Below are 288,358 nucleotides of genomic sequence, written 5' to 3' on the forward strand. Positions count from 1 at the left end.
ATAATGCGAGGAGGAAGAATTTAAGGATTCTTGGTCTTCCCGAAGGTGTAGAAGGGGCGGACGTCGGGGCATATGTGAGCACGATGCTGCACTCGTTAATGGGATCGGAGGCCCTGACGGGTCCGCTGGAGGTGGAGGGAGCCTATCGAGTTATGGCGCGAAGACCGAGGGCTGGAGAAATTCCTCGAGCCATAGTGGTGAGGTTTCTCCGATAGAAGGACAGAGAGATGGTCCTCAGATGGGCAAAGAAAACTCGGAGCAGTAGGTGGGAGAACGCGGTGATCCGCGTATATCAAGATTGGAGTGCGGAGGTGGCTAGCAGGAGGGCAAGCTTTAATCGGGCCAAGGCGGTGCTGCACAAACGGAAGATTAAATTTGGAATGCTGCAACCGGTAAGACTGTGGGTCACACATCAAGGGGAGCACCACTACTTCGTAACGGCAGATGAGGCGTGGACATTTATTGTCGAGGAGAAACTGGAGTGAGCGGGCCATAAAAAGAACGTTTGGGACAAAGTGGGGGGGTGACTATGTGGGATGAAGGGGGGAAAAGAGGGAAGAGATGACTTCCCAAGTTGTTAATCCTGCGACCCTGTAACTTTTCTCTCTTCCCCATGTCGTGGGGGAGGGGGGGAGGGAGGATGAGGAGCTGAGGGCGCCGGCCATTGGGGGCGGGGCCAAAAGGGAAGCACGGGCTTTGTTCCCGCGCTATGGTAATCACGGCGGGAACAGGGATGCAGGAAGGAGGGGGCCTGGCACAGTGTGAGCCGAGGTCCCGGGGGGAAGCCGAGGTCGGCCAGAGTTTGCTGACTTCTGGGAGCAACATGGGGGGTGCAATTACGCTAGTTTGGGATCTAGCGGGGGGGGGGGGGGGTTAACTGGGTTGCTGCTGCTGGGGAGAAGGGGGAGCTGGTATGGGGGGGGTGGTCGGGGCGCTGCTTGGGGGAGACACGGCTACGTGGGAACCGGGTGAGGAGCTGGATTGAAAAAGGAGATGGCTAGTCGTCAAGGGGGGGGGGTTAAAGAGCCCCCCAACCCGGTTGATCACGTGGAATGTGAGAGGGCTGAACGGGCCGATTAAGAGGGCACGGGTACTCGCACACCTAAAGAAACTTAAGGCAGATGTGGTTATGCTTCAGGAGACACATCTGAAGCTGATAGACCAGGTCAGACTACGCAAAGGTTGGGTGGGGCAGGTGTTTCATTCGGGGCTAGACGCAAAAAACAGGGGGGTGGCCATACTAGTGGGGAAGCGGGTAATGTTTGAGGCAAAGACTATAGTGGCGGATAGTGGGGGCAGATACGTGATGGTGAGTGGCAAATTGCAAGGGAGGCGGTGGTATTAGTGAACGTGTATGCCCCGAACTGGGATGATGCCAACTTTATGAGGCGTATGTTAGGACGAATCCCGGACCTAGAAGTGGGGAAGTTGGTAATGGGTGGAGATTTTAATACGGTGCTGGACCCAGGGCTAGACAGATTGAGGTCCAGGACCGGAAGGAGGCCGGCTGCAGCTAGGGTGCTTAAGGACTTTATGGAGCAGATGGGAGGAGTAGACCCATGGAGATTTAGTAGACCTAGGAGTAAGGAGTTTTCGTTTTTCTCCTATGTCCACAAAGTTTATTCACAAATAGATTTTTTTGTTTTCGGAAGGGCACTGATCCCAAAGGTGAGGGGGACGGAGTACACGGCTATAGCCATTTCGGATCATGCACCACATTGGGTGGACCTGGAGATAGGGGAAGAAAAACAACAGCGTCCACCCTGGAGAATGGACATGGGATTATTGGCAGATGAGGGGGTGTGTTTAAGGGTGAGGGGGTGTATTGAAAGGTACTTGGAACTCAATGATAATGGGGAGGTACAGGTGGGAGTGGTCTGGGAGGCGCTGAAGGCAGTGGTTAGAGGGGAGCTGATATCTATTAGGGCACATAAAGGAAAGCAGGAGGGTAGGGAAAGGGAGCGGTTGTTGAAAGAACTTTTGAGGGTGGACAGACAATATGCGGAGGCACCAGAGGAGGGACTGTACAGGGAAAGGCAAAGGCTACATGTAGAATTTGACTTGTTGACTACGGGTAATGCAGAGGCACAATGGAGGAAGGCACAGGGTGTACAGTACGAATACGGGGAGAAGGCGAGCAGGTTGCTGGCCCACCAACTGAGGAAAAAGGGAGCAGCGAGGGAGATAGGGGGGGTGAGAGATGAGGAGGGAGAGATGGAGCGGGGAGCGGAGAGAGTGAATGGAGTGTTCAAGGCATTTTACGAAAGATTATATGAAGCTCAGCCCCCGGATGGGAAGGAGAGAATGATGTGCTTTCTGGATCAGCTGGAATTTCCTAAGGTGGAGGAGCAGGAGAGAGTGGGGCTGGGAGCACAGATTGAGACGGAGGAAGTAGTGAAAGGGATTGGGAGCATGCAGGCGGGGAAGGCCCCGGGACCAGACGGATTCCCAGTTGAATTCTATAGGAAATATATGGACTTGCTGGCCCCGCTACTGATGAGAACCTGTAATGAGGCGAGGGAAAGGGGGCAGCTGCCCCCGACTATGTCAGAGGCAACGATATCGCTCCTCTAAAGAAGGGAAAAGACCCGCTGCAATGCGGGTCCTACAGGTCCATTTCCCTTCTGAATGTGGACGCTAAGATTCTGGCCAAGGTAATGGCAATGAGGATAGAGGATTGTGTCCCGGGAGTGGTTCACGAGGACCAAACTAGGTTTGTGAAGGGGAGACAGCTGAATACAAATATACGGAGGCTGCTAGGGGTAATGATGGTGCCCCCACCAGAGAGGGAAGCGGAGTTAGTGGTGGCGATGGATGCCGAGAAAGCATTTGATAGAGTGGAGTGGAATTATTTGTGGGAGGTGCTGAGGAGATTTGGTTTTGGGGATGGGTATATCAGGTGGGTACAGTTGATGTATAGGGCTCCGATGGCGAGCGTGGTCACGAATGGACGGGGGTCTGACTATTTTCGGCTCCATAGAGGGACGAGGCAGGGATGTCCTCTGTCCCCGTTATTGTTTGCACTGGCGATTGAACCCCTGGCCATAGCATTGAGGGGTTCCAGGAAGTGGAGGGGAGTACTCAGGGGGGGAGAAGAACACAGGGTATCTCTGTATGCGGATGATTTGTTGCTATATATGGCGGACCCGGCGGAGGGGATGCCAGAGATAATGCGGACACTTCGGGAGTTTGGAGAAGTCTCAGGATATAAACTGAACATGGGGAAAAGTGAGTTGTTTGTGGTGCATCCAGGGGAGCAGAGCAGAGAGATAGAGGATTTACCATTGAGGAAAGTAACAAGGGACTTCCGGTACTTGGGGATCCAGATAACCAAGAATTGGGGTACATTACACAGGCTTAATTTAACGCGGTTGGTGGAACAGATGGAGGAGGACTTTAAGAGATGGGACATGGTGTCCCTGTCATTGGCAGGTAGGGTGCAGGCGGTTAAAATGGTGGTCCTCCCGAGATTCCTTTTTGTGTTTCAGTGCCTCCCGGTGGTGATCACGAAGGCTTTTTTCAAAAGAATCGAGAAGAGTATTATGAGTTTTGTGTGGGCTGGGAAGACCCCGAGAGTGAGGAGGGGATTCTTGCAGCGTAGTAGGGACAGGGGGGGCTGGCACTATCGAGCCTAAGTGAGTACTACTGGGCCGCCAATGTTTAAATGGTGTGTAAGTGGATGGGAGAAGGGGAGGGAGCGGCGTGGAAGCGATTGGAGAGGGCGTCCTGCAGGGGGACTAGCCTACAAGCAATGGTGACGGCACCGTTGCCGTTCTCACCAAAGAAATACACCACAAGCCCGATGGTGGTGGCTACATTGAAAATTTGGGGGCAGTGGAGACGGCATAGGGGAAGGACGGGAGCTTCGGTGCGGTCCCCGATAAGGCACAATCATAGGTTCGTTCCAGGGAGAATGGATGGGGGATTTGGAGCATGGCAAAGAGCTTCGGTAGTACAACTGAGAGATCTGTTTGTAGATGGGACGTTTGCGAGTCTGGGAGCGCTGACGGAAAAATATGGGTTGCCCCAAGGGAATGCATTTCGGTACATGCAATTGAGGGCTTTTGCGAGGCAACAGGTGAGGGAATTCCCGCAGCTCCCGACGCAGGAGGTGCAGGATAGAGTGATCTCAGAGACATGGGTGGGGGATGGTAAGGTGTCAGACATATATAGGGAAATGAGGGACGAGGGGGAGATCATGGTAGATGAGCTGAAAGGGAAATGGGAAGAAGAACTGGGGGAGGAGATTGAGGAGGGGCTGTGGGCTGATGCCGTACGTAGGGTAAACTCATCGTCCTCGTGTGCCAGGCTAAGCCTGATACAATTTAAGGTGTTACACAGGGCGCATATGACTGGAGCACGGCTTAGTAAATTCTTGGGGGTAGAGAATAGGTGTGCGAGATGCTCGAGAGGCCCAGCGAATCACACCCACATGTTCTGGTCATGCCTGGCACTACAGGGGTTCTGGGAGGGGGTGGCAAAGGTGCTTTTGAAGGTGGTGGGGGGCCGGGTCGAACCAAGCTGGGGGTTGGCTATATTTGGGGTTGCAGAAGAGCCGGGAATGCAGGAGGCGAGAGAGGCTGACGTGTTGGCCTTTGCGTCCCTAGTAGCCCGGCGCAGGATATTGTTTATGTGGAAGGAAGCCAAACCCCCGGGTGTGGAGACCTGGATAAACGACATGGCAGGGTCTATAAAGTTAGAACGAATTAAGTTCGTGTTAAGGGGTTCGGCTCACGGGTTCACCAGGCGGTGGCAACCGTTCGTCGATTACCTCACAGAAAGATAGAGGGAATGGAAAAGAAGTAGACAACAGCAGCAACCCAGGGGGGAGGGGGGGGGGGGAAGGAGGGGGGGAGGAATCGAATGGACTCTCAGAGATGTTATTGTATATGTATAATATGTATAGGTATTTGTTATAGGTAATTGTATATTGGATTGTTGGATTGTATTTTTGGAGAGTATTTATTTTGGACAAGGCAGTTGCCATTCAGTTTTGTTTTTGTTTTTGTTTATATATTATTTATTTATTTGTTTAAAACTGGCCACTGTTATTTATATTGCTTTATTGTTGTGTAAAAGAAACACTACGTACTGTTATGTTTGGCAAAAATCTTGAATAGAATAAAATATATTTTTAAAAAAAAAAGAAGTTTGGTTTAAAATATAAGTAACTGTGTGCATTGTATTTTTAATATTCTAAATGAAACTGACTATTTAACATAGAGTGTAGTTATTACTATTCATGTTCTTTGATTTTTGTGTCATAAAATTATTTTGATTTGTTACTGTGAACCTTGTGGCTTCAATCTTTTAGTAATTACCTATGTTTTCGGATTCTAAAGTAAAATAAACAGGAACTGGGTCCTCTATTGGGATCATAGCAAATAATTACAAGTCAACATCATCAAATTGGCCCCCCAAAAGAAGTTGTGCTTATAAAGCACCTTTCACAACCTCAGCGATGTTGCATAGCTTCTTTGCAGCCAGTGAAGTATTTTTTGCAGGTGAATATTGCTGTAATGCAATAAAAGTGACAGTCAATTTTCACACAGCAAGGTTTCAAAAACAGCACTGAGGTAATGACTAGGCAATGACTCATATCTTCCTGATTCCTCAGCATTGCATTTTAGGGGGTACCTTTTATGTTGCACTGGGGAATCTCTCTCGGAAGTTCCCATGTAATGGTTTACTGGCAATTGTCCAGTAGGGCTAACTTCCCCTGGACAATTGCTGGGAACCATCTGACAAAGCGATTTAAATCTTTAGCTTCTGATGGATCTGGCAGTTTTACACTGATAGTTACTCTGAAAGAGTTAGAAGGTACAAAAATCAGTTCTAACTCCAGAGTATCGACTTAAACACCCAGACCAAACACGGGGCACCCGCACACACTTGACCCCCTTTCCCCCCCTTTCCCCCTCCCCCCATGGATCAACCACACCATCCCCCATTCCTGGCCCAACCCTCCCTGCCCTGTTTTGGCACCTCCACTCTTCCCGGTTCGACCTGAAGACCCCCCCCGCCCTCCCAGATGGACATCCCTTCCTGGTCCGACCCTGCCATTCCCAGGTTCGGACTGACCGCCCACCCTCTGGTCTGACCCGCCCGTCTCCCCCCACCCACAACCCTCCCACACTGATCTACTGCCCTTCACTCTGGTCTTACATGTCTGCACCTCTCCCTCCCTCCCCTCTCTCCATCCCAGTCTCCATCACTGCCCTCTCCCTCCTTCTGGGTCTCCCACCCCCTCCCTCCCATTCCCCCCCGTTCCTCCCCCCCATTCCCCGCAGTTGTCTGAACCCACTTAACTTTGAAACTTACATGCTCCCGTTAAATGATCCCTTTAAACATTTATTTTATGGCAGTTGGTGCCTTGTCCACCTGAGGGAGCAGGTCAGGCCTCAGTTTAACTTATCTTTCATAGGTCAGCGCTTGCAACACTGTAGCTTTCCCTCAGTAGTACACTGATGTGTTAGCTTGACTAAGGGTATGAGTCTCTGGAGTCCATGTTATACAGTCTGACTCATTAGCGAGACTGCAATCACTAAAATGTTGGCACCCAGTCAGCTAAAGCTTTTGGTTCATTCCATGACAATGTTGTAAGATCAAGATCCAGATGGTTTAGCACAGGGCTAAATAGCTGGCTTTTAAAGCAGACAAGGCAGGCCAGCAGCACGGTTCAATTCCCGTAACAGCCTTCCCAAACAGGCGCCGGAATGTGGCGACTAGGGGCTTTTCACAGTAACTTCATTTGAAGCCTACTTGTGACAATAAGCGATTTTCATTTCATTTTTCATTTCAGATGGGAAGAATAAAATCCCTTTTGAAATTATTGTCGAGGCTCACAATGACCCCAACTGTGTTTATCTGCCCACTTTACAATTGCATCCGGCCACACAAAGGTTAGGCCATTTAAATATGCACACTGAAAACTATCCCACTGAAATACATTCTTCAGCTTTTTCAAAAAATTTAGCTGCAAATTATTATCCCGGTCAATCAGCCACCAAGAACACTTTAGAACTGTGACTTATTCTGCTGCCAGTCAAAGGTGTTTTTACTCACCACTTAAATCTCAATCAATGTCTCAGGAAATGTTAAGAGCTGTACAGATGCCTACTAGCTTCTCAACTTTTCCTGTTTCGAATGCAATCATGCCCTCTGGTTTGCAATCTCTAGAGAGGAAGGTATATTCAGTAGTGCAAAACCTGTTTGTTGTTCAGAGATCTGTTGGCAGAGATACACAGCAGACCTCAGATCCTAAGTTGTTTTGGCAAGTGGTTTTACATAAACAGAACTAAATCAATGAATTCACCAACAAAGTCGCATCTCTATGAACAGCCTTTTACAAGCACTCACATGTGCTAATCTGTATTTTAGGTAGAACCCTGACCAAATTAAAACACTTCACTTGGTCTGATGTGCATGGTTTTGCTGAGAAGGATAGAGGCATTTTTAACAGAAGTTATAGACTAAATGAGAGCATAAATGAATATTTATGTCCCTGCCTTAAGCACAAAGCAGTCACGGAAGGGTGGGTTAATTAATAATTAATAATCTTTATTGTCACAAGTAGGCTTACAGCATTTCTTTCGGTACTTGTGGGAGGAAAGCGGAGCACCCGGAGGTAACCCGCGCAGCCATGGGGAGAACGTGCAGACTCCGCACAGACAGTGACCCAAGGAGGGAATCACACCTGGGAACCTGGAGCTGTGAAGCAACAGTGCTACTCACTGTGCTACCAGTTATTAATAAACAAAAACTTGACCAGCGAGAAAGCAACATTTTGCAGCAAATTGTCATTTTGATTTATAATATTAATAATACAGTTATCAGATTCAGGATGGGAGAGCTCAGTGCCAAATTCACTACAAAGGCTCAAAGTACTTAAACACAGACACACATCATAAGTGAGTTTACTCTGCAAATTAAGCCCTTGGAACAAATTGCAGCATTGGACTAACTTAGAATCATAGAATTTGTACAGTGCCAGTGGAGGTTAATCAACCCATCAATTCTGCACTGACACTTGGGAAGAGCACCCTACCTAGGCACATGCCCCCACACCATCCCTGTAACCCCAACTAATCTTTTGGACACTAAGAGGCAATTTAGCATGGCCAATCCACCTGACCTGCACATCTCTGGACTGTGGGAGCAAACCGGAGCACCCGGAGGAAACCCATGCTGACACGGGAAGAAAATGCAAACTCCACACAGCGGGTCACCCGAGGCCGGAATTGAACCCGGGTCCCTGGCGCTGTGAGGCAGCAGTGCTAACCACTGTGCCACCCTTCTCTGAAGTTACCCACCCCTCCTCCCAATTTTGATTGTTTATTGCCCAAGAACAGCCCAAGCACAATATTTTTAGTGTATACTTTGAACTTAAAAAGAAAATAAATTACTGCCCCTATGGATTCTCTCAAGTCCATCAGTCTGATGAAAAAAAACTATGGTTGAGCCCATTTTAGGTGATTTATTTTGCAATTGAAAACACTGAACAAAGAATGAATTTGGTGGAAGAAGGAATATTGACAAAATTGAATCCTGAACTTTTCCCATCCTGTAAAATCTACAAGGCATGTTTGAAGACTGTAAAATCTTGTGGCTTCCTCAAATCACTGAAACCAAAAACCTTTGACAAAGGTAGTTTATTAATAGGTTCAACAGCTACATACAGCAATTGTGCTCTGTCCGGGATTCTGGGGATGACTCCTGCATTCTCGCTACATTATCTTTTTTATAGCCAAGTCATTGTGTTCTCATGTGGCCACTTGGTCTACAGAGACTTATACATTGGATTGTTGTGGACTATTTTGTACAGTTTTACTATCCTACTCTGACTAGGACCTTGGTGTCTTGAAGAGGATTCATAATACTGTGATTAGAATAACTCCAGATAGGATCTTGAGGATCGATGGCATTGTTCTTTGACCAGACTCAGCGAGTAACCCGCTGCAGTGATGGGAGGCGGCCTGCCATTGGCCACCGGCAGGGTTCTTCTTGCCCCGCCATTGTCAACAGCCTTTCCTGGTGTAGCCACTTAAAATGGCCAACTCCCGATTCAAAATGGCGAACGGCAAAGGCTGATGGGAAATTCAGCCAACAGGACAAAAACGAGCAACTGCAGGTTGGCAGTGTATTTACCTCTGGAAAGTCCAGACAAGATCGATACCAGCAAACGTCAGCATAACAAAACACCAGCCATCTGCATACTAATGAGCAATCCCCGGGAACAATAAGCAACATTTAGACACACAAAGCAAAACCAGACTCTTTGGCGCTAGCAGAAGCCTACACAAAAGGAGGTGAACGACCACCTCAAGACCGCTCATCGATCAGGGACCCGCTCCAGCATTGGAGAAAATCGAACCAAGTGATTGGGACAAAGTCCAATCACTTGGGACCAGGTACAGGGTCCACCCCGAAAGGCGGGAAGCCCCTGGGGACTATAAGAATTGAGCCCCAAGTTCAAGTCGCTCTCTTCTTCTTCGGCTCGCTTCCAGCTCTTCACTCGCTCTTCGCTCTTCAACAGCCGCTCAAAACTGTAAGTCTTACTTCAACGCTCGCTACGAGATAGGCGCTCCTAGCTACCAATCTGTACCAACTTCGAATCCCGCAGGCTCAGAACCCGAACGAAAGGCCATTCGTTTCCCTGACCTGGTGGGCCAGTTCAAAGTTAAGTATTGGCCTGTTAGCTGTAGAAGTAGCTTAGACATAGAATTTGCACATGAGTAGTGATTACTGTGTATAATAAATGTGCTTTGATTTAAATTTTACTAAGCGGTGTATTGGATTATTGATCATTACTCGGACTTGAACCACGTGGCAGTATCATAAGGATACCTGGCGACTCAAGAGCAAAGGTGATAAAACAGAGCAATTAAACTAAGGCAAAGTTAGCAACACCGGTGAATGCACCCTTCGCCGCCGGGAAACCTGCAGTGGGGGGTAGGCCGATGACAGGACCAGAAGATCCGGAAAGTTCCGGCCATAGTAAAAGATCGCCAGTGAAGCCACGAATCCCAGACTATGCTGCCAATTCTGCATTGTGCTCTGACCAGACAAAGTGGAGACAGTCCTTTCTGTGGGGACAGTGAAAAATCAGGCAGCCTAGGGACTTTACAAAACATGTAGCATATTCAGTCTCTGAATTCTTAATTCATACTGTCCATTTTGGATCCAAAGCACCAACAAAAGATTAACAATATAGTCAACACTCTTTGTGCCATGACTGAAATAAAAATGTGCTTCTGACAATTTTCAGTACTCATCACAGGCTATCAGCTCACGAATGAATATTTAGTTAAAAGTTGAAGATGGTGGGGGGTGTAATGCTGGCGTGACTGGATCTCCAAAACAATGCACCACGTGATTTAATGACTTGGGTTCACAGCACTAAAGGTTCCAAACAAGGATTCACCAATAATGTATACAGGATAACTTGTTTCAACTTATAATCAAATGTCCTTGACTAGTGAACGGATTTCCCAAGTCATGGGTGTGCCACAAGGAACAGCAGTCAGCAGTTTTGTCAGTGTGCCAATCATGAGTCTGGTTTGGCAGATCAATGTACTCAATGTACTTGCTGAGGAGAGGTCCACAGGCTTGAAAGCACTTTATGGAGGCCAGAAAGCAGCAGTTTATTGCAGTGTCAATGATAAGAACTTAGCTTCTATGCATGTACTTATCTCTAGTTTCTGCAACCTGAAACACAGGGAATTTGCTTGGTAGTTTTGCACCACTAACACTGGAACTCAAAGATAAGAAGGAGACTATATCCTGAGGTAGCCTTTTGAAATGCTATCATTTTTCTTAGAAAAACTCCCTTAAAAACCATGCACTGCAAATCTTCGGTAGGGTTCATGTGCCCTGTTGCTTTATCATACCAAAGATAGGGATATGTAATGGACAGATGCTTGAGCAGAATCCCAGAGTCCATTTTATATAAATAGATGTTTGTAAAGGAAAGTTAAATTATTGGAGTTTTCAAATAATTCACTACTCTAATTGTTGGCATTGGTAAAGAAATCGCATGGTCACACAGTGGTTAGCACTATTGCTTCATAGTTCCATCATCCCAGGTTCGATTCCCGCTTGGGTCACTGTCTGTGTGGAGTCTGCACGTTCTCCCCGTGTCTGTGTGGGTTTCCTCCGGGTGCTCCAGTTTCCTTCCACAAGACGTGCTTGTTAGGTGAATTGGACATTCTGAAATCTCCCTCAGTGTACTTGAACAGGCACCGGAATGTGGCAACTAGGGGCTTTTCACATTAACTTCATTGCAGTGTTAATGTAAGCCTACTTGTGATAGTAATAAAGATTATTATTGTGTTGTGTTTAGTGGACGTATGTACTTTCAAACATATGCACAATGCATCTTCACTATTGCAAGTTATTTCAATCCCTCACAGCTAAACATCCACAAGCAAAATGGTAACATTTCTGCTGTAGATGGTTCAGCTCTGCATTGTATTTGTAATTGTAATAATGAGTGTACTCTTACAATCATTTCAAAGTAAAAACGTGTAGAACTTGCTTGAGATTGCTCATGATTAGCTCAGGGTTCAAGCTGGATTTTGGAGCACGTAAAGAAGTGATATTGGGAGCGAGAGCAGCACACAATGTCTGAGCTGGAGCAAGTGCATAATAAAGTAAGATTCTTGCTTTTTAGCCAATGGGGAAAAGAGGAAATATTTACATTTAAATGTATCCTTTCCCAACCTAAGGACATCCCAAATCATTTTACAGCCAATAAGGAACTTCGGAACTTTAGTCCCTGTTGTAATGTGGGAAATACAAGAGACAGTATGCACACAGCAAGTTCCCACAAACATACTAAAAAGAAATACTACTTGAAACACATAACATCCTGAGGGGTCTTGACAGAGTGGATGAGGAGAGGATGTTTCCTCTTGTGGGAGAGTCTAGAGCAAGAGAGGCACTGTTTAAAAATAGGGAGCCGTCCATTTAAAACCGAGTGCTGAGGGGAATTTTTTTCTCTCAGTGGGTGGTGAGTCTTTGTAATGCTCTTCCTGAAAAGGCAGTGGAAGCAGAGTCTTTGAATATTTTCAGGCAGTGATGGATAGATTATTGGTAAGCAAGGGAGTGATAGGTTATTGGGGGCAGGTGGGTTGCAGATTTGAGGTTACTGTGAGATCAGCCAATGATCTTATTAAAGATGGAGCAGACTGGAGGGGCAGACTGTAGAATCCCTACAGTGCACAAGGAGGCCATTCGGCCCATCGAGTCTACACCGACCCTCTGAAAGAACACCCTACCTAGGCCCACTCCCCCGCCCTATCCCCATAACTCCACCTAACCTACACATCTTGGGACTCTGAGGAGCAATTTAGCATATCTAATCCACCTAACCTGCACATTTTTGGACTGGTGCATCTTGTAGAGATGGGACACACTGCTGCCATTGTTCGCTGTTTGTGGAGGAATTGAATGTTTATGTAAAGGGGCAGCAATCAAGCGAGCTGCTTTGTCCTGGATGATGTCGAGAGTCTTTGTTTTTAAGGAGAAACTTAGCATGACCAACCAACCTAACCTGCACATCTTTGGACTGTGGGTGGGAACTGGAGCATTCGGAGGAAACCCACGCAGTCACGGGGAAAACGTGTAGGCTCCACACACAGACAGTCACCCAAGGTCAGAATCAAACTCGGGTCCCTGGCGCTGTGAGGCAGTGTCGAGCTTCTTGAGTGTTGTTGAAGCTGCACTTATTGAGGCAAGTGGGGAGTATTCCATCACACTCATGACTTGTGTCTTGTAGATGGTGGTCAGGCTTTGGGGAGTCAGGAGGTGAGTTACTCGCCGCAGGATTCATAACCTTTGACCTGGTAGGCACAGTATTTATATGGCTGGTCCAGTTCAGTTTCTGGTCATTATAACCCCAAGGATGCTGGATGATAAACGTAAGCAATTGGTAAATATATTGTATTCGATATCAGTTGCAGCAATGTTATAAAAGCTGGGTTAAAGTGTATATTTGTTGCAGTGATATTATTAAAGAACCCAGGTTAAGGTACTCAGACTGTGGGCTGATTTCTCTGTTTCACCGACTTAGTGTTGACGCCAACGGAGCATGTGTGGTCTTTTACGACTGAACATTCGGCGTGAAACCCTCACCAATTCCGGGACCGGTGAGGGGCTAACATCTGCGGCGGGTGAAACTCCCGGCTCCCACATTGAAAATGGCCGGAGAGTGTCCGGGTCCCTGGCCACACATGCGCACGGCTGATGACCTGCAGCGGTCACGCCATACAACATGGCACCGGCCGTGCGCAGACCCGACCCACCATCCGCAACCACACAGCCCATCCTCTGGCGACCCCCACAGTCCACCCCCTGGCCACCGCCCACCAGTCCCCCAAACCCTCGCGGAAGCTCCTCCAGCCAGGTACACGGTTCCCGGCCGAGTGTGGCGACGCTGTACACAGTCCGCAGCCGTCATGCCGGGTTCCCGCATGGTTGAGACCAAACATGTCCCGTGCTGTCGGGAACTCGGCCCATTAGGGGTGGAGCATCGCAGGAGGGCCAGCCGATGATGCGGTAACGGCGGTGCAATGACACGTGCTGCGTGATGCGATTATGCCATTTCTGAGTGAGCACAACATGGCTGACCAACGTCAAACCGACGCAGGCCCCAATTTGCCATGAGAGTCAATTTTCCGCCTGATCAGGGATCACGATATCGCTCTCGGGCAATGGAAAATCCCACCCACAGTGTCTGCGAAAGCTGTAATTAAGGTGTCATAAAAAACTGAGGTAATCATTCATTCCAACCATTTACTTAGCTACAGATGAAGGGCTAATGGAATAGTTGTTATATTTTGGATGGTTCCCTGGGTAAAGATGATTTATCAGAGATTGTATTTAGTTTTAGCTAAGCAAATGATGTAATTAATGGGAGGAGACAGATCTGTCTGTACTTTTGCAGTCTGTTATAGGATTTTAAGTTGAACAGCAGTTTGCCATAGGATGTGAGTCTAACCTCTCTCTCCAAAAGTTTCCACACAGATAAGCAAGTAAATCTGTTTTGTTAACTTTATTCATAAGTGGCATTTAAACTATGTTGGATTGCTTAATTGGAATTAGTGGCAAGTGTGGATTGTAAGTTAAAGTTTTTTGTTTTAACTGTTAATTGTAAAACTTTTTTGGTCGATAATGTGGTTAATCATGTGTTTGGATTAAAGTTAGCGTTAACATAAAATATACCTATTGGTCACAGTCATCACTCCTGGGGTGAAATATCCTATCTTCACAGATTTACAAATTGAAAAATTGTTTGGGGTTCTCATCCGGTATCCTAACAAACTTTAGGGCCTGGTCCGGTATCTTAATAAACATTGGGGCCTGGTCCGGTATCCTAACAAACATTGGGGCCTGGTCCGGTATCCAAACAAACGTTGGGGCCTGGTCTGGTATCCTAACAAGCATTAGGGCTGGTCCGGTATCCTAACAAACGTTGGGGCCTGGTCCGGTATCCTAACAAACGTTGGGGCCTGGTCCGGTATCCTAACAAACTTAAGGGCCTGGTCCGGTATCCTAACAAACATTGGGGCCTGGTCCGGTATCCTAACAAACTTTAGGGCCTGGTCCGGTATCCTAACAAACGTTGGGGCCTGGTCCGGTATCCTAACAAACTTTAGGGCATGGTCCGGTATCCAAACAAACGTTGGGGCCTGGTCTGGTATCCTAACAAACTTTAGGGCTGGTCCGGTATCCTAACAAACGTTGGGGCCTGGTCCGGTATCCTAACAAACGTTGGGGCCTGGTCCGGTATCCTAACAAACTTTAGGGCCTGGTCCAGTATCCTAACAAACGTTGGTGCCTGGTCCGGTATCCTAACAGTTGATAGTGGGGGATTGGCTGAAGACTGGCATCTGTGATGCTGGGTACTCCCAGAGGAGGCCGAGATGGATCACCCACTTGGCACTTCTGGCTGAAGATTGTTGCGAATGCCTCAGCCTTGTGTTTTGCACATATGTGCAGGGCTCCGCCATCATTGAGGATGAGAATATTTGTGGAGCCTCCTCCCCCAGTGGATTGTTTAATTGTCCAACAACATTCACGGCTAGATGTGGCAGAACTGCAGAGATTAGATCTGATCCATTGGTTGTGGAATTACTTAGCTCTGTCTATTACTTGCTGCTTCTGCTGTTTGGCACACAGGTAGTCCTGTATTGTAGCTTCACCAGGTTGACACCTCATTTTTCAGTATGCCTGGTGTTGCTCCAGGCACGTCCTTCTGCATTCTTCATTGAACCAGTGTGGATCCCCTGGCTTGGTGTTAATGATAGAGCTGGGGACTTCCGGGTGCGGCGATGACCAGCTGAGTCACACGTTTCGGCAGCTCCCGGTGGAACGGACTTTTGGGCTCTTAATAAGAGCCCCAACGGCAATTTTAACGGCTAAAAGTACTGTGCGGTGAACCAGAAGGGAATCCCCCCTGGATACGGATGAAAAAAGGAGAGGAAGGTGGCCGGATTGCGGTGGATCCTTTAGAGCAGCGGCAAGGAAGGCAAGCAAAAACCAAGATGGCGTCGGAAGGTGGCAGTTTAATATGGGGCCCTGAACAACACGAGTTTTTGAAACGCTGCGTGGAAGAACTCAAAAAGGAAATGAAGAAGGGGCTGTTGGCCCCGATATTACAGGCGATCGAAGGGCTAAAGGAGGAGCAAAAGACCCAGGAGCGGGAGCTTCGGGTCGTGAAGGCAAAGGCTGCCGAGAATGAGGACGACATACAGGGCCTGGTGGTGAAAACGGAGATGCACGAGGCACACCATAAACGATGTGTGGAAAGGCTGGAGGCGCTGGAGAACAACGCGAGGAGGAACAACCTAAGGATTCTTGGTCTTCCTGAAGGTGCGGAGGGAGCGGACGTCGGGGCATATGTGAGCATGATGCTGCACTCGTTAATGGGAGCGGAGGCCCCGGCGGGTCCGCTGGAGGTGGAGGGAGCATATCGAGTGATGGCGCGAGGACCGAGAGCAGGAGAAATTCCTAGAGCCATAGTGGTGAGATTCCTCCGTTTTAAGGATAGAGAGATGGTCCTTAGATGGGCAAAGAAAACTCGGAGCAGTAAGTGGGAGAACGCGGTGATCCGCGTATACCAAGACTGGAGTGCGGAGGTGGCGAGAAGGAGGGCGAGCTTTAATCGGGCCAAGGCGGTGCTTCACAAAAAGAAGATAAAATTTGGAATGCTGCAACCGGCAAGACTGTGGGTCACATATCAAGGGAGGCACCACTACTTTGAGACGGCGGATGAGGCGTGGACTTTTATCGTGGAAGAAAAATTGGAATGAGCGGGTTTTTAAAAAAAGAACGTTTGAAACAAAGTGGTGGGGCGAGTATGGGAGGCAAAGAGGGGGGTAAAAAGGGGGGAAAGAGGAGTTTTATGTCATTAATCCTGCGATGTGGTAACTTTTCTCTCTTCCACAGGAGGTGGTGGGGGGAGGAAAGGAGGTGGAGGAGATGGGGCGTTGGCCATTGGGGGCGGGGCCAAGGGGGAAGCGCGGGCTCGGTTCCCGCGCTATGATAATCATGGCGGGAATAGGGAAGCAGGAAGGAGGGGGCGTCGCACGGTGCGAGCCGAGGTCATGGGGGGAAGCCGAGGTCGGCCAGAGTTTGCTGACTTCTGGGAGCAACATGGGGGGTGTAACTACGCTAGTGGGGGATCTAGCGGGGGGGGGGGGGGGGGCGGTGGGAGGGGGGAATTATTGGGCTGCTGCTGCTGGGGAGAGGGGGGAGCTGGCATGGGGTGGGATGGGCGGGGGGGCACCGCCTGGGGGGGACACAGCTGCGTGGGAACCGGGTGAGGAGCTGGAAAAAGGGGATGGCTAATCGACAAGGGGGGGGCGGGTAAAAAGCCCCCCAACCCGGCTGATCACGTGGAACGTGAGAGGGCTGAACGGGCCGATAAAGAGGGCACGGGTACTCGCACACCTTAAGAAACTTAAGGCAGACGTGGTTATGTTACAGGAAACGCACTTGAAACTGATAGACCAGGTGAGACTACGCAAAGGTTGGGTGGGGCAGGTGTTCCATTCGGGGCTAGATGCGAAAAACAGGGGGGTGGCTATATTAGTGGGGAAGCGGGTAATGTTTGAGGCAAAGACTATAGTGGTGGATAGCGGGGGCAGATACGTGATGGTGAGTAGCAAACTACAGGGGGAGACGGTGGTTTTGGTAAACGTATATGCCCCGAACTGGGATGATGCCAATTTTATGAGGCGTATGCTAGGGCGCATCCCGGACCTAGAGGTGGGAAAGTTGGTAATGGGGGGAGATTTCAATACGGTGTTGGAACCAGGGCTGGACAGGTCGAGGTCCAGGACTGGAAGGAGGCCGGCAGCAGCCAAGGTGCTTAAAGATTTTATGGAGCAGATGGGAGGAGTAGACCCGTGGAGATTTAGCAGACCTAGGAGTAAGGAGTTTACGTTTTTCTCCTATGTCCACAAAGTCTATTCGCGAATAGACTTTTTTGTTTTGGGAAGGGCGTTGATCCCGAAGGTGAGGGGAACGGAGTATACGGCTATAGCCATTTCGGATCACGCTCCACATTGGGTGGACTTGGAGATAGGGGAGGAAACAGAAGGGCGCCCACCCTGGAGAATGGCCATGGGACTAATGGCAGATGAGGGGGGGTGTCTAAGGGTGAGGGGGTGCATTGAAAAGTACTTGGAACTCAATGATAATGGGGAGGTCCAGGTGGGAGTGGTCTGGGAGGCGCTGAAGGCAGTGGTTAGAGGGGAGCTGATATCAATAAGGGCACATAAAGGAAAGCAGAAGAGTAGGGAACGGGAGCGGTTACTGCAAGAACTTCTGAGGGTGGACAGGCAATATGCGGAGGCACCGGAGGAGGGACTGTACAGGGAAAGGCAAAGGCTACACGTAGAATTTGACTTGCTGACAACGGGTACTGCAGAGGCACAGTGGAGGAAGGCACAGGGTGTACAGTACGAATATGGGGAGAAGGCGAGCAGGTTGCTGGCCCACCAATTGAGGAAAAGGGGAGCAGCGAGGGAAATAGGGGGAGTGAGGGATGAGGAAGGAGAGATGGAGCTGGGAGCGGAGAGAGTGAATGGAGTGTTCAAGGCATTTTATAAAAAATTATACGAAGCTCAACCCCCGGATGGGAGGGAGAGAATGATGGGCTTTCTGGACCGGCTGCAATTTCCCAAGGTGGAGGAGCAGGAAAGGGTGGGACTGGGAGCACAGATTGAAATAGAGGAAGTAGTGAAAGGAATTAGGAGCATGCAGGCGGGGAAGGCTCCGGGACCGGATGGATTCCCAGTTGAATTTTACAGGAAATATGTGGACTTGCTCGCCCCGCTACTGAGGAGGACCTTTAATGAGGCAAAGGAAAGGGGACAGCTGCCCCCGACTATGTCTGAGGCAACGATATCCTAAAGAATCTTCTCCTAAAGAAGGAAAAGGACCCGCTGCAATGCGGGTCCTATAGACCTATTTCCCTCCTAAATGTAGACGCTAAGATTCTGGCCAAGGTAATGGCAATGAGGATAGAGGATTGTGTCCCGAGGGTGGTCCATGAGGACCAAACTGGGTTTGTAAAGGGGACCAAATTGGGTTTGTGAAGGGGAGACAGCTGAATACGAATATACGGAGGCTGCTAGGGGTAATGATGATGCCCCCACCAGTGGGGGAAACGGAGATAATGGTGGCGATGGATGCCGAGAAAGCATTTGATAGAGTGGAGTGGGATTATCTGTGGGAGGTGCTGAGGAGATTTGGTTTTGGAGATGTGTATGTTGGATGGGTGCAGCTGTTGTATAGGGCCCCAGTGGCGAGTGTGGTCACGAATGGACGGGGATCTGCATACTTTCGGCTCCATAGAGGGACAAGGCAGGGATGCCCTCTGTCCCCATTATTGTTTGCACTGGCGATTGAGCCCCTGGCAATAGCATTGAGGGGTTCCAAGAAGTGGAGGGGAGTACTTAGAGGAGGAGAAGAACACCGGGTATCTCTGTATGCGGATGATTTGTTGTTATATGTAGCGGACCCGGCGGAGGGGATGCCAGAGATAATGCGGACACTTCGGGAGTTTGGAGAATTCTCAGGATATAAACTGAACATGGGGAAAAGTGAGTTGTTTGTGGTGCATCCAGGGGAGCAGAGCAGAGAAATAGAGGACTTTCTGCTGAGGAAGGTAACAAGGGACTTTCGTTACTTGGGGACCCAGATAGCCAAGAATTGGGGTACATTGCATAGGTTAAATTTAACGCGATTGGTGGAACAAATGGAGGAGGACTTCAAGAGATGGGACATGGTATCCCTGTCACTGGCAGGGAGGGTGCAGGCGGTTAAAATGGTAGTCCTCCCGAGATTCCTCTTTGTGTTTCAGTGCCTCCCGGTGGCGATCACGAAGGCTTTTTTCAAAAAGATCGAAAAGAGTTTCATGAGTTTTGTGTGGGCCGGGAAGACCCCGAGAGTGAGGAAGGGATTCTTACAGCGTAGTAGGGATAGGGGGGGGCTGGCACTACCGAGCCTAAGTGTGTACTACTGGGCCGCCAATATCTCAATGGTGAGTAAGTGGATGGGAGAAGAGGAGGGAGCGGCGTGGAAGAGATTGGAGAGGGCGTCCTGTAGGGGGACTAGCCTACAAGCTATGGTGACGGCCCCATTGCCGTTCTCACCGAAGAAATACACCACAAGCCCGGTGGTGGTGGCGACTTTGAAAATTTGGGGACAGTGGAGACGGCATAGGGGAAAGACGGGAGCCTTGGTGGGGTCCCCGATAAGAAATAACCATAGGTTTGCCCCGGGGAGAATGGATGGGGGATTTGGAATATGGCAAAGAGCAGGAGTAACGCAACTGAAAGATCTGTTTGTGGATGGGAAGTTCGCAAGTCTGGGAGCGCTGACCGAGAAATATGGGTTGCCCCAAGGGAATGCATTCCGGTATATGCAACTGAGGGCTTTTGCGAGGCAACAGGTGAGGGAATTCCCGCAGCTCCCGATGCATGAGGTGCAGGACAGAGTGATCTCAAAGACATGGGTGGGGGACGGTAAGGTGTCAGATATATATCGGGAAATGAGGGACGAGGGGGAGATTATGGTAGATGAGCTGAAAGGGAAATGGGAAGAAGAGCTGGGGGAGGAGATTGAGGAGGGGCTGTGGGCGGATGCCCTAAGTAGGGTAAACTCATCGTCCTCGTGTGCCAGGCTAAGCCTGATTCAATTTAAGGTGTTACACAGGGCGCATATGACTGGAGCACGGCTCAGTAAATTTGTTGGGGTAGAGGATAGGTGTGCGAGATGCTCGAGAAGCCCAGCGAATCACACCCACATGTTCTGGTCATGTCCGGCACTACAGGGGTTCTGGGTGGGGGTGACAAAGGTGCTTTCGAAAGTAGTGGGGGTCCAGGTCGAACCAAGCTGGGGGTTGGCTATATTTGGGGTTGCACAAGAGCCGGGAGTGCAGGAGGCGAGAGAGGCCGATGTTTTGGCCTTTGCGTCCATAGTAGCCCGGCGCAGGATACTGTTGATGTGGAAGGAAGCCAAGCCCCCGGGGGTGGAGACCTGGATAAATGAAATGGCAGGGTTTATAAAGCTGGAACGGATTAAGTTCATCCTAAGGGGATCGGCTCAAGGGTTCACCAGGCGGTGGCAACCGTTCGTCGAATACCTCACAGAAAGATAGAGGGAATGGAAAAGAAGAAGGCAGCAGCAGCCCAGGGGTGGGGGTGGGGGGTGGGGCAGGGGGGGTTGGGGGGGGTGGGGGTGGTGGGGGGGTGGGGGGGGGGAGGAACCAGAAGGACTCTCATGGTTGTTAATATAAATGTATAATATGTATAGGTCGTTGCTATAAATAATTGTATATTGGACTGTTAAATCATATTTTTGGAGAGTGTTTATCTGAGACAAGGCAGTTGCCACTTAGTTTTAGTTTTCGTTTTTGTTATATATTATTTATTCTTTGTTTATAAAACAGGTCATTGTTATTTATACTGTTATATTATTGAGTAAAGGATACACAATGTACTGTGATGGTTGACCAAAAATTTTCAATAAAATATTTATTAAAAAAAAAAAAATGATAGAGCTGGGGGCATGCCAGTCCATGAGGTTACAGATAGTCATTGATACGATTCAGCTGCTGCTGATGGCCCACATTGCCTCATGAATGCCCCGTCTTGAGTTATTAAATCTCATTTGAAGTCTATCCCATTTAGCATGGTGGTGAGGTGGTAGCGTAGTGGTATTGTCACTGGACTAGTAAACCCGAGACCCAGAATAATGCTCTGCGGATCCAGGTGAAATTTGAATTCCATAAAAAGCAAATCTAATGACGACCATGAAATCACTGTTGATTGTCGTAAAACCCCATCTGGTTCACTAATGTCCTTTAAGGAATGAAATCTGCTGCCCCTTACCTGATCTGGCCTATATGTGACTCCAGAGCCGTGGCAATGTAGTTGACTCTTAACTGCCCCCACAAGGGCAATTAGGGATGGGTAATAAATGCTGGCACAGCCTGCAATGCCCACGTCCCATGAACGAAGAAAAGAAAACTCTTCCCGATACTGTCATGGACAGATGCATCTGTGGCAGGTAGGTTGGTGAGGATGAGGTCAAGTGTGTTTTCCCCTCTTGTGGGTTCCCTTACCACCTGCTGCAGTTCCAGTCTAGCAGCTATGTCCTTTAGGACCTGGCCAGCTCGGTACTACCAAGCCACTCTTGGTGATGGACTTTGAAGTCCTCCACCTAGAGTAAATTGTACACCCTTGCCACTCTCAGTGTTCACGATGGAGGAGTATTCATTCATCAGCTGAGGGGGGGAGATACATGGTAATCAGCAGGAGGTTTCCTTGTTCTTGTTTGATCTGATGCCATGAGGCTCCATGGGGTCCAGATTCAATTTTGAAGACTCCCAGGGCAACCCCTTCCTGACGGCATATGACTGTGCAGCCCATGCTGGTTGCAGGTGTTAGAAGGGAGGGGGATGTGGTCCATACTACAACAAAAATTATAAATATTTCACTCCCTGCATATCTTTCACTTCTTCCCCCAAAATTAAGTTCTTCAATAAATAAATTAAATGAACATGTTCCCAGTATTTAGAAGGATTTTGCAACTCAATCAACAAATAATTCAAATGTCCAAATTGTATCGTAATTTCATGACTGCATCTCTTTCGACTGGGGCTCAATAGCACAGTATTGAGGGAGTGATCAGTCTGCAAATATGACCTGCAGCTTGCAGTGGTACGCCATTTTAATTCTCCACCCTGCTCTCTTGCTAATCTCTCTGTCCCCAGACTACTGCACTGTTTCAATGAAGCTCAATGCAAGCTCAAGGAACAGCAGTTTATTTTTCACTTTGCAGCCTTTCAAACTCAACATTGACTTCCACAATTTCTGACTGTAAACTCAGCACCCATTTTATTTATATTTCTTTGTATGTATCAATTTAATTTTGTTCTTTTCCTGTTTTTGCTGTTCATTATGCTGCCATTCACACCTTTTCTGGGCATATTTGTTCCTTTATTTATCACACTATCTCTGCACAAAAAGTATTTTGTCATTTAATGACCCCGTCTTCCAAACTATCATAGACTTTCCCTTTTTATCTAATCTCCCTCCCCCAGGTAAAGCCAATTACATATCTAACTTTTCCCAGTTTTGAAAGATAACCGACTCAATGTATTAGACTGGATTTTCACCGAGGATAAGAGAGGCCAAAACTTCCTCAGCCAGCAGAGCTGTCTCCTTATTAGAGGCTCCCTGTAAAATATTTGTGTCAGGGAGGTGAGACAGGCTGGAGTCTAGCCCACCACTTTTAGAGGCAAGCCCAAAAGAAGTGGACGGATGGCAAGGCCAGCAGACAGGAATATCCACCTCCATTTACTGGGACATTGGACATTATACCACACCTGGTCCCATAGCACTTTGTAGCCTCTATGGCCACATATCCTCAACACACACGCCCCCCTCCCTCCCCACCCCTCACCCCCATGGCCCTCTATAGTCTCCATGTTCTGGCGGAGGTGGGGGGGGGGGTGGTGTCATTCAAAAACTCTCTGTGTCTGATCATGAAATCCAGCATCGGGAAAGGGGGCCAGCTGAGAGCTACCCCCTACCCCTTGCTGCTGACTCCCCCTCCTCAGCATCTGTGTCTTACATTTCTTGGGTGGGTACATTATTAGCAGCTGCCACTGCACCCTCAGTGGCACTGCCAAGCAATGCAAAGTAGCTGGCCTCTAATTGGTAAATTGCAATCAAAAATTGGGAAATACAACTAATTGAGATGGCTTTAAAATTGAGCTGGTTCGGTGAGTGTCAATGTACATGCTTGTGAGGGGGCAAGGTAGGACAAACAAATCCAGAGCTCCCTAAATGTCATAAGACATAGGAGCAGACGTAGGCCAATCAGCCCATCGAGTCTACTCTGTCATTCAATGAGATCATGGCTGATCTGATATGATTCTCACCTCCACTTTCCTGCCTTATCCCCATAACCCTTAATTGCCTGACTGATCCTGTCTATCTCAGCCTTGAACTGCTTAATGAGACAGTCCTGTGGTAAAGAATTCCACAGGTTCACTACCCTGTGAGAGAAAGAAATCCTCCTCATCTCTGTTTTAAATGGGTGACCTCTTTCTCTGAGATTATGCCCTCTGGTCCTAGACTTTCCCACAAGGTGAAACAACCTCTCAGCATCTACTCTGTCAAGCCCTGATAATCCTATATGTCTCAATAAGGTCACCTCTCAATCTTCTAAATTCCAATGAATGCAGGCTCAATCTAAGAGTAAGATGAAACAGAAAAAGGGTGCATATGACAGATGCCGGGTTGATAATACAAAGGAGAATCAGACTTCAAAACGGAAGTAATAGCCAGACACAGAGACAATATGAGAAAAGCCAACATAAAAGGAAATCCAAAAGTCATCTATGGGCCTATAAATAGTAAAAAAGGTGGTAAAAGGATTGGGCCGAATAAGGGACCAAAAAGGATCCACATATAGAGGCAAAGGGCATGGTTGAGGTACTAAATGAATACATTGCATCTGTATTTACCAAGCAAGAAGATGCACTAAAGTTGTAGTGAAGAAGGAGGGAGTTGTAGCGCACAAAGACTCCATGAGACGAATATAGTGAAGTCGATGAGGCTTTATTAAGCGTGTCTGTTCCCCAGCAGCTCGATAGTAAACTGGCCTGCGGGGGAAGACACTGGCTTCTTATACTTCGCCTTCAGGGCGGAGCTTGAGGTCAACGGCCAACCAGGACCCGGGATCTGTCAGCCAATGACATTAGGGCTTCCAGTCCCACATGACCCCCAATACATACTACCACATTCACCCCTTGTCAAAAATGAACCCGGCGGGGTGATGCTTCGTATGGTGGTAAGGGTTTACAGGGCTGGTCCTGGGAGGATAGAACATTCACATGGTAGTACAGTATTGGACAGTTCCGTCCTGTTGCAACTATTTACAGAGGGTATAGGAAAAAAACAAAATGTTCTTTGAACAGTCCATCTTTGTTTTACATCGACGCCACGAGTCGGTCGGGCGGTCTGGTCGTCTGTGTCGATCGCCTCGGCCCCGGCGGTGGTGGTGGTGCTTGTACCAGTGTTGTCGCCTCCAGGAGCTGTATGGTTTCAGCTGTCGGTGCAAAGGGGAGGAGGACTGATCCTCCTGGGAAGGGGCGGTCGCGGGGTGCGGCAGTGGCAGGAAGGGGGGGCGGTTGGGTTGATGGTGTCGGGGGGGTGTGCGTGGTGCCGGCGGGCGCCAGATCCCGCAGGGAGACCGTGTCCTGTCGGCCGTCAGGGTACTCCACGTAGGCGTACTGGGGGTTTGTGTGGAGGAGGTGAACCCTTTCGACCAACGGGTCCGCCTTATGTGCCCGCACATGCTTTCGGAGCAGGATGGGTCCTGGGGCCGCCAGCCAGGTCGGCAGCGACGTTCCAGAGGAGGACCTCCTAGGGAAGACAAGGAGATGCTCGTGCGGCGTTTGATTAGTGCTTGTACATAATAACGACCGGATGGAATGGAGAGCGTCCGGGAGGACCTCCTGCCACCGTGAAACTGGGAGATCCCTGCACCGTAGGGCCAGTAGGACGGTCTTCCAGACCGTGCCGTTCTCCCTTTCTACTTGCCCGTTCCCCCGGGGGTTGTAGCTGGTCGTCCTGCTTGAGGCTATGCCCTTGCTGAGCAGGAACTGGCGCAGCTCGTCACTCATGAAAGAGGACCCCCTGTCACTGTGGACGTATGGGGGGTAACCAAACAGTGTGAAGATGCTGTTCAGGGCTTTAATGACTGTGGCCGCGGTCATGTCGGAGCAGGGAATGGCAAAAGGGAAGCGGGAGTATTCGTCCACTACATTAAGAAAATATGCGTTGCGGTCGGTGGAGGGGAGGGGCCCTTTGAAATCGAGACTGAGGCGTTCAAAGGGGCGGGAAGCCTTAATCAGGTGCGCTCCATCCGGCCTGAAAAAATGCGGCTTGCATTCCGCGCAGATGTGGCAGTCCCTTGTGACTGTACGGACCTCTTCTAAAGAGTATGGGAGATTGCGGGACTTGATGAAGTGATAAAACCGAGTGACCCCCGGGTGGCAGAGGTCCTCGTGGAGGGTTTGGAGGCGGTCAATTTGTGCGTTGGCACATGTGCCGCGGGATAGGGCATCGGACGGCTCGTTCAGCTTTCCGGGCCGGTACAAGATCTCATAGTTGAAGGTGGAGAGCTCGATCCTCCACCTTAAGATCTTGTCATTTTTAATTTTGCCCCGCTGTGCATTATCGAACATGAAAGCTACCGACCGTTGGTCAGTGAGGAGAGTGAATCTCCTGCCGGCCAGGTAATGCCTCCAATGTCGCACAGCTTCCACTATGGCTTGGGCTTCCTTTTCCACTGAGGAGTGGCGGATTTCTGAGGCGTGGAGGGTTCGGGAGAAAAAGGCCACGGGTCTGCCCGCTTGGTTAAGGGTGGCCGCTAGAGCTACGTCGGAGGCGTCGCTCTCGACCTGGAAGGGGAGGGACTCGTCGATGGCGCGCATCGTGGCCTTTGCGATGTCCGCTTTGATGCGGCTGAAGGCCTGGCAAGCCTCTGTCGACAGAGGGAAGGTCGTGGTCTGTATTAGGGGGCGGGCCTTGTCTGCGTACTGGGGGACCCACTGGGCGTAGTACGAAAAGAACCCCAGGCAGCATTTCAGGGCTTTTGGGCAGTGCGGGAGGGGAAATTCCATGAGTGCGCGCATACGTTCGGGGTCGGGGCCTATTATCCCATTGCGTACTATGTAGCCCAGAATGGCTAGCCGGTCGGTGCTAAAAACGCACTTGTCCTCGTTGTACGTGAGGTTCAAGGCTTTGGCGGTCTGGAGGAATTTTTGGAGGTTGGCGTCGTCGAGCTGCTGGGGAACAGACACGCTTAATAAATTGTAGCGCAGAAAGACTCCATGAGACAAATATAGTGAAGTCGATGAGGCTTTATTAAGCGTGTCTGTTCCCCAGCAGCTCGATAGTAAACTGGCCTGCGGGGGAAGTCACCGGCTTCTTATACTTCGCCTTCAGGGCGGAGCTTGAGGTCAACGGCCAACCAGGACCCGGGATCTGTCAGCCAATGACATTAGGGCTTCCAGTCCCACATGACCCCCAATACATACTACCACAGGAGTTAAGACACTGGAAGGGCTTAGAATTGTCTTCTAAGGGGAGGCAGCGGCCTAGTAATCCAGAGATCTGTGTTCTGGGGACCCAGGTTCAAATTTGAATTGAACAAAAAAAAAATCTGGAACTCAAAATCTAATGACGACCATGAAATGAATGTTGTAAACACCCATCTGGTTCACTAATGTCCTTCAGGCAGGCTGTCCTTACCTATATGTGACGCCAGATTCATATGTGGCCAGTTAAAATGGCTAACTCCCGATTTAAAATGGCTAACTCCCGATTTAAAATGGCGAACGGCAAAGGCTGATGGGAACGTCAGCCAACAGGACACAAACAAGCAGCTGCAGGTTGAGTGTGTATTTACCTCTGGAAAGGCCAGACAAGATCGATACCGGCACCCATCAGCATAACAAAACACCAGCCATCTTCATATTAATGAGCAATCCCCGGGAACAATGAGCAACATTTAGACACACAAAGCCAAATCAGACTCTTTGGCGCCAGCAGAAGCCTACACAATGGGAGATGAACGACCACCTCAGGACTGCCCATCGATCAGGGAACCGCTCCAGCATTGGAGAAAATCTAACCAAGTGATTGGGACAAAGTCCAATCACTTGGAACCAGGTACAGGGTCCGCCTTGAAAGGGGGGAAGCCCCTGGGGGCTATAAGAATCAAGCCCAAGTTCAAATCGGCCCTCTGCTTTTCTTCTTGACCGGGTCACTCAGCAACGCGAACCAACCCTTGACAGTGTCCGGTCCAGCCATCAATGATATCCAGTAAGTCTTACTTCAACGCTCGCTACGAGATAGGCGCTCCTAGCTATCAATCTGTACCAGCTTCGAATCCCGCAGGCTCAGAACCCGAACAAAAGGCCATTCGTTTCCCTGACCTGGTGGGCCAGTTCCAAGTTAAGTATTGGCCTGTTAGTCGTAGAAGTAGCTTAGACGTAGAATTTGTACATGAGTTGTGATTACTGTGTGAAGTAAATGTGCTTTGATTTAAATCTTACTAATCGGTGTATTGGATTATTGATCAGTACTCGGACTTGAACCACGTGGCGGTATCAGAAAGATACCTGGCGACTCAAAAGCAAAGGTGATAAAACAGAGCAATTAAACTAAGGCAAAAATTAGCAACACATAGAAACGTGGTTAATTCCTAATTGCCCCCTCAAGGGCAATAAGGGATGGGTAATAGATGTTGGCCCAGCAGGTGATGTCCATGTCCCATGAAAGAATAACAAAAATTATTAGCACTGAACTTTACAAGATGGCTATGTTTTAAAATGTCTCCTTTAACTTAAAGTAAAATTGGAAATTCAGAAGCGCCTAGCTCAGAGACATGATGAATGTTATCAGTTGATTAATTCTTAAAGTTGAAGGTTGTTAAATCAGATGGTTGGATTCTATTTATTTGTTTTTTCTATTAACCTTCCTATCCATATTTTAACCATGTTGTGAGAGTGCCTGGGGGAAGCAACTGCATTATTCCACCAAAGCCCGATTAAAAACAGACCCTGACTCGTCTGGTCTGAGCACCCATAATGAATATGGAATCTGTCCAGTTTAAGACAAAGAATAGACCTTGAAGTGATCCATTGTCTTATGTTAAGACAATGGGCTGGATTCTCCGGATACCCCAGCCGCGTGTTTCTCAGCGGTGAGCCGTTCGCTAGTGACAAGATTCTATACTCCTGCCGCCTGTCAATGGTATTTCCCGTTGAAGCTAACCCACGCCGCCGGGAAACGGGAAAGCAGGTACTGCTGGCGGAAAAAGTGGACCTCAATGCCATCCATTTGAAGTTGTGATGAACAAATTGTATTATTGATAAGTATAGCTTTTTCTTCTTTTGCACCTTAAGCTGATTGATAAGTGTATTGTTGTTTTATTCAATAAACTTTGCTTTTATTTGCTAATTTAGAATCCTTGTCTGACGTTTAGACCTTGTTGCGTATTCTTCTTTTACTCTGTCACTGACCCCGCTGTTTACGCTTTCCTTGAACAGGCAGTGACGCCGAAATGTCTGGGACTGTACCAGTCATTCAAGTACCAGCCCTTTGTTTTGGTGAAGATGGGCCATCAAATGCTAACCGGCCCCATTAAAATGCTAATTGGTCAGAGTTTTGATACCGTCTGGACTTCTTGCTTGCAAATATGCAGTTCAGGCTCTGAGCCTGCCTGTCTTGGCTTGGCCATCTTACCCGCTAGGCTTTGCGATTTTCTCTTGTTGTAAGTGGCCATCCCAGATGGCTACACTCTGTCCTCTTGATCCTCAACGCGAAGCGTGAAGGGTCACAATACTGGGTTTTCTTTGTTCTCTGAAATGCCGGGTACACTCAACCAAGGACAGGTTCTACCCTACTCTGTCCTATGGGTCAAAAACATTTACCTAAATTTCCCTAATACAACACATATCTAAAAATTCCTTAGGGGCCATTTAACATTCAATAAAAAAGGGAGCCTCTAACTGTCTCTAACTAGACTACACTCATGCTGCTATTTAACAATTAAAGAACATATCTTTCAATACAAAGATCCAATCGCAGCATCACATTTCTTCTTATCACTAACATTCATACACAGAAAAATAAGCTTTATTAACAAAACAACAACCGCGGAATTTATTCAAGAGAAAGGTTCAGAAAGAGTGTGGGGTTTGCTAGAGTCCAAGGTAAGGGGCTCTAAATGTGTATACTGGAGGGCGGGAGGCTCTCCTTCTCCATTTCCGTAATTGTCTGGATGACACTGCACAATATGGCTATCACTAGTAAGGCTTCCACTGAAGAAGGACAGGGAATACCACCTAACGAGATTCTCACACCATGTGGAGGTTTCGGTGGCTGGGGCTATGTGTTGTGTGATGTCCGGGCTGGGGGTATTGTATTGGGTAGTCATGTTCGGGGCTTGTGTGGTGAGGGAGGTGGAGGTAGGTAACGCGCGCAACTGTATTGTTCCAGCGACGATCATGACGTAGGTCATCAGGGTCGTCTTCATCTTGTTCAGGCTTTCATTCGTTGTTGAGTACCTTCGTATCTTTCCAGGGGAACAAGCATAGTGTCTGTTATAATCTCATTGTTTAATATCTCGTTTGTCTGTTTCTCCTTAACGTCAATTTCCCATTAGAATCGTCACCATATATGACTCCCTCATTTTGTTTTTAAAACAACCATTTGCGGAGACAAGACATCCGAAAAATAATTCTGTCACAGTGCGAGCGCTCTCACAGCCTGTGTTTGATGGGGTGAGTCGGCGGACAATTTCTCCGTCCTCTGCAAACTCATTTTTCCAACCAAGTGATTCTGACATGTAAATAGTATGTGGGGGATAGCAACTGAAAGGTTGCCGGAAAGGGCAAAAGTAGTGGCGAAGTGTATTCTTTAAACCACAGGAAAGAAAAAGAACAGCAAAAGAGTTTCGAAAACAATTCTCCGAATGGGGTGGTGCGTATGATCCGCGGCATGGCAAGAATGGGTGGAATCCCCGGGTAGGGCGGTGATCAGTGCCGTTGCTCTGCTACCCGAGCTTGGCTGACCAAATGTGTGGGGGGTCCTCAGGCAGGGCGGGGATAAGTGCCATTACTCCACTGCCTGAGTGACCTTCCAAGTGCGGTAAGATTTGTAAATATATGGGCTCCAACAAACTTGTTTCTTTAACTGCCATGTGGCGTCAGAAGAGTAATTATGACTGTATCAAGAAAGTGTCCATGAGGCTGACACACAAAATCGTACAAGAGAGAACGTACAACATTTAAAAACAAACTAAACATAAAAGTAGGCAGGTTCCATCAAAGTATAGGACACCGTAAATCACACTTGGCCTGGGGTGTAACTAGCATATGGAGTCAGTTTAGTGTGACCGAAGAAGAGAGGAAGGAGGAAAGAAACAAAAATGAAGTGGCATTGCTGAGGTGTCCTTGCCATGAGAAGTGGTGGGTAAGCGCTCAGTTTGCATGGGGCAGCTGGGACTTGTAGCTGCTGTGGGTGGTGTTCTCTTTCATATCTGAGGGCTAGTCTAGCTGGTGGTGGGGGTCTCCTGCAATCTCGGGCGAAGTGTCCTGACTGCCCACAGTTGTAACATGACCCCTGGGGCACGTAAGGTGGAGCAGGCTCTCTGGTGCATTGCTCCATTGGGTGTGGTTCCATGGGTGGGGGGTTGGGCTGATTCCGTTGCTGTTTCGGGGGGGCTTGACATTCTCGTGCATAATGTCCTTTCTGTCCGCATATATAACATTCCTGTGCTTTAGGGTGCTGCGTGTTACTTCTGCCTTCATTTTCCCATGGTGTGCCCTTACTGGATTCATTGTGGCGTCTACTCGCTCCTGCTCTGTCTTTCTCTGTACAGACTGTTCCCAAGCTCTCGACAAGCGTTTCAGAACCCACACTTCATTGTGTGCCGGGTCTGAGGGGTCGTAACTAGCACATGCCTCCTGTCCTACCTCTGTGGCATGGGATACTAGCGTACGGGTCCATTTGGCCGTATCGTCTACTGATAAACGGGCGCGTGCTAACTCACCAAATACCGCCGCGGTGAAATGGATCCAGAGGTGTCAAGCAAACGCTGTTGGCTGCTCTCCCTTTTTCTGTCGGCACCGGTTGAGTCCTTCTACCGGAACTCCTCTATTATAGCCAATGGCGTCTAGAATGGCTGTTTTCATCTCTTGGAGGCTACCTCCTCCTACATTTTGTGGGTCGGGAAGGGCTGAACTAACTGACAGGTCAAGGCACATAACTATGAGCTTTACCTCTTCCTGCTCATCTAAACTGTACATGCAGGTCTGTTTCTTTACTAGTTTGAAAAAGTGGTGTGGGTCTGATGTGGGGTGGAAAGCCTCTATCTTCTCGCGGGCATCTCTTAACTGGGCGATGGTTAATGGGGTGGTGTACACAAAATCGGGTTGGTTTTCCGTGGTGACCCTGCGCTGCGTGGTGATGGAGCTCATTGGGTTGGGTGCTGCCTGTGCAGTCGGTGGTGCGAGTGCTTTTCTTTTCGGGGCCTGGGGGACTCTATTCTGATTCTCTGTCTCACTCACGTACCGTTGGGCCGTTTCACTGAGTTCCTGCCAATCGGGGCCATCTTCTTGATCTAGCTGTGGGCCAAAGGTGTCTCTGAACCCATTTTGAACAGATAGCAGGGATTGCAACTTTGCAATTTGCTGCCTGCACTTGGCATGATCCACCAAACTCTGCCTCTGTCCCGTGGTGGAACTATGGAGTACTCGGAGGGCTGCCTTCAAATCAACGCACTGTTTCCTCAATTGTTCTACCTGGTTCTCCATTTCTTCTCTTACCATTACAGCACGTAGCATGTCCTGGTAGGCCTTATCATACTTAATTTGGAAGCTGCTAAAGTGGGCTTGGCAGGATTGATGTGCCCGCTTGACATCATCCGTTTCCTTGTTCTTCGCCGCTAACTGCTCCCGGAGCTGCACATTTCATCTCTCGCTTTCACTAATATCTCCCTCTCTACTTCTCTCCTTCTCCTCAAGCTGCTTACGGAGAGCCCTCACGACCTCCTCTGTGCCTCGCAATTGTGTCAGACAGGACACGATTGCCATCAGCTTACGAACTTTGCTTAACCTTTGCTTATGAATCTCGGTCAGGCTGTCCCACCAAGTCTATCCTATGCTGCCAGGACCTGTTTCTTTATTTGCGCAAAATTCCGACCATAGGGGCCATCCTTTCCCCTTTAGGTATCTTCTAATCTCTTCTTCCCATACGGGACACTGTTCTGATCTATTGGCCGCAGCGGCCTCGAGCACTTGTGGATGCATAAGGCGTTCCATCGCCTTCACGGACATCCCTACAATTACTTCTGTCTACTGGAAATTTGGAACAAGGGGGAATAAAGCGGTGTTGCAAACATGGGTACGGCTCAAACTATTTTCCGCTTTACCTAACTCCCGAAAGTTTCACACAACAAAATCTATCGAGTTTACCTTATATCCCTTTGTTAGTACGCATGCAAATTACACACTTCCAAATTCTCGAAGTTTGATCGATACTGGTTTCGCTTGTGGTTTCTTTTACTTTGCCAAATTTGGATTCTAATTCAAACACTTTTGTGGGTTCTCTCGGAGTGACACAGTCACTTCTGGGTCAAGTCCCGTCAGATGTCACCAATAACTGTTGCGCTTTCTTCTTTTACTCTTTTACTCTGTCCTTTCTGTGGCTCTGTTCCAATTATGGCAATCAGTGTGTTTGCCCTTCTTTCTATGTTATCTATATTCTAATGCTTAGAGTCGCCAGGTATCGAATGATACCACCACAAGGTTCAACCGGCTATCGATCAAAGAGCCAAACACCCGTTAGTTTGTTCAAGGTCAGGGGTACTTTATTTACACACAATTAATCATGCAACATAAGCACTACTAGTTAACTACACCTATCGACTAAGACAGCCTGTACTTAACTTCGGGCACCCAGCTTAGGTCAGAGAAACAGTGGCCGCTGTTTGATTCTGGATCTATCAAGTTTGAAGGAGTAACTGCTGCTCAGCTAGGCTCATCCGTCTGGTAGTGGGTGTTGAACTTGGACTTGCTTCTGGTGTTGCTGCAATTGGAGATGGCCGTGACCGGGGTACCAGGTCATCCCTGATCACTCTGTTCGATTCCTAACCAATAAGTGGGCGGGGATCTGGATGGCTGGGTGTGTCCCAAGTGGTCACTGACCTCGTTGTTTACGCTTCCCTTGAACAGGGAGTGGCTCCGAAATGTCTGGGACTGTACCAGCCGCTCGAGTACCAGTCCTTTGCTTTGGTGAAGATGGGCCATCAAATGCTAATCGGCCCCATTAAAATGCTAATTGGTTGGAGTTTCGATACCGTCTGGACTTCTTGCTTGCAAATATGCATTTTAGGCTCTGAGCCTGCCTGAGTCTTGCCTTGTCCATTTTACCCGCTAGGCTTTGCGAGTTTCTCTGTACCTAGTTGTAAGTGGCCATCTCAGATGGCGACAATCTCTATCAAACAAAGCAGGTTAAAGGGTTAATTTGAGATCCAGGGTGAGAAAGAGCCAGGGCGGCATGGCAGCACAGTGGTTAGCACTGTTGCTTCACAGTGCCCTAATAGTGGTTTGATTCCCGCTTGGGTCACTGTCTGTGTGGAGTCTGCACGTCCTCCTCGTGGCGTGCCGAAAAAATATCTGCAGGGCTAGGGGAAAAAGATAGTTGTTTGGGATCAGCTGAGTTTTTCCTCAAAGAGCCAGCATAAAATGATGGGCCTTCCTCCTGTGCTGTAACCAATCTGTGATTCTGTGAGGGACTTATGGATGAGGTGCTAAACTGAAACCCTGTCACTCCTTGCAGGCAATCATAAAAAATCCCTTGACACTATTTGAAGGTGGGCATAAGAGTTCCTCTGATGTCATGGCGAACATTTATTCCTCAACTAATTGCTCAAAAAATATCATAGAATCATAGAATGATGCAGGATTCAAGGAAGCACTTTGGTCATTCGTGCCCAGGCTAGCTCTCTGGCAAATCTAACCAAGTAATTTCACCCTCCTGCTTTTATTCCTGTTTTTTTTATCCTTCAAGGACTTACCCAATTATCTTTTGAATTTACTTCCATCACGTTCCAGGCAGCACATTAGCTATGTTTAAAAATGGTTTTGTCATATCATCTCTGCCTTTTGTGAGGTGAGTAGGAAAGGACACAGGGAAAAGGCTTACGATAGGGTGAGCAGGAGTGAATAAATGACAAATGGGTGGTAGCACATTGCCTAACACAAAATGTTGATGCTGTTTTTTTCTCTCCTCAGATTCTGCCATACCTGCAGATCATTTCTGACATTTTCTGCTTTTACATTGCTGAAAAAAAGAGACATGTTGCTCAAGCTTTTCGCCTTGCACTCATCAGGACAAATGCAAAAATGCCAAGTTTCAAAAGATCACAATTTACACCCCAGGAGTGAATTGGCTAGCAATTCGATTCTAACTGATGGAGGCTAACTGTTTCCATTTCAGATTTCCAACACGGAATATTTTGCTTAACAATGTAATTAAATGTGATGTGGAGATGCCGGCGTTGGATTGGGGTGAGCACTGTAGGAAGTCTTATAACACCAGGTTAAAGTCCAACAGGTTTGTTTCGATGTCACTAGCTTTCGGAGCGCTGCTCCTTCCTCAGGTGAATGAAGAGGTATGTTCCAGAAACATATATATAGACAGATTCATAGATGCCAGACAATGCTTGGAATGCGAGCATTAGCAGGTGATTAAATCTTTACAGATCCAGAGATGGGGTAACCCCAGGTTAAAGAGGTGTGAATTATGTCAAGCCAGGACAGTTGGTAGGATTTTGCAGGCAAGATGGTAGGGGATGAATGTAATGCGACATGAATCCCAGGTCCCGGTTGAGGCTGCACTCATGTGTTCGGAACTTGGCTATAAGCTTCTGGTCGGCGATTCTGCGTTGTCGCGCGTCCTGAAGGCCGCCTTGGAGAACGCTTACCCGGAGATCAGAGGCTGAATGCCCCTGACTGCTGAAGTGTTCCCTGACTGGAAGGGAACACCCCTGCCTGGTGATTGTCGTGCGATGTCCGTTCATTCGTTGTCGCAGCGTCTGCATGGTCTCGCCAATGTACCATTCTTCGGGACATCCTTTCCTGCAGCAAACTACCCAGCCTTCAGAACAGTGACCACGACACCACACAACCCTGCCATGGCAATCTCTGGAAGACGTGCCAGATCATCGACATGGATACCACCATTACACGTGAAAACACCACCCACCAGGTACGCGGTACATACTCGTGCGACTCGGCCAGCGTTGTCTACCTCATACGTTGCAGGAAAGGATGTCCCGAAGCGTGGTACATTGGCGAGACCATGCAGACGCTGCGACAACGAATGAACGGACATCGCGCGACAATCACCAGGCAGGAATGTTCCCTTCCAGTCGGGGAACACTTCAGCAGTCAAGGGCATTCAGCCTCTGATATCCGGGTAAGCGTTCTCCAAGGCGGCCTTCAGGACGCGCGACAACGCAGAATCGCTGAGCAGAAGCTTATAGCCAAGTTCCGCACACATGAGTGCGGCCTCAACCGGGACCATCACATTCATGTCGCATTACATTCATCCCCCACCATCTGGCCTGCGAAATCCTGGCTTGAAACTGTCCTGGCTTGACACAATTCACACGTCTTTAACCTGGGGTTACCCCATCTCTGGATCTGTAAAGATTTAATCACCTGCTAATGCTTGCATTCCAAGCATTGTCCGGCATCTTTGAATCTGTCTATATATATGTTCTGGAACATACCTCTTCATTCACCTGAGGAAGGAGCAGCGCTCTGAAAGCTAGTGACATCGAAACAAACCTGTTGGACTTTAACCTGGTGTTGTAAGACTTCTTACTGTAATTAAATGTGTCATTGCAAAAGATAAATCAAACCAGGGGTTGATTTTGCTGGTAGTGTCACCTCCCCACAGGTGGCCCACTGAAAGCATAGTCCCTGTGGTTATTTAAAATGCAAATAAGGGAGACGTGGTGACGTCATCTGCGGCAGCGCGGTAATCTGCATACGTCCTCCCTTGACGGACACCGGCGCTGGCCAATAAGGGAGGGCGAGTGGTGAGGTGGGCGGTGTGGCACGCGCAGAATGTTGGAAGGCGATACAGTGTCGCCGTGACAGCCCAGTGTTAGTGTAGTGAGAGCTGGACACAAGTAGCTAAGTCCTCGGCTGGCGAGGGGGCTCGCTTTTACAACTCCGTTTCAAAGATTGCACATTTAACAACTTACATAAGCACGCAAAAGCAAAACAACAACAACAGCAGCAACAACAACAAAAAAAGCCAGCTTTGTCTCTCAGCCCTCTCCCTCAATACCCTCAAGAGGGTCAAAGATGTCGGTTGCCGGCTTGAAGAAACAATTCCATAAAGCTAGTCAGGTAGGAGACTCCCCACCATCGCGTGCCCGCCCTCTGTGTGTGTGTGTGTGTGTGTGTATATATATATACTGGTACAGCTTGCAGGATAGTCAGTCTCTCCTTTAATGGCATGAGACCCAATAACGGTACAGCCACAGGTTATGCTAATATGTCTGTGTGTGCTGCTGGATAGCTGCACCCTCCTGTGGAGTGTGTATAATTACATATGCGGCATCTATTTTTTGGAAAAGATTTATTTTTCCTTACAAATTGTAAATGCCTTTTGATGTGTGTTGTAAATTGGGGTTTATACTCCCCCCACCTTCAACCCCGACACGTACAATCGTTCATGTGCAGGCTGTGGGCTATCTTAACACCCCCCTCACAAATCCATGTTTAATTTGTTAAACAAATACTGTCCACACTGGTTAATGCTAGTATGTCAAACTCTGAAACTGGTGACCAGCAGATCTCAGCGACTGGGCCTTTTTGGCTGTTTTCCATCTCACTGGGGGAGGGGGTACTTTTAGTTCGTCTCACACTGCATAAAAATGCCCCTGTCCCTTTTGGAATTCCTCTTGTGTCTGCATTGCATTAAAGGCAATAGTAAACCTCTTAAACTTATTTCTAATGCTGTATTGTGGCAATCCATGCATTGCAAAACTGCAATTCTTTAAAGTTCAACGCTTATGTGCATGTGGTGTCCAGTAATATTGCATTGGCAGTGATGTTCAGTGTCTGGCATATAATGGTTCAGAAGACCGTTGGTGCCAGGGAGAACACACGTATCTTATGTGTTGATGAAACTGCTGTATTGAGATGGATGAATGCTTCACTCGAAATGCAGACAAGGATCTGTTTTTGTAATAGTGGTGGTGATGATGTGTTGTGTTTCCTTGTTACAACCAACCCATGGAGGTTATAGCGTGCAAGCTGGCAAAAAAAATGCAACACACATTTCAAAGAGCTGTAAACAGATTGCCAATAAATCTTGAGCTTCCAGGAGGCGGTTATAACTGAAGTATAGATCTTGCTGTTTGTTTGAATGGGGATTATCGAGAAATTCAAAATCATGGCATTGCTAGTAAATATTCCATATTAATGTACTCACTGTATTGCTGTTGTCATTTATATATTGGTATCTTTGTTGCCAATAATGCATACATGACTAGTTACCTTGCCTTATGTAACATCACTAGCAGCAAGTGGGAAGGTTGAGTTGAGAAAATGAATTGCAGATTGGGTATTTTTTTTGAAAAGGGGAAGAACAATTTCAGAATAAAATCAGTAATTCCTAAAACAGCCCCAGTCACTTTGAATTACCAGATTGGTGCCATTGTACTCTGGTGCCTGCATCGCAAGTCCATTTTCCATGATTTACAAGTTACAGTTTGTCTTAAAGGAAAAATCTCCTTCCGTGTCCTTGTACTAAGGTCACCATTTTATTTGAAAATGTGGCTTGTTTGTGTTATCTTTTCAAAATTGGAGTTTGATATTTGGCAGTTTGACAGACCAGTAGTTCAGTTCCTGCAAGGCCAGTGAGATATTGAGGCCTTGGTTTGTGTTTTGAAACTCTGCTGTTGACAATTGGCATCTTATCCCTAATAGTAAATGAGCAAGATCCAGGGATTGCTAATCCATCTTTAGATTTCCATTTTTTATTGGAGTTCATTCCACATCTTGCTTCCTGCTCCATTGGTGTGTTCAGCAAAGTAACTGCACAATCTGTTTTTGGTCTTGTTGATGTTAAAGAGACCACACTGTGAGAAAATACAGTAAGCATGTGAAAAAATACAAGTAAATGTTGTCTCGCCTGCAAAGAATGTTCTTGGCCTGACAAATGTGAGAAAAAGTTCACAAGTTCATTCAGTGTGGAGGGGGGTTGGGGACTTGTTGGACCACCGTTGAAGGCAGAAGCAGATTGTCCTGTTGGGGTTGGGAGGGGTTTTAGCACCATAAATCCACAGTGAAAAGAACATGGTGAGGAGAAGGAAAAACAAGTGGCGTACCACAAGGATCTGTTCTGGGGCCGTTGCTGTTTGTCATTTTTATCAATGACCTAGAGGAGGGCGCAGAAGGGTGGGTGAGTAAATTTGCAGACGACACTAAAGTCGGTGGTGTTGTCGACAGTGCGGAAGGATGTAGCAGGTTACAGAGGGACATCGATAAGCTGCAGAGCTGGGCTAAGAGGTGGCAAATGGAGTTTAATGTAGAGAAGTGTGAGGTGATTCACTTTGGAAGGAATAACAGGAATGCGGAATATTTGGCTAATGGTAAAGTTCTTGGAAGTGTGGATGAGCAGAGGGATCTAGGTGTCCATGTACATAGATCCCTGAAAGTTGCCAGCCAGGTTGATAGGGTTGTGAAGAAGGCCTATGGAGTGTTGGCCTTTATTGGTAGAGGGATTGAGTTCCGGAGTCATGAGGTCATGTTGCAGCTGTACAAAACTCTGGTACGGCCGCATTTGGAGTATTGCGTACAGTTCTGGTCACCGCATTATAGGAAGGACGTGGAAGCTTTGGAGCGGGTGCAGAGGAGATTTACCAGGATGTTGCCTGGTATGGAGGGAAAATCTTATGAGGAAAGGCTGATGGACTTGAGGTTGTTTTCGTTAGAGAGAAGAAGGTTAAGAGGAGACTTAATAGAGGCATACAAAATGATCAGGGGGTTAGATAGGGTGGACAGTGAGAGCCTTCTCCCGCGGATGGAAATGGCTAGCACGAGGGGACATAGCCTTAAACTGAGGGGTAATAGATATAGGACAGAGGTCAGAGGTAGGTTCTTTACGCAAAGAGTGGTGAGGCCGTGCAACAGTAGTGAACTCGCCAACATTGAGGGCATTTAAAAGTTTATTGGATAAACATATGAATGATAATGGCATTGTGTAGGTTAGATGGCTTTTGTTTTTTGACTTCCCATGTCGGTGCAACATCGTGGGCCGAAGGGCCTGTACTGCGCTGTATCGTTCTATGTTCTATGTTCTATAATGAGGGGGTTGGTGGGTTGGCAGGATTGATCCAAAAGACTATTATACCACTGGAAAAGGATGGAAGGGTTGAAGTAGCATAATGGTTAACACTGTTGCTTCACAATGCCAAGGTCCCAGTTTTGATTTGTGGCTTGGGTCACTGTCTGTGCGGAGTCTGCACATTCTCCCCTATCTGTGTGGGTTTCCTCCGGGTGCATCCGGTTTCCTCCTACAAGTCCCGAAAGACGTGCTGTTGGTAATTTGGACATTCTGAATTCTCCCTCCGTGCACCCAAACAAGCGCCTGAGTGTGGCGACTAGGGGCTTTTCACAGTATCTTCATTGCAATGTTAATGTAAGCCTACTTGTGACAATAAAGATTATATGTATATAAAAAGATCCAAATAATTTATTTGGTTAGAAGTGAGGAACAGAAGAGGAGCTATTATGCTACTCTGTGTTTCTTATAGACCACCAAACAGTAGGTAGGTGATAACGGAGCAAATTGTAGAAAGATGCACAAACTATCAAGTGATAATTAAGTCCTGAAATTACCTTAATGTATAATGGGAAAGTAATGGCATAAAAGGGAGGAACATTTACATATTTAAGTGACAGAAGGTCTAGAATGGACACGAGGAAGAACTTTTTTATGCAGAGGGTAGTGGGAGTCTGGAACTTGTTGCCTGAGTTGGTGGTGAAGGCAGAGACCCTAAAAGTACCTGGATATGCACTATGAGTGCTGTAAACTACAAGGTTATGTATAGGAAGGTGGGAGTAGAAAGGGTACCTGGGTGTCGTTGGTTGGCATGGACAAGATAGGCCAGATGGCCTCCTTCTGTGCTGTAACATTTTGATGGGTTCTATGTAGAAGATAACGTTTTTGATTAGTATGTTTGCAGCACAAGAAGAAAAGGAGGCAGAAAGAAAATCAGAAAATGCTGGAAAAACGCAGCCGGCCTGGCAACCATTGTAGAGAGAGAGAGAGATCGAATTAACGTTTCGAGTCCATATGGGTCTTCTGACTTGGACTTGAAACGTTAACTCCATTTCTCTATCCTCAGATGATGCTAGACCCGCTGTGTTTTTCCAGCATTTCTGTTTTTATTTATTTCAGACTTCCAGCATCCGCAGTATCCATACCTGGAATATTGTATGTATTTTCGGTCTCCTTATCTGAGGAAGAATGTTCTTGCTCGAGAGCGAGTGCTGCGAAGGTTTACTAGACTGACTCCTGGGATGGCGAGGCTGACAAATAAGGAAGAATTGAATCGGCTAGGATTGTGTTTGCTGGATTTCAGAAGAATGAGGGGGGGGTGATCTCCTAGAAACCTATAAAATTCTAACAGGACTGGACAGGGTACATGCAGGATGGATGTTCCCGATGGTGGGTGCGTCCAGAACCAGGGGTCACAGTCTGAGGATATGGGGTAGACCATATAGGACCGAGATGAGGATCAATTTCTTCACCCAGATAGTGGTGAGCCTATGGAATTTCTTACCACTGGAAAGAGGCCAAAACATTGTATGTTTTCAAGAAGCAGTTAGATATCGCACTTAGGGCGGAAGGGATTAAAGGATATGGAGGAGGAAACAGGATTTGGCTATTGAGTTGTATGATGGCGGAGCAGGCTTAAAGGGCCAATTGGCCTCACCCTGCTCAGATTTTTCTATGTTTCTATGTTGTTTTGATTAAGGAAGGTAACAGTGCTGGATCTAGTTCTGGGAGTAAACTGGATCAAGTTTCAGTGGGGGAAAACGTGATCATAAAATCTTCAGGTTTAGAATAGTCATGGATAAGGGCAAAGAACATTCTGGTGTGAAAATATGCCTAACTTCATTTAGTTAAAAAGGTTCTTGCCAAGATTCTGTTGCAAATACCTATTAGCTCAGTACTCTCCAGGTTATTGCTACACAATATGGCTTAAGCTCTAAAAGAAAATCTAAAACGTACAAGCAACTATGTTCTAATTTATGCATCCTTTTATATAATGATGTAATTAGTTCACAACCCTGAAAATCCAAAATAAACATGCCAAGTGCAATAAATACTCCACAGATCTGGTGGCATCTGTGGAGAAAGAAACTGAATTAAAGTTTCAGGTCAATAACCTTTCACCAGAAAGTCTGAAGATATCTACAACTCTTAACACGTTGGTCCTAATCAGCTTGACATTAATAAGCATTTCTATGGTAATATACAGCAGCTGGCAAACATTTTCTGAAATTTGACTCTACCACTGTGTCATTATTTACATCCTTTCTACCAACAGGTCTCCTGGGTTGCATTTTGGGTTGCATTCGGGCTCAATAATGCTCAGCATCCTCCTCACTGAATTATCTGCTTAGTTTTCTGATTTCAATTTGAAAATCTGCTCCTCTGAATAAAAATGGCACTCGTCACAGAATTTCAAAGTAACTCTTTTGGAAGTATTTGTGAATGTTATTTTCCCATAGTGGAGTATTTGACATTAGTTTAACAATTGAGCCTACTAAAACTGTTTAGTCTGAGATATCACTCGTATTACTGATAAATTCCTGATGGATTTCGAAATCCGGTGCAATGGCACTGAAGCCCAGTGCCTGAAAATAACAGATGTGTGAGAAATGAAGAGTCTGGCGGCATGGTAGCAAGGGCAGCACGGTAGCATAGTGGTTAGCACTGTTGCTTCGCAGCTCCAGAGTCCCAGGTTCGATTCCCGGTTGGGTCACTGTCTGTGCGGAGTTTGCACATTCTCCCCGTGTGAGCGTGGGTTTCCTCCGGGTCCTCCTGTTTCCTCCCATAGTCCAGAGATGTGCAGGTTAGGTGGATTGGCCATGCTAAATTGCCCTTCGTGTCCAAAATTGTTGCGTGAGGTTACTGAATTATGGGGTGGAGGCGTAAGCTTAGTTAGGGTGTTCTTTCCAGGGGCCGGTGCAGACTCGCTGGGCCAAATAGGCTCCTTCTGCACTGTAAATACTATGAAATCAGTGGGCAGCACGGTAGCACAAGTGATTAGTACTGTGGCTTCACAGCACCATGGTCCCATGTTCTATTCCCTGCTGAGTCACTGACTGTGCGGAGTCTGCACGTTCTCCCCGTGTCTGCGTGGGTTTCCTCCGGATGCGCCGATTTCCTCCCACAGTCCAAAGACGTGCAGGTTGGGTGGATCGGCCTTGATAAATTGCCCTTAGTGACCAAAAACAGTTAGGAGGGATTATTGGGTTAAAGGGATAGGGTGAAAGTGAGGGCTTAAGTGGGTCGGTGCAGACTCGATGGGCCGAATGGCCTCCTTCTATGTTCTGTGTATGTTCTATGAATTCTGTTTTCACTCCTCCATTCCCAATGCACATCAAATGAAAGCAACACAAGATATTCTCAATATTGGTGAAAGTAGAAGTCTTTTGTCTCGCACTCATTCTTGCGTTTGGCTGATGAATGCAAGATGAATAGCTACCTGCAAGTGAAACAAACTTTGTCTATCACAACTCTGCTCTATGACCATGAGAAGTGGCCCAGACTCTTGCCATTGCTGCTTGTACCCAACCACTCAGATATATGCAAGTCCAGTGCAAAGTGACTTGGTGACTAAAGTTCTGTGCCGTCCTTCCCACGACTACTTGATTAATTTTCTTGATATTCTGGCTGGGTGAAGCTCGGTGTGGAGAACTGAGGGCATATATCTCCCATTTTAGCACTCTGTCATCTTGCATGCTGCAACCGCACCATTGAGGTGATTATAATGTGGAGATGCCGGCGTTGGACTGGGGTGAGCACAGTAAGAAGTCTTACAACACCAGGTTAAAGTCCAACAGGTTTGTTTCAAATCACTAGCTTTCAGAGCACTGCTCCTTCCTCGGGTGATTGTGAATTTCACCTGAGGAAGGAGCAGTGCTCCGAAAGCTAGTGATTTGAAACAAACCAGTTGGACTTTAACCTGGTGTGTTAAGACTTCTTATTGAGGTGATATTGTCTGTTGTTGCGTAAGAAGTGTATTCCATGCCTTCTACATGTAGGAAGGCTCGAATAAGAGATTCCGACATATCGGTGGGGATGTTCAATTTTTTTTCAGGGTGGCTTTGAGGATATCTCTGAAGCGTTTCCTCTGCCCTCTTGGTAACCGCATGTCGTGGTGAAGTTTGAAGCAGAGAGTTTGTTTGGGGAATCTTGTGTCAGGCATGCGGATAATGTGGCCCATCCAATGTAGCTGATTAACCATAACCAGTGCCTCGATACTGGGACATTGGCCTGTGCGAGGACACTGATATTGACGTGTCATTGAATTTTCAGGATTTTAACGGAGGCATCGCTGGTGATATTTCTCAAGAGATTAAGGTGTCTACTGCACGTTATCTTTATCTTTGATGTATACAGGAGTGCCGCTAGCACTGCAGACCACGAGCTTGATGCCGGGTTTGAGGTCTTTATCATCAAACACTCTTTTCCTCAGATGGGCGAAATCTGTCCTAGCACACTGGAGGTGATATTGAGTTTCATCATTGACAACTGCCCTTGCTGAGAGGAGGCTCCCAAGGTATGAAAAATGATTTAAATTTTCAATAGTTCACTGTGGATCCTATTAGTTGGGGGGTTGTGTTCCCCAGCAGGAGCCAGCTGCTCGTTGACCTTTGTGCTGGAAGTTTATCCGAAGGTCTATTGTTTCATAAACCTTTGTGAATATATCGACAATGATTTCAAACTTGGTCTCTGAGTGTGCGCATATGGAAGTGTCGTCAATATGGTGCAGCTAGAGAACATGGTGGCGCAGCTGCCTCAGGGCGCTAAGGTCCCAGGTTCGATCCCGGCTCTGGGTCCCCGTCCGTGTGGAGATTGCACATTCTCCCCGTCCTTGCGGTCGTTTCGCCCCCACAACCATAAGATGTGCAGGCTAGGTGGATTGACCATGTTAAATTGCCCTCTTAATTGGAAAAAATTACTTGGGTACTCTAAATTTTTTTTAAAGGAACAAAAAAAAATGCTGCAGGTAGATGACAGAGGTTGGGGTGATCTTGGTTCTGGAATGAAGGTGTCATAGATTGAGTAGTTTTCCGCTCATTCTGTCAAGTAGCTTCCCTCCAGCAGGGAGCTTCATGGAGAAGAGATAGAGTCGTCTGAAGGACTCGCTGCCACCGAGAAGCTGTCCCTCCATCGGCACTTCTCTGGCGCACCGTGAAACCTTTACAAATGAGTGTGTAAGATGGGAAAGAGTTTTGTTGTGATGACACAGCCTTGCTTGACCTCAGTTTGCACTCTTATTGGGTCTGTGACAGATCCATTGATGAATGAAAAATGAAATGAAAATCACTTATTATCACAAGTAGGCTTCAAATGAAGTTACTGTGAAAAGTCCCTCGTCGCCACATTCTGGCGCCTGTTTGGGGAGGCTGTTGCGGGAATTGAACTGTGCTGCTGGCCAGTATCACGACTTCCTCTCCTTCCTCAGGAAACTAAGGAAATTCGGCATGTCCGCATAGACTCTTACCAATTTTTACCGATGCACCATGGAAAGTATCCTATCTGGCTGCATCACAGCCTGGTATGGCAACTGCTTAGCCAAAGATCACAAGAAACTACAGAGTCGTGAACACAGCCCAGTCCATCGTGCGAACCCGCCTCTCATCCATCAACTCTGTCTACACCTCCTGCTGCCTTGGGGAAAGTGGGCATCATAATCAAAGACTCCTCCCATTCGGGGTTATTCTCTCTTCAAACCTCTTCCATCGGGTAGGAGGTACAAAAGTCTGAGAACACGCACTAACAGATTCTAAAACACCTTCTTCCCCGCTGTTACCAGACTCCTGACTGAACTGATCTCTCCACTGAGTAGCACAACACTCCGTATGTTTTACCCAATACCCAATATCTATGTCTATGTACTTATCATTTGACCTATGTTTCTCATGTATGGAAAGAACTGCCTGGTCTGTACGCAGAACAATACTTTTCACTGTACTTCGGTACACGTGACAATAGATCTAAATCAAATCAAATCAAACCATGCAGCAGGCGGTGAATGCTGACGAATTTCTGCGGGCATGCAAAATTTGAGGAGGACGTTCTTTGTGAGGTCGAAGAAAGCCATGAATAGAGGTTGCAGCTGCTTAAATATCTGTCTTTCTCAGCCTTAAGCACAATTAACGACCCAGCCTCCACAGCCCTCTGCGGTAACGAATTCCACAGATTCACTGCCCTCTGAGAGAAAAAATTTGTCCTCATCTGTCTTAAATGGACGAACCCTTACACTGAGATTTTGCCCTCAGGATCTAATATCCCCGTTAAGTTTAGAAAACATAGAGGTTATCTTATTGAGACAAACAAGAACCTTAGGGGACACGATAGGGTGAATGCTGGAAGGATGTTTCCTCTTGTGGGGGAGACTAGAACTAGGGGATGCAGTTTAAGAATAAGAGATCTCCTTTTTAAACCGGAGGCGAGGCGTAATTATTTTTCTCTCCAGGTAATTTTGTGAAATTCTTTCACGGAAAGCAGTGGAAGCTGGGCTATTGAATTTATTCAAGGCTGAGTAAGACAGATTTTTGATAGACAAGGGACACAGAAAGCAAAATTGACTTGAGACCTCAACCAGATCAGCCATGGTCTTATTGAACAGGGTCAAAGGGCCGAATGGCCGGCTGCTGATTCTAAGTCCCATGTTCTGTGTTGTAGCACTTCTGTGATTCTATCTCCGTGGGACAAGTCTTGGCACAGCTGCTGAAATATTTGAGAAGAATGGCCTATGGTTTTTTGGTCGGAAAACAAGACATATGTAACAATAATTAGATGATGTAGTCTTTAAGAGATAACAAATACATCTTTTCAACAGAATAATGCATCCTGCATTATATGCTGAAAGAAGATCCTTTTTAAAACACCTGCATCTGCTCCATCACGTGAATTTCCATGGAGATCTGCGAACAATGATGGTAAATGCTTTGGCCACACTCCTGTCTGATTTAATCATAGGGTAAATGTATTGTCAGTAATCAGTGGGTATTCAGATTTATTTTCATTTATATATTACTCAGTAAGACATTGCAATCAAACTAGGAATCGTACATCTGTTTTGTTTTTCCAAATATATCTTTGTTTAATTTTAGTCCTTTTCTTGGCTGGCACCCTGTCCAACAATTTTCCTTACCCCTTCCCTGTGGCTTCTTCACCACTCTCCCTCCTCTGCTGTACTTACTTTTCTTGTATCCAACCAACTTAGCACCTGTCCATTGTCTATCTGCACTTCCATCCTTACTGTATATTGCTCCTGCTATCGAAGCAGCTAGCTTTCCGTTGCACACTTCTCTGTCCAGCCCACCTATTTGTTATGTCCTTGTTTGCTGAAGTGGCTGCTTCATTTCCGCCCGTGTGGGCTGCCTCTGTTGCCACCAGATCCCAACTCTGTTTTCTCCAGAACGTGCTCCATCTCAGCCACCGTCAACTCCAGTTTCCCTCTCTAAGAAACTCAAGTCCCTACCATGGCTCCGCTGTGTTGTCTTTACTGGTTTATCATGTTCAACTCAAAGTCATCCAGGAGCCTGCTGGAATTACAACTCCAATCCAAAAACAACAACCTGGAAAGATGCAGATGCAGACTGTTTGTCATTATTTACTATTCGTCACACACTCTTACCAGCACTCAAATATTCTGTAGCCAACCTCCTTCACATTCCGAATGCTGCTGCCTGTCCAGTATGCTTGTTCATTGAATGCACATTGCCCTTGTGAAAGAAGAACCAAAGGCACCAAGTGAAATGGACAACAGAATTCAGGAATTCAAACATCTTGCTTCTTTTAACCACATGATGGAGTTTATCGGTGGGAAGCCGTTGATGACATGAATGATACGCAAGCAGGTGGAGACATGTTTCTGGCTTGTGCAATTATAATAACGTACCGTCCTAGTGCAAATGCGTTTCAGCAGGTTTAATGCAGTACGTGTGACATCCCATGTATTGCCTGGGTATGAACAGGCTGAATGGCTATCCACATGTACTTAACATGTATCCTGCTCCTCTTGTTACAGATTCTCCCACTCCCCAAAAGGAGCAAGCCACTTCCTGAATGATCAGGCCTCACCCCAACATTCAGCCTCATCAGGCCTTGAAGCTGACATCGGAACAGATGATCTGGCCATTATCTCATTGCTGTTTGTGAGAGCTTGCTGTGTACAAATTGGCTGCCCCATTTCCTACAATGGACTACACTTCAAAAGTTCTTTACTAGCTCATTATAGAATATCTAATCAGGTTTCACTCATGGACTTTACAAAAAAAGAAATTTAGAAAAATGTCGTAGGTATGTTGTTTTGTTTATTGTAACTGAAATTTCTAATTTAATTTCACTAAAGATTCTATGAAGGTTAATCTCTAAAATGTGCATATGTGATGTAGATTATTCTGACTTCCAAAAAGTTGACCAGGAAAGCAGATCTAAAATCTAAATGGTAAATTATTTTATAGAGTGCTATATTGAATGAAAAGATGCATAACTTGAATCTGGAATTTTTTTCCCTCATTTTCAAAATGAGCAACTAGTTAATGAATGGCAAGTAGTGTGGAGTTAGATTAATGTCACACAACCTAATTGATGCTTGCTGACCTATCCAACCTTCCATCAAAATTATGTTCCAAATGTTTAATGTATAATCCTCTCATAGCAGGAATCTTCAAACTTTAAAGAAATAGTATGTATCATTTGCTGTATCACTTGCATTATCCCCCAATTATTTTCCAGTTCAATTCAGTAATTTGTCACAACTCCAGGCACCTCCCCACACCCACCAGCTCAAGTTGTCTTGCCTCCCCATCTCTGATCCAACTTTATGTCCCATTTACCCGACGGTCGATTTCTCTCTAGTCTTTGCCGTATGCTGTTGTGCTGTGTCTGAGGCCCAATATCGGGATCGGTTGGATTTTGCCATCCAGGTGTAGGGGTTGTGTACGTGCCTGAATCTTTAGGCCAACCATGTGTGTTATTTTCTGGTAAATAGTGTTGATTACTACTTAAACTCTCACTGATCAAATCCTTAATTAGTAAACACCATCAAACTGTATGAAATGTGCTGGTTGTTAGTTGCCTGGATGTAAATTCAGCAAGTGTGTCCAACACCTTTTGTCATTATTACTGAAGGTATGATGCATCTAGTGTGAGGGTGAAGAGAGTTGGTATGCTTTCTACTCGTGTATGGCAATTTGTTTCATTTACAGCCTGATTGGCTAGCAGTAATTCAAAAAAGAGAGCCAATGGTGTAATTCTCTCCTTGTCAGTGCACAGCCTCTCCATCGGCAAGTCCTCAGCAGTGCTTCCTCGTGGGGACGCAAGGAAACCGAGTCCCTCACAGTCCTAGGCAAAAGCTTCAGAGGGGCTCTGAGGAAGTTTGGTCCCCAGACATTCATTGTGGGGACGTGTGGACATCCACTGGTACTCACGAATCAAACTCACAGCTATGATCGAATTACTCCCCTAACTTGTGGGGGAAAAAAAATCTGGAGTGGAGCCCAAAGGGAACTGAAATTTAAGTAGGTCGTCCTTCCGATAACTGCTGCAACCAAGTTGGTGCCAAACATGGTAACTTCTCGGAATCTATCCTTGACAAAGTGGCCATTTTATGGATAGGCCAAGGAAACAGTCATTGTAGATTTTTCATCCATCTCCATCCATAGTTTCCCATTGGAATAATGCCTGGTGTGGCATTCATTGTCACATCAGGGACCAGCTAGGTTAAGGGTGTATTAGAAAGAATTCGCAACATTCAGGAATGTAATTTACTTTGAATTTCAAATTGATGTGTAGTGTAATAATGTAACTTGAAGGAATTTGCATTAATATTGTCAGGTGATCATGCTATCCCCAAATTCTCCTGAGCCAATTAATTACTTTTGAAGTTGTTCGGCAGAGAAAGGGGGCTGTTTGTGCACAGCAATTTTATTGCAATTTAGTTTGGTGGGTAAATGTTGTCCAAGGCATCAGGAATCCCTTCCTCCTCTTTCTGTGGTACTTTAGCCATCTGGGATGGCCATTTATAATAAAGAACATGGACGGTCACAAAGTATAATGGGCAGCCTCAGAGCCTGAATGTATATTTGTGAGCGAAGAATCCAGACGGTATCGAAACCCCCAACCGATTAGCATTTTGATGGCCCTTCTCTGTCAGACAAAGGACTGATACTTGAGCAACCGATACAATCCCAGACATTTCGGCGCCACTCCCTGTACTCAGGAAGTGTAAACAACAGGGTCAATGACCGGTTAGGACACGCCCAGCCATCAAGGCACCCGCCCCTTTATTTGTTCAAATCAAGCACAGTGATCAAGAATTACGCAATTAGTGAGGTCCAAACTGAAGGACCGCCCAAAAGAGCGTGAAAACCCCCAAGGACAAAGAGAGAGACCACCATGTGTTCGGCCTCTCTTGGACCTGGTGTTCCGGCAACGTCTACTTCCAATTGCAGCACCACCAGAAGCAAGTTCAACGCCCGCTACCAGACGGATGAGCCCAGCTGAGCAGCAGCTACTTCTGCAGACCCGATAGACCTAGATTCGAACAATGGCCACTGGTCCTCTGACCTAAGCCGGGTGCCTGAAGTTAAGTACAGGTTGTCATAGTTGATCGGTGCAGTTTAACGAGTAGTGTCTATGTTGCATGATTAATTGTGTATGTAAATAAAGTGCCCTTGATCTTGAACTAACTAACTGGTGTTTGACTCTTTGATCGATATCCGGTTGAACCTTGTGGTGGTATCATTTGATACCTGGCGTCTCTGAGCAATATAATATTGATATCCAAAGAAAGAAGGGCAACCTCATTGATTACCATATTTACAGTAGGTAAAAAAGGCAACAGTACCACAGAGCCTGTTGGACATGCAGATGGACCGAGGTTTACTGTCGAAATGAAGGGCTGTACATCCAACAAGCAGCACCTGAAATGTTAGACTAGATCACTCACTCGCGTCACTGGAATGGAAATTGAACCTCAACTGCTGCTGAACCAATCTAACACTTCATATCAGAATATTCCTCTTTGTCGGGGTGTGGGAAATGCGCACATGTGTAATGGAAGCAATTTAATCTGTTGTTTAGTCTGCTTTTGATTCTGATCTTTGTGGGCTTTTAGCTGTCACGCATGCCTGCCTTTCTCCTTGATGCCGCAGTTAAATAGCTACAATAGCGTGGATCATTAGCGCAGAAGTTTGCATTATAGAGACATTTCATGATGCTACTCCTGTGCCAAGCACTTTTTATTTTAGTCTGTAAGTACTGTACCCCAATGAGTCTGTTTGTTCCAACTGTGTAATGATGTGTGTGGTTTCTCAGGTCCAGAGACTGCGTTCTGTTGCAGATTTTAATTTCAAATATTCAAGCCAGTGACACTAATGCTTGTTGCTCAGATACTATGCAAGGTATTTACCTTGCTTCAGTGCGACAATTGTGTAATGAGTAGTTTTCAGATACCAGGCCATTATATTTAACCAATTTACAAGAGAACATCTCCTATGCTCAGAGGGCTGCAATTTATTCCTTTCACCCTGAAAAATAGTGTTGGAAACTCATTTAAATAAATGCACAAGCCTGACAACTATTGCAAAACTGCATTATAACCATGGATTTATTTTTTCTATAGCTGAGCTGGTATTGTAACATTGAACCAGTAGTGGAGGGATGAAAGTCATCTCAATTAATTTCAACTCCAATATTTAGCAATTCTCAATTGTCTTGAATATGCTGCAGAATCCTAACCAGGTGGATGATGCACTGTAGCCCCAAGGTACTGTCACAACATATTACAGTAGCATATTTAATATTTGCAAGGGTTTCCATGTTTTGAAATACAAAATATTTAAAATTCTCAATTATATTGGGAGTTTGTGTAAACTACAATAGATAGAACATTATATTTAATTAAATTTTAAAGCGGTTTTGATGAGATTGGGTAGGTGAATGGTCTTCTGGCGAATCGCTGGTCCGCTTATGAACCTGCTTATTGTTGAATAAAGATTTGAATTTACATGGCACCTTTCATTACCTCAGCCTACCCTAAAATGCTTTGCAGCCAGTGAAGTACTTTTGATGTATTGTCATGGTTGTAATATAGAAAGATAAATGACAAGATAATTGGATTTAAGTTTTGAGGAATAAATAGTGACCAAGAGAATGGGAGAACTCCCCTGCTTTAGAGTGTCTATGTGAGCCAGGAGAAAATAGATTGGGATCACGGGATGAGAAGATGAACAATCCTATGCAAATCATAATACTGGCAATCTGTGATATTTCTCTTTTTACCATCACAAGGAAACAGTGCTCTGTAACTTTAAATACTGACATTTTTGGTTCCAAAGAAAACTACAACCAATAACACTGCAATCCTTTCATTTCAAGTATCTTTGCTATTCATGGAAATGTTTAGGCTGGGCCTCCATGGCTTTTATGGTATGTTTTAATCAATCAAATCTATCCTTAACATCAGTCTTGAGACCCTTTCCCTTTTCTTCCAGCAGTCTAATCACTATTATCATCTTGGGATGACAGCCTGACTGCCTTCCAATCATCAGATTGGTTATACTGGGCCTGGTTGTTACAGATGATGTATAGTAACCTTGTTCAAATGTGTGCTGCAGCTATTGTTGAACGAAGATTAGTACCATATGAGATTAGGGATGATGTGTTTCTTCTACTAGCTTCTACACCTTTCTGGAAAATTGCTACACATTGTGTGGCATTTCACGCTTGGCCTACCCCAGCTGATCAATCACTGTATTGATCTGAATTAGAAAGACTTTATTGTCCTGGCTGCTGCTGGGGCTAATGATTTATTTCACTTACTGCCACACTGCAGGAGCTTCATGCGTATGGTTTGATTAGGACTTGTTACTATTAAAACATGTTTATTCTTTCTACAGATAAAACGGAAAATACTATAAAGTTTGGGACAGATGGCATCTAATGAGAGAGAAGCAGAGTTAACATTTCAGGTCATCGACCTTTATGCTTTTGCTTTGCAACTATAATAAGTCCTATAGGTATTTTTGTTACAATGAAGTTTCAATGCTTGCTGCTAGCAACTGGCCACTAGAAACATTACTGCTTTGCACTGTTTACATCTGTGATTAAAGATGATGAAAATTGATCAAATTTCCAGGTCTAGCTCAGTTTATTTTACCTCCCAACATATAGGTCCTCAAATTCCTGCCTTTGCTAAACTTGGACTCTTGTAAGAAGCAGTGTGATTTATGCAGAAAGTAGGAACAGACCTGATATTTATATCTGGACTGATCCTCTTTAGTCTTCCAAAGATGGTTTAATGAATAATAGCAACCAGAGAGCAAGTGTCCGGCTTTGCTTTGCGGAACCTTGTGAACAGCATGTGTACGGTGCCACTCTGAGAAATCAGTATTTCATACAGGTCAAACCTGATGTTAGCTCAAAGTTGATCTGGGCTGGTTTAGCTCACTGGGCTAAATCGCTGGCTTTTAAAGCAGACCAAGGCAGGCCAGCAGCACGGCTCAATTTCCATACCAGCCTCCCCGAACAGGCGCTGGAATGGCGACTAGGGGCTTTTCACAGTAACTTCATTGAAGCCTACTCGTAACAATAAGCGATTTTCATTTCATTCAAATTAGTCTGTTTTCTAAGCCTGCTGTGATTGTAGCCACAGAGAAACCACCAGAAGCAACTTATACATCTCTGGTCGGTGAAATACCTGACACTAAACTTGGGTGCAGACGTGAAAAAAAATACGGGGAAAAAAAGTTGATTTGAAACATAAGTTGAATTGTTATTTTTGTTCAACTTCAGAGCACTGCTATCTGAAAATCGATGCAAACATTTTGTATCACCTTATCAGAAGGGGCTTCCCTGGAATAGTTTGACTTTTTTTCCCATGCTTTATTTTGCAGCAGCAATATTATTTTCACGCTCGGTACAACGAGCCTTTAAATTCAAGTGAAGGAGACCTCGCACCACTTATTTTTAAAGTGTTACCGGACAAGCTTTTCTCTAATTTTCTTGATGCCATCATTTCTGCCCATTTGATTTCAAAATGATTTCTTCTGCATTGTTCATCGGCTGTGTCTGGACTGCTGAATCTCTGGAATCGTCAGATTTCAAAATAGTTTCTGAAGACATTGTACATCAAATAATGGAGACAAGCTACAGGAAATTTACATTTAGGGCAGCACAGAAGCACAGGGGTTAGCACAGTTGCTTCACAGTTCCAGGGTCCCAGGTTCGATTCCCGGCTTGGGTCACTGTCTGTGCGGGTCCGCACGTTCTCCCCGTGTCTGCGTGGGTTTCCTCCGGGTGCTCCGGTTTCCTCCCACAGCCCAAAGAAGTGTGGGTTAGGTGGATTAGTCATGCTAAATTGTCCTGTGGTGTCCAAGGATGAGTTTGGGTTGCGGGGAAAGGATGGAGGTGTGGGCATTGGTAGGGTGCTCTTTCAGAGGCTGGTGTAGACGCGATGGGCCGAATGGCCTCCTGCACTGTAATTTCTACAATTTCTATGATCAAAAGGTTGCATGTAATTTGCACAGTTGAGTGTCCAGAACCTTAATGTATATAATTTTGTGTCATTGTATATTTTAGTCGAACAAAGATGAAAAATGCAGACGGAATATCTTTCCTCCCTGCAAAATAATCACTCATTTTCCGATCCGAGCAGTAGAAACAAGACATGCCTGTACTGTTTTATTCAGTGAATTTTGTTTCCTGTATCCTAAAGTAATAATTGTAATTAATGTACTCAAAATGGTTTGATGAAGTTGCCATATCGAAAATAAGACATTACAATGTGTGTTTCACTTCTTCAAAACAGTATAAATGAGGTCAACCTGCAGGCACTCTGATCACATGTGATAACTCATCGGTAAAGTGGCCCATTTTTTCCTGTTTTTCCCTATTTTTCCCTCCAGCGGTCGACTTCACAGCTGGATTAATGCTGTTGAAATAATCGCCATTGCCGAAGCTGTGAGATTGATTTTTTTTTTATTTCTAAAATGATCGAATTTTCAGAAACAAACAAACAAACCCTAATTTTGTTAGCACCTCATGTATACTGAGCAAATACAAGTTTCCTGCATATTATTTAGTTAGATGTGAATTTTCAGGCCCATTGCTCTTTCGAAAACAAAGTACGCAGCAAGAGTTTTTTCCCCCAATGCAGTCGGTACCTGAGCGCGCACACGAGTTTAAAGGGCAGTTCACACGTCAAAGAGACGGAGATGATGGAGCAAGAATTGAGTTATGCCAAGTCATTCATGCAACACTTTGGGCAAACCAGAACTCCACATCTGAATCCTTGAATGCATTTCCAGAGCATTACTTGTAAGTGGCTGAATATTGGTGATGCTTTTTCAGTGTGGGTGAACAGTTGTATGCTACTGCTGAATATTAAAGCTGGGGGCTTATCGGAACTTTCTCATATTTTAAAGTTCAAGAACCTCATTTTGCATTCGTTGTAGAAGATTAGGCGACTTTGTACTGAAAAATCACACTTCTGGCATGACTCAGCCTAAATGTGAATCGGGCTGCATCAGGTAGGATGCTTATTTTGCAGAATGCCTGTCTGATTTGGCTGTCCATGGAAGTGTAAAGTAACATCAGGCAGGGGGTGAGGTAGGTGGCTGTACCAAAATCACCCCCTTCGCAATTCCATCAACTCAAAGTTCTAGAATTTTTAACTGGAGAATTTTAACGTGTATGAGGTTATGCATTTTGGTCAGAGCAACACACGAACACGCCTCCCATCCATTGACTCTGTCTACACCTCCCGCTGCCTTGGGAAAGCGGACAGCAGGCAAGCAGAACATTCTATATTCATGAACTAGGTAATACTACAGATGAGCAACAGTACAATTGAAGCCACCCTGTTCAGTTCCTAATGGAACCATTGCACCTTAGCCCGATTATCAGCTGCCTTTCCTGTTATTCACTGAGCCCATTCTTCCCAGAAGCCCTTCGTAATTAAGAATTGAGCTTCCGTGATCAGAGGAACATAGGAATTGGGAGCAGAAGAAGGCAATTCAACCCTTTTGAGTCTGCTTCGCCATTCAGTCAGATCATGGCTGATCTTTTCCTGGTCTCAAAGCCACATCCTTACCTGTTCCCCATATCCCTTTCACCCATTTTTTAAATCAGTTATATATCTATCTCCCACTTGAAACCATTTAATGATTCAGACTCCACTGCACTATGGGGCAGAGTTTCACAAATTCACCACCCTCTGCGAGAAGTAGTGCCTCTTCATCTCTATTCTAAATCTCCTGCCTCGCAACCTATATCTGTGACCTCTTGTTCTAGATTGCCCCCACGAGGGGGAACGTTTGGACTACATTTACTTTATCAATACCTCTTGGTATTTTATATACCTCAATCAGATCCCCTCTCCTCATTCTAAATGCCAGAGAGTACAAGCCCAAACTTTTTAATCTCTCCTCATACATCAACCCTGGAATCAATCTGAGGAACATCCTCTGAACTGCTTCCAATGCCACCACATCCTTCCTCGAATAAGGAGACCAAAACTGGACACAGTACTCCAGATGTGGTCTCAGCAATGCCCTATACAATTGAAACGGTACTTCTCTACTTTTTCCCCACAATACCATGTATTTCCACATCTTCATAATATCACCCATCTCCATCGCTATCACATGCTAAAGTCTTCACTTCTTAAAGACTCCCCTCATTGGCCTCCCAGGCTGTCTTCTGCATAAATCCCTCTGGGGGCTCCGGTTTCCTCCCATATTCCAAAATGGCAGATTAGGTGGATTGGCCAGGCTAAATTTCTCCTTGGTGTCCAAAGATGTGCAGGTTAGGTGGATTGGCCACAATCAATGTACAGGGTTACAGAGATAGAGCGGGGGCGTGCTCTTTCAGAGAGTTGCTGCAGACTGAATGGCCTCGTTCTGCATTGTAAGGATTCTATGGATTTACCTCAACAATCTCCAGTATTTCATTATTGATAACCAAAAGGTGCTCACAGAAAATAAGAGTAAAGCACTTGCTTTTTAATACCTACCTGATTTTCCTCTCTGACTCACAATAGTATCCTGGAGATTGATCATCAGTTCCTGGAGACTGCAGTTAAATGCTGGAGCGTTGGCAATCCCACTTCTCCAATATTAAACTTGCGCGTGTACCATAATGTTGAGTGAGTGTGTCTTTTTTTAACCAGGAACCAAATTTCTGTGGTTTCGTTACTGATGTGAGCAATTGTTGTGTCCTTTTCAACGGCAGTAGGTTGGAGGTTGGTACCATTACATCAGCATAGTTGTATCACCTGAATTTAATCTTTTTGTTGAAATTGTTTTCTGAGCCTTACTCAACCCATACCGTTATTTGTTTTTTGCAAGCACCATCTCACAATTGTCGAGAAACTCAAATTAAACCTGTTTTAATCTGTTTCACAGTTTTAACTACAGTACCACTTGTAGCTTAAGCTGTCAACTCTGTGGTTCGCATAACATTATTATTGTCAGTCAATATGTTTCAACAATGTATGGAATTAGGACACTGTACATTAGGATATCCACACTGGCTTTACAATTGCGTGCCTCAGGGACTCCACACACACAGAATCTCCACAGTGCAGAAGGACGCCATTCTGCCCATCGGGTCTGCACCAACCCTCTGAAGTACCACTCTACCTCGGCCCATTCCCCTACCCTATCCCTATGACCCCCACCTAACCTGCACATCTTTGGACAGTGGGGGGAAACCGGAGCACCCATAAGAAGCCCACAAAAACACAAGGAGAACGCGCAAACTCCACAGTGACCCAAGGCCGAAATCGAACCCGGGACCCTGGCGCAGTGAGGCAGCCGTGCTAACCATTGTGCAATCCTGCCACCCATATTAGGTCAAAGCCCATGTCACCATTAATCTCGAGTTACTAATGTTAGCAAGGCCTGGATTCATATTTGGGGTTTATTCACCAATGAGGAAGTGGCTCTAATCACAGTTCCTACAAAGGTCACTCTGGACAAACCGGCAGATAAGAAATTTTAGTGCAAATGGATTTGAACTGCTTGATATTCAAAAGCCAGATTTCCAGGTTCGAGGAGGCCACAGAATGGATATCCTCCAGTGATTATAGCCTAGATTTTATTATCATGTTAGCCCTGGCATTAACACATTAATTTTAAGAATAGCCATGCTTTCCTGATTGGTGTTTTGTGTTCTTATGATGAGTTACTTTTATATTTAGGCTACTCTAGCAAACATATGATATAAATTAATAGCTGGTACTAATTTTCTCCAAAAGCTCCCTCTCTCCTGAAGGGTACCATTTAGTGTTGGTTAAAATGTTTTTGTTTTTTTAGATTTTCTTAATTTCTAAGCCAATCCAGATCCATATTTGATGTAAGCTTGCAGCTTGTTATTATTTACAAGATGCCATCTTTTATAAACCTTTTGATACTTAATGCATTGCAGCCTTTCTCGATAGCTTGAGATGTTTGTTTCTAGCCCAGGACTTAAGTTTCTTTCCTTGATGTACTGTACATTCATCCTTGTGCTTTTCTCTGTTCTATGAGGATTCACTCTACTGGATGGCATTCATGTTTAGTATTGAAATAACGATCTTTTCACACCCCCCCCCCCCTCCCCCAAAGCATTGAATACAGTATGACCTTCGACATTTGTAATAATGGAGGAGGCCGTCAGTGAAATGGAAGTTAGGGATCATTAAAGAGCTTCCACACTTTAGCCTTGCTATTGCGTGGAACTAAAAGTGGCTAAAATTGCTGAACACATGTGGTATAATAACGGTGCATGTTGTGCACCATATTATGTTGATGACATTTCAGTAACTTATGGCGCAAGTGTATTCTGCCGATCGGTAAGTTCCTGGAACTTCTTCACCATTCAAAGGTGCTCATCAAAAATGTTGAAGAGCTGCTTATGTTAGTGTCACCCACAACTAAACTAAACGGCGTGGTCAATTTTGTCAAATTACCACCACAGATGCTTGGAATTTACAGAAGGCACTGATGGCTTTGCTATGTTTCGTGCAATCACAGAAACCGGAGTGTATTATGCAAATTAGGAAATAGCTGTATTGCTCCCATTAGGCTTTTCTTTATTAGTTCAGTCACACACACACACACAACATATTTACTGGTTTCTACTTGCAAACTACCACAAATATGACTTTCTTTAAATATGTAACTCAGGTCATTAATTGTGAATGTAGTCATTAGTAAGAACTATGTGGCAATTTGCACTTATTCCAATCCAAGCAACAAATCTGAAATAGCACTGGCATTACAGAATGCTTGAGCAAATGACGACTAAAGAAACGTCTGGTTTCCCAACTTCACTTTATTGGGAAGTGGGGTGGGGGAAGGAAGTCACTATTCCATCGAGACACAGAAAAAAATGTTTCTTAAGATGAATCGTCTCTTTCTAATTTGAATATGTGCACGTGTCTGCCCATCTTTTCAACCTTTAAACATTTATTTTACTCACTTCAGGACCTGATTCCACCTGGCCATAATACTGCTTCTCCCAGCCCCTTTGTTGTATTCACTGACATTCTATACGTTTTAATCATTTGGCCAACAAATTGCAGCACTAGCAGCAGGCTGGGCACAGACACGTTTATACAAAATGAAATCATCTGATTTTGGCTTGACCCACACTTTCCCAGCATTAATTGGTTTAGGGGAACCCTTTTTTTGCACTTGGACCTGCCTCCCTCTACCCCCAGCCACTGAACACATTTTGTGTAACGAATCTGCACCAAACCTGTTTTATCCAACAAATTTTGAAAATGTATCACCAAACTCCTAGGGCGGGATTCTCCACTCCCGCGCCGAAGTGCCCACGCCGTCGTGAACGGCGTCGATGTCCACGATGGCGCGAAACGGCCCCTATCCCAACTGATTCAGGGCCCAATAATGGGCTAGGAGTGGGGCCGCGCCATTTACGCGCACCAGGCCTTGTCGCCGCGTAAAGGCGGCACCGCATACATGACGCAGCTGGCGCCGCATAACTGGCATCACCCGCGCATGCGTGGTTGCCGTCCTCTCCGAATCCGCCCCGCAAGAAGATGGCGGACGGATCTTGCGAGGCTGCGGAAGAAAGGAGATCCTCCTTCAGAGAGGATGGCCCGACGATCGGTGGGCACTGATCGCAGGCCACCTCACATTTGAGGTACCCCCCGGTGCAGGATTCCCCCCCCCCCCCGCAGGACGCCCCCCCCAGTGTTCCCGCGCTGTTCCCGACGGCGGCGACCAGGTGTGGATGGTGCCGGGGGGAACCAGCCGTTTTGGGCTGGCCGCTCGGCCCATCCGGGCCTGAGAATAGCAGGGGTGCCGGAGAATCGCCATTTTGGGTGTCTTAGGCGATTCTGCGGCCCCCGGAACTCGACGGGGCCGTTCTCGCCGCTTGGGAGAATCGTGGGAGGGCGTCGGACCGGCGTCGTAGGAAATTTTGGCGGCCCAGGCGATTCTCCCAACCGGTGCGGGAGTGGAGAATCGCGCCCCGAGTGTCTCCTTAAATTCTAAAACCAGGCTACAACAGATCCATGTGCAGTTTGTTTTGGCTTCCATCCTACTTTTACCTGTGCCTCTTCTGGCTGATTCCTTCTATGCAAACTCACCAGGAGCTTACTACTCTTTGCAGTAACTCCAGGTTTTCTGAACTAATCCAACAAAATTCCCTACTTGGGCCAAAACTCCATTAATCTCAACAGCTTTGTTAGAGTGCTATGTCCTTATGCCTTCAGGTCTGTTTTTACTCTGAGAGTGGCAAGAATGTGAAACTGACATGGAGTTGATGAAATGAATAGCATAGATACACGTAAGGGGAAGCTGGATAAACATGATGAAGAAAGGAATAGCAGGGTACAGTATTTCTATTGGGTTTAGATGAAGTAAGGTCAGAGAAGGCACGTGTGGAGCATGAACACCGAGATCGACTTGTTGCGTTCAATGGTCCGGTTCTCTGCTGCGCTCCGAATATGATGTCATATTATGGTCTTTTAAATATTAATACTTGACATCAGGAGATACAGTTGCATTTTTCTGGTCGATAGTTACAGCATAAATCTCTCTTTTAAAATGTTTGATATCTACTTCAAGATGGAACTTAGCTCCTTAGAGCTGGTCTTTAGAGGCATACACACAAAACGTCAAGCTCATTTTTAATCCCAAACCAAACTCGGTACTGGGGCACAGTATGATGAGAGTACAAAGAACAAAGAAAAGTACAGGAACAGACCCTTTGGCCCTCCAAGCCTGTGCCGATCATGATGCCCTAACTAATAACAAAACCTCCTGCCCTTAATCAGTCCATATACCTCTATTTCCTCCCTATTCATGTACCCATCCATATGCCTCTTAAATGTTGCTAATGTGCCTGCTTCCACCACATCCTCTGGCAGCACATTCTAGACAGCCACCACACTGTGTGAAAAACGTACCCCGCACATCTCCCTTAAACTTTCCCCTCTCACCTTGAACCTGTGCCCCCTTGTAATTGACACTTCCACCCTTGGAAAAAACCTCTGACTATCCACCCTGTCTCTGCCTCTCATAATTTTGTAGACCTCTATCAGGTCTCCCCTCAGCCTCCGTCTTTCTAATGAAAACAAGCCTAGTTTATTCAACCTCTCCTCATAGCCAACACTCTCAAAACCAGGCAACATCCTGGTGAACCTTCTTTGTACTCTATTCAAAGCTTCCACTTCCTTCTGATAATGTGGTGACCAGAACTGCACACAATTGACCAGAGCTGCACGCAATGAGGGAGACAAGGACGTGCCAGTTTGATCACTTGTCCTGTGCCTGATACGTGGGAGTAAAAACCTATCAGTGAGGCAGTATCTGAATCGGTTTATTCAGGCCTAACAAGTACTGTGTTCTGTAGTATGCTAAAAGAAACCTTTACATTTCTTAAATAAGTACTGATTTGTAATTCACTACAAATTGATGAATTTCTTAATTATCAATATCTTGACTTTGGTCAGTCAATATTGCAATTTAATTCACTTTCCATGAATACTTTTGAAAGACCTTTCTAGCCTGTATCAAATTAATAATAAAAATTCATTTTATAAGCAATAACAGCTGTTAGATGAAAATAAATATCACTATTCGATCTAGCACATGCTCACTCTATAATTTAATGGGGGTGGGGAAACAATAGACACTGGCCTTCCCTTTTGTCACCGTATAAGTGGGTAAAAGGGTATGATGGATGAGGTAAATGGATAAGGGGGTAGGATGGGTGCGGTAAATGGAGAAGTCGGGGGGAGGGGGCTTATGGAAAGTCGAGGGAGAAATCGGAGGTTGAGGACGAATCAGGTTGGATTGGGGGTTAGAGTCTGGGAGTCAGGTTGGGGGGGGAGGGGGGGGGGTGGTGAGCAGGGCTCGGTTGTATAGTTTCCCAGGAGTTTGACTAGATATTCTGTTAACATTTCTAGAGTCCGGATAAGACGGAACCATCCAACGTCTCTGTCTTACTCTGACCTTTTTGGAGGGTCTTGGAGGACAGGGGAATTGCCCACTGCAAGTTCAAACATCCCAGGCAATTCCCACAGAGTCATTGCGTTGGGACTTCTGAAAGGTGCTGTCGCACATTTGGGGAGTACTCTGACTATCCGGAGACTGGAAGATCTAGACCATTATGTTTTGTTGAATTGGCATAATTATTCACCTCTAGAGGGTTTTGCTCTAATGTTTTTATGTCTGTGCACTTGTATTATGTGGCAATTGCTCTTCTAAGCACTAAAGATCTTGATTTTGCAAGGTGCTGTCAAAGAAGCTGCAGTGCATCATAATAATAATCTTTATTAGTGTCACAAGTAGGCTTACATTAACACTGCAATGAAGTTACTGTGAAAATCCCATGGTCGCCACACTCTGGCGCCTGTTCGGGTTACACTGAGGTAGAATTCTGAGTGTCCAATTCACCTAACAAGCACGTCTTTCGGGACTTCTGGGAGGAAACCGGAGCACCCAAAGGAAACTCACACAGACGCAGGGAGAACGTGCAGACTCCGCACAGACAGTGATCCAAGCCAGGAATCGAACCCGGGTCCCTGGCTCCTGGTTTAGCACACTGGGCTAAATAGCTGGCTTTTAAAGCAGACCAAGGCAGGCCAGCAGCACGGTTCAATTCCCGTACCAGCCTCCCCGAACAGGCGCTGAAATGTGGCGACTAGGGGCTTTTCACAGTAACTTCATTGAAGCCTACTTGTGACAATAAGCGATTTTCATTTTCATGGTTTCCTTCGCTGTTGTAACCATGCTTTCAGTTTACCTGTCAACAGCAGTATCTGCAGCATGCATGCAGGGAATGAAGGATGAGTCGCTTTTCTGGCACCAGGCTATAAAAGCTCAGGCAGCCCGAGAAGGTGAATTCAAATGACAATTTATTTTAAGCCAAAAGAAAAGGCCGCAACGTGGCATACAGCACAAAGGTCCCAGCCGGGACTACGATCATGCCGGTCCCAACCTAGGCTGGCTTTTATGAGATGGTGCTTATGAGCCCCTGCTGATGGCCTCCGCCCATTAGCGGGGGAGCTCATATTCCCAATGGAATATCAATTGGGCCGTCCCTGTTGGTCTTGTGAAGGTTATTACACGCCTTCCATCTTACAGCGAACGCATGTCTCCATATTTCCTCATTTTCTTTCATGAAACCTATTAAATGGAATTCAAACCACATCACTGTCATTGAACTTGGACAAATATAGAGGCTGGTAAGACTAGCGACTTATCTGTTATTGCACTTTTGTAATAAAATATTAACATAACTAGACTAAGTAATTGAAGGTACCAAGTGAAACTATTTTCAGGGAGGCAATTATTCCAGAAAAATCCAATTATGTAAGTTGGGCTCCATTATGGAGTCAGTAACACCGATTCTACAAATAGTTCAGGAATTTTTGGAAAAAAAGTTGTATATATGTATCGCATATTAGCAGGGTGTTATATTTGGCTGATGTACTAAGGGAGGATTGGTGCATTAGCAGTTGTATTTATTATAGCTGTCTGACAGTATTCTGTTGAGCAGATTGTGAAAGTAGATTTCCCTATGCACTAAGTGCATCAAGTAGACGATGAAAGAAGGGGTTTCTGAATTAATTTTACATGATGCACAGATAAAAGCTTCCCCATTGTACTTGACTCGTAATTATGATTAAAATCCTGAGCTAAGCTGTGAATCTTTTGCTTCCCTTCCTTAGACCAAACAATCATGACTTTTGAACATGACTGATTAAAACAATCTTTAAACTCCAGTTTCGGAAAAGGTAAATGTTTCCCCATCTTAGGCTTCAAAGCTTTGGTTGATCTTTCCATGGAATATTTGAAGTTAATACTGTTGCTTCTAACTGTGAGCTTGGATGAGTTCAATGGTCGAGAGATTATTTATGCTTAGTTGACTAATTTGACTTACTTCCTTGTGGGGCAAGGGTCTTGGTGTCACTGGGCTAGCACCCCCACTGGTTTCTCATTGTCTAGATTCGTATAGTACAGGAGAGGACCATTTGGCCCATTGTACCTGTTGTCAGCTCTTTGAAGCAACTATTTAGTCCTAGATTTCCCTCATAACCCTGTCAGGATATTGCTCCAGAAGCAATGGCTGACTATGGGCAAGCATCTCTGGCCTCCCCGCGCGCGGCGTGTTTCTTAGCAGTGGGAGGTGACCCTCTGTTGGTCAGTGGCGGGATCTTCTGGTCCCCTCACTGTCAATGGGATTTCCCATTGAATCCACCCCGCACTGCCGGGAAACCTGTGGCGGGAATCCCACTGCCGTGAACAGCTGGACGATCCTGCCTTATAACTGTTAATGTGGGCTAGGTTTTTAAATCTGAATGACAATGCAGACAAAACTATCACCAGGTGTAATTTGTTTCAGTAATGTCTTAGCAATGTTTGACAACCGGGATTCCAGTATCCAGCATGATAAGGAAATTAAAAACATTTTAAGCATCTTCAGCTGGTAGCTTGTAGCAATTATTCCTCCTCCACCCGTTATTTTCTGAGTGACAGTAATCCCTGGGGAGATCTCTATTAACTTGCAGCAGTACATATAAAGCCTTCACATGATAACTTACAGAGCTTTGTCCTCACACAACCATCTGAAAAATAACGGAATCAATGATGAGGAACAAAATGGAAGAATATGTGACAAGATCTAATGAAAGTGGTTTAGCAGGGTAAGATCTTGTTTGGCCATCCTTTGTAGGTATTTTTTTAAGGAAGTCAAGCTCAAACTGATATATGTACATAATGAAGCAATTGAAAATGTAGGCACTGTTGGAATGAAGGAAATGCAACAGCAAGCTCCAACAAACTGCAGTGTGACGACCAGACAATTTGTTTTCTGTGCTGTCAGTGGAGTGCTAAGTATTGATCAGGACACCAGCAGAGCTCCTGGTCTTCTTCAAAATTGTGCCACAGGGTGTAGACAGGGCCTCGGTTTTTCACCTGAAAGTCGGCAGCTCGCAGTGCTGCATGGGGAGTGCCCGCTGGCACCTAAATATTTGTGCTCCAAGTCCTGAAGGTCGCCTTGAACCCAAAACCTCCTGACCCAGAAGCAAGAGAGTATCCAACTGAGCTGGTACCAAGGAGGTAAAATAGCAACATTGCTAATAACAAAATGTCAAGGGAATTTTGAACTGATCGTTTGAAGAACTAGCAGACAAAAATTGAAACTTTTTTTTTCAGAAAGCTTCATATGATTTTACATGGAAGACTTTCGTTATGTTCTCCCAGAAAATAACAACAATCACTGGCATTTTCTAGCATCTTTAACTTAGTAAAAACACCCCAAGCTGTTTCACAGGAGTGTTGTGAAACAAAGTTGGACATTGAGCTATACAAGGAGATAGTGGGGTAGGTGACTGAAATTTTGGTCAAAGAAATAGGTGGAGAGGTTTATGAAGGGAATTCCAGAGTTTTGGGGACTGTACAACTGAAGGCATAACTCTCAATAATGGAATGATTGAAATTGTGGATGTACACGAGCCCAGAATTGGAAGGTGGCATTGATGATGAAGGGCTGGAGGAGATTACAGAGGAGAGGCCAATTACCGATTCAACAATTGACATCAGTTACCATCTTTACATTATGTTTTTATCATCAGTTTTTTAATGTAAGTTCAAGTTCCCTTCCTAATCAGAATCCAATGGGTTGATACAGCTAGGAGCATTTCATTTTGTTTTTCATGTGTTAAGTGCTATCATTATAGAACTTTTTTTTGAAGGGTGGCATAGTGGTTAGCACTGCTGCCTCACAGCAGCAGGGACCCTGGTTCAAATCCGATCTTGGGTGACTGCCTGTGTGTAGTTTGCACTTTCTCCCCATTTCTGCATGGGTTTCCTCCCATCGTCCAAAGATGTGCAAAGGTTAGGTGGATAGGCCATGCTAAATTGCCCCTTAGTTTCCAAAGGTTAGTTGGGGTTACAGGGTTGCGGCTGAATGGGCCTAGAAAGGGTGCTTTATCAGAGGGTCAGTGCAGACTTAATGGGCTGAATGGCCTCATGCACTGTAGAGCTTCTATGATTTTTACGGTAGGGAATGATCAGACAATTACATAGATTACATAGAATTTACAGTGCAGAAGGAGGCCATTTGGCCCATCGAGTCTGCACCGGCTCTTGGAAAGAGCACCCTACCCAAGACCACACCTCCACCCGATCCCCATAACCCAGTAACCCCACCCAACACTGAGGGCAATTTTGGACACTAAGGGCAATTTAGCATGGCCAATCCACCTAACCTGCACATTATTCTAATAGTATAAGATGAATTTTGGTAGATTAGCACCCTGGCAACCAGCTTCCCTCAACAGATTAGCACGGCTGCCTCACAGCGCCAGGGACCTAGGTTCAATTCCTGCCTTGGTTGACTGTGTGGAGTTTGCATGTTCTCCCGTGTCTGTGTGGGTTTCCTCCAGGTGTTCCGATTGTCAAGATGCCTTTTGAATGCTGTTAATGTATCTGCTTCCACAACCTCCCCTGGCAACGCGTTCCAGGCACTCCCCACCCTCTGCATAAAAAACCTGCCCCGCGCATCTCCTCTCAACTTTTTCCCATGGACCTTAAACCTATTCCCCCTGGTGACTGACCCCTCCATCCTGGGAAAGAATGCCTGCCCATCCACTTTATCCATGCCTCTCATAATCTTGTAGACCTCTATCAGGCCACCCTTCAACCTCTGTCTTTCTAATGAAAACAGTCAGAGTCAACCACATAGCTAACACCCTCCAGACCAGGTAAACCTCCTCTGCATCCTCTCCAAAGCCTCCACATCCTTCTGGTAGTGTGATGACCATAATTGTGCGCAATATTCCAAGTGCAGCCTTAACGAGGTTCTATACAACTGTAGCATGACTTGCCAGTTTTTATACTTGATGCCCCGTCCAATGAAGGCAAACATTCCATATGCTTTCTTGAAGACGGCCATCCAGCCAACTGAGTTAACCGACCCCCAGAGCCCATTTACACAGGACAGGATCGTACAAACAGTGCATAAGATGAAAGACCAGTTAGATTTTTTTTAGTAGCATTGTTAAGGAGGGAATGTTGGACAACCCACTGGAAAAATACAGCATTCGCTTGAAAAGGCAATGATCCCATGTTTAAGGGGCCATCTGAGCAATGCAGCATTCACTCAGTGTGACAGACGCGGGGACAGTCTAGTTTCAAATGAAACAGATCTGGCATCAGCTGTGGACAGAGAAACAGTGTTAACATTTCGAGTCCAACATTACATTTTTTCGGAACTGAAGATTCATAGGAATGTGATTATTTTTATGCAGTTGAAACAGGGGTGAAGGGAAGATGGAACAAAAGAGATGAGAAATAGATTCGAAGTTGGGAGGGGAACTAATGACAAAGATGTAATTGAACACAAGGTGAAGGAGGGGAATGGTAGTATTAAAGACATAAAGTAATGGTCCAGAGTAGCTGTTAATGGCAGAATAAAGGTCAGCACTGTGTCTGAAAGTAAAAACATGAGAACAGAATGGAGGACAGAGTTCATGGTCTGAAGTTATTGAACTCAATGTTGAGTCCAGAACACTGTAAAGTGCCCAATCGAAAGATGAGGTGCTGTTCCTCCAGCTTCCATTGGGCTCAAATGGAAAATTGTAGCAGGCCGAGGGCAGAGATGTGAACGTGAGAGCAAGATGGTGAATTGAAATGGCAAGAAACGAGAAAGACGGAGCATGCTTGTGGAATGAGCGAGGATATTATGCAAAGCGATCACTCTGTCGGTGTTTGGTCTCCCCAATATATAGGAGATCGCATTGTGAACAGCGAATACAGCGGCCTAAATTGAGAAAGGACAAGTACATAGAACATAGAACGGTACAGGCCCTTCGGCCCACGATGTTGCACCGAAACAAAAGCCATCTAACCTACACTATGCCATTATCATCCATATGCTTATCCAATAAACTTTTAAATGCCCTCAATGTTGGCGAGTTCACTACTGTTGCAGGTAGCGCATTCCACAGCCTCACCACTCTTTGCATAAAGAACCTACCTCTGACCTCTGTCCTATATCTATTACCCCTCAGTTTAAAGCTATGTCCCCTCATGCTAGCCATTTCCATCCGCGGGAGAAGGCTCTCACTGTCCACCCATCTAACCCCCTGATCATTTTGTATGCCTCTATTAAGTCTCCTCTTAACCTTCTTCTCTCTAACGAAAACAACCTCAAGTCCATCAGCCTTTCCTCATAAGATTTTCCCTCCATACCAGGCAGCATCCTGGTAAATCTCCTCTGCACCCGCTCCAAAGCTTCCACGTCCTTCCTATAATGCGGTGACCAGAACTGTACGCAATACTCCAAATGCGGCCGTACCAGAGTTTTGTACAGCTGCAACATGACCTCCTGACTCCGGAACTCAATCCCTCTACCAATAAAGGCCAACACTCCATAGGCCTTCTTCACAACCCTATCAACCTGGTTGGCAACTTTCAGGGATCTATGTACATGGACACCTAGATCCCTCTGCTCATCCACACTTCCAAGAACTTTACCATTAGCCAAATATTCCGCATTCCAGTTATTCCTTCCAAAGTGAATCACCTCACACTTCTCTACATTAAACTCCACTTGCCACCTTTCAGCCCAGCTCTGCAGCTTATCTATGTCCCTCTGTAACCTGCTACATCCTTCCGCACTGTCGACAACACCACCAACTTTAGTGTCGTCTGCAAATTTACTCACCCACCCTTCTGCGCCCTCCTCTAGGTCATTGATAAAAATGACAAACAGCAACGGCCCCAGAACAGATCCTTGTGGTACGCCACTTGTAACTGAACTCCATTCTGAACATTTCCCATCAACCACCACCCTCTGTCTTCTTTCAGCTAGCCAATTTCTGATCCACATCTCTAAATCACTCTCAATCCCCAGTCTCCGTATTTTCTGCAATAGCCTACCGTGGGGAACCTTATCAAACGCTTTACTGAAATCCATATACACCACATCAACTGCTCTACCCTCGTCTACCTGTTCAGTCACCTTCTCAAAGAACTCGATAAGGTTTGTGAGGCATGACCTACCCTTCACAATGCCATGCTGACTATCCCAGATCATATTATTCCTATCTAGATGATTATAAATCTTGTCTCTTATAATCCCCTCCAAGACTTTACCCACTACAAACGTGAGGCTCACGGTCTATAGTTGCCGGGGTTGTCTCTACTCCCCTTTTTAAACAAAGGGACCACGTTTGCTATCCTCCAGTCCTCTGGCACTATTCCTGTAGCCAATGATGACATAAAAATCAAAGCCAAAGGCCCAGCAATCTCTTCCCTGGCTTCCCAGAGAATCCTAGGATAAATCCCATCAGGCTCCGGGGACTTATCTATTTTCAGCCTGTCCAGAATTGCCAACACCTCTTCCCTACGTACCTCAATGCCATCTATTCTAATGATGTGGAGATGCCGGCGTTGGACTGGGGTGAGCACAGTACGAAGTCTTACAACACCAGGTTAAAGTCCAACAGGTTTGTTTCGAAGTCACTAGCTTTCGGAGCGCTGCTCCTTCCTCAGGTGAATGATGGTGAATCATTCACCTGAGGAAGGAGCAGCGCTCCGAAAGCTAGTGACTTCGAAACAAACTGTTGGACTTTAACCTGGTGTTGTAAGACTTCGTACTAATCTATTCTAATAGCCTGGGTCTCCGCATTCTCCTCCACAACATTCTCTTTTTCCTGAGTGAATACTGACGAAAAATATTCATTTAGTATCTCGCCTATCTCTTCAGACTCCACACACAACTTCCCATCCCTGTCCTTGACTGGCCCTACTCTTACCCTCGTCATTCTTTTATTCCTGACATACCTATAGAAAGCTTTTGGGTTTTCCTTGATTCTACCTGCCAAATACTTCTCATGTCCCCTCCTTGCTTGTCTTAGCTCTCTCTTTAGATCCTTCCTCGCTACCTTGTAACTATCCATTGCCCCAACTGAAACTTCACACCTCATCTTCACATAGGCCTCCTTCTTCCTCTTAACAAGAGATTCCACTTCTTTGGTAAACCACGGTTCCCTCACTCGACGCCTTCCTCCCTGCCTGACCGGTACGTACTTATCAAGAACACGCAGTAGCTGTTCCTTGAACAAGCTCCACTTATCCAGTGTGCCCAACACTTGTAGCCTACTTCTCCAACCTATCCCCCTCAAGTCATGTCTAATGGCATCATAATTGCCCTTCCCCCAGCTATAACTCTTGCCCTGCGGTGTATACTTATCCCTTTCCATCACTAACGTAAACGTCACCGAATTGTGGTCACTGTCCCCAAAGTGCTCTCCTACCTCCAAATCCAACACCTGGCCTGGTTCATTACCCAAAACCAAATCCAAAGTGGCCTCGCCTCTTGTTGGCCTGTCAACATATTGTGTCAGGAAACCCTCCTGCACACATTGTACAAAAAACGACCCATCTAATGTACTCAAACTATATCTTTTCCAGTCAATATTTGGAAAGTTAAAGTCTCCCATAATAACTACCCTGTTATTTTCGCTCTTATCCAGAATCATCTTCGCCATCCTTTCCTCTACATCCCTAGAACTATTTGGAGGCCTATAGAAAACTCCCAACAGTGTGACCTCTCCTTTCCTGTTTCTAACCCCAGCCCATACTACCTCGGAAGAAGAGTCCCCATCTCATAGAACATAGAACATAGAACATAGAACAATACAGCGCAGTACAGGCCCTTCGGCCCACGATGTTGCACCGAAACAAAAGCCATCTAACCTACACTATGCCATTATCATCCATATGTTTATCCAATAAACTTTTAAATGCCCTCAATGTTGGCGAGTTCACTACTGTAGCAGGTAGGGCATTCCACGGCCTCACTACTCTTTGCGTAAAGAACCTACCTCTGACCTCTGTCCTATATCTATTACCCCTCAGTTTAAAGTTATGTCCCCTCGTGCCAGCCATATCCATCCGCGGGAGAAGGCTCTCACTGTCCACCCTATCCAACCCCCTGATCATTTTGTATGCCTCTATTAAGTCTCCTCTTAACCTTCTTCTCTCCAACGAAAACAACCTCAAGTCCGTCAGCCTTTCCTCATAGGCATCCTCTCCGCCACCGTAATACTGCTCTTGACTAGCAGCACCACACCTCCCCCTCTTTTGCCTCCTTCTCTGAGCTTACTAAAACACCTAAACCCCGGAACCTGCAACATCCATTCCTGTCCCTGCTCGATCCATGTCTCCGAAATGGCCACAACATCGAAGTCCCAGGTACCAACCCAAGTAAATTGCTGTTTCATCTGGAAGGAATGTGTCAGGCTTTGGACAGTGAGGCGATTGCTTGAGAAAGTTCTTTGGGAAGGGGATGTGTTGTTTGGGGTGATAGAGGAGTGGACCAGGGTTGCGAAGAAAGAATGGTCTCTTCGGCACACTGACAGGGGAGGGGAGGGCAATGTTATGTTTGGTGGTAGCATCATGCTGAATATGGTGGTGTATGATCCTTGAATACGGAGATTGGTTGGGGTGGGAAGTAAGGACATGGAGGACCCTATCGTGGTTCTGGGAGGGAGAGGAAGGGGTGAGAGCAGAAGTGTGAGAAATGGATCAGACAAGGTTGAGGGCCCTGTCAACTACAGTGGGGGAAATTACTAATTTGAGGAAAAAGCAAGACGTGTCGGAACAGATGTGATGGAGGCAGAGAAATTGGGAGAATGGAATTCCTTACAGAAAGCATGTTTTAGGGATATGTAATCAAGATAGTGTGGAAATTGGTGGACGTGTAATGAATATTGATAGGCAGGCTATCCCAAGAAATGGAGACAGAGGAGTCAAAGAAGGGAGGGAAGTATTGGAGAAAGACCATGTAAAGGTCAGAGAGCTAGTTGCAAAATTGATGAAATACTCTGAAGTCCAGATGAACAGGAAGTGGCACTGATGCCGTCATCGATGTACTTGAAAATAGGACTGAAACAAGGAATGTTCCACATGCGTCCCAAAAAGGCAGGCATACCTAGGGCCTATGTGGGTACCCATAGCCACATCCTTTATTTGGAGGAAGTGAGACAAATTAAAGGATAAATTGTTTGATAAGAGACCAAGTTCAGCCAGGAAGAGGAGAGTGGTGGTGGATGGGAAATGTTTGGGCCTCCATTCGAGGAAGAAGTGGAGAGTCATTGAACCATCCTGGTAGGCACAGTAAGAAGTCTTACAACACCAGGTTAAAGTCCAACAGATTTGTTTCAAATCACTAGCTTTCGGAGCACTGCTCCTTCTTCAGGTGAGCAAAAAGGAGCAGTGCTCCAAAGCTAGTGATTTGAAAACAAGTTGTTGGACTTTAACCTGGTGTTGTAAGACGTCTTACTGTGCTCACCCCAGTCCAACACCGGCATCTCCACATCATGGCATCCTGGTAGGAATAGAGGTGTTAGAGGGATATTGGATGTCCATGGAGATGTGCAGCACTGTAGCACTGTGGGTTGCACTGTTGTTTCACAGCTCCAAGGTCCCAGGTTTGATTCCCTGCTTGGGTCACTGTGTGTGGAGTCTGCACTTTCTCCGTGTGTCTGCTTGGGTTTCCTCCGGGTGCTCTGGTTTCCTCCCACAAGTCCCGAAAGACACGCTGTTAGGTAATTTGGACATTCTGAATTCTCCCTCTGTGTATCCGAACAGGCGCCAGAATGTGGCGACTAGGGGCTTTTCACAGTAACTTCATTGTGGTATTAATGTAAGCCTACTTGTGTCAATAAAGATTATTATTAAGAGGAAGCATTTCAGGCCAGGAAACCGGAAGTTATTGAAATGACATTGGGTGTCAGAAGAATCACGAATATAGGTGGGTGGTGACCGGACAAAGGGTGAAAAAAATAATCAAGACAGGAAGAAATAAGTTCAGTGGGGCAGGAACAGGCTGAGATGATTGGTCTACCAGGGCAGCCCTGTTTGTGGATTGTGGGAAGGAAGAAGTGGGCATTGGTGGACTATGAGATTGGCAGCTGTGGAGGGAAGAACTCCAGAGATGAGGTCAGTGATGGCCCAGGAAAAAATGCCTTGATGTTCAATGGTGGGGGTCATGATTTCAGGGGAGGTCAGAAAATGTGCCCGAGAATTGGAGTTCAGCCTCCGCAACATGTGGTCAGTACACCAGCACATCTAGTTTCATCTGCTCAAGTCCTGGAATGGTGTTTCAACCATTTGGCTCTCTGACAAGAATGCTACTAACTTTAGAGTGAGAGGAAAGTCAGGTGCTCAATATACTACAGCATCTCACCAAGGAAATCTATTTATACAAATAGTGGAAACAAGTTTGAGTCATATAGTGGTGCTTTTGGAGACAGAAGGAATTGCAAAGTATCATGAAAAGAAAGGCTGTGGTGTCAAGGTGGGCTTTGGTGTCAAGGTGGGCTTTGGTGTCAAGGTGGGCTTTGGTGTCAAGGTGGGCTTTGGTGTCAAGGTGGGTTGGTTGGACCTAACTCTTTTTCTTTAATATAAAACTTAAAACTGATTTTCTGAAATAGACCAATTTGCTTATTCTGAACTTGAGCGAGCAGCATTAAAGTCGGTTTTGGCACTGTAACACTCGTTGCCATGGTAATCATTCATTGGGGTATTTTTAATACTCCAGAAAAACATTAATAAAGATTTACTGTCAGATTGTGTGAAATTGCTGAAAATTCTGATGATAAAAGTGCAAGAGCTTATTTTGGATAAACACGACAAGTTTATGGAAAAGTGTTCTTCTGAGTGATATTTTCAGGTCTTAAATATTTTCAGATGAGCATTTTCAGGGTGGCGTCCATTTTATATGCCATTTTTTGTTGCTTTCACTATTAATTGTGCTGCCGCAGCTCCCTAAACTAGGTGAGAGATGGTTTGATGCATAAAGATCACAATATTTTCTTCATTGCTCTCTGCATACAGCTGTTGCTGGCAAAGCTGCATTTGTTATCCTGAGGAGGTTGTGGTCGTTACTTAGCATTTACAGCACAAAAATTGATTGGCCCAATCAGCCCAACTATTCTGTGACTGTATTTATGCTCCACACAAGCATCTTTCCATCCTACTGCATCTGACCCCATCAGCATTTGCCCTTATTCCATTCTTCCTTGAGCATTTATTCATTTTCCCTTGAATGCATCTGTAATATTTGATGCAACTGCTCCTGGTGATAGTCACTTCTACATTCTAACCACTCTGGACAAAGAAGATTTTCTTCAATTCCTTATTGGATTCATTAATGTTACTATCCCAGTTGATATAACTGGATGCGAAGATCCCAGAACTGAAAGCTGGCACAGTCGGCCGTAAATTAGATTTTTCTTTATAAAACGCGAAGGAGCAGTCACAGGAATGCTAATTAGTTTTATCAGCAAGGAAAAAACATTTATTAAACATTAAAAAATTGGATTATAGTCCACCCCCCCCTCCCCCCCCCCTTTAGCTTCTGAAATAGACATAGATTTAAAGATTACCATGAATTACAAAGTACATTTTAAGCTACAATGGTCTCCTTTACACAAAAATTCACTTTTGGACTCACAAGATGTTCAAATGCACCCTATGTTTTGAACCTAAGTTTTTGAAAGCAAATTTATAGTACCCAATTATTTTTTTCCAATTAATGGCTGTCTTAATTTTATGGCCCCTAGTTTTGGAATTCTACAAGAGGAAACATCTATTCTATCATACCTCTTCATCAATCGAAAGATCCGGATTAGGTCAGCCCCCCAGACTTCTCTTACGTAGTGATTGTCGTACAACTTGAGTGGCCTTCAAGGCATTTGTAAACCATATAGAACAGACCAGATAAGTGTGGTACGTGCCCTTTCCTGTTGGGTAATAATGAACCCCTTGGGCTTTTCAACAATCTGAAAGCTTTCCTGACCTTTCTATTTTTGGTATTGGCCTGCAACATGCTAAATGTTTGGGGATCCAGTTTCACAACTCACCGTTGTGTATTGGAATCTAGCATTTATATATTTCTGATTTTGCTTTTAATTTTAACTAACTCCAATGTTAAACGTGATGCCCATCTCCACTGTGAAGAGAAAAAAAAGCGATACAATTTTACATATGGGGCGGGATTCTCCGAAATGGAGGCAGAGTGTTCGCGCCATCGTGAATGCCGTCGAGGTTCACGACGGCGCGAAACGGCCCCTATCCCGACCGATTCTGGGCCTGATAATGGGCTAGGAGCGGCGCCGCGTCATTTACGCGCGCCAGGCCATGGCGCTGCGTAAAGGCGGTGCCGCATACATGACGCGGCCAGCGCCACATAACTGGCGTCACCCGCGCATGCGCGGGTTGGCCGGCGCCAACCCGCGCTTGCGTGGTTGCCGTCTTCTCCGAGTCCGCCCGCAAGAAGATGTCTGACGGATCTTGCGGGGCTGCGGAAGAAAAGAGGTCCTCCTTCAGAGAGGCCGGCCTGATGATCGGTGGGCACCGATCGCGGGCTAGACCCCATTTGAGGCCACCCCGGTGCAGGATCCCCCCCCCCCTCTTGCAGGCCGCCCCCACCAGCATTCCCGCGCTGTTCCCGCCGGCAGCGAACAGGTGTGGACGGCGCCGGGGGCAACCCGCCGTTTTGGGCAGGCCGTTCGGCCCATCCGGCACTGAGAATCGCGGGGGTACCGGTGAATCGCCATTTTGGATGTCTCGGGCGATTCACTGGACCGCGCCGCGCAAAATGCGATGGTGCCGATCTGGCTGCTTCCGTGAATCGCGGGAGGGCGTCGGACCGGCGTGGCGGGAAAATTTGGCGACGCAGGCGATTCTCCAAACCGGCGGGGAGCGGAGAATCGCGGCCATAGTGTTTTGCCTTGAAACATTATTAACATCAATGGCCACATTTGCTTTTAGGGGGATGTAGAATATGACTTTGGCCAAAACTATTTGCAGTCAGTAATTAGAACCATAGAATTCCTACAGTGCAGAAGGAGGCCAGGTGGCCCATCGAGTCTGCATCAACCTTAGCATGGCCAATCCACCTAACCTGCACATTTTTGGTCTGTGGGAGGAAACCGAGCACCCGGAGGAAACCCACAGAGACACAGGGAGAATGTGAAAACTTCACACAAGCAGTCACCCAAGGCCAGAATTGAAGCCGGTTCCGTGGCGCTGTGAGGCAGCAGTGCTAATCATTTTACAACTGTCATGTATCTTTTTAAAGTAACTTTTTTGATAGAAACATTTTGCTGTGAGTGTTAAGATTTGGGCATTGGGGGCGGCATGGTGATGCAGTGATGCCTCACGGCGACGAGGACCGGGCTCGATTCCGGCCCCGGGTTACTGCATATGGAGATGCACATTCTCTCTGTGTCTACATGGGTCTCACCCCTGTTGTGTTATGCTTCTTCATGTAGCATAAGCTGCTTCCTTGATGTATGCTCTGACAAAGGAAGGTTCAGACTTGGAGATAGGTTTAACACATTTATTGAACAGTTAACAATTCTCCTACTTGAGTTCGACTCTCCTGCTAATCTTGCTATAGTAACTCAGTCCAACTAACCAGTCTGCTCTAAGCCATGTCGTAGGTGTGATGCTTCTGATCTGCCCCTGTCCTTCTCTCTTAAGTGTCGCCTGTGGAAAGAGAAAGAGCATGTGTGCCCTGTCCTTTTATATGGGTAGCCCCCTTGTGGTAGTGTCACCTCTGGGTGTCTTGACTGCCCATTTGTCGTGTCCTTTTCTATGTGTTCATTAGTTGTATGTCTGCATGTCATGCCATCTCCGGTGCTCCCTCTTGTGTTTACTTAGTTGTAGTGTATTTACATTAACCCTTGTGTATTTACAGTGATGCATATCACCACAACCCCCACAACTCAAATATGTGCAGGGTAGATGGATTGGCCATGCTAAATTGCCCCTTAATTTAAAGAAAGAATTTGAGCATTGCAGTAAAGATCAACAACGCTTATATAGTTGCTTTGTGAATACCAATAAACATAAATAGTATGGGCTACTTGATTGCATTTGAGGATCTATTCAATATCATCTTCTGAAAGCATTGAACCACTTTTGCATCCAATGATGAATTTAATATTTTGCTATGTTTCAGGCTGCAAGCATCGTGGATGCCTGCTGTGAAATAATTTTACCAGGTTAGGGCAAAATATGATTAAAAGGCAAAACAAATGTGAAATTAGAAACTGAAATGAAGCATTGTTATTGCTCTGGGGTGCAGCGTGGTAAATGCTGAATAGAATATGAAATGAGATCACAGATCCAGTTTTCATGGTTAGAAAACACTCAGTTAAGTCAGCTTGATGGGTGAATGTGCGTGACGTGGTTATTGACACTCCCTGGAAACTACTGAGTAATAGTGCCTAAGGGGGACTCTGTTTAGCATCACCAAAAGATAACAAAGAACAACAATACCTGATCAAAATTAAGCTTGGGAAACAATAAATAAAGAACGCTGCCACGTAACCATCTGTGCATGTATTTAAAGGAGGAATATAATAAATTCTCTGACAGAATCTTGCTGCGATCAGTAAAATGTATACTCCTGTATTATAAATGGTTACAGCATACAGACTTCACCTACCCACATGTTTCTGAAAATCAACTAAAAATATTCCACTGGGGGAAAACATTTTTTTTAGTACAACAGAAGAAAATTCTGGAAGGCGTAAAGTAAGAAGGAAGTACTAATTGAATGACCTAAGTTTAACTTTGTTCACCTTGAGCATATTTATTTAGTAACACTTAAGTACTGCAGCGACATTTGGTATGATGACAAAATGCAAATCTGTTTCCAAGTGTTACTTTTTTTTAAGCCCCAAATAGATGGCAGAGCCCACCTCTGATATTCCAGCTTTGTAATGTTTGTTGAAATCATGAGCATTATTGGGAAAAATATATATATATTTTATTGCACTTGGTTGATGTGGGAGAGGTACACCCTTCTGCACTACAACAAGCAATCTGAGCAGTACTGTGCAGAATACCCCTGTGGTAGGTTTAATAACCAATTTCATAGTGGAAAATCGAAATTCCTTTCCCCCCACCCCACCCAGTGGCACTAAGAGGCTTCCCAGCACCGGTTTTTGCTCATGGTAAAGCTAATGGCATTTGGTGTTATTTATGCCGAACTGGGTACGGCAGCTTCAGGCGAGGAATCGGTGGTTGGTGAATAACCAAAGGTTTCTGCCTGAGTTACGCTGCTGTCGTGCTGTTAGCTTTACGGTAACGGCATCTGACTATTTGGCTCAACACTTGTATACATTGACATGAAGTTGCCACGTTTCTGTGGGAGACACAAAAGTCTCTTTTGTGTGGACAATGCTGAAGCAAGGGATCCCTGGATTGCAAAGAAAGTTGCTCGTGAAGATCTAGCAACCTTTTGGCATAGTTTTCCACTTTTCTTGACAACCGTTTGAACTTGCCGTCTTGGGTACCAGCAGTTCTGTCAGCAAGCAGTCAATCATACTGAAGTATTCACAGACTAAACGAGGAAGGTAAAAGCCAAGGAATATTCTTCACTTTTATTTTAAATTTTCAAATTGTAAAATAAATGACGATGATTGGATTAGGATAGAAATGAAAGTAAAGAAAAACTTTGATAAATATGTGGATTTTATTATAATAATGGAAAAAATTGACAGTACACAAATATTAAATTAGTTTTTCTGGGCCAGTGAGGGAGTTTGGCATGTAATTATAAAGTTAGTACGCTGTTTAAAAAAACACCACTTATGCCTCATTCAACAAGGTGTAACTTGTTCATGGATTTTTACAGTGAGCCTAAGTGTTTAAGAGTGGAAGCTGTTGTCAATTGGTTTCCATTGATTGCACTCCGGGAATGCCTCATAAGCACACTCCCAGCAGAAGTGCCGAATCAGTGACAGCAACTTCTGAATTTCCATCTCATTCTGTGCATGTGTAGACTTCAGAAATTGCGACCGATTTTGGTGGAATAATGACCGCAACAAAAACTATTTCAGAATCATAGAATCTCTACAATGAAGAAGGAAGTGTTTTGTCCCATCGAGTCTGCACCGACCCCTGGAAAGAGCACCCTACTTAAGTCCATGCTTCCACCCGATTCTTGTAGCCCAGTAACCCTACCTAACCTTTAGACACTAAGAGACAATTTAGCTTGGCCAATTCCCCTAACCTGCACATCTGTGGACTGTGGGAGGAAACCAGAGTACCCGGAGGAAACCCACGCAGACACAGGAGAAGGTGCAAACTCCACACAGACAGTCACCCGAGGCCAGAATCGAACCCGGGTCCCTGGAGCTGTGAGGTAGCAGAGCTAACCACTGTGCCACCCTGCCGCCCGTTATTATCATCATTATCACTGAAAAATGTGGGCTCAACTTGTCACAGAAAGTTGAGTCTTATTATTTTGTGTCTGTTAACCCTTCTAACAACATGATAATGTAATGATATCTAGTATATCGTCTTTGTATATTTGGTATATCATCTTTGTATATATGATCATGTAGAATAGCGTGTATTTACAGCATCCAGTCACTAGATGGAGTAAGAGCACATCTCACAACCCACACGGTGGTCCACGTGCTCTTGGAGTGAGTTAGGAGAGAGGGTTGGAGACAGATGTGTTTTTCAGTAGTTCTGTGTATTGTAGTTATTTGATCTAATACTTAGCTCTTTCGCCAAACTTAAGAATTCACAATTACTAGCGTAATGTAAATAAATTGACTTTGATTTAGTACAAAGTCTGCATGTTCTTTGTAGCAACACCACAACCTTAAAAGTATTAATTTAAACAAACAAAGAACATCACAGATAAGTATTCATTATTGATAGTTAACCTGACACTGAAAATGCGGATATAGAAAGGCAGATGTTACTCCTATTTTGGACTAGGTACCCAAGAAACGACAGACCAGTAGGTTTGATGTCCACAGTTGGTAGAGTTAAGAAACCTTCATTAAAGACATGATAATGGAGCAACTGGTTGAAAGAATATTAAAAATTTAGCCAAGGAAAGGGCGGTCTTGCCAATTTAATTTGCTGACGTTTACTTTGAGTGTGTGTCAATGGCGTGTTGGAAGATAAGGCAATGGTTTTGATGTATTTGAATTTCAGTAAAGCTGTCGGTCTTCTGGAAAGGCAAGTATTGAAAATGTGAATCAGTGGAAATATTTTACCATGCAAGTGTATTTAGTTGACTGACCGAACAGACGAGGGTGATTGTACAGGGACTGTAACCAACCTGGGAGAATATTACCAGTGGAGTTCCACAGAAGTCTGGTTTAAGATTTTCCACAGTACCATTAATGATTTGAAGCTGCCACTTACAATGGCTAATTTGCAAACACCCCATATAATTCAGATTTCAGTTGCTATTAATATTTTACAGGTATTTAGTGCTGTAATATTTTTTAAATGTACTCTGCCATTCCCAGCCCAGTATTCCTGTAAGTAATGGTTTTAACAGATGAATCTAATTGGTGTTAATTAAATGCATGGTTCTACTGTGCTGTATTTCTGTAACATGTTGTTGCCTAGTGCGAAAATGAGTCATTCTCTTTCAAAGACACAGATGTGTCTGTCTTGGTATCATTGCATCGTGCATGTATTGTTTTTATTATTCCAAAGCTCTTATTTGAATGGCATTCTGATGCAGTGGAATTATTTATTTTTGCGCCATTTATGGATATCTAAAGAGTTGCTTCCAAAGCTCCGACAATAACTGGTATTTTTAATTTCTTTGGCTAAATTGTCAGCTAAGTACTTTTTCTTTACAAGAAGGCCCAGCTCACAAAACATAAAACTGTAGACTTTGTCACCAAATATTGCTAATTGCACCGTTACAAAACAATGAAGATGAATATTGTAGTTATACCAACGAACATGTATTGTCACAATAACTTAGAAACTGTTAATTAGATTTTCATCAGGTATAAATAACATTTGTTCATTGGCCTCTTGCGTTCCTTTTATTACTTTTCCTTTATTATTCTTTATCCACAACACACTGATGATAAAATAAGCTCAATAGGGATCATAGAATCATGGGGTGGGATTCTCTCAGCCCGTGGTCGGGCCGGAGAATCCCCGCGACCGGGCCATGCCGGCACGCGATTCTACGCAGAGCGGAGAATCGGCGCCATTGGTGCCGGCGTGTTTGGCGCGGCGCAAGTCGCGGGCCACTCTACACGGCTGGCCCGCCGATTCTCGGGCTGGGATGGGCTGAGTGGCCGTCGTGGAAACACTGAGTCCCGCCGGCGCCGTCCACACCTGCTCTCAACCGGCGGGAACTCAGCGTGTAAGGGTCGGGTGGCTGCCTGTGGGGGGTGGAGGGGGGCACCGATGCGGCCTGGCCCATGTTCGATGCCCACCGATCGGCTGGCTGGGGGCCTCCTTTCCTACGCGCCGGCCCCTGTAGTTCTGCGCCCTGTTGCGTCGGGGCCAGCGCGTTGAAGGAGGCCACTGCGTATGCGCACGTTGGCGTCTGCGCCACTGCGCATCTGCGGATCCCGCGGCGCCCAGTTCACGCCGGGATCGGCAGCTGGAGCGGCGCGAACCACTTCAGTGCCGTGCTGGCCCCCTGTAGGGGCCAGAATTAGTCCTGACAGCGGCCCGTTCACGCCGTTGTACGGCGGCGTTTATGACGGTGTGGACACTCTGCCGCAGGATGAGAGAATTCCGCCCACAGAATCCCTACAGTGCGGAAGGAGGCCATTCGGCCCATTGAGTCTGCACCAAGACTTCGAAAGAGCGCCATAGGCCCGTAACCCCTAACCTTTTGGACAGTAAGGGGCAATTTAGCATGGCCAATCCATCCAACCTGCACATTTTTGGACTTGTGGAAGGCAACCAGAACACCCGGACAGAAATCCACACAGACACAAGGAGAATGTACAAACTCCACACAGTCTCCCGAGGTCGGAATCAAACCCAGGTCCCTGGCGCTGTGAGGCAGCAGTGCTAACCACTATACCATCATGCTGCCCTATGCCTACCTATTTAATAGAACTTTGTCCAGCACTATGTGGCTTCTTGCCCATTATTTTTAGTGTCATCAGAAAAACCTTTATTAATGCTCGTGACGTCTCACCAATTTCTCTACCATCCTTGCTAGACTGAAATCCTTTACTCCTTGTAAATTCCAATTTGTCCGTCTCCTGCCTGGCATTGATTTCCACTTTTACTTCATCCTTTTCCTTGCTCTACTTTCGCCAGACTGCATATGGAATTCAAAACGCTTGTCCTCCTCTTCAAACTGCTGCATTGCCGAGACCCGTCAAACCCTGATATCACTTCTCATTCCATCTCTCCCGGTTGCATGAACTCGCAGCTTATGTGCACCAGTGGTGACCGAGTCTGCAGCTGCCTTGGCCCTTTACTTAGCCATGTGCTACCTGAGCCCACAATGTCATTGATATATTTTTTTAAAACCCTCAAAATCTTTCATTTCAATCTAGTTCTCGGCCACTCTCCTAACTCCGCAGCCTTTGTGCAGCATCCATTCCATTCACCTTCTGTCTCCCCCACCCACCCAACCAAACCCATAAACCATTTTGGTGTTTCCTGTTTTGATGGTGCTTTTGTACAATTCATGTACGGGATGTGGGTGAGGTTGGCTAGGCCTCCATTTATTTTTCATCCCTAATTTCCCTTGAGAAGGTGGTTGTGAGCTGCCTTCCTGAACCATTGCAGCCTCTGTGGTGTAAGTATCGCTGCAATTTGTTGTTGGTTTCCTGGAGCTTAAGTGATGGGGGTGGGGACAGGATTTGGTTGAGGTGCAGACACAGACTGTAGCTTCTGATTAACTAATCCATGTTTAACTTAGATGTTCAGAGCAGGAAGCTGAGTATTGAGGTAATCCAGCTGGTAAGCAAAAGCTTGATTCGGCTTTCAGTACCAGGGTGGGGGTGAGAACTATGAAGTGGGAAAAGCTTGGCAGCGAACCGAACATTGACATATGTATTCAGGTGCAGTGATGGGGAGACGGTAGGTTTCTACAGAAGAATTAATTATCTCTAAATTTCTCCGGTCTTACAATCCCCAGATCTGCACTGCTCCAATTCTAGCCTCTTTCACAAGCACAATTTTAATGATTCAATCATTCCATTAGTGCGGAAGGAGGCCATTCGACCCATCGCGTCTGCACTGGCCCTTGGAAAGGGCACCCTACTTAAGACCATGTCTCCACCCTATCCCCGTAACCTAGTAACCCCAACTAACCTTTTGGACACTAAGGGCAGTTTAGCACGACCATTCCACCTTATCTGCACATTTTCGACTGTGGGAGGAAACTGGAGCACCCAGAGAAAATGTACGTAGACACGGGGAGAAAGTGTAAATTCCACGCAGTCACCCAAAGGCCGGAATTGACACAGTTCCCTGGAGCTATGAGGCAGCAGTGCTAACCACTGTGCCACCATGCCGTTCACTCATAGGCTTCAGCTGCCAAGGCCTTAATTATCTCCCCAAACCTTGCCACCTCCACCTCTCTCTCCTTTAAGATGCTCCTCAAAGCTGACCAAGCTTTTTGCCACCTGTCCTAATATCTCATTGTTGTTGGAGTTTGTCTGATTGTGCTCCTGAGAAGCATTTTGGGGCATTTTTACTGTGTTAGTGCTGCATGAATGCAAGTTATTGTAGCTTCCTGTAGATCAGACAAATGGCCACCCCACCTGTCTTTTGTGGAGTCACTTTCAGTCCAATATGCACATCCAAATATTTTGTGTATTTTCTGAAAGAATATATTCAGTTGCTGTTTTCTTGTCAATATATGAAAATTACTCTAATGTCTACATGACTATTGTCTCACATTTCCTGGGAGCAAGCCTCCAAATTTGCATGGCAGATGTAGTGCACTTCAGAGATCGAAGTTGCTGCCTGATGGCCTGTATTTTATTTGATATTACCACCTCGAGGATAGCAGGACTTGTGTAACCCACCAGAAGCCAACTCCAGCAGCAGTATAAGAGGCAGACCTATGGTTAAAGATAAACTCTGAATCCATAATAGTGATGTGAGCAGACATTGCAATAAATTTTTCAGAAGCCTGGAAATGTTCCTTCTGCTCTAGATGTGAGCTATAAAGTCAATATCACAACACTGCCAGAAGTGAAAATTCAGGCAATATTAAATAGGAAAAATATTCAGTATGGGATTGCACAGGAGTAATAGTACCTGGCAGTCATTCTACACACACATCTTAACCCAAAGGTCAATGAACCTTTCTTGCTTGGAGTCTCTCTCACTTTTTTATTCAGCCACTCATTTTCACCACCCTCCCTTTCCTTCTCTTTGCCCTGCTTTACCCAATTACTACTTTACATTTTTCATTTGTCTCTTATCGCTTTTATATTTGTTTCTCGGATGTGAGCACCACTGGCTAGGCCAGAATTTATTGTCCATTCCTAATTGCCCGTGGAACCTTGGGCGCGCGCTGGCTTCTTCAACCGTGCTACAGTCCATGTGGGGCAGGCATAAACATGTTTTTTTTTCTGCGGCTGTTTGATACAACCAAGTGGCTTGCTGGGCCAATATGGGTCTGGTGTAACGTGTATGCCACATCAGTGAACCAGATGAGTTATGAAACAACTCAGTAGTTTTATGATCATTATTAATGCGATTAACAATTTATTCCAGGCGCATTGAATTTAAATCTCTGCATCAGACATGGGATTTGACCCCATGATTCCAGAGCATTGGTCTGGGCTTCTGGATGACCAGTCCAATAACATTACCAAAATGCCACCATTCTCACAATGACTGAGGTGAGATTTGGTGAGGTTGCAGGAGGAAAGGAGTTCAAACAATGAACCAGATGGTTTTATTAGTTTGATTTTATCTGTGGTGGGGGGTGGGGGTGGGGGTCCCCCTTTAACAAGCTCCATTTTAAATTGCCAAGTCTAGTGGAACAGCAACCAATTAGTTTTGCCAAGAGTAATCATGTGAAGTGTTGCATTGTTAATACTCCTCAATACCAAAAAATAAAGAAACTAAGTGGCAGCATGGTGGCGCAGTGGGTTAGCCCTGTTGCCTCACGGCGCCGAGGTCCCAGGTTCGATCCCGGCTCTGGGTCACTGTCGTGTGGAGTTTGCACGTTCTCCCTGTGTTTGCGTGGGTTTCGGCCCCACAACCCAAAGATGTGCTGGTTTAGGTAGATTGGCCAGGCTAAATTGCCCCTTAATTGGAAAAATGAATTGGGTACTCTAAATTTATAAAGAAAAAAAAATAAAGAAACTAAATTTGGTTGGGATTTTCATACAGCTCTTACACTGTCTCTTTTTATATGATGAGGGAGAAATTGTGCTCAATAAAACCCATTTTATGTAATGAGTGTCCTTGGGGTTCCAAAATGGGGTCTGTGATGTGTGGCGTGCACACTATTACTGTTAGAAGACCGGACCAGACCCCAACATTAGGTAGGATACCGGATGAGAACGGCAAACAGTAAAAAAAAACATTTGTAGAACTGTGAAGAAAGAATACTTCACCCCAGGAGTAATGACTGACCAATAGGTATATTTTTTGTTGAACCAAACTATAATTTAAACACAGAATTAACCACATTAACATAAAAAAATAGCTTTACAATTATCAATTGAACAGTTCTTAAACATAAGGAAAAACTTAAGCTTACTATCTGCGCTTGCTACTATCTCCAATTAAGCAACCCAATACAATTCAAATGCCACTTATAAATAAAGTTAACAAAACCGGTTACTTGCTTAGCTGTGCAGACCTTTGGAGAGATTTCCTTTCAAGAGCAGGCTCCTCCCACTAATTACATCATCTGTATCCCACTAAGTTCCATGATCTCCTTAGCTAGGTCTAAAGCCCATTCCCCCATAAATTATCTACAGTCCAGGGAATCATTAGCCCTTTATCTGTAACCAGATTAATGGTTGGGATCAATCATGACCTCACCTTTTATGACTCTTTATTTGCAGCTTTAGCAGACATACCACGTGTATGTATTTTAAAACAGGGTTCTTTAATATCATTTCTGCAATAAATATGAAATATGACATAAATATGTAACAATTTCTACATTAATCACTTAACAGAAATCTCCCTAGAATCTTGGGGAAAGGGTTGGTATGTGTGTACTTAATATCCACTGGGCATATGCAGAGCAGATAGATTGCGATGTCAGTCAGCATGCAACACTAATTTGATGCCCGCAGACAGGTTAGGGCTCCTGCTTCAACTAGATCCTCCCTTAACATCACAGTGCTGCCCTCCTGTTAGCACCAGAGGGCCAACCCTGTGATCAAGTGACTTGTAGCAGCCATCTTAATTTTATTTTGTTCAGCAGAAAAAGTCAATTTTTAAAAAAAGTAATGAGGATAAAGTTTTGAACCTACAGTGTTGGGTTCCACTTAATGTCATAGAAACCCACCAATGAGGTGCCTTCTTGAACCACTGCAGTGTGTCTAGTCCAGGTGCGCCCACAGTGCTGTTCGGAAAGGAATTCCAGGATTTTGATCCAGCAACAGTGAAGGAATAGTGAAATTGTTCCGAGTCAGGATTGTGTGCAGCTTGGAGGAGAACTTGCAAATAGGGTGTTCACATGGCGGTGTTCTATTGCCCCTAACCCTAACCATTTAGGTGGTCAAGGTTGCAGGTTTGAAAGGTGTGGGCGAAGGAGCCTTGGTGATCTTGGTAGATGTTGTACTCTGGTGCCACTGTTCATCGTTGATGGGGGGTGAAGTCAAGGATGGGGTGCTGAGTAACCAATTAGGTTGCTTTGTCCTGGATGGTGTTGAGCGTCTCGTGTTCCAAGCCAAATTTATAGATCATTCCATATTGCATACAAAATGGCATTAACCAACTCTTATGCATTCCCCTAAAGTCAGTCTTCTGTTTGCCTTTGTGTGTCATGGTGTGCCTGCCAAGTGTTACCGCAGTGACTGCAGCATGGCTGGAGGAAGGTTGGTGACTTTCACAGGGGGAGACTGCAAATAGCCTCAGAGACTGACCTTTAACTTCTTTGTGCTGAGAAGCTCAGAGTCGGTCATCTTGTATGGGTAGCAGCAATCTGAGCTGGTTCGCTGACAACAACACGGGCACTCGCGGAATGCTAGTGGTGGGGTCATGAAAGTGGTCTCCCTGAGAATACACTGCCACCCTCCTGGGACGATGCCTCTCTAAGCCTAGCAATCTGTTGTGGACGGATTTTGGGACAGCTGTTCCATCCTGCAAGTCCCTGAGAAAACTGGTATTCACAGGCAGTAGTGTAGAAGTCTGAGCTTCCACTGGACCACCCTGACTTTTTGCTGCAGTGGAAGCTGAGACATCAATCATGTTCCTTGACATCGAATGAAGACTTTCTGGCAGGCATCCCAGTGCACCAAGCATTGTGTTGTGGTCTTTCATCAGCCCCCTTTTGTAGCCTGCCCTACCAGAGTATTCAACTGAGCCCTCGGCAATAGAATTTGTGTACAACTGACACTTGTGCTATCTTTGACTCCTGCCTGCAGCATTAAGCTAGTAGCTGTGAGAGTGAAATGAAAAGATGGTGTGACTTCATCAGTGTCTTACTGGCTTTTCTTACTGCCTGTCCTGGTTGCTGTTCTAAAGGATAATATGAGGAGGGGAGAGTGGGAAAGTGAGTGCATGCTCACACCATCTGTGGCGTGTAACTCAAAAGAGATTATGGAATGATTGAGAGGTGAGATGCGAGAAGGAAGATTAGGAACATCTTCAATGCATTCAGCTCTGCCGCAGGCAGGCAACACCTTCTCCTTCATGGGGGTGGGGGTATTTAAGTTTGGAAAGTGAGTCGGAATGTTGTGCAATCTGTTTCGGCCATCGGCTGTCATGGTTGATTAGCTAGCAAGTGTTCAAGCTGTAAGACTTGTAGCAGTGCTAAGTATGTGATGGTGTGGTGGAGCCTATGAGTATTGGCCTTGATGGAGGCATGAGTGATGGTGATGTGACTGAGGCTACTGATGCAGTTGATTGGAGATGGAATTTGAAAATACAATCATTGACCTTGACCACTCGTGAATTCCTTAAACCTCTTGCGGTACTGCACTCACGTGGAGTTAACCTCCTGCTGTTTACCTTCGCCTCCATCTGTTCCCACTTCCTGTGGCATCTCTCATCCTTCCAACCTCCTGCACCATGATCTTCAGTGTCAGAAAATTGGTGCCGGCTCTGTCCCATAGGTTAGTCTTAGCTGTTGATTACACTATTCCAAATGATGTTCAGCACCCACGGTGCACGTTCCCTTTGAGAGGTGCAAGCTCGTTTTAGTTGGTGCCAGCAGATAATAATTCAGTGCCCCATGTTCAGTCAATGAACAGAACAGTTACTGTTGGCTGCAATTAGCAATCATGATAATGAGCAGGCAGCATTACACTTAGCAAGCATGGAGTGATAGCACATTGCGATCGGCACACCCATTTCAGGGGCCTTCAATAGATCGCCCAATAGATCGCCCAATGTCTTCTCAGTAACAGAATATTTTAGGGTTACCATGGTCCAGTTCTTATTTTATGAAAGTGAAGTGGAAATTCTTCATCAAATCTATTGGAAATCTAGATGCGCCGTAGAAGGAGAGGGCAGTGAGCCAATCAAATATTTGTTCTTTGACACAGTCGAGCGTAGATTGAAGTAAAATGACAAGTGGAATTGTTGATTTTTTTTTGTCTCCCTCTTATATGCCAGATATGGAGGACCACATGTTAGCAGGAGGATTCAAATTCATAATTCTCCAGCAGCAGTGACATTAGGAACTCCAGGCAAGGTTCACATCTTCTGGTTGCGCATCCATCGTGCCTTAGCTCACCAAACTACATTGCCTCCTGATGCTACGATCCCATTTATCTCTATTTGAAAATCATTACCATGCTGTGGACTCCAGTCTGTTAACACTCCTGTGAAGGCACTTTGAATGTTTCAGTCTGCTATAGATGCAATATCAATCCAACATGCAGTTGTTGTCCAGGCAGAGCAGGTCAAATTCACTGCTCATTCAACTATTTTGATTAAACCAAATAAACAAAATTAAACATGCTCAGGCATTCACACCGTGAGTAATGGAGGCTGGTTTGGATTTAATCTCGTGCAATATTGACCTTTTTCAGAAAACTCTTAAGTTCATACTTAGTCCATTCTCTGGGGCTTTTACTGTGTTGTAGAGCTGTTTAATTGCTTCTCTCCATTGCTCAGTGTTGAACTAATTGTTCCTTTAATTGATCTCATGGCATGTTGAAGTATTATTCTTTAGGGGAAGGCAGTCTGTGCATTGTTCGACTGTGATTAGATTGGTCATATCGTTCTGCCTGAAGCAGATGCAGATTATGTTTATAAATGTACAAGGCGTTTGGTTTAAATGCTGGAAAGCAATACTGTGTCAGTTTTGCGTGTTTATGCAGTTTGAGCTGTTTAATATATTTTTCATCAGTGTATACCTGGGGATACACATTGACAGTGTTATTCTTCATTGTTCGCCTACAGGTTAGTGAATGGGGTAGTTTATGTACCTCTGCTTCCAAGTCTGAGTTCACAAAAGTGAATGTCAAATATCGAATTTCAAATGATTTTTGCCTACTTAATATAGAAGGTGAGGTGGTAACTGCCTGGTAAGTGTGAATCATAAATCACCTCATGTAATTGGAAAGCTGCCCTCGTTTGAGAGACAGCTGCGAGTGCTTTACAGGATGGTGGACAAAAAGGGTGGAATCATCCCCCGCTCTGTCGAGGTGGGTTCAAGGCAAAGACAGGAGGAAATTCCGATATACGTGTGTCATGCTAGCAGTCCAACGCAGTCCTGCCTCTGGGCATTGTTGCCGGAGGTGGGTGATCGCGAGCTCGCCTGCCTGCCTGGCAATGGCCGGTAGCTGATTAGGGTGCCATTGAGATCATCCTAATGGCAAATCACCCATGAAGGATTTCCCCTTCTACAGGGGATCTACCACATGTGGCAAAAGCATGTTTTATTTTTAAGAAATTTGTTCAGAGATCTTTCAAGGTGGAGGCGCCATCGCAGGCCCCATCCTTCAATGGCTGTGCCCAACTCCATTAGTGAGTTTGCCATTCTTTCGAGACAGCGGGTCCTCTCTGAGCCTGCAGTCTCATGAACCTGTCACCATCTTTAATAACACAGCGGGCATAGAGGCAGCCAATTAGGATGCAGCCTCCTAGAAATTTATGTGAGTGGGTGTGGTACCCAGAAAACTAAATGTAGTGGGAGGACTGAAAGTAGCACCAAATTGATGGGTTCTAGATTCTTTTAAAGAGAGGTCAAGATTGGAAGGGGTATCCAATGGGAGAGGTATGGTAGCTGTTGGGCCAGATGGAGGCACAAGATGCTAGTTGGACAAGCAGGCCTGAAGATTGCCACGGTCAGGGTGGATGAGGGCGGGAAGTATATCAATATGATAACATTGATTCAGTGGGGCATAGGGAGCAGGTATCGTTGTGGTTAGGAATGCAGGTTATGATGTTTCTGTTTGAGTTGTAGTTGTAACGGATGGAAAGGGAAGTTTCTGAAATTGAGTCAGGATAATAAAACTGGGAAGGTTTATCAGCAGTAAATAGGTGGGGGATGTGTCTTGGGGGTGGGTAATAATAGGCAATGACCAGCTGTGGAAATAAAGATGATTATGGGGTGAAGCAGTAACCTCCGGTTCGGTGCTTCTCATTGAGCCTAAGGTGAGGTTGTGGTGGAGCTTATGAATTCAGTTGTGCCAAGATTCAGTAATTTATGTTTCTTAGATAGTTGGAGAAACTGGCTTTAACTTTAGTATCAGTTGTGTTCGGAAATAGATAGAATTGCATCATCAATGTCCATGTGAAAGCTGACAATCATAATGCCACTAAAGGGTATAATATCAATAATGGAGATAACAATCAAGTAAGAGACTTTGGGTTATTTGTCTGTGTGGAGTTTGCACTTTCTCGCCATGTCTGTGTGGATTTCCTCTGGGTGCTCTGGTTTCCTCACACAGTCCAAAGATGTGTAGGTTAGGTAGATTGGCCATGCTAAATCGCCCCTTTGTGTCCAAAAGATTAGGTGGGGTTACTGGGTTAAGGGGATAGGGTGGAGGCGCGGGCTTAATGAGGGTGCTCTTTCCAAGGGCCGGTCCAGACGCGATGGCCCGAATGGCCTCATTCTGTACTGTAAATCATATGATCTATGATCTCTATCATAGGTGCCCACAGGGGCATCAAAGGAAAAGGTATTGAGGTGATGTAAAGCTGCCAGTATGACAAATAGATGTTGACCCTTTGGAGAAAAGTGCTCAGGTTGCAAGTTGTGGAAAAGTGATTTTTGAGGATGATGATGTGATAAATGATTTTGAAAGCTTGTCGAACATCTAACTTCATAAACTATTTCAGTTTCTCGTGAAACTGTCAATCAGCCACACAGACGTTCTAATTGATTCCTTCTCTGAGAAAGTGGTGCGTACGTTTTGTGGTTGCTGATTTGTATTATTTCCTGGTGACCTGCGGATTTTCCGTCATTACACACATTGAATTTTTTATATATAGTAAAGGTTTTGGTGACTCTGTAAAGCTGTTGCCTCTTGCCCCTTGTGCTTTCAGTAATTCTCTCTTTTTTCTCATGCATCCGCAGGTTTCTGGGTGTCAATTAATTACTCTTGCTGGGGTTTGAATCTTATCCTTATTGATGCATGGATGCAGAGTTCAAGTTCTTTAAGCTTTATTCTACTTGGATCTGCATCAGTCTTACTCTGGATTAATCTTTTTTTTATTCTCTTGTTAATGCTCCCTCAAGTCACCTACTCCCTCATTAATGTCAGAGGGACCAATAACTTTTGTTATAAAATAGACAACATTTGAAATCGCAGGTATTTACCAAGAAAATAAAGCCACAAGATTCCTCCATGGTTTAAACAAAGAGACAAAATTTTACTGTACAGGAATCAACACAGCAAACTGGCAATGCGATCTATCCTATATTCTAACATCATACAGGATTGCGCAAGAGTGGCATTGAGGTGTTTGCCACTGCCTCGGGGCAGTGGAAACGGGACAGAAAGTGGGGATGATGAGACTGTGTCATGCAACAATTCACTTGAGTTCTCACTCATATTGTAAGGATTCACCAACCGGGGAGGGTGTGGAGAATTACTTTTCCATGCCTTCTTGCTGTGGTGATCTGTCAGTACTACAACTAATCTTGGGGATCAATTGATGCTGAAGGTTTTCTTCTGGCAAGGAATTATCTAGCGAATGGAAGGGCCATGGCACTGATGAACATCAGCAGCACAAAAAGAGACCGTTCAGCCTACTGTGTCTCTGCTTGAACTCTGAAAGGAAAATCCACTTCCTCGTCCTAATACAAAGTCTGGTGGAATACCACTATGTTCCCCTGCAGCCTGATAACTCTTTAACACTACTCTGCTTTCCGCCGCTTACCCAGTTCTATATCCACGTAGCCACAATCTCATTTAGCTCATTGGGTTTCAACTTTACTAACAAAGCTATTAGGTGGCACTTGAGCAAACCATTAGAATTTTGGCATATACATCGACGGGGCTGGTTTAGCTCAGTGGGCTAAGACAGCTGGTTTGTGATGCAGAACAAGACCAACAGCGCAGGTTCAATTCCCGTATCAGCTGAGAATTCTGAATTCTCCTTCCGTGCACCTGAACTGGCGTCGGAATGTGGCGACTAGGGGCTTTTCACTGTATTTCATTGCAGTGTTAATGTAAGCCTACTTGTGACAATAAAGATTATTTATTATTTATTATTTATATTTTTTATCTGGAATTAACATAAGGTAAACATTAATGGTTTACATTGTTGAGGTTAAGAGAAACAGGCAATGGGTATTAATTGTCTTTGCCACATATAAATAGGAATATCAGGGACACTGGGTTGAATGTGAGGAGCCAGAACAAGTCAATACATTTTCAGTCAAGAAAATCTCTGTGTCTTGGTTTCGGCTTCACCGATTGGCTTGGTCCTATTAACATGCTGTACTCTGTGCGTGTGCCGGAGAGCAAACATGCTGTGAGTTATAATCCTTGGCCTCCATCCTGGCCATCTCCGTCCTGGCCATCACAATGATTTCCCTCTGCACCGGCAGTTTCTCTGATAGCATGACCCAGAGTGGCAAGTGTCAGATTTCCTCACAAAAGAGTCCTTTGATTGTACACGGTGAACCTCATTTTGTATATGCGAGAGTGTTCAGAAAATGTAAGCAGCTGACACTAGAACTCCTCCCTGTTATGGGATTTTCATCTTCTGGAGAATATTCACGGGTATCTGTTTCTGGGACCACATCTAGTTGAACAATATCTGGCTCTAAAAATGGGCCTGATTTGGAAAATTGTTGTATTAGCTTAAGAAACATGAGTCTCTTGCTCCCGCAGTTGAAAAAGTGATTTCTCCCCTTAAAGTTACTCAGACTTAGTGTTTAGATATGCTCTGGGAGACTGGGAAGAAATTAAATTCTCTTTGACTGCAATAGGAAATGTCTAATTCAATTGATGATGCTCATTTTTGAGTCTAAAGTTTGCCAGGTCGATTTGTCTTTGCCATCAAAATATAGCAGAGTGATAGAGTGATCTCATCTGTAAACTCAAGTGGAAATATTAACATTGTTGTGTCACCTTCCAGGATGAGTTCGAGAAGTAGCAGGATGCTAACACTATTGGAGAATATTTGCTAGTTTGTTATTTTGTTCACATGAGGAAGACTCTGCTTTTTGTGGCTCCTCCTAATACCCTTGGGGAGGTCATTCAGGTCTTTGCAATCTGGTAGCGTGCCTTGCTCAGTAATCTATCCAGCTGATGTCTATAAAAAGCTCCTCAAGTTGGCTCTCCTTCCACTATGTGCATTCAAGTAAATACATCACTGGCACTTGTTTTACCCCTGGTACTTGGAGAGATTGACTCAATTTTCTTCTACCGAAGAAGGATAGGAAGATTGTGGACTGCAGCACCTATAGGCTGACACCATTCTAGAATTCTGATTCTAAATTATTTCTGAAGAAGTTGGCTTCCTGTCCGAAGATGGTACACTCTGATCAATTAGGATTTGCGAATCTGCAAAAGGTGTCTTCTCAAATTATTTGTGAAACCAATTGCTTACATGAACCTAGTTTAATTTCCTGATGTAATGTGAAGGTTTCCAATAGAGATAAGTACGCATTTGGAAAAATGCATTGGACGCCATGGGTCAAAATTTTGATTTAGCCCTGGGTAGAACGGGGATGGCATTGCCTCACTGCGAATTGGAAACGGGCATATTCAGCTCCATGTTTTCCTTGCAGTAATTTACCAATTGGGGGGCATCATGGGCAGATCCTCTGTCTGGACTGCAACACGGAAGGGAGAGAGCCTGGACAAGTGTCTGGATGCTCCGCCCTGCCGCGCCATATTTCTGCCTCGACCCACCGGCGGGATTCTCCGTTACGCTGGCCGGTCAATGGGGTTTCCCATTGTGGTCAGCCCCACGCTGTCGGGAAACTCCCAGGTGCCGGCAATACGGAGAATCCCGCCCAAGGTCTAGGACGTACCCAGCAATCTCATCCTTGGCACATGTTGCGTCACGGTGGCACAGTGGTTAGCACTGCTGCCTCACAGCACCAGGGACATGGGTTCCATTCAGCCTTGGGTAACTGTGTGGAGTGTGTACGTTCTCCCCATGTCTGCATGGGTTTCCTCCGGGTGCTCCGGTTTCCTCCCACAGTCCAGATTTGTACAGGTTAGGTGAATTGGCTATGCTAAATAGTCTCCACAAGGTTAGGGGGATTATTGGGTTACGGGGATAGGGTGGGGGAACGGGCCCTGATATGGTGCTCTTTCAGAGGGTGGGTGCAGACTCGATGGGCCAAATGGCCTCCTCCTACACTGTAGGGATTCTGTGATTCGATGTAAACGGCCACAGTAGAACTCATCCGGCTGAGAGCAGGTGCGAGTCCCACTGAGCTCCTAGAAATGTCCCCAAAATTTTGATTAACAAGTGAGGATTGTCTTTGAATGAAAACTACATGCAGCTCCTGAAAGCTCGAGTTAAATTTATGATTGGCAAGAGTGCCAAGTAAGTAATCCTCCGATTTATTCGATCTCGCCAGCGATGATGGGTTGGGAAGGGGGTTAAAATTGGCCCTACTAGATCTAGAAATGGAGTAGAAATCCAGACCCCAGTGTCAAAAGATAGAACCGTTGTTTTTCTGAAGTAAAGCCACTCGTGGAGAGTGGCAATATCGTGAAATAGTGATGTGGCAACTGGTCACTGTCTGTGTGGAGTTTGCACATTCGCCCCGTGTCTGCGTGGGTTTCACCCCCACAACCCAAAAATATCAGGTTAGATGGATTGGCCACGCTAAATTGCCCTTTAATTGGAAAAAAAAATAATTGGGTACTCTAAATTTATTTTAAAAAAGGTAATGTGGCAATCTGAAGAGTGGAGAAATTGTGGCAAGTTCTGCACTGTATTTATTTTGTTACTTCTACTTTTACCTCAGCAAATGAGCATAAGTAAACAATATGAACAAAAGAGCAGGTGTATGCCATTTAGCTCTTGAGCCTGCTCCGCCATTTAATAAGTTCATAGCTGATCTGATAGTAACCTCAAAATCTGCATCCCGCCAACACCTGATAACCTATCACCCCCTGGCCTACAAAGAGTCTATCCATCTCTGCCTTAAAAATATTCAAAAATTCATTTGAAACAGGATTAATGAAATATTTGTGGAATCATTCAAACTGGCAGAATTCCCTATGTGTTGCTCCCTGGGAAAGCCAGGTTATGAAGTTGTCTTGCAATAGAAACATTATCTGAAGTAATTCAGAGCCAATTATAAACTCGGTAGTATTTATCAAACATGTTCTTCGTGCTTGATTTTAAATGACAGTGCAAGAAGAACTGTGATAGTGTGGTATTTCGCTAATTTTGTGAATCTATTGTGAATAATTTGCCCTATCCATAAACTAATCTCAAACTGAATGGTGTCCCCGATACCCTGCCATTTCACACACGGCGAGAAGTCTATGCATTCCCAGCCACCCAAACAGCCTGAACCGATTCCCAACCAGTGCATGGTACAATGCCAAAGGCAATAACACTCTTTATTGTACTTGCTCTTACAGCTGATAGTGATGGGACAGACTGGGGCAATCGGTCTGTCTACGATTTATAAAAATACAAATGTAGAAAAGAGCATTTCACTGAGCCTAAACTTTCCTGGTTCAAAATATTGCTCGAGTGGTCTAAACCAGCTTACCCTGTTTTTCTGGAGAGACTATCGTGAGTTTTATTTCTCCAAGATATATTGGACACACCTACTGGCTCAAATAAGGTGTCAAGTCAGCAAGAGGGATAAAAAAAACCTTTTACCTTTTTTCTATTTTCCTGGTATTATATCAAAAAAAATGAATAAAAAACACATTTTTGGGTGTTTTAAAATGTTTTCTTGGTATAATTGAAAAATTATTCTATTTGGCACTATAGTCGCTTGAAGACGACAGGAGAAAGGTAGATTGCAGGAGAAACGTATATATTTCTTCACGTTTAATTTGCTAAAATGAGAGTTGTTCACAATTTACCATTTTATTTTGTGCTGATTTAATTGCATATTCTCCAACCTATTATTCTACAATTACTTGTTCAGTCATCCTAATTTTTAATCTGATTTTCTTTCATCAGTTTTGCACATAATTTTTCATTCTTTAATTTGTAAATTGATCTGTAATGTCTTATTTAAGTCCTATTCGCTTTTGGCATTCATGATTGGATGGTCGTTACATGAAGAGGGTGTAAAAAGTGAAATCAGGTCAACTGTGGTATTAGAGAACTGGTATTCATCAATTTAAGGTGATGTTACTTGCAAGCTGGCCAAAAATGTGCCCCCCCACCCAACTCGCCTTCGATTCCCATCATGAACTTTTATTTTACATTCAATAATTACATTAGGTAGAAAGATAAAACAGCACCTTTCATGATCCCAAGGACCTGTCACATTGCTTTACAGCCGATGAAATACTTTTCAAGGTGTCAGCCCTGGCTTTAGTTGGTTACGTTTTTGTTTGAGTCAGAAGGTTCTAGGCTTGAGCCTGACTCCAGAGAATTGAGCAGATACTTCAGTGCAGCACTGAAGGAATGCTGCGCTGTCGGAGGTGTGCTCTTATGGGTGAGATGTTAAAATGAGGCCCTATCTGTCCTCTCAGGAGAATGTATGATCTATGCCAATATTGTCATGAGAACAAAAGAGCTCTCCTCATATTTCTCTGGCCAATATTTATCTCTCAGCTCAAATCACTGACTCAGATTATTGGCCATTATTTTACTGTTGGTTGTGGGACCTTGGCAGTGCACAGTTGGATGGTTGCACATCTTGGATTACAACAGTGGCTACATTTCCAAAGCACCTAATTTGCTGTAAAATGCTTCAGGATGTCCTCGGGCCGTGAAATGCAAAGTTACTCGTGTGTTTGCTGTATAGTCACTATACAACATAGGGAACATGATAGCCAGTTTGTGCATAGCATGATCCCCCAATTCGCAATGTGAGAATGACCAGATAATCTGTTTATCATGTCCATTATCCAGTATAGTACGTAGAAACATCCTTGCTCTTATTGGAAGTAGTGCAGTGAGAGTTCTTGAATCCACCTGAAAGGGCAGATGGTTTAGTATCTCGACTAAAAGACGTAAAGATGGTACATCTGCCAAATATCCTATAGATTATTCTTGTTTTCTGGAGTTTTAACCATTGGAAAAATAAAAACCAGTTCTTGTTGTATATTTTTCCTCTGACTTGACCCAGAAGTCTAGTTTTGTTGCTCCATCCCACTCCAAATGCATGCACACGATTGATTTTCTCTTTTTCCCATATTGCAACTATAATCCGATTAGAGTATTGTGTTTTTGGATTGGCCAGCAAACAAAAATCATTGTGATTCTTAATAACAAGATATTTTTAAAGATTCTGTTTATGCTGTATGATTGATGAACCAAATTTCTTGTGAGGTCGATTGCCTTGTTGGTGTAAAACAGTGACAATGCTCCAATTAGAACTATATTTTGTTATGTGATCGGGGTGGGCGGGAAGAACAGCTGAACTGAGAAAATGGAAACCTTAAAATGCATCAAAATGTCCAAAATATTGACCTCTTTGTCACTTCCAGTAAACCTCCTTGTTGTTAAACTACAAACATCCCAAAGATGATGACCAATTTAAGTGTAATTATTTCATTCCACATTTTTGAACTGACGTGATTGCAAATGTCAGCAAGTTAATTCAAATCATAGGCAAATCAAATTGATCCTCCTCCGTTCCATGTCACAGTATATTGTGTAAAGTCAATAGATATGAGTCTTACCTAGAGCAAGAATATCACACGAGAGGCTGGAAAGCTGCCTGAAGGTAGTAGAAAGAGAAGCACTGAAACTCTCCTCAAACTAACAACCAATATCGGGAATTTCAAAGATTTGTATGCAAGAATCATTGGCAACTAATAACATGGCTTGCGCTGGGTAAATGAGAGGAATTTATAAAGTAAATTGAGGATGTGTGTGTGTGTGTGACAAAAGTGCAACTTTCATGACTAATGTGTCATTTTGGGATGTAGAGAGAAGGCTGATGTAAAAGAGGTGACTGCATTGAAATAGGACGTACACCCTAGCATACCAGAAATAGTAAAGTAATTGTTTAAACCATATTGGAGCAGTGGTGCAGACTTGAATCTTTTTCATCCATGTCTTTGTTACCTCTAAGCGCGACGATTTCATCATGCGCTTGGTTGATCTCCCACTTGCACACTGCATAAACTTGACAACATCTAAAACTATGCTGCCCTTTTCCTCATTCACAGCAAGTCTCATTCACCCATCCCTCCCGTGTTTTTTGAAATCTGTTTAAAATTGCCTGCCTCGTTTGCCAATCTTTCCAACCCGGAATCCTTCCAAGGTCACTCTGCACTTCTTCAACTCTGGCAAATCTGGCATTAGGTGTGCACATCACCAAAAATCTGTCCTGGTCCACCCACGTCGACGGTATGACCAGAAAGCACAACAGCGGCTATACTTCCTCAGGAACTAAGGAAATTTGGCATGTCTACATTGACTCTTACCAACTTTTACAGGGGCACCATAGAAAGCCTCCGATTTGGCTGCATCAGAGTCTGGTATGGCAACTGCTTGGCCCAAGACTGCAAGAAACTTCAGAGAGTCGTGAATACCGTCCAGTCCATCACACAAACCCGCCTCCCATCTACTGACTCTATCTACATCTCCCCCTGCCTTGGGAAAGCGGGCAGCATAATCAAAGACCCATCCCACCCGGCTTATTCACTCTTCCAAATTCTTCCATCGGGCAGGAGATACAAAACTCTGAGAACATGCATGAACAAATTCAAAAACAGCGTCTTCCCCGCTATTACCAGACCCCTAAACAACCCTCTTATGGACTGGTCTGATTAATACTACACTCCTGTATGCTTCACCCGATGCCAATGTCTATATTTATGTTGTGTACCTTGTGTTGCCCTTTTAAATATTTTCTTTTCATGTACAAATGATCTGTTTGAGCTGTATCTCGGTACACCTGACAATAAACAAATCCAATCCAATCCAGCACATGCTTAATTTCCATCATTCTGCCATTGGACGCTGTGTCTTTAACTGCCCAGGCCCCAAGTTCTGGAATTACTTCACAATCTCTCTCTCTCTCTCTCCTTTAATGCACTCATTAAAACCTGCCTCTTTCACCACACCTTTGCTCATCTGCACTATTACCACCTGAACAAGATTCAGTGTCAAATTTTGTTTGAAAATGTTCCTGTAAAGTGCCTGCATTAAAGGTGATGTAGAAATGCAAGTTATCGTAGCAGACCCCCGGTGGGAGCGGAAGGGATGAGGCAATTTCTGGACCAGTTGAGGTTCTCGAGGGTGGAGAACAGCCTGGTGGAGGGGCTGGGGGCCCTGGTCAAGATAGAAGAAATTATTCAGGGGCTAGAGGGCATGCAGTCGGGCAAAGCTCCAGGGCCGGATGGCTTTCTGGTGGAATTTTTAAAGACATTTTCGGAGACATTGAGCCCACTGCTGATGAGGACCTTTAATGAGGCGAGAGAGAAGAAGGGAATCCTCCCCCCTACAATGTCGCAGGCCTCAATCTCACTCATTCTTAAACGGGAAAAGGACCCTGAACAGTGTGGGTCTTGCAGGCCAATCTCGCTTCTAAATGTGGAAGCCAAACTATTGGCTAAGATCTTAGTCACAAGGATAGAGGATTGTGTCCCAGGGTGATTGGGGAAGACCAGACTGGATTTGTTAAGGGCAGGCAACTTAATGCCAATGTGCGGAGACTTTTAAATATTGTTATGATGCCCTCGGAAGGAGGAGAAGCAGGGGTTGTGGCAGCAATGGATGCAGAGAAAGCTTTCGATTGGGTGGAGTGGGAGTACCTGTGGGGAGGCGCTGGGTAGGTTTGGAGAGGACTTTATTCGGTGAATGCGACTGCTGTACCAGGCGCCTGTGGCAAGCGTGGGTACGAACCGGCTTAGGTTGGGGTATTTTAAATTGCACCGGGGGACGAGGCAAGGGTGCCCCCTCTCCCCGCTATTATTTGCTCTAGCCATTGAGCCGCTGGCCATGGCGTTGAAAGCCTCAAGGAACTGGAAGGGGCTGGTCCGGGGGGGGGGGGGGAGCACTGGGTCTCGCTCTACGCGGATGATCTCCTCCTGTATATTTCGGACCCACTGGAGGGGATGGGGGATGTCATGCAGATCTTGAGGGAATTTGGCAGTTTTTCGGGGTACAAACTGAACGTGAGGAAGAGCGAGTTGTTAGTGATCCAGGCTAAAGGGCAGGAGAAGAGACTGAGTGAGCTGCCACTGAGGAGGGTAGAGAAGAACTTTTGCTACCTGGGAATACAGGTGGCTCGGAAGTGGGATTTGTTGCATAAGCTTAATTTGACCCGGCTGGTGGAACAAATGGAAGGGGACTTTAAAAGATGGGACATGCTCCCACTGTCACTGGCGGGGAGGGTACAGACCGTGAAAATGACGGTCCTCCCCAGATTTCTGTTTGTATTTCAGTATCTTCATCCCTAAGGCCTTTTTCAAGTGAGTGAATAAGATCATCTCGGGATTTGTGTGGGCGAATAAGACCCCGCGAGTAAAGAGTGTGTTGCTGGAACGCAGTCGGGGGGAGGTAGGGCTGGCGTTGCCGAACCTTTGCAACTACTACTGGGTGGCCAATATAGCCATGATTAGGAAGTGGGTATTGGGAGAGGGGTCGGTATGGGAGCAGTTGGAGGTGGCGTCATGTAAAGGCACCAGTTTGGGAGCGCTGGTAACGGCACTCTGCCGTTCTCGCCGGCACGTTACTCCACAAGCCCAGTGGTGGTGGCGGCACTGAAGGTCTGGGGGCAGTGGAGGAGACACATGAGGGTGGAAGGCGCGTCGGTCTGGACCCCAATATGTAATAACCACAGGTTCCTACCAGGTAGGATGGATGGCGGGTTCCAGAGCTGGCAGAGGGCAGGTTATCGAAAGGATGGGTGACCTGTTTATCAATGGGAGCTTTCCCAACCTGCCGGCGCTGGAGGACAAATTTAAACTGCCGCCAGGGAATGGCTTTAGATATTTGCATGTGTGGGCCTTCATGAGGAAACAGGTAGTGGCCTTCCCGCTCCTGCCGCCAGGGGGAATACAGGATAGAGTAGTTTCCGGCACCTGGGTGGGGGAGGGGAAGGTGTCGGATATCTACCAGGAACTGTTGGAGGCGGAAGAAACCCCGGTGGAGGAGCTTAAGGGCAAATGGGAGGAGGAGTTAGGAGGAAGTTAGAGCCGAGTCTGTGGGCGGAAGCTCTAAGTAGGGTCAATTCCTCCTCATGTGTCAGGCTCAGTCTAATCCAGTTTAAGGTGGCCCACCGGGCACATATGACGGCGGCGAGGATGAGCAAGTTTTTCGGGGTAGAAGGCAGATGTGCGAGGTGTGCGGGAAGCCCAGCAAACCATGTCCATATATTTTGGGCATGACCGAAGCTTGGAGGGTTCTGGCAGGGGTTTGCCAAGGCAGTATCCAAGGTGCTAGGTACGCGGGTGGTGCCGAGTCCAGAGGTGGCGATCTTTGGAGTGTCAGAAGATCCGGGAGTTCAGGGGGTGAAAGAGGTCGACGTCCTGGCCTTTGCCTCCCTGGTATCCCGGAGACGTATCCTTTTAATGTGGAGGGACTCAACCCCCGAGTGTAGAGACTTGTGTTAATGACATGGCTGGGTTTCTCAGCTTCGAGAAAATAACGTTTGCCTTAAGGGGATCAATGCTAGGGTTCTCCCGGAGGTGGCAGTCGTTCGTCGACTTTCTTGGAGAAATTTAAAATGTCGGCAGTAGCAGCATGTGATTTGTGAAGATAGAGCCGATTGGGGAAATGTTAATGTTCAATGTTTACTGTTCTTTTTTTGTTGTTGTTATAAAATGTTACAAATACTTCAATAAAAGTATTTAGAAAAAAAAAGTTATCGTAGCAGATTTGAGTAATTGTGGATCTTGGCCAATAAGTTGATTCTGATTACAGTGAGAAATATTGGAAGATGTTTAAGACTAAAAGGTTAAGCAAATCTGTAAAAAGGGGCATGACAGGAATGTCAGTAGCATTAAGGCTCAAGTACTTGAACCTGAGTGTCGCTATCAGGAATCATGATTGAGGAATATCCAATTCATAGCTAACTTGAGAGGATGGTATTAAATACAACCTAAACCAACTGTTCATGGAAAATGAACTAGGAATTCAGAGGTATCTTCAAGGTGAAAGTACATCCCATGGGATGTAGGAAGCTACATAATAAACTTACTCTGCAAATTTTAAATGTATAAAGCACAGAGTTAACACTAGAGGGATCCTATAGCCTGGCAGGTTAAAATCTGAGGTTAGACAAAAGGGAATGGGCATAGAACCAAATTCATGACAAAGAATATCGACTCTTTGAGACTTCATGTTAAGCGTAGAATAACCTCGTCATACATACTCGTTTTATCCTAATTTATTTTAATTTCGCCTTTCCTTCCTCTTAGATTTAGCAGTTCCCCCACACCCCCTCGCCCGGTCTATCTCTCCCTCTCATGCTTTGGCTACTGTCCCCTGGTTCTTGACTACCTGGCTATTCTTCTGCTTGTTTGTTGGCCACAAACAGGTCCCGGAACAATTGGGTGAATGGCTCCCACGTTCTCTGGAAGCCATCGTCTGAACCTCGGATGGCAAATTTGATTTTGTCCATTTGGAGAGATTCCGGATGGTCGGACAGCCAGTCTGCAGCTTTGGCTGGTGCTGCTGACCGCCAGCCACAGCGGGGCGGGGGGGGGGGGGGGGGCGGTGGTGTAAGAGGAAGAGACAGGGAAGAATGGGAGAGCCAGGGAGGTTGGGGGGGGGGTGGAGGGGGGAGGCAGGGAAATGTTAACAAATTTGGCATCCACAGGAACAGAGAAAAAGGAGAATACAGGCGTGTGGTAAACCACTGTATTGCATTGTGTAGTGTTGTACATGCCTGGGCTTGTCCCGGCTGGCTCCGCCTGTGGCTCCTCCCCTCAGGCTCATGTATAAAGGTGGCTAGTCTCCGCCTCCGACCCAGTTTGGGACCAGAGGCCAGGAGGCTTGCAGTTTAGTGTATTAAAGCCTCAGTTACATTCATCACTCGTGTGTTTATTGATGGCATATCAACTTAATACACTAAACTTCTAAGATGAACTCATCACTTAAGCCTGATCACTTGGACCTGGACCCGCAGGCAGTAGACGCCACAGAAAAATTTGAGCACTGGCTAAGCTGCTTCGAAGTGTACCTCGCATCCTTCACCGAAGACTTCACAAACCTCCAGAAGAAGCAGATCCTCCACGCACGGGGGGAGCCCATGAGTCTTTCTTCTCATCAGAGACGCCCCCTCGTATGCGGAGGCAATAATGCTGCTGAAGGGACAATACGTGAAGTCCGTTAACGAGGTATATGCTAGGCACCTCCTCACCACGAGACGGCAACGCCCTGGGGAATCACTTGCAGAATTCCTGCGTGCTTTGCGTGTACTCTGCTGGAACTGCGATTGCCGGGCGATATCGGCTACCCAGCACGCGGAGCTGCTTATCAGGGACGCTTATGTCACAGGCATGAACTCAAACTATATCCACCAGCGATTACTAGAAGGGGGTACACTCAGCCTCCCAGAGACGGTGCAACTCTCCAGCTCGCTAGAGGTGGCCTCCCAGTACATGGAGGCCTATCCTCCAACCACACGGCACCTTTGTGGACCTCGTGGGCGCCGCCATCATCCGACCCGGGTGTGACGGAAGCCTGTGCCGCACAGCGGCCCGCCAACACCAGAGGCCCGAGGTGCTACTTTTGCGGCCAGGATAATCACCCCAGACAACGCTGCCCGGCACGGAACGCGACTTGCAGTGGGTGTGGGAGGAAGGGCCACTTTGCAAAAGCCTGCCAGGCCCGATTTCCCCCTAAAACCTCTAGGCCCAGCAGTGCTGCCTGTCGGGTCCGCCCCTGCTGCGCCACCCGCCATGTGCGACACGTGGGCGCTGCCATCTTCAATTTCGGCCACCACGTGCGACCCATGACGGCCGCCATCTTTAACGCATCCTCCAACCGCCACGCGCGACCCACGGGGGCCGCCATCTTGGACACCATCGCCACTGCCACCCACGACCCATGGGGGCTGTCTTCTTGGACGCCACCGTCGCTGCCACCCGCCACGCGCGAGTCATGGGGGCCGCCATCTTGGGCATATCTGACATGGTCACCCAGATTGAGCAGTATCGAGTCTTCTCCCCAGTTGACTTGAGGTCCACGCACCAGCTCCCTATCCGCCCGGAGGACCGCCAATACACTGCCTTCGAGGTAGATGGCCGCCTCTACCACTTCCTCAGGGTTCCCTTTGGCATCACCAATGGGGTCTTGGTTTTCCAAAGAGAAATGGACCAAATGGTTGACCAGTACGGGCTGCGGGCCACGTTCCCGTACTTAGACAATGTCATCATCTGCGGCCATGACCCGCAGGACCATGACAAAAACCTCCGGCACTTCCTCCACACCACTAAACTCCTGAACCTCACCTATAATAAAGAAAAATGCATTTTCCGCACAACCAGTCTAGCCATCCCCGGCTACGTCGTGAAACACGGAGTCCTAGGGCCCGACCGCATGCGCCCCCTCCTGGAACTCCCCCACTGCCCCAAGGCCCTGAAGTGATGCCTGGGGTTCTTCTCGTACTATGCCCAGTGGGTCCCCAATTATGCGGACAAGGCCCGTCGACTTATCAAATCCACCTGACTGGCCTTCAATCGCATCAAGGCAGATATTGCCGAAGCCGCAATGCACGCTGTGGACGAGTCCAACCCATCCAGGTGGAGAGCGATGCATCGGATTTTGCTCTGGCCACTACCCTCAACCAAGCGGGCAGGCCCATGGCTTTCTTCTCTCGTACCCTCCATGCCTCTGAAATTTGACACTCCTCCGTCGAAATGGAAGCCCAAGTCTTCGTAGAAGCTGTGCGATATTGGAGGCATTACCTGGCCGGCAGGCGATTCACTCTCCTCACTGACCAATGGTCGGTTGCCTTCATGTTCAATAACACACAGCGGGGCAAGATCAAGAATGACAAGATTCTGAGGTGGAGGATCGAGCTCTCTACCTACAAGTACGATATCTTGTATCGACCTAGGAAGCTCAATGAGCCTCCAGATGCACTATCCTGCGGTATATGTGCCAACGCACAAGTAGACCGAATCCGGGCCCTCCACAATGACCTCTGTCACCCGGGGGTCACCCGTATTCCTTTCACCAAGGCTCACAACCGGCCTTACTCCATCGAGATGGTCAGGTCCGTGACCAGGGACTGCCAGCTCTGCGTGGAGTGCAAGCCGCACTTCTATTGGCCAGACAGAGCACACCTAGTAACGGCCTCTCGCCCCTTTTAGTGCCTCAGCATCGATTTCAAAGGGCCCCTCCCCTCCACTGACCGTAACGTGTACTTCCTCAACATTGTTGACGAGTACTCAAGATTCCCCTTCGCCATCCCGTGCCCTGACATGACCTCTGCCACCGTAATCAAGGCCCTGCACAATCTTTTCACCCTGTTCGGGTTCCCCACCTACATCCATAGTGATCGGGGATCCTCCTTCATGAGCGACGAGTTGCGTCAGTTCATGCTCAGCAAGGGCATCGCCTCCAGCAGGACGACCAGCTACAACCCCCGGGGAAACGGACAGGTGGAGAGGGAAAACGCGACGGTCTGGAAGGCCGTTCTCCTGGCCCTATGGTCTAGAGGTCTCCCAGTCTCCTGCTGGCAGGAGGTCCTCTCCGATGCACTCCACTCCATCCGGTCGCTCCTGTGTACAGCCACCAACAAGACTCCTCATGAGCGTATGTTTGCTTACCCCAGGAAATCCACCTCCGGGACTCGCTCCCATCCTGGCTGGCAGTCCCAGTGTCCGTCGTCCTCCAGAAGCATGCGAGGAGCCATAAATCCGACCCCCTCGTCGAGAAGGTCCTGCTCCTCCATGCAAACCCACAATATGCCTACGTGGCACATCAGGACGGGCGACAGGACACAGTGTCCCTTCAGGATTTGGCACCTACAGGCTCCCCAGCGACCATTGCCACCACCGCCCCTGACCCTACACCATCTTTCCCCACCCCTAGCCACCTACCTCACGAACTAGCACCCGCAGGCCCACCGGCGACCAGCACCCCCACCTCTGCCCATACACCGCCCCCCTTAACCGACTCAACAACTGGGTGAAGAAGAGGACAACACGCTCCCGGACGCGCAACTGGGTGAAGAAGAGGACAACACGCTCCCGGACACGCATGTCTCGACACCAGTGCCCACACCACAGCCGGGACTGAGGTGATCACGGCGAAGGTCAAAGCACCCAACACTTGACCTTTAAGCCCACTTCACCCCCGCCAGACTTAAAAAAAAAAAAACAGGGGGTGAATGTGGTGAACCACTGTATTGTATTGTTACATGCCTGGGCTTGTCCCGGTGGCTCTGCCTGTGGCTCCACCCCTCGGGCTCATGTATAAAGGTGGCTAGTCACCGCCTCCGACCCAGTTCGGGACCAGAGGCCAGGAAGCTTGCTGTTTAGTGTATTAATGCCTCAGTTATATTCATCACTCGTCGTGTGTTTATTGATGGCATATCAAGGCGGAAGATGGGAGGGCCGGCTGAAGCGGAAGTGAGCATGGGACGAGAGCGGCAGCGAAATCCGTCCGGGAGAAGCAAGGGACAACACTAGCACCAGACCCATTAGAGTATCGCCTTCCGTAATAGGCTCGCCGGCACCCAAATGTATATCTGCCCCTCCCCCATCCCAGTCTCCATCCCCCCCACAAACAGATGCCGACTTATGTGTATAAATAATTGATTTTGTATTTCCCTTGTGTTGTTACCTTTTTTCTTTTTCTTTTTTTTTCTTTCCCTTTGCGATATGTCTGTGTGTGCCCTTCTCTTCTAAATATATATATGTTGTATCCTGTGTACATAACGGCAAATATACTTTGTTCACAAACCCAATCATAAACAATTTTTTTTTTTTTTTTAATTGATTTTAATTTGAATCAAATTGGTCATTTAAATCAATTTAGCTCCCTGCCAGGTCAGTGGGTTTTCTTTAGTTGTTTATTGCAGTAGAATCGCTCGTGCATAGAAAACAGCCGCAAGAGGGATTTCAACTCTGGTCTTTTGGGGTTTGTTTGACTGTTTACTGTTGAACCTAACGTAGTTGTGTCTTTTTTTCTTTTCCTTTCTGGCCGATCTTTATTTGCTTCATTGTTGCATTACTTCCTGGTTCTATTTAGCCCTGATTGTTTCCATTTGCAAGATTTTCAAAATCCTTTTCCCACAAAGTGCATTGCCAGCAAGATGGTTCTTGGAGTGCAAATTTCTCAGTGTGGGAATTCCTTCAGGAAATCCCATTGGCACTCCTAGATTTAGATGAAAAAGAGGGGGGTCCCTTATTGCTACATGTTCAGTTTCACCCGAGGTCTAGCACCCATTCACCCATATCCCAGGAACTGGGCATTCATATCTGGCCAGACCTGCGTGTGGATTTCAGAAGGCGCCTCTGTGCCCCCTTCAGGGATGTCTGGTTATTGCAGGTTATTCCTGAACCTGCCCCCCCCCCCCCCCCAAACAGCACCCACCACTGGGATTGTGTGTTCCCAGTGGTGGTAACCACAGTATTAAGCTTCTATGGTGCTAGCAACATTATCTATGTGCCAGTGCATGAACCAAGTGACAGAAGCTTTGCTTGCCAATGTTATCCTTGTATAAAGAAAGCAGCAGTATGGCAATTATCCAGTCTTTGTTTTGGGCCTTAATGTGTTTGAAATCACTGAGTCAGCTTGTGAACATTTAATTTGTTCTTTGAACTGTCAGGCCCTACTTTGTTTTTTTAAAAAGAACTACATGCAAATGGTAGAAAGATCGCAACAAGATTTTCACTTAATGGTTTGAACATTAGGCTCTTTAATAGGAAGTTGATTTCAACTAAGCTACTTGGGCTGAAAAGGAAAACAGAAATATATGGAGCTGCACTTAACTTTGAATCGGAAAACTGTGAACTCTGTGGGTCAAAATGATGCAAGCTCAAGTTGGTGTATCCAACTTTGCTTTCCTCACATTTCTGGTGCTTGCAGTTATGTTTCTTAAAGAGCCTTTAGCTCCGAGTTTCACGGAGTGAATCAAAATCGTGATTCAGGAGACACTGTCAGGGCACCAATGTAAGTCAAACCTTTTTCCCCATTGCCCTATCCTCTGAAGTGTCATGCTGTTATAATCATAGCTACTTAAAAATTTTTTTATGGGATGTGAGTATTGCCGGCAAGGCTAGTATTTATCACCCATCGCTATTTACCCGTGAGAAGATGGTGCTGTGCTGCCACCTTGAACTACCGGTGTGCCGTAGGCACACCCACCATGCTGTTAGGGAGGGAGTTCCAGGATTTTGATTTTAGTCATGCCAGTCGGGGGCCGTTGGCAGTGCCCCCCCCGCCCCGGCGATCCTCCGCTCCATCCTCCACACCGCGATGGGCCAAGAGGCCGTCCGTTTTCGACCAGTCCCGCCGGCGTAAATCAAACAAGGTCCTTACCGGCGGGACCTGGCTCTGCTTGCGCCTGCGGAGTCCTGGGGGGGGGGGGGGGGGGGGGGGGATCTGGCTGTGCCCTGGGGGGTGCCCCCACGGTGGCCTGGCCCGCGATCGGGGCCCACCGATCCTGGGCGGGCCTGTGCAGTGGGAGCACTCTTTCCCTCCGCGCTGGCCGCTGTAAACGTCCACCATGGCCGGCACGGAGAGGAAACCCCCTGCGCATGCGCTGCGATCACGCTGGCACTCCAGCGCATGCACCAACTCGCTCTGGCCGACGGAGGCCCTTCGGCGGCAGTTGGCGCAGCGCCAAGCCTGCCGGCGCCGGCCTAGTCCCTGAAGGTGTGGAGGATTCCGCACCTTCCGGGCGGCCCGACGCCGGAGTGGATCACGCCACTCCTTGACGCCGGTACGGTCCACCCGCCGGTTAGGGGAGAATCCCGGCCTAGGTGTAAACTAGCAGTCCGTTTTACACTTTGCTGATTGTTTTTTTCTCCAATTGAAAGTTATTTTGTTGGCCGGCTCCCAAAGCCAGGTTAATTTGTCATCCTCTGTGTACAGCCAACTAATAAATTGTTCCCAGCCTTGGTCGCAAACTGTTGATGAAAATGAAATTTCAAAATGTGCGGAATTGGGGTGGAAAGAGTTTGAAGATTCATTCTGCAGTGCCACGTCGCAGCCAGAACGTGGAGCAACGATTGTTAGCATTCCCAGGCAGATGGGAAATATTAACTTTAGCCATTCACATTGGTAAATTTGGCTGAAAACATTGGGACAGCAGGGTGTGCAGTTAATGGACAAGAAGTGCGCATCTGTTTAAAAATATATATCGAGAGACTTCATTGCCGAATAATCTGTTTTCTGAGTGTATATTCCGGTATATTGTTAAATCAGTTAACACAAGGTTGCATTGTATGAGTCATCTTGAAGTCAGGAAAGCAAACATATCAGAGTCTTGAAAATAAATTACTTAAATCTTAAAAATAAATTGCTACTTGCCATGGGGGCACAAGTTCAAGGTGAAGGTGGAGATGTGCGAGGAAAGTTTTTTACACAGAGGGTGGTGGTGGCCTGGAATGCACTGCCAGGTGAGGTGGTTGAGGCAGATAATGTTAGCGACCTTTAAGACTTATCTGGATAGGCATATGAACAGACGAGGTATAGAAGGTTGGTCTAGATAAGACACATAATCGGTGCAGGCTTAGAGGGCCAAAGTGCCTGTTCCTGTGCTGCATTGTTCTTTGTTCTTTGTTCTATTCCCTCCCAAAATTATATACAATGAAAAGTTGAAATGCATCACGCAATATTTTAAATATTGTACGTGGAGGAAGTATTGCAAAGAAATGTGAACCAAATTCTGGAGAAACAATTGGACGGGCTCAATATCAAATAGAACAAACAAAGAACAAAGAAGAGTACAGCACAGGATCAAGCCCTTCGGCCCTCCAAGCCCATGCCGACCATGCTGCCCGTCTAAACTAAAGTATTCTACACTTCCTTGGTCCGTATCCCTCTATTCATGTATTTGTCAAGATGCCCCTTTAATGTCACTATCGTCCCGGCTTCCACCACCTCCTCCGGCAGCGAGTTCCAGGCACCCACTACCCTCTGTGTAAAAAAACTTGCCTCGTACATCTCCTCTAAATCTTGCCCCTCGCACCTTAAACCTATGCCCCCTAATAATTGACCCCTCTACCCTGGGAAAAAGCCTCTGACTATCCACTCAGTCTAAGCCCCTCATAATTTTGTAGACCTCTATCAGGTCGCCCCTCAACCTCCGTCGTTCCAGTGAGAACAAACCGAGTTTATTCAACCGCTCCTCATAGCTAATGCCCTCCATACCAGGCAACATCCTGGTAAATCTCTTCTGCACCCTCTCTAAAGCCTCCACATCCTTCTGGTAGTGTGGCGACCAGAATTGAACACTATACTCCAAGTGTGGCCTAACTAAGGTTCTATACAGCTGCAACATGACTTGCCAATTCTTATACTCAATGCCCCGGCCAATGAAGGCAAGGATGCCGTATGCCTTCTTGACTACCTTCTCTACCTGTGTTGCCCCTTTCAGTGATCTGTGGACCTGTACACCTAGATCTCTCTGACTTTCAATACTCTTGAGGGTTCTACCATTCACTGTATATTCCCTACCTGCATTCAACCTTCCAAAATGCATTACCTCACATTTGTCCGGATTAAACTCCATCTGCCATCTCTCCGCCCAAGTCTCCAAACGATCTAAATCCTGCAGTATCCTCTGACAGTCCTCATCGCTATTCGCAATTCCACCAACCTTTGTGTAGTCTGCAAACTTACTAATCAGCCCAGTTACATTTTCCTCCAAATCATTTATATATACTACAAACAGCAAAGGTCCCAGCACTGATCCCTGCGGAACACTACGAATCACAGCCCTCCAATTAGAAAAGCACCCTTCCATTGCTACTCTCTGCCTCCTATGACCTAGCCAGTTCTGCATCCATCTTGCCAGCTCACCCCTGATCCCGTGTGACTTCATCTTTTGTACCAGTCTACCATGAGGGACCTTGTCAAAGGCCTTACTGAAGTCCATATAGACAACATCCACTGCCGTACCTGCATCAATCATCTTTGTGACCTCTTCGAAAAACTCTTATCAAGTTAGTGAGACACGACTTCCCCTTCACAAAACCATGCTGCCTCTCGCTAATACGTCCATTTGCTTCCAAATGGGAGTAGATCCTGTCTCGAAGAATTCTCTCCAGTAATTTCCCTACCACTGACGCAAGGCTCACTGGCCTGTAGTTCCCTGGATTATCCTTGCTACCCTTCTTAAACAAAGGAACAACATTGGCTATTCTCCAGTCCTCCGTGACATCACCTGAAGACAGTCAGGATTCAAAGATTTCTATGAAGGCCTCAGCAATTTCCTCTCTAGCCTCCTTCAGTATTCTGGGGGCGATCCTATCAGGCCCTGGGGACTTATCTACCGTAATATTTTTCAAGACGCCCAACACCTCGCCTTTTTGGATCTCAATGTGACCCAGGCTATCTACACACCCTTCTCCAGACACCCCATCCACCAATTCCTTCTCTTTGGTGAATGCTGATACAAAGTATTCATTTAGTACCTCGCCCATTTCCTCTGGCTCCACACATAGATTCCCTTGCCTATCCTTCAGTGGGCCAACTCTTTCCCTGGCTACCCTCTTGCTTTTTATCTAAGTGCAGAAAGCCTTGGGATTTTCCTTAACCCTATTTGCCAATGACTTTTCGTGACCCCTTCTAGCCTTCCTGACTCCTTGCTTAAGTTCCTCCCTACTTTCCTTATATTCCACACAGGATTCGTCTGTTCCCAGCCTTCTAGCCATGACAAATGCCTCCTTTTTCTTTTTGACGAGACCTACAATATCTCTCGTTATCCAAGGTTCCTGAAATTTGCCGTATTTATCCTTCTTCCTCACAGGAACATGCCGGTTCTGAATTCCTTTCAACTGACACTTGAAAGCCTCCCACATGTCAGATGTTGATTTACCCTCAAACATCCACCCCCAATCTAGGTTCTTCAGTTCCCGCCTAATATTGTTATAATTAGCCTTCCCCCAATTTAGCACATTCAACCTCGGACCACTCTTATCCTTGTCCACCAGCACTTTAAAACTTACTGAATTGTGGTCACTGTTCCCGAAATGCTCCCCTACTGAAACTTCTACCACCTAGCCAGGCTCATCCCCTCATACCAGGTCCAGTACAGCCCCTTCCCTAGTTGGACTATCTTCATATTGTTTTAAGAAGCCCTCCTGGATGTTCCTTCCAAACTCTGCCCCATCTAAGCCCCTAGCACTAAGTAAGTCCCAGTCAATATTGGGGAAGTTGAAGTCTCCCATCACAACAACCCTGGTGTTTTTACCCGTTTCCAAAATCTGTCTCCCTATCTGCTCCTCTATCTCCCGCTGGCTATTGGGAGGCCTGTAGTAAACCCCCAATATTGTGACTGCACCCATCTTATTCCTGATCACTACCCATATAGCCTCGCTACCCTCCCGTAGTACAGCTGTGATATTCTTCCTAATCAATAGCGCAACTCCGCCACCCCTTTTACATCCCCCTCTATCCCACCTGAAACATCAAAATCCTGGAACGTTTAGCTGCCAATCCTGCCCTTCCCTCAACCAGGTCTCTGTAATGGCAACAACATCATAGTTCCCAGTACTAATCCAAGCTCTAAGTTCATCGGCCTTACCCGTAATACATCTTGCATTAAAACATATGCACTTCAGACCACCAGATCCGCTATTTTCAGCAACATCTCCCTGTCTGCTCTCCCTCAGTGCTATACTGGCTGTATTCCCTAGTTCTCCCTCAATGCTTTCACCTTCTGACCTATTGCTCCGGCACCCACCCCCCTGCCATACTAGTTTAAACCCTCCTGTGTGACACTAGCAAACCTCGCGACCAGGATATTTATGCCTCTCCAGTTTAGATGCAACCCGTCCTTCCTATACAGGTTACACCTGCCCCAGAAGAGCTCCCAGTTGTCCAGATAACGGAAACCATCCCTCCTGTACCAGCTGTTTAGCTGCTCTATCTTCCTATTTCTAGCCTCACTGGCACGTGGCACAGGGAATAATCCCGAGATTACAACCCTAGAGGTCCTGTCTTTTAACTTTCTGCCTAGCTCCCTGAACTCCTGCTGCAGGACCTCATGCCCCTTCCTGCCTATGTCGTTAGTACCAATGTGTACAACGACCTCTGCCTGTTTGCCCTCCCACTTCAGGATGTCCGCTGCCTGCTACCCATTCTGAGACATCCTGGACCCTGGCACCAGGGAGGCAACCTACCATCCTGGAGTCTCTTTCACGTCCACAGAAGCTCCCATCTGTGCCCCTGACTAGAGTCCCCGATGACTATTGCTCTTCTGCGCTTTGATCCTCCCTTCTGAACATCAGAGCCAGCCGTGTTGCCACTGCTCTGGCTGCTGCTGTTTTCCCCTGATAGGCTATCCCCCCCGGCAGTATCCAAAGGGGTATACCTGTGTGAGAGGGGGACAACCACAGGGGATTCCTGCATGACTGCCTGCCCCTTCTGGTGGTCACTAATTTCTCTGCCTGCTCCTTGGGTGTGACCACAATTATATAACTGCTATCTATGACGCAGTCCGCCACCTGCATGCTCCTAAGTGCATCCAACTGCTGCTCCAACCGAACCATGCGGTCTGTGAGGAGCTCCAGATGGGTGCACTTTCTGCAGATGAAGCTCTCCCGGACCTGCCACATCTCACAGTCAGAGCACTGCACCCCTCTAATTGATATTGCGTTAATTAATTAGTAAATTAAATTTTTTTAAAAGTTACTGTTAACTATATGTTTCCTAGCACTAGAATTCTACTATAAATGTGAAAGCTAAATACAGTATTCTCAGATTTCTGGTTAGTTACCCCTCTAAATTATAATTAAGTATTTATGTTTAATTAGTTTAACAATGCTTAATTTTTAAATTTAGTGTAGATTCCCAACCAGCCAATCAGGTCACAGATTTACTGTGATGTCTCTTCAATTTTCCCCCAACACAATTTGAAAAGGTAATAAAAATCACTTACCTTCCCAGGTTGCTCTCTGGTTCTCTCCTGCAGATTAACAGTTACAGGCCAGAAGAAAGAGAACAAAACAGCAGGGAAAAAGCACCTTCTCCCACTCTGCACCGATTTACCTTACTGCACCAAATTACCAAGTTCCAATTCCCACTCAGGATGTGTCTCCTTCACCTGCGCAAAGCTTACTGAGTGCACGTTCTGTCTGTCTTTTATACAGACCTCAGCTAACCAGGGTGACTCACGCTACTTAAGCTTGAAAGAGAAGAATACAATGTACACCTTTGTGCCACTAAACAGGTCAGGTGACTGACAGATAACTGCCTCTCAGCAATTAGGGTGGGGGCAGCTTCATCCAATCTGACACTAAGCTACACACTGCACTTTTAACTGAAAAACAGCAGAATTAGACTTACCACTTACCTTTCCTGATTACCTCACTGCACCAAATTACCAATTCCCACTTTGGATGTGTCTCACTCACTCAGGATGTGTCAAATAGTTCAAATAGTTGAACATTCTTGGATGTTGTTTCATTTCATCCACTGTTTTCAACTTTTTATCATGTATGCCTTGTGTAGGGATTCAGATAGCTTATCAATGGAAGGTCATCAGAAAAGCAATGGAACATGTGTTAAACTAAAATGAGGATTTCACAGAAAATGTAGCAAATGCTCAGTAGGCCCAATACCACCCGTGGAGTGGGAGAAGCAGACAAAAGGCATGGACTTGGAACTTTAACTCATTCTCCCTCCCGCAGATAGTGGGCGGGATTCTCCCATTCGGCGGCAGAGTGTCCACGCCGTCGGAAACGCCATCGCGTTTCATGACGGCGTGAACTGGCCACTGGGAGTACTGATTCTGGCCCCTACAGGGGGCCAGCACGGTGCTGGAGGGGACCGCTCCAGCCTCCCACCCCGGCGTGAACTGTGCGCCGCGGGATCCGCGCATGCGCAGTGGCCTCCCTCGACGCGCCTGCCCCAACGCAATATGGCGCGGGAGTTCAGGGGCCGGCGCGGAAGGAAGTAGGCCCGGGGAGTGAGAGGCCGGCCCGCCAATCGGTGGGCCCCAATCGCGGGCCTGGGGCCTGGCCCCAACGGAGGCCCCCCACAGGCCATCCCCTGATCCTGCGCGCAGAGTTCCCACCGGCTGCAACCAGGTGTGGACGGCGCCGGCAGGACTCTGCACGGAGAATCGCGTGCCGGCATCGGGGCAGTGTGACCCTGTTGCGGGGATTCTCCGGCCCCGGGCTGGGAGAATCCCGGCCAGTATTTCCAGCATTTTTCTGCTTTAATTTTTCCAGCATCTGGAATACTTTGCTTTTGTTTCACGGGATCTTAATCTCACGGGGACACAGTGGGTTACCACTGCTGCCTCACAACACCAAGGTCCTGGGTTCAATTCCGGCCTTGGGTGACGGTGTTGTTCTCCCCATGTCTGTGTGGGTTTCCTCTGGATTCTCCGGTTTCTTCCCACAGTCCAAAGATGTTAAATTGGGTACAGGGATGGGACAGGGGAGTGGGTCTAGATACAGTGCTCTTTCAGAGGGTCAGTGCAGACTCGATTGGCTGAATGGCCTCCTTCTGCATTGTAGAGATTCTATGAATTCTCAACCAAGCCATTAAAGAAACAATCCATGGTCATGCAAAAAAAAGGTAACTCTGGTGTCGGCAGTTTAAATGTTGCCCAAGGAAGCAACGCTTATAATTGTGTGTTGGTGTCACTTCATTGAGTGTTACCCAATCCTTACCAATTACTGGTCTGTGCCAAACTGGACACTTAACTGAAGTAAAGAAAAATCTGTAAATCCTCCTCGCGCTAAAATAGTCCTTCAAAAAAATAAGTACTTGCACTTATTCATAGAAAGTTCCCTTTTTGTCAATCAGTCGGTGAGTCATTGCAGCACTTATGTCCAGAACGTCTTACCCTTTCCAAAAATATAAAACAAAGAACAAAGAGAAATACAGCACAGGAACAAGCTTGTGCCGATCATGATGCCCTAACTAAAAACGCATGGTCGCACAGTGGTTAGCACAGTTGCTTCACAGCTCCAGTGTCCCAGGTTCAATTCACGACTTGGGTCATTTTCTGTGTGGAGTCTGCACGTTCGCCCTGTGCCTGCGTGGGTTTCCTCTGGGTGCTCCGGTTTCCTCCCACAGTCCAAAGGTGTGCAGGTTAGGCCATGATAAATTGCCCTTGGTGTCCAAAAAGATTGGGTGGGGTTTTGGGGTTACGGGGATAGTGTGGAGGTGTGTGCTTAAATGGGGTGCTCTTTCCAAGGGCCGATGCAGACTCGATGGGCCGAATGGCCTCCTGTAAATTCTATGAAAACAAAACCTTCTGCCCTTACTCGGTCCGTATCCCTCTATTTTCTCCCTATCCATGTACCAGTCCAGACGCCTCTTAAATGTTGCTAATTTGCCTGCTTCCAGCACATTCTCTGGCAGCACGTTCCAGGCGCCCAGCACATACTGTGTGGAAAAACTTACCCTGCACATTTCCCTTAAATTTTCACCCTCTCACTTTGAACCTGTGCCCCCTTGTAATTGACACTTCCACCCATGGAAAAGCCTCTGACTGTCCACCCTGTCTATGCCTTTAATACTTTTGCAGACCTCTATTAGGTCTCCCCTCAGCCTCCCTCTTTCCAATGAAAGCAATCCTAGTTACTCAACCTCTCCTCATAGCCAACACCCTTGAGACCAGGCAACATCCTGGTGAACCTTCTTTGCACTCGCTCCAAAGCTTCCATGTCTTTCTGATAATGTGGTGATCAGAGCTGAATGCAGAACTCCCAGAACTTCCAAGTCCCAAGAGGCAATTGGAACAATTGTAGCTTCCTGGAGTCCAGGTGGCAGACCAGGGTGCCATATGCTCCAGGCAGGCTAAGAGACCCTTCCTGTCTGCCTAGTGTCAGCTGTAGCCACAGTCCATCTGATGGACAATATAGCTATCTAAAATGGTGGCTCGACTGCTGAGGCGATTTTTTTAAACTTTAAAGTTCAAAATGTTGGAGAGAGTGCACCCTTATCCTCCTTCTCGCAGTCAGAACCTTTAAAAGGTCTCTCCTCATTTCACAGTGAATCCCTTCCCACTAAGAAAAGGTGAAGAGCCTTCCCATTTTGAACTTACGGCAGTCCATTAGTTCTTCAATGCTTTGTGGGGGGGGGGGGAGGGTTCCTCTTAGCCCTCCAACTTTGAGAGCATATGATAGCAAGCCCCGCCCTCTTGCCATGAATTGGCCAATTTGGGGACAATCTCAACTGAATGATGGACTGCCGCATCCCCCCCCCTCCCCACAGTGCAGACTCATGACTTCCATTTGGTCACAACAGTGCGATTCTGAAGCCCACTGGGAAAATCCTGCCTAAAGGGTCTTTACTGATAACAATGGCGCGCGCAGGATCCTTAAAGGACTGAAATGTTAACCGTCTATAAATGAACCATTTGTTCTGCTGTTGCTTTTCTATTACAACCTGAATCATATTCATAATTAGAATCTTGAGACTGATTAACAGATTTAATTGAAGATTGTACTGTTGACCCATTTCTGTAATGAGGCCATATTGTTCTGCTTCTGCTGTCAGCCAATCGTGTTCTCCTTCATGTATTTAGTATTCATGAGGATTAAAAATTAAAGTGTAAGAAGTCAGAGTTGGTTGAGTTGAAAGGTAACAAGGTCAAGAAGCAGTAGCAGACATCGAAGGAGACACACTACAATTCTCAACAAAGATATATCCCATTGAAAAGAAAAACGAGCTAAGGAAGTTAAAGGTAGTGACAAGTTGAAAGAAAAGATGTGCACTGCTGCAAAGATTAGAAGGCTAAATGAAAATAAGGGAGAAATTGGAGTTTGAAAAACAACTGTCATATTACATGATCATAATATGTCATTCCTCTTTTTAAAAAAAAAAATATTTTTTATTCTCCTTTTTCACATTTTCTCCCAAATTTACACCCACCAACAATAAACAATAATCAGTAACAAATATGTCAATCCCCAGATCAATAACAACGATCCCATCCTCCCACCAAACCCCAAACATTAGTCCGCATGTTCACACAAACAAATGGCAAAAAGGAATCAGGAATCACCCATAGTTGCCATTAACACACACAGCCTCCCTCCCACCCACACGCCCCAACTAATGTTCAATGTTATCCAGTTCTTGAAAGTGCATAACTCTTTGCTTTACTTCCAGAATAGTCTGATGGTTAGCTTTTAATGAAACTACCAATCTTCAATTTAAAGCAAATTAGATTTAATGAATAACGAACATAAATACTAATGAGGTTTGTTCATTCTACAGAACTATAACTGATGACAAAGTAAACCAGAAGAAGTATCAACTGTGTTTAACTACACGTGCCAACTAAGCTATATCTCTCTAACACTCTGCTGTCTAGTCACTCCTGGTTCGAAAGACCCAAGATCCCCTGAGTTCAGTTTATATACCTGAATTTAGTGCTGCCATCTATTGGTTGTCTAACTCTATGATGCAGTTGTTAACTCTTCATATACCATCAGATATACAGATCACTTTCATCCCCCTTTTTTAACATGTTTTCTGTGAATCAAAGAAAACTGTATATTTATACAACAAATTATGAGATGTATATCGGTACAAAGCAAAAATAAGTAATAACTATACACAACAATTGATATATTACAAGTTCAGTCTGGTTTCTTTCGTCGTCTTGTCGATCTTCTGAGTTGTCGAGGCTGTGATGATGAAGTTTTCACTGGCTTGTGCATGTCATCATTATTTCTGGTATGTGTCAAAATGTCATGAAAAATTGATTCAGTCAAATTAAAATCAGGAAAAATTTGGTTTTGTAGTCTAATATTTTGTAGTGCACGTCGATTTCTGTGCAGAATAGTGCCTTCCGCTGTTTTCACAATGTAGGAGCGTGGAGCTGCTTGCCTTATTAGTGTCGCAGGAGCAGACCAACCTCCATCTGGAATTTTTATTCTTACAAGGTCATCTGGAGTGAGTGGTTCCAGTTGAGATGCACGCATGTTATAATATGTCTGTTGACGAGTACGTTGCTGTTCTATCTTCTTTAACACTGGCAAGTGATCTTGATTCTGCAATTGAATGGATGGTAAAGTAGTTCTGACATCCCAATTCACCAACATTTGAGCCGGTGAAAGTCCAGTAGATAGTGGTGTAGCTCTATAGGAAAACAACGAAAGATAGATATCCGACTCTGAATCTATAGCTTTGCTGATTAACTGCTTGACAATGTGAACACCCTTCTCTACCTTACCGTTGGACCGAGGGTAATGAGGACTGGGTGTCACATGCGTGAAGTTGTACTGCTTTGAGAACTTGGCCCATTCACTACCGTCAAAACATGGACCATTGTCCGACATGGCGGTGTCAGGTATTCCATGCCTTGAAAACATTTCCTTGCATGCTTTCTTGGGCTCATGCCCAAAACACATGGAACTTTAAAAAAACCATGATTACAAGAGAAAAGGTACAGTAAGTTCTCAGTATAACTTTGAGTGAGTCAACGTCATGTGAATCATGCTTTCCGATAGAAACCAGTGTTAAAGCTTTGGGTTAGATTCATTTGGATATTTCTTGCTCAGCCAAAAACAATGGACAAGTTGAAATACTGTACAAAACATGCATTACTTTCTGAATAGTTTGCAAAATAAAATAAATCACTAAGTATAAAATAAATCTCGTAAAAATTCAAATTAGAAAACCCATGGCAGCCTTTGTCTCTGAGGCAGTCCTTTGATCCGGGGATGACTTGCTTCCACTCCAACTCAAAGGGTTGGGGAGATGTTTTATCTCTTCAGGGATACTTTGAGAACATTGCGGTGGAGGTGGCTTTGAGTCATTTAGAGATTGAATGTTGGGCATGTTGGCTTGGCTTGTCTTGGAATAACAAGACAAGGGAGTATTCAATGAATGGCAGGACATTAAGAAACTCAGAAGGACAGAGTGATCTTGGGGTGCTTGTCCACAGATCCCTGAAAGCGACAAGACAGGTTAATAGGGGAGTTAAGAAGGCACATGGGACACTTGCCTTTATCAGTCATGACATGGATTAGAAGAGCATGGAGGTTATAATGGGGCTGGCCAAAACCTTTGTTAGGCCACAACTGGAGTACTGTGCAGGTCTGATCGCCTCGCTATAGGAGGAATGTGATTGCACTGGAGAGGTGCAGAGGAGATTTACCAAGACATTGCCTGGGATGGAGCATTGAGGATTGTTTTCTTTAGAGCAGAGAAGGCTGAGGGGGGACCTGAGTGAGATGTACAAGATTGAGGGGTAGGGTGATAGGAAGCAGCTATTCCCCTGAGTTGAAGGGTCCATAATGAAGGGGCATAATCTTAAAGTGAGGGGCCGGAGGTTTAGAGGGTGTTAGAGGAAACATTTTTTCACCCAGAGGGTGGTGGGAGTCTGGACTTCATTTCTTGGAAGGCTAGAAGAGGCGGCAGACCTCACAGCCATTAAAATCTTGAAATGTCACAACATTCAAGGCTATGGGCCAAGTTCTAGAAAGTGGCATTAGTGTAGATTTAATATAGTTTTATCGGTGCAGACTTGATGGACTAAAGGGCCCCTTCTCCACTGTTTGACTCTGTGACTAAGACCTGACTGTTGCAGCATAGGGGGTAGCCCAGGCATTCCAGCAATTGGCTGCTCGTTGTACAGCCTCAAGGTGTTTTAAACCATCCAATTCCATTGCTAGATTGATGGCTTTTCTTTCTTCACAGTAGCAGCAGGCACATTACCAGCACTGATCCCTTGATAATACAAAGAGTCTGCAAAGGGATATGAATCGGTTAAGTCAGTGAGCAAAGATTTGGTAGATGGAGTATAATGTGAGAACATAGGAATTAGGAGCAGAAGTCGGCAATTGAGCCCTTCGAGCCTGCTCCGCCATTCAATCAGATCATGGCTGATCTCTTCCTGGTCTCAAATCCACCTCCCCACCTGTTACCCATATCCTTTTAACAAGTTTTTAAAATCAGAAATATATCTATCTCTTTCTTAAATACATTTAATGACTCAGCAGCGAGTTCCACAAATTCACCACCCTCTGCGCGAAGTAGTCCCTCCGCATCTCAGTTCTCCCACTTCTGAACCTATATCCATGACCTCTCGTTCTAGTACTGACCCCTGCAATACCCCACTGGTCACCTCAACAATATTTTGTTAGCCGTCTCTGTAAACAATCAAATGGTCAAAACCAGTGATGGCCTCACCTTCACAACTCCTTAAACACAGCTTTAGCAGACATACTGCCTGAATGTATTTGAACCCAGGGTTTTTAATAACATTGTGACAACAAAAAATATAATGTATAACATTTTCCGACATTCATTGTGGAATCCATTCAGCCCATCCTTCCTGTGTCCCCTCCTAGGGTAGAGCCGTGCGATGAATCATTCTCCTACTCTTTACCCATAACCCTATTCATCTTTTTCCCTCAAGCATATGTCCAGTTCTCTTGTCAAAGTTACCATTGAATTAGCTTTCATCAGCTAGTGCTTTACAGATAATAACGAGCTGTGTAAAATATTATTTCCCTGGCTGCCTCTCCTTTGATTGTCAACCACTCTCGAATCATAGAATTATAGAACCACTACAGTGTGGAAGGAGACCATTCAGCCCATCAAGTCTGCGAGAAGACGTGAGGTTGTCCACTTCAGCAGGAGGAATAGAAAAGCAGAACATTATTTTAATTGATTATTTAAAATGCTGGTGTACAGGATGATCCGGGTGTCCTTTTGCATGAATCACAAAAATGTACCATGTTGACACAGTACGTAATTGGGAAAGTAAATGGAATGTTGGCCTTTACTGCAAGGAGTATAAAAGTAGGAAGGTCTTGATGCAGCTCTACAGGGCACTGGTGGGATTGCATCTGGAGTACTGCGTACAGTTTGTGTCTCCATGCTCAACAAGGGATACACTTGCTTTGGAAGCAATTCAGGGAAGCTTCACTCGACTGATTGCTGAGATGAGAGGTTATCTCCTGAGGGCATGTTGACCAATGCTCATTGGAGTTTAGAAGAATGAGGGGTGATTTTATTGAAACATATAAGATTTTGAGAGGACTTGTCAGGGCAGATGCTGAGAGCATGTCTCTCATTGTGGGGGCATCTAGAAATAGGTGGCAAAGTTTAAAAAGGACTCTCCCATTTAAGAAGGCGATGAGGAATTTCTTCTCTTAGAGGGTCATTAGTCTTTGGAATTCTCTTCCCGGGAGAGCAATGGAAGCTGGGTCATTGAATAAATTCAAGGCTGAGTTAAATTTCTAATTTGCAAAGGAGCCAAGTATTATGGGAATGAGGCAGGAGTGTTGAGTTAAGTAAGGCAAATCAGATCAGGCATGATCTCATTGAACATTGGAACATGCTCAGTGGAGACCTACCCCTCCTATTTCTTTACTCTGTAAATAATACATTTTGAATGGTATTCTTCATGTTGTTAAAAGTAGCATTACCAAAAGTATGCTATAAAAATCTGAAAATTGACTAAATATAATTTAAAATTGTTACATATTTATATTTCACATGTGTATATTCCATGCAGTTAACTAAGGAGGTTTACTGGAACATAATCACTTGGTGACATAGCCTTGAAACTGACCTACTTGTTCTTAGAATAGAGGCAGTGTTCTGACAAAAGAAATAAAGGATCAATGTTGGTGATAACAAAGGTGGACACAACCAATTTTGTTGGAAGAGTTTCCTGAAACCCTAAAGTAAAATGCTATATTTAGGGGTTTTCTTTAAACTTGTAATTTACTCTTGCAACATGTCATCTTTGACAATAAATATCAGCAAAAACTGTCCAATTTAATAAGTGCCCGCACCTTCTACAGCTGACTGCATTGCACCAAAACATATTCGGGTAGATATCCATGTCAAGTGGTCCCGCAAACAGGTGGTATTGGATCAACCACCATTGGGTACAATGCAATTTCTCCCCGTAGTACCTCATACTAAGGATACTGATACTCTAATATATTTTAATTGTTTATCTTTTTCATTTCTCCCCTTTTTTCTCTATCTCCCCTTTTATACTCCTCTGTCCTTTCTTCTCTTGGTGTACTTTTTTCTCCTCTATTGAATTTCTCTTGTTCTTATTTCACTCTCACTTGCACTGTCTCTTTGTGGGGAGGCTGTGAGGTGGGAAGAGAGTGGCCATTGGACTACTCTACACATGTTGGTGGGTGCAGAGTACTACTCACTGGGTCAATCTTAGCCACTCATACCTGGCTTCAAATGAAGTTTGCAGGTGTCATAAGGAAGTCAGTGTGTTCCTTCGTCTTGCGTACATCTCTTGCAGGACTTTTCAACCATGGCACAGACCTAAGTGAGGAAGCACTGGAGCAACAGTTTGGTGCCCTTTGAAGCATTGCACATGACCATTGCCTTCCAATATACCCTTTCAATGTCAACCATCACATTTTATAATCCAACCCCCATTGTCAATGAGGCAGAGGTTCAGGAAGTTACACTGCTCTGTTATGTTCCGTGAAGAGTAGGTTTTTGATTAGGAGTAATGAAATATATCTAGATGCTGTTAAATCACAAGATGGACATTGTCAGCGTATGTGTTTTGAAGCCTATTATTAGGTGGCAGTAGTAAGGTTTTCTATTATTTTGTGGAATGTTGATCTAAAACTATTAATGTATCAAATTCCACTTGAGAGCACTGAGCAGTTTCCTGCCTTTAATCACATTGGATAACAGGAAAATTGCAAACATTGCCTCATGCAAATGTGCTTGTTTACCACCTAAAATCAGCTTGTTATCTAAACATGAACTGCGCTGCCCCTTTAAATTGTCACATAATTCCAGAAGGAGTGAAATAAATTTAACACACAATTAAATCTGATGGGAGCTAGAGTAATTTTTTTTTAGCCCGAGTGAAAAGTGGGAAGCTGTGGAACAGTTTTAGCAGAGTGGTGCTCACATCAATTAAGTCCAAATCCAAGTATGAGCAGCCGATAGTCTGAAATTCATGATTTCCAGCAAGTTGTCTAATGAGCTTGAATCACACTCATCAAGCTGTGATTTTTTTTTTTGGTGCCAGCTATTTTTGTGCTCTTAACTTATTGGGGTTGAATAGGTCATTTTCTTTTGGCATCGATTCTGTTTGCTTCCAAAGGTTGACCATGATCAACTCTGATCTTTTGTAATCCGTGCTCTATCTCCTTGCAAAGCTTAATGTTGCAAAATAGTTGGTGCTTAGTAAGCAACTGCATTCCCAGATAGGTTCTTTGGGAATCGAGGACTGCTACATGAAAAAATTGTAACTAATAACTATTCTGTGCAAATTCAGCACGCCCCAATCCGTTTTTTCTCTGCACGGTGTACATATGATCCTTGTTTCATCTATATCCCCTTCAGGAAAAACTGTAACCAATATGGAAACCAGCAAATCAATGTTATTTTTAAGTGCATCCTGTCATTTCACCAATTTGTAATATTTGAACGACGCCACACACAGCGCCATTTAGATTTTTTTTTCATTTTAGATTCATAAAGACTGATGACAATATTAATTTCTTTACCCGTCAGTCTGGCCTCAATAAAACTCGAGATGGATTTGTAGACATTATTTTATTTATTTTTAACCAACTTGCAAGTCTGACTCGCTTCACAAAGACCCAGAACACAAGCTGCCTTCTGGGGTCTCCCGAACCGAGTGCTATTGGAGACAAAGGATTCTCTACAAATACATTCAAATGGCATCAAGTTTCCCATACAAGATTCCCATCGGCCATCCTATACCCCTCCTGACCTGGCCCTATATCCTGATTGGCTCACTTCTTATTCCTTAACCCTGGGCCTCTTGTTACCAGCATCCTTTTCCCATCCTCCACCAGACACCCCTCCCCCCTTCCTTGCCATGCTTTCTGAAATCCTTTGTCTGTGAACTCACTACTATTAGACTGATAACATCCACATTACTGTAACTAATATTTGAACTAACTATTTTATATCACATTCGTTTGTTCAATTCCTCACTGATTCCCTCGTTGTTCCCTAATCTGAAATTGAAAGGCAAACTTCACCAATGGTCTTTTTAAATTGGTATAGAGATTGGTCCGGTTTTTCGAGTACGCTGGGAGCAATTCGCATCCCTGTTTTTAACGGGTGCTCTGGTTTCCTCCCACTAGAAAGACATGCTATTAGGTAATTTTCTGAATTCTTCCTCTGTGTACCCAAACAGGTGCCGGAATGTGATGACCAAGGGCTTTTCACAGTAACTTCATTGCAATGTAAGCCTACTTATGACAAAAAAGATTATTATTATTATAATACAAGGCTCGAGTGGTAGGAGGCCCAAAATCATAGTGCACCACCTGCCCGCCCATTCTTGGCAATGTCCAGTCTGACGTGACTTTGGAGTAGGCCCCCGAGGTTACTTGTCTTCCACTGGTCAGATTGCACCCTCCACTTGGTGGAAGTGAGTTTGAGTAGTTGAACCGAACCGGCACCTTAACCTGATGCACAAAGAAAATTTAAAAATCAAACCTTCAGTATTTAACACCCCTGCCTCAACCTCCCAAATTCTCTGAGCCATGTTATCAGGCAAACATGTAAAAATAACTTGCATTTATACGGCATCTTTAACATGGGCATTTCATTGCAGCATAATGGAACACATATGACACCCAGCGAAAGAAAATTATATTTGGTCAAGTGACTAAAGATTAGGTTTTGAGAAGGCATTTGAAGGAAGACAGGTGCAGAGACTTAGGGAGAGAATTCCAGAGCTTAGGACCCAGACAGCTGAAGTCATGGCTGCCAATGGTGGATGAGTAGAGTGGTGAGAGGTTGGGGGGCTTTGATGCCCAAAGGGACCTGGGTGTGCTTGTTTATGAGTCACTAAAAGCTAGCATGCAGATGCAACAAACAATTAGGGAGGCAACTGGCAACTTGGCTTTCATCGTAAGGGTACTCAAGCCCTTTCCTTTGATTGCCACCATGTCTTGGTGGGGAAGCTTGAACCTTCTGTTAATCCCGTCGTAATGCCGTCAGGAGTGTTGAGCTTCTGGCAGGGTCACCCATGAGGGTAAGGTCGGAGGGAAGGAACCAGACAAAATGCAATCCAAAACAAGTCCTCAATGGTGATCAAGTGGAAGATACTCATGCTGTGTCAACGACTGTGATGGAGGATTAAAGCTACAACAGTAAGGAGATCCCCAGACGTTGAGGTTCCCTTATCAGTGGAACTAGACCTACATACTGTCAAAGACTGTGTAAGCATACCCACGTTAAAAGATGTCCCGCACCAGCCGTCTACCTGCAGGAAACCAACTGTGGTCAGAAAATCACAAGTTAAACTCAATTTTGGAACCTGAAATGTATGAAGCCCCATGGATAATGAACAAAACAATCGACCGGGGTGGAGAACTGCCCTTGCTGCCAATGAACTCCAACACCTCAATATTGGCATCGCTGATCTGCAAGAGACCCAAAGAGCAGGCAAACGGCAGCTGAGGGAAGGTGACGATGGTTACACCTTCTTCTGAAGCGGAAAACCGAGGATCAGCCCAAGACGCATAGAATTGGATTCGCCATCAAGAACAAACTTGTCAACCGACTCTTGGAGCTCCCTGTCGGCATCAATGAGCACCTTATGACCTTCCATCTACAACTTGCCAATAACCAGCAGGCAACGGTTGTGAGTGCCTACTCCCAACCCTTGATGCCAATGGTTGAGCCCAAAGAAGGGTTCTGCTCCATCCTGGACATCATGCTGTCCAACATTCCTGAGGAAGATCAGATCATCCTCCTTGGGGACTTCAATGCCAGGACTGGAAAGGAAACATCGGAAAGGAAGAGTTTGAAATTACATCTCCAACGAGGAATTCCTAATCAAATGAACGGAACACCAGCTTGTCATCACTAACACACTGTTCTGCCAAAAGGCAAGTTCAGGACTTCCTGGAGGCATCTATGATCAAAGTACCTGCACATGATCGATTTCATCATCGTTCAATCCCGAGACCATAAAGATGCCCTCATCACCAAAGCAATGACCAGTGCAGATGACTGCGGGACAGACCAAGGGCTGATCCACTCCTCTATACCATCAAACTCCACCAGAAGCAGCAGAAGGTGAAGAAACCGAAAAAAGATCAACATTGAGCGGCTTCAAGAGAGAGGGGGGAAGAGTAAAGTTTTGGCCCTAATTTTCTCCATTACTTTTTTATTCGATAACGCAGATTACTTATTTGCTACCTTTCAACCTGTGACAATTTATCTGAAACCTAAGGATCAAAACTAATGGATCCTCTATTTCTGCAGCAACTTCTTTTAAAACCAAGGATGCACGTTTTCAGATCTCTACTTCGTCCCATTATTTTCTCTCGTACTCTTTCTCTCCGATACTAATTTCTTTAAATTTCCCATTCTCGCTGGACTCTTTGTTTCTCTTTATTCCTGGAGTGTTTTTTGTGTCTTCTACCGTGAGGATCGATATAAAATATTTCTTTAGAGTCTATGCCTTTTCCTTTCTCTTCATTATAAATTCACATTCACTACCTCCAATGGGACTGCATTTAGTTTTACTAACCTATTCCAGTTTACATAGATATGGAAATGTTTATGATCTTGTTACAACCCCCTGGGCCATGACGCAATCAGTTCCAGCCCCACTTGACCCAGAGTTGTAACACAATTGAAATTAAGAATTAATTCTTAGAAAATACCCAAAGACTGGTCTCTGGCTGCCCAATAACTACAGTCAGCAGGTTTGTAAATTTAAACACAATTTTTATTTGTAACTATAATTAAATATACAGAAATTACAACTGGTTAACTGTGATCTAATACCTAATCCCCCCCCTTTTTAACTTGCTCCACCCTCTACACGTACACAAGACAGACAAACAGAAGGGTGTGAAGCAAAATAAAAAGGATAAAAGTCTATGCTTCAGGTGGACACCTTCCAGCACACCTTTCCTCAGTCTAGGTCTTCAGTTGGAGGTTTTTGCTATTAGTCTGAAACGGGTTTCATTGTAGATTCGTCAAGGTTTCAAAACATCCCTACAGGTTCAGAAAACAGCAGATAGGCAACATTTCTGGAGAAAAAAATGGAGAGATACAGCAGCTCACAGCTTCTTCTCTCGGCATCCAGGACCCGACTGTCCCTTCCTGGGTTCTCTGAACATCATCCCACATTGGGTGGACCCTGTCGCCGGGCAGAATACAGCTTTTGGCCAATTCATTGGCCACCAGCCAACGAATCAAATCAAATCCCTCCGATCTCTTGGTGCCAGAAATTCTGAGTTCTGCTGCTCGAAAGCGAAATCTCCAATAGCACAGTGTACTATTTTGCAACTTTTGAGTTCCTCATTTCCTCTGCTCGATTTAAAGGTATATGTCCATTAAATATCTATGGATCAAAATGATGACTACAAAGTAAAAGAAATGGGATCTAAGAGAATCAACAGGAAGGGCCCTTGCAATCTATCTCTTGTTAGTCTAATATATTCTCTTTTATCAATTTCTTAGTCATCCTCTGAATCATAAAATCCTTTGAATTTTCAGGCTTTTCGCCTTCTGGCGATCTAATATAATTAACTCCTCTTGTTAGCTTTTTCTGAGTTTTTCACGCTTTAAAGGAATGTACATTTGTTGCATACTATGCATTAATTCTTTAATTGCGAGCCATTGCTTGTCCACCATTTTATCTTTTTTATGTAGTTTTCCAATCTACTTCAACCAACTCTGCCCCAGGCAGAGATGCCAGTCAATTTTAGGGCTGGAGTATGTTATAGAGAGCAAAGCCACGGAGGAAATTACACATGATGAGAATTTAAGAAGTAATTTCTGTCAGCTTTTTGCAATTATGTACCTTTCCCCAAGGATGCCTTGCTCATTCCACAATCCATCCACCACTTCCATGTGAACCTTTTTAAAGATACTGAGATTCAATGGGTGCTGCAGCTTTGGATTTTATGCTTGTAATGCATTTAAACCAAGAATTTTACAAAGCTTTGTTGCATACAAGGTCAGTTGAACAATAATTACAAAAACCTACATTTAAATAGTGTCTGCAGTGCAGAAAAACAAACCCAAGGTCAAAGAAACAGGTGGCAGTGAGATGTTTCTAAGCCTGGGGATTGTGGAGAGTTTTACTCACGATTTCTTCAACTGCAAACTGTTGTTGCAGAGATTTCCAACTCCCACCCCTCTCCATTCTGTTTCCTGCTTCTGTCCGGGTCAGTTAATGGCAGATTTTTGGTCCCCTGCACACGTTGAGGGCATCTCAGAGGTCGCTTATGAGTATACACATGTATGCAATTATAGTAGAGAAACTCTAAAGTGGCACTAACCTAATTCCACCAACCACAGGCAACCTCTGTTATTTTTATTTTAATATTTGTATTCAAGGCATTTTCATTTTTCATACAAAACAAAAAATATAACCATCTGTATTCCATTATAATATAACAAAAGCTCCCCATTGTCTTAAACACCCACATGCCCCATTTTATATCTATAAAAATGAAACTATAATAATCACAGCACGAAACAAAAAGCTAAATCTAACAAGCACATCTTTCGGGCTTGTGGGAGGGAACCGGAGCAACCGGAGGAAACCCAAGCAGACACGGGGAGAACATGCAGACTCCGCACATACAGTAACCCAAGCCGGGAATTGAACCTGGAACCCTGGCGCTGTGAAGCAACAAAGAAGGACATGAACAACCTCCACCTCAATAGGAACCCATCCTCCGACCCTCCAATGGAAAACTTTATCTTCTCCGGATGCCAGAATTCAGCCAAGTTACCAAATCACTCACCCACTCTACTGTCTTTGACAGCGCTGCAGCCCGCCACCCAAGCAAGATCCACCTCTGGACCATCAAAAAAGGAAGGCCAACACATCAACCTCTCTCCCCACCTGCACTCCCAGATCGTCCGGAACCGCGAATATCGCCACCCACCGGCTCGAAGTCATCCCAACATCTTTGACATGGTCCCCGAGAAGGACTCCCAAAACTCCCCCAATTTCAGGCAGGACCAAAACATGTGATTTGTTGACCCCCTTCAACACTGCCTACATCTAACCTCCACCTCCAAAAATACCTACTCATACATGACTTCATCACGTGCACTCTATGCACACCTTAAATTAAACTTAATCTCGCCCAATAGGAAGTCACATTTACCCTCCATAAGGCCTCACTCCAACCCCCCCTCCCCCACCAAATACCCCACTAAGCTCCTCCTTCCACTTCCTCTTCTACCGAGGTCCTCTCCCTCTTCATTAACTGCCCATACAGATCAGAAACTCTACCCTCCCGTATCTCATCCTCGGACCGAATCTTTTCGAGTAACGAGGGGGGTGGTAACCACAGAAATGTAGCCAGCTTCTTCCTAATAAAAGCCCCAATCTGTACAAAACGAAACCCATTCCCCCTTGGCAACTGAAACTTCTCCTCCAACACTCCTAACTCCGTAAACCTGCTTTTCAAGAATAATTCCTTAAACCTCTCTATCCCTCCTGTTCCCACAGCTTGTACGTTGTATTCAACCTGCTGGGATAAATCTGTGATTGCCACAGATCAGCGCCCACAATAATAATAATAATCTTTAACACCACAATGAAGTTACTATGAAAATCCCCTGGTCGCCACGCTCCGGTGCCTATTCGACTACACTGAGGGAGAAATCAGAATGTCCAATTCACCTAACAGCACATCTTTTGGGACTTGTGGAAGGAAACCGGAGCACTCGGAGGAAACCCACGCAGACACGGGGAGAATGTACAGACACCGCACAGACAGTGACCCAAGCCGGAATCGAACCTGGGACCCTGCCACTGTGAAGCAACAGTGCTAACCACTGTGCCCTCAAAGACATGTCCTCAATCTTAAAATGCTACCTGATCTGATTCCAGACTATTAACGAGGCTATTACCCCCAGGCTCATGGAGTACTTAGCCGGCGAGAATAGAATGGGTGGCATCACCAGTGCCCTCAGACTTGTCTCCCTACACGACAACTCCTCCGTCCACTACCACACCGACCCTCCGCCACAACCTACTTCTGCACCATCTCGGCATTCGCTGTCCAGTAATACTTAAGCAAGTTCAGCAGAGCCAAACCCTGCCCCCCCCGCCCCACTCCAAAAATACCCTACGAATCTCCGGTGCCTTCCCTGCCCATATAAAGCCTGAGATCATCCTATTTACCCTCCCAAAAAACAACTTGGGCACACAAATTGGGAGATTCTGAAATACAAACAAAATCTTCGGGAGAACCGCCATCTTCATGGTCTGGACCCGCTCCACCAATGATAATGGGAGAACATCCCACCTCTTGAAATCCTCCTTCACCCACCCCATCCACCAAATTAGCCAAATTCAATTCATGTAGCTGAACCCAACTCTGTGCCACACATATTTCCAAATACCGAAAGCTGGACTTGTGCATCTGAAATGGTAACTTCTCCAATCCCCTCCCCTGTACCTGAGCATTGACCGGGAACACCTTGCTCTTTCCCATATTGAGCTTATACCCCAAAAATGACCAAACGTTTTCAGAATGTTCATAATCCTATCTATGCGAGCAATCGGATCCATGACATGGACCAGGAGGTCATCCGCATACAGGGACACTTGGGGGGGGCGATTCTCCGAGCCCTGCGCCAGGCCGGAGAATCGCCGCAAACGCGCCACGACGCTCAGATGCTGGCGCGCGATTCTCCAAGGTGCGGCAAATCGGCGCCATTTGCGCCGGTGCGTTTGATGCAGCGCTGGCCGCGGGCCGCTGGAATCGCCGGGGCCGTCGATTCTCCTGCCCAGATGGGCCGAGCGGCCGCGCAGATCCGATAGAGTTCCGCCGGCGCCGTTTACTACTGGTAGCTGCCGGCGGGAGCTCTGCGCAAACGGTCGGGGGCAGCCTGTTGGGGGGGGGGGGGGTGAGGGGGGATCCTTCACCGGGGGTGGGGGGGCCCTCCGAATGGATCTGGCCCGCGATCGGGGCCCACCAATCGTCGGGCCGGCCCCTGAACATCGACGCCATGTTGAGTCGGGGCATGTGCAGGTTGGCGCGGCGCCCATTTGCCGCCGGGAATGGAGGCTGGAGCGGCGTGAACCGCTCCAGCGCCGTGCTGGCCCCCTTCGGTCGTACCCGGGCCCGGTTCACGCCGTCGTGAAACGCAACGGCGTTCACGATGGCGTGAACACTTGGGCTCCATATTGGAGAATCGCCCCCAGGATGTTCCACCGCCCCCTCTCTCTATCCCTCTCCACTCTGTTGAAACCTTAAGCACCATCGCCAGTGGCTCAATCACCAATGGAAAAATAAATGGGGACAGTGGACATCCCTGCCTCGTTCCCCGATACAGGCAAAAATACCCCGAGCGTGTAGTGTTTATATGCACACTTGCCGTGGGGACCCTGTACAACACCTTAATCCCAGCCCCAAACCAACCACCCCCAATACTTCAAAATCGTACTCCCATTCAACCGGGTCATAGAATCATAGAATTTATAGTGCAGAAGGAGGCCATTCGGCCCTTACAAAGAGTACCCTACTCAAGCCCACATATCTACCCTATCCCCGTAACCCAGTAACCCCCACTTAACCTTTTTGGATACTAAGGGCAATTTAACATAGCCAATCCACCTAACCTGCACATCTTTGGACTGTGGGAGGAAACCAGAGCACCCGGAGGAAACCTGCGCGGAAATGACATCTCCGGGCGGCGCATGCGCGGGAGCGTCAGCGGCCGCTGACAGCATTCCCGCGCATGTGCAGTGGAGTGAGTCTCTTCCGCCTCCGCCATGGTGGAGACCGTGGCGGAGGCGGAAGGGAATGAGTGCCCCCACGGCACAGGCCAGCCCGCGGATCGGTGGGCCCCGATCGCGGGCCAGGCCACCGTGGGGGCACCCCCCAGGGCCAGATCGCCCCGCGCCCCCCCGCAGGATCCCGGAGCCCGCCCGCGCCGCCTTGTCCCGCCGGTAAGGTAGGTGGTTTAATTTACGCTGGCGGGACAGGCATTTTAGTGGCGGGACTTCGGCTCATCCGGGCCGGAGAATCGAGCGGGGGGGGCCCGCCAACCGGCGCAGCGCGATTCCCGCCCCCGCCGAATATCCGGTGCCGGAGACTTCGGCAACCGGCGGGGGCGGGATTCACGCCAGCCCCCGGCGATTCTCCGACCCGGCGGGGGGTCGGAGAATTTCGCCCCTGAGTTCAATTCCAGCCTTGGGTGACTGTGTGGAGTTTGCAAGTTCTCACCGTGTCTGCATGGGTTTCCTCCAGGTGCGCCGGTTTCCTTCCACAGTTCAAAAATGTGCAGGTTAGGTGGATTAGCCACGGTCACTCTCCTTGATGAAGAATTCTACCATATTCTGGTCACTTATCCCCACAACTATGTTGTAAATTATTCCTTTCTCATTATACAATACCATGTCTAGAATGGCCTGTTCTCTAGTTGGTTCCTCAATATATTGGTCCAGAAAACCACCCCATGTACACTCCCAGGAATTCCTCCTCTATGGTATTGTGACTAATTAAATTTGCCCATTCTATTAAAGTCACCCATAATTACAGATATTCCTTTCTTACATGCGTCTCTAATTTCTTGTTTAATGCCATTCCCAACATCATCACTTTAGTTTGGGGGTCTATATACAACCCACACTAATATTTATTTGCCACTTGGTGTTAACCAGCTCTGCCCATACATATTCCACATTGTCAGAACTAATATCCTTCCTCACTATTGTGTTCATTTCCTCTTTAACCAGCAATGCAATTCCATCGCCTTTTCCTTTTTGTCTATCCTTCCTAATTACTGAATACCCTTAGTTGTTCAGATCCCATCATTGGTTAGCTTGCAGCCATGTCTCCGTAATAACGACTCTAACATAACTGTTAGATCTATTTGCACGATTAATTCATCCACTTTATTGTGAATGCTCCATGAGTTACGGCACAAAGCCTCAAATTTTGTCTTTTTAACATTACTTGTCCCATTCCCACTATTTATCGCTTAGGGCCCTATTTGATTCTGGCAATTGAATTTCTCTGCCTATCATTTTTCTTATTCCACTGACTGTCTATTGTTTTTGTCCTTGATCCCCCTTCTCTGACTGTACAGGTTCCACCTCCCTGCCATTTTAGTTTAAGCCTTCCCTAACCACTCCAGTAAATACTCCCCCTAGGACATCAGTCCCGGTCCTGCCCAGGTGTGTAACCCGTCCAGTTTGCACTGGTCCCACCTCCCCAGAACCAGTCCCAATGTTCCAGGAATCTGAAACTCTCCCCCTCACACCATCTTTTCAGCCATATATTCATCCGATACATCCTGCTATTTCTGCTCTGAAAAGTATGTGGCATTAATACTAATCCTGAGGTCCAACTTTGTAAGTTACTTCCTAACTACCTATATTCTGCTTTTAGGATCTCATTTCTTTTTTTTTTACTTGTGAGGTTTGTACCAATGTGTACCATGGCCACTGGCTGTTCACCCTCCTCCTCCAGAATATCCTGTAACCGCTCCAAGACATCCTTGAATCTAGCACCAGGGAGTCTTGTTTGCAGCCACAGAAACGCCTATCTTTCCCTAAAATTGAATCCCCTGCAACTATTGCATCCCCACACTTTTTGCTCCTCCCCTGTGCAGCAGAGCCAACTGTGGTGCAACAAATTTGGCTGTTGTTGCTTTCCCCAGAGAGGCCATTCCCCTCAACAGTACCCAAAGTGGTAGATCTGATTTGCAGGGAATGGCCACAGGAGATTCCTGAACTGTCTACCTGGTCCGCTTGCTCTGTCAGATGGTCACCCATTCCCTCCCTGCCTGTGGAGTCTGAGCTTCCTCTGTGGCCATCTCTCTATATATGCTATCCACAATACTCTCCACTTCGCGGATGCTCTAGAGTGTCCCCAGACGCGGATGCTCTACAGTGTTCCCAGCTCGGAAACCCAGGCTTCCAAGGAACTGAAGCTGGAGATACGTCCTGCACACATGCTTGCCCAGGATGCTGGAAATGTTCCCTGCTTCTCACATAGAGAAGACCTTGCCATTCAGTCCTGGATTGGGAGCACATGTTCTCATACCCATGCCACAAAATCAAGTTGTACAGTGCCACTATGTTTTGGACTGACTGACTTCATGATCTTGCATTCAGAGTAATCGGATTGTGGCATCTGTCAATATGTTTTTTGTTTTTGTTTTATTCATTTACGGGATGTGCTGTCGCTGGTCAGGCCAGCATTTATTGCCCATCCCTAGTTGCCCTTCAGAAGGTGGTGGTGAGTTTCCTTCTTGAACCGTTGCAGTCCCTGAAGTATAGGGAAATCCATAGTTCTGTTAGGAAGGGATTTCCAGGATTTTACCCCTGCAACAGTGAAGGAACGACAATATAATTCCAAGTCAGGGTTGTGCGTGACTTGGAGGGGAACCTCCAGGTGTTGGGGTTCCCAGGTAAACATGGTTTGACACCAACTGTGCCATTTCTGGTCTCAATGCTCTGGCTAATGCCTCTTTTAGCCCTGCACAGCTGAAAATGTGTTCAGCAGCAGGAAGGACACTCTCACCAGTGCAATTTAAAGGGATTGTCAACAACATTCTAGTTAGTTGCTGATTGATTTCTACTGACATATGCTCAATTTGTAGAAGTGATTGGTGGATTCTGCTGCTATTTAAAGCCGCTGAAACCTGCAGGGAGTGGTGTAGCATGTGACGATGGCCTTAGTTCTGATCTCAAGGGTTCTTCATGGACCTCTTGCTTTCAATCATGGGTGCGATAGTTTCTATTCTCCTTCACCTACAGCACGAAAGGGAGATTGAGCAGAGGTGACACCGAGGCGGATTAGCTGATCAAAGAGGGAGAAAAGAGAGAAAAGATCTCAGCAGAAGGTCATATCCTCCAGGGTTCACGGGGGAGCATTTCTCCCCTCTCTGCCTCAGTGGGGAATAGTGTATGTTACCTCGCCACTCCACTGAAAAGATACTTGTGTTTGCTACCTCAGAGCAGGGGTGAGAATGACCTTGTCAGTAGCAGTTATGTTGACCATTGCCATGATTTTGCCTTAGCATCTGGCTCCTTCCAGGTGATATTTTCAACATTCATAGTACGCCATCCACTATTGCATGATAAAGTCATTGAGGCTCTGATACAAAGAGAGCCTAATATATTTTGTTCTCTCTTACCAGAGAGAAGCAAGTGGAATGAGCATGCGACTTCACCAGCGTAGCAAACTTCCCTGTGGTGCAAGGCGCCATTGACTGCACACACATTGCTTTGCATATAAATTCAGAGATGTGCTGTAATTGGAAGGGGTTTTGCTTGTGTTGGACCATTCTCAGCGCATCATGCAGATCGCTGCCCAGTACCCTTGCAGCAGTCATGATGATTCATTCTACAGGATTGAGCTGCACCATGAGCATATGAACGCCATGAACAAGAGTAGCTCCTGGCCGATGTTGTGTTTGGTCCATTGTACTTTTAACATGAACTCACCAAACACTTTGATCTGTCCAATCAAGATCCTTTTATGGATGGCAATCTGATACAGTTATCATGGAGTCTTGCTACTCCTCTGGAACTTGCAAATTCTGCTGACCTGTTACATGTACATCTTATTACCGTCTATCTCGTGTTCTTCTCGAGATGGCCAGATGAGCCTCTCCTTATATACAGGTCCCCGGTCACATGACCTTGGTCTTGAGACCGCATGGTGTGCATGTATCACCACCTGCAGGTTGGAGGTCTCACACCATCCAACTATGATATGGCCCTTAGGTATATCACCACAGCCAACAAGGGTTATCTGCTGATTGCCGAGCTCAAGACTCTGATGTACGTACAAAAACAAAACAACAAAAAAAGCAGCATAGTAACTTTCAGTATATGTTTATTAAAAATTCAAGTGGATCCATGTATAATAATATATCATATAAAACTGATAAGCTGTGTTTTAAGATAACTTGTAAATATGTTATTACTTCAAGGTACTTAAATAGGTTTCAGCCACGTTCCCTGTGTTTCCCAGTGACAGTAGCCCTCATCGACCAGCTTCCTAGCCAAAGATGGCTATGGTGCAACATGACCACTGCTGCACATTTGCCACCTCTAACAATGGCAATTGTTATTCCCAAGAGATGCCCCAAAGCTGTTGCCCAGCTCAGTGCAAATGTGGCAGTGATAATTACTCATTTGCGTTTTGCGGCCTACGCAAGGTTTTGCTTTTTTTTTTAGTAATTATGTCTCTTAAGGAAATGTGACTAAGTAGGTCCTTCTAATTTCAAATTGCAAGATTGCGTTATATATTTTTCCTTCAAATGAGTATATAGGGAATTGGTGAAATTTCTAAACTGGCTTATGTTAACATGAAAGCGATTGCTTAAGATCATTTGAGAATGGCATCTGGCTGTCTGCATCAAAGCAGGCCAGATGTTTGATCTGTTAATTGATTGATGAGGTTCTATGTTTGTATTACAGGACACCTTATTTCAGAATTAGCAATTCCTGTACATTGCAATCACTGGTTTTGAAGTTTATTCACACAGTATACTTATGTCTTTGTTCTGATTGTGATGGGCAGTTTTATTGCTGCAAGCTCCGAGGTCTGGGAATAAAGCTTTTACTATATTTTCAGTTCAGTTCTCCCGGTTCACACAGGCCAACTATAGTTCCATGTTCAAATAGAACACTGATTGCAAATCGCTTACATTTGTGAGACAGCTGACAGCTTTGGCTCTCAAGGATGTGTAGTTTCAAAGAAGCATTAGTACCTGTACTAAAATTAACTGGAGTGGGGGGGTGAGGGGGGGGGGAATAGGATTGTCAACGTTGAGTTAACTTCAGCAACTCTGTGAAGTCTTTCTTACGGGTGACGACCCTTCAACTGCTTTCGTAAAACTAATTACTGAGTCATAGAATTTACAGTGCAGAAGGAGGCCATTTGGCCTATTGAGTCTGCACCGGCTCTTCGGAAAGAGCACCCCACTTAAGCTCACGCCTGCACGCGTAACCCATAACCCTACCTAACCTTTTGACACTAAGGGCAATTTATCATGGCCAATCCACCTAACCTGCACATCTTTGGACTGTGGGAGGAAACCGGAGCACCCAGAGGAAACCCACGCGCACACGGGGAGAACGTGCAGACTCCGCACAAACAGTGACCCAAGCCGGGATTCGAACCTGGGACCCTGGAGCTGTGAAGCAACTGTGCTAACCACTGTGCTACCGTGCTGCCCTACTTGTGCTACTATTACAATTTGGCATTGACCACAGTCCAAAAAACACTGAATTTATTAAGGAACCCTTTAAAATACTGGACATCTCTTTCTGAGATGCTTGATATCAAACGTCTGAAATTACCAACTCCAGGATAAGGGGTGAAATTCTCCGGAAACGGCGCGATGTCCGCCGACTGGCGCCCAAATTGGCGCAAATCAGTCGGGCATCGCGCCGCCCCAAAGGTGCGGAATACTCCGCATCTTTGGGGGCCGAGCCCCAACCTTAAGGGGCTAGGCCCTCGCCGGACGAATTTCCGCCCCGCCAGCTGGCGGAAAAGGCCTTTGGTGCCCCGCCAGCTGGCGCGGAATTGACATCTCCGGGCGGCGCATGCGCGGGAGCGTCAGCGGACGCTGACGGCATTCCCGCGCATGCGCAGTGGAGGGAGTCTCTTCCGCCTCCGCCATGGTGGCGACCGTGGCGGAGGCGGAAGGGAAAGATTGCCCCCACGGCACAGGCCCACCCGCGGATTGGTGGGCCCCGATCGCATGCCAGGCCACCGTGGGGGCACCCCCCGGGGCCAGATTGCCCCGCCCCCCCCCCCCCCCCCCCCAGGCCCCCGGAGCCCGCCCGCGCCGCCTTGTCCCGCCGGTAAGAGAGGTGGTTTAATCTACGCCGGCGGGACAGGCATTTTAGCGGCGGGACTTCGGCCCATCCGGGCCGGAGAATCGCGGGGGGGGGGGCCCGCCAACCGGCACGGCGCGATTCCCGCTCCCGCCGAATATCCAGTGGTGGAGAATTTGGCAACCGGCAGGGGCGGGATTCACGCCAGCCCCCGGCGCTTCTCCGACTCGGCGTGGGGTCGGAGAATCTCGCTCAAGGTTATTTTAAGGAAATGTAGCTTGTGATGCAGGATTCTATTTGTAAACTACCTAAGCATTCTGACTGCTAAGGCTTTGAACTTCTGTAACATCCAAAATCTTGTCCACTTTGAAGGCATAATGGATCTATTTTCTGACCCACATGGTTAATGAACAGAAACTCTGGCTGGTAAAAATAAAGTGGAAGACAGTTGTCCATTGGACTTGATTGATTTTGAAGTAGTTGAAGTGACTCTTATTTTCCAATAATCTTGCTTTTTCATCGAGATCTTCAACCTTGCACAAACAAGACCAAGCTGGAGGTAATTTCAGTTGATCTACTACCCTGGTGGGTGTCAAATCTCACAGACACTTGGAAGATCAAATAATTTAGTTTAACTGTCAGTTTGGTGTCTCAATAATACTTAATTTGAAAATGTATTTCAAGCATATGTCATCCCGTTAGTTTAGAATACTGCCTTTCAAAACAATCTGGTCTTTAGGTTCCAAATCTCAGAATTTAACGTGCCATATCATTTACAGGAATCCTATCATAGTTTTTTTATTTCTGCTTGTCATATTTGGAGACGCAGTTGTTAAAGGGAAGAAACCCCGTTATCCATTTTGGATAACTGGTATCTCCATCATCTGTTCACTATCTTGACTAAATTGTTTGAAGTAATGGTGAAGGTTGAGAAAGGTAGCAGGGTTGATATTCTGTACATAGACTTTCAAAAGGTTTTTGACAAGGTCATAGACATTCTGGAGGGAAGATTTCACGGAAGAAGAGAAATGAATGGAATATCCATGTTTGATGGCTTGAAAATTGAAGGACATTATCGCTAAATGAAAAGAATGGCACAGGGTAGAGAGATACGGAAGATCAACTATGAGCCAAGGACTTGCCTGTAGTCGGAGCACACAAGATGATGATCATTATGTGACATCATGACACAACAGAAGGCAGTGGCATGTTGTCATTGCCACTGGACTAGTAATCCAGAGACCCAGGGCAATGTTCTGGGGAGCCGGGTTCGAAACCCACCACGGTTGTTGAAAGTTGAATTCAATAAAAATCTGGATGACCATGAAATCTTTGTTGATTGTAGTAAAAACCCATCTTGTTCACTAATATCCTTTAGGGAAGAAAATCTGCCACCCTCACCTATGTGTGACTCCAAATCTACTGCAGTATGGTTGATTACTCAGTCCCAGGGCGATTAGTGATGGGCAATAAATGCTGGCCTAGCCAGCGATGCCCACATCCCATGGATGAATAAAATGAACAGACTATACACAGTGATTCAAATAATATTTTATCTAAAAGTTTAGACTAAATCTTAGATTTGGAAATAATTATACCCTTTAACTTCTCACTTAAATGTATTCCAACCTCAGGATATATCGCATTACCATAGCATGTCCTATTTTCATAATGCTGGTCAGTGCCTCAGGGACATCTGATTGACATATCAGAATAAGCATAAGCCTTGTTCTTAGCTCAAAAATCCACTTGATAATATTATGGTAGGAATAGACTAATGCAACATGACTTTTGTATCTTCATGCTCCTCCCTTGGAGAGAATAGTGCGAAGCAGAGGATTCATGGACTAATTAACAGACTGCCCGGCTGCACTGATGAGTCCAATATGGTCTGGTGGCCTGAAGTGCATATGTTTTAATGCAAGGAGCATTACGGGTAAGGCAGATGAACTTAGAGCTTGGATTAGTACTTGGAACTATGATGTTGTTGCCATTACAGAGACCTGGTTGAGGGAAGGGCAGGATTGGCAGCTAAACGTTCCAGGATTTAGATGTTTCAGGCGGGATAGAGGGGGATGTAAAAGGGGAGGCGGAGTTGCGCTACTTGTTCAGGAGAGTATCACAGCTATACAGCGAGAGGACACCTCAGAGGGCAGTGAGGCTATATGGGTAGAGATCAGGAATAAGAAGGGTGCAGTCACAATGTTGGGGGTATACTACAGGCCTCCCAACAGCCAGCGGGAGATAGAGGAGCAGATAGGTAGACAGATTTTGGAAAAGAGTAAAAACAACAGGGTTGTGGTGATGGGAGACTTCAACTTCCCCAATATTGACTGGGACTCACTTAGTGCCAGGGGCTTAGACGGGGCAGAGTTTGTAAGGAGCATCCAGGAGGGCTTCTTAAAACAATATGTAAACAGTCCAACTAGGGAAGGGGCGGTACTGGACCTGGTATTGGGGAATGAGCCCGGCCAGGTGGTAGATGTTTCAGTAGGGGAGCATTTCGGTAACAGTGACCACAATTCAGTAAGTTTTAAAGTACTGGTGGACAAGGATAAGAGTGGTCCGAGGATGAATGTGCTAAATTGGGGGAAGGCTAATTATAACAATATTAGGCGGGACCTGAAGAACATAGATTGGGGGCGGATGTTTGAGGGCAAATCAACATCTGACATGTGGGAGGCTTTCAAGTGTCAGTTGAAAGGAATACAGGACAGGCATGTTCCTGTGAGGAAGAAAGATAAATACGGCAATTTTCGGGAACCTTGGATGACGAATGATATTGTAGGCCTCGTCAAAAAGAAAAAGGAGGCATTTGTCAGGGCTAAAAGGCTGGGAACAGACGAAGCCTGTGTGGCATATAAGGAAAGTAGGAAGGAACTTAAGCAAGGAGTCAGGAGGGCTAGAAGGGGTCATGAAAAGTCATTGGCAAATAGGGTTAAGGAAAATCCCAAGGCTTTTTACACTTACATAAAAAGCAAGAGGGTAGCCAGGGAAAGGGTTGGCCCACTGAAGGATAGGCAAGGGAATCTATGTGTGGAGCCAGAGGAAATGGGCGAGGTACTAAATGAATACTTTGCATCAGTATTCACCAAAGAGAAGGAATTGGTAGATGTTGAGTCTGGAGAAGGGGGTGTAGATAGCCTGGGTCACATTGTGATCCAAAAAGACGAGGTGTTGGGTGTCTTAAAAAATATTAAGGTAGATAAGTCCCCAGGGCCGGATGGGATCTACCCCAGAATACTGAAGGAGGCTGGAGAGGAAATTGCTGAGGCCTTGACAGAAATCTTTGGATCCTCGCTGTCTTCAGGGGATGTCCCGGAGGACTGGAGAATAGCCAATGTTGTTCCTCTGTTTAAGAAGGGTGGCAGGGATAATCCCGGGAACTACAGGCCGGTGAGCCTTACTTCAGTGGTAGGGAAATTACTGGAGAGAATTCTTCGAGACAGGATCTACTCCCATTTGGAAGCAAATGGACGTATTAGTGAGAGGCAGCACGGTTTTGTGAAGGGGAGGTCGTGTCTCACTAACTTGATAGAGTTTTTCGAGGAGGTCACTAAGATGATTGATGCAGGTAGGGCAGTAGATGTTGTCTATATGGACTTCAGTAAGGCCTTTGACAAGGTCCCTCATGGTAGACTAGTACAAAAGGTGAAGTCACACGGGATCAGGGGTGAACTGGCAAGGTGGATACAGAACTGGCTAGGCCATCGAAGGCAGAGGGTAGCAATGGAGGGATGCTTTTCTAATTGGAGGGCTGTGACCAGTGGTGTTCCACAGGGATCAGTGCTGGGACCTTTGCTCTTTGTAGTATATATAAATGATTTGGAGGAAAATGTAACTGGTCTGATTAGTAAGTTTGCAGACGACACAAAGGTTGGTGGAATTGCGGATAGCGATGAGGACTGTCTGAGGATACAGCAGGATTTAGATTGTCTGGAGACTTGGGCGGAGAGATGGCAGATGGAGTTTAACCTGGACAAATGTGAGGTAATGCATTTTGGAAGGGCTAATGCAGGTAGGGAATATACAGTGAATGGTAGAACCCTCAGGAGTATTGAAAGTCAAAGAGATCTAGGAGTACAGGTCCACAGATCACTGAAAGGGGCTACACAGGTGGAGAAGGTAGTCAAGAAGGCATACGGCATGCTTGCCTTCATTGGCCGGGGCATTGAGTATAAGAATTGGCAAGTCATGTTGCAGCTGTATAGAACCTTAGTTAGGCCACACTTGGAGTATAGTGTTCAATTCTGGTCGCCACACTACCAGAAGGATGTGGAGGCTTTAGAGAGGGTGCAGAAGAGATTTACCAGAATGTTGCCTGGTATGGAGGGCATAAGCTATGAGGAGCGATTGAATAAACTCGGTTTGTTCTCACTGGAACGAAGGAGGTTGAGGGGCGACCTGATAGAGGTATACAAAATTATGAGGGGCATAGACAGAGTGGATAGTCAGAGGCTTTTCCCCAGGGTAGAGGGGTCAATTACTAGGGGGCATAGGTTTAAGGTGAGAGGGGCAAAGTTTAGAGTAGATGTACGAGGCAAGTTTTTTACGCAGAGGGTAGTGGGTGCCTGGAACTCACTACCGGAGGAGGTAGTGGAGGCAGGGACGATAGGGACATTTAAGGGGCATCTTGACAAATATATGAATAGGATGGGAATAGAAGGATACGGACCCAGGAAGTGTAGAAGATTGTAGTTTAGTCGGGCAGTATGGTCGGCACGGGCTTGGAGGGCCGAAGGGCCTGTTCCTGTGCTGTACATTTCTTTGTTCTTTGTTCTTTGTAATTTACGATTTGGGATTTTCTGGACTCCAACACACATGATATCAACCTCATGCACCAGATGCGAGAATCCGACTGGATGTCAACCAAAGCCGGACTCTACACATCAGGGTTGTCTGAACTATTGGACAGAGGTTCAGAACTTGTATCTTCTGGCTCTGAGAAGCTTCCACTGGATCAAAGGCTCTATTAGTGCCATAAACTACAATTATTTACCTTGCTGTCAGTGTGGTGGTCTCAAATTGATAGCACACACTGAAATCTATTAATTCTAACTTCAGACTGTTTGATCTAGAATACTCACTTGTACCCCCAAAGTCACCTATTTTACTCCTTTCTGTTCTCCCATGTTGTTACAAAGCCATGCTCTATCAAAACATGACTTTACTGACTTGAAATCACTGAAGCAGTGTTATAAAGAACTAAAACATCAAACTGTTAAGGCAGCTGTCAAGAATCAGGTGACTCTTTCAATTCCTGCAGACTCAGAATTACTTAGTCTCCACAAAGTACTTAATTAAATAACCCTGAGTGGAATGTGCTCCATGGAACCAACAAGGTGAGATAAAACCATTTGTGAAATTCACACCTTCTGTTGTCTATAGAATTAACAAAACTCAAAATCCATAGACTCCCAGACTCTCTGGAGTTCTATCTTCATTTTCAGGAGGTCCAGCCTCTTTCTGCTATATGGCTCCCCTCTTTCCCCACTATGTCAGTGATGTTGGCTGTCTTTTCAATATGTTGCCCGGATAGGATGAAAACTACCCACCATCAGGCCTGCCCCACCATGGGATATGGATCAAAACACCCAGTTGCATGATTAATGAGGTCGGGGCTGGACGATTTGGCTGTTTTTCTGCTGGTCTCTGCAGCGGAAAGCACTCTATGTTTCCGCCGTGACATAGTTCCAGTATGGGAGAATTCTGCCCACTGTCTTTGAACTCAAAACTTTATAAAGAGAGCAGTAGAGAAACCAATTCATTATAAGTAGGTATGAATAGCCACCATCCATTCCCTATTGTGTACCAATGGCTTCGAACATCAAATCATTTGTTTGGACACTGGGAAGTATTGACCAGGTGCTACCTGTTTAAAACTGATATCCGATGAGAAATCACCTAGACCAAGAGCCTGAGAGAAATGAAGCAGTCTGCAAACAAACAGAAATGAAATGAAAATGAAATGAAAATCGCTTATTGTCACAAGTAGGCTACAAATGAAGTTACTGTGAAAAGCCCCTAGTCGCCACATTCCAGCGCTGTTCGGGGAGGCTGTTACGAGAAGATCCCTGTGAGGGTTTCTCTTTTTTTCTCTCTCTCTTCTCTTTCCTCTCTCCTCTCTCTTTGTCTATTTTATAACCTTGAGCCAATTCTGCTGTAATAAGCTATCCATATGCCAAAAGATATTTTTACAAGTTTCTACCCAGCAGCTGCTGTTTCCATAAAAATAGGTAAATCACTTGCTACGTCTTTGAACCATCACATTGCCGAAACCAGAAGGGCCACCGAGCCCAATCTGGATCCACCCACGTCACCAACGTATGAGAAATTTAGCACTTTGATCTTTATTGGACTTTAATATTGTCCCTGAATCTATCCTTCCACCTGGTAATCTAGCTTTTGCGTGTGCGCACACGTACCTTGGGACGTTTTTATCATGTTACTTCAACCGGTTGAGTGAAATAAAAACTATTCTCTTTCATTTTCAAAGGAAACTCAAAACCTGTCCATTTGTGTATTTTACAGTCACTGCATGTAAATTGTTAAGCACGCACTGAATTGGCAAGCATACCTTTTTAAAAAAAAAAATAGCCTGTTGTGGTCAAACGAGGAGTGGGGAAAGAGGGGAGCCATTGCACCTCTCTTCACATGAGCATAAGAGGATTTGGGGGCTGCCTCTGAGATCGCACCCACAGACAAATGAGTAAACGGAACCGAGAAATCAAATTGCCCCCTAGAAGTATGTTTTTACACTTCCATGGAGGGAACCGACTTACTCAACTAGGACCTGATAGATTTGCAGCCTAGGAAGAGATAGGAGGGATAAAGGTTTGAGAGAAAAGGGGTGGGTAGTGAGGAAAAAAGGGATCCGTTCCTAACTTTAAAAGAAGGAAGCAGAACTCGCTGCCAGGGGAGGGAGTGGCAGCAGAGACGGTATGATAGCGACTTTTAAGGGGCGCCTTGACAAATTCATGAATAGGATGGGAATAGAGGGATAAGGTTCCCGGAAGGGTAGGGGGTTTTCGTTCAGACGGGCGGCATGGTCGGTGCAGGCTTGGAGGGACGAAGGGCCTGGTCCTGCGCTGTAATTTTCTTTCTTCTTTGTTCTTTACAATGATGAACCAGTAGGAGCTCGCTCAGTGTGGAAAGCCTGGAGACCTGAGTGAAAATTGCTCAGGCAAGATTGTTTCTGTCAGAAGCCAGGAGGATCGTAAGCCTCTGTTTCAATATAGCAGAGGGCCAGAATACCCATCAGGACTTAATGGAAAAATAACCACTCATTTTTCTAAAAATCCAGAAAAGGAGATCGTCATTTTCAGAGATACTGGTTGCTTGCTAACTTTTCTCATGGCAGGGATAGAGATCATCCACCTGAAAACAGAATGAATGCCAGTGTGATAGTTAAGGGGCTTTCTGGACAGTATGTAGTGGTTCCATTCAATAAAGATATACTTGCAGCATGAGCAATTTGCGGGGCTACTGATGGTGGAATGACCCCAACCGTACCCATGCAGGAGTGGTTTTATTAGGGTTCTAAGGTTTCCCCCAAAGTACACAGGCAGTCCACTGACTGGGAAGACTGAGGGGAACAAGTGAAATTCTGCATAGGTACAGAGGGCTGAGGAAGTTTCAAGCATCCCACGGGAGGTGACAGAGGACAGAAGAGATTAAGGAGGATGAAAGGAAGCTGTGAGAATTTAAAGAGCCCAAGAAATAAGCTGTAGAATTTGGAGTGGCCAAAGTAGAGGAAAGCAAAAGTACTGGCACAGGAGACGCAGAGGTCAGAGGAAATGCAACAGAAGTATGATTAACAAGGACCTTCTTTTCAATATTTCAATAGGGAGAAGGAATGTTCCCAAACTGAATGTGAGAGAGATACCTCACCTAGCTGAATTGCCACAGCAGCGTGCAATGGAATCTGGACATCCACCTGCCAGCAGTAGTGTCTCTGATGTCATGAGACAGACTGGGGGGGAAACCCATCCCTGAGATAAAGAAAAAAAGATGGTAATACACCTTAAGGCAAACAGTACTAGTGGAAATTACAAGGGAAATACAAGTGAAATCGTTGAGGAATTACCCACTGGAGAGTCAAATGATCATGTTTAAATTTCAAGTTAAACCCAGCAAATCAGCCTCAGAACTTACTAAAGGCAAAAATCAGGAGTAGAACTCTGGATTAAAACAGCAAGCTAGAGGTCAGGTGGCTTTTGTAATTTCTGCAAGCTCAACCTAGTCTCCACAAAGTTTTTAATGAAATAACCTTGGGTGGGGGTACCCTCCATTGAATGGACACACTGAGCCAAAACTATCTGTGGAATTCAAACCTTCTGTCATCTATGATCTTACCAAAATTCAAAACCCGTGAACTCCCAGACTTAAAATTCAACTGTAGAGAAACCAGTTCATCATAAGTAGGTGTGAATAGTCACCATTCATTTTCCCGTTGTGTAACAATAGCTTCTAACTTCAAAACACATGATGTGAACCATGGAAGTATTGATCAAAACATACTTCTGATAAATTTACAACTTAAACTCTCAGACCCAGAGACAAAGACGCCAGTCTAGAAACAAATAGCACAGAAGTTCCCCTCTCTCTCTCGACTTATTTTTATGAGCTCAAGCTCTGGCTGCTGTTTTTGATCATTCATGTGCTGCAGGCATAGATATTTTTGAAGAACACAACCCAGCAGCTGGTGTCTCCAGAAAAACAGATGAATCGTCTGTTTACATCTATAAATCTATAGGCCGAAACCAGAAGGACCACTGAGACTAACCTGGATCCGCCCAAGTCATCAACCGACAAATGCCACCTATCTTTAATCTTTATTAGACTTAAAATTATTCCTTAATTCATCCTCCCACTTTTGAAACTTTTGTATGTGAGATGAGTGTATGTATGTGCGTGGATGTTGGAGCGATTTTATTATTTTACTTAGATTGTGTTAAGTAAAAATACAACAAAAATATTTTCTTTTCATAGAAAACATGTTTGATTGTGTTGCTAATAGTCACAGTACTAAGATAGTTAAACACACAGTGAATTGGTGAGCACGTCTTCTTTTAAAAAACAACCTGTTGTGGTCAAACAAGGATTGAGAAAGAGGAGAGCCATTCCACCTCCTCACCTGATCACAACAATTGTCACAACACCCTGGGCTAGTGCAGGGTCATTTTCAATCCTACTTGACCCAGAGTCACAACACAATTATTAACCATTAATTCTTAGAAAAATACGCAAAAGTCTTTGACCCTTATATTGACTGCCCAATAATTACAGTCACTAGGTTTGTAAATTTAAACACAATTATTTATTTTTTCTATAACAAGAATATAATGAAATATGCAGCAAATACAACTGGTTAACTATTATCTAATTCCTAATCCCCCACTTTAACTTGCCCCCATCCTCTAAAAAAATATATATTTTTTCTATATATAATACTATATTATATTATATATATATATAAATAAAACGCACACTCAAGACAGACAAACACAGAGAGTGGTTAAAATAATAAGTAAAAGGAAAAATAATCTTTGTTTCAGATGTTTGCCTTTAAGCAGACATTCCATCAAAGTAGGCTTTCAGATTCAGGCCTCTATTTGCAGTTTGTAATGGTTTCATGGTAGATTCATTCATTCAGATTCTCTGTAGGTTCAGAAATACATAACTCACAGTCTGAGAGAGAGAGACAGAGACATTCCTTCCCCTGAGTGTCCAGGATTTAAACTGAACTCCTTGGGTCTCTGGAAATCATTCCACTCGAGTAGGACCCAACCACCACCTGTTACTGGGCAGAATACGCCTTTTTGACCAATTCATTGACTACCAGCCAATCAATTGAACAGAGTCCCATCCCACCTCTCGGGTGCCAAAACGTCTGAGTTGTGCTGTCCAAAGCGAGCAACACCCTATATGTTGCAACTTTATAAATTCCTCATTCTCTCTGCTGCTTGACTTAAAGATACATGTCCATGAAGCATCCACAGATCAAAATGATAGCAGCAAAAATAAAGAAATCCGAACCAAGGAAGGATCCTTACATGATACGCTTCAGAAAAATGAGTTGCACATTCCATTCTTTCACCTCACGTTTCAAGTTAGTCTTAATCTCAAATGCAGTATAAATTGCAGTGTTTGAAGAAGACAGCACACCATCACTTCCTCGAGGGCAATTACGGCTGGGCAATAAAAAATGCTGACCGAGCTGGCGATACCCACATCCCGTTTAAAGAGTAAAAACAGATTTGGTACTTCCATCTCGAACGATGTCCATCGTCTTTTATTAAATATTAATTACAGTTAGTATGATATGACACTACATTGGATCAAAGACCGTTACTGTGAGAATCAATGAGCACTGGCAAGGAATGTTTGCCCATCTACATAAAATATTTTAATGGTTTATATCGACAAGTTCAGAAATAAAACTGAAAAATGTATTCTGAGATTGGAGATGTGATCATTTTGCTTTAGAGCCGATGATCTGTGTTCTCCCACCTGTCATTAGATTACGTTGATATTAATTTCTACTCTGACCTTTTTCCTTCTAATCTTTCTGTTGTAAACTGTCATTTAATGATACATAGGCACACTCATGACTTACTTTCATTTTAGCAGACAATTTTACCATCCCTTCATATCCTTGTATTATGCTCTTGTCTCCTGAATTAACATGAATAATCGCGTTAATTTGTATTCATAGTTGATGGGGGGGGATTCTCCGAACACGCGCCAGCTCAGAGAATCGGAGTTGACGCCGAGACGGCCCGCGACGCCGGGACGCGATTGTCCAGCGACCGGAGACTCGCCGCCAGGCACTCGCGCGCGGTCAACGTGCTGCCGGCCGGTCGGGGGCCATTGAAAGAGGCCTCCGCGGCGATTCTCCGTGGTCGACCGGCCGGGTTCCCGCCGGCGTGGTTCTAACATAACACGGGAGCTCGGACCCATGGCCACAGTGGCCGTCCTGGTGGGAGGGGGAGGGGGGCCTCCACGACGATCAGATCCGGGGATCACTGATCGGCGGGCGTACGCGATCCGGTGGGAGGCCAACCTTCTTCCACGGGCCCGTTGTGTGGCTCCACTGTGTAGTACGGGCCCTGCACGGAACTGGCCGCCGCACGCATGCTGGCCCCCTGTGGGCCCCAGAATCGCTGAGCCAGGAGGCCCTTTGGCGCCTGAAGGAAATACTCCAGTGTTTACGCCGGCGTCAACACTAGCCGCCGTATTGCAGAATCCCGGCCTAGGAAACTGAATCCACTTTTTCTGCACATGCTATCTAATACAGAGGATTTCAAATTGGGGGTGACGACCCTTGTGTGGGTCGCGGGATGTTTAAAAAAGTGGGCCGCCGACTTCCGGTGACCGAGATGTGCTGAGCGGATGCACGAAAGGTGACTCTCGTCCTTAAAACTTGCAATTTAACCAAAAACAAACCTCTCGCCCTCCTCCAACACCATCGGGGGAAGACAAGCGGCAGCAGCTCCAGGTGCCTAAAAGATGGCAAAGGCGGTAAAAACTTGGAAAGAAGGAACGAGGAGAAAGCAAGCACGTGGGGTGGCGATGCCCCGGCCATACCTGAATGAGAAGAACCACCAAGCCGCATGCAGGGCTCCACCCTGACAAATGAATGGAGGGAGTTCCTTGCACAGGAGCTCCAGGAGTTCAAGGAGGCCACCAAGATGCAGATAAGGACAACGACCAAAGTGGCGGAGGCGCTGATTACCCTGCTGGTGGCACCAGAAAAGGCAGACGGAGACTCAGGATGCAAGGATCAGAGAGCTAGAGAAGGTCATGACTCACCAGAGCAACTGGATCAGCAAATTCATGACAGAAATGACAAGGCTAGTGGTGACACAAGGGACGCTAAGATGGAAAGTCGAGGATCAGGAAATTCAATCGCCACACCAGAACCTCCGCATAGTGGGCCTACCAGGGGGAATCGAGGGCAAGAACCCCATGGAGTATATGGCCCAGATGTTGGATAGGAAGGGAAAGCTTCTCCAAGCCGCCAGAGGTAGATGGAGCCCACATAACATTCCAGCCAAAGCCCAAGGCCGGGGAACAACCGAGGGCCATCATTGCAAAGCTGCACCTGTACCACTACCAGGAAAAGATATTGAACTGGGCAAGACAGTAAAGGACCTACAATTGAGAGGGTCACTCAATCCAAGTGTATCAGATTGGGACAGACCTGGCCAAGCGCCGGGCAGAATTCAACAAAGCCAAGACAGCCCTTTACAAAAACAATTGCGGTTCGGAATGGTGTACCCAGCCAAGCTTTGAGATTCGCACACCCAGGCAAGGAGGAATGTTCTTTCCTCTCCAAGGTACACAGGGTCTACACAGGATTGGCTTATTTGTAATGAGGAAATTAGTGTTTCCAGGAGTGAAGGAGCGGAATCCTCCGCATTCGTAATCTCCGACCATGCTCCACACTATTTGGATGTGCGGTTGCAGAAGGGCCAGACTCAGTCCCCATGGAGGTTGGATATGGCTCTCCTTGCCGATAAGGCATTTTGTGAATGATATCCCAGGTCACATAGAGGTACATTACCAATAACCATAATGGGGAGGGCTCACCCTCCTTATTCTGGGAGGCACTGAAGGCAGTGATTAGAAGATAAATTATTGCATACTAAGCAGACAGAGATAGGAAGGAGAGAGTGGCTTGGCAATAATTGGTCGACTCAATACTGGTGATGGTTCGTTGGTACTCCACAGCCCCTACCATAGTGCTACTGGCGGAGAGGGAAAAGCTACAAATGGACTTCGATCTGCTCTCCACGAGGAAAGCAGTTACCAACTCCACAAGTCACGGGGGACCTTTTACGAGCATGGAGACAAAGCCAGCCACCTGTTGGCCCATCAGCTGAGTAAACAGGCAACCACTAGGGAAATAGTTCAGATTAGAGACAGCAGTGGCAGGCTGGTAGCCGAGCTGGAAAAGAACAACAAGGCCTTTGCATTCTACTGGGGGTTGTACACCTCCCAAGCCCCCTGAGGGAGACTCGGGGCTGAGGCAGCTCCTCGACGGACTGGGCATGCCAGCTGTGGGGGATGATAGCAGACGGGGCTTGGAAACACCATTAGAACTGGGGGGGGGGGGGGGGGAGTACCAACTCCATGCAGATGTGGACGGCATTGAGGCCAGATAGATTCCCAGCAGACTTCTACAAACAATTTGCGCCAGCATTGGCCCCGCACTTGTGAGAGATGTTCGCTGACTCGCTGGTAAGGGGCTCCCTGCCACCAACACTAGCAAAAGCCGCAATATCGCTGATACCCAAAAAAGACTAAGACCCGATCAAGTGCGGGTCCTACAGGCCCATCTCGCTCCTCAATGTGGACTTGAAAATCCTGACAATCCTGGCAAGGCGGCTGAAGAGCTGTGTGGCAGAGGTGGTCATGAAGGACCAGATGGTCTTTGTTAAGGGCAGGCAGCTAACATTGAACATCAGGTGCCTGCTGAGTGTGATAATGGCCCCATCTTGGGAGAGAACAGCTGAAGTGATTATGTCCCTGGACGCAGAAAAATCTTTCGACAGAGTCGAGTGGAGTACCTCGTAGAGGCACTGGAGCGGTTTGGGCTTGCACCAGAGTTCACCGCTTGGGTTAAGCTACTGTACAGCGCTCCCATGACGGGTGTATGAACAAACACCACCAGCTCTAAATACGTCCAGCTGCACAGAGACATGAGGCAGGAATGCCTGATGTCCCTACTGCTGTTCGCCCTGGCAAGCGAGCGACTGGACATTGCCCTCAGAACGGCGAAAGGCTGGAGAGGTATCCCGAGGGGACACAAAGAGCTTGGAGTCTCACACTATGCAGATGACCTGCTCCTCCACATCCCGCACCCCCTGGCCAGTATGGAAGGAATCATGAAGCTCTCAAAGGAGTTTGGAGCCTTTTTGGGCTACAAACTCAACCTGAGCTAGAGTGAAGTCTTTCCGAGAAGCTGTAAGAGAGAGGGACAGAACTGGAGGGACTATTGTTCAAACAAGCTCAAATCAAATTCTGTTACCTATGGATCCAAATATCCCACAACTGGAAACGTATCCACAAATGAAACCTGACAAGTCTGGTATCGGAATCAAAAAGGACCAGCCGAAGTGGGGCACACTCCTATTCCTTCAACAGATGATCAAAATGAACATGCGCACCAGATTCCTCTTCCTGTTCAGGTCCCTCCCAATCTACATCTCCAAGGCCACCTTTAACACAGCGGCACACCACCCCGATGCCGGGATGCAATTCTCCGCAATGCGCCGACTCTCCGGCACAGGCCGGCGCGCCGATTCTCCGGGCCGGATGGGCCGAGCGGCCGTCAACAAAAAGCCGTGTCCCGCCGGCACCGTTCTAACCTGCTGTGGGCCGGCGGGACCTCGGGATTTGAGGGTTCTGGCTGAGGCCTGTGGGGGAGGGGGGGGAAGTGGGGGTCCGACCCTGGGGGGGCCTCCGTAGTGGCCTAGCCTGCGATCGGGGCCCACCGATCGGCAGGCTGGCCTCTCTGCCCCCCGGCCTCCTTTCCACTACGCTGACTCCTGTAGCCCTGCGCCATTTGGCGTCGGGGGGCCGCCGCGGGGAAGAAGGTCACTGTGCATGCGCTAGTCGGCGCCGGCTCAAGGGCGCATGCGCGAATCCTGCGGCGCCGGGTTCAGGCCAAGATCGGCAGCTGGGGCAGTGGAGGCTGCTCCAGCGCCGTCCTAGCCCCCTGTGGGCCGCAGAATGGGATCCCGGAAAGGGCGCCGACACCGGAGTAAAACACTCCTGTTTTTACTCCGGCATCGGCACTTTGCCGCCCGTTGGGAGAATCCCACCCATGAAGTATGGGAGGCCTGGTCCTCCCAAACCTGAAGTTCTACCACTGGGCGGCCACTGCAGAAAGAGTGAAGGGACAGGTGAAGGAACTGGGGCCGGAAAGCGTGAGATTGGAGGAGAGTTTCTGCAGAGTGAAGTCTCTCCGAGCTCTGGTCACGACCGCACTCCTATCCCCTCCGTCCAAACACTCAAGAATCATAGACTCATAGAATTTAAAGTGCAGTCGGAGGCCATTCGGCCCATCGAGTCTGCACCGGCTCTTGGAAAGAGCAGCCTACCCACACCTCCACCGTATCCCCGTAACCCAACCTAACCTTTTTTGTTTGGACACTGAGGGCAATTTAGCATGGCCAATCCACCTAACCTGCACATCTATGGACTGTGGGAGGAAACTGGAGCACCCAAAGGAAACACATACACACACACACACACACACACACACGGGGAGAACGTGCAGACTCCACACAGGCAGTGACCCATGCTGGGAATCGAACATGGAGCTGTGAAGCAACAGTGTTAACTACAGTGCTACTGTGCCGCGTGTTGTTAGCCACGCTCTGAACATGGTATCAAATGAGACAACACTTTGGCCTAACCAAAATGTCCACTATAGCTCCCATCTGTATCCGCCACAACAATGGTTGCCACCTTCAAAAAGTGGAGACAGGACGAGGGGACTCTGACGGTTAGTGGTATGTACACACATTAGCAACCCTGGAGGCACTCACGGAGAGGTTCCAACTACCTATAGGAAACAAAATGAGGTATATACAGGTCAAAAGCTTCCTGCACAGGGAAACAATGACTTACCCCCAGACACCAGGACACTCGCTAATTGAGGAGCTGTTGGACGCGGGTGACCTAGGGAAGGGGAACTTTGGGGACCTGTACGGGCGACTGTTGGAGGAGGTACGCTACCACTGGACGACACAAAGGAAAAATGTGAGGAAGAACTAGGCATAGAATTGGGGGGGGGGGGGGGTACTCTGGATTGAAACACTACACAGGGCGAACTTCACCTCCACGTGCACAGGTCTGAGCCTAATGCAGCTAAATGTGGTGCATAGAGCATACCTAACCAGAACCCGAATTAGTATGTTCTACCCGGGAAGTGGAGGACAAATATGAATGGTGCCAGGGAGGCCTTGCCTGGGCCTGCCCCAGACTTGTCGGGTTGAGGCAATGACCAAGGTTGTGCAGGTGAAGATGGAGCCATGCCCAAAAGTGCCGATCTTCAGGGCTTCAGAGAAGCCAGAACTCTTTATGCAGAAGGGGGTCGATGCTGTAGCCTTTGCCTCCCTAATCTCCTGCCGAAGAATTCTCCTTGGCTGGTGATTGGCAGCACCACCCAAAGCTGCTGACTGACTGGCCGACCTGTCTGAATTCATCCAACTGGAGAAGGTAAAGATTGACATCTGTGGGTCAGAAGATGGCTTCCCACAGGGTATGAATGCTGTTCACCCACTTGTTCCAAGACCTGTTTGAGCCAGCAACCAGTAGAGCGAAGGGGAAGTGGGGGGGGGGGAGGTACAGACAAACCACAGAACATAAAGGAAAAGGAAGGGTGGGTTGAGGGGAATGGAAGAGGAAACCCACAAAAAAGACCATGAGGCACAAGGGCAAAGCCACAGAGGACAGGCCCGAGGGCAAGCAGGAAGCCAGAGGGAGCAACAAATCTCTGGTTAATACACGCTCGGGCCAACATTGGGGTGGGCAGATGAGGCAGATCAGCCACATGGGGTCCACAGCCATGGGGGTGGGAGTTGGGGGGGGTGGGGGGGGGGGGGGGCAGCGAGACAAGTAGTGTAAATATTTATAGTGGTCTTTATTTATGATTTCTTTCTCGCTCTTTGGTTTATCTCTCTTTTGTAAATTTTAATCTTTCCTTGGTTGCTTGGTATTATGTGCAGTTCTGAAACTTATAATTTAATGTACATACTGTAATGTGTAACAATGTGAAAAATAATAAAAACAGTTTAAAACAACAACAAAAAATGGGTCACCAAAATTTATTTCGCAAAGGTTCTCTGACCTTTTTTCTCTTCTGCTGTGGAGATGCCGGCTTTGGACTGGGCTGAGCACAGTAAGAAGTCTTACAACACCAGGTTGGACTTTAACATGGTGTTGTAAGATTTCTTACTTTTTTCTCTCGGCATATGGAATATGTATTCTCTTTGCAGTACACAGCGTGACCACATGAGGCAATAAAGAGGTCAATGAACCCTGCGTGTGCAATTGGCACCAATTCTCTTTCCTTTTCTGCTACGTTGATTTGCACTCTTTCTATGCATGTAACTCATGGATCGTATTGTTATCTGAAAGAGAGGGCTAGAGACACCAATAGCCAATAAACCTATTGGCCACGACCTCGCATCTGAATCTGCTGGAGAGAATGTTAACTGCTGTGCCGAGGCCATGACAGGCCAGAGCAGCACTAATACTAGTGATAAACTGAGCGCCACGACCTCTGGTGAACAGCCAGCAAAGAACCAAGCAGGTTCACCTGTTGCATTAAGTAAGTGAATGTGGGTCACAGCCGTGTAACAGTCAAGTATACATGGAATATCATTTTCTGATGGCACTGTCTTTTGAGTGCACCTACAATTAGATTTATAGTTAGCTCGTTATTACTGGGTTGCATGGGTGAACCGTTTGGTTCAAATGGATCGCCTGATTAAGTTTGAAAACCACCAATCTAGAAGATGAATTGTAGCAATTCACCAAGTATCCTTTGACAGCACCTTCCAAATCTCCAACATCTACTCCCTAGAAGGATAAGGGCAACAGGTGCCTGGGAAGGTGGTAAAGGCACGTTGCCTCACATCCTTTTAAAAAGTATCTGGATGAGCACTTAGCATGCCATAATCATAGACTCCCTATAGTGCTGAAGGAGGCCTTTCAGTCCATCGCGTCTGCACCGACACTCTGAAAGAGCACGCCACTTAAGGCCCCCCCTCCCCAACCTAAGGGAGCAATTTAGCATGGCCAATCCACCTAACCTGCTCATCTTTGGACTGTGGGTGGAAACCGGAGCACCCGGAGGAAACTCGTGCAGATGCTGCGAGAATGTACAAACTCTACACAGTCACTCAAGGTCAGAATCAGACTCGGGTGCTTGGCACTGGGACAGCAAGGCTAACCACTGTGCCACCTAAACATTCAAATGACATTCACATGACAAATAACATTGAAGGCTGTGGACCAAGTGCTGGTAAATGGGATTAGATAAGTAGGTCAGGTGTCTTTCCATGTCAGTGCAGACTCGGATGGGCGGAAGAGTCTCTTCTGTTCTGTGTGATTCTGTGAACACCACCGCCAGAAAGTTCCCCCCGAGTTGCACACCATTCTGACTTGGGAGTATATCGCTGTCCCTTTGCTGGATCATAAACCTGGAGCTCTCTTCCTAACAGCACTGTGGATGTGTCGACACCCAATGGACTGCAGTTTAACTAGGCAGCTCACCACCACCTTTTTTGAGGACAATTAGGGTGGATAACCAAAGCTGGCCTTGCCAGCCATCCTCACATGCCAAAAACGAATGATTAAAAAAAAATACATTTCCAAGTAGGTTTTATTGGCCTGATTTGAGTGAACCCTTCACCAACATCATGTTGCATTTCTCGAGCAACTTTTTGTTTCTGGTTTTAAACTGTCCGAAGTGCATTGTTGCATCAGCTGTCTATCCACGGTATGACGGGAGATTTCTGACAAACGGCTATTCCTACCAGATTGTTTCTTCGCTGTCCTTACTGGTATAAGAAGTCCAAGTACCTTCTTTATTTCTAATTTTTCAACCACCTGGACAGCCTTTTCATTCAGATTCAGTGGCCCTGATATTTGAGGAGAGGCTGTGAGGAAGCCGAGCCAGCCCGGGTACCCTGCAGGGCCAGGAATATGGAGGTCCTGCTGAACTTTACTGGCAAGATCTCCGTGTCATGTTTTCTGTTCTATTTCCTGCCCTGCAGCTGGACACATTTTTTTTTTTTTTTTTAATTTGTTATAATTTTATTTACAAGAACATCTCACTGGAAAGATTGACAGCAGATTCCCTCATGACAATTTAAGCTGCTCAGCAGATATCACATGACAGTTGAGATGGAGTTCCACTGAATAATGTAGTCTCATTTCTTGAGCAATTGGTGCCAGACTAAAACAAATGGGGCAGCAAAGCCAGAGCCAAAGAATACTGACATCATTGCCAACAGCCGCCACTTGTTCTCCACAGAAAATGGCAAGTTCTTTCCTGGACCTTCCTCATAGTGCGACCTGCGGATCAAGGAAGTGCTGAAGTTACGGATGGTCCGTGCCAACAACATGTCTTCCGATTGCAGTCACTCCAACCGTCTTTCTCCAGCTGGACACATTTAACAGCCTGGCTGACAGCTGGGAGAGTAAACCAGTGGACAGCAACCCACTGCCATGGATTTTTGAGGCTGCTTTCTTTATGTGGTGCACTCCCCACATTTACGCATTTAACCCTATTCTCTGCCCTGACTCTCCCCTGGGTGCAGGGAGAAGGGAAGGAAATATTGAGCTATCTGATAGTTGAGTTGCAGTTATTTCAATTACTGAAGAAAAGGGAAAACATACTAAATTACAAAGAGTAGTGTCCCTTATACCTCACCAACTTAGCTGTGATTTGGGGCAAATTTTACAATGTTGTGCTCCTGCAGAATTGTGTACAAGGGAAATGCATTGAGAGAATTTGTGAGCAGAGGCCGGTCCACTCCACTCACTTTTGGCATTCCCAGCAGGTACAGCGCTGAATCAACAAGGCTAAATGACGGGTGGTGCAGTGGTTAGCACTGCTGCCTCATGGCGCCGAGGACTCGCGTTCTATCCCGGTCCCGGGTCACTGTCATGTGGAGTTTGCACATTCTCCCCGTGTCTGCATGGGTCTCACCACCGCAACACAAAAAGATGTGCAGGGTAGGGGGATTGGCCATGCTAAATTGCCCCCTAATTGGAAAAGAATAATTGGGTCTTCTCAATTTCTAAACAAAAAACAAGGCTAAATGATAACGTTCGCTTTGCTAGCTTTATCCCCATAATCTCCCCAAATCATATTTTAATTCAAATAGTCACTTGGTAACCCAGAACTTGGGTACTGCTGAGAAAAGACAAATGTTGTTGAAGCTTTTCATTTTGCACTCACCAGGACAATACATAAAAATACCAAATGTGAAGGGAACAACAATTTATACTTCATGAAAAGAGTATGCTGATTGATTGGCAAGTGGTAGAGGCATTGCCATGGAGAATGCACCAGTTCACTAATGATTGACAATTAATTGCCAAACTTTGTTTAAATTCAAACCAGACAATTTGGCTGTAGTCAAGGCATTGTCCTGAGGAATCAACTAGAGAATGGCTGTTGGTATTTAGTTGAAACAGGCGCACTGTGTGTACATGTTCTTTCTGTCTGCAAGAACAGAGCCCTGTGTATTACTATATCTGGCTTCTCGCGCAATTTGATTTTAAAATAAGATTAATATTTGCCATTTGGGCCATGCAACTAAAAGGTACAGGGTAGTACAGAGGCAACCCATTGAAAACACATTTATCATTTATTGTCAGAAAAGCAAAAGCTTCTCACTTTCTTGGTTGTTTTCAACCAAGAACCAATTAACCAATAACCAATGAAAATTAATCAATAAGAAATAATAAAATTTCTCACTGACCTTTCCTGTATGATCAGGAAAAGGCAGACATTTTCTTTTAAGCACACATGCACTGTTTTGTCTTTATCCTACTTGAATAATCCGATTAGTTCCAAATCCCTCTAAGCCTCTTGTAAAACCTAACTGCAATACAAAGATTTCAATTTGACTGCACCATGCCACACAATATCTGGATTGGGAGGATAAGGCTCAGTATGAAACATTGATTAAACTACATTGTGTATGCTTCTGGTCTACCTATTGCAAGAAAGATATAGTGGCATTGGAGGAAGTGCAAACAGGGTGAAAGCGGAACTGTGATATTTTACCTATCAGGAAAGACTGAACAGGCTGGGGCTCTTTTCTGTAGAAAAATTAAGGCTGTGATGGAGGCATTTGATGGAATAGATGTAGAGAAGATTTGGGGAATCAAAAACTAGTGGCAAAAAATATATCCCATTAATAAATCCATATAGGTTTCAGGTGAAACTGCTTTACCTAAAGAAAAATTGTTGGAATTTGGAACTTGGGAGAAGCTGAGGTGAATGGAACTGATGCATTTAAGAGGAAAGTAGATAGGTTCATGAGAGTGAATGAAATGAAGGATATGTAGATAGATTTAGGTGAAGTAAGTTAGGAAAGAGACTCGTGTGGAGCATAAACATCAGTATAGAGGGCACTTTGAATGAATAACCTGTTTCTGTGTTGCAATTCGCCATACATCAAGTCCATAATTGGAACCAGTCAGACCCATTTCCCCAGGAATGGAAACATTTTGTTTGCATTTACCTCCAAGTAGCTATTAACAGATTGGCCTGTGGTCAAGCCATCTGAAGATAAGCTCAGCTATTCGGCACCCAGCTGCGAACCACACTCAAGAGGGAGCAAGAGTTAAGAGTAAGTGTGCTCACTGCTTCGTAAGTTATGTAATTTGCACTTCTTTTTAAGGGAGGCATTCGAATGGCAGCGTGGGAGTCCTGAATCTACCTTCTAAGTTGAGGGAGAGACAAACAATTGAAAGTAATGGTGAGGAATGTTGAATTTATCCATACCACTTTCTGTAGGATGCACATTTAAATAGCTACAATTATATATCTCATCGACATTGGAAAAGCAGATTTTTTTTGTAGGATATAGGAAGTGCCAAAAACAACTGCATTCACATTGGATTAAAATGCTGAAGCATAAATCTTTCTTCTGTGATCCATCAAAGTGCGGTTTTGGACATGGCTGAAACTTGCATTGAATGTAATGTTGTTCTTCACTGTGGAAACAATATAAACCGAGCCAGGATAGACTTTGTTATTACCTAAATCTCAGCAAAGCATGGATAATTTTGAATATTATGTAACAGGCCTTCTCTAACAGATGAAACCAAATACTCCAACATTCAATACTTTGATTTATGGTTGCAAAGGGAGATGTTGATGTTTTCTATTAGTGTGATCTCAACAGATGATGAGCATTGGACTGGCTTCAGCATCTGTGCAGCCCAAGGCAGGCATACATCACAGGAAAGCTGCAATTTTGAAATAATGCGAGGAGTGCAGATTGTCAGTTTGTTTTAAATCAAGTGCTGCTTTGGGCTGATTGTGATGCCATACAGCTCTCCTGAGAGGAATACATTAAATTTGTTTCATTGTCACCCGTCCTAATCAATGTCTTCATCTGTGATGTGTACTGGGTGGCATCAGTGTATTTGTTGCAGGCAATTCTGAAAGAACAATGACGCTGCTTTCTACAGACAATGCTGAGCCATTGGTGGTTTTTGTAGGGCTCTGTGTTTTTTGCTTGACAACTTGAACAATGGACAAACCATTCAATAATGTGTTCTTAACGCTTTGTATGGGCCAAGAGAGAATTCCAAAGGTCTAGATTGAAATATACAAGGGGCGCCTGTCCCCAGTTTGTTGAAGCATGTTAGTACTTGAAGGTTGAACTGGATGCCAACTTTGACTTGACATAAGCATTCAGGCTTTACGAAGAAGGGGTGTATGTAGATCATGAGCTTTTTGGTTTTACTCAATCTCAGTGCACGGTGGATAAGATGTAACCAAACATTTCTCCTTCATAGTTGAACACTGTGAAACTAAAATCGCACATTAGCTGTGTACAAGATCTAGGACCAAGCTCTGGGTAGATTTGTGACCTGAATGTGACATGAATGGGAAATGGTTGACAGAACCCAGAAGGAAAATAACGTTTCGGACCAGTATTCGTATTTCCCCGTTTTACGTGTTTTTTCCTTCGAGGAAATGGGAAGGGGTTTCTGACCACCTCTTCTTCAAAGAGGTGTTATTGATTAGATGAGAAGGGGTAGAATGGCTCCACTTTCTTCCTACTCATTTAACCACAACAGATTTTTCTTTTGAGAAGCAGGTCGCTTGCCAATTCTGTAACCGTTTAACTGTTTTAAGTGCTGTGACTGTAAAAGGCACACAGAGACAGGTTTTCTTCGAAGATTTTGGAAGAAGAAATAATAGTATTTATTGTACCTAACACCCAATTGAAGTGAGAATAATTTTGAAGAATGCTCTAATTCTCTCGTGTGCATTTGCGAGTTCACACATGCACACACAATTGCAGAGTGGGAGGATAGGTCAAGTAGTTTAGCCGTCGGCTGCAGATTTCTCATTAATTCCTCCCCAGATGCTGGTCACACTTTGAGCCAACTAACGTCACTGCAACTCTGACTTTCACACAAGAGTTTCCAAACTCCACTTTCAAAGAACACATCTCAGAATCATCTCCCAAACAACGGTTTCTTCAAGGATCCACCTCCAGGAATTCAATTCCTCTTTTTTGGTATACTCTGCCCATTCAAGCTTCCACGCAATTTTTCAGGTACCCAGTCACACCAGCAGAACACCAACGCTTCACAGGCCATATTGAGGTGTCTGCAAACTTCTCACCTTGGATGTCTGGCCTCTCGCTAGCCAACATCTCCAGTTCTGCACCTTGTAGCCCTGTCAGTAACTGGGAGCCTCCCTCTGTTCCTCTTCACTGAACAGAACCCTTTTTCTAGATTTCTGTTTGTTGTTCCTTTAACCTCCTGGTCCTGTTCCCTCTTTGGTCCCGTCCCCTGATTTCTGGGACTTTCGATTTAGCATCTGAGACATGCTTTCTGTCCCTCTGTATTGTCCTGCCTGTTCTAACAGTTTCTGTGGAATGTTTCTTGCCTCTGGATTACCTGGTTCCAGACTGAAACTCAGGTGCTTCTGTCTTTCAGTGTAAACCTCTGGTTGCTACGCGACAGCTTTGTTTAAACCCTGTAAATGGTTTCACGTGGTACAACCTTAATTATAATACAGACAACGTTTAAAGTGAAACTAAACCTACAGGCTTGCTGGCACCTTTGTTTAACATGAAGCTAAACTGAAGTTTCAACCCTTAGCACACAAATACAGAAACGCAAATTAAACTTAAACTTGTACCTTATTGGGCTGGTTTAGCTCACTGGGCTAGACAGCTGGTTTTGTGATGTAGAACAAGGCCAGCAGCGCAGGTTCAATTCCCGTACCAGCTTACCCAAACAGGCGCCGGAATGTGGCGACTAGGGGCTTTTCACAGTAACTTCATACTTGTGACATTAAAAGGTTATTATTATTATTCCTAATATACACAATACAAATTTAAATAACTTAAACTGCCTTTATTTCCTAAGATTAATTTGTATGTTGTATCGTGTAAACACTAGGCATGGCTGTCGAGAAAATTAGGATTTGGCAAACCCAGACTACCGGTGTGGATTTCTTCAAAGCTTCAAGATTCTCAACTATTCTTATGGATACCCAGCTGCCAAAAATAAATATTTTTAAGTTGCATATGGATAGCACTGCTTGTGTCAATCATCCTCTCAATCTGTCACTACTTCTCAATGAACCCCTCTCCTGTCACAGTCTCAGGCTCACTATCCTTTAGCCCATAAACACACTCTGCTCCAACCTATGAAATTCCATCTCGTTTAAAATATGACGTACCAGTAATCCAAATTGTTTAAACTCATTCCATTTGCCTGTATGTAATAGGTACGGCCTGCTCTACCTTATTCATCTGGGTCCACTTTTTGTAAACTTCCTCATCCCTACACCCTCTTTCCATGTGACCTAAATATTGCCATTGCTCAACCCAGCAATATTTCCCTGTTTTCTCACCATTATGTTGCAAGGCTGGAAGATTCATCATCGCAAACAAGACATCGCTCACTAGTGATATCATCCCTGAAGGATACGTTGATATTACAGGCCTGACAGACACCTTGCTCGTTGATGGCATCTCCGCTCCTCTCAAAGGTTGCCCCATCTGGCTACATGTTACTTCACCCCCTCCATTCTTCCATATTTGTATGGTTTTGCCTCCTGTATTCATATGATCATGCAGGTGCAGCAGGCAGCAAAGAAAGCAAATGGTATGTTGGCCTTCACAGTGAGAGGATTTGAGTAGAGGAGCAGGGATGTCTTGGTACAGTCATATTGGGCCTTGGTGAGATGACACCTGGCGTATTGTGTGCAGTTTTGGTCTCCTTATCTGAGGAAGGATGTTCCTGCTAAAGAGGGAGTGCAGCGTATGTTTACCAGACTGATTCCTGGGATGGCGGAACTGATTTGTGAGGAGAGATTGAGGGCGGAATTCTCCAATCGAGTTCAGCCGGACACCGGAGAACCCCAGCTGCGGTCAATGGAGTTTTCCATTGTCAGCGTCTCGCCCGTGGCGTTCTTGTGGCAGGCAGGGCTGAAGAATCCTGCCCTGATTCAATTAGGACTTTATTCGCTGGAGTTCAGAAGAATGAGAACGAATCTCCTAGAAACCTATAAAATTCTCGACAGGATAGATCTAGGAAGGGTATTCCTCATAGCGGGGGAGTCCAGAACCAGGAGTCACAGTCTGAGGATCCGGGCTTGACCATTAAGGATTGAGGTGAGGAGAAATTTCTTCAACAGGGAGTGGTGAACCTGTGTAATTTGCTACCACAGAAGATAATTGAAGCCAAAACAGTGTGTGTTTTCAAGAAGGAGTTAGATATTATGTATGTTTGTATAATGTTTGTTTGGCTGTTCATTTTTATTTGCACTTCATGTTCAAAACATGTGTGGATTGCTGTTTTTTTGACACTTTAATCATTTTTGTTTTTCAGTTTGTCAGTGAAAAAATGGGTGGAGCTGAAGGAACAAAACTAGATGAGGACTTTGTAGAAATGGAACGGGTAAGTAAAGGTGCTTCTGTGAAAGGCTTACAGCTAATAGCAAAACATCAAGTCGGCTGTTAAATATGGTGAATATGCTTCAGATGTTGCATATAAGAGAAAATATTTGAAGTTCCTTGGCGAGTCTAAACCAGTGCTTTATTGATTGTAGAACATCGATTTCATTTATGAAAAGCTATTTGAAATATTAGGGCTTTTAACTAAAGCTGAGAAGATGAAGCGATGCCTACAATATTGTGAAGGTTTGGGCAGCACAGTGGCGCAGTGGTTAGCATTGCTGCCTCACGGAGCTGAGGTCCCAGGTTCGATCCCGGGCCTGGGTGTCACTGTCCGTGTGGAGTTTGCACAATTTCCCCGTATTTGCGTGGGTTTCACCCCCACAACCAAAAGATGTGCAGGGTAGGGGGATTGGCCACACTAAATTGCCCCTTAATTGAAAAAAATGAATTGGGTACTCTAAATTTTTTTTTAAAGATTGCAAAGGTTTGTTACAAGGTAAACAGTGATAGATTCATTCCACTCGCTGCTGAGATGGTAACCAGACAAAATTTCAACCAAACCCAAAAAGAATTGAAGGGACACCTAGGAAAAACCTTTTGATATAATCAGTGGTTAAAGTGTAGGACCAGCTGGCGCAAACTGGCTGAAACAGAGGCCATGGGTTGGATTACATGGGAGGGGTAAGGGTTGCATATTGCTCACCCTCCTCACACTCCATTGAAGAGTCGGTCAGCAGCCAATGCAGCTAGAAGAAGCCTGCACTGCAGCCAGGGGGATAAACAGGCCAGAGTGCAATTTCTGCTCCCTAAGTGGGAGGACGCCCCGCCCACGAGAGCTGCTGGCCAATCCGATATTAATACAGGTCAATGGCTTGTTCACAAGCTCAATTGACCCTTAAGTGTTCAAAAATGGTGGGTAGGTTGCCTATTTCGGCACCTTCCTGTCATATTCTGTAGACTGGCCGAAGTGAATGATGAACTACAAAACTTATAGTTGAAATAATTTTGTGCAACAACTGCGTAATTAGATAACTAGGATAACTAAAATAATAATCGACTAACACTAATCAACTATTCTGGAACTACTGCAAATATGTCTATCCTCCAGCACGACCTACCCCCTATAGTTTCAGACTATAGGGTCATGCGATGGATTTACAATGGCACCTAGTGGTCGGAGGGCATACATAACATTATGTACAAACTTGCCTTATGCATATCATCACACCTCCCAGCTACTGAATGATGGAAGCTGGGTGGGAATGTGTTGGGCTTGCCAACCGTCATGGTTTACCTGTGTCCCTGCTGAAAACATGCTGGAGAAAAGCTGTAAGATCCAGCCCCTTAGATTCTTCAAAAAGGAATTAAATAACAATTTGAAAATAAAGGGCTTGGAAAGTGACTAGGTGTTTGGGATTAGATAAGGCAGATCATGTGGAGAAATGCACCAGCACCCGTTTGGCGGTTGTTTTGCTACTTCAACATTCTGTTGATCGATGCAGTCTGTGTATCATCGTAAATACAACGGCACTCTGATCACAGTCTGACTCAAGCAAGCTTATTGGAAAACATTAGAGTGCCACCTGCTGTCTGGTTTATAAATCATACCAATGAAATGCAAAAATGCTTGATTGTTACCTTTAATGAGCAATTAACTTTAAAACTTAATGTTTGGTGTGGATACAAGGGACTTTATTATCCTATTTTTAAAGATACTTTCCCCAAAGCTTGCTTCACAATTTATTCTTCAACTGGTGAAGCAAAAGGGAGATCATAACTTGCAATTTGTAAAGTGCCTTTAATGTAGTGAAACATCACAAGGCCCTACACAGGGACATTATCAAACAAAATTTGATGGCATGTCATATAAGGATATATTGGGTCCGGTGAGCAAGAGCTTGGTCAAAGAGATTTTCGGCATATCTCACTGCCTGCCATTTGGAAAAAGAAGTGCTGCAGGCCATGTGCTGTAGGTACACCCACTGTGCTGTTAGGGAGGGAGTTCCAGGATGTTGACCCTGCAACAGTGAAGGAACGGTGATATTGTTCCAAGTCAGGATGGTGAGTACCATCAAAGTTCCCAAGCATCTTCTATACTGGTCCCTCAAGGTTGTAGAGGATTTGGGAGGTGTTGTCGAAGGAACCTTGGTGAGCTGCTGTAGTGTATCTTATAGATGGTGGACACTGGAGCCACTGTGCATCAGTGCATCCACTGTGCATCAGTGGTGAAGGGGCAGAATGTTTAAGTTAGTGGCTGGGGTGCCAATCAAATGGCTGCTTTGTTCTAGATGGTGTCACGTTTCTTTTGTGTTGTTGGAATTGCACTCATACAGGCAGTGCATAGTATCCTGTGACACTCCTGAATTGTGCCTTGCAGATGGTGGATGGACAAATGTAACCCCAGGTTAATAGTGGGGGATTCAGGGATGGTGATGCCATTGAATGTGAAGGGGTGGTTAGATGTCTCTTGCTGGTGATGGTCATTGCCTGGCAATTCTGTGGCACAAATGTTAATGCCAGGTCTTGCTGCATTTAGATATGGACTGATTCTTTACCTGAAGGGTCACGAACATTGTGCAATCATCAGTGAACATTGTCACACCTTATAAGGAGGAAGGTCATTGTTAGGCAGGTGGGTGGGAACCAAATCAAAGGTGAATTAACTGAAGGGGAACTAGAGAGTAGCGCCAGTAAGACTCAGAGGAAGAACAGGGTGTGGTTACTGCTCAATGAGAGTCTGGTGGACTCAAGTGCCTTTGTTTAAATGCAAGAGGTGTAACAGGTAAAGCAGATGAACTTAGAGCTTGGATTAGTACTTGGAACTATGATGTTGTTGCCATTACAGAGACTTGGTATTACAGAGACTTGGTTAAAGGAAGGACAGGATTGGCAGCTTAACGTTCCAGGATACAGATGTTTCAGGCGGATAGAGGGGGTTGTAAAAGGGATGGAGGAGTTGCACTACTGGTTAAGGAGAACGTAACAGCTGTACTGCGGGAGGACACCTCGGAGGGCTCATGCAGTGAGGCAATATGGGTGGAGCTCAGGATTAGGAATGGTGCAGTCACAATGTTGGGAGTTTACTATAGGCCTCCCAACAGCCAGTGGGAGATAGAGGAACAGATTATGTAGGCAGAATTTGGCAAGGTGTAAAAGTAACAGGGTTGTTGTGGTGGGTGATTTTAACTTCCCCTATATTGACTTGGACTCACTTACTGCTAGGAGTGTGGATGAGGCAGAGTTTGTAAGGAGGATCCAGGAGGGCTTCTTGAAACAGTATATAGACAGTCCAACTAGGGAAGGGACTGTACTGGACCTGGTATTGGGGAATGAGCCCGGCCAGATGGTCGGAGTTTCAGTAGGGGAGCAGTTTGGGAACAGTGACTTCAATTCAATAAGCTTTATGGTGCTGATGGATGAAGATAAGTGCGGTCCTCGGGTGAAGTGCTAAATTGGGGAGTCAGGAGGGCTCAAATGGGTCACAAAAGTCATTGGCCAACAGGATTAAGGAAAATCCCAAGGCTTTTTATACATATATAAAGAGCAAGAGGGTTGGCCCACTCAAGGACAGGTGAGGAAATCTATGTGTGGAGCCAGAGTAAATGGGCGAGGTATTAAATGAGTTCTTTGCGTCAGTATTCACCGCAGAGAAGGACTTGGTGGATGATGATTCTGGGGAAGGGTGTTTAAGTAGTTTGTCATGTTGATATCAAAAAGGAGGAGGAATTGGGGGTCTTGAAAAACATTAAGGTAGACAAGTCCCCAGGGCCTGATGGGATATATCCCAGAACACTGAGAGAGGCAAGGAAGGGAATTACTGGGGCCTTGAGAGGAATCTTTGTGTCCTCACTGGCTACAGAGGAGGTCTGGAGAATAGACTGTGTTCCTTTGTTTAAGATGGGCAGCAAGGATAATTGGGGTAATTAAAGGCCGGTGAGCCTTGCATCAATGGTAGGGAAATTATTGGAGAGGATTCTTCGAGACAGGATTTACTCCCACTTGGAAATAAGTAGACGTATTAGCGAGAGGCAACATGGTTTAGAGAAGGGGATGTCGTGTCTCACTAACTTGATCGAGTTTTTTTGAGGAAGTGACAAAGATGATTGATGAGGGTAGGGCAGTGGATGTTGTCTACAAGGACTTCAGTAAGGTATTTGACAAGGTCCCTCATGGCAGACTGGTACAAAAGGTGAAGTTGCATGGAATCAGATGTGAGCTGGCAAGATGGATACAGAACTGGCTTGGTTATAGAAGGTAGCAGTGGAAAGCTGCATTTCTGAATGAAAGACTGTGACTAGTGGCATTCCTCAGGGATCAGTGCTGGGACCGTTCCTATTTGTAATATATATATAAATGATTTGGAGGAAAATGTAACTGGTTTGATGAGTAAGTTTGTGGATGACAGTGGAATTGCGGATAGCGATGAGGACTGTCAGAGGATACAGCAGTATAATGATTGGTTGGAGACTTCGGTGGAGAGATGGCAGATGGTGTTTAATCCGGACAAATATGAGGTAATGCATTTTGGAAGGTCTAATACAGATGGGAACTATACAATGAATGGCAGAACCCGTAAGAGTATTGATAGGCAGAGCGATCTGGGTGTACAGGTACACAGGTCACTGAAAGTGGCAACGCAGCTGGAGAAGATAGTCAAGAAGGCGTATGACATGCTTGCCTTCATCAGCCAGGGCATTGAGTGTAAAAATTGCCAAGTCATGTTGCAGCTTTATAGAACCTTAATTAGGCCGCAATTGGAATATAGTGTTCAATTCTGGTCGCCGCACTACCAGAAAGATGTGGAGGTGTTGGAGAGGATACAGAAAAGATTCATCAGGACGTTGCCTGATATGGAGGGCATCAGCTATGAGGAGAGGTTGGAGAAACTTGGTTTGTTCTCACTTGAACAACTGAGGTTGAGGGGCGACCTGGCAGAAGTCGACAAGATTATGAGGGGCATGGATAGAGTGGATACTCAGAAGCTTTTTCCCAGGGTGGAAGAGTCAATTACCAGAGGGCATAGGTTTAAGGTACAAGGGGCAAGGTTTAAAGGAGAGATACGAGGCAAGGTTTTTACACATAGGGCGGTGGGAGCCTGGAACTCGCTGCCGGGGGAAGTAGTGGAAGCAGATGCGATAGTGACTTTTAAGGGATATCTTGACAAATACATGAAAAGGATGGGAACAGAGGATATGAGCCCCGGAAGGGTCAGGGGCTTTAGTTCCGACGAGCAGCATGGTCAGTGCAGGCTTGGAGGGCTGAAAGGCCTGTTCTTGTGCTGTAATTTTCTTTGTTCTTTGTTCAAGCAGCTCAAAATGGTCGGGTCTAAGGCACTACCTTGAGGAACTCTCACAACAATCTCCCGGGATTGACCCCCAACAAACACAACCATCTTCCTTTGTGCCAGATATGACTCCAACCAGTGGAGAGTTTTCTCCCTGATTCCCATTGTCTCCCATTTTGCTAGGGCTTTTTGATGCCACACTTGGTCAAATGCTGCCTTAATGTCAAGTGCAGTCACCCTCACCTCACCTCTGGAGTTCAGCTCTTTTGTCCATGTTTGGACCAAGGTTGTGATGTGAGCAGAGTAATACTGATTAAATGATTGAGCCAGGTTGGATTTGTCCTGCTTTTTGTGGATAGGACACACCTGGGCAATTTTCCACTTTGCTGGCTAGATGCCAGTGTTATAGCTGTACTGGGACAGCTTGGCTCGGGGCACGGCAAGTTCTGGAGCCCAAGTCTTCAATATCATTGCCGGAATATTGTCAGGGTCCATAGGATTGCAGTATCCATTGCCTTCTGCCATTTCTTGATATCACGTGGAGTGAAACGAATTGGGTGAAGACTGACATCTGTGATGCTAAGGACCGCAGGTAGAGACCAAGATGGATCATCCAATTTACTATTAGATGTTGTGCAGTGGATTTATTTTGCTTTTTGAGATTATAGCTTTATCTTAAATTATTTTTCTGGCCATTACATTGTGTGCCTTTTGTGCCCTAAATTCTATAGCAATTCTTTCTGAAAATGATCGTCATCAACTGTCCCTCAGTTTGATGATATGACATCAACCAAGTGTTGCAAGTTTCTGCTATGTTTGCTTCTCAACTTGCAGAATATCCCATGAGGTGTTGGGATCTGAATAGCAGGATTTGCTTCCTTTTTCTTCTCGCTGCCGTTCTACCTCATTATTAAGGCTTTTTGACTCTTTTAAGTGTGATGCAGCTTGATGGGCAAGTTGTCGCCATTTTGAAAGATTGGTAGCAAGCTCCTCCCAGTCATTAGGTCAATGCTGCCACATCTCAAGGAGAGCTTCAGGGGGACTTGCAGGTTTTTTTTCTTGACTTCCCCGGAACATTCGCCATTTTACGAGTTGCGAAATTGGAGCCTTGCAGGAAAGACAGTTTCGGACATTTAAACACACTGTCCAGCCCATTTAAGTATATTTTGTAGGAGTTTTGCCTGAACACTTTGTGGAGCCAGGTTCATGAAGGACACTAGCATTTGTTCAATGATCTTCCCATGGAATTTGAAGGATGCGGCAGAGGCATTGCTGAAGGAATTTCTCTAGCGCCCCTTTGTGTCGCTGATGCACAATTCTAGTCTCACTGCAGTACAGGATTGTGGTGACAACAACTCTGGACACATCTCTGTTGTCAAACACTCACTGCTGTAGTTTGTAGATGGGTCAGTTGGCACAGCTGATCCAGTGTTAGATCTTCATGCCAATGGTGGCCTTTTGAGAGAGGTGGCTGCCGAAGTATGAGAAGTGCTTCACGTATTCCAGAGTCTTTTCATCAACATCATATGGTTCACCTGCGGATTCTACCACCGGATACTATTGGATAGCTTGGACAGATATCAGGGCACACAACAAAAAATCTTTAAATATTTTCAGGAGGAATTAATCCATGGATCGCCAATTCTAGTAGTGTTACACAGACTCTCTCGATTCTCCAGGGGGAGGCATAATATGTAATATATATATATATATATATATACCCCGCATGACTTTTCATCATGGTATCAATGTAGAAACTGAATAGCTCGCAACCTGGGGCTCCATCAGCCCCCAGATAATCAACTTAACTGCAAACAAATTTCTCTCCTCCATGTTTTAGATTCTTTTTGTAACCAGGAAAGCTAGGATATTTTGCTACAATTATAATGTTTTCAGATAGAATCCATGAAATAATTCTCTCAATGGGTCAATTCTACTTTTTGTCGGCCTCGGTTACAATCTTGCACTGCAGACTGTGTCATAATTTTCTTTGTTTATGGAGCGAGCAAAGGTTTGTCCAAATTTTGGGGAAAATTCTCTTATGCTGACTGTGCATTCGTGTGCAATTTACCAGGAACATTTTCTGTTTAATGATTGTTCATATCAGCGCTGGGACCACTGTTTAAAGTCTTGCCGTTCCTTGCATGAGAAGTAGATTTGAGATAACGAGTGATGCCACCCAACAATTGGCACTGATTGAAGACCTTTGGGAGTCAGAGGGAGAATCTGAGGCCTGCATTGAGAAGGTCATTTCTCCCTGCAGAGGGGCAATACCAAGAGGTGATTCTTCAAATCGGAACATCATTGACTTGGAAGAAAGTTGATTTGTGAGGGAAGCACGAGCTTGAACTGGAATTTGCTCATAAGAACTTGTAAAAGGCTGTATGTGATTGCACTATAGCATCTCTCTGCACTGGGTTCTGATGAGGCAGTCTTAATACAACAACAACAACTTGAATTTTTATAGCTTCTTTCACTCAGTAAAATATCTCAATCTGCTTCACAGGAGTGTTACCAAACAAAATTTGACACTGAGCCAGCCACATGAGGATATATCAGGACAGATTCAAGAATTAGTTTTTTAAAGAGCTTCTTAAAGGAGGTGAGAGAAGTAGAGAGCAAATAGTAACATAGAAACACTGAAAACGGGAGTAGTGTTGGATATTCGACCCTTTCAACATGATCATGGCTGATCATTTACCTCAGCACCACAACTCTCCCTTTACCCTTGAAACCTGTAGAATCTAGGAATCTATCTATTTTCTTCTTAAATATGCTCAATGATTTGGCCTTCACAGCCTTCTGTGGTAGAAAATGCCACAGATTCATCAAATACATTTCTCTTCATCTCAGTCCTAAATGGCCTACCCCATATCCTGAAATTGTGAGCCCTTGTTCTAAACAGGAGATTTACCAGGATGTTGCCTGGTATGGAGGGAAAATCTTATGAGGAAAGGCTGATGGACTTGAGGTTGTTTTCGTTGGAGAGAAGAAGGTTAAGAGGAGACTTAATAGAGGCATACAAAATGATCAGGGGGTTAGATAGGGTGGACAGTGAGAGCCTTCTCCCGCGGATGGAAATGGCTGGCACGAGGGGACATAGCTTTAAACTGAGGGGTAATAGATATAGGACAGAGGTCAGAGGTAGGTTCTTTACGCAAAGAGTAGTGAGGCCGTGGAATGCCCTACCTGCTACAGTAGTGAACTCGCCAACATTGAGGGCATTTAAAAGTTTATTGGATAAACATATGGATGATAATGGCATAGTGTAGGTTAGATGGCTTTTGTTTCGGTGCAACATCGTGGGCCGAAGGGCCTGTACTGCGCTGTATCGTTCTATATTCTATGTTAAACCTTCCAGCCAGAGGAAACAACATCGCTGCATCCATTCTGTCCAACCGTGTCAGAATTTTATACGTTTCAAGTAGATTCCCTCTCATTCTCTTAAATTCTAGCCCAGTTCACCCAGCCTCTCCTCATAGTATTTGAGAGATAGTTCCAGAACTTGGGGCCTGGACAGCCTGAGGCATATCTGCCAATGGCGAAGGCGAATAAAATTGGAGTTGCACAAGAGGCCAGAATTGGAGGAATGCCAAGATCTCAGAAGGTTAGAGAGCTGGAAGACTTTACTAAATGGAGTGAGGGTGAGGGATTAGAACGCAAGGATGAACATTTTAAATTTGAAACGTTGCTTCACCGGAAGCTGGTATACATCACCGAGGTGATGGGTGAACAGGACTTTGTGTAAGTGGATAGAAGCAGTAACCTTTTGCACGAGTTCAAGTTTAGAAGAAAATGGGAGACGGCTTTATCTGCATTAGCTGCACAGCTTGCTGTCCAAGCATGCTTCCTTTTCAATACTTCCTGATTTGTGTACTCTCTAGAAATAAATCTGTCACTTCCGGTGGCAGCTATGGAGGAGTAAGTCGCACATTTGGCGGCTCCCACTCTGGTCAGACATTTGGACCTTTCCCCCGTTTTTCTACCGGACTTGAATTGTAAAACGGGTGCTGGTGGCAATTGTTTACTGAATTCCCACTTTGGTGCATAGAGAGAAGGACTAGAAGTGTTCGTAAGGGCAGAAACAAAAAGACAGAGAAGGCTTGGGCTGTAGCTGCAACAGAAGACAGCATGGCGGAGGTTTGGACCTCGGGCTTGTCGACCCAGCAGTCTATGGAGCAGCTAATGCAAGTCATTCAGAAAGGCTTGGACCCGATAAAAGAGTCGATTGAGCGGTTGGAGCATAGATTGGACACCCAAGATCGGGCGATCCAGAAGATGGAGAAGGCGTTGGCTTAGCAGGAGGAACATCAGACTGCGGTGGAGCTGGAGGTGGGGATGCTGAGGGACCAGCAGAAGAAGCCCCTGGAGAAGGTGGAGGACCTTGAAAATATGTCCCGCCAGCAGAACCTAAGAATCGTCGGGCTCCCGGAGGGGTCCGAAGGAACGGCCGCTGGGGCATACATTGCAGACATGTTGTGAAGCTGCTGGCGGATGGGACATTCTCCCGGCCCTTGGAGGTGGATAGGGCTCCCAGAGCACTCGCGAGGAAGCCGCCCCCCCCCCCCCCCCCCCCCCGAGGGCAATGGTGGTGAGATTCCACATGTTCTCGGACAAGGAGCGCATTTTACAGTGGGCCAAGCAGACACGGAGCTGTAAATGGGACAATAGCATCCTGCGGGTTTACCAGGGCCTGAGTGTAGAGGTGGCCAGGAAGAGAGGAGGCTTCAACCAGATTAGGTCGATCCTTTTTAAGAAAATGGTGAAGTTTGGACTGTTATACGCAGCCCGTCTCTGGGTCATGCATGAGAATCAGCACTTCTACTTCCAGTCGCCTGAGGACGTGTTGGACTTTGCAAAAAAGAAAGGGCTGGCGAAGGACTGAGAACTTTTGAACTTGGCTGCAACGTTCATGTTTTTGTTTTTTATTCTTTCTGTTTCTCTGTTTTTGTAAAAAGTTTCTCGTTTTGCGTTTTACGGAAGATGTTTGTAATGCCATTTGCATTGATTTGGGACCAGCGGTAGAGCTGAGTGAGTTAAGGTTTCATTTGCACTGTTGGGGGATGGAGGTGTGCTCGGTTTTGATCTTGGTGTTTTTTCTGTTGGGCAATTGTGTGGGGATTGTTTGATGCTGGAGTTTGTTTGTATGAGCGGTGGGGAGGGAACAATAGGTGGGAGACTATCTGGTGCCGGAGATGGGAGCCACCAAGCTAGCTGGGTGAGGTAGCTCACGGAAGTGCAGTGGGGGGGTGTGCATATGTTTGGTTTAGTAAAGGGGCTAGGTTACAGGGTGTTGTTACTAGGGGGGAGGGGAGGTGAATGTTCTGCTGAGGAGGGAGGGACTTGAGCTGAGGGACAGAGAGGAGGTTGGGGGCGGGGGCTGCCTGGGGATGGACTGGTGGAGGCGCGGAGCACGGGCTGGAGGCGGGCCTAAAAAAGGGGATAGCTGATCGGCGGAGGGGGGGGGCAATGAGCCCCCCAACTAGGCTGATCACCTGGAATGTTCGAGCGTTAAATGGGCCAGTCAAGAGGGCAGGTGTGTTCGCGCATCTTGGGGGATTGAAGGCGGATGTTGTAATGTTGCAGGAGACGCACCTTAGAGTAACGGACCAGGTTAGACTGAGGAAAGGCTGGGTCAGTCAGGCCTTTCACTCGGGATTAGATTCAAAGGCTAGAGGGGTCGCGATCCTGATCAATAAGCGGGTGGTGTTTGAGACGGGTAGAATAGTCTCTGATGTGGGCGGTCGGTACATTTTGATCAGTGGGAAGCTAGAGGGGGAGCAGGTGGTATTAGTAAATGTATATGCGCCAAATTGGGATGATGTGGAGTTTATAAAGAGGATGCTGGGGAAGATACCGGACCTGGACTCTCACAGGTTGGTCATGGGATGGGACTTCAACACAGTTATGGACCATGGCTTGGACCGGTCAAGCTTGAAAACAGACAGGGGTTGTGGACATGTGGTACTCGGCGATTACAATCTCAGACCATGCTCCGCACTGGGTTGACCTGCAGGTTAGTAAAGACAGTAATCAGCATCCGTACTGGAGGTTGGATTATCATAGATCTCATAGAATTTAAAGTGCAGAAGGAGGCCATTCGGCCCATCGAGTCTGCACCGGCTCTTGGAAAGAGCACCCCACTCAAGGTCAACACCTCCACCCTATCCCCATAACCCAGTACCCCCACCCAACACTAAGGGCAATTTTGGACACTTAAGGGCAATTTATTATGGCCAATCCAACTAACCTGCACATATTTGGACTGTGGGAAGAAACCGGAGCACCCGGAGGAAACCCACGCACACACGGGGAGGATGTGCAGACTCCGCACAGACAGTGACCCAAGCCGGAATCGAACCTGGGACCCTGGAGCTGTGAAGCAATTGTACCATCCACGATGCTACCGTGCTGCCCCCAATGTGGGACTTTTGGCAGAGGAAGGGGTGTGCGAGCGGCTTAGGAAATGTATTCAGAGTTACCTGCAGGTCAATGACACGGGGGAAATTTCAGCAGCGGTGGTGTGGGAAGCACTGAAGGTGGTGGTCAGGGGGAGCTGATTTTGATCCGGGCCCATAGGGAGAAGGTGGACAGGGCAGAGACGGACCGACTGGTAAAGGAGATACTACAGATTGATAGGAGGTATGCGGAGACCCCAGAGGCAGGGTTTTTAAGGGAATGGCGGAGGTTGCAGACGGAGTTTAACTTGCTGACCTCAGGGAGGGTGGTGGAGCAGCTGAGAAAGGCGAGGGGGGCGATCTACGAACATGGAGAAAAGGCCAGCAGAATGCTTGCACAGCAGCTTAGGAAGAGGGAGGCAGCTAGGGAGATAGGGAAAGTAAAGGACGGAGATGGGAATCTGGTTGGTGATTCAGTAGGGGTGAATAAGGCGTTTAGGGATTTCTATGGCAGGCTGTACAGGTCGAAACCCCCTGCGGGGCTGGAGGGGATGAGGCACTTCTTGGAGGGACTGAATTTCCCAAAGGTGGATGGGGAGCGGGTAAAAGGACTGGGGGCTCCGATCGGGTTGGAAGAGATAGTGGAGGGTCTGAAAGCCATGCAGTCGAGTAAGTCCCCGGGGCCGGACAAGTACCCAGTGGAGTTCTATAAAACGTTCTCTGGGATATTGGGGCCGATGTTGATAAGGATGTTCAATGAGGCAAGGGAAAGAGGGATGCTGCCCCCGACGATGTCACAGGCAATGATTTCGCTGATTCTTAAGCGGAACAAGAACCCGGAGCTGTGTGGGTCTTACAGGCCGATCTCCCTGTTAAATGTGGATGCCAAGTTGCTGGCCAAAATCTTGTCCTCAAGGATTGAGCACAGGGTTTCGCTCTGTGTGGATGACCTGCTCCTGTATGTTGCGGACCCAATGGAGGGGATAGAAGAAATCCTGAGCGCTTTAGGGGAATTTGGCCGGTGTTCAGGGTATAAGCTTAATATGGGAAAGAGTGAGATGTTTGTGGTCCAGGAATGGGGACAGGAGAGGCAATTGGGAGAGCTGCCGTTTAGGTTAGTAAAGGGAAGCTTTAGGTACCTAGGTATCCAAGTGGTGCGGGAATGGGACCAGCTGCATAAATTGAATATGGCCCGGCTGGTGGACCAAATGAAGGACGATTTTCAGAGATGGGACGCGCTTCCGTTGTCTCTGGCTGGGGGGGTGCAAATGGTAAAGATGACGGTCCTCCCGAGATTCCTATTTGTATTTCAGTGTCTCCCCATTTTTATTCCACGGTCCTTTTTTAAGCGGGTCAACAGAGTGATCATGGGCTTTGTCTGGGCGGCAAGACCCCGTGAGTAAGGAAGGTAATGCTTCAGTGGAGTCGGGGAGAGGGCGGGCTGGCGCTGCCAAATTTCAGCAACTATTACTGGGCGGCTAATATAGCCATGATCAGGAAGTGGGTGGTGGGGGTGGGGTCGGCATGGGTGCGCTTGGAGGTGGCTTCATGTAAGGGCACCAGATTGGGGGTGTTGGTAACTGCGCCTCTACCGTTCCCGCTGGGTACTCCACCAGTCCAGTGGTGGTGGCGGCCCTGAGAGTTTGGGGCCAGTAGAGGCGGCATGTGGGAGCAGTGGGAGCATTGGTTTGGGCCCCAATCTGTGATAATCACCGGTTTGCCCCAGGGGCATGGATGGGGGTTCCGGTTATGGCGGAGAGCGGGGATTGAGAGGATGGGGGATATGTTTACAGAGAGGAGCTTTCCGAGTTTGAGGGCACTGGAGGAGAAGTTTGGGTTGGCGAGGGGAAACAAATTCAGGTATCTGCAGGTGCGGGACTTCCTACGTAAACAGGTGTTAACCTTCCCGCTTCTACCGCTAAGGGGTTTCAGGACACGGTAGTTTCCAGAGGGCGGGTAGGAGCAGGGAGCGTCTCGGACATTTACAAGGAACTTGTGGGGTCAGAGGAGACGCAGACCGAGGAGCTGAAGCGCAAGTGGGAGGAGGAGCTGGGAGGTGAGATAGAGGATGATCTATGGGCGGACATGTTGAGTAGAGTCAATGCATCCGCACCATGTGCCAGGCTCAGCCTGATGCAATTTAAGGTTGTTCACCGGGCTCACATGACAGTGGCCCGGATGAGCAGATTCTTTGGGGTTGAGGACAGGTGCGCAAAATGTGCGGGAGGACCGGCGAACCATGTTTTGGACATGTACAAAGCTTAGGGGATTTTGGCAGGGGTTTGCGGACGTCATGTCAACTGTGTTAAAGACGGGTGGCGCTGAGTCCAGAGGTGGCGATTTCCGGGGTGTCAGAAGACCCGGGAATCCAGGAGGAAAAAGAGGCAGACGTTCTGGCCTTTGCTTCCCTGGTAGCCTGGAGACGGATACTATTAGCTTGGAGGGACTCAAAGCCCCCGAAGACGGAGACCTGGCTATCGGACATGGCTAGCTTTCTCTGTTTGGAGAAAATCAAGTTCGCCTTGAGAGGGTCACTGTTAGGGTTCACCCGGAGGTGGCAACCGTTCGTTGACTTCTTTGCGGGAAACTAATCGTCAGCAGATGGGGGTGGGGGGGTGAGGGGTGTAGTTTAGATTAGAGTAGGGGGTCAATAAGGGTGGGACCTGTACGAGAGGTAAATGGCTTTTGCACTATGTTTATGGTTTCATGTATATTTTAGATCCATGTAGCACCGTTTGAAACCCTCAAGCTTTGAATCTATTCTATTAGTTTCACCCTGTTTTCTACCAACAAAGCTCACGTTTGTTGTTTGCTTGCTTTAACTAAATAACAACAAAGAAACTTGGTACTTAAAGTATTGGATATTAATATTCTGAATACTTCACTTTTTCTCTGGTTGACAGACCTGAATAGAATTTATGAGTGGGGCGATATTACAAGTGCAGTTGTGGAAACTGCTCTGATTTCTAAATGAAAATTTCGCAAATGAAGGGTTATCTAGAAAAATGTTGGGTGTAGATCTTATCAATGGTATGTGGTAATGTGCTCTTGGAGAACTAGAAGTACTTGCACATTTTATATTTAGTCGCCACAGGCAGATGCTTTATGCAAGAGTATTGACTACAACCATTCATACAAGAGCGTTGACGACAACCATTGTTGTCATTCATATTTAAATTTTCAAATGAACTTTGATTTCTTTTCTTATTTTAAGAAAATAGAAGCTACTAGCAAAGCCGTGGCAGAGGTTCTGTCTAAAACCACTGAGTACTTGCAGCCGAATCCAGGTATGAAACGATACTTAGAAATATAATTTTTTTAAAGATTAAATATGATTTCTTATTTTGGTGCTTTTAGGTGAGAGATACGACTTTTCTTGAACACTAGGTTAGGTGTCATAATGAATTGACAACTCAAGAGCCTAACATTTCGGTAGATTTAGTGAATGGATGGAACATTGCCAGATGCAACTTAGTTAATACAAAATGATTTATTAAATTTTGGTTGCAAGAATGGTAGATGGGATTACAATCTAAATGGGAAAGCTCCAGGCAGACGGTTGCGAACAAAATAATTTAGAGGTCTAGGAACACAAGCCAACACAAGTAAACTTGCAAGATTAATAAAGCAAATAAGATATTGGATTTCATCACAAAGTTATGATTTAAAAAAGTAATGAAGTTCATCTCCAGTCGTATGTAGAGTACATTGGATTTTTCGAATTTTCTGTTCAACTTTGGGCAGTCATTCTTCAAATATAACCCTCAAAGAAAATCTAGCGACCATTCACCAGGATGTTACATGGATTGAAAAATTGAGGGGTTTGGGGAGTTTAGATCCTGTGATGTTTGTCCCTTTAAGGACAACACAGCAGAGTAAGGGTCACATTGGACACCGAGTGTGGAATCACCCCATGGTGAGTGAGGCTCCTAGGCAAAGATTCATTTTGGGAACTACCTACAGCCATGAGGCTGCTGTACAATCCTTAACAAAGTCTGTGAAAGTGCATCTTTACATCTGGCAATGAGGATCAACTATACTGACATTGCCTCTGGCCCGACACCTGTGAGTACCCTGTTTTAATCAAGGTCACCAGAATGTGTCTCTTTGGGCGAATAGACCTATTTGAGTCCTCCACGGAGGATTGGACACAATATGTCGAGCACCTTCTATTTTATTTCCAAGCAAACGAAATAGGGGAAGAGGCGAAATGCAAAGCAATTCTCCTAAGTATTTGTGGAACTCAGACCTCAAACTTTATTTGCATGCTTACAGCCCCAAGCGTGCCCAACTCCAAATCATTAGAGATCTCATGGATTTAGTGAAGGCTGAATTGCACACTCAACCATCAATTATACTCCAGAGATTAAAAAATTTTTTTTTTTTAAATTTAGAGTACCCAATTCATTTTTTCCAATTAAGGGGCAATTTAGCGTGTCCAATCCACCTAACCTGCACATCTTTGGGTTGTGGGGGCGAAACACGGGGAGAATGTGGACACAGAGCCGGGATCGAACCTGGGATATCGGCGCCTTGAGGCAGCAAGGCTAACCCACTGCGCCACCGTGCTGCCCGATTCAAATTTAATTAAAGGGTGAGAGCACCAGGTGAATCAATTGCAACTATTTTTGCTAAATTGAAGCAGTTATCGACTATATAATCGAGCAATGGAGATAGCGCTGGCCATGGAAAGTACTGAAAAAGGTGCTAAAGAGCTGCAGAGTGCACTAAATGGCACCATTCAGTGCAGAAACCTGCAGCCATGAAGTGGGAAACAACTGCAGCCACCAACAAAACAAAAAGGTACAGAATAGGCAATCAGGCAAATGCTTAAAGTGGAATGTTACCGATGTTCAGGTAATCACACTCCTGAATCATGTCGGTTTAAGGAGGCTGAATGTTTTTGTTGTCATGAAAGAGGACATTTGATAAAGCAGTGCTAAGTGAAGATCGGCGAGTAATAGATCAACTAAGATGTTACAAGTATACAATTTGGAAGAGACAAGCTCCAGTGATTCTGGTATTCACCCTCTGTTTCATCAAAAACAGGCAAGATAGACCCTATTACTGTAACACTCTGGGTAAATGGGAAGCTTCTTAAGATGGAAGTGGATACAGGGACATCAGCCACCAAGTTCGGCAAACATACATTTCAGTAACTAAGAGAGGAAGTTCAACCATGGAACTTAAAGAGCACTTATGCCAAGTTGAAGACTTATACGGGCGAAGCAATAAAAATAAAAGTCCCCACAATGGTACCTGTAAGCTATGGGCAACAGTCTACCAAAGTGTGAGACAAAATACTTGTAGGATGGTAAATGAGCCAGTTTCCGAGGAAATGAAACAATTCTTCAAGAAGACCACCATCATACCGGTACCAAAGAAGAACCAGGCAACGTGCCTCAATGACTACCGACCAGTGGCCCTGACTTCAGTCGTAATGAAGTACTTCGAGAGGTTGATCATGAAGCGCATCACCTCCATACTCCCAGAACGCCTTGATCCACTGCAATTCGCATACCGCTGCAACCGATCCACATCAGACACCATTTCCCTGGCCCTACACTCATCCCTAGAGCATCTCGAAAACAAGGACTCCTACATTAGACTCCTATTTATTGACTACAGCTCCGCCTTTAACACCATAATCCCAGCCAAGGTCATATCAAAGCTCCAAAACCTAGGACTTGGCTCCCCACTCTGCAACTGGATCCTCGATTTTCTGACCAACAGACCACAATCAGTAAGAATGAACAACAACACCTCCTCCACAATAGTCTTCAACACCAGAGCCCCGCAAGGCTGCCTACTTAGCCCCCTACTCTACTCCCTGTACACACACGACTGAGTGGCAAAACTTGGTTCCAACTCCATCTACAAGTTTGCTGACGATACGACCATAGTGGGCCGGATCTCAAATAACGACGAGTCCGAATACAGGAGGGAGACAGAGAATCTAGTGGAGTGGTGTAGTGACAACAATCTCTCCCACAATGCCAGCAAAACTAAAGAGCTGGTAATTGACTTCAGGAAGCAAAGTACTGTACACACCCCTGTCAGCATCAACGGGGCCGAGATGGAGATGGTTAGCAGTTTCAAATTCCTAAGGGTGCACATCTCCAAAAATCTGTCCTGGTCCACCCACGTCGACGCTACCACCAAGAAAGCACAACAGCGCCTATAGTTCCTCAGGAAACTAAGTATATTCGGCATGTCTACATTAACCCTTACCAACTTTTACAGATGCACCATAAAAAGCATCCTTTCGGGCTGCATCACAGCCTGGTATGGCAACTGCTCGGCCCAGGACCGCAAGAAACTTCAGAGAGCCGTGAGCATCGCCCAGTCCATCACACAAACCTGCCTCCCATCCATTGACTCCATCTACACCTCCCGCTGCCTGGGGAAAGCGGGCAGCATAATCAAAGACACCTCCCACCTTACTCACTCTTCCAACTTCTTCCATCGGGCAGGAGATACAGAAGTCTGAGAACACGCACAAACAGACTCAAAAACAGCTTCTTCCCCACTGTCACCAGACTCCTAAATGACCCTCTTATGGAAGACCTCATTAACACTACACCCTGTGTGCTTCATCCGATGCCAGTGCTTATGTAGTTACATTGTATATGTTGTGTTGCCCTATTATGTATTTTCTTTTATTCCCTTTTCTTCTCATGTACTTAATGATCTGTTGAGCTGCTCGCAGAAAAATACTTTTCACTGTACCTCGGTACACGTGACAATAAACAAATCCAATCCAATCCAATCTTTACCCACAAGAACAAATTGAGTTGTCAGAATGGCATCATACACTGGGAGCACGAATAGTCATTCCTGTACCAGATAGAGAGCTCCTCCTAACTGAATTATACAGCACTCATCCCAGCATCTCTAAGATGAAGATGTTTTCCAGGAATTATACATGGTGGCCTAGTATTGATGTTAATATCGAAAAGTTAGTCAAACACTGTCAGCACTGCCAACTCAACAAAGATCGCCTACTACAGCCCCACTGCACCCTTGGGAATGGCCTGACAGGACATGGGTACGAATCCCTATTTATTATGTTGGTCCATTCCTGGGCACAATATTTATGCTCGTGATTGATGCACTCACTAAATGGATGGACATTTTTGGAATGAAGTCACCTATATTGAGTGGTACCATTAAAAGATTACACCAGTGCTTTTCAACTCACAGATTACCTGACGTTCTGATATCAGACAATGGAACCATATTCACAAGTGCTGAGTTTCAAAATGTCACCACTCTCAACGGTATTAAATACGCTAGAACTATGCCTTACCAAGAAGCATCATACGGACTTGCCGAGAGGGCCGTCCAAACTTTTGGAAGCATTTTGGAAGCTAGTTACAATCATGCAGCTGCTGTGCAATTTTTATGAATAAATACCTGTGTGTTCATTAATTACTTCTGTGAAAGTGCACCCTGAGGCAAGTCTGTTCAAAGTGGATCCAAGAAACACACCCTTGTACAAACAGTTATACCAGTATGGATGCACTGAAGATCAAATATGCCAAAACAATTGAGGTGCTCAGAAAGGAGAGAGATGGAGAATGTAGTGTAACGGTCTGACTCATGAATGGTTAATGTGGAAGTTAGTACAACACAGTCCGCATAGCGATGTAAAAGAACACAAGATCCCACACCAGGGGTCACTGTAGTGTTGGACAGAGCCGCATACAGGAGCAATCACGGAGACAGCTCCTACCTTGGAACCTTTGCTGTACGAATGTATATGGACTCCATAGTTAATAAATGCTTACTGTTGAACTACCTAATATTACAAATATCCTAATCAGAAATACCAAACTGCACACTATACCATACAACATGGTGGCAGTGAATGGAACAACTTAAAACCTTGCAGAGACTGCCGACGGAAGTTTAAAAACCTGGAAAACTGAAGGAAAAATCAAAAGAGCATTCTGACCTGAAGAAAGCTCAAAAAGTAAAGACACAGAAGGAAATCACCAGAGAAAAACTCCAACAAAAGTCTGGGAAGCTGAAGACAGGAATTAAACTTCTCACTGCAGCAGAAGGCTCAATCGAATCCCGGGGAATTCCAACGTCAATAACCACAGTGTGCAGAGTCAGCAGAGCTAGTAACGGTGAGCTAAACATTTAAAGTTTATGGACAACACGAGTCCTGAAAAATGTTAAATAGTGCAAGAGGTCAGGAATGGCTGTTTAAATCACAGTCCGAGAAACCTGATTCCCTAGTCGGCACCTGAACACATGACAGCCAAGCCCAGTCTGGACAAAGACTGAGTAGGCAGCTTATAAAAACCCAGCAAAGGCTGGGATTTGATGCTTCGAGAACCCGAGAATGTTGCACTAAAACGTGAAAGATTCTCCAAAAACATACTGCTTTATTTGGTAGGACGGAAACTGGCGTTAAATAGCTAGACCAAAAGACCGGAAGAAGTCTTACAACACCAGGTTAAAGTCCAACAGGTTTGTTTTGAATCACTCGCTTGCGGAGCACTGCTCCTGGAGTTGTAAGACTTCTTACTGTGCTCACCCCAGTCCAACGCTGGCATCTGCACATTAAGACCACTCTTAAGGTATGGGAAGGTATCGGAGCAGAATTAGGCCACTCGCCCATTGAGTCTACTGGCCATTCAATCATAGCTGATATTTTTCTCATCCCCATTCTCTGCCTTCTCCCTATAACCCCTGATCCTCTTATTAATCAAGAACCTATCTATCTCTGTCTTAAAGACACTCAGTGATTTGGCCTCCACAGTCTTCTGCGACAGAGTTCCACAGATTCACCACTCTCTGGCTGAAGAAATTTCTCCTTATCACTGTTTTAGAGGATCGTCCCTTTAGTCTGAGATTGTGTCTTCTGCTTCTAGTTTTTCCTACAAGTGGAAACATCCTCTCCACGTCCACTCTATCCAAGCCACACAGTATCCTATAAGTTTCAATAAGATCCCCCCTCATCCTTCTAAACTCCAACGAATACAGACCCAGAGTCCTCAACCGTTCCTCATACGACAAGCTCTTCATTCCAGACATCATTCTTCTGAACTTCCTCTGGGCCCTATCCAAGGCCAGCACATCCTTCTTTACATATGGGGCCCAAAACTGCTCACGATACTCCAAATGGAATCTGACCAGAACCTTATGTAGCCTCAGAAGTACGCCCCTGGTCTTTTATTCTCGCCCTCTCGACATGAATGCTAACATTGCATTTGCCTTCCTAATTGCCGACTGAACCTGCACATTAACCTTAAGAGAATCATGAACAAAGACACCCAAGTCCCTTTGTGCTTCTGATTTCCTAAGCATCTCCCCATTTAGAAAATAGTCTTTCCATTTCGCCTTACAAAGTGCATAAGCTCACACTTTTCCACATTGTATTCCATCTGCCACTTTGCCCATTCTCCTAGCCTGTCCAAGTCCTTCTGCACCCACCTGCTTCCACACTACTACCTGTCCCTCTACAGATCTTTGTATCATCTGCAAACTTAGCAACAGTGCCTTCAGTTCCTTCTTCCATATCATTAATTAATATTGTGAAAAGTTGTGGTCCCAGCACCAACCCCTGAGGCACACCGTTAGTCACTGGCTGCCATCCTGAAAAAGACCCCTTTATCCCCACTTTCTGCCTTCTACCAGTCAGCCAATCCTCTATCCATGCCAGGATCTTACTCTTAACACCATGGGCCCTTAACTTATTTAACAGGATCCTTTGTGGCACCTTGGCAAAGGCCTTCTGGAAATCTAAATAAATTACATCCACTGGTTCTCCTTTGTCTAACTTCCTTGTTACTTCCTCAAAGAACTTAACAGATTTGTCAGACATGACCTCCCCTTGATGAAGCCGTGCTGACTCAGTCCTATTTTATCATGCACTTCCAAGTACGCCGCAATGTCATCTTTAATAATGGACTCTAAAATCTTACCAATGACCGAAGTCAGGCTAACCGGCTTATAATTTCTCGTCTTTTGCCTCCTTCCCTTCTTAAACAGCGGTGTTACATTAGCTACTTTCCAATCCTCTGGGGCCCTTTCTGCCTCCTGTGATTCCTGGAAGATCACCACCAATGCCGCTACAATTTCCTCAACTATCTCTTTTAGAGCCCTGGGGTGTAGTCCATCCGGTCCAGGTGATTTATCCATCTTCAAACCTTTCAGTTTCCCCAGAACCTTCTCCTTAGTGATGGCCACTGCACTCACCTCTGCCCCCTAATTCTCTTGGAGCTCTGGCATCCCACTGGTGTCTTCCACCGTGAAGACTGATGTAAAGTAGCTATTCAGTTCCTCTGCCAAGGAATCAATGATCATCGGCAAGATTTGATGATGTTTTAAAATCATTTGACTCTTGATTTTTTTTCAAAAGTAACAATATCATAGAAAGGACCAGATTTCATGGAAGTGTCCAGCAGCCAGAAGAATTTGGTGGCTCCTTTATTGATGAGCTGTATAGAATGACTCAAGATTGAAATCTGAGCTAATCAGGGATAGAATAATTATAGGAATGGCAGGCGTCGCAGTGTTGGACATGCTTCAAGCGAAGGAATATCTAACCCTTGAGAAAGCAATCCCAATTGGCAGGCAATCTGAAATCAGTTTGCAGTATAGATCCATATTAATGGAGAAAGTAAACCGTGGGACAAAGTAGGCCCCACTGTCCAGTTAATGAAACAGCACAGAAACAGGGCTTCAATGTAACCAAATAGGATTCTTCGGGAAGTTGTACAAGGCCAAAACATCGAAATGCACAGAAGACCTCAAGAGGATTCTCAAGGATGAGACAGTGCCTCAAGAGGACACACAGTCATGGGTAAGGTCACAGATCCTCATCCAATGGAATGTGGACCTCGGTTAATGGCCATCTCACAAACCATAAATTGGACATGAGAGCTGGTGTTACGGTCCTACCTTAAGTTCGACATGGGAGCTGGTGTTATTGTCCTATCGGGCAAAGAACCGTGGCTGAGACACCAGGCTATGAACAACAGTCGCACCACTTTATGGGCTGGCAGGAGTTTGACTTCCACCATAGGCATGATCCTGGATCCATTAAGCTCTGGCGCCAAACAAATCTTTGAACTGATATTTGTCATCCCTAAGTGGGGTTTTTTCTACATCCTAGAGCAACGATGCCTGCAAAGCCCTCAATCTTGTCAAAATGGCAGAAGATGTCAAGACAACCACTGTTGTAAATTATACAGAACTGCACGTTCCCAAGAGCTCCAACAAGAGTGATTCTCTTGACTGGGACTTAAGCTCTGAATTGTCTTCTTTCTTTGCAGAGCTGGTTTGTCTACTTTTGTTACAGTGCCAATCACTCAGATGGTTATCATAAAAACTTGAGTAGATGAGTCAAGAGAGGAACCAGCAACAAGACGAGCCTTGACCTCTGACTCCGAAGCCAGTTAGAGAGAGATGAACCCCAAGACCACGGAGCAAATGCTGCAATCCTCAGCCAGTTTGACAATGCCACAAACAATGCTGAAACCGAGTAGCAGCCATCAATTGATGATTGCACATCATATACCCAAACGCAAGTTTGAGCTTGCTCCAAGGTCACACCCTCTGATCAGGAAGAGCTATTGTCCATCCCAGTCTGCAACACAATGAGCTGCACAAAGGAAGAAGAAAAAAAGACACTAAAGAGACAAACCCACAATTTATCCTCCCATAAAGAGAGGGATAAACCCACCACCATCTATCACTACAACTGGGGAATTGACAAAGAGTGATTCAATGCCAACGTATGGAAAAATACGATGAAAGACACTCAGATGCCAGAATAACCTCCGATTCAACAAAATGTACCTGCAGTGACAGAGTCTGCCACTCCTCCGACAGTAGTCCTCAAGACCACCTGAACCTATGAACACAGAGGCTTGAGGGGGGAAGATGGAAAATAGTAATGTTGTATTTACATGGGGTAACCTGGGATGATTTGTAAATATGTTGGACATAGACTTGGGGGAGGTGCAGTATATAAAGGGTTAGCATAGGACTGAGCAAAATACTACCCACAGTGATTTAAGAGAACACATGTCCTACACCTAGGGGCCAGTGTACTTTTGGACAGAACTGTGTGTAGAAGCAAGCTTGGCGAAGGCTCCTGGCTTAGTCCTTTACTCTACCCACATATATTGTTTCCAGTAGTTAATAAATACTTGCTGTTGAGCTACCTAAGACCACACATACCTTAATAAGACCCCAAACTATGCCTTACAACAGAGAAAAGGCATGGATTTGTGCTCAGAAGGATAGACCTACCATTGCTATCAGAATTACTTCTGGTAGTCGCTTCCCAGATTTGGCTAATATCGTTCTGAAACCATTCACTGACCACCATACCTATGTCTTTAGCCAATTTTATATCACTCCGTTTAGGGAAACTGGCCTGTAATCAGCAATGTGCCAGGATAAGAATCTTGATATGTCTCTGATCATGTGCAGTCATGCTTTTTACTGTGCGCAAAATAACATGCTCAAAACGTTTACGTAATTGAACATTTCAGTTTGCTAAACACGCTATTTATCATATTCGCTTATATTTGTGCATGTTTCCCCTAACAATGTGAGTTTGAAGAACTCGGGAATAATTTTGATGTGGGGTTTATTGTGCTGCAGATAATGTCAAGTTAGCCATCCATTATTTAACTGCCCAGTTTTACCTTCTATTGACTTCAGTGGAAACCAAAACCGTTCATGGTGTCTAATGGGCAGGTAATTTAATATAGCCCAATTCATACCATTGCGTTGAAGTTAACATTACCCCCATGTGTTGAATAACCAATTTCTGCTGTCCTCGGGTAAGAAAATAATTGAATTTTCTTGCATTTAGAATAACCGTGTATCATATTTTTTAAAGTTTGCTTCTGGTAAATACATAATTCTCAGTAATTTTCCCATCTTTGGGTGGTGTGGAGCCCTCCCCTCTGGCAGTGTACATCAGAAATTCAGTCACATGCTACACAGTTCTTCAACTTTTAATTATAAAACGGTCAGAAAATCATGCATGTGTAGCCAGCGGGCATTGCTTCCCAGCCAGTAGTGCCAAGTCAGAAAATTATGTATTAATGGCTTGATTATTAGGCAAAATAGAAACATCTGAAAGCCCCAGGATAATTAATGATTTCTCCGCAGAAACCAGAAACTCAGCTGTATTTGATATTCCACTTTGAAATTTACAGGTTGCGTTAATGTCTTTTAAATTATTCATGTCATTTTTGAAGCCTACAGAGCCAAGTTAGGCATGCTGAACACCATGTCAAAGATCCGAGGGCAGGTGAAAACAACAGGTTATCCTCAGCCTGAAGGTCTGTTGGGGGAATGCATGCTCCGAAATGGAAAGGACCTTGGAGACGATTCCAATTTTGGTGGGTTAATTGGTGACATTGTGTGTAATGCAGCGTGCTGTTTTATGTTCATGTAATTATTTAATCGAGCCACATCAATAACTTATAAATGCGACAAAGATTATATCAAGATACCGTGCATTTTTGCTTTGTTGAGTTTGTGAACAGAATAAATACAATGAGTTTGTTCAATTTTGATTTTCGGTGATAGAAGTAGTGGGCGTGATTCTCCCCAAAGATTTCTCCATTCATTTCTGGTGGGTTTTTCAGGGAGTTTCCCGATGGTTCTGCTGGCGAGTTCCCCACTGCTATTCAATGATACTTTTTTGGGCCCTGGGGAGTTTCTCACCGGTTTAACCCACACTTAGACTTTTTTTTAGCACTGGGGAGCTGAGATTTGGCAGCCATTTTGAAAGGGTACCACGATCTCTAAGTGAACTTGTGGCCCCTCACCCATGCGTAATGTAGCCCCCCACACACATGGGGACTACCCTACATCTCACAAGTGAGGGACCCCCTCTTCAGGCCCCCCAATCCCGCTTCGAGCATCCCCTCCCTTCCAGGACATCCACCCATCACTCACCCCCCCCCCCCAACTTCCCAGAGACCCCTACTTACCTGCCCTGCACGCCCCCACTCTTCAAATCCACAGTGGTTGTCACTTGCTTCACAGCGCCAGGGTCCCAAGTTGGATTCCAGGCTTGGGTCACTGTCTGTGCGGAGTCTGCACGTTCTCCCTGTGTCTGCGTGGGTTTCCTCCGGGTGCCCCAGATTCCTCCCACAAGTCCCAAAAGATATGCTGTTAGGTGGATTGGACATTCTGAATTCTCCCTCTGAGCACCCGAACAGCATCGGAATGTGGTGACGAGGGGGTTTTACACAGTAACTTTATTGCAGTGTTAATGCAAGCCTACTTGTGACAACAAAGATTATTATTATTATCGTAAGAAGTTTTACAACACCAGGTTAAAGTCCAACAGGTTTGTTTCGATGTCACTAGCTTTCGGAGCGCTGCTCCTTCCTTCACCTGAGGAAGGAGCAGCACTCCAAAAGCTAGTGACATCGAAACAAACCTGTTGGACTTTAACCTGGTGTTGTAAAACTTCTTACTGTGCTCACCCCAGTCCAACGCCGGCATCTCCACATTATTATTATCCACACTCCTTTCATGGGCATGTCTCCCTTTGCCCCCTTGGAACCTGGACACCCTAGCTTTGCCACCCTGGCATCTGGCAGTGCACCTGCCAGCTTGGCAGTGCCATCAAGGCACCTTGGCAGTGTCAGGGTGGCAGTGCCAAGGTGTGGTAGTGCCAAGGTGCCCACGTTCCAGGGCGAAAGCCAGGAAGCCATCCTGCAATGATCCTGATCACCCCGAAGCCTCCAGTGGCCTGGGAGACCTCCCAGGTGCCACTCTGCCTGGTCCATGTTTGTATGGGCCAGTGCTGAACAGCGCCTGGCTCTGACTTCGCTGGGGAGGCCAGAGAATCAAGGGAGGCCAGTGAATGCTGGGTACGTTTGCCGAAGTCAGTTTAAATCTGGCTTCAGTGCATGCCGTTTGGTCACGCCACTTGTGGGCGGGATTCTGACTCCGACACCTTGCGGGACTTGGGTGTATCCCGCGAGGCATGATGACTGCCGAGAAGCCCCCAAGAGGGCTCTCCCGGTATTCACCGGTCGCACTGTGCTCAAGGGAGAGCGCAGCGTGGCCGGTGGATCGTGCCCAGTATGTTTGAAAATCATTCTCATGGTTGTCCTTTGTCCAGTTGTGATTCAGTAGATGTGGTTCTTAGCTTGTACAATTAAGATGCATTCCTGACCATTTTTAAAAAGCTGAGTAGTACACATTGCAACGTTCTTTGATTGGGCTGATGTGGAATCTCGATATTGCCATCTGAACGAAGAACATTAGACTTTGTGTTATAAACAAAGTTATTTATGACTAACACTACACTAATAAATAACTAACATGTCTGAGATGAATACAGTTGGAAATAATTGTCCAACACTAACTCACACGAAGATACTACAAAGCTACTCTAATATGCGAGTGCAATCCTAACAAACACCATCTGATGGAACACATGGTGCATCCGGGTCATGTGCCTGACACTCGCACCACCTGCTGGTCGGATGCTAGAACTACAACAGTAAAACATATAATTTATAATACACATGCAGATGATGATGAACTACTCATTATATACAGATGATAATCTACCTATCATCACACACATATGTAACAGAAACATTGAATTTGAAACCTCTTCTAAACATTCCTTTCTGTTGGATTTTCTTTTACATTAAATGTCATGGTTTTCTGTCTGATTTTCTTAGGCCCTGCACTGGTCGATGTTGGTGAAGCTTTGAAACAAATGGGAGAAGTAAAGGATTCCCTTGATATTGACGTAAAACAGAACTTTATTGATCCCCTGCAAATTTTACAAGAAAAAGACTTAAAAGAGATTGGGGTGAGTTTGTGAATTTCTCTCTTATTTCAATGTTTTAAATGGTATTTGGTGTAATGATCAAAACCATGAGTAATGGTAATATCACATCAAAATGTCAGACTTTATTCTTGATCCATTAAGTGCTGCTATCTACAATGTGTTTCAAGAGCTTCTACTTAACCCATAAATTATTATTTGAAACTGTGCATTTGTTTAACAGGTTATAGTGTCTGATGGGCAGCACGGTAGCATTGTGGTTAGCACAATAGCTTCACAGCTCCAGGGTCCCAGGCTCGAGTTCCGGCTTGGGTCACTGACTGTGCGGAGTCTGCACATCCTCCCCGTGTGTGCGTGGGTTTCCTCCGGGTGCTCCGGTTTCCTCCCACAGTCCAAAGATGTGCAGGTTAGGTGGATTGGCCATGATAAATTGCCCTTAGTGTCCAAAAGTGCCCTTAGTGATGGGTGGGGTTACTGGGTTATGGGGATGGGGTGGAGGTGTTGACCTTGGGTAGGGTGCTCTTTCCAAGAGCCGGTGCAGACTTGATGGGCCGAATGGCCTCCTTCTGCACTGTAAATTCTATGAATTGAGTAATCATAACCCCCAAGAATGGGTGGGTTGGAGTCAAGTGAGCGGTAAAATTGTTAAAATTCTCAAACTCCACTGCCTCCAGCCCACCCACACCTGGGTTTCCCCAGAGGCAGGACAGTTAATAGGCAGCCAAGTACACTCTCCCAAAAGGTGGGTTTCCATTTAAATAAAGGTGGGAGGCTCCCATTTAATCTGTGTTACAGGTTTAACCCTGGTCAGTCAGGTTTCCTGGACCGTCCAAGAAACGTTGAGCGGTTTACAGCACTGGTCTGTGGGCCGAGATACAGGAGTGCTTCCTCCTATCCTCTCCTAAGTTTCCCTTATTTCCCGCTGTCTGACTCTCACAATCTCCCACCTGCCCCACACAACCCCGAAACGCAAACTCTACTACCTCCTGAGATCGGGTACTGCTACCGTCTCCCTCCGTTAACACAGCATCAAGTTCCTTATTGTGCCTGCAGAGGTCTCCCTGCTCAACTGAGAGTCAAATCTGACTTCCAGATGGGTGTCCTGTCAGAAAAAAGGCAGTGCTGTGGAATGCAACCTCCGGATGCATGGAGGAAATTCTAGATTTCCTCATTGAAGCTCCACTCCTTCGCTTACAAAACTAGCTTGTGTCAGTCTCAGGATTCCTCAAAGATCTCAGAGAGTTTACTGCACTTAAGTTTAATTAAAATAAACCGGGACTAACAAAAACATGACACAACTGCTAAAGCAGCAGGACGGTGAACTGAGATGGATCTACTTTCTCGCCTTGCCTTTTCTGAATTTCTTCATTAAAACATAAATACTCAGAATGGTGGATGAAACATTTAAAACCGGACTGTAAGCAGACCGTCAACAAAATAAAACCTGCACTTATTCCCCAATTTGTTTGTACTAAAATCACAGTTATACATAAGCCCAGGTGCACACTAGTAATGGGATTGGAAAACTTTATGGAAGTGAAATTTAAAGGAAGGGGGAGGCAGTGGCGTATTGGTATTGTCACTGGATTAGTAATCCAGAGACGCAGATTAATGCTGTGGGGACCCAGGCTCAAATTACATAATGACAGATGGTGGAATTTAAATCCAGTAAAACAGCTGGAATTGAAAATCTAATGATGCCCATGAAACCATTGTCAATTGTCATAAAAACCCATTTGGTTCACGAATGTCCTTCAGGGAAGGAAATCTGCCGTCATTTCCTGGGGTCTGGCCTACGTGTGACTCCAGAACCACAGTAACATCGTTGACTCTTAATTGCCCGATCAAGGACAATTAGGGATGGGCAATAAATGCCTGGGATGTCCATGTCCCATGATTAAATTTTTAAAAAACAATTAAACAGGATCCAATTGGAGAAGCAAAAATTTTGAAAGTCTTTGGGAAAGTCATAAAGCTTCTACGCAATTGGCAGTCTTTGTTAAGTTTGAAAAAGGGGAGGACAAAGAAGCGAAGACAAAAATGAAGGGCAGTGAAACCTCCTGTGTGAACATGCATCTTTAGACAAGTGGCAACATATGTTCTATGTTCTAACGCAGTCCAGGACCTGGTCCCTGTTTGACAACAGCTGAAGCAGAAGCCATCATGAGAGTTTTGTAGAACATAGCCCTGTCCATCATCCCACGGCACCATTCACATGGGTCAGCGTTAAAGCATGCCTGCAGGGAAGTGGAACTAGCCTGGAGACTGCAGAGGATCATTGTTGCCACTGGCAGAACCAATTCTTACACTGTTGTGGCCACAGGTCCTTGCAAAAGATGGTGTATTTGTGCAACTATCTTTCTGATGAGCACATAGAGCAAAAGAAAAGTTTGAGTAAGTTATCCTGAAGCTCAACAAAGCAAAGGCTTTGTCACCACCATTGAGAGCAATATGGTTTTGTAATATTTTCAACCCAGATTGGCAGCTGCCCATTGGGAATGTTGAGGAACCGATGTAAGCCTGATAGAAACAGCATCAAATCCCATTGAGGTCTACTTTTTTGTCACTCTTCTCCAATCTCAAATTGTTTACCTTGTTCTCCCACCCCACATTTCAGATGGGAGCCCCTGCTGCTGACCCTCCAGCCGTGATGGAAAATTCAGCAGCATGCAGCATTCGGCCAGGGCTTAACTAAGTCCAGCATCCATTATGCCGCATCTGTGCTTGTTTCTGAAATGTAATGGAGATTAAAATTGAGCATGTAACCTTTCTTGGATGAGTGGCAGTCTGTCGTATTTCAACTTAGGAAGCAAGTGTTGCGGGGCATGAAACATGCAGAATTGATTTGCGGGTGGGGAGGGGAGAAAGCTAGCTGGTCCATCCAATCTGCCTCACACCGCAATGGCTGAGGCACCCAAACCAAAGACATCTGTCCTTACCTGCTTACTTCTGCTCCAGCACCACCATCATCCCCCTCCCATCAGCCATTTAATCTTCCATAGGAAGCCCCCCAAAAAAGAAGAAACTCAGAATCAACAAGGAGAAAAGTACTCTGGCAAAATTCCTTACCAACCCCCTTGGAGGAAGGAGTTAACACGTTTTAAATTGAAAAAATGCTTTGAAAATATGAATTTTGTGACATGTGGAGAACTCATAACATGTTCTTATCTTTATCAGCATCATTTAAAAAAGCTGGAAGGTCGCCGCCTAGATTATGATTACAAAAAGAAGCGTCATGGTAAGATCCCTGATGAAGAGATCAGACAAGCTGTAGACAAGTTCGAAGAATCTAAAGAGCTTGCTGAGATCAGTATGTTCAACTTTTTGGAAAATGATGTAAGTTTAACAAAATATGTATATGAACAGAAACCACTCATGTTTGCAGTGAACCTTTTACAGCTAAATAAAACCAGCTGACCAGAAAATCTTGTAAACTCTACCCAAGTATGATTCAGTGCATTAATCCTAAATAAGAGACCTGTGGTACAGTGCTGATGTAACTGGACAAGTGATCTAGAGGCCAGGGCAAAAGCTCTGGGGACATGAGTTCAAATTCCACCACGGCATTTGGGGGAATTTAAAGCAACTTAATGAATCAATCTGGGATAAAAAGATAGTCTCAGCAACAATGTTCAGGAACTAATGGATTGTCGCAAAAGCGTCCTTCACCAATGTCCTTCAAGGAAACGGTCTGGCTTACATTTTTTGACTTCTTATTCCCTTTTGAAATGCCCAAGCAATCCACTCAATTGTAGAAAACTGCTACTGACAAGGTGAATAAGAATAAAACCAGACGGACAACCTTGAATCAACCTCAGCACGATAAGAACACACCCTGCCCTGTTGGCTCTGCAATGTCCTCCTGACCAACATCTGCATGCTTGTGCCAAAATTGGGGGAGCTGTCTCTCAGGCTATTCAAACAACAGCCCGACGTAATCATACTCAGCGAATCATACCTTGGAGAAAATGTCCCAGATTCCTCCATCACCATCCCTGGTTATGTCCTGTCCCACTGGCACAACAAACCCACTGGAAGTGACCGAAGAGTGGCATTCAGTCAGGTGGGAGTGGCCTCACCCTTAACCCTGGACCACATAAAATCTTATGCCATCGGATTAAACATGGACACGAAAACCTGCTACTGATTACCATCCACGGCACTCCAGCGGATGAATCATGAATCAGTACTATTCCATATTGAACACCACTTGGAACAAACACTGAAGGTTGCAAGAGCACAATGTACTCTGGATGGGGAACTTTAATGTCCATCACCAAGAGTGGCTCAGTGGCAGCACCACTGACCGAAGTAGCTGAGTCTTGAAGTTCAGATCAGCTAGACTGGGCCTGCAGCAGAGAGTGAGAGAACCAATGAGAGGGGAAAGCCTCTTGATTCATTCTTAGCAGTCTACCTGTTGCAGATGCATACTGGTTCTTATTGAGATGAAATCCTGTCTTTACACAGAGGGCATCCTCCATTGTGTGGTGTGACACTACCATAGTACTCTATAGAATCCCTACAGTGCAGAAAGAGGCCATTCAGCCCATTGAGTCTGCATTGACCCTCCAAAAGAGCACTCTGCCTAGGCCCGCTCCCCCACCCTATCCCTGTAACACTGTGCATTGATCATGGCTAATCCACCTAACCTGCTAATCTTTGGATTGTGGGAGGGAACCGGAGTACCTGGAGGAAACCGATACAGACACAGGAGGAATGTGTGAAATCCACATAGACAGTCATCCATGGCCAGAATCGAATCCAGGTCCCTGGCACTGTGAAGCAGCAGTGCTATCCACTGTGCCACCGTGTCGCCCAGCTGAATGAGATACATTCAGAACAGATGTAGCCGTTCAAAAATAGGTCCCCTGGGACATGATGGAACATCAGCAGCAAAATTGTATTCAACCACAATCTGTAACCTCATAGCCTAGCGTATCCGTCAAGCCAGAGCACCAACCCTGGTTCAGGAGTGTGGGAGAGCATACCATCTGTAAGGTGCAAGTCAGCAGTGTGATGGAATACTCTCCAATTGCTCTCTAGCTCTAACAACACTCAAGAAACTCAACACCCTCCAGGACAAAACAGACCACTTGATTGGCACCCCATCGACCGCCTTAAACATTGACTCCTCCCACCGCCGACGCACCCTCGCAGCCATGTGCACCATCTACCAGATGCACTGCTGCAACTTGGCAAGCTTTATTTAACAACATTTTCCAAACCTGTGACCACTGCCACCTAGAAGGACAAGGGCAGCAGAGATGCATGGAAACACCACAACTTGCAAGTGCCCCTCCAAATCACAGCAACCAGTGGTTCCATTGTTCCTTCACTGTCGCTGTGTGAAAACCCTGGAACTCCGTCCCCAACAGAACCCTGGGTGTACCTGCACCCAGATGGATTTCAGCTGTTCCAGAAGGCAGCTCACCACCACCTTATGGAGAGACAACAAATGCTTGCCCAGTCAGTGATGGTCACATCCCATAAACAATATTGTTTTAAGTTGCACTGGGAAGAAAAATCTGGCAAGGACATGGTTCTTCAAAACTCTACCCTTTTGGAGAAAACATTAGGAGAATTTGGAGTGATATTTTAATTAAATAGACAAATTACTTACCAGCATGGAGGATGTTGGATTGTGTCTCTGTTCCTTCAAGGCTCCATTAAAGCAATCACCCATCTGGAGCTTGCCCATGCATCATAAAGTTGAAGCATCGCATGGGGAACTTTCGAACTTCAAAGCGGACAGGGACCTGGTCCAGAATCACTTTAAACTATGCGATGATACCTGCATTCTTTGCTTGCAGCATGGTGTTAGCCTTTGCTCAATGGTAGCATTCTCTCTTCCCAGTTAGAAAGCTGTGGGCTCACATTCTGTCCCAGAGATTTGAATGTAAAATCTAGTACTGAGGGAGTGCTGTTCTGTCAGAGGTGCAGCCCTATTCCAAAAAACATTAAACTAAATCCCCATCTGACCTTTCAGGTGCACATAAAGGATGCCCTGATGCTATTTCGAAGAAGAGAAATGGACATTCGACCAACACTTGGCTTTGAACCATTTTCCTGAAACATGATCTGGTTATTCATTTATATTATAATAAATAAGCAGAGAGTGCTGCAAGTACTCAGCAGGTCTTTGGAGAAAAATAGTTTCAGAACAGCCTTTTATTGCTGTTTGTGGCACCTTGCTGTGCGCTAATAGGTTTCCATGTTTCCTCTTGTGGTTGAGTCCAGAACTAAAGGGCACTATTTTTAAATTGGAGGTCACCCTTGTAGGACAGAGAGTGTGTCCTGAGATGAGCCAAAAAAGAGTGGAGCAGCAGGTAGGAGAACACGGAGATCTGAATTTACCAAGAAGGGAGTGCGGAGGTGGCTAAGAGGAGAGCTGGTTTCAATCGGGCTAAGGCGGTGCTCCATCGGAAGGGGGTGAAGTTCGGTATGCTGCAGCCAGCACGGTTGTGGATCATGTTCCAAGATCGGCACCACTATTTTGAAACGCCCGATGAGGCATGGAACTTTATACAGACTGAAAAGTTGGACTCAAATTGAGGGTTTGTTGTGGGGGGGTGTTTACTGTGTTCACTGTGTTTATTACGTTTGGGGAATGTTCTTTTGGTTTGAATGCTGGGTGGGGATGGGTGAATGGATTTGCTGTGGGAGAATGTGGGCGTCGGTGGTGGAGGGGCAGGCCCCCACAGAGGAAGAGGGGGAGCGGAGGCCCGGGGATGGGGAATTGGGGTAAGGCCGCAAAAAGGAGCTGCGCCAGAGGGTGAGGGGCCGGCTCAGGAAAGCGTGGGCTTTTTCCCGCGTTAGGGAAGGACGGGGGTGGGGCCGGGGGGGGGGGAGGGCGGTGCTGGAGAGGAGCGCACACTGACTGCCAAGGGGAGGGGGGATTCTCACACTGGGAGGTCGATGGAATGGCGGGAGAGGCCGGGGTCAGCAGGAGTCAGCTGACCTACGGGAGTGTTATGGGGGGAGCAAAATGGCTAGATGTGGATCTAGTGGGGGGAGGGGGGGGAACAGGGTTGCTGCTGCATTGGCCAAAGGGGAGCTGGAAGTAGGAGAGGTGGTCCGCCACCTGGGGGACTGGAGGGTGTGGGAGGCGCGGGCACGTAGCTGGCCTAGAAAAGGAGATGGCTAGTCGGCGTGGGGGGCGAGTAGCCCCCTAATCCGGCTGATAACTTGGAATGTGAGGGGCCTGAACGGGCCTGTCAAGATGGCCCGGGTTCGCGCACTTAAAGGGACTGAAGGCAGACATGGCTATGCTCCAGGAGACACATTTGAAGGTGCCAGATCAGGTTAGGCTGAGAAAGGGATGGGTAGGGCAGGTCTTCCATTCAGGGCTGGATGCGAAGAACAGAGGGGTTGCAATACTGGTGGGGAAGCGGGTGTCGTTTGAGGCAATGAATATTGTAGTGGATAATGGAGGTCGATATGTGATGGTGAGCGGTAGGTTGCAGGGGGTGCGGGTGGCACTGGTGAACGTATATGCCCCGAATTGGGATGATGCCGGATTTATGAAACGCATGCTGGGTCGGATTCCGGATCTGGAGGTAGGAAGCTTGATAATGGGGAGGGACTTCAACACGGTGCTGGACCCAGCACTGGACCGCTCTAGGTCCAGGACGGGTAAGAGGCCGGCTGCGGCCAAGGTGCTCAGGGGCTTTATGGACCAGATGGGGGGAGTGGACCCATGGAGGTTTGTCAGGCCGCTGGCCAGGGAATTTTCCTTCTTTTCCCACGTCCACAGAGCCTACTCCCGGATCGATTTTTCCATTTTGAGTAGGGCGCTAATCCCGAAAGTGGAGGGTACGGAATATTCGGCCATAGCCATCTCGGACCACTCCCCGCTTTGGGTGGAGCTAGAGTTGGGGGAGGAGAGGGACCAGCGCCCGCTGTGGCGCCTTGATGTGGGACTGTTGGCGGATGAGGAGGTGTGCGGGCGGGTGCGGGGGTGCATTGAAAGATATTTGGAGGCCAACGACCACGGGGAGGTGCAGGTGGGAGTAGTCTGGGAGGCGCTGAAGACGGTGGTCAGGGGAGAGATAATCTCCATTAGGGCCCACAGGGAGAAGAGAGAGGGGAGGGAGAGGTTGGTGGGGGAGATTTTAAGGGTGGACAGGAGGTATGCAGAGGCCCCCGAGGAGGGGCTACTCAGCGAGCGACGGAACCGCCAGACGGAGTACGACCTGTTGACCACAGGGAAAGCAGAGGCACAGTGGAGGAAAGCACAGGGGACGATGTATGAGTATGGGGAGAAGGCACACCAGCTTCGTAAGAGGGAGATTGGTGGAGTTAAGGATAGAGGGGGGGATACGGTGCGGAGTGCGGTGAGAATAAACGAGGTATTTAGGAACTTCGATGGGGATCTGTACAGGTCTGAGCCCCCAGTGGGGGAGGAGGTGATGCAATGATTCTTAGATCAGCTGAGGTTCCCGAGGGTGGAGGATGAGGAGGTGGCTGGTTTGGGGGCGCCGATTGGGCTGGAGGAGCTGGTTAAAGGATTGGGGAGCATGCAGGTGGGGAAGGCCCCGGGGCGGATGGGTTCCCGGTTGAATTCTACAGGAAATACGTGGACCTAGTGGGCCCGTTGCTAATGAGGACTTTCAATAAGGCGAGGGAGGAGGGGACCTTGCCCCCGACAATGTCTAGGGCACTGATTTATTTGATCCTGAAGCGGGACAATGTGGGTCGTATAGACCGATCTCGCTTCTCAATGTTGATGCTAAGTTGCTGGCAAAGGTGCTGGCTACGAGAATTGAGAACTGTGTCCCGGGGGTGATCCATGAGGACCAGACGGGATTTGTGAAGGGTCGGCAATTAAATACAAATGTGCGGAGGCTCCTCAATGTGATTATGATGCCCCCGGTGGAGGGGGAAGCAGAGGTAGTGGCAGCTATGGATGCGGAGAAGGCCTTTGACCGGGTGGAGTGGGAGTATCTTTGGGAAGTGTTGCGGAGGTTTGGGTTCGGGGAGGGGTTCATCAGCTGGGTCAGGCTGCTATATAGAGCCCCGGTGGCGTGTGTGGCTACGAATCGGCGGAGGTCGGAGTACCTTCGGCTGTACCGAGGGACGAGGCAGGGGTGCCCCTGTCCCCCATGTTGTTTACACTGGCAAGTGAGCCTCTGGCCATGGCACTAAGGGAGTTCAGGAAATGGAGTGGACTGGTCCGGGGGGGAGAGGAACACCGGGTGTCGTTGTATGCTGACGACCTGTTGCTGTATGTGGCAGATCCAGTGGAGGGAATGGAGGAGGTCATGCAGATCCTCAGGGAGTTTGGGGACTTTTCGGAGTATAAACTCAACGTGAGGAAGAGCGAGCTCTTTGTGGTGCATTTAGGGGACCAGGGAAGGGGGATAGACGAGCTACCGCTGAGGAGGGCGGAAAGGAGCTTTCGGTACCTAGGGATCCAAGTAGCTAGGAGTTGGGGGGCCCTGCACAAGCTCAATTTGACGTGGTTGATGGAGCAGATGGAGGAGTATTTTAAAAGATGGGATATGCTGCCACTCTCACGAGCGGGTAGGGTGCAGTCGGTCAAAATGACGGTCCTCCCGAGGTTTCTCTTTGTGTTCCAGTGCCTTCCCATTATGATCCCCAAGGCCTTTTTCAAACGGGTAAGTAGGAGCATCATGGGTTTTGTGTGGGCGAATAAGACCCCGAGGGTGAAGAGAGTGTTTCTGGAGCATAGCAGGGACAGGGGGGGCTGGCGCTGCTGAATTTGTGCGGCTATTATTGGGCAGCCAATGTGGCGATGATTCGTAAGTGGGTAATGGAGGGAGAGGGGCCGGTGTGGAAGAGGTTAGAGATGGCGTCCTGTGTGGGCACGATCCTGAGGGCGCTGGCGATGGCACCGCTGCCACTCTCGTCGACAAGGTACACCACGAGTCCGGTGGCGGCGACGACGTTGAAGATCTGGGGGCAGTGGAGGCGACACATGGGCGAGGTGGGAGCCTCGGTTTGGTCCCCGATTCGGGAGAATCATCGGTTCGTCCCGGGAAGGATGGATGGGGGGTTTCGGAGCTGGCATCGGGCAGGGATTAGAAGAATGGGGGACCTGTTCATCGATGGGACGTTTGCGAGCCTAGGGGCGCTGGAGAAGTTTGGGTTACCCCCAGGAAACGCTTTCAGGTACATGCAAGTGAGGGCGTTTGTGAGGCGGCAGGTGAGGGAATTCCCGCTGCCCCCGGCACAGGGGATTCAGGACAGGGTGATTTCGGGTGTATGGGTTGGAGAAGGCAAAGTTTTGGTGATTTACCAGGAGCTGAAGGAAGAGGAGGAGGCCTCGGTGGAGGAGTTAAAGGGCAAGTGGGAGGAGGAGCTTGGGAAGGAGATAGATGAGGGTCTGTGGGCTGATGCCCTGAGTAGGGTTAATTCTTCCTCCTCTTGCGCCAGGCTCAGCCTAATACAGTTCAAAGTTACTCACAGAACGCATGTGACAGGGGCGAGGTTGAGTAGGTTCTTTGGGGTGGAGGACAGATGTGGGAGGTGCTCGGGAAGCCCATAAATCAAGTCCATATGTTCTGGTCGTGCCCGGCGCTGGATGGGTTTTGGAGGGGTTTTGCGAGACTATGTCCAAGATGGTGAATGCCTGGGTCAAGCCGAGCTGGGGATTAGCATTATTTGGGGTAACGGACGAGCCGGGAGTGTAGGAGGCGAAAGAGGCCACTATTCTGGCCTTTGCGTCCCTGGTAGCCCGGCGGAGGATTTTGCTTTTATGTAAAGATGCGAAGCCCCCTAGTGTGGAAGCTTGGATCAATGACATGGCAGGGTTCATCAAGCTGGAGAGGATAAAGTTTGCCTTGCGAGAGTCTGTGCAGGGGTTCCTCAGGCGGTGGCAACCGTTCCTAGACTATCTCGCTGAGCGTTAGGAGGAGTTCAGCAGCAGCAGCCCAGGGGCGGGAAGGGGGGGGGGGGTTCTTGTGGGGGGGGGGGGCGTTTGGGTGGGTGGGGGGGGGGGCTTCCCTATTGGTGCTTTTAAATGTCATATGGGGGGTTATTGTATATGGGGGAAATCCAATGTATAATTTTTGATTGTTGTGTTCTTGTTTCTTTCTTTTTGTTGGGGGGGGTTTGTTGAAAATCTGTTGAAAAATTTGAATAAATATATATTTTTTTAAAACAGTGATTACACCTTAAAAAGAAAGCGATTAATTGAAAATAGTAGAAAGTCTTGAGGTTATGAAAGGTGCTATATAAATGCTTTTACCGTTTCTTTCCCTTTCCTCTTGTATAATGTTTGGCCTTTGTCCTCCGTGAAGTTTTAGCTGTTGCAGTTGGTTTTTACATTGTTTCATCAAAATAATTTTGTTCTACACCTCAATTAATTGCATTAATTAAAGTGCTGAACAGGTGTGGATTGTATAAAAACAGAATTATAATAAACCTCAAAATCTAATACCGTACTGATTTCAATATATTGTAAAATTACTACAGTGTTATCTGCAGAACATTGCTTGCTATGACCTAAGTATTTTCCTGAAATAAAGATTGAGAGAAATTTTTATACCGACAGTCCAGCATATTTATCCTGATATTTTTTTAATACATTAGTTCCTTTGAAGACCGTCTTTTAAAAGACTTGTGTTTTCACCATTTTAAATTTCAGCTTACATAGAATGAGAAAAAAATTGGATAATGTCTCTGTTAAGAGAAAGTTTCATCCGCAGGTGAGCAATGTGCAGATAGTTTAGCTGAATAAAATGCAGTGTAATTTAACTGCAGGTTGGAAAATGAACGCCCTACTGAGTAAAATGAAACTCCTGGTTAGCACAATAAATGTTGTGACTGAAGCTTCTCGCAATTAAACCTCTTGCCAACTTTCTTATGTCTTACGCCCCTCCCAAAATTAATCACACACTTGCTTTGAGTAATTTTGATAACCAATCGTCTTAACCTTCCTTGCTAAAGAAGTTTCCTCTTTCCTGTAGGTAGAACAAATAAGCCAACTGTTAGCTCTAGTGGAAGCAGCATTGAACTATCATAAAGAATCCACTACAATTCTGGAGGAGCTTCATAACACACTACAGCACAGGTGAAATTGTGAACCATATATGCTACTAACCCTTCTTCAAAAGATGTGGGGGTGAGGCAAAGGACAGCGTGGTTCTTTCTTCCTTCCTGAATTTGAAAGGACAATAGAATGCAAAAGACAAAAATAAGTTTCTGAACCTGATAAATAAAGGTTGACAATGTTCACCTTTTGTGATAATTGCAAATAAAAGCCCCTGGTCAGCTGCTCATAATAGTCCTAACAGCATTACTGTGCTCCCAGCGATAAGTTTTGTTCAAGAATGTAAGTTGGAGAATCATGTTGACATTTTCATACCCTATTTCTGATTCATAGAAATATAGAAAATAGGAGCAGGAGGAGGCCATTGGCCCTTTGAGCCTGTTCTGCCATTCATTATGATCATAGAGGATCATCCAACTCATTGGCCTGATTCTACCTCCAACCCCGCCCCCCACACAAGCCACCCATCAATTTGATCCCCTTCACCCACAAGTGCTCCATCTAATTGATTATTGAAAACATACAATTTTTTGGCTTCAACTACGTCCTGTGGTAATGAATTCCACAGGCCAACCACTCTCCCCATCTCTGTCCTAAATGGTCTACCCCATATCCTCAGACTGTGACCCTTGGTTCTGGACACCCCCACCATTGGGAACATATGTTTCCTTCCAACAAGCTCCTTCACTAGGAGCACAGATCATTGATTTTATTTCTCATGTTTTGCCTTTTTTTCTGGCTCAATATTCCAATGACTTTATTTGATCTCAATATCTCGGTAATGAAAAAGGAAAGAAATGTTTGCTTCCAACAGGAAACATCTCTCTGCCCTCTCAAACTTGTACCATCTTGAATTTGCAGCAAATAACTTTCATTATAGCCCCTCTTTTTCCTCCCCCTATTTTGTTTGAAGAAATAATGTATTCTTGTGTGTAAACCTCCAATCTTACATGTGAAGCAAGCAAGTGTGGGCAAATGTAGTTAACAATCACAACACAGGATGAAACTTCTTTTAGAAACGATGAGTTTAATTCCCAATCTAGTTCCCCATTTAAATGTCATTCTCCTCAGTCAACAAGCAGTTAGGCTAGAGGATTTAGACTACAACATGAAATATGATGGTCTGACGTTCCTTTCTTCAATTTTGGTGGATGTCATTCCTTTTTATTTTAAATGGATTGACATCTTCACCAAAATAGTGGAGACAGGAATTTCAAGCAATCGCATTAAGCGTTTGGGTAGCATAACTTCATAACTAATGCTGGTGCGCTCTAGATGAAGCATGTATAGACCAAACTCTGTGCCCTGGGGTCAAAGATCAATACCGACCGGAGCCAGGCTTATGCTGGAGGAGAAAAAAAATAAGTGTGTGGTCAGCAATACCTACAGGAAGAATGGAAGAGCTGATCTCTCAAACAGCCTGGTTTTGGACTTAAAAGGATATAAAAATGAACCTGTGTGACCCTGGAAAATGCACTATTACCAACATGACTCCTATAATGTCCTCTCGGTTTAATAATGTTGAATAGGGCTGTTCACCACTATCCTACCACAGTATAAGAGTGGGATGACAGACGTCCGGTGGCGGCCAGAGTGAGTGGTTGCACATTTGGTGGAATTGTTTGTTACTTTTCACCCAATATGGGGTGTTTATTGGTACAGCGTACAGATAGAAATTCCCCTCTGGTCGGGCCTGTTTATGGATTATCAGACGAGGAGTATAACGATTAAGGAAGGGGAAGCAGTCTGGTCGGGAGGACTCTCGAAGTGCGTCAGAGGGAAAGGTGGTGGAGGACTCTGGGCGTATTCCTGGCCCAGTGGTCTACTGAGCAATTGGTGGAGTTTCTGAATGCCAAGCTCCAATAGCAGAGGCAAGAGGCCATGGAGGACCTGGCTAAGGTGGCGAAGCTGATCAGGGTGGCTGTGAAAAGAGTGGAGCAAAGGCTGGAGGCGCAGTGTTCGACACTCCAGAGGTGAAAGAGTCGGTGGAACATAGGAACTTGGAGAAAAAGTAGGCAATTGAGCCTATCGAGCCTGCTCCGCCATTCAATTAGATTATGAATGATCTCTTCCTGAACTTAAACCCACCTCACCACCTGTTGCCCATATCCCTTTGACCCTTTTTAAAAATCAGAAATATACCTGCCTCCTTCTTGAAACCATTTAATGACTCAGATCCCATCACACTATGGGACAGTGAGTTCCACAAATCTACCACCCTCTGCAAGAATCAGTTCCTCCTCATCTCAGTTCTAAATCTACTGCCTCTCAATCTATATCGGTGACCTCTCATTCTAGATTATCCCACAAGGAGGAACATTTTGTCCATGAGGACTGGCCGGCTTCGTTGGAGGCAGAGATGGTGCTCATGGTGGAGGGCCAGAAGCAGCTGAGAGAAAAGATAGAAGACCTGGAGAATCGCTCCAGGAGGCAGAATGTCCACATTGTGGGGCTGACTGAAGGGATTGAGGAAATGCAGGCCACAAAGTATATGTCGAGTATGTTCGAGAAGCTGTTGGGGGAGGGGGTCTTTGACTGACCTCCCGAAGTGGATCGGGTGCACAGGGCCAGCGGTGGGCTGGGTTCAATGAGGCCAAAGCGACCCTCTACAAGAAAGAAGTGAAGTTCAGGGTGCTTTTCGTGGCCCGTCTGTGAGTCACGCACCAGAATCAGGAATTTTATTTTGATCTGCTGGAGGAGGCGAGTATTTTTGAGAGACCATAGACTGGGGGACTTGTGATGACATTGAACTTTGGAGGTGCCAGTGCGGGAAATATGTCTATGTTGGATGGGTTGTTGTATTTACTATGTTTCGACGTGGATTCGGTAAATGTGTTCAACTGCTTTCGGGGAATTGCGGGTGAGATGTGGCTGGGGGGGGGGGGGGGAGGGGAGGTAGGCCACTGCCTCGAGTGAGGTCACCATGCTAGTAGGTAGGCTAATTAACTGGAGTGAAATGGGGGGGGGGGTCGATCCATGGAGGGTGTTGTGGAGGGGGGGGGGGGGCGAGGTTGGTTTTTTTCATTTCTTTGTTTATGGGAGGGGGAATTGTTGACATGGATGGAGTTGATGTGGCACAGTTGGTGAATGAGGGATGGCAGTGGACATTGGATTGGATTGGATTTGTTTATTGTCACGTGTACCGAGGTACAGTGAAAAGTATTTTTCTGCAAGCAGCTCAACAGATCATTAAGTACATGAGAAGAAAAGGGAATAAAAGAAAATACATAATAGGGCAACACAACATATCTTGGAGAGGCCCCGGGAGTGTGCGAAGCGTGGGCCTGGGGGAGCTGGTTAAAGAGGGGTTATGACTGATCGGGGAGGAGGGTTGGGGGTGGTGGCAGTGAGCCCCCCAACCCGGTTGATGACATGGAAGATTTGGAGATTAAATGGGCCGATCAAGAGATCTCGCGTTTTCGCGCATTTAAGAAGTTTGAAGGCGGATGTGGTGTTTCTTCAGGCGATGTATTTGAAAGTTGGGGGACCAGATGAGATTGAGGAAGGGATGGGTGGGGCAGGTATTTCATTCGGAGTTGGATATGAAGACGAGAGGGCTGGCAATGTTGATAAATAAGAATGTGGTGTTAGAGGTGTTGTGACAGACCCGGGTGGGGGGTAGGTATGTGATGGTAAGTGGGAGGTTGCGGGGGGGGGGTGTTGTGAATGTCTTTGCCCCAAATTGGGATGTTGTAGAGTTTTTGAAGTGAGTTTTGGCAAAGATCCCAGACCTGGACACTCACCGGCTGATTATGGGGAGTAGAGTTTAATACGGTGCTGGACCCTAGGTTGGACCGGTTGTGTCCCAGGTCCCTGAACATGTCGGCCATGGCAAAGGAGTTGTTGGGCTTTATGGAGCATATGGGAGAGGTCCCATATGCTCCAAAATTGGAACATTTATGGAGCATATGGGCCCCTTGGACCAGGACTGGTGCCCTCCACCAGTCCCAATCCCTCGTACCCCATTTCTCCCAGTATCAACACCACTGCCCATCCCAGGCCCTCCACCAGTCCCAATCCCTCGTACCCCATTTCTCCCAGTATTAACACCACTGCCCATCCCAGGCCCTCCACCAGTCCCAATCCCTCGTACCCCATTTCTCCCAGCCCCAGCCCTTGCCACGTGTTCACCATACCCTCCGACCTTCCCCACTCTGAGGCTGAGCATGCTGTTCTCAGCAAAGGACTCAGCTTTGTACCCTTACGTCCCCACCTCAATGAATTCCGGGCTCGACATGGTGTTGAACTCTTCTTTCGCTGCCTTCATCTCTGTGCCCCCTTCTTTGGGCAAGAATCCTCCCCCCGTTCCACTGATCCTTTCATGTGCCTCCAACATTCTGCCTCCAAGTGGACCCCCCCCCCCCCCCGGCCGGGACAATTACCTGCCTTGATCTTTTCGTTGAGAACTATCGACGGGACATTGACCGTCTTAATTTTTCTGCTTCCCTCACCCATTCCAACCTCTCACCTTCCGAACTTTCTGCTCTTCACTCCGTCAGGTCTAACCCCGACTTTGTCATCAAACCTGCCGACAAAGGGGGTGCTGTTGTCGTCTGGCGCACTGACCTCTACCTCACAGAGGCTGAGCGCCAACTCTCAGATACTTCCTCTTACTTCCTCCTGGACCATGACCAGACCACTGAACATCAAGCCATTATCTCCAACACCGTTAGCAACCTAATTTACTCCGGATGCCTTCCCCCTACGGCTTCCAACCTCATAGTCTCCCAACCCCAGACAGCCCGTTTATACCTACTTCCCAAAATCCACAAAAAGGACTGTCCCGGCAGGCCCATTGCTCCTGCCCCACCGAACCTATTTCCTCTATCTTGACTCCATCCTTACTCCTCTGGTCCATTCCCTCCCCACCTACATCCGGGATTCCTCTGATGCCCTGGTCTCATATTGACAGTTTCCAGTTCGCGGGCCCTAACCGCATTCTATTCACCATGGATGTGCAATCTCTCCACACCTCCACCCCACACCAGGATGGCCCGAGAGCTCTTCGCTTCTTTCTCAAAAAGAAGCCCGGACAATTTCCATACACCACCACTCTCCTCCGCCTGGCTGAACTCGTTCTATCTCTCAAAATCTTCTCCTTTAACTCATCTCACTTTCTCCAAATCAAAGGTGTAGCAATGGATACCTGCATGGGTCCGAGCTATGCTTGCCTTTTTATGGGGTATGTGGAACATTCCTTGTTCCAGGCCTACCCGGGCCCACTCCCACTACTCCTTTACCGATACATTGATGACTATTTTGGTGCTGCGTCATGCTCTTGCCCGGACCAGGAAAAATTCATCAACTTTGCTTCCAGTTTCCACCCCTCCATCACTTTCACCTGGTCCATCTCAGACACTTCCCTTCCCTTCCTTGATCTTTATGTCTCCATTTCCGGCAATAGACTATCCACTAATATCCACTACAAGCCCACTGACTCTCAATGCTATGTGGACTACAGCTCTTCGCAAACTACACCCTGTAAGGACTCCATCCCTTTCTTTCAATTCCTTCGCCTCCGTCGCATTTGTTCCGATGATGCCACTTTCCAAAATGGTGCTTCGAAAATGTGTTCCTTCTTCCTCAACCATGATTTCCCACCTACTGTTCTGGACAGGGTCCTCAACAGTGTGCGGTCCATCTCCCGCGCCACTACCCTCGTCCCCTCCACTCCCTCCCAGAACAAGGGTAGAGACACCCTCGTTCTCACATTTCACCCCACCAGCCTCCGTATGCAAAGCATAATCCTACGCCATTTTCGCCAACTGCAGCGTGATGCCACCACCAAACATTTTGGGGCAGCACGGTAGCATTGTGGCTAGCACAATTGCTTCACAGCTCCAGGGTCCCAGGTTTGATTCCGGCTTGGGTCACTGTCTGTGCAGAGTCTGCACATCCTCCCCGTGTGTGCGTGGGTTTCCTCCGGGTGCTCCGGTTTCCTCCCACAGTCCAAAGATGTGCAGGTTAGGTGGATTGGCCATGATAAATTGCCCTTAGTGTCCAAAATTGCCCTTAGTGTCCAAAATTGCCCTTGGTGTTGGATGAGTTACTGGGTTATGGGGATAGGGTGGAGGTGTTGACCTTGGGTAGGGTGCTCTTTCCAAGAGCCGGTGCAGACTCGATGGGCCAAATGGCCTCCTTCTGCACTGTAAATTCTATGATCTATGATCTTCCCTTCACTCCCTCTGTCAACATTCCGCAGAGACTGTTCCTCCGAGACAATCTAGTCCACTTCTCCACCAAACCCAGTACCTCTCCCATCACCCATGGCACCTTCCCATGCAATCGTAGAAGGTGTAACACCTGCCCCGTTACCTCTTCCATGCTTAACATCCCTGGCCCAAAACATTCATTCCAGGTTAAGCAGCGTTTCACTTGCATCTCTTCCAATTTGGTCTACTGCATTCGCTGCTCCCAATGTGGTCTCCTCTATATCGGAGAGACCAAATGCAGACTGGGTGATCGCTTTGCTGAGCATCTTCGGTCTGTGCGCATTCAGGACCCTGATCTTCCTCTTGCTTGCCATTTTAACAAAAGACCCTGCTCCCATGCCCACATGTCTCTTCTTGGCCTGCTGCAATGTTCCAGTGAAGCTCAACGCAAACTGGAGGAACAACATCTCATCTTCCGGTTAGACATGCTGCAGCCTTCCAGCCTGAACATCGAATTCAACAACTTCAGATGATCAACTCTACCCCACCTCGACCCATTTGTTTTCATCCCATTTCATGTTAACTGTCTTTTACCATTTCTTTCTTAATATATATTTAATTTCCCCCTCCCCCCAATCTTATCCACCTTTCCTTAACCTTTCTCCTCTTTGCTTCCCCCTCCCCCTCCCCCTCCCCCCACATCTACAGTTCACCCTCTGATGTTAGTTTCTCTGCTGTTTGGCCTTTCACATCTTTTGTTCCCTCTGGGGACTGCCATTAGCACACTTTCCCCTTGCTTTCTGTGGCCATTAGCACCCGGTTTCCCTGGGTTTCTGTGGCTGTGAGTCATCTTTCATTCTCACGCCACAGTATAAATATTTCCCACTTTCTCCGTCTGTTAGCTTTGACAAAGAGTCATCGAACTCGAAACGTTAGCTCTTTTTTCTCCCTACAGATGCTGCCAGACCTGCTGAGATTTTCCAGCACTTTCTCTTTCGTTTCAGATTCTAGCATCCGCAGTAATTTGCTTTTATTTATATGGGCGAGATCTAGTAGTTTGAGAGGCCGAGGGCGAAGGAGTGTTCATACTTCTCGCACGTCCACCATGTGTACTCCCAGATTGATTTCTATGTCCTGGACAAGGCGCTGTTGATGTGGGGGTTTTGGATCAGAATATTTGGCGATTGTGGTGTTTGACTATGTGTCGCATTAGGTAGAATCCCGGTGGCAAAGGGGAGTCCCCAACGGCCACAGTGAAGGTTGGATGTGGGAATGGCTATCCAAAATTATGTGGAGTAGAAGAAGACGAGGCAGTTTCCGCCTCCACATTGTGGGAGGTACTGAAGGCGGTGGTAAGGAGGGAGTTTATCTCGATCTGGATGCGCAAAGAGAGGGTGGAGCGGGCTGAAAAGTTGAGGTTGGTGGATTCCATTCTGGGGGTTGACCGGAGGTACCCAGCGACACCTGAGGAGGCGCTGTTGGAGGAGAGACAGAAACTCCAGATGAAGTTTGGACATGTGTCCATGGGAAAGTCAGTGGGGCAGCTGCGCAGGACCAGGGGGTAGTATATGAATATGGGGAGAAAGCCAGCAGAATGGGGAGATGGTAGCATAGTGGTATTGTCATTGGACTAGTAAACCAGACACCCAGAGTAATGCTCTGGGGATCAGGTTCAAATCCCACCATTGCAGATGGTGAAATTTAAATTCACTAAAAATCTGAAATTAAAAATCTAAAGATGACCATGAAACCTCCCGCAATCCAAAGATGTGCAGGTTAGGTGGATTGGCCATGCTAAACTTTCCCTTAGTGTCCACGAGGTTAGCTGTGGTTACTGGGTTACAGGAATAAGGATAGGTATGGGCTTAAGTAGGATGCTTTTTCCAAGGGCCAGTGTAGACTCGATGGGTCGAATGCCCTCCTTCTACACTGTAGATACTATGATCTATGGAACCATTGTCAATTGTCATCAAAACCTACCTGATTCACTAATGTCCTTTAGGAAGGAAATCTGCCGTCCTTACCATGTCTGGCCTACATATGACTCCAGACCCAGAGCAATGTGGTTGAGTGTTAACTGCCCCCTGAAGGGCAATTGGGGATGGGCAATAAATGCTGGCCCAGCTAGTGATGCCCTCGTCCCATTAACAAATTTAAAAAAACTTGAGCATCAGCTGAGGAGGCAGGTGGCAGTGAGGGAAATTGGGCAGATGAGGGATGACGGGAGTGCGGTGGTGATGGAGCCGGAGGAGGTGAATGGGGTGTTTGAGGTTTTTTTTTACCAGAAATTGTATAGGTCGGAGCCTCCAGTGGGGGATGAGGAACTGAGGCGTCCTTGGACAGGCTGGAGTTTCCCAGGGTGGCAGAGGCGAAGGTGCAGTGATTGGGGGCCACAATCGGGCTGACAGAGGTAATAGATTGCATGGAGTCGGTGCAGATGGGGAAGGCTCTGGGACTGGATGGATTCCCGGCCGAGTTCTGCAAGAGGTTTGGGTCTGAGCTGGGCCCTCTGTAGGTCAAGATGTATAATTAGTTAATGGAGAGGAAAGAGCTCATCCCAATGCTGCCTCAGGCCTCGATATTGCTTATTTTAAAGAAAGACCAGGACCAGGAGCAGTGTGAGTCATACCGCCCCACTTTGCTGTTGAATGTAGATGTTGGCGAAGGTGCTGGCGACTCAGAAAGAGGATTGTGTTCCGGGGGTGAGGACCATACAGGATTTGGGAAGGAATGGTAGCAATCGATGAATGTCCGGAGGTTACTGAATGTAATTATAATGCCCTCGGGGTGGCCTTCAAGTGGGACTGGTTGTGGTGATGGACACGGAGAAAGCTTTCGGTCGGGTTGAGTGGGTGCACTTATTTAAGGTGCTGGGGCAGTTTGTGTTTGGGGAGGGATTCATGGACTGGGTTCTGTTGTATAAGGTGCCTATGGCAAGTGTTCGGACTAACATGGTCAGCTCGGAGTGCTTTGGGTTGCACCGGGAGATGAGGCAGCGGTGCCCGCCATCCCTGCTGCTCTTTGCACTGGCAATTGAACCCTTGGAAATTGCGCTTAGGGGCTTGAAGGGGTGGAGGGGTATTGAGCCGGCGCGGAGCGGGCGGGGTGCTGGTGGGCTTTGTATGTGGATAATTTCCTGCTGTATATTTTGGACCTGGTCAGGATCATGGGAACTTTGGGGGAGTTCCGTCTCTTTTCGGGTAAAGCTCAACATGGAGAGAAGTGAGGGGTGAGTTTTGCTACCTTGGGATACAAGTGGCGCGGAGTTGGACCCAGCTGCATAAGTTGAATGTGGCGTGGTTGGTTGGGGGAATGATGGCGGGCTTTAATGGTCAGAAGTGCCGTTGTCGTTGGCTGGTCGAGCCCAGATGGTAAAGATGGACGTGTTGCCAAAGTTTTTGTTTGCGTTTCAGAACCTCCCAATCATTTTTTAAAAATATTTTTATTCTCCTTTTTCACATTTTCTCCCAAATTTACACACACCAACTATAAACAATAAGCAGTAACGAATACAATGTCAATCCCCATATCAACAACAACAATCCCATCCTCCCACCAAACCCCCAAACAGCAGCCCCGCATGTTAACATAAACAAATAACAAAAACAAATCAGGAATCACCCATAGTCACCATTAATATATACAGTCCCCAACCCTCCCAACCGTCCCCCCCCTAATGTTCAATGTTATCCAATTCTTGAAAGTGCAGAATGAATAACGCCCATGAATTGTAGAACCCCTCCATCTTTCTTCTCCGTTCAAACTTAAACTTCTCAAGAGTTAAGAATTTCAACAGGTCCCCCCACCATGCCAAGGCATAGCGTAGAGAGGTTGCTCTCCATCCCAACAGGATCCATCTTCGGGCGATCAACGAGGCGAAGGCTACATCTGCCTCCGCACCTGTTTCCAACCCCGGCTGGTCCAAAACCCCGAATATGGCCTCCCGGGGGCCCGGGTCCAGTTTCACGTGCACCACTTTAGAGATTACTCTAAAAACCTCCTTCCAGTAATCCTGCAGCTTTGTACAGGAACAAAACATATGGACGTGATTCGCGCCCCCCCCCCGGCAATGTTCACACACATCGTCTACTCCCTCAAAGAGCCGGCTCATCCTCACCCTTGTGAGGTGTGCTCTATACACCACCTTCAACTGTATCAGCCCCAATCTTGCGCACGAGGTGAAGGCGTTCACTCTCCAGAGCACCTCACACCAGAACCCCTCCTCCGTACCCTTCCAACTCTTCCTCCCACTTTGCTTTGATCCCTTCCAGTGGTGCCTTCTCCTCTTCCAAAATAGCTCCGTAAACCGCTGACACTACCCCCTTCTCCAGTCCCTTGTCGTCAGCACCTCCTCCAGCAATGTGGCGGCCGGCTCCACCGGGATGCTCTGTATCTCCTTCCTGGCAAAATCTTGAACCTGCATGTATCTGAACATTTCCCCCTGCTCCAGCCCATACTTCGCTTCCAGCTCCTTCAATCCTGCAAACCGACCCCCAAGAAACAAATCTTTTAGTGTCTTAATCCCTTCTCCTCCGATTTCTGTACGTGGCTCAAATCTGTGGTTCCTCCGAATCGGCATTTCCCTTGACCCTGCCCCCAACCCGAAGTGTTGGCGAAACTGCCTCCAAATTCTCAATGAAGCTATTATTATCGGACTCCCTGAGTATTTCCCCGGGGCTATCGGGAGCGGTGCTGTTACTAGCGCCTTCAATCCCGACTATCTACACAAACTCTCCTCCATTCTGACCCACTGGGAATCAACCCCTCTACCCAGCTCCGCACCTTCTCCACATTCGCCGCCCAGTGATAATACATCAGGTTCGGAAGACCCAAACCCCCTGCCTGCCTTCCCCTCTGTAGCAGCACCTTTCCAACTCTGGCCACCTTCCTTCCCCATATGAACTAGGTAATCATTCCGTCAATCTTTCTAAAAAATGCCTTTGGCAGGAAAATTGGCAGGCATTAGAAAATAAACAGAAATTGCGACAACACGTTCATTTTAACCGCCTGTAAGAACCTCCCAATCTTTGTTCCCAAGTCCTTTTGTTAGGAAGGTTAATGGGATGATTTTGAGGTTCTTATGGGCACCTCCACGGGCTAGGAAGGTGTTTCATGGAGAGGGATTGACAGGGTAGGGGGGTGGGTAAGCATTGCCAAACTTGCAAGACTATTATTGAGCAGCAAACATTACAATGATAGGAAGTGGGTGGTGGAGGAGCAGTAAGTATGGGAGTGGATCAAGGCAGCCTCCTGTAAAGGGACCAGTTTGAGGGCACTATTGCTGGCAACTCTTCCATTCTCGCTGGCCAGGTACTCCATGAGCCCAGTGGTGGTATCAGCAATGAGGGTGTGGAACCAGTGCTGGCATCATTTTGGAATGGAGGGCATGTCCTTGTGGGCACCAATTTGCAACTATCGTAGGTTTGCCCCAGCGGTGCTGGATGCGAGGTTCCAGGGGTGGCGGCAGGTCGGGATAGAATACTTTACAGATTTATTTGTTGGAGGGAAGTTGCCGAAGGAGAATGGGTTCAGCTATCTACAGGTTAGGGACTTCATGAGGAAGAAGGTGCCATCGCTGGTATTGCAGAACAAAGTCCAAGGAGGAGATAGGAGAGGGCAAGGTCTCTGATATATATGGGGAGCTGTTGAAGTGAGAGAGTGCCCTGGTGTAGGAGGTTAGGTGTACGTGGGAGGAGGACCTGGGTGAGGCGCTGGGGGCTGGAGTATAAAGTCATAGAATTTACAGTGCAGAAGGAGGCCATTCGGCCCATCGAGTCTACACCGGCCCTTGGAAAAAGCATCCTACATAAGCCCACATCTCTTCCCTATCCCTGTAACCCAATAATCCCCCCTAACCTTTTTGGACACTAAGGGGCAATTTAGCATTGCCAATCCACCTAACCTGCACACCATTGGACTGTGGGAGGAAACTGGTGCACCCAGGGGAAACCCACGCTGACACTGGGAGAATATGTAAACTCCACATAAACAGTGATCCAAGCCGGAATCGAATCTGGAACCCTGGAGTTGTGAAGCAACACTGCTACCGTGCAGTCCACGGCGGAGGCTTTGTGGAGGGTTAACGCGACCTCGTCATGTGCAAGACTAAGGGGGCGATTCTCCAATATGGAGCCCAAGTATTCGCGCCGGCGTGAACGCTGTCACGTTTCACGACGGCGCGAACCGGGCCTGGGTACGACCAATTCTGGCCACCACAGGGGGCCAGCAAGGTGCTGGAGTGGTTCACGCCACTCCAGCCTCCTTTCACGGTGCCAAATGGGCATGGCGCCAACCCGCACATGTGCAATTGGGCCGCGCCAACCTGCACATGCAAGGGGGACTTCTTTAGCACGCCGGCCCCGACTCAACATGGCGTCTGTGTTCAGGGGTCAGCCCCGCCAGAAAGTAGGCCCAGGGTAGGAGAGGCCGGCCCGCCGATTGGTGGGCCCACGATCGCGGGCCAGACCCAATCGGAGGCCACCCCCGGTGGAGGATCTCCCCCCCCCCCCCCCCCCCCTCCCCCCCACACTGGTCGTGCAGAGTTCCCGCTGGCAGCGACCAGGGGTGAACGGCTCCAGCGGGACTCTGTCGTATCGGCGCAGCCGCTCAGCCCATCCAGGCCGGAGAATCGGCAGCCCCGCCAATTCCAGCAGCCGGCGGCGTGCCAAACGCGCCGGCGAAATGGCACCGATTCTCCGCACCCCGGAGAATCGTGCGCCGGCATCGTGGCGCGGTTACGGCGATTCTCCGGCCCGGTGCGGGGCTCGGAGTTTAACGCATCCAGTTTAACGTGATACACAGGGCTCACATGATGGTGTGCAGGATGAGTCGGTTCTTTCCAGGGGTGGCCGGCGAACCATGTTCATATGTTTTGGGCGTGTCTGAGGTTGAGGGGGTTTTGGACAGCATTTGCAAATATGATGTTGAAGATTTTGGGGGTATCCGTAGCTCTGAGTCTGGAGGTGGCAATATTTTGTGTTTTGGAGGATCCAGGAGTGCAGGTGGGGAGAGAGGCCGATATATTGACCTTTGCCTCCCTGATAGCCTCGAGACAGATTTTGTTGTGCTGGCGGGACTCCATGGTCTCAGTCCTGAAGCAATAGTTTCATGCCAATCCTGGCATGGAAAAATCTCAAAACCAGCATTGGAGATGCAACTGAATGACATCAATTTCAAACTGGTTTCAGGAAAAGAATAGAGCCAAAAGTAAATCATGACTGTATTCAGATTATCATAGAATGAGTTTAGGTCCCATTTACACCTCCCTTCAGAAACAAAACCTAGCAGCTAGGCCATTCAATAATAATAAATTGAATATAATCTTCCAAAGCAATAGTGACAAAGCTCAGTTGCCCTGTCCAACCAAATCAAAACTCTGGGAGTGCTTGAATTGCTTTGAACAATACTAAAGTAGACATTTTGTAGAGCTGTGATTCAGGCAAAGAATTTCTGCCCAGAATGAAGGCCAAAAACTCCAGAACACGATGCATGATGTTCTGATGATTTTGAGTTTGTTGCGTATTGGTGATACCGTCTTTGGAGCATTGTTATCAGTTTTGGGTATTGCAGCGTGGTAAGGATAAATTAACCTTGGATGGAATTCACCGGGAGGATACCGGGGCTTAAAAGGATTACATTATGCTGACAGGATATGTAACACTTTTTTTATATACGCTTGAATATACTTGGGCTTGTGGCGCAACAGTAGCGCGTCTGACTCCAGATCAGAAGGTTGTGTGTTCAAATCACGTCAGGCTCACAGAGTTTATCTTGGGTGGCACGGTAGCACAGTAGTTAGCACTGTTGCTTCACAGCGCCAGGGTCCCAGGTTCGATTCCTGCTTGGGCCACTGTCTGTGCCGAGTGTGCACATTCTCCCTGTGGGTTTCCTTCGGGTGCTCCGGTTTCCTCCCACAAGTCCCGAGAAGATGTGCAGGTTAGGTGGATTGGACATTCTGAATTCTCCCTCCGTGTACCTGTGAACAGGCATCGGAGTGTGGCGACCAGGGGATTTTCACAGTAACTTCATTGCAGTGTTAATGTAAGCCTACTTGTGACAATAATAAAGATTATTACTATTAAAGAATATTTAGGGGTGATCTGAAGAAGTTATAACATGTTAACATGACGAGGGGAATCAATTGTGTAATTTAAAATTGGAGCCAGATAATTATTGCAGGAAAATTAGGAAGTGATTTTGCATGAAAATGGTGGAAATTAGGTACTCTCAAGAGGCAGCAGCACCCCCCCCCCCCCCCCCCCCCCACCACCACCACCACCAATGGCTGTCAACACTGAGAATCTGAGCTCTTGAGATTGAGGGAGATATGTTTTTGAAGAAGGATAGCAAGATACATGGAGCTAGAGAAAGTAACTGGAGTTCAGGTACTGATCAGTCAAGCTCTAACTCCTATTGGTCAACTCATGTACAGGTTCAGGTGGAATTTCCAATGTGTTGCTTTCAGCAGACAAAAGCTCACACCCTCCCACCCCAAAGAAGGGAAAAGACTCCCTCTTATTTATAATTATTTATATTTTTTATGTACTATTTTTTTGTTTTCGCTGAATAGTTTCTCTTTAAATCTTTGTGTCTTTTTCTCAAAGGATAAATACAGCCTCTAACCGTCCGAAGCGTGACTTCAAACCCAAACCTGTAGTTGTCACATCTTTTGAGCCCAGCGACAACCAGCAGCAAAATGGGCTTTCATACAGTTCTTCATTTAAGTCATCTGGTAGGAATATTTTCCAGTGGATATTTTTAGATTGAAGTGCTTTGTTGATTGTACATCTGTGCGTCATTACCAGACTGTCATACTGCATGTGTACAAAGTGCATATTACCATACCATATAACACAAAAGGATTCACAGCATTTATCTTTGCATGTTGTCTTTATAAATTCTGTATATCTGATCCATCTTTGGTGCTTTGAGCATTTGACATTCTACAACATGAATATTACCCATTCTGATTCCAATATTAATATAACTTCTGTTCTGACCCTGATTGCACAATTATTCAACTTGCTAAGATTAGCGGTTTACATCTGTTGGCTCACGTCATATTAGAACCATCCTCCACAAGCTTAATCCATCATTTGCCTTTCTGTTATCATTTAGCTAAATCATCCCCATTCAGGTTTCCTCGCAGGTCAAAGCATACTTGTTCACCTTGTGAGTAGTTTCTTAAACTGATACGTGTGAGTGAGATGCACCCCTAGTTTTGCATGTTTGATGATTGCTCCACCTTTTTCCAGAAGTTGTTGTTTTTGGATGAATTAATAATGCAATTCTTGGGATAGCAAGTAGAAGAGGCAAAATTCTCTGGTGACCCCGCGGTATGTTTCTTGGTGACGGGAGGTGGCCTGCCGCTGTCGAGGAGATTTCCATTGAATCCACTCATGCCGCCGGGAAACGCACAGAGGTCCCACCGGCGCAATCAGCCGAAAGATCTCACCCAGTGTGTTCTCATGTATGTGTTTTGGAATTGGATAACCAGTTTTCCCTGGTACTGTCCCAGCATTATTCAAACAAAAGCTAAACAAATTTCCTTAATTTTTATTATATCCTGAAGTCCGGTTTCTTAATTTCCGAAGTTGAATGAACTTCAGTACAAGGGTCATTACCCATCTCATTTTACTCTTCCAGTTGCCAGATATTTGCTTGAGGCTGAATTTAGTTACCATTGTCCTAATGTAATTGATATTTGGATTTAGAAATATCTGGACAACAGTTGATTTTTTTTTCCTATAAAGCGCCAGGAAATTTGAGACAAACTTGAGATGGTTTTGGCATGTGCCAGCACTCAATGAAAAAGTGACAGGGGAAAATGTTTGAACTAGAAACAAGGCACATCTCATTTCTTACATTTCCTGAGTCTTCTCCCCACCCGCACTCCCCGGAATGACTTTTGTGCCTTGCTCTGAAATACCGTGTATGGTTAAATAGGTTGAATGTAGCTTAATTAATTATTCATTAATTTTCATGCGGTGTGACATAATAAATTGATTTTTCTTTTCCCTTCCCCACGTTTTGTCCAGCTCCTTGCACACAAGTGGATCAGCCTTGCTGTAAAGCTCTTTATGACTTTGATCCTGAAAATGAGGGGGAACTTGGATTCAAGGACGGTGACATCATCACTCTGACGAATCAGATTGATGAGAATTGGTTTGAAGGCATGTTGAATGGTGAATCTGGATTCTTTCCTATTAATTATGTTCAAGTGATCGTGCCTTTGCCACAGTGAAAACCGCCTTTGATCCAGTTTTGTACATTTTCGGACATCAACTCGTGCTGAAAGCCGATTGAGCACAGACATTTCATCAGTGTGGCATTCTGTGAAAGCCTTGCTATTTGATCGACTTTTGTATATGTCTTCTACTTGTGTATTTATTTTTTTACATATTCCATTTGTATTGAGAATGTTTACGTCATTTGCTACAAGAGTAATGCAAATCTAACCTATTTCTGCCATGAAGTTTACAGTTTCTAAGTATATGGCTTTATCTATTTAACTTTATTTGTTTGCTCTGAGCCTTCTCTTGCTGATTACAATGGAGACATTTTCTATCTAGCTGTAATGAAGAATATTCTTGATACAGTTTAATTATTGTGGTTATAATTAACTGTTATTAACTCCTTTTTAAGGTTCTGACAAATGTTCTTGTGCCATTTTATTTGGCAATGTAACTTATTGTTATGCAAAAAGATGTCATAATAAATGTGTGAACAAAAAACTAATTTAAGTAGCATTTGCTTTTTTGTCATGCAGCTTTTGTCTTCCATGTTTCCATGTATTTTCATTATTTGAGGGGAAAAAAGACTGGAATATGCTTTTATTCCGAATTCAGCAAAGAGATACTGATCACACATAACTCTCCAGCTTTCTGCCCAGTTAACAGGAATAGCAACAGCAGACTTGGTATGTGAAAAAGTCAAGATAATTCATGTGAGAGGGTATTGTGATGCTCAATATTAAAATACAGATTCTCAGTACCCTAGTGTAGAGATTCATTTCCCTCATCTGCCCAGTTCGGTGTGAATCCAAGTGAGCAAAAGATTGGAGATAACTGACTTGAAATCAAACTTGCCAATAAAAATGGAATGAAAATGCTGTAAGACCTCTGATTTCCTTTCTTTAGCCGCGCTCAAGTTGCTGTTTTTGCTGATACATATTTTTAATTTGCATTTGCTCTTACATGAACTTTTCTTCGCCAAAGGCTAATAGTTCCAGCAGTGTCTTAAGTGAGAAGTGTTCTTGCCTTTGGGGCATGTTGCCTTTTTTTACCCTTTATGTGAACCGCAAGCTGTTTCTTATATTGACCAAATGACCACACAACCAGTATGTTAGCTCAAAAACACAGTTTATTAATAACACAAGACTTGTATCTCTATGCAATAATACACATGGCTCTGTACTAAACTACACCTAATGACTAAGATGACCTTTACTTAAATTCGAGTCACCGGCACTGTGCGAGATAAGGCCTTTATCTGGGTCCACGTGGTCGGTTGGAAGTTGTTGGGTTCGTCTCAACTAGGCTCGTCCTTCTGGAATGGTCGTGAGTCCTTGAACTTGGTTGTTCTGCTGCAATTGGTCGCACACAGGCCGGTTGCAAAAGAGACAGATCTCTAGTGCGCAGGGCTTTTTATCCTTCGTCTCTCTCGCGCCCTTTTGGGCGGTCCTTACTCCAGGACCAATGGATCGATAGGGTTTTCAATCACCCTCATCGATCTCAACCAATTAGGGGGCGGATACCTTGATAGCTGGGTGGGTCCCAGCTATCATTGTCCCAGGCACATAGGCCTTTCCAAATAAGGGGGGGTGGCGCCAGTTAATCTGCTACTGTTATAACTCCTTGATTCAAACTCTATTGTCCTGGGGGGAAATGATGATCAACTCTTAATGGATACAAGTTTCAGTCAAGTCTGGTTTCTTTGCACAATACACAGAGGCTGTGTACCTGTCTGTGTCCCAAATTGACCACAATTCCAATTGTCCTTTGCAGGTGGCCATTTTACATGGCTACATTCCGTCCTCTTGATCCTGAACGCGAAGCGTGGTGGATCACAGTCTTGATCCCGTAGTCTACATTATCATGCCAGCCACTGGTCAGTCAGTTCAGGTCATACTCCTGTCCTAAATGTATTGCACAATTTTACCTAATTCATTAATATTACATACATTCATTAAAACAATTCACTATAACTGGCTATTTTATACCCAAATTAAATTTATATAAATTAATTAAACTTAAATTCATACTAAACGGTTGGTTGCTAACTAAACGTTCTATGCTACACTCATGCTGCTGTTTTTACCTAAAGAACTTATCTACAACACCAAATCTACAAAACTTAAACAGCAACACCACATTCTTTCTACTCATCACTTTTCATCAGTACAGAGGTATAAAGGGTCAATTTAGCAGCGGTTATCACAGTTTTGTAAGTTGTACATTATTAGTAGAGCTCTACTGGATTCCAAAGAGGGGGGCTCGAACTGTGTAAATAGGGGGCCGGGCGGCTTTTGCCTTCCATTTACAGAGTTTGAATGTGAGAACTACACTATAGATTACTGCAATCAGGAGGAGGGTCTCTGTTATGTATGAGAGTGGGTTCCATTTTGCAATGCCTTCCCACCAGGTGGGGGTTTCGGTCTCTACCTCTAACAGTTGTTGTGTGGTATCCTGACTGGAGGTGGTCTGTGGGGTGGTGTTGCTTGGGACTGGCTTAGGTCCTACTCTAATTATGTGTATTGCCAAATTACCTTTAGTGGGTGTCCTGGGGCAATTTAGTCCGATTCTTATTGTGTTCCCTACAATTTTATTTAAACAGCCAATTTCGGGGCTCCCTTCATTAGTAAGTTCCCACCAATCTTCTGTTCCAGTTGTGCTAATGTAACATTCTCATGTGGACCCATTGGGCTTTCTGTAAATTGTTCATTGGTTATTGCACCCAAATAGGACGCACGTGTTCTTACACACCTATAGGGTGCCACTCTCACATTCCCCTGCATCTGGAGGACGGTACCACAGACCGCCGGGCGGTGGAAAGTCTTGGATATCTTGTGCTTGGAGTCATGTATGTGCGGCAATTATCCAGACAGAGATCATGGGGGCTGGATTCATCCTGCGGTGTCTGGTTTACGTGTAATCCGAGGGAATCAAGCATAGCATCATGTCAGTATCGTTGGTTAATATCTGTGTGTGTTAGTTTATCTCTCTTAGTTTCAATTTCCCTTTATGATTGTCACCATGTGTGACTCCTCCATTTTGTTTTTTAAAAAACATTTGGAGAGGTACTAATACAAATGTCTCAATTCAAGTATTCAAGTGTCTCACGGCTTGTGTGGTCGATGCAAGGAGTGGGCGGACGCTTTCTTCGACCATTCTCCATTTTTACCAGCAACCATGGGAGGTTGAGGCTTTGCTTAACCAGCTGAATTCAGGGCGGCCAGTTTTATAGAGTTTCGTCTCAGGGGCTCAGAGGTAGCAGCAGTGATCAGCAACCATTGTGTTTTAAGTGTAAATAGCATTTGGAAGTGACCCGAAGGGGTCTGAAAGAACAGTGGAAGAAAGAAGGATTTAGATTTGGAGCGGAAAGGAAGATTCAAGAACTGCCCAAAGCAGCAAAGGGTGTAGTAAACCATTCCAGAGAGCATGGTGAGAAACGTGGGGTGCGTGTGGGCCGCTGCGGGAGAAGAATGGGTGGGATCCCGAGGTAGGGTGGGGATTAGTGCCTTTACTCCACTACCTGAGCGTGATTGACCGGTTAATTTTGGGGCCCTCAGGTAGGGCGGGGATCAGTGCTGTGACTCCCTACCTGGGTCCCCGGGGTAAACAGGAAGAATTTGTAGTCCTATTGTAGTGCCTTCAACTGCAATTGGTCAGTAGACCATGTCTGAAGGTTGAATCAGAGGAGTAATTACGGCTGCATAACCAAGTGTCGGGCCGACATAGATTAAAACCATGTGTTGGAAGGAAGAGGAGGTTAAAAACAAGAAGACAGGCAGGCTCCATCAGAAATTTGGGCACCATAATTCTTAGGCAGTGTCTGTTTATCATCATCTGGACACCTCAAATATTTGCGTGCATCAATTCCGTTAAATCAAATCCCAGAAGGGGCTCATCGCTTAAATCATCACCGTCTCCTGGTTGCCAGACTCGTGTCTGCAGATTCTGGGCAGTAGCCGCGTAGGCCTATGGGTGGTCCAATTCGTCATGTCTTACCAACCTGCAGGAATTGTCGCGGTGCCAAAAGGGAGTATCGAGGTTGTCGTATGGCGGTTGGTAGTCGGGAACTGGTGTACTGGAAGTGGAAGCAACATTGCTGGGAGTGGACGTAGGAAGAGTCGTTGGGCGGGAACGGTCGTACAAGGGGTCGAGAAAATCCAAGGCATCGTTCCGGGGGTTAGGGTGTCTGATGGCGGGGAGGTTGCGAGGGATGGTAGTCAAATCCGGGAGGCTCTCATCAGAGTCAAGTTCGAGGTTGAAACCTGTGATTATGGGCGGAGTCGCGGGGAGAGTGTCGTCCTAAGGGGTGGGGGGGAGGGTTGGCGTGGGCGTTGGGCTGAGTCGTCAGTGGGCAGAGCATCATCCTCTCCCATCACCAAGGCTAAGTGGTGGACGTGGCTACGTTGTGATCTGTAGAATTTGAGTTGGTTGATGTGGAACCAACCAGTCTTACCGTTGGGGTACGCTATCTTGTATACACAGGGGCTTACTTTGTCAGAGATGGAGTAGGGGCCTGCGAATTTAGGGGCTAGGAAGGAGCTGGGGTTGTACAATGAGATCATAATTTGCTGGCCGACTGCATACTCTATAGGGTGAACCTTTTTGTAAAAGCTGGCTTTACTCTGCTTTTTCCTAGTGCCTAGTCGGACAGCAGCAGCTAGTTGTGCCACTTTAATGTTTTCTGTGACCTGTTGGACTGCTTTTTCGTGAGTGAGCACGGTTACTGCGGGATTCGCCAAATTGAGCTCTAATAAATATTCAATGCCTTTCATGGGTCTCCCTGTCATAAGGGTGTGGGGGGTGAAACCTGTGGAACTGGAAACTGTGTTCCTGATAATCATGAGAGCACAGGCTAGTACCGTGTCCCAAGTGGAATTGCTCTGCTGTGCCATCTTCCGAATGGTCATTTTTAAAGTGCGGTTCATGTACTCTATGCCTCTGGACTGGGGGTGGTAGGCTGTGTGGAGTTTCTGTTTGATACCGAAAATGGTCATAATATTTTGCATTACTCTGCCGGTGAAGTGGGAATCTTGATCTGACTCTATGCTGCTTGGAAGACCCCAGCGCGTAAAGGTCTGTTGGGTCAAAGTTTTAGCGGTGGCCTTTGCCCGTGTTTGAACGTGTGGGGAATGCTTCGACCCATTTTGTAAATGGTATCTATGACGACTAGTACGTACTTGAAAACATTTCTGCAGGGGGGGAGGGGACCAATGTAATCAATTTGCAGATTTGTCCAGGGGCCTTCTACAGGTCAGGTGTGTCTTAATTGCCCCTACTTTGCATATTGTTCTGGCCGCAGATGAGGTAATTCTCAACATAATGTGCGACATCGCTTTTTAATTCGGGCCACCAGCCCAAGGTTCTTAAATGGGCAACGGTTGTGTCTACTCCCTGATGTCCATGTCTGTCATGGAATTGGTAGATGAACTAGTTTCTGGCTTGGGTGGGGACCACATAAATTCCGTCCTTTAACACTATTCCGTCCTGTATTGTGAGTGTCCTTCCATTTATCATAGGGGGCTGGGTGGGTGCCGTTCAGTGTCTGTTTGAGGGAGTCGTCTGCTTTCTGTGCCTGAGATAAATTCTCAATATTGTTTTGGGAGACCTGGATTGAATGTATCTGTTGACATTCCCGGGGGTGGGGGTGTGGGGGGGGGGGGGGGGGGGGGGGCATGGTTGCCAGAAGTGACCAGTGCGTGATCCAGCTTTAGCTAAAGCATCAGCCTTGCGATTCCTCGGGGGGGAGGTGCGGTGATGGATCTTTACTTTAATGATGCCGTATGTGTGGCCGGTGGCATTTTTAAGAATATGTTTCAGGAGAGGGGCGGAGGGTAGGGGTTTTCCATCAGTGGATATAAAACCTCGAGATTCCCACAGGGGAAGGAATTGTGTTAGTCTGTTGCAAACAGACAAGCTGTTGGAGTGTATGTCCGCAGGCGTTGGAAAGGAGTCTGGGTGGTCAATTACATAAGCCATGGCTGCCAGTTTGGCTGCCTGCGAACCCAAGTGGCCGGGTAATTTTAAAGATACCTCTTCTTGTGGGCGTCCATGTGAGTCCTCCATGTAAATCCCGCATCCTGTGATTCTTACTCCACCCTCAACAGTGGAGGAGCCATCTACATAGATCTTTACTGTGTCCCCTGTGCCTTGGGAACTTTGCGTCTCACCGTTTACACGTGGTTGTAATGATTTGGGAACAAAAGGTCCTGTGGGGTGTGTGGCTGCAACTATCTGGCATTCGTGTGAGGTCCCTGCGTATTGTAAATTGTCTGCTAAGAACGTGTGGGTTTTGGTGCGTTTCACAGAAATATCCCTGTCTTGTAGTAAGAGTGTCCAGCGAGCTGCTCTGATCTGGCTAACTGAACCATCCTTTAGTTTACCGTCTAACAACAGTTGGGTGGGGGTGTGCTCAGTTAATATCGTGACTGGGTTGAGGCCTGTAATGTAGGCAAAGTACTGGACTGCCCAGAAGACTGCAAGCAAGTGTCGTTCACAGGCAGAAAATCCTTGTTCTACGGGGTCGAAAACTCAAGAGGCATAGGCTACCAGTCCTAATCGGTTGTGGCGTTCCTGTAGGAGCACTGCTAAGAGGGTCCGGTCGGTGGTTGCTACTTCTATGGCATAGGGCAAGTCAGGGTCGGGGACTTGTACAGCGGAAGCTGTACCTAGGGCGAGTTTTAAATCGTCTATGGCGTCTGTGTGCTAGGGAAGCTAATTCCATGGGGTGTTCTTTTTCAGAAGCTCTGAGAGCGGGGCACCTTGGTGACAAAACTATATATATAATTTCTGCAGTATCCCACTAAACCTAGAAATGAGCGGAGTGCACTTAAATTACGGGGCAGGGGCAAGTTCACAAAGGAGTCAATTCGTTTTTGTTCAATTTCACGTTTGCCGTGTGTAATAGTGGTGCCGAAATAAAGTACCCCTCAATATCTGTGCCTTTTTGGGGTTTACCTTACATCCGATTGACTGGAGCAGGGTTAGTAATTCGGCCAATAGAGCCACGTGCTCTTCCCTGGTATCAGTTTGCAGGAGCAGGTCGTCTACATACTGAATTAGGCATTCGGGGCAGGAGCTAGCTGTCTGTGGAAAATGGAGGGGGAATTATGGAAGCCTTGGGGGAGACACGTCCACATGTACTGTTGTCCTTGAAAAATGAATGCGAATTTATACTGGCAAACTCGATCTAGGGGAATGGACCAAAAACCATTGCTGATATCCAGCATGGTGAAATACTTTGCTTGCACTCCCTGCTTAAGCATGGTCGCGGACCCATGGCAATGGTGGGTGCTGTTAAAGGGGTAACGTTTAGTTTGCGGCAGTCAATGGTGAGTCGCCATGAAACGTCTGGTTTCTTTATGGGCCAAATCGGGGCATAATTAGTGGAAGCTATGGGTCGAATCACTCCTTGTTTTAACAGACTGTTAATTACTTTTAAAATTTCACCCTCAGTCTGCTGTGGAAATCCATGCTGTTCCTGTGGTTTGGTGTCGGGACCTGAGATCATAATCATACATGGAATGTGCCTGCAGTCGTGCTTGTGTTGGGCAAACGCACCTTTGTGTGTGGCTAATACCCATCTAATGGTGTCATCTGTGCTAATTGCCGAAGGGTTAAACCAATGCTGTTTTCGTAATCTCCTACTGAGAGCATGGCGGGGGCTCTAGCTGTCTTGGACATTCGCCAGACACATTTGTAAATGGGGTCGAAGGAGAGGTTATGTGAGTTCATAAATTCTAAGCCTAGGATGTGTTCTGCAGTCGGGGGTAGGTCTACTAGAGCAATGGGGTGGGTAGTGGCTATGTTTCCTATTTGGACAGACATAGGGGCTGTGATGTATCTCTCTTGCATGTGGCCTGTGTATCAACTGAGTGTGATGGTATCTGTGGTGGGCAAGGGTGTTTTTTGGAATAGGTTTGCGGAGTTTAGTGTGGTTTGGTATCCTCCTGTATCCCAAAGAAAATCAACTGCTTGTCCCCGGGCTGTGCCTGTGACTACCGGTCTTCCGACGTTATCCCAGCGTGTGTCACAGATCCATGTTGGAGACTCTGGACACCGTCAATCTAGAGAGTTATAAGTGAGGTCATAATTCGCGCAAGTCCTTTTACCTGCTTCAGTGGCATGTGAAACTAAGGTACAGTAACATTTAGTGGTGTCTTCCTCATCGAGGTGAGCACGGTCTAAGTTTCCGTATACTGCCTTGAAATGTATCCAGAGGCAACCGGCAAAGGCAGTCGGATGTTCCCCTTTCATTTGCCTGCATTTGTTCAAACCCTCTACCGGATCCCCTTTGTTGTATCCGATAGCGTCTAATATTGCGGCCTTCATTTCCTCTCGGGTTCCTCCTCCTACGTTTTGGGGGTCTGGCAAAGCTGGCCTTACCCACTGGCTGAGGCTCATTACTATCAATTTAACATCCTCGCTCTCATCTAATCCATACATAACCTTTTGTTGGCGCATCTCCTCGAAGAAGCTATGGGAGTCTGCGGTGGGCTGAAATGGAGTAATTTTACTGCAAGCGTCCCTTAACTGAGTTACCGAAAGTGGGGTGATGTAGCCATCTGGGATGGCCACTTTCTTTGATTGATATCCGGTTGAACCTTGTGGTGGTATCATTTGATACCTGGCGGCTCTGAAAGCAATATAATATCAATATCTAGACAAAAGAAGGGCAACCTTATTGGCTGCCATATTTATAGCGAGTAAATATAGCAACATTATTGGCGACTCTGGTGGGACTCGACCCAGAAGTGATTTTGTCACTCCGAAACAACCCACAAAAAGGTTTGAATTAGAAACCTAATTGGAAAAGTAAAAGAAACCACAAGTGTAAGGCCAGTATCAATCAAACCTCCAAGATTCGGAAGTGTGTAGTAATTTGCATGCGTACTAACAGGGATATACGGTGAATTTGTTAGATTTTGTTGCATAAAACCTTCGGGAGTTGTGAGAACCGGAAAATAGCTTAAACCATAGTGGCTGTTTGCATCGCCCTGTCCCAAATTCATGGTAGAAATGACATGAAAATTGCTTATTGTCACAAGTAGGCTTCAAATGAAGTTACTGTGAAAAGCCCCTAGTCGCCACATTCCGGCGCCTGTTTGGGGAGGCTGGTACGGGATTTGAACTGTGCTGCTGGCCTTCCTTGATCTGCTTTAAAAGCCTGCGCTTTAGCCCAGTGTGCTAAACCAGAAATACAGAGATTACGGTAGAGATACAGAGATTACGGTAGGAAAATACATAATCGTAGAAATGGCAATGAAGGCAATGGAACACCTTATGTACCCACAGGAACCCGAGGTCGCAGCAGCCAATAGAGCAGAGCAGTGTCCCATATGGGAAGAGAAATTAGGAAGTACCTAAAGGGGAAAGGATGGCCCCTATGGTGTGAGTTTTGTGCAAATGAAGAGACAGGTCCTGGTAGTATAGGACAAACTTGGTGGAATAACCTGACCAAGATCCATAAAAAGAGTTTAGGTAAAGTTTGTAAGCCGATGGCAATTGTGTCCTGTTTGGCACAATTACGAGGTACAGAGGAAGTCGTGAGGACGCTCCGCAGACAGCTTGTAGAGAAAGAGAAGAGTAGTGAGGGAAAGTTAGTGAATGCGAAAAAGTAAATGAGCAACTCCGAGAGCAGCTAGCAGCAAAGGACAAGGAGATGGCTGATGTCAAACGGGCACACCAATCTTGTCTAGCTCACTTAAGCAGCTTTCAGACACAATATGATAAGGCCTACCAAGACACGCAACGTGCAGTTTTGGTAAGGCAAGAAACAGAACACCAAGTGGAGCAATTAAAGAAGCAATGCGAGGACTTAAAGGCAGCCCTACGAGCAGTCCACAGTTCCACAACGGAACAAAGGCAGAGTTCGGTAGACCACGGCAAATACAGGCAGTAAATTTCACGGTTACAGTCACTGCTCTCAGTGCAAAATGGTCTCAGAGACACCTATGGACCAAATTTAGACCAGGAATATGGCCCCAATTGGCAGGAACTTAATGAAACTGCCCATCGATACGTAAACGGAACAGAGATTCAGAATAGAGCCCCCAAGACCCCGAAAAGTAAAGCACCTGCACCATCGACTGCACAGACAGCACACAACCGTATGAATCCAGTCACCACGCAGCGCAGAGTACCGACAGAATACCAACTCGATTTCGTGTACACCACCCCACTAACCATCACCCAGTTAAGGGACGCCCGTGATAAAATAGAAACCTTTCAACCCACATCAGACCCACACCATTTCTTTAAGCGAGTTAGACAACAGACAGTCATGTGCGGTCTGGATGAACAGGAGCAAATGAAACTCATAGTAATGAGCCTTGACCCATCCGTTAGTTCAGCCCTTCCCGACCCACAAAATGTGGGAGGATGTTGCCTCCAGGATATGAAGACAGCCATCCTAGATGCAATTGGCTGTAATAGAGGAGATCCCATAGAAGGACTCGACCGATGTAGGCAGAAGAAAGGAGAGCATCCAACAGCATTTGCTGGATGCCTCTGGATACACTTCACAGCTGTATTTGGAGATTTAGCCCGCGCCCATTTAACTGCAGACAATACGGCCAAATGGACCCGTATTTTAGTCTCCCACACCACATTTGCAGGACAAGAAGCTTGTGCAAATTATGACCCCTCAGATGCCACACACAATGAAGTGTGGGTTCTGAAGAGACTCTCTAGAGCTTGGGAACAATCCCTACATAAAAAGGCAGAGCAGGAGAAGGTAGAAGCAAACATGAATCAAGGAAAGACACATCAAGGCCCCGCATGGGTAAATGAAGGTAGGAATGACAAACAGCACCATAAAGCACAGGGATGCTATAATTGTGGACAGAAGGGACATTACGCCCGAGAATGCAATGCCCCCCCCCCGAACCAGCAACGGAATCAGCACGCAAATGCCCCACATAGGAACAATGCCAGGCCTATCCACAGCATTAGCGCCTGTTCAGATAATTTGGCCATAAATGGCACCGATTGGCGGTGTTCTGACTCCCCAACTTGGGTCTGCGACACACTCTGGGACAAGTCCAGAACACCGGTAGTCACAGGCACAGTCCGGGGACACCCCGTAGAGTTCCTTTGGGACACAGGAGGATCGTTTAGGACCCGTAGCCTATGCCTCACGAGTTTTAGATCCGGTAGAGCAAGGATTTCCAGCCTGCGAAAGGCACTTGCTCGCAGTTTTTTGGGCTGTTCAGTACTTTGTGTACATAACAGGACTCAACCCCGTAACCATTTTGACCGAGCACACCCCAACACAGCTACTGTTAGACGGTAGGATAAAAGACGGTACTGTAAGCCAAATTAGAGCAGCGTGCTGGACCGTACTCCTACAAGGACGCGATATTACAGTAAAGAGGACAAAGACGCACATGTTTCTGACCGATAATTTACAGTATGCAGGAACCCCACATGAGTGTGAAATCATTGCAGCCAGGCACAACACAGGACCCTTTATTCCTAAATCGTTACCGACAAAAGCAGGCATCAGGCCACAGAGAACCCAGCCCACAGCTAAATCTCTAAAAGTTTATGTAGGTGGGTCCTCCACCTTGATAATGGGAAAAGGGTTACAGGATGTGGCATATATGTAGAAGACGTGCAGGGATGCGCATTAGAGGAGACATCATTAAAGTTACCAGGACATTTAGGTTCGCAGGCAGCCGAGTTAGCAGCCATCACATTCACTGTGCAGCATCGAAATTCGTTCCCGATCCCCACAGATATAGATTCGGACAGTCTATATGTCTGCAACAGTTTGACGGAATTCCTGCCGCTGTGGGAATCTAGAGGATTTATATCTGCCGACAGAAAACCCCTACCCTCAGCGCCATTACTAAAGCACGTTCTCACAGAAGCTAAAGACCGCAAATATGGCATCATAAAGGTTAGAAGCCATCATCGTTCCTCCCCACCCGGTAACGTAAAAGCAAACGCCCTAGCAAAAGCTGAATCATGACATGGTCACTTTTGGCAACCCCCCGAGAGTGCCCCAGTACACACAGTCCAGGTCTCACAGACCAATATTCAAGATTTAGCACAGGCGCAAAGAGCAGACGCCACGCGCTTAAGGACATTTTAAAAGGTGATTACCCAGCACCCTACGACAAATTCAAAGACACTTTAACAATTCAGGACGGAATTATATTAAAGAATGGTATTTATGTGGTCCCCACCCAGGACAGGAATCGATTATCTGTCAATTTCATGACGGACACGACCATCAAGTGATAGAAACCACCCTTACCCACCTAAGACCTCTCTGCTGGTGGCCCGATTTAAAAACAGATGTCACCCATTACGTTGGAAACTGTTTAATTTGCGCTCAGAACAACCCAAACAGGTACACAAAGAAAGGTCAGCTGAGACACACGCGTCCTGTTAATGGTCCATGGACGAACTTACATCTAGATTACATTGGCCCCCTTCCCCCCTGCAGAAATGGTTTTAAATATGTGTTGGTAGTGATCGACACCTTCACAAAATGGCTGGAAGCATTTCCTTCCAGGACAAACACGGCTAAAGCGACAGCAAAAATTCTAACTCAACAAATATTTACAAGATGGAGACTTCCCCGTAGTATTGAATCGGACCAAGGTTTGCATTTGACAGGAAGAGTGATGAAAAATGTTCTCACAATTTTCGGCATTAAACAAAAGTTTCATATTGCCTCTCACCCACAATCCAGCGGCATTGTGGAAGCATGAACCGAACCCTAAAAACAACGATTAGGAAAATGGTGCAACAGCACAACATGACATGGGACACAGTTCTCCCATTTGCACTGATGTTTATTAGAAACACGGTGTCGAGTTCAACAGGCTACACCCCCCACACCCTCATGACCGGACGACCCATGAAGGGTACCAAGTATTTATTTGGACTTGATTTGGCCAGCCCCACAGTCACCGCCCTTATCCACAAAAAAGCGGTCCAACAAGTAATGGAAAATATGAAAGCAGCACAGCTCGCTGCAGCTGTTCGACTAGGTGCTAGGAAAAAGCAGAGTAAGGCCTGCTTTGATAAAACAGTACACCCAGTAGAATATACAGTCGGACAGCAGGTGATGGTCTCCCTATATAATACGAGTTCATTCCTCTCCCCCAAATTTTCAGGACCCTACTCGATTTTTGATAGAATAAGCCCCTCAGTATGTAAAATTACATATCCAAACGGAAAATCAGGATGGTTTCATATAAACCAACTTAAGGTTTATGGAACTCAGTGCAGGCACTCACACCACATTTCACTGGCAATAGCAGACAACGACGACCCGCCCACTGGCAACCTAATCCAACCCGCCCCCAGCCAGGACAGCACGTCCACCGGCATAACTTTGACTCCGCCCCCAGGGACGAGTTTCCACCTCGGACTTGATTTGGCTGATAGCAAGAGCGACAGCACAAAGGACTTACTTGAGATCCCCGACCAATGACAAAACAGACCACCCCAGTCACTAGAGCCCAAGTAACACCGACCAAGAGATGTTTGGCCCCTCAGATACCATTTATTTGCCTCAACCAGAAACAGACCCACCGCCCGACGATAGAACTTCCCCCTTTGCCAAGAAACAATGGCACCGCGATAACTCTTGTCGGTTGACAAGAAATTATGAAATGGATCTCACAATGGCCCACGAGGCCATGGCACGAGTTCGGCAACCGGGAGTTGGTGATGACTCAGAGTCTGACTCCCACCATGGTAACCCCTTTACGACCCTTTTTGGATTGGAACCCTGAGGTGTCCAGATGATGGGAGAAAGGAACCGATTGAGATTGACGGTGTCCTATTTTCTGATGGAGCCTGCCCACTTTTCTTTCTTTAATTTATTTTTAAATGTTGAATGTTTGTCTTTTGTATGACTATTTGTGTCGACCTCTCACTAAATTTTTTGATACAGTTTCTTCTTTCGGTCTCATGCTGAATTTCTTGATGCCAAAATGGTCGTTAAAGGAACAAGTTTGTCGGAAGTCCATAGATATTCAAATTCTTTCCGTTCTTGTAGGGTCACCCAGGCAGTGGAGTAACGGCACTAATCCCCGCCCTGCCTGAGGACCCCCTATGTATTTGGTCAGCCAAGCTCGGGTAGTGGAGCAACGGCACTGATCACCACCCTACCCGGGGATTCCATCCATTCTTGCCCTGCCATGGCTCATACGCACCCCATGTCCCACTGATTTGGAAAGTTATTTTCAAAACTCTTTTAGCGTTCTTTTAGGTGTGGTTTAAAGAATGCACTCTGCCACAGTTTTTTTTTGCTTTCCGATGACCCTTCAGTCGCTACCCCCAACTGCTAGTTACATGTTCAACACACTTGGTTGAAACAAAATCTGCTGCTATGGAAAACTACCTCAACACTGGACGGAGAAATTGTCCGCCCACTCAATGCATTGACCACAGGCTGCGAGATTGCTCGCACTGTGACAGAATTGTTTTTTTCTCGGATGTCTTGTCTCCAAAACGGTTGGTTTAAAAAAATAAATAAATGAGGGAGTCACACATGGTGACAATTCTAATGGGAAATTGATATTAAGGAGAAACGGACAGACAAACGAGATATTAAACAAAGGTAATAATAGATATTATGCTTGCATCCCAGGAATATACGAGGATACAAAGAAAAAAAAGGCAAGATGAAACCAGAATTGATGACCTCCGTCATGATCATCGTTGGATCACTACAGTTGCGCGCGTCGACGGCCCCTGTAACCCACACCACATTGGCCCCAAACATAACCATACCACACGATACCCCTACCCCGGACACCACACCTCACATGGAAATAAACATTGATACCCCCACATGGTGTGATAACATCATAAAATGGTATTCCCTCTCATAAATGGTAGAAGTCCTATTAGTTATTGCAATACTATGCAGCGTCGTTCAGATACTTAGACTTCGGAAATGGCGAAGGAGCCTCCTGCTCCCCAATATATACACTCAGAGCCCCTTTTTTCAGACTTCAACAGACCCCACACTCTTTTTGAACCCTTTTTCTGACTAATAAATTCCGCGGTTTTCAATAAAAGTTGCATTTTATGTAAATGTGATAAGTTTAAGTAGAAATGTAATGCTGCTATTGTTTATTTTGTACTGTAATATAAGTTCTTTTGGTTATTAGCTAGCAGCATAAGTGTAGTTTAGGTAAGGACAGTTAGAGGTTCCCCTTTGTGTAAAGAAGTTAAATGAATGACTGAATATTATAGTGCCCCCTTAGAATTTGTATCGATGAGTGATGTATTAAAAACTTAGGTAAATGTTCCAATCCATAGGACAGAGTAGTATAGAACCTGTCCTTAATTAAGGGTATCCGGCACACCAAAGAACAGATGAAGATTCAGTAGTGTGATCCACCATGCCTCGCGTTTAGGATCAAGAGGACGGACTGTAGCCATCTGGGATGGCCACTTACAAAGAAGCATGGACATTTGCAAAGACTCAAGGGAAATATGGCCAATATAAGATTCAGACAAGCTCAGAGCCTAAATGTATATTTGTAAGCAGAGAAACAGATAGTATTGAAACCCCCAGCCGATTTGCATTCTAATGACCCATTTCCCTAAGACAAAGGACTGGTACTCAGATATCCGATACAATTCCAGACACATCGGTGCCACTCCCTTTACTCAGGAAGCATAAACAGCCAAGGTCAATGACCGCTTAGTTCACGCCAGCCATGAAGGTACCCGCCCCTTTATTGGCTCAGATCGAAGGCAGTGATCGAAGTCTGCCGAATTATTGGGTCCAAACCTAAGGACCACCCAAAAGAGCGCAAAACCCCCCAAGGATAAAGAGAGACACTGCCATGTGTTCGATTTCTTTTGGACCTGACGCTCCGGCAACGTCTATCTCCAACTGTAGTACCACGACCAGAAGCAAATCCAAGTTCAACGCTCGCTATCAGACGGATGAGCCTAGCTGAACCGCAGTTACTTCTCCAAACCCAGCAGATCCAGATTCGAACAAAGGCCACTGTTCCTCTGACCTAAGCCGGGTACCTGAAGCTAAGTACAGGTTGTCATAGTGTTAGGTGTAATTTAGCTCGTAGTGTTTATGTTGCATGTATAAGTTAATCTTGTGTGTAAATAAAGTATTATTGAACTTGAACTAACTAACTGATTGTTGCGTCTTTGATCGATATCCGGTTGAACCTTGTGGTGGTATAATTTGATACCTGGCGACTCTGAAAGCAATATAATATCAATATCTAGACAAAAGAAGGGCAACCTTATTGACTGCCATATTTATAGCGAATTAATATATCTGGACCTGCCTGACCCCATATCCTTCTTTCCGTGGTGACCGGATTCATGGGTGTCGGGGCAGCTGTGGGTTTGGTGCGACCTGTGCAGCCGGTGCTGCCGTGCCTTTCTTTTTGGGATGCGTGGCAGCTGCTTTTGACGTTCCGTTCCTTTAACATACATTTGCATGCTTTCAGTTAACTCTTCCTCAGCTGTCTCGTCTGTCCCGAAGGTACACATAAAACCATTCTGAACTGAAAGTAACTACTGGAGCTTATCTATCTTCCGCTGGCATTTAGCGTGGTCAACGGTCCTCTGTCTTTGTTCTTTAGTGGACTGGCGGAGCGCTCTTAAAGCTGCCTGTAAATCGGCGCATTTCTTTGTTAATTGGGTGACCTGGTGTTCAGTCTCCTCTCTTATCAAGACTGCACGCTGTGTATCTTGATAGGCCTTGTCGTACTGGGTCTGGAAGCTGCTAAGATGTACTATGCAAGACTGGTTGGCGTGTTTAACATTGGCCATTTCCCTGTCTTTAGCGGCTAACATTTCCCGGTGTTCCACAATAATGTTCTCACTTTCTTTATTGTTGCCCTCATTCTCTTCCTCCTTCTCTACTAACTGTCTGTGGAGCATCTCGACGACCTCCTCGGTGCCTCGCAACTGTGCCAAGCAGCCCACTATTGCCATTGGCTTTCTGAACTTAACTGCATTTTTCTTATATACCTTACATAAATCCTTCCACCAAGTCTGTCCTATCTTTCCTGGAACTGTCTCGGTGTTTGCACAAAAATTCGACCAAAGGGGCCATCCTTTCCCCTTTGAATACTTTCTCAACACATCCTCCCATATGGGGCACTGCTCTGATTTGTCGGCTACTGCAACCTTGGGTTGCTGTTGTGGATTCATCATCTTCTCTATCATCTGCGCTGCCAACTCTTCTCTACTTAAAATTTGGAACAGGGGGAAATAAGGAGTCGATCGAACAATGGGTACGGCTTACAGCTATATTCCGGTTCACAATCCCTCTAGATTTGCATGCAAGTCTGACGAGTTTACCTTATCCTTCCCTATTAGATACGCATGCGGTTAGTGCACACTTCCGAAATCCGGTTATTTGGTCGATATGAAACTTATTCTTGTGATTCTCTTTCCCCAATTTAATTCAAAGTTGTGGGATCCCTCGCAGTAACAATGTCACTTCTAATCGCGGTCCCGTCAGAGTCGCCAATAAATGTTGCCTTTCTTACCCTTTATGTGAACCGCAAGCTGTTTCTTATAGTGACCAAATGACCACACAACCAGTATGTTAGCTCAAAAACACAGTTGATTAATAACACAAGACTTGTATCTCTATGCAATAATACACGCGGCTCCGTACTAAACTACACCTAACGACTAAGATGACCTTTACTTAACTTCGCGTAACCAGCATTGTGTGAGATAAGGCCTTTATCCGGGTCCACGTGGTCGTTTGGAAGTTATTGGGTTCGTCTCAGCTGGGCTCGTCCTTCAGGAATGGTCGCAGGTCCTTGAACTTGGTTGTTCTGCTGCAGTTGGTCGCACACAGGCCGGTCCCAAAAGAGATAGGTCTCTAGTGCGCAGGGCTTTTTATCCTTCATCTCTTTCATGCCCTTTTGGGTGGTCCCTACTCCAGTCCAATGGATCGATAGGGTTTTCAATCACCCTCATCGATCTCAGCCAATTAGGGGGCGGATACCTCGATAGCTGGGCTGGTCCCAGCTATCATTGTCCCAGGCATGTAGGCCTTTCCAAATAAGGGGGGGGGGGGGGGGCGGGTGGCGTCGGTTAGTCTGCACCTGTTGTAACTCCTTGAGTCAAACTCTATTGTCCTGGGGGAAATGGTGATCGACTCTTAATGGATACAAGTTTCAGCCAAGTCTGGTTTCTTTGCACAATACACAGAGGCTGTGTACCTGTCTGCATCCCAAATTGACCACAATTCCCATGGTCCTTTGCAGGTGGCCATTTTACATGGCTACAGGCAGAAGGCCATCTGTTCAAGTCCCACTCAAGAGACTTTGGCAGAAAATCCAGGGGGTACTGTGAAAGTGCTGCACTGTGGGTGGTGTCCTCAGGTGAGGCTCCATTTGATCTCTTAGCTGATGTTTCAAGAGCCTATAGTGTTATTTTGAAGGAAAGTTGGGGAATTCTTCCCTGATCAATATTTATCCCTTATCCAATTTAAAATAATAACATTATTTGATCATATTCACATTGCTGTTTGTGGGAGCTTGCCTGTGCAAATGGTTGTTGCGTTTCTTGCATTAGGATGGTGACTCCACTGCAGATAGTCAACAAAGTATTCATGGAGAGTTACCATAAGCCCTAATTCCTTTCCATTTTATGGTACTCTGAAAGGCAGGAAATTCAAGTTCAGCCTTACAGATCAAAAGCCTTGGCTCCATACTCTGCAGGTAGGTATTTTTTGATTGCTGCTGACTGTTGCGCTCCTCCCAACACTCTTCACTGTTTTATCTTATTTCCTTGAAACTATTTAATGCACGTGTTAAAATAACACAGAGCAGAACTTATACAAGCACATCAACATCCATACAAGAACAATGCCAATCAGAAACTACACCGTCCTTTCTCTTAATTTTGATACTGGATGTTCTGGAAAGGATGGTTTGCCACCTTATAGACGAGGGGGTTTCTGTCACGCCACATGAACCAACCGTAGAGTGCTTAGTTACTGAACAAAAAAGATAATTGCACAGGCTCAGTGGAGAAAGTGGTATAACGTACCAACCCACCCAATGACTCTTTAGTGACAGGTTTTCCAGAAGAATGGGTTCTCTTTCTTTGGGAACTCCTTTTCTTTGATGCATTCTGTCTTGGAACTTGTTTCATGCAGTAGAGGTAGCTGTTTGCCAGTGTTTAATTTTTAGTAGAAAGGGTCTTCAAACTCCTTTTTGCCTAGTCTGATGAAAATCGGTTTGGAAAGTGGACATACATGGGAAAACGTATTGGAGTTAAATTGTATGGACTGATGTTAATTCCTTTTGAGCTGTGCATGCTCCATGGTAAATTTTTGAGGCAAAATCCGGACCTTCTGATGCCTTTAATCTTTATTGGTCCACATTCTTGATATACCACCAATGTTTATACACATCCAGGATAAATAAGTAATTACACAAAAACTTTGAAACTAAGAAATCACAATTCCATAATGCCTACCTGCTTCATATGGATTCGACTGTGTAGATGTGTACTGTACTGTGTAGATGTGTACAGTATGTAGAAATCTAATTCTAAAAATGGGCAGTTAATTTATTTTGGAATAAAGTGGAGCAATTTCTTGAAGACAGAAATCAAGTTACAAACAGGTGACCATAATGCCGCTTCCTGGCAGCAGTTCTGAGGCATTGAGTCCCATTTTTATAACGCTGCCCGCCAGAATGGGGTTAGCCAGAGGTTAGGGTGGGGTTCACATTGCATTACCACAAGACCCCATTTTAACTTGTCAAAGAAGATGGAGGAACAACCTGCCACAGGCCTACGTAATGTTCAAAAGTCACCACTCAAAGATGTCATCAGTGGCGCATCTGAATTGTTATCAAGAAAATCGGGACACTAGCTCTGTACAAAAACTGCTAGCAAAATCTGGTCAGACACGCTCAATTGGCTATTAGAGGTCCAAGGTAAGCTTTTCTTCAATAGAATTTCTGTGATGGTTGCTTGTGGGTTTGAAGGTGGAGGCATGCTATTCCTGGTCCTACAATAAATCCTTGGGCTTCCACATCCCAGGTCATTCCTCTTCATTTCCAGCACTGGTATCAATTTGGAGGCAATTTCCTCCCCACCCCCTCAGCACCTTCCAGTGGGTACCGCTCTCTTAAGTTCTCAGTATGTCGGACACGTTGCGACGTCTTGCTCCCATCCACAAAATTTGATGTAATTCCTATTGACTTTGTGTGGTGGCTCAGGATGGTTTGAATGACCGCCTGGGTACTCAGGCTTGTTTCTCTGCAGATGGTGCACCCTACCGCCGCCCCTTGAATGTATTGAGTTAAGATTGGGGCTCTGCGATGCTAATCACTGGTGCCTTAACAAACCGTTCTGTTCCAATGGCAAATTAAATATTCACCAGTTGAACTGTCCAAGTGGGAAACTTGAGCACCAAGTTTAAGAAAGCAGGTTGCAAGATTTACAGGTACTGAATTGTTGACCTTTAGCTGACCACTAAGGGAGGCATAGAATCACACCAGCTATGTCTTCCCATTCACTAAACCGCCTTCCCTGTGGGTAGGCAATGTTTTTCAAAAGGTGGAAGTGGAAACTGTGCACACAAATCCCAAAGTGGGAGGTGCCTTTGGCGTGTCTCGGGATGAGGATGCCAGTGCTTCCTGTAAATAGATGCTCCCAAAGGCCCATCCAGACGTCTAGCGAGGCCCACTACCTGGCTGGCTGGTGGGCGTGGGAATTTTGCAATAGAAATCTGTGGACCATGTTACTCATTGAAAGGAGGGGGAGGCTGGGACAGGAGAAGCACAAGGATTGCTTGAGGAGCACCGTTGATCCTGTTTTCACATAAGGATTTCTAATAGAAGTAGTCTTTTAGAACTTCACTTGACCACTCCCAGCTAGTTGGCCTCTCTGGCAGAACCTTCCTTCACTTTAAATTAAATTTGTTATGAAACCAATGGCGTTATCGGGCCATGGTGTTTGAACATCAAGAGGTTTGTACTTGGCTATATCCGGAACTTTATCAAGTTGAAAATTGGTTAAGATGAAATGGTGTTAGGTGGGAATGGAGTGACTTTCGGCTGATAAGTGGGTGCAGCCTGATCTTCATTCCCTAACATGCACTAGCTGAATGGGGTGGTACAGATGAGGAGAGGCTTCTTAAAATTCCAGATGTCAGATACTCTGTGACTGAACCAGCATCTTGGGACTCCATATGCCATTGGCCAAAAGAAGCAAAGGAAAATCTTGATTCAGCATTACGTTTATTAACTAAAGTATAAAAATGGAAGGCAATTTATCAATATATTCCATGAATGAACCTGAGAGGCTATTTATATAAAGAACTTACAGTGTCTCGAATTTTGGCTGAAGGGTAAATTAAATACGTTCCACTAAGGCTGGAACATATGAGGCTGTTTTTCAAATCCAGGTGTTCTGGGTTACACGTAATCATCTTGTCATCATTTTTCCATTTTCTTGTAATATTCCTTGGCTAATATAAGGCACTGTCTATGTAAGGTAAACGTGATCTGTAATCTTGTAAATGACTTCACAGAATGTATTTTTTTTCAATATTCTTTTCTTCTTGGCATGTATTTTGTTGCAAAAATGTAATATGGTTCAAATAAAATAAACCGAATTTTTGTATTTTCTTCATGGAATGATAATTCAAACACTCGAAACAATAAACCTGTGGGTTGCTTTGGACTTCAATTACCAAAATTCAGAATTTCATCTGAAATAGAGGCCGGCAGAAGTGCATTTACTGAAAATTCTGTATGGCTTTTGGACCAGAATGCCTGTTTTGAGGATGTGGTGATATGCATCACTGTAAATACACAAGGGGTTAATGTAAATACACGTAGACTAGATAGACACTAGAGGGAGCACCAGAGACATGACACACAGACATTCAACCAATAGGTCAGTAAAATAGGACATGACCAATGAAATGAAATGAAATGAAAATCGCTTATTGTCACAAGTAGGCTTCAAATGAAGTTACTGTGAAAAGCCCCTAGTCGCCACATTCCGCCGCCTGTTCGGGGAGGCTGGTACGGGAATTCGCGATACACATAAAGGTGACACTACCACAGGAGGGCATTACACCAACCCATATAAAAGGACACATCACACATGCTCAGTCTCTTTCCAGTGGAGACACTCATTGTGTACACAGGGTTGATTTGAAACACATCACACCCACCACGTGGATTGTAGCAGACTGGTTCATCAGTCAGAGTAGCTATAGCAGGATTAACAGTAGAGTCGAATCCAAGCAGGAGAATTGTTAACAGTAATAAATGTGTTAAAGCTATCTCCAAGTCTGAACCTTCCTTTGTCAGAGTGCACATCAAGGAAGCAGCTTATGCTACGTCAAGAGCATAACAAAACAGAGGAGAATGCAAAGAAGTGTGCCGGACATTACCCTGAACACGGGGGGTAAAGGGGATTGCTTGTCGAGGTTTGTTTGAATCTTATTGCCAAGAAAGTGAACACCTCGAGAGGAATGTTCATGTTTAACGAGATGTTCACTATGTCCTTCCTTTCTTTGTGCGCCTCTGTCAGCATTCGCTCACTGTTACTGGAGCCAATTGGATGATCATTTTACTGCTGTTAAGCCAGCGTTTTGCATTGGGAAGAGCCATCATTGCTTTCTTCCATGTTACATAACATGGTGTAACAGGAATGTATAAGGTTGTCTGGATTTTATTATTGCATTATCATTACCTTACTAAATGAGCTATTCCCCTTCCCCCACAAACGATATTTTGATTGTCAATGGACCCCTCCACTTCTGAAGCAAGTTATTTTGAAACTTGTAGTTGCTGCTCCTAAGTAGTAATTCCCTTTATTGAGTTAACAGCTGTTGTCCTTGTTTGCAGTTTCTTCAGGGCAATCAGTTTTCTTTCCTTAAAATCATCTATATTGCATTATTATCTATAACATCCATGAATATACTTGCATGCTAAATGCGAAATGCTAGGCATGTGAATCACATATGATAAAACTGTAACAATTAGATATATTCCCCATCACTGACACAATGTTAGCGTTCTCAAAAGAAACTGATATTTACTCTGTTTATTCAATTTACTCTTTCATGGAATATGGGCATCGCTGGCAAGGCTGGCATTTATTGCCCATTCCTAATTTCCCTTGAACTGAGTGCCATTTCAGAGGGCAACCACATTGCTGTTGGTTTGGAATCACATGTAGGCCAGACCAGGTAAGGACGACAGATTTCCTCCCCTAAAGGACGTTAATGAACCCGATGGTTTTTTTTTGACAATCGACAATGGTTTCATGAACATCATTACTGAGAATAGCTTTTAATTCCAGATCTTATTTATTGAATTTAAATTCCACCAGTTGCCATGGTGGTATTTGAACCTTTGGCCGCAGAGAGTTAGGCTGGGCCTCTGGATTATTAGCCCTGTGACATTACCACTATCTTCACTTAATGAAAATTTCGGCATTTCCCCTAAGCAGCAGCAATTGCATTCTGACTTTGAAGTCAGAAAGCTTCCCAACATTCTTCACAGAAACATAATCACAAAACAATAAACAAGAAGGAGATATTAGGCTGGTAAAAATTTGATCAAAGAGGGTAAAACCAAGGAGAGTCAAATAATTGATGGTGTTGATTAGTGACATCCTTATGTAGGACTAATTATTCCTTGATTATGTATACAAGTTGAATGATTTAATCCAGTTGGGGGTGCATTGTCACATTAAATGTAAGTAAAGACCATGGCCGGGATTCTCCGAAATCCCGGCCAAGTATTGACGTCAGCGTCAATAGCGGCGCGAGCGACGCCGGCGTTAACGGGCCTCCAGGGCCAGTAATTCTCCCCTTCCTCGGGGGCTAGAACAGCGCCGGAGTGCTGTGCGCTGCTCCGGCGTCGAAAGCTGGCCGTCGCGGGTCCGCGCATGCGCGCCACGGCCGGCGCAGGTCCGTGCATACGCAGCACGGTTGTCTCCGTGCCAGCCCCCGGGCAACATGGCGGAGTCATACAGGGGCCCGGTGCGGAAGAACATAGGCCCCCCATGGAATGAGCGCGATCGCCGATCGGCAGCCCACGATCGCGGGCCTGGCCACCGTGGTGCCCCCCCCCCCCCCCCGAGTCGAAACCCCCGCCCCCCCACCAGGACAGCCACCGCAGCCAGAAAGCCCAGGTCCCACCGGATGGGACCGTATGTAAACCACCTCGGCGCGCACTTGGCCCGTCAAGTGCGGAAAATTGCCACGGGGGCCGCTTTCAACGGCTCCTGACCGGCGCCGCAGCGACAGTGCAGGTGCGATTGCCTCCGATTCTCCGGTCGCCGATTTCTCCCCCCCCCGCCGATTCTCCGACCCGCCATGGGACTTGGAGAATCCCGGCCCATACACTTGGAATAAACGGATTGACTCAGTTGATCTCGCACACTTTTGGGTGACCAAATAAACTAAATTAACAAATTGAGTAATAAATGAAATAGCAGCCCCATAAAGTGACACTGCTTCAAAGTAAACAGAATCTCAAAGGAGACTAAAACATCAAAACAAATTATGATTAAAGGGGTCAATAAAAGTAATCAGTAATATTTGCGCACAAGCAGTTGGGGGAGAGCATATCCTGAGTGAGATACAGCCAGAGTGTGAGTGTGCATTTTGGAACCCTGAGCATGGTGGGAATTGAATTGAGAATGGTCTTGCCCTGCTGCAAGAGTAGAGGCTACAAAGGAGAGAGCTGATTGATAAGTAGTGAGTAAGTTGTTTTTCTCTAATTTTTTAACTTTTAAACAAATTTTCATTTTCCAGTTGATACAAATATAATGTGAGTGTCTTTTAAGCTAAAAGTATGACTGGGGAGCTCAGTCCCGTTTTTTGCTCGGCGTGCAGTATGTGACAATTCCTAAATGCTCTGTGCAGTGTGGGAAACCACATTTGCAGGTAGTGCCACCAGTTTCACCAGCTTGAGACCTGGATTTCAGAACTTGCGCGTTGACTGGAGGCACAGCAGGCCATCAGCGCGGCTAGCACCTTTTTAGACATGGTCACCCCACAGCTTAAAGAAGTGAAGTCAGAGAGGGAATGGGTGACCACCAGTCAGAAGAAGGGGGACGGGCAGGTAGCCAGGAAAGCCTTAGAGTGCATCTCACTCAAGAACCGTTTTTCTGTGTTGGAAAATGGTGAGAGTGACGGTTCCTCTGGGGAGAGCTTGGGGGGTGTGAAGGATGGGGGTCCTGAAAGGGGGCATGGGAAGGCCTGAGAAGGGGGACCCTCAGCAACCCCATAGCGGTGTGTCATCACTTGCGGGAGGGGGGAAGTGGGGTAATTCCCACGTGTGTGGGGGGGGGGGGTGACATTGCCCATCGTTGGGGGCTGTGGGGGACCCACATGCCGTCTTAGATAACGGGGCACCGATCTCGGAGGAGCGAATATAGCCAGTGAGTTCAGCTCCCCAATGGTGAAAATAATTCCAAGTGTGGACCAGAGAAACTCCTCAGCGCTTACAAAAGTGACGAAGTGTGATTAGATAGCGGTGGAGAACTTGCCAACAGAGCCGATGGGAAACTCCTAGCAATACCCGCCACAAATAAAAATTAGAAAGATTTCCGTTAGATCACACCCAAGGTTTCTGAATTGGAGGAAGGCCAATTTTAATAGACTAAGACAGGATCTGGCCAAAGTGAAGCATGAGCAGCTATTTTCAGGAAAATCCGCATCAGAGCAGTGGGAGTCATTTAACAAGGTAATGGAGAGAGTACAGGGCCAACACGTTCTTTTAATGGGTGGGACCAACAAGTCCAGAGATCCCTGGATGTCAAGGAATATTCAGCATTTGATAAGGAAAAAAAAGGGGGGCTCATGACAGATTCAGGGAGCTCAAAACTGTCAATGCCCGAGAGGAAGACAGAAAGTGCAGAGAGTGGGGGGTGGGGTACTTAAAAAAATAAATGAGAATGAAGAGTGGGCATGTAAAAACGCTGGCAGGCAAAATAAAGGAGAATCCCAAGGTGTTTTATAAGTATAGTAAGGACGGTAACCATGGAAAGAGTAGGGTCCATTAGAGACCAAAGTAGCAACCTGTGAGTGGAGTCAAAAGATGGAGGTGAGCTAATAATAAGTGTTTTGCATCTGTATTCACTGCGGAGGACAATCTAGGTATAGAAAGCAGGGAGCAGGACTGAAATATAATTGTACAGATTAGCATTGAGAGGGAGGAAGTGTTAGCAGTTTTAATGGGGTTTAAAATGGACAAATCGCCAGGCCCAGGTAACATGTATTCTAGGCTGCTGTGTCAGGCAAGGAAGGAGATTGTAGGGGCTCTGACTCTAATTTTCAAATCCTCTCTGGGCACAGGAGAGGTGCCAAAGGATTGGAGGACAGCTAATGTGGTACCATTATTCAAGAAGGGAAGTAGGGAAAAACCAGGTAATTACAGGCCAGTGAGTCCAGCATCAATGGTAGCGAAATTATTGGAAAATATTCTGAGGATCAGAATTAATCTCCACTTGGAGAGAGGCAAGGATTAATCAAGGATAGTCAGCATGACTTTGTCAGGGGGAGATCATGTCTAACAAATTTAATTGAATTATTCGAGGAGGTGACTAGATGTGTAGATGAGAGCAGCGCAGTTGATGTAATCTACTTCGGCTTCAATAAGGATTTTGACAATATCTCGCATAGGAGACTGATCAAGAAGCTAAGAGCCCATGGGATCCAGGGTGATTTGACAAATTGGATCCAAAATTGGCGTAGTGGCAGGAGGTAGAGGGTGATGGTCAAAGATTGTTTTATGTGCAATTCTGGTCACCAACCAAAGAAAAGATGTGATTGCACCAGAAATGGTGCAGGGCAGGTTCACCAGGATTTTGCCTGGGCTGGAGCTTTTAAGCTATGAATATGAAATGAGGCTGGTTAGGCTGGGGTTGTTCTTCTTAGAATTGCGAAGGCTGAGGGGGAACTCCTTGAGATATACACAGTTATGAGGGATATAGCTAGGAAGAAACTTCTCCCCTTAGTTGAGGGGGCAATTACCTGGGGTAATACATTTAAGGTTATGGGCAGGATGTTTATCATAGAATTTACAGTGCAGAAGGAGGCCATTCGGCCCATCGAGTCTGCACCGGCTCTTGGAAAGAGCACCCTACCCAAGGTCAACACCTCTACCCTATCCCCATAACCCAGTAATCCCACCCAACACTAAGGGCAATTTTGGACACTAAGGGCAATTTATCATGGCCAATCCACCTAACCTGCACATCTTTGGACTGTGGGAGGAAACCGGAGCACCCGGAGGAAACCCACGCACTCACGGGGAGGATGTGCAGACTCCGCACAGACTGTGACCCAAGCCGGAATCGAACCTGGGACCCTGGAGCTGTGAAGCAATTGTGCTATCCAAAATGCTACTGTGCTGCCCTTTAGAGGAGAGTTGAGGAAAAGCTACCCTTGGGTAGTGAGAATCTGGAACTCACTGCCTGAAATGGTGGCAGAAGTGGGAAACCTCGTGACATTTAAGAAGCATTTGGATGAGCAATTGAAACAACATAGCATATGAGGCTATGGACCAAGTGCTGAAACATGAAAGAAAAAAAGAAAATCGCTTATTGTCACAAGTAGGCTTCAAATGAAGTTACTGTGAAAAGCCCCTAGTCACCACATTCCGGCGCCTGTTCGGGGAGGCTGGTACGGGAATTGAACCGTGCTGCTGGCCTGCTTTCAAAGCCAGCGATTTAGCACTGTGCTAAACCAGCCCCTGTTAGACGAGATAAATGCATGATGGCTAACAGATATGAGGGACAGAAAGAACTGTTTCTGTGCTCAGTGACTCTAAAACTCCTCCATCACTGTGGTGCCCACAGGCATGGGTTGATCTAGCACGACTGTGTACTACCTTCAAAAACCCTCCGAAATAGCGCTCTACCCGACCCCCATCCCTGTAAGTCCATGCATTGATCATGACCAATCCAACTAACCTGCACATCCTGTGAGCATGGGAGGAAACCGGACCACCCTGAGCAAACCCATGCAGACACGGGATGAACATGCAAGCTCCACATAGACAGTCCCCCATGGCTGGAATCGAACCTGGGTCCCTGGCGCTGTGATGCGGTAGTGCTAACCAGTGTGTCACCGTGCCATTTCTTTGCCTTCCCTTGAAGCTATCAAAATACAACAATACATACACAACTGATACCTCTCACAAAATAAAGAGGTGGCGTTCCTAAGATAGTCCAACAGGAGTCCAACCCCACACTGTGTTGCGAGCAGTCACGCAGTGGTGATTTTCCCTGGATAAACCAATTTGTGATGACCAGAGGGCCACGTGCCACCCAATTAAGAACAGTGGGCAGGCTCTTGAAGTTAGAGGGCCAATTGGAGGTTCCCCCCAGGGTACCATGTGGCACCAGCTGTAGCAAGATAGGCAGGCAGAGCCTCAAAGCCTGCCTGTAGTGCAGAATGCCACCAGTCTGCCACTGGGAGACCTCCAGGCAGCTGGGCTGTTCAAAATGTCAAAGGGAAGCTCATCTGCCAATTGAAAAGACCAATATAATGCTAACAAAGCAACCAGCCGACGGCACAACATGTCTTGCCTATCCCTGTTGAGGGCACACATGAACCATGGCAATGAAAATAATGGCACTGAAGAATCAAAAATCCTGGGACCAGATGGTTTTCATCTTGGGATTTCAAAGGGCGTAGGTGAAAACATTGCACATGCCCCTAACTATAACTTCCTATGTTGTCTTGATTCAGAATCTGCTCCTTCAGATTGGAAAATTGCTATTAAAGCATGGGGAGAAGGGAAAACCAATTGGATTACAAAAGGCCATAAGAGCATAAGTAGCCCATCGAGTCTGCTCCACCTTTTGATTACATCATGATGGATCTTATACAATAATCATCAACTCCTCCTTATCCTCATAACTCTTAATTCCCTTACTGATTACAAATCTGAACAGTTATCCTGTTGCCAGGAAATTACTGGAATCTATAATAGGGTGCCTGAACAAGTTGGAAATTATTGGCGGAATGGAATGAGCCAACATAAATTAGTGATGAACTGGACTGAATTTTCTGAAGCGTGGATTGTCTGCGGATGTTATTTATATGGACCTGCAGTAGGCCCTCATCGGAGACAGCAAGCTAAAATTGACATTCATGGCAATGTGGGAAAATCACTGACCTGGTGAGGAAATTAGCTAAACAGCAAGTGACAGAGTAGGGTTAATGGCTGATCCCGTAATTGGCAGAATGGGGCTAATCGTATCCTACCAATTAGGGCCACATTTAAAAAAAAAAAAATTTTTTTTTTTCCTTTTTCACATTTTCTCCCAAATTTACACCCAACAATAAACAATAATCAGAAACGAATGTAATGTCAATCCCCATTTCAATAACAACGATCCCATCCTCCCACCAAACCCCCAAACATTAGCCCGCATAGAACATAGAAAAATACAGCACAGAACAGGCCCTTCGGCCCACGATGTTGTGCCGAACCTTTGTCCTAGATTAATCATAGATTATCATAGAATTTACAGTGCAGAAGGAGGCCATTCGTCCCATTGAGTCTGCACCGGCTCTTGGAAAGAGCACCCTACCCAAAGTCAACACCTCCACCCAACACTAAGGGCAATTTTGGACACTAAGGGCAATTTATCATGGCCAATCCACCTAACCTGCACATCTTTGGACTGTGGGAGGAAACCAGAGCACCCGGAAGAAACCCACGCACACACGGGGAGGATGTGCAGACTCCGCACAGACTGTGACCCAAGCCGGAATCGAACCTGGGACCCTGGAGCTGTGAAGCAATTGTGCTATCCACAATGCTACCGTGCTGCCCTTAAGAACAAATTAATCTACACTATATCATTCCACCGTAATCCATGTGCCTATCCAACAGCTGCTTGAAGGTCCCTAATGTTTCTGACTCAACATCTTCCACAGGCAGTGCATTCCATGCCCCCACTACTCTCTGGGTAAAGAACCTACCTCTGACATCCCCCTATATCTTCCACCATTCACCTTAAATTTATGTCCCCTTGTAATGGTTCGTTGCACCTGGGGAAAAAGTCTTTGACTGTCTACTCTATCTATTCCCCTGATCATCTTATAGACCTCTATCAAGTCACCCCTCATCCTTCTCCGTTCTAATGAGAAAAGGCCTAGCACCCTCAACCTTTCCTCGTAAGACCTACTCTCCATCCCAGGCAACATCCTGGTAAATCTCCTTTGCACCTTTTCCAAAGCTTCCACATCCTTCCTAAAATGAGGCAACCAGAACTGTACACAGTACTCCAAATGTGGCCTTACCAAAGTTTTGTACAGCTGCATCATCACCTCACGGCTCTTAAATTCACTCCCTCTGTTAATGAACGCTAGCACACCATAGGCCTTCTTCACAGCTCTATCCACTTGAGTGGCAACTTTCAAAGATGTATGAACATAGACCCCAAGATATCTCTGCTCCTCCACATTGCCAAGAACTCTACCGTTAACCCTGTATTCCGCATTCATATTTGTCCTTCCAAAATGGACAACCTCACACTTTTCAGGGTTAAACTCCATCTGCCACTTCTCAGCCCAGCTCTGCATCTTATCTATGTCTCTTTGCAGCCGACAACAGCCCTCCTCACTATCCACAACTCCACTAATCTTCGTATCGTCTGCAAATATACTGATCCACCCTTCAACTCCCTCATCCAAGTCATTAATGAAAATCACAAACAGCAGAGGACCCAGAACTGATCCCTGCGGTATGTCACTGGTAACTGGGATCCAGGCTGAATATTTGCCATCCACCACCACTCTCTGACTTCGATCGGTTAGCCAGTTTGTTATCCAACTGGCCAAATTTCCCACTATCCCATGCCTCCTTACTTTCTGCATAAGCCTACCATGGGGAACTTTATCAAATGCCTTACCAAAATCCATGTACACTACATCCACTGCTTTACCTTCATCCACATACTTGGTCACCTCCTCAAAGAATTCAATAAGACTTGTAAGGCAAGACCTACCCCTCACAAATCCATGCTGACTATCCCTAATCAAGCAGTGTCTTTCCAGATGCTCAGAAATCCTATCCTTCAGTACCCATTACTTTGCCTACCACCGAGGTAAGACTCACTGGCCTGTAATTCCCAGGGTTATCCCTAGTCCCTTTTTTGAACAGGGGCACAACATTCACCACTCTCCAATCCCCTGGTACCACCCCTGTTGACAGTGAGGACGAAAAGATCATTGCGAACGGCTCTGCAGTTTCATCTCTTGCTTCCCATAGAATCCTTGGATATATCTCGTCAGGCCCGGGGGACTTGTCTATTCTCAAGTTTTTCAAAATGCCCAACACATCTTCCTTCCTAACAAGTATTTCCTCGAGCTTACCAGTCTGTTTCACACTGTCCTCTCCAACAATATCGCCCCTTTCATTTGTAAATACAAAAGAAAAGTACTCATTCAAGACCTCTCCTATCTCTTCAGACTCAATATACAATCTCCCGCTACTGTCCTTGATCGGACCTACCCTCGCTCTAGTCATTCTCATATTTCTCACATATGTTTAAAAGGCCTTGGGGTTTTCCTTGATCCTACCCGCCAAAGATTGTTCATGCCCTCTCTTAGCTCTCCTAATCCCTTTCTTCAGTTCCCTCCTGGCTATCTTGTATCCCTCCAGCACCCTGTCTGAACCTTGTTTCCTCAGCCTTACATAAGTCTCCTTTTTCCTCTTAACAAGACATTCAACCTCTCTTGTCAACCATGGTTCCCTCACTCGACCATCTCTTCCCTGCCTGACAGGGACATACATATCAAGGACACGTAGTACCTGTTCCTTGAACAAGTTCCACATTTCACTTGTGTCCTTACCTGACAGCCTATGTTCCCAACTTATGCACTTCAATTCTTGTCTGACAACATCGTATTTACCCTTCCCCCAATTGTAAACCTTGCCCTGTTGCACGCACCTATCCCTCTCCATTACTAAAGTGAAAGTCACAGAATTGTGGTCACTATCTCCCCCACTAACAAATCTATCACTTGCCCTGGTTCATTACGAAGTACCAAATCCAATATTGCCTCCCCTCTGGTCGGAAAATCTACATACTGTGTTAGAAAAGCTTCCTGGACACACTGCACAAACATCACCCCATCCAAACTATTTGATCTAAAGAGTTTCCACTCAATGTTTGGGAAGTTGAAGTCACCCATGACTACTACCCTGTTACTTCTGCACCTTTCCAAAATCTGTTTCCCAATCTGTTCCTCCACATCTTTGCTACTATTGGGGGGGCTATAGAAAACTCCTAACAAGGTGACTGCTCCTTTCCTATTTCTGACTTCAACCCATACTACCTCAGTCGGCAGATACTCCTCAAACTGCCTTTCTGCAGCTGTTAGACTATCTCTAATTAACAATGCCACCCGCCCCCCCCCCCCCCCCACCTCTTTTACCACCCTCCCTAATCTTATTGAAACATCTATAACCAGGGACCACCAACAACCATTTCTGCCCCTCTTCTATCCAAGTTTCCGTGATGGCCACCACATCGTAGTCCCAATTACCGATCCATGCCTTAAGTTCACCCACCTTATTCCTGATGCTTCTTGCGTTGAAGTATACACACTTCAACCCATCTCCGTGCCTGCAAGTACTCTCCTTTGTCAGTGTTCCCTTTCCCAATGCCTCACTACACGCTTTGGCATCCTGAATATCGGCTACCTTAGTTGCTGGACTACAAATCCGGTTCCCATTCCCCTGCCAAATTAGTTTAAACCCTCCCGAAGAGTACTAGAATACCTCCCTCCCAGGATATTGGTGCCCCTCTGGTTCAGATGCAACCCGTCCTGCTTGTACAGTTCCCACCTTCCCCAGAATGCGCTCCAATTATCCAAATACCTGAAGCCCTCCCTCCTACACCATTCCTGCAGCCACGTGTTCAGCTGCACTCTCTCCCTATTCCTAGCCTCACTATCACGTGGCACCGGCAACAAACCAGAGATGACAACTCTGTCTGTCCTGGCTTTTAACTTCCAGCCTAACTCCCTAAACTTGTTCATTACCTCCACACCCCTTTTCCTACATACGTCGTTGGTACCAATGTGCACCACGACTTCTGGCTGCTCCCCCTCCCCCTCAAGGATCCTGAAGACATGATCCGGGACATCCCTGGCCCTGGCACCCGGGAGGCAACATACCTTCCGGGAGTCTCGCTGACGACCACAGAATCTTCTATCTATTCCCCTAACCATTGAATCTCCTACTACTATTGCTTTTCTATTCTCCCCCCCTTCCCTTTTCAGCCCCAGAGCCAGACTCAGTGCCAGAGACCTGGCCGCTAGGGCTTTCCCCCGGTAGGTCATCCCCCCCAACAGCACCCAAAACGGTATACTTGTTTTGAAGGGGAACGGCCACGAGGGATCCCTGCACTGTCTGCCTGTTTGTTTTCTTTCCCCTGACTGTAACCCAGCTACTCTTGTCCTGTACCTTGGGTGTGGTTACCTCCCTGTAACTCTTCTCTATCACCCACTCTGCCTCCCGGATGATCCGAAGTTCATCTAGCTTCAGCTCCAGTTCCCTAACGCGGTCTTTGACGAGCTGGAGTTGGGTGCACTTCCCGCAGGTATAGCCAGCGGGGACACCGGTGGTATCCCTCACCACCCACATCTTACAGGAGGAGCATGCAACTGGCCTAGCCTCCATCCCCTCTTACTTTACAGAATATAGCTGCCCTGTGGATCAACTGGACCTCCGCCCTCCGACTCTGCTCCCAGTCAGCTGCACTCTCTGCAAACTCCCGGCTCCCTTCACACTCTTTGAGGAAATGTAGGAAATGGAAATGAAAGGAGCACCTTACTCCCTCCTCACCTAACTCCCTCAGCCACCAAACTCTCATTATAGCACTCAAATACACCAAATTCAGCACTCCCTCAGTCACCAAACTCTCACTATAGCACTCAAATGCACCAAATTCAGCACTCAGTGCAAACATAAACAAATGACAAAGAGGAATCAGGAATCACCCATATTCACCATTAACACACAGTCCCCCTCCCCCCAACTCTCCCAACCACCCCCCTAATGTTCGATGTGATCCAATTCTCGAAAGTGCATAATGAATGATGCCCATGAATTGTAGAATCCCTCCATCCCTCCCCTAAGTTCAAATTTGACCTTTTCAAGCATCAAGAATTCCAGGTGGAGAGGTTGATCTCCACCCTAAATTAGAGCCTCATTAATGGAACGCTGGCCTGATACCTTGGCACTAGAATGCAAGGGTGTAGAGGCATGTTATACTTGTTAGACACACCTGGATACAATGTTCAGGTCCCACCCCTGGGAAGGATAGATTGGTCTTGGAGAGTGTGGTAAACCACTGTTACACCTGTATTAGGTGATGTAAGGTAGGACCTGTACTACAGGTTCGCCGGTAGCCCCTGCCTGCTGGCTCCGCCCAGTAGGAGGAGTATAAATATGTGTGTCCTCTATTCAGCAGCCATTTCACCAGCTGCTGTGGGAGGCCACACATCTTACTGCAATAAAGCCACAGTTGTGTCCAACTTGAGTCTTTGTACAATTGATCGTGCATCAGAGAGATTATTGCAGCAAAATGATACCTGCATTTCAAGGGTTAATTATAGAACTATAGCATTCCTACAGTGCAGAAGGAGGTCATTTGGCCCATCGGGTCTGCATTAACGTCTGAAAGAGCACCCCACCTAGGCCCATTCCCCTGCCCTCTTCCCGTAACCCCAACTACCTTTTTTTAATATTTGTTCATGGGACGTGGGCATTGCAGCCTGTGCCAGCATTTATTGCTCATCGCTAATTGCCCTTGAGGAGTAGTTAAAAGTCAACCACATTGCTGTGGGTCTGGAGTCACATAGAAGCCAGACCAGGTAAGGATGAAACACTTCCTTCCCTAAAGGACATTAATGAATGAGACGGGTTTTTATGACAATCGGCAATGGTTTCCTGGTCAACATTAGACTTTTAATTCCCGATTTTTATTGAATTCAAATAAACCCACGGTACACTGGGTCTCGGGAATACTAGTCCAGTGACAATGCTGTTATGCCACCACCTCCACTTTGGATCTTTGGATACAAAGGGGCAATTTAGCATGGCGATGTCACCTAACCTGCACATCGTTGGGAGGAAACTCACACAGGCACGGGGAGAATGTGCAAACTCCACACAGACAGTCACCCAAGGCTAGAATCGAACCCGGGTCTCTGGTGCTGTGAGCCAGTGGTGCTAACCACTGTGCCACCGTGCCGCCCCATAATTATGAAGAGCAATTTTATAAACTAAGGCTCTATTACCTGGAATTTAAAAGAATTTAAAAGGCTCATTTGATCAAACGTCGCGAGGCATTAATGGGAACTGATAGGATAAATGAAGAGAAACTGTGGGCCCCGATTCTCCCAAAGAATTTCCAAGTTTATTTGTGGCGGGTTTTTCAGGGAGTTTCCCTCCGGCTCTGCAGGCGAATTCACCACCCCTATTCAATGCCAGTTAGTCACTTTTCAGGGCCCTAGGGGTTTTATCACCTGCTTAGGCCACACTCAGAATTTTCTTGAGCACTGGGGAGCAGAACTCAGAGATCAGGCTGCCATTTTGAAAGGGTGCTCCAATCTTTAAATGAGCTTGTGGGTCAACCCCCATCCATGGGTAATGTCACCCCCCACACATATGGGCACTACCCCACACCCCCCCCAAGTGAGGACACCCTGCAATGGGATCCCTGTGGGTCCCCCCTCTTCAGGCCACTCCAAGCCCCCTTGCAGCACCTCATCTCTTCCAGGACCCCCACCCATCACCCCCCAACTTCCCGGAGGCCCCTACTTACCTGTTCTGCACTCTGCCACCCTTCAAACCCCCAACATTCTCATTTCATGGGTATGGACCCCCTTGTCCCCTGGCCCTTGGCAGTGCCACCCTGGCACTAGGGCATCCTAGCACACCACCCTGGCACCCAGGTAGTGATCCATCTGACTTGGCAGTCTCATCCGAGCACCTTGGCAGTGCCAGGGTGGCAGTGCCAGGGTGGTAGTGCCAGGCTGCCCGCGTTCCAGGGGGATGGCCATGGAGCCACCCTGCACTTACCCTGACCACCCAGGAGTCTCCGATGGCCTGGGAGAACCCTTGGGTGCCATTCCACCTGGTCTATGTTTGTTTGCATTGATTGGCGCCCAGCTGCAACCTCCCTGGGGAGGCTGGTAAATCGAAGGTAGCCGCTGGATCCCAGGCAAGTAGGTCATAAGTAGGTTTACGACCTACATCTGCGAGCATAATTCAGTCACGCCCATCTGGGGCGGGTTTCAAATCTGACGTCTCGCGAGGCTTCGGAGAATCCCAAGAGGCGCGGGGGCTATTGCGAGGCTCACTGGAGGGCTTTTGCTGCATTCTCTGGCCACGATGCACTCAAGCGAGAGCCCAACGTGGCCGGAGATTTGCGCCCTGTTTCTACAGTTGGGGAGTCTAAGATTAGAAGTCATAGCCTACAAATTAGAGTCAGGGGCGAGATTCTCCGACCCCCCGCCGGGTCAGAGAATCGCCAGGGGCTGGCGTGAATCCCGCCCCCGCCGGTTGCCGAATTCTCCGGCACCGGAGATTCGGCGGGGGCGTGAATCGCGCCGCGCCGGTTGGCGGCCCCCCCCGTGATTCTCCGGCCCGGATGGGCCGAAGTCCTGCTGCTAGAATGCCTGTCACGCTGGCATGGATTAAACCAACTCTCTTACCAGCAGGACAAGGCGGCGCGGGCGGGCTCTGGGGTCCTGGGGGGGGGGCGCGGGGCGATCTGGCCCCGGGGGTGCCCCCACGGTGGCCTGGCCCGCGATCGGGGCCCACCGATCCGCGGGCGGGCCTGTGACGTGGGGGCACTCTTTTCCTTCCGCCTTCGCCACGGTCTCCACCATGGCGGAGGCGGAAGAGACTCCCTCCACAGCACATGCGCGGGGATGCCGTGAGCGGCCGCTAACGCTCCCGCGCATGCGCCGCCCGGCAATGTCATTTCCGCTCCAGCTGGCGGGGCACCAAAGGCCTTTTCCGCCAGCTGGCGAGGCAGAAATCAGTCCGGCGCGGGCCTCGCCCCTCAAGGTTAGGGCTCGGCCCCCCAAGATGCGGAGGATTCCGCACCTTTGGGGCGGTGCGATGCCGGACTGATTTGCGCCGTTTTTGCCGCCAGTCGGCGGACATCGCGCCGATAACCGGAGAATTTCGCCCCAGATCTTTCAGGAGTGATGTCATGACACACTTTTACACACAAACAGTGGTTGAAATTTGGAACTCCTCTCTGTAAGAGGCAATTGAGGTCAATTGTTAATTTTAAATCTGAGTTTGGTAGATTTTTGTTTACCAAAGGTATTAACTGATATGGGCAAATTGCAATACATGGAGTTAGGTCCTGATCAGCCTCATTCTTGTTAAATGGCAGTACAGCTCGAAGGACTAAGTGGCTGACCCTGATTCCTATGTTCCTAAGGTGAGGAGGAGGGAGGTGGTGATGCACTATCAATGACTACTAAAGCGAGGTTGTAGTCCAACTGAAGGCTTTAATAAGCTAGATGTTTCCCCCAGCAGCTCAGGTACAGAATGAAGGCTGCTGGGGTGGCACGGGCTCTTATACCCCGCCTTACAGGGCGGAGCTACCATACAGCTTGACCAATAGGAAACATACAATATCTACCAATGGTGTTCCAGCATTACCAGGTACCGTAATACCTCGGCACAGACTACCATATTCACCCCCTGTTAAAAAAAGAGTCCGGCGGGGGTGGTGGCTTGGTATTACAACATGGTAACGTGGCAGAATTATAGTTATGGAGGTACCGTAATACCTCCGTACAGCGTTTTGTAAATTATTTACAATTCTATTTACTATTTACAATTTATGATTCATAATTAACTATACATTTTAAAATGAAGCAATCAGTCGATCGGGGGCCCTCGTCGTCCTCTGTGATCATCGAAGCTTCAGTGGTGACTCCGGTGGAGGCTAGGGTGTCTGTGACTCCGGGAGCGTGACCTCGATCTCTGTGGCAGCTTCGACACCTCCCGACGGCGCTGGTGGGGAAAATGGTTGACCTGGGAAGGGAGCGTCTGCGGGGTGCGTCGGTGGGTGCGGGGGGGGGGGGTGCCTAGATGGGGCCAGTGGAAGGACCGATCACCCGGAAGGTGCACTGGCCGGAGGGAGGGTGGGACTGGTGGCTGGGGTGTGCGTGGGGCTCCAGCGGGCGCCAGGTCTCGCAGGGAGACCGTATCTTGTCGGCCGCGTAGGCGTACTGGGGGTTAGCGTGGAGAAGAAGGACCCTCTCGACCAATGGGTCCGACTTGTGTGCCCGCACGTGTTTTCGGAGCAGGATGGGTCTGGGAGCTGCCAGCCAGGTTGGGAGCGAGGTCCCAGAGGAGGACTTCCTGGGGAAAACAAGGAGACGTTCGTGAGGTGTTTGGTTGGTTGTGATACAAAGCAGTGACCGGATGGAGTGGAGGGCATCCGGGAGGACTTCCTGCCAGCGGGAGACTGGGAGATTCCTGGACCGTAGGGCCAGTAGGACGCTCTTCCAGACCGTTCCGTTCTCCTTCTCTCCTTGTCCGTTACCCCGGGGGTTGTAACTGGTCGTCCTGCTCGAAGTGATGCCCTTGCTGAGCAGGAATTGACGCAGTTTGTTGCTCATAAAGGAGGACCCCCCTATCACTGTGTATGTAAGCGGGGAACTCGAACAGTGCAAAGATGCTATGGACGGCCTTGATGATGGTGGTTGCGGTCATGTCGGGGCAGGGGATGGCGAATGGGAACCGGGAGTACTCGTCAATCACGTTCAGGAAGTACGTGCTGCGGTCGGTGGAGGGGAGGGGGCCTTTGAAGTCCATGCTGAGGCATTCAAAAGGGACGGGAAGCCTTTATCAGGTGCACTTTCTCTGGCCGGTAGAGGTGTGGTTTGCACTCCGCGCAGATTTGGCAGTCCCTGGTGGCTGTCCTGAGCTCCTCGATGGAGTAGGGCAGATTGCGGGTCTTGATAAAGTGGATAAAGCGAGTGACCCCTGGGTGGCAGAGGTCCTCGTGGAGGGCTCGGAGGCGGTCCACTTGTGCATTGGCACATGTGCCGCGGGACAGGGCTTCAGGAGGCTCGTTTAGCTTCCCGGGACGATACAAGATCTCATAGTTGTAGGTGGAGAGTTCGATCCTCCACCGCAAGATCTTACTGTTTTTTATCTTGCCCCGCTATGCATTATCGAACATGGAAGCAACCGGCCGTTGGTCAGTAAGGAGAGTGAATCTCCTGTCGGCCAGGTAATGCCTCCAATGTTGCACAGCTTCTACTATGGCCTGGGCCTCCTTTTCGACTGAGTGGCGGATTTCGGAAGCATGGAGGGTACGTGCGAAGAAGGCCACGGGTCTGCCCGCTTGGTTGAGGGTGGCCGCAGGAGCTACATCAGACGCGTCGCTCTCGACCTGGAAGGGGAGGGACTCGTCAATGGCATGCATCGTGGCCTTTGTAATATCTGCTTTGATGCGGCTGGAGGGCTGGCAGGCATCTATCGACAGGGGAAAAGCTGTGGATTGGATCAGGGGACGGGCCTTGTCCGCATAGTTGGGGACCCGCTGGGCATATTAAGGGAAAAACCGTGGGCAGCGCTTCAGGCCCTTGGAGCAGTGAGGGAAGGGGAACTCTATAAGGGGGCGCATGCGTTCAGGGTCGGGCCCTGTAACTCCATTTCACACTACGTAGCCGAGAATGGCTAGGCGGTCGGTGCTAAACACGCATCCTTGTTGTATGTAAGGTTAAGGATCTTTGCGGTCTGGAGGAATTTTCAGAGTTTGGTGTCGTGGTCCTGCTGTCGTGGCCACAGATGGTGACATTATCGAGATACGGGAATGTTGCCCGTAAACCGTACCGGTCAACCATTCGGTCCATCTCGCGCTGGAATACCGAGACCCCATTGGTGACACCGAAGGGAACTCTTAAGAAGTGCCTCGAAGGCAGTGTATTTGCGGTCACTAGTGCAGATGGGGAGCTGGTGGTAGGCCGACTTAAGATCCACCGTGGAGAAGACTTTTTAATGCGTGATCCTGTTTACCGGGTCGGATATGCGGGGGAGGGGGTACGCATCCAGCTGCGTAAACCTGTTGATGGTCTGACTGTAGTCGGTGACCATCCTATGCTTCTCCCCGGTCTTTACCACCACTACTTGACCTCTCCAGGGACTGTTGCTAGCCTCAATGACTCCTTCCCTCAGTAGCCTTTGGACCTCTGACCTAATAAAGATCCGATCCTGGGCACTGTAGCGTCTGCTCCTGGTGGCGACGGGTTTGCAATCCGGGGTGAGGTTCACAAACAGGGAAGGCGGATCGACCTTGAGGGTCGAGAGGCCGCAGACAGTGAGGGGGGGGGGGGGGGGTATTGGGCCGCCAAATTTGAAAGTTAGGCTTTGGAGATTACACTGAAAGTCTAAACCTAGGAGTGTGGCCGCACAGAGGTGGGGAAGGACGTAGAGCCGGTAATTTTTAAACTCCCTTCCCTGGACTGTGAGGTTTGCTACACAAAACCCCTTTATCTCTACTGAGTGGGAACCGGAGGCCAGGGAGATTTTTTGATTAACGGGGTGGACGAGGAGAGAACAGTGCCTTACCGTGTTGGGGTGTATGAAGCTCTCCGTGCTCCCAGAGTCGATTAAGCAGGACGTCTCGTGCCCGTTGATTAATACTGTTGTTGCAGCAGTTGAGAGTGTTCGAGGCCGGGACTGATCCAGGGTCACCAAGGCTAATCTCAGCAGTTGAGTGTTCTCTTTGGGCGGTGTGCGGTCAGCCGAGCTGGAGTCCATCCAAGATGGTGGCTCCCATTTGTTGCACATGGCTGGGGGTGCACAAAATGGCGGCGCCCGTCCATCGAATGTGGCGTCTGTGGGACAATATGGCCATACGTGGCCCTGGAGGAGGAAGATGGCAGTGCCCGCTGGCCGCACGGGGACCGTGGAGAGGTTTGTGGTGGCGGTCCGCATTCGCCGCCGGAGATCGCGGCGACCGCACGGGCCTGGCATACCACCACGAAGTGGCCCTTTTTACCGCATCCCTTGCAGCTGGATGCGCGGGCCAGGCAGCGCTGCCGGGGGTGTTTGGCCTGCCCGCAAAAGTAGCAGCGGGGCCGCCGGGATTGCCAGGCCGCTTTGCAGCACAAGCTTGTGGGGGGATGGGGGATGTCTCGTGGTCGGCTGCAGAGGGGTTCCACGCTGCACAGGGTGCTGCCGCGCAGTCGGGAACGTAAGCGCGGGTGTTTCTGGAGGCCACATCCAGGGAACCTGCAAGGGCCCGTGCCTCTTTGTGGCCTGGGGTGTCTTTTTCCAGCAATCGCTGGCGGATTTGGGAGGACAGCATACCTGCCACAAAAGCGACCCTGATCAAAGGTTCTGTGTGGTCGCTCGCCGAAACTTGCGGGCAGCTGCAGTTTCTCCCCAACACCAGGAGCGCACGATAGAATTCTTTCAGCGATTCCCCAGGTTTGTCGCCTCGTTGCTAGCAGATGTCGGGCGTAGACCTGCTTTACCGGGGAATATAATGTCCTTTTAGCAGCTCTATTGCTGTATCGAAGTCTTCCACGTCCTCGATGAGGGTGTAAATTTCTGGGCTCAACCTCGAGTGCAGGACTTGCATTTTCTGTTCTCCCGTGGGTGTATTTTCGGCAGTTCTGAGATATCCTTTAAAACACGTCAGCCAGTGCTTGAAGGTTGCAGCTGAGTTCGCCGCGTGGGGGCTGAGTTGCAGACACTCCGGCTTGATTCAGAGCTCCATCCATTTAACTCTAGCTTATTAAATTGATGCACGATCAATGACTACTAAGGCGAGGTTGTAGTCCAACTGAAGGCTTTAATAAGCTAGATGTTTCCCCCAGCAGCTCAGGTACAGAATGAAGGCTGTTGGGGCAGCACGGGCTCTTATACACCGCCTTGCAGGGCGGAGCTACTATACAGCTTGACCAATAGGAAACATACAATATCTACCAATGGTGTTCCAGCATTACCAGGTCCCGTAATACCACTACACAGACTTCCATAGATGGTAAATGCAATGCAGCATCGGATGCTCACATTTTTGCCATTACTATTGCAGGGTTCATTTAGGTTACACCAGTAGACCATTGTCAGAACCGTAGGACCAGCCATTGAACATTGTCTTCCTGTTCATAGTCAAACAAATTAAAAGGCAACTTATGAGCTATTGACCAAAAATGGGTAAGACAGTAAAGTGATCCAGTCTAATAAAGCTTATGTAATTCTACATAGCATATAATGTTCTCACACACCCATGTGCATATCCTTGTGCAATCCTTGTGCAAACACAAAGCTTTACTCTTCTTTGGCCTATGCTTTGCAACACATGTTGCTTCAGCCATGGTGGAGGTGCTGATGCACGATCAATTGCACAAAGACTTGAGTTCGGTACAATTGAGGCTTTATTGCTCTAAGATGTGTGGCCTCCCATAGCAGCTGGCGAAATGGCTGCAGCAGGGAGGACACACATATTTATACTCCGCCTACTGGGCGGAGCCAGCAGGCAGAGACTACCAACGTATCTGTAGTACAGGTCCTACCATACATCACCTAATAGAGGTGCAACAGAGGTTTAGGAGAGTGGCGGTGTGGAGAAATTTGGCAAGGTTGGCGTTGTGGTCCTGTATATCGTGGCCGCAGATGGTGACGTTGTCCAGGTACGGAAAGGTGGCCCGCAAACCGTACCAGTCGACCATTCGGTCCATCTCCCTTTGGAAGACCGAGACCCCGTTGGTGACGCCGAAGGGAACCCTGAGGAAGTGATAGAGGCGGCCATCTGCATCGAAGGCAGTGTATGGACGGTCCGATTTATAAATGGGGAGCTGGTGGTAGGCGGATTTGAGGTCTACAGTTGAGAAGACCCGGTACTGTGCAATCTGATTGACCATATCAGGTATGTGTGGAGGGGGTACGCATCGAACTGCGTGTACCGATTGATGGTCTGGCTGTAGTCCACGACCATTCTGTGTTTCTCCCCAGTTTTAACTACGACTACTTGGGCTCTCCAGGGGCTGTTGCTCACCTCGATGATGCCTTCCCGAAGCAGCTGCTGGACCTTGGACCTGATGAAGGTCCTGTCCTGGGTGCTGGACCGTCTGCTCCTGGTGGCGACGAGTTTGCAATCTGAGGTTAGATTTGCGAAGAGGGAAGGCGGATCGACCTTTAGGGTCCCGAGGCCGCACACAGTGAGGGGTGGTAGGGGCCCGCCGAATTTCAGGGTTAGGCTCTGGAGGTTGCACGGGAAGTCCAGGCGGAGTAGTAAGGCAGCGCAGAATTTAGGGAGGATGTAGAGGCAGAAGCCACTGAATTCTACGCCCTGGACCATGAGTGTGACCGTACAGTACTCCTGGATCACCACGGAATGAGATCCGGAGGCCAGGGAGATTCTTTGATTGGAGGGGTGCACCATGAGGGAGCAGCGCCTTACCGTATCCGGGTGGATGAAACTCTCAGTGCTCCCGGAGTCCAGCAGGCAAGAGGTCATGTGTCTGTTGATTTTCACGCTGGTCGATGCGGTGGGCTGGTTGTGCGGACGAGACTGGTCGATGGTCACTGAGGCGAGTCATGGTCGGTCATCGCTGGTGTAGGATAACAGGGAGCCGGGGGGGGCCCTGGTCCTGGAACGCTGGCGGTACCCATGTGGCGTGGGGGAGACAAGATGGCGGCGTCTGAAGATCTCGAAGAGGACAAAATGGCGTCTGAAGATCTAGAGGAGTACAAAATGGCGGCGCCATGGACCACACGTGGCGGGGGTTGAACAAGATGGCGGCGCCCATGGGCCGCTCGTGATGCTCGGGGGGGAAGATGGCGGCGCCCACTGGCTGCACGTCGTCCGGGGAGGTGAAAATGGCGGCGCCCATTGTCTGTAAACGAGGGGGATGGGGGCGATTGCAGCGACTGCACGGGCCTGGCACACCGCGGCGAAGTGCTCCTTCTTGCCGCAAGCCTTACAAAGGGTAGCGCAGGCCGGGCAGCGGTGGCGGGAGTGTTTCTGCTGGCCGCAGAAATAACATCGGGGACCCCCGGGGTTTGCTGTCTGGTGCGTGGCGCAGGTGTATTGGCTGGGTAAGGCCCCCGCTGGGGTGGCCGTCTGTGGGGTCCATGATGCATAGGAGGGGTGGGCCGCGCGGCTGGGGGTGTAGGCCTGAACGTTGCGCAAGGTGACAGTCATGGAAAGCGCTAGTTTCTTTGTCTCCGCTAGGTGGAGCGTGGCCCCTTCTAACAGTCGCTGGTGTATGAGGTCCGACCCAATCCCCGTAACAAGGAGGTTTGAATGTTCAGTGCTCGTAACAGCCTGACAGTCACAGTCCCGGATGAGTGGGATTAGGGCCCGCCAGAAGTCTTCTATGGACTCACCAGGGAGTTGAGAGCAAGTGGCGAGTACGTGCCTGACGAAGAGCGTGTTCGTCTTCTGAGCATAATTCTCCGTGAGAAGCGTCATGGCTTCGGCGTAGTTTGGCGCTTCTGGATTAGTGGAAAGATGCTGGAACTCAACCTTGAGTACAGGATCTGTACCTCCTGAGCCTCCAAGACAGGGGTGGACGCCGAGTTGATGTACGCCTCGAAACAAGCTAGCCAGTGTTGAAAGTCCTTTTTGGCGTCGCTTAAATGCGGATCCAGCTGCAGGTGATCCGGTTTGATACGGAGGTCCACCTTTTGAAAATCTTAGAGCAATAAATTGATGCACGATTAATTGCACAAAGGCTTGAGTTGGGTATAACTGAGGCTTTATTGCTCTAAGATGTGTGGCCTCCCACAGCAGCTGGCGAAATGGCTGCAGCATGGAGGACACACATATTTATACTCCGCCTACTGGGTGGAGCCAGCAGGCAGGGACTACCAACGTACCTGTAGTACAGGTCCTACCATACATCACCTAATAGAGGTGCAACAGTGGTTTACCACAGGTGCATTGTTCAGATTCCTGGTCTATCTGCAGAGATGCTCTTGGCGATTGACCTTTATGTTTTGGAGGCCATGAGAGAGCGCCAAAGATCACCCCACCTACACCTGTGTAACAGCAGACTGAGCCAATGGGACACACGGCAGCATGGGGAGACCATGACGTAGTGGTATTGTCACTGGACTATTAATCAAGAGACCCCATGGCAGATGTTGAAATTTGAATTCAATAAAAATCTGGAATTAAAATTCTATTGATGACCATGAAACCATTGTCAACTGCTGTAAAATTCTATCTGGTTCACTAATGCCCTTTAGGGAAAGAAATCTGATGTCCTTAGCTGGTCTAGCCTACATGTGACTCCAGACCCACAGCAATGTTGCTGACTCTGAAATTGCCCAGTGAGCCACTCAGCTCAGAGCAATTAGGGATGGGCAACTAATAATGGCCCAGCCAGCACTGTCCACATCCCAAATAGAAAATAGAAAATATGAACAAATAGAAAATATGTCGAAGAAATGATTGAGGGCGAGTTGGCAATAGGTGAAATGTGGAAGCAATTTAAGTATTCCCCACTTCCATATTCCTTTTTTCTCAATGTTGCTTTTTGTCTTGATGGCTCTCATGTTGCATTCAATGCTATCACTTTTTGGAGAGCCCTGTGATACTGATCAATTTGGTGGTGCAAGGCAAAAGTTAAAATATCTGTCATTCTATTTACAGTGGCAGTCATACTGACAGCCAGAGCCTGCGTGGACTTTTATGATTGAAGCATTTTATGTTCAGTGGAGTTAGTCACAAGATCCATGCAATTTCCCGTAACTCTAACTTGAGGCTGATGGCTCCTCTTCTCTGTCACTCTCTCTCTGCGTTTGGACAGATTGCCAGTGCACTGCACATTGTGTGCTGTTCGTCAGTGATTCTCCCTTTCATCATCAAACCCCAGAGTGTCTGCATCCAGCTGGGCAGCGCTTGGAGGAGTCTGTGCCTTGTGCTCAATCTTCCTCGTGAAATATGATCCACCAGCTGAAAAAGCAACCATCTGCCTAACTGGTCCCATTAAAGAATCAGTTTCTGATCTGGTGCAAGGTAAGCATAGGTTCTGTCACATTGCTCTCTCATATTTAATCGCATCCTGCAGTGTGTGTGTGTGTGAGAGAGAGAGAGATAGAAGAGAGGAGAGAGAGAATGAATGAATACAGAGGAGAAGGCTTCAGAAATTGACCGAGAGCGGTCAGGAAGTTGCCACGGAGGCAGGCTTTGGAAAAGGGTTCTGAACGAATGTCCCTAACAAATGAAATGTCCTTTGTTCAATGCAAATATTGTCTTTGCCTGTCTCTGTAAGTGGCATGAGAGCTGTATGTCCTGTTAAACTGCGGGTTAATGGGAACTAGTGTGCTAACGTTAAGAAACTATATGTAAGTTGTTAGTGTTAGAATTGAAGTTTAAAAGTTAAAATTTTGTTTCCTTTTCTTTTGTTTTAATAAAGTTTGTTTATAAAATAACCAAGCCCTATTTCTTATATTTATCACTCCTGGAACAAATTGATCGTTCGGCACCATATTAAAACTTTAAAAAGTTATGGCTCTGGTTCAGTCTCTCAGCCACTGTTAAGAGCTGACCAGGCAACCGCAACACTGTTGAGCGCAAGGTTAAAAACTTTGGCAATATTCGACCTTTGAGAGTTTGTCATCCTTAAAGTTCACAGATTCCCGTTGCACACATGAGACCCTGAAAGGGAAAAGAAAGTATGAATGAGGTAAGTATTCTGAAATTTTGGACGGTGATCAAATTTCACTTGCTGTTGAAATCAAGCTAACATGTTTCATTGCTGTAGAATATGCAGCTTGCTGATATTTGATTACATCAGCACAAAGCTGTGAGGTCCCTGTCTCCCCATCTGGGATGGTCAGGAATGCCAAAACACCACTGATCCCCATCCTAGGTGATTGCTAGCTGGGAGACCTGTGAAGGAATACCTCTGATTCTCACCCACTTCCTCATGTTCTGTGCTCTCTTCCATTGCAATGAGGAAAAGAACTTCTCAATGCGTGGCTGTAATAATGATTTCAGTTATCATACATAGAAACACACATAGAAAATAGAAGCAGGAAGAGGCTATTTAGCCCTCGAGCCTGCTCCAACATTCATTATGATCATGGCTAATCATTAAGTTCAATACCCTGATCTCGTGTTCCATCCATATCCCTTGATCCTTTTAGCCCCAAGAGGTTTATCTAATTTATTCTTGGAATTTCACAACATTTTGGCCTCAACTACTTTCTGTGGTCATGAATTCCACAGATTCACCACTCTCTGGGTGTAGAAATTTCTCACCTCAGTCCCTTATGCTCAAACTATGACCCAGAGTTCTGGACTCCCCCAACATTGGAAACATTCTTTCTGAATCTACCGTGTCTAATCCTATTAGAATTTTATAAGTTTCTGTGAGAACTTCCCTCATTCTTCTAAACTCCAATAAATATAATCCTAACCGACTTAGTCTCTCCTCATATGGCAATCCCGACATCTCAGGAATCAGCCTGGTAAACTTTTGCTGCACTCCCTCCACAGCAAGAACATCCTTCCTCAAATAAGGACACCAAAACTACACACAATACTCCAGGTGGAGCCTCACCAATGCCCTATGCAATTGCAGTAATACATCCCTATTCCTATACTCAAATCCTCTCGCTATGAAGGTCAACATGCCATTTGCCTTCTTTACTGCCTGCTGTACATGTATGCTTACTTTCAGTGACTGATGCACAAGGATATCAAGGTCTTGCTGAGTATCCACCTCTCTCAATTTACACCCATTCAAATAATAATCTGCCTTCCTATTTTTGCTATCAAAGCAGATAACTTCGCATTTATCCACATTATACTGCATCTGCCATGCATAAGGCCTCACTCAGCCTGTCCAAGCCCCGCTGAACCACCTCTGCATCCTCCTCACAGTTCATCCTCCCACCCAACTTAGTATCATTTCCAAATTTCAAGATAATACATATAGTTCCCTCATCCAAATCATTAATATATAATGTGAACAGTTGGTGTCCCAGCACAGATCTCGGTGGTTCCCCTGTAGTCGCTGCCTGCCAATCAGGAAAAAAACATGTATTACAACTTTTTGCTTCCTCGGTGCTAACCAGTTTTTTTATTCATCTCAAGACACTACCCATGATCCTATGTGCTTTAACTTTGCATAGTAATCTGGTATGTGAGACCTTATCGAAAATCTTCTGAAAGTCTAAATTAACCACATCCACTGATTCTTCCTGGTCAACGCTAATGGTTATATCTTTAAAGAATTCTCGTAGATTTGTCAAACATGATTTCCCTTTTGTAAATCCATGCTGATTTTGTCTGATTATACCACTGCTTTCCAAATGCTATGCTATGAAATCCTTGATGATGGACTCCAGCAACTTCCCTACTACCAACGTTAGGCTCACTGGTCTATAGTTCCCTGTTTTCTCTGCCCCCACCTTTTGCAAGAGCGGGATTATATTATCTATTCTCCAATCTGTAGGAACCATTCCAGATTCCAAAAAGGTTTGGAAAATGACCACCAATGGATCTACTATTTCTAGGGTCACTTTCTTAAGTACCCTGGGATGAAGATTATCAGGCCCTGGAGATTTGTGCACATTTAATCCCATTAATTTCCCCATTAAAAACCATTTCTTCACTAACACTAATTTCCTTCAGTTCCTCACTGAAATTTGTGTATCTCAGAACTTCCGGTACATTACTCATGTCTTTCTGTGTGAAGACAGAAGCAAAGTACAAATTTAATTCCTCAGCCATTTCTTTGTTCCCTATTATGAATTCCCCCTTTTCTGACTGCAAGGTGTCTACATTAGTTTTTATTAATCTTTTTCTCCTTAAATACCTATAAAAACTTTTAGAATCAGTTTTTATGTTCCCCACTAGCTGACTTTATTGTATTTACCATTCTTTTTCAAAATATATATTTATTCAAGTTTTTCAACAAATTTTCAACAAAAGCCCCCCCCCCAAAAAAAGAAAGCAACAACACAAGTAGAAATTATACATTGGATTGCCCCCATATACAGTAACCCCCCATATAACAATAAAAAGCACAAATAGGGAGAAAACCCCCCACCTTAACCCAAACACCACCACAAGAGAAAACTCCCCCCCCCCCCCGCCCCTGGGCTCCTGCTGCTACTGACCTCCTCCTAACGCTCCGCGAGATAGTCTAGGAATGGTTGCCACCGCCTGAGGAACCCCTGCACATGTAGATCCCCAAATTTCTTTCTCTGTCAGTCTGGCCTCAATAAAAGTTGAGATGGATTCGCGCGTAAAAAGAAGTTATTTATTTAGCTTGCAAGCTTAAATCATCTTACAGAAACGTAAGAGACACCCAGCCTCTTAAGCTCCAGAAAAACGACTGAACTAAAAGACAAAGGGGTCTCTGTAAAATCAATTCAAATGGTATCAAGTTTCACATACTCGACGGACATAGGTCAGCCTATGTCCCTCCTGACCTGTTTGATCTATTCTGATTGGCTCACTTCCAATCCCTTTCTCTGGCCCCTATCAATGCAGCATCACTCTCATAGACACACCTCTTCCTGCTTTTTCCATGCGGTCTCAAACCCCTTTGTCCCTAACTGCCAGAATCAAAGTGGCTTATTTCTACATTACATTAACTAGTATCTCTAAAGTAACTATTTTATATCACATTCGTCACACAGACCCTCGCAAGGCAAACTTTATCCTCTCCAGCTTGATGAACCCTGCCATGTCATTGATCCAAGCTTCCACACTAGGGGGCTTCGCATCCTTCCATACTAGCAAGATCTTCACCCGGGGGCTACCAGGGACGCAAAGGCCAGAATACCGGCCTCTTTCGCCGCCTGCACTCCCGGCTCGTCCGATACCCCAAATAATGCTAATCCCCAGCTCGTATTGACCCGGGCATTCACCACCTTGGACATAGTCCTTGCAAAGCCCCTCCAAACCCCATCCAGTGCCGGGCACGACCAGAACATATGGACCTGCCACATCTGTCCTCCACTCCAAAGAACCTACTCAACCTCACCCCTGTCATATGCGCTCTGTAAGTAACCTTGAACTGTATTAGGCTGAGCCTGGCGCAAGAGGAGGAAGAATTAAACCTACTCAGGGCATCAGCCCACAGACCTTCATCTATCTCCTCCCCAAGCTCCTCCTTCCACTTACCCTTTAACTCCAGGATGGCCTGTTGCCTCCCTAGTGCCAGGGTCCAGGATGTCTCCGAACGGGTAGAGGGCATCCTGAAGGGGGAGGGCAAACAGGCAGAGGTCGTTGTACATATTGGTACTAACGACATAGGCAGGAAGGGGCATGAGGTCCTGCAGCAGGAGTTCAGGGAGCTAGGCAGAAAGTTAAAAGACAGGACCTCTAGGGTTGTAATCTCGGGATTACTCCCTGTGCCACGTGCCAGTGAGGCTAGAAATAGGAAGATAGAGCAGCTAAACATGTGGCTAAACAGCTGGTGTAGGAGGGAGGGTTTCCGTTATCTGGGCCACTGGGAGCTCTTCCGGAGCAGGTGTGACCTATATAAGAAGGACGGGTTGCATCTAAATTGGAGAGGCATGAATATATCCTGGCCGCGAGATTTGCTAGTGTCACATGGGAGGGTTTAAACTAGTATGGCAGGGGGGTGGGCACGGGAGCAATAGGTCAGAAGGTGAGAGCATTGAGGGAGAACTAGGGAATAGGGACAGTGTGGCTCTGAGGCAGAGCAGACAGGGAGAAGTTGCTGAACACAGCGGGTCTGGTGGCCTGAAGTGCATATGTTTTAATGCAAGAAGTATTACGGGTAAGGCAGATGAACTTAGAGCTTGGATTAGTACTTGGAACTATGATGTTGTTCCCATTACAGAGACCTGGTTGAGGGAAGGGCAGGATTGGCAGCTAAATGTTCCAGGATTTAGATGTGTCAGGCGGGATAGAGGGGGATGTAAAAGGGGTGGCGGAGTTGCGCTACTGGTTAGGGAGAATATCACAGCTGTACTACGGGAGGACACCTCAGAGGGCAGTGAGGCTATATGGGTAGAGATCAGGAATAAGAAGGGTGCAGTCACAATGTTGGGGGTTTACTACAGGCCTCCCAACAGCCAGCGGGAGATAGAGGAGCAGATAGGTAGTCAGATTTTGGAAAAGAGTAAAAGCAACAGTGTTGTGGTGATGGGAGACTTCAACTTCCCCAATATTGACTGGGACTCACTTAGTGCCAGGGGCTTAGACGGGGCACAGTTTGCAAGGAGCATCCAGGAGGGCTTCTTAAAACAATATGTAGACAGTCCAACTAGGGAAGGGGCGGTACTGGACCTGGTATTGGGGAATGAGCCCGGCCAGGTAGTAGAAGTTTCAGTAGGGGAGCATTTCGGGAACAGTGACCACAATTCAGTACGTTTTAAAGTGCTGGTGGACAAGGATAAGAGTGGTCCTAGGATGAATGTGCTAAATTGGGGGAAGGCTAATTATAACAATATTAGGCAGGAACTGAAGAACATAGATTGGGAGCGAATGTTTGAGGGCAAATCAACATCTGACATGTGGGAGGCTTTCAAGTGCCAGTTGAAAGGAATTCAGGCCCGGCATGTTCCTGTGAGGAAGAATGAGGCAATTTTCGGGAACCTTGGATAACGAGAGATATTGTAGGCCTCGTCAAAGAGAAAAAGGAGGCATTTGTCAGGGCTAAAAGGCTGGGAACAGGCAAAGCCTGTGTGGAACATAAGGAAAGTGGGAAGGAACTTAAGCAAGAAGTCAGGATGGCTAGAAGGGGTCACGAAACGTCATTGGCAAATAGGGTTAAGGAAAATCCCAAGGCTTTTTACACGTACATAAAAAGCAAGAGGGTAGCCAGGGAAAGGGTTGGCCCACTGAAGCATAGGCAAGGGAATCTATGTGTGGAGCCAGAGGAAATGGGCGAGGTACTAAATGAATACTTTGCATCAGTATTCACCAAAGAGAAGGAATTGGTAGATGTTGAGTCTGGAGAAGGGTGTGTAGATAGCCTGGGTCACATTGAGATCCAAAAAGACGAAGTGTTGGGCGTCTTAAAAAATATTAAGGTAGATAAGTCCCCAGGGCCTGATGGGATCTACCCCAGAATACTGAAGGAGGCTGGAGAGGAAATTGCCGAGGCCTTGACAGAAATCTTTGGATCCTCGCTGTCTTCAGGGGATGTCCCGGAGGACTGGAGAATAGCCAATGTTGTTCCTTTGTTTAAGAAGGGTAGCAAGGATAATCCCGGGAACTACAGGCCGGTCAGCCTTACTTCAGTGGTAGGGAAATTACTGGAGAGAATTCTTCGAGACAGGATCTACTCCCATTTGGAAGCAAATGGACGTATTAGTGAGAGGCAGCATGGTTTTGTGAAGGGAAGGTTGTGTCTCACTAACTTGATAGAGTTTTTCGAGGAGGTCACAAAGCTGATTGATGCAGGTAGGGCAGTGGATGTTGTCTATATGGACTTCAGTAAGGCCTTTGACAAGGTCCCTCATGGTAGACTAGTACAAAAGATGAAGTCACACGGGATCAGGGGTGAGCTGGCAAGGTGGATACAGAACTGGCTAGGTCATAGAAGGCAGAGAGTAGCAGTGGAAGGATGCTTTTCTAATTGGAGGGCTGTGACCAGTGGTGTTCCACAGGGATCAGTGCTGGGACCTCTGCTGTTTGTAGCATATAGAATGATTTGGAGGAAAATGTAATTGGTCTGATTAGTAAGTTTGCAGACGACACAAAGGTTGGTGGAATTGCGGATAGCGATGAGGACTGTCAGAGGATACAGCAGGATTTAAATTGTTTGGAGACTTGGGCGGAGAGATGGCAGATGGAGTTTAATCCGGACAAATGTGAGGTAATGCATTTTGGAAGGTCTAATGCAGGTAGGGAATATACAGTGAATGGTAGAACCCTCAAGAGTATTGAAAATCAGAGAGATCTAGGAGTACAGGTCCACAGGTCACTGAAAGGGGCAACACAGGTGGAGAAGGTAGTCAAGAAGGCATATGGCATGCTTGCCTTCATTGGCCGGGGCATTGAGTATAAGAATTGGCAAGTCATGTTGCAGCCGTATAGAACCTTAGTTCGGCCACACTTGGAGTATAATGTTCAATTCTGGCCGCCACACTACCAGAAGGATGTGGAGGCTTTAGAGAGGGTGCAGAAGAGATTTACCAGAATATTGCCTGGTATGGAGGGCATTAGCTATGAGGAGCGGTTGAATAAACTCGGTTTGTTCTCACTGGAACGAAGGAGGTTGAGGGGCGACATGATAGAGGTCTACAAAATTATGAGGGGCATAGACAGAGTGGATAGTCAGAGGCTTTTCCCCGGGGTAGAGGGGTCAATTACTAGGGGGTATTGGTTTAAGGTGAGAGGGGCAAGGTTTAGAGTAGATGTACGAGGCAAGTTTTTTACACAGAGGGTAGTGGGTGCCTGGAACTCGCTACCGGAGGAGGTGGTGGAAGCAGGGATGATAGTGACATTTAAGGGGCATCTTGACAAATACATGAATAGGATGGGAATAGAGGGATACGGACCCAGGAAGTGGAGAAGATTGTAGTTTAGTCGGGCAGCATGGTCGGCATGGGCTCGGAGGGCCGAAGGGCCTGTTCCTGTGCTGTACATTTCTTTGTTCTTTGTTCTTTGTTCCTCCACCGAGGCCTCCTCCTCTTCCTGCAGCTCCTGATAAATCGCCAAAACCTTGCCTTCTCCAACCCATACACCCAACATCACCCAGTCCTGAATCGCACGTGCCGGAAGCAGCGGGATGTCCATCACCTGCCGCCTCACAAACGCCCTCACTTGCATGTACCTGAAAGCGTTTCCCGGGGGTAGCCCAAACTTCTCCTCCAACGTCCCGAGGCTCGCAAACGTCCCATCGATGAACAGGTCCCCCATTCTTTTAATCCCTGCCCGATGTCAGCTCCGAAACCCCCCCATCCATCCTACCCGGGACGAACCGATGGTTCTCCCGAATCGGGGACGAAACCAAGGCCCCCATCTCGCCCTTGTGTCGCCTCCACTGCTCCCAGATCTTCAGCGTCAGGGTCTTATTCGCCCACACAAATCCCATGATGCTCCTGCTTACCCGTTTGAAAAAGGCCTTGGGGATCAAAATGGGAAGGCACTGGAACACAAAGAGAAACCTCGGAAGGACCGTCATTTTTACCGACTGCACCCTACCCGCCAGTGAGAGTGGCAGCATATCCCATCTTTTAAAATCCTCCTCCATCTGCTCCACCAACCTCGTCAAATTAAGCTTGTGCAGGGCCCCCCAACTCCTAGCTACTTGGATCCCCAGGTACCGGAATCTCCTTTCTGCCTTCTTCAGCGGTAACTCATCTATCCCCCTTCCCTGGTCCCCTGAGTGCACCACAAAGGGCTCGCTCTTCCCTACGTTGAGTTTATACCCCGAAAAGTCCCCAAACTCCCTAAGGATCCGCATGACCTCCGCCATCCCCTCCACTGGATCCGCAACATACAACAACAGGTCGTCGGCATACACGACACCCGGTGTTCCTCTCTCCCCCGGACCAGTCCCCTCCATTTCCTGGACTCCCTCGGTGCCATGGCCAGCGGCTCAATTGCCAGTGCAAACAACAAGGGGGATAAGTCCCCCCGGTACAGCCGAAGTAGCCACACTCGCCACCGGTGCTCTATACAACAGTCTGACTCAACTGATGAACCCCTCCCCGAACCCAAACCTCCGCAACACTTCCCAAAGATACTCCCACTCCACCCGATCAAAGGCTTTCCCCGCGTCCATAGCTGCCACTACCTCCGCTTCCCCCTCCACCGAGGGCATCATAATCACATTGAGGAACCTCTGCACATTTGTATTAAGCTGCCTACCCTTCACGAATCCCGTCTGGTCCTCATGAATCATGCCCGGGACACAGTTCTCAATTCTCGTAGCCAATACCTTTGCCAGCAACTTAGCGTCAACATTGAGTAGCGAGATCGGTCTATACGACCCACATTGCAATGGATCCTTGTCCCGCTTCAAGATCGAAGAAATCAGCACCCTGGACATTGTCGGGGGCAAGATCCACTCCTCCCTCGCCTTATTAAAAGTTCTCACTAGCAATGGGCCCAGCAGGTCCACTTATTTCCTATAAAATTCAACCGGGAACCCATCCAGCCGTGGGGCCTTCCCCGCCTGCATGTTCCCCAATCCTTTAACCAGCTCCTCCAGCCCAATCGCGCCCCCAAACCAGCCACCTGATCCTCCTCCACCCTCGGGAACCTCAGCTGATCTAGGAATCGTCGCATCCCCTCTTCCCCCGCTGGGGGCTCAGACCTGTACAGATCCCCATAGAAGTCCCTAACTACCTTGTTTATTCTCACCGCACTCCGCACCGTATTCCCCCCTCTATCCCTAACTCCACCAATCTCCCTCGCTGCCTCCCACTTACGAAGCTGATGTGCCAGCATCCGGCTCACCTTCTCCCCATACTCATAAACCGCCCCTTGCACTTTCCTCCACTGTGCCTCTGCTTTCCCCGTAGTCATCAGGTCGAATTCCGTCTGGAGGTTCCGTCACTCCCTAAGTAGCCCCTCCTCGGGGGCCTCTGCATAACTCCTGTCCACCCTTAAAATCTCCCCCACCAACCTCTCCCTCTTCCTCCACTCTCCCTTCTCCCTGTGGGCCTTAATGAAGATTAGCTCTCCCCTGACCACCTCCTTCAGCGCCTCCCAGACTAGCCCCACCTGCACCTGCCCGTTGTCATTGGCCTCCAAGTATCTATCAATACACCCCCGCACCCGCCAGCACACCCCCTCATCCGCCAACATCCACATCCAGGCGCCACAGCGGGCACTGGTCCCTCTCCTCCCCCCAACTCCAGCTCCACCCAATGCGGGGCGTGGTCCGAGATGGCTATGGCCGAGTATTCCGTTCCCTCCACTTTCGGGATTAGCGCCCTACTCACAATGAAAAAATCTATCCGGGAGTAGGCTCTATGGACATGGGAAAAGAAGGAAAATTCCCTGGCCTGCGGCCTGGCAAACCTCCATGGATCCACTCCCCTCATCTGGTCCATAAACCCCCTGAGCACCTTGACCGCAGCCAGCCTCTTACCCGTCCTGGACCTAGAGCAGTCCAGTGCTGGGTCCAGCACCGTGTTGAAGCCCCCCCCCCCATTATCAAGCTTCCTACCTCCAGATCCGGAATCCGACCCAACATGCATTTCATAAATCCGGCATCATCCCAATTCGGGGCATATACGTTCACCAGTACAACCTGCACCCCCTGTAACCTACCGCTCACCATCACATATCGACCTCCATTATCCGCTACAATATTCAGTGCCTCGAACGACACCCGCTTCCCCACCAGTATTGCAACCCCTCTGTCCTTCGCATCCAGCCCTGAATGAAAGTCCTGCCCTACCCATCCCTTTCTCAGCCTAACCTGATCTGCCACCTTCAAATGTGTCACCTGGAGCATACCCAGGTCTGCCTTCAGTCCCTTTAAGTGCGCGAACAACCGGGCCCTCTTGACAGGCCCGTTCAGGCCCCTCACATTCCAAGTTATCAGCTGGATCAGGGGGCTACTCGCTTCCCCCTGCCGACTAGCCATCTTCTTTTCTAGGCCAGCCGCGTGCCCGCGCCTCCCGCACCCTCCAGTCCCCCAGGCAGCAGACCCCCGCCCGACCACCTCTCCTACTTCCAGCTCCCCTTTGGCTAATGCAGCAGCAATCCAGTTCCTCACCCCTCCTCCCTCCCCCCGCTAGATCCTCGTCGATCCATTTTGCCCATAAGTCAGCTGACTCCTGCTGACCCTGGCCTCTCCCACCATTCCTTCGACCCCCCAGTGTGAGAATCCCCCCACCCTTTGGCAGTCAGTGTGCGCTCCTCTCCAGCACTGCCCTTCCCCCCCAGACCCCGCCCTCATCCTTCCCTAGTGCAGGAAAAAGCCCGCGCTTTCCGTCTGAGCCGGTCCCGTCCCCTCTGGCGCAGCACCTTTTTGCGGCCTTACCCCAACTCCCCATCCCCGGGCCTCCACCCCTGCTCCTCCTCCGCGGGGCCCTGCCCCTCCAACACCGACGCCAACACTCTCCCACAGCCCCCACCTCAAATCCATTCACCCATCCCCACCCAGCACTCAAACAAAAAGAACATTCCCCAAACGCAGTAAACACAGTGAACATCCCCCCACGACAAACCCTCAGTTTGAGTCCAACTTTTCAGCCTGGATAAAGTTCCATGCCTCATCAGGCGTTTCAAAATAGTGGTGCCGATCCTGGAACGTGATTCACAATCGCGCTGGCTGCAGCATCCCGAACTTCACCCCCTTCCGATGGAGAACCGCCTTAGCCCGGTTAAAACCAGCTCTCTTCTTAGCCACCTCCGCACTCCAGTCCTGGTAAATATGGATCTCCGTGTTCTCCCACCTGCTGCTCCGTTCTTTTTTGGCCCATCTCAGGACACACTCTCTGTCCATAAAGCGGTGGAACCTCACCACTACAGCCCTAGGCTGCTCGTTGGCTTTGGGTCTCCTTGCCAGGAACCGATGAGCCCCATCCAGCTCCAGGGGCCTCGGGAAAGCTCCCACGCCCATCAGCGAATTGAGCATCGTGCTCATATATGCCCCGGCATCGGGCCCCTCCACTCCCTTCAGGGAGACCCAGAATCCAAAGATTCTTCCTCCTCGACCTATTCTACAGGTCCTCAAATTTTACCTGCCACCTCTTGTGCAGCGCCTCAAGCGCCTCCACCTTCACCGCCAGGCCAAAGATCTCGTCCTCGTTCTCCGAGGCTTTTTGCCGCACCTCCTGGATCGCCGCCCCTTGGGCCTGCTGGGTCTCCAGGAGCTTCTCAATCGCCGCCTTCATTGGCACCAGCATTTCTGACTTCAGCTCCACAAAGCAGCATTTAAGGAATTCCTGCTGCTCCTGCGCCCACGCTGCTTGGTCTCCACCCGCCGCCATCTTGCTTTTCCTCCCTCGCACTTTCCGCTGCACCAGGATCACTTTTTTAACCGCTCCACTCCTGGTCCAATCCATATAATGTCGGGGGAACTTTGCTGTCACCTTCCAACACTGGGAGCCGTCGAACAATTGCCGTTGGGGCCTGAAGAGCCCAAATGTCCGTTCCCGGCGGGAGCTGCCGAACGTGCGACCTACCTAGGCATAGCCGCAACCGGAAGTGTATTTACCATTCTTAATCAATCCATTGGTCTGCCTTTGCTGAATTTTAAACTGTTCCCAATCCTCAGGTCAATTGCTTTTTCTTGCAAATTTGTATGCCTCTTCTTTTAATATAACACTATCTCTAATTTCCCTTGTAAGCCACGGTTTGATCACAGTTCCCTTTCTACTCTTGCGCCAAATAGGAATAAACAACTTTTGGAGTTCCCCTATTTCTTCCTTGAATGCCTGCCATCGCCTGTCCGCTGTCTTTCCTTTCAGTAATGTTTCCCAGTCTATCATAGCCAGCTCGTGCCTCATACCATCATAGTTACCTTTACTGAGGTTCAGGACACTGGTCTCAGAATCAACTACCTCACTTATCAACTTGATAAAGAATTCTACTATATTATGGTCACTCATCCCCAAGGGTTCTCTCACAACTAGGTTGCCAACTAATCCTTTCTCATTGCACAACACCCAGTCCAAGATGGCCCGTTCCCTTTTGGTTCCTCACCATATTGTTCCAGAAAACCATCCTGTATACACTCCAGAAATTCCTCCTCTATTGTATTGTGACTAATTTGCCTCACAGATGGCCCTTTATCACATGCATCTCTGATTTTCTGTCTAATGCCATTCCCAACATTACCACATGCTGTCATTTTCTCGTGTTGTTGATTCCCCCTGCAGTGAACCCCCACCTCCAGGACATCAGTGGTCTGTATACCACCCGTACAAATGTTTTTATTCCCTAGGTGTTTCTTTTTTTTAAAATATATTTATTAAAGAATTTTAACACAATTTTTCTCCCTTACAAACAATAACCCCCCCCCCCCCCCCCCTCGTAACAAAAAAAAATGAGAAATCGCGCAGAGCAAGATATATACATGGCAAAATGATATATTTACACAGCTTTGTACACTGGCCCTCACCCGTACGTGCCAGTTTCCCCAACCCTTCATGTTATCTCTTGCTCATCCACCCTTCCAGGCAGTCCCCCCTTCCCCCCCCCCCTCCCAGGACGTGCGTTCCCCCCCCCCCCCTCCCAGGACTTGCGTTCCCCCCCCCCCAAGGTTGCTGCTGCTGACCGACCTTCCTCTAACGCTCCGCGAGATAGTCTAGGAACGGTTGCCACCGCCTGTAGAACCCCTGCGCAGACCCTCTCAAGGCGAACTTAATCCTCTCCAACTTTAAGAACCCAGCCATATCATTTATCCAGGCCTCCAGGCTGGGGGGCTTCGCCTCCTTCCACATTAGCAAGATCCTTCGCCGGGCTCTTAGGGACGCAAAAGCCAGAATGCCGGCCTCTTTCACCTCCTGCACTCCCGGTTCGTCCACTACTCCAAATATTGCTAGCCCCCAGCTTGGCTTGACCCGGACTTTCACCACCTGAGATATTGCTCCCGCCACTCCTCTCCAGAACCCCTCCAGTGCCGGGCATGACCAAAACATATGGACATGGTTCGCCGGGCTCCCTGAGCACCTTCCACATCTGTCCTCCACCCCAAAGAATCTACACAACCTCGCCCCGTCAAGTGCGCTCTGTGGACCACCTTAAATTGTATCAGGCTGAGCCTGGCACACGAGGAGGAGGAATTAACCCTACCTAGGGCATCAGCCCACAGACCTTCCTCGATCTCCTCCCCCAGCTCCTCCTCCCATTTACCCTTCAACTCTTCTACCAGCACTTCCCCCTCTTCTTTCAACTCCTGGTGTATTTCCGACACCTTGCCCTCCCCGACCCATACACCCGGGATCACCCGATCTTGAACTTCTTGTGCTGGGAGCAACGGGAATTCCCTCACCTGTCGCCTCACAAAAGCCCTCACCTGCATATATCTAAAGGCATTGTCATGATATTCAAACACACACATCATGATGGACACACTAACAGGCAAATCAGAGTACACAACACCACAACCAATCACAGACAAGAACACCAACCACATAAAAAGCACGAGCACGACACCTGGAGGTCAGTAGGTCTGGGGAGAAGGAAACAAGAAAGAGCTGTTGAAACACCACAAGCAGGGAGCCCCCCACGTGCAGAGTGCAAAGACCAAGTTGTAAATAGTGAGTTTAAATAAAGAAGCGTTGTACCACATGCAACTGTGTTGGCTCTTCTGTGTGTCAGAACACCCAACACCACATGGTACAGGAGTGGATCGATACCTGCCTACTAACCTGCCATTCTGGACATGGACCACACCGGCAAACCGCAGCCGATGCAAGTCACGGGGAACCTAGGCACCAACTGGAAGCTCTACAGGCAGCGATTTGACCTGTACATCCGTGCCACCGAAAAACAGAATGCCTCGGATGATTCGAAGATTGCAATGCTCCTCTTCTACGCAGGCCCCCACCCAAACGATGTCTTTAATTCACTGGTGTTCGAGGAAGGCGAAAACCAGGCCAAATATGACACGGTCATCCTCAAAATGGACCAGCACTTTCAAACTGAAGTAAACGAAACTTTCGAAAGATACATCTTTCAGCAACGCCTGCAAGGTAAGGAGGAGCTTTTTCAACCCTTTTTGACGCACCTCCGGATTCTAGCGCAGTCCTGCGGTTACGGCACCACTACAGAGTCCATGATCAGGGACCAGATTGTTTTTGGCGTTGCCTCTAGTGGCCTACGCCAGCAGCTTCTTAAAATAAAGAGCCTCACCTTAGCGTCTGCTGTGGAAGCCTGTGTCCTCCATGAAAATGCTACCTGCCGTTTTGCCCGATTTCAGGCGTCCGAGTTGGCACGGAGGGGGTCCCCAGCCGTCGAATCGGCAAGCCAGGCCGCCCACGACGTTGAACGCATCCAGGCCGTCGATTTCTTCCCGCCCCACGGCCCGGACGACAGCGGCCGCTTCCCGCGCTTTTCGCGGTCTCCCGCGCAGGTGCGCGCCAAAAATAACGGCCACAACGAGGGACGCACTGCGCAGGCGCGCCCACCGCAAGATCGCACTGCGCATGCGCAGTGGCGCAACGAACGTCGTGACGTCATGACGTGCAGCAATTGTGGAGGTCTACACTTAAAAGGGCAATGTCCTGCAAAATACCGACAGTGCAACAGATGTGCCATGATAGGCCACTACGCAGCCCGCTGTCGTGCGGCTCAACCCATGGATCCGGCGCATCCTCGACAACCTCGCACACGAGTCAGGACCGTCCAGCCCACGCATCACGACTTCCAGTTAAGTGATGCAGATGACCAGGATGACTTCCGAGTTGCCGTCATTGATGTCAACAAGGTCAATGCCATCAATCCAGACGATGAGTGGTGTGCCACCCTGACGGTCAACCGATCGCGCGTCGCCTTCCGTCTGGACACCGGCGCATCCGCCAACCTGATTGCTTACTCTGCAGTCCAGGCCATGAAGGTCAAACCACCCATCACACCATCCCGGCTTAAGATGGTTGACTATAACGGGAACGTTATCCCGTCCGTAGGATCTTGCCAGCTACAGGTGACTCACAAGAGGTACACGGCCACACTCCCCTTCGAAGTTGTGGGCTCATCAAAGGACTCGTTACTGGGCGCACAAGCGTGTAAGGTCCTTCACCTGGTACAGCGCATCATGTCTCTCTCTCCAGATGAGATATCCGACTTCCCGGATGCTGAGTTCCACGCGAATCTCCATTCCCTCCTCGCTCACAACCAGGAGGTTTTTGAAGGCATGGGGACATTGCCACACACGTACAAGATTCGACTCAGACCGGACGCCATCCCTGTCGTTCACGCACCTCGCAGGGTTCCTGCGCCTCTCAAAGACCGCCTCAAGGCACAACTGCAGATTCTTCAGGACCAAGGGGTCCTATCCAAGGTCACGGAGCCCACGCCATGGGTCAGCTCCATGGTCTGTGTAAAGAAGCCCTCTGGCGAGCTCCGTATATGTATAGATCCAAAAGATCTGAACAACAACATCATGCGGGAACACTATCCCATCCCGAAACGAGAAGACCTCACCAGCGAGATGGCGCGAGCCAACATATTCACTAAATTGGATGCGTCCAAAGGATTCTGGCAGATCAAACTGGACCCGGCCAGCCGAAGACTATGCACATTCAACACCCCTTTTGGCAGATTCTGCTACAACCGGATGCCATTCGGCATCATTTCGGCATCTGAAGTATTCCACCGCATTATGGAGCAGATGATGGAAGGCATCGAAGGGGTACGTGTATATGTGGACGATATCATCATTTGGTCCACCACTCCGCAGGAACACATGCATCGTCTTCGACGTGTCTTCACCCGCATACGGCAAAATGGCCTGCGTCTCAACCGTGCGAAGTGTGCTTTCGGCCAGACGGAGCTGAAATTCCTCGGGGACCACATCTCAAGGTCCGGGGTCCGTCCCGATGCAGACAAGGTTAGCGCCATCACAGCCATGCCACGACCGGCTGACAAGAAGGCTGTCTTAAGATTCCTGGGCATGGTCAACTTCCTTGGGAAGTTCATTCCCAACCTGGCTTCTCATACAACAAACATGCGCCATCTCGTAAAAAAATCGACGGAATTCAACTGGCACCAGTCGCATCAGCGGGAATGGGAGGAGCTCAAGCACAAACTGGTCATGGCACCAGTGCTGGCCTTCTTTGACGCGACTCGCCCTACAAAGATCTCAACAGACGCCAGCCAATCTGGTATTGGAGCGGTACTCCTGCAAAAAGACAGCACGTCATCATGGGCCCCGGTTGCGTATGCCTCACGAGCCATGACCCCTACCGAACAGCGCTACGCGCAAATCGAAAAAGAATGCCTGGGCTTGTTAACTGGACTGGACAAGTTCCACGACTATGTGTATGGCCTGCCACGATTTACGGTCGAAACTGACCACCGCCCCCTGGTCAACATCATTAACAAAGACCTGAACGACATGACTCCTCGCCTCCAGCGCATCTTACTTAAACTCAGGAGGTACGATTTTGAACTGATCTACACTCCGGGGAAGGAACTCATAGTGGCGGACACTCTTTCCCGAGCAGTGAGCACACCACCAGATGCGGAGGGGTTCGTGCGTCAAATTGAGGCACACGTGACTCTGACAGCAGCAAATATGCCAGCTGATGATCCTTGTCTGGCCCACATACGCGCAGAGACGGCGACTGACCCTCTGCTGCAGCGAGTGATGCGCCACATGACGGAAGGGTGGCTAAAAGGGCAGTGCCCCCAGTTTTATAATGTGCGAGATGATCTCACCAATATAGACGGGGTCCTTATGAAATCGCATAGGATCGTCATTCCACACAGTGTGCGCCAGATGATTCTTCGTCAACTACACGAAGGCCACTTGGGCGTCGAAAAATGCAGACGAAGGGCCCGGGCGGCGGTATATTGGCCGGGTATTAATGAAGACATAGCCAACATGGTGCTCAACTGCACAACCTGTCAGAGGTTTCAGCCAGCGCAACCTCCGGAAACACTTCTACCACACGAGATGGTGACGTCCCCCTGGGCGAAGGTGGGTGTTGACCTATTTCACGCGCTCGGCAGAGATTACATTGTTATTATAGACTACTTCTCAAACTACCCGGAAGTCATGCCTCTCCATGATCTGACGTCGTCCGCAGTCATTGGGGCCTGCAAGGAAACGTTTGCACGCCATGGCATTCCAAGGACTGTCATGTCAGACAATGGACCTTGTTTTGCCAGCCGTGAATGGTCGTCCTTTGCCGCAGCATATGGTTTCACTCATGTGACATCCAGCCCTCTGCATCCACAATCGAACGGGAAGGCTGAAAAGGGTGTCCACATCGCAAAGCGGCTCCTGTGCAAGGCGGCTGATGCCGGATCGGACTTTAACCTTGCCTTGCTGCCCTATCGATCGGCCCCGTTATCCACGGGCCTCTCGCCAGCGCAGCTACTAATGGGTCGCTCCCTCAGGACGACGGTACCTTCCGTCCTGGCACCGACAACAGACCATGAGGCGGTTCTTCGGAACATGCAACTGCAGCGTGATCGCCAGAAAGGTCGGTACGACACACGAGCGACGGACCTGCCCCCCCTGTCCTCCGGAGACAAAGTACGCGTCCATCAACCGTATGGTGGCTGGTCAGCACCGGCCGAAGTCCTCCGACAAGTGGCTCCCCGCTCGTTCCTGGTTCGCATGCCGGATGGTTCCGTGCGTCGCCGCAATCGGCGCGCCCTTCGCCGACTTCCACGCTCACAGCCACACAACACGCCAGATCCTCAACAGGCTTCCGAGGATGACTTTGTGGAGCTGCCGCACATCACGCCCTTTCCATCGCCACCCATGGCCATGCCTGCACAGCAGCCGGTGGTTCTTGATCCACCCTTAAGGCGGTCAACCCGAATTCGTCGCAAACCCATTAGAATGGACTTATAATACAGTTCATATGTTTAATAAGTTGGACAATTTTACATGATAACCTGTTGTTGTTTATCGTTCCAGATGTCGTCTGACTGGACAACTGTTCAAATTTTTTTTTCTTCTTCTCTCGTTCGCATTTCTGTTATGTTATGGTACAACTGGATTCATGTGACGCACTCGACATCGCCCCATGTACATAGTTCCGTCATAGACACATGCTGCACACGACACACACACACTCTTAGATGCACTCACGTCACGATCATATTTATTACCACGTAGGCACATATCTTTGTAAAAAGGGGGGATGTCATGATATTCAAACACACACATCATGATGGACACACTAACAGGCAAATCAGAGTACACAACACCACAACCAATCACAGACAAGAACACCAACCACATAAAAAGCACGAGCACTACACCTGGAGGTCAGTAGGTCTGGGGAGAAGGAAACAAGAAAGAGCTGTTGAAACACCACAAGCAGGGAGCCCCCCCACGTGCAGAGTGCAAAGACCAAGTTGTAAATAGTGAGTTTAAATAAAGAAGCGTTGTACCACATGCAACTGTGTTGGCTCTTCTGTGTGTCAGAACACCCAACACCACAGGCATTTCCAGGGGGTAACTCAAACTTCTCCTCCAGAGCCCCTAGGCTCGCAAACGTCCCATCGATGAACAGGTCCCCCATTCTTCCAATCCCCGCCCGATGCCAGCTCTGGAACCCCCCGTCCATCTTCCCCGGGACAAACCGGTGGTTACCCCTGATGGGGGACCACACCGATGCTCCCCTTGCACCCCGGTGCCATCTTCATGGGCCCCAGATCCTTAGTGTTGCCGCCACCACCGGGCTTGTGGTATACTTTGTTGGCGAGAGCGGCAGCGGTGCCATCACCAATGCCCCCCAGGCTCGCTCCTTTACAGGACGCCATCTCCATCCTCTTCCATGCCGCCCCCTCTCCCTCCATAACCCACTTGCGGATCATCGCCACATTTGCTGCCCAGTAGTAGCTCCCCAGGTTTGGCAGCGCCAACCCTCCTCGGTCCCTACTGCGTTCCAGGAACCCTCTCCTTACTCTCGGGGTCTTATTCGCCCACACAAACCCCATAATACCCCTGCCTACTCTCTTAAAAAAGGCCTTAGTGATCACGATGGGAAGGCACTGAAACACAAACAGAAACCTCGGAAGGACCACCATTTTGACCGACTGCACTCTACCCGCCAGCGAGAGCGGTAACATGTCCCATCTTTTGAAATGCTCCTCCATTTGCCCCACCAACCTCGTCAGATTCAGTTTATGTAGGGTCCCCCAACTCCTGGCTATCTGGATCCCCAGATACCGAAAGCTCCCCTCCGCCCTCCTCAGCGGTAGGTACCTATCCCTCTTTCTTGGTCCCCTGCCTGTGATACAAAGAGCTCACTCTTCCCTACATTGAGCTTATAGCCCGAAAACTCCCCAAACTCCCTCAGAGTCTGCATGACCTCCACCATCCCCTCCATTGGATCTCTTGGTGTTTCTTAACTCGACCAGACAGATTCCATATCATCTGTGCTAATATCGTTCCACAATATTATATCAATACCTTCTTTAATCAACAATGCAACTCCACCACTTTTTCTTTTCTGTTTGTTCTTCCTAAAAACTGAATAGTCCTCAATGTTTAGTTCTTATCCTTGGTCACCTTGGAACCATGCCTCTAATTGTAACTATATTATACCCCTTTACATCTATCTGTGCAACTAATTCATCCATTTTATTTTCGAATGCTCCACGTGATCAGCTACAAAATCTTAAGGCTAGTCCTTTTAATGTTCCTTGTCCAATCCCTACTATTTCTTACAATGTCACTATCTGATACGGGCCCTTCATTTCTCTGACTATCACTTTTCTTATTCTCCTTGCTGTCATTTTCTCTTGTTCTTGATTCCCCCTGCTCTGTACCATTACATAGGTTCCCATCCACCTGCCATATTAGTTTAAACCCTCTCCAACCACTCTAGCTAATCCCCCCACCCCCCACTCACCCCCAGGACATCAGCCTGGTTCGTCCCAGGTGTAACCTGTCCAGTTTGTACAGGTCTCACCTCCCCCAGAACCGGTCCCAATGCCTCATGAATCTGGAACCCTCCCCCTCACACGTATGCATCCAATATACCCTGCTATTTCTAATCTGACTAGCACGTGGCACTAGTATTAATCCTTAGATCACTACCATTGAGGTCTGACTTCTCAACTTTTTTCCCAACTCCCTATATTCTGCTTTTAGAACCTCAACCCTTTTTTTTACCTATGACATTTGTACCAATGTGTATCATGACCACTGGTTGTTCGCTCTCCCCCTCCAGAATGTCCTGTAACCGCTCTGAGACATCCTTGACCCTAGCACCAGGGTGGCAACATACCATCCTGGAGTCTCGTTTGTGGCCACAGAAATGCCAATCTATTCCCCTTACCATTAAATCCCCTATAACTATTGCATTCCCACACTTTTTACTCCTCCCCTCTGCAGCAGAATCAACCATTTGGCTGCTTTTTAAAAAAATATTTTTATTCTCCTTTTTCACATTTTCTCTCAAATTTGCACCCACCAACAATAAATAATAATCAGTAACAAATTTCATGTCAATCCCCATATCAATAACAATGATCCCATCTTCACACCAAACCCTAGACATTAGCCCACCTATTAACATAAACAAATGACAAAAAGGAATCAGGAATCACCCACAGTCACCATTAACACACACAGTCCCCCTGCCCCCAATCCTCCCAACCACCTCACCCCCCCCCCCCCCCCCCCCCCCCCCCACCCCCAACCATTTGGCTGTTGCTGCTTTCCCCGGAGAGGTCATTCCCCTCAATAGTATGCAAAGAAGTATATCTGTTTTGCAGGGGAATGTCCACAGCAGATACTTGCACTTCCTACCTAGCTCTCTTGCTCTGCCTGGTGTTCACTCATTCCCTGCTTGTCAGTGGAGTCTGAGCCTACGGCATGACCACCACTCAATACTTGCTGTCCACGACACTCCCTGTCTCGTGGTCCACAGTGTCCCCAGCTGCCACTCCATCTCCGAAACCCAG

At 46.7% G+C, this 288,358-nt stretch overlaps 2 protein-coding genes, 1 long non-coding RNA gene and 1 other non-coding gene across 4 annotated transcripts; 3 read left to right on the plus strand and 1 right to left on the minus strand.

Moving 5' to 3' along the window:
- The first annotated feature begins 36,237 nt into the window (after positions 1-36,237).
- sh3gl3a (SH3-domain GRB2-like 3a) lies at positions 36,238-221,375 on the plus strand. Its single transcript, XM_072468731.1, has 9 exons — positions 36,238-36,526; positions 164,922-164,990; positions 179,886-179,958; positions 189,907-190,050; positions 192,364-192,497; positions 195,651-195,809; positions 204,404-204,507; positions 219,242-219,369; positions 220,676-221,375. Exons 1-9 carry the CDS (start codon positions 36,482-36,484, stop codon positions 220,879-220,881), a joined length of 1,062 nt encoding a protein of 353 aa, XP_072324832.1. The 5' UTR covers positions 36,238-36,481; the 3' UTR covers positions 220,882-221,375.
- On the plus strand, positions 46,317-50,134 carry LOC140386411 (uncharacterized). The gene is made up of 2 exons (XR_011933609.1): positions 46,317-46,375; positions 47,470-50,134. It is a non-coding gene; the product is annotated as an uncharacterized lncRNA (long non-coding RNA).
- Positions 158,102-158,472, minus strand: LOC140387180 (cytochrome c oxidase subunit 7C, mitochondrial-like). Its single transcript, XM_072470167.1, has one exon. The coding sequence runs from the start codon at positions 158,441-158,443 to the stop codon at positions 158,249-158,251; it is 195 nt and encodes a 64-aa protein (XP_072326268.1). The 5' UTR covers positions 158,444-158,472; the 3' UTR covers positions 158,102-158,248.
- Positions 218,326-218,397, plus strand: trnaw-cca (transfer RNA tryptophan (anticodon CCA)). Its single transcript has one exon. It is a non-coding gene; the product is annotated as a tRNA-Trp (tRNA).
- Positions 221,376-288,358: the final 66,983 nt, after the last annotated feature.

Source organism: Scyliorhinus torazame, chromosome 12, assembly GCF_047496885.1.
Source record: "Scyliorhinus torazame isolate Kashiwa2021f chromosome 12, sScyTor2.1, whole genome shotgun sequence".
NCBI classification, from domain to species: Eukaryota; Metazoa; Chordata; class Chondrichthyes; order Carcharhiniformes; family Scyliorhinidae; genus Scyliorhinus; species Scyliorhinus torazame.

Bases quoted from the DNA above. Each gene is read 5' to 3' on its own strand.
- LOC140387180 (XM_072470167.1), bottom strand. From the start codon at position 158,443: ATGTTGTTGGCACGGACCATCCGTAACTTCAGCACTTCCTTGATCCGC.
- sh3gl3a (XM_072468731.1), top strand. From the start codon at position 36,482: ATGTCGGTTGCCGGCTTGAAGAAACAATTCCATAAAGCTAGTCAG. The intron at 195,810-204,403 runs GTAAGTTTAACA...TCTTTCCTGTAG, and splicing joins TCAACTTTTTGGAAAATGAT to GTAGAACAAATAAGCCAACT. The intron at 204,508-219,241 runs GTGAAATTGTGA...TTTTTCTCAAAG, and splicing joins CATAACACACTACAGCACAG to GATAAATACAGCCTCTAACC.